General features: G+C 44.4%; 11 protein-coding genes and 3 long non-coding RNA genes across 27 annotated transcripts; 6 read left to right on the plus strand and 8 right to left on the minus strand.

Moving 5' to 3' along the window:
• Nucleotides 1–1754: 1754 nt before the first annotated feature.
• Nucleotides 1755–9614, minus strand: LOC121569417 (ras-related protein Rab-3D-like). Its single transcript, XM_041880351.1, has 5 exons — nucleotides 9271–9614; nucleotides 6239–6478; nucleotides 3018–3136; nucleotides 2801–2925; nucleotides 1755–2588 (listed from the first exon to the last, which is right to left on the minus strand). Exons 2-5 carry the CDS (start codon nucleotides 6476–6478, stop codon nucleotides 2401–2403), a joined length of 672 nt encoding a protein of 223 aa, XP_041736285.1. The 5' UTR covers nucleotides 9271–9614; the 3' UTR covers nucleotides 1755–2400.
• A 197-nt stretch (nucleotides 9615–9811) lies between these two features.
• LOC121560090 lies at nucleotides 9812–11877 on the plus strand. Its single transcript, XR_005998881.2, has 2 exons — nucleotides 9812–10959; nucleotides 11038–11877. It is a non-coding gene; the product is annotated as an uncharacterized LOC121560090 (long non-coding RNA).
• On the minus strand, nucleotides 11418–12346 carry LOC123491208. The gene is made up of 2 exons (XR_006661177.1): nucleotides 11874–12346; nucleotides 11418–11681 (listed from the first exon to the last, which is right to left on the minus strand). It is a non-coding gene; the product is annotated as an uncharacterized LOC123491208 (long non-coding RNA).
• Nucleotides 12347–21316: 8970 nt separating this feature from the next.
• Nucleotides 21317–22937, minus strand: LOC121569420 (transmembrane protein 205-like). 3 transcript variants are annotated; one of them, XM_041880363.2, is made up of 4 exons: nucleotides 22850–22937; nucleotides 22241–22349; nucleotides 21912–22075; nucleotides 21317–21735 (listed from the first exon to the last, which is right to left on the minus strand). In XM_041880363.2, the coding sequence occupies exons 2-4, from the start codon at nucleotides 22338–22340 to the stop codon at nucleotides 21433–21435; spliced, it is 567 nt and encodes a 188-aa protein (XP_041736297.1). In that variant the 5' UTR covers nucleotides 22341–22349; nucleotides 22850–22937; the 3' UTR covers nucleotides 21317–21432. The 3 variants fall into 3 exon arrangements, with proteins under 3 accessions (XP_041736297.1, XP_041736296.1, XP_041736295.1); XM_041880362.2 differs by having other exon boundaries at nucleotides 22241–22366; nucleotides 22850–22935; XM_041880361.2 differs by lacking the exon at nucleotides 22850–22937 and having other exon boundaries at nucleotides 22241–22773.
• A 160-nt stretch (nucleotides 22938–23097) lies between these two features.
• LOC121569419 (transcription elongation factor 1 homolog) lies at nucleotides 23098–30898 on the plus strand. Of its 6 annotated transcripts, none has more exons than XM_041880353.2 (12): nucleotides 23098–23189; nucleotides 23282–23309; nucleotides 23421–23497; nucleotides 23671–23718; nucleotides 23895–24117; nucleotides 25877–25944; nucleotides 26046–26101; nucleotides 26296–26384; nucleotides 26497–26582; nucleotides 29861–29990; nucleotides 30106–30176; nucleotides 30333–30898. In XM_041880353.2, the coding sequence occupies exons 4-12, from the start codon at nucleotides 23703–23705 to the stop codon at nucleotides 30395–30397; spliced, it is 804 nt and encodes a 267-aa protein (XP_041736287.2). In that variant the 5' UTR covers nucleotides 23098–23189; nucleotides 23282–23309; nucleotides 23421–23497; nucleotides 23671–23702; the 3' UTR covers nucleotides 30398–30898. The 6 variants fall into 6 exon arrangements, with proteins under 6 accessions (XP_041736287.2, XP_041736288.2, XP_041736289.2 ...); XM_041880354.2 differs by having other exon boundaries at nucleotides 23681–23718; XM_041880355.2 differs by lacking the exons at nucleotides 29861–29990; nucleotides 30106–30176; nucleotides 30333–30898 and adding exons at nucleotides 26723–26828; nucleotides 26991–27398.
• Nucleotides 30899–31014: 116 nt separating this feature from the next.
• LOC121569418 (calponin-1-like) lies at nucleotides 31015–42371 on the minus strand. The gene is made up of 8 exons (XM_041880352.1): nucleotides 42135–42371; nucleotides 35176–35297; nucleotides 34896–34962; nucleotides 34117–34254; nucleotides 33858–33974; nucleotides 33525–33671; nucleotides 33147–33366; nucleotides 31015–32729 (listed from the first exon to the last, which is right to left on the minus strand). The coding sequence occupies exons 1-8, from the start codon at nucleotides 42192–42194 to the stop codon at nucleotides 32665–32667; spliced, it is 936 nt and encodes a 311-aa protein (XP_041736286.1). The 5' UTR covers nucleotides 42195–42371; the 3' UTR covers nucleotides 31015–32664.
• A 9272-nt stretch (nucleotides 42372–51643) lies between these two features.
• On the minus strand, nucleotides 51644–65332 carry LOC121569421 (TLC domain-containing protein 4-B-like). Of its 2 annotated transcripts, none has more exons than XM_041880364.2 (7): nucleotides 64874–65332; nucleotides 62151–62303; nucleotides 59122–59211; nucleotides 55855–55913; nucleotides 55638–55732; nucleotides 55385–55458; nucleotides 51644–55277 (listed from the first exon to the last, which is right to left on the minus strand). In XM_041880364.2, the coding sequence occupies exons 2-7, from the start codon at nucleotides 62294–62296 to the stop codon at nucleotides 54941–54943; spliced, it is 801 nt and encodes a 266-aa protein (XP_041736298.2). In that variant the 5' UTR covers nucleotides 62297–62303; nucleotides 64874–65332; the 3' UTR covers nucleotides 51644–54940. The 2 variants fall into 2 exon arrangements, with proteins under 2 accessions (XP_041736298.2, XP_041736299.2); XM_041880365.2 differs by having other exon boundaries at nucleotides 65249–65326.
• A 4524-nt stretch (nucleotides 65333–69856) lies between these two features.
• Nucleotides 69857–88055, minus strand: LOC121569422. Its single transcript, XR_006001356.2, has 3 exons — nucleotides 87817–88055; nucleotides 80455–80923; nucleotides 69857–71265 (listed from the first exon to the last, which is right to left on the minus strand). It is a non-coding gene; the product is annotated as an uncharacterized LOC121569422 (long non-coding RNA).
• A 15270-nt stretch (nucleotides 88056–103325) lies between these two features.
• Nucleotides 103326–167588, minus strand: LOC121569423 (phospholipid phosphatase-related protein type 5-like). 4 transcript variants are annotated; one of them, XM_045221254.1, is made up of 8 exons: nucleotides 167045–167588; nucleotides 156927–157052; nucleotides 134018–134206; nucleotides 111966–112086; nucleotides 108341–108591; nucleotides 108013–108189; nucleotides 106843–106970; nucleotides 103326–106041 (listed from the first exon to the last, which is right to left on the minus strand). In XM_045221254.1, the coding sequence occupies exons 2-8, from the start codon at nucleotides 156999–157001 to the stop codon at nucleotides 105933–105935; spliced, it is 1050 nt and encodes a 349-aa protein (XP_045077189.1). In that variant the 5' UTR covers nucleotides 157002–157052; nucleotides 167045–167588; the 3' UTR covers nucleotides 103326–105932. The 4 variants fall into 4 exon arrangements, with proteins under 4 accessions (XP_045077189.1, XP_045077191.1, XP_041736301.2 ...); XM_041880367.2 differs by having other exon boundaries at nucleotides 105922–106041; nucleotides 106827–106970; XM_045221255.1 differs by having other exon boundaries at nucleotides 105949–106270; nucleotides 106827–106970.
• Nucleotides 167589–175606: 8018 nt separating this feature from the next.
• Nucleotides 175607–225099, plus strand: LOC121569424 (paralemmin-2). Of its 3 annotated transcripts, none has more exons than XM_041880368.2 (8): nucleotides 175607–175796; nucleotides 209682–209733; nucleotides 210754–210834; nucleotides 212926–213005; nucleotides 213306–213384; nucleotides 223010–223037; nucleotides 223312–223395; nucleotides 224058–225099. In XM_041880368.2, exons 2-8 carry the CDS (start codon nucleotides 209689–209691, stop codon nucleotides 224897–224899), a joined length of 1239 nt encoding a protein of 412 aa, XP_041736302.2. In that variant the 5' UTR covers nucleotides 175607–175796; nucleotides 209682–209688; the 3' UTR covers nucleotides 224900–225099. The 3 variants fall into 3 exon arrangements, with proteins under 3 accessions (XP_041736302.2, XP_041736304.2, XP_041736303.2); XM_041880369.2 differs by lacking the exon at nucleotides 175607–175796 and adding an exon at nucleotides 208630–208663; XM_041880370.2 differs by lacking the exon at nucleotides 209682–209733.
• A 2870-nt stretch (nucleotides 225100–227969) lies between these two features.
• LOC121570505 lies at nucleotides 227970–233757 on the plus strand. Its single transcript, XM_041881966.1, has 4 exons — nucleotides 227970–228027; nucleotides 229394–231930; nucleotides 232770–232858; nucleotides 233219–233757. The coding sequence occupies exons 2-4, from the start codon at nucleotides 229482–229484 to the stop codon at nucleotides 233309–233311; spliced, it is 2631 nt and encodes an 876-aa protein (XP_041737900.1). The 5' UTR covers nucleotides 227970–228027; nucleotides 229394–229481; the 3' UTR covers nucleotides 233312–233757.
• A 1827-nt stretch (nucleotides 233758–235584) lies between these two features.
• Nucleotides 235585–237621, minus strand: LOC121570199 (anoctamin-10). The gene has a single exon (XM_041881689.1). The coding sequence runs from the start codon at nucleotides 237619–237621 to the stop codon at nucleotides 235585–235587; it is 2037 nt and encodes a 678-aa protein (XP_041737623.1).
• Nucleotides 237622–253995: 16374 nt separating this feature from the next.
• Nucleotides 253996–258058, plus strand: LOC121569425. Its single transcript, XM_041880371.2, has 2 exons — nucleotides 253996–254338; nucleotides 255617–258058. Exon 2 carries the CDS (start codon nucleotides 255712–255714, stop codon nucleotides 256876–256878), a length of 1167 nt encoding a protein of 388 aa, XP_041736305.1. The 5' UTR covers nucleotides 253996–254338; nucleotides 255617–255711; the 3' UTR covers nucleotides 256879–258058.
• Nucleotides 258059–263724: 5666 nt separating this feature from the next.
• LOC121569426 (suppressor protein SRP40-like) lies at nucleotides 263725–275131 on the plus strand. Its single transcript, XM_041880372.2, has 2 exons — nucleotides 263725–264030; nucleotides 271728–275131. Exon 2 carries the CDS (start codon nucleotides 272236–272238, stop codon nucleotides 273988–273990), a length of 1755 nt encoding a protein of 584 aa, XP_041736306.1. The 5' UTR covers nucleotides 263725–264030; nucleotides 271728–272235; the 3' UTR covers nucleotides 273991–275131.
• Nucleotides 275132–288358: the final 13227 nt, after the last annotated feature.

Genomic DNA, 288358 nt, shown 5'->3' on the forward strand with positions numbered 1-288358 from the left:
ATGTGGGTCTAGTGTTTTTACACAGCTATAAAGGTTAAGTTATAAGTCTACAGTACAATGTTTCACACCACAACGAGACCACTTGCTCGTGGTAGGAGATGAAAAGGGGAGATAACTTGATAAAATCAGCCAGCTAATATCAAACAGCGAGTCAGCATCAGCAGTGCACCCAGATGGATAAGTCTGTCTTTGTGATAAGCAATGGGAGAGAGTAAGCGCTCATGAATACTTTTGGCGGGCTTTGACCCAACCCCTCAGCTTTAGCGGTGCTTTGGCATGAAAACATAAGGCTGCTATCATGCAGAGACAGTGCCTGACCCTAACGGATGGCCAGTGATCAGTGTGGGGCTAGTGATAGGGAAATGGCAGTGTCTGTTAGTAACAGAGGGCCAGAGAAGAGACATGGGGGAGATGCATGTCTCTAGTCCAGTTGGGCCTTGTATCCCACAAGTTCTTTTTTCTTCTGAAGCGCTGGGGCACTGGAGCCATCCAAGCAGTACAATGGAATGTACTGTACATTCTTTGGGTGCACCATTGGTCTTTCAGTTTGAGCATATAATTTAGAAAATGAATTAGCATGTGTGTCATGCTTGGCCAATCACCACACTTTAATTAGGCTACTTCATAGACAGTAACTTAGATGTAAGAACAGTACAGTAACATCATGCAAGTTATACTAACAGACACTGCCATTTCCCTATCACTAACTCCTGAGTGGCGCAGTGGTCTAAGGTACTGCATCGCAGTGCTAACTGTGCCACTAGAGATCCTGGTTCGAATCCAGGCTCTGTCGCAGCCGGCCGCGACCGGGAGATTCATGGGCGGCGCACAATTGGCCCAGCGTCGTCCAGGGTAGGGGAGGGAATGGCCGGCAGGGATGTAGCTCAGTTGATAGAGCATGGCGTTTGCAACGCCAGGGTTGTGGGTTTGATTCCCACGGGGGGCCAGTATAAAAAAAAATATGTATTCACTAACTGTAAGTCGCTCTGGATAAGAGCGTCTGCTAAATGACTTAAATGTAATGTAAATGTAAATGCAAGTAATGCTGGCAGTTTACACTGGCACATCCAGATTACGGGACAGGACACACTGTTGAGAAGCCTTGTGCAATCGGGTTGGATAGTGTAAGAACAGTGAGTAGGAAGGGTGGCACAGAGGGGTGAGCGAGGACATGCCAGAGCAGGTCACGTGACTCGCGTCAGTGTCACTAGTGTTATACGACTTCCTCCCAGACAAATGTCCTGGAGCACAACTCAAGGCCAATATTGCTCTAACATTGTTTGGAACAGAATCTCATACTTTGACCGATTCACCGTCTCTTTCCCGTAAGCAGTAGTGGTTAAGAAAGTTTCGAGTAGTAGCGCACAATTATTCTGAGGACATGGCAAAATGGCATCTTCAGTGTCACAGAGTAAAGCATGGAGGTCAGGTAAATAAGGAAGCAAAAGGCCAAAGCAGCAGAATAACTCCGTTTTGTGATTGTCTGGATGATGTTATCTGATTCATTAATAACAGTTCCATCTAGATTTTGAGCAAGGATACGCTGGAATTAATTAGTCAAGACCAGACCGTTGGACAGTAAGAAAAAGGCAGCACTCCAAAGGGTACAACAATGACAACCCCACACTTCATTTTAACCATTTAGTTTTCCTTAGCCATTTTGTGCTGACATATTTGCGCTGTTCAAGACTTAATTCGGTCATACAACAGCCGAAATATGACAGCAAAACGTGGATTTTCGTTGGATTGTTAACAGGTTTTGGGGTGCTGTCTTCTTTCTATCTGGTTTTGGATTCTGAGAAGTTTAGTCCAATGAATACATTCAAAGCAGAGCACCTAGCCAAGGGGCATCCAAGACAAAAGCACCTTCTGCTCTATTTGAGTCTTAAACTATTATTTTCATTCATTAAACTCTGAACACAACAATTACCTAAAATAATGACTGGAAACGATTTAATTATAACAAATATTCTTCACATTGGCATTTCTTTAAGCTGATTGAACTAGCTTTGCTTTAAAAGTAAAGCCATTAAATAATGGTTTCTCACAATAAATACTTAAAAAATGTTTGCCAGAAGAGCAGAGGGGAGGCCATGTGGTAGAGGCAGTTGGGGGAGGGGGGGACTCGGATGAATACCAGCCCACCACAGAACTACTGTGTGAAGGCCACAGTACACAAGAGAGAAGGGGCCTTTTCAGCGGGGACAGGAAGTAGAGCAGGGGATAGCGCTGGATTGACCGAGGGGAGGGGAGGGGACCGATGGTTATTTCAGCTAGCTGCTTTATGGTTTTCACTGTAGTGGCTGTGTTAGGGGGTGTGAGGTTGGGGTGTAGTTTGAGAGGTGTACTCTCTATACTTTAGGCACAGTGACGGGGCTGTGAGGAGGAGTGAGGCGGTATTTAGCAGCCACAGCCCCCATGGTTCTCTGGGGGCGAGTCCTGTAGACTGGTGCCCCTGTGGATGGACATCAGGTTGGCATCTCCGTCCATGCTCTCGTTCATCTTCTCACAGATGACGTCTACCAGCCGCTCAAACACCTGCTTCACGTTGATGTTGTCCTTGGCGCTGGCCTCGAAGAACTGGAACCCTGTCAGACAGAGACAGGGAAATAGAGTAGAGCAATTACTTATTGTGGAGAGATTTCAAGAAAAGCAGATGAGATATTTAGGCTTAAGTGTTCTGTGTCCTCTGCTATATCTGTGTGTAAGTGTGTTCTCATGAGGTCAGTATGCTGTGGTTGTATGACCTCTTGGTGTATAGTCTTTGCGAAGACAGCATGCTGTCGTGGACAGTACTCACCAAGCTCTTCGGCCAGTCTCTGGCTATCCTCTGTGGGGACTAGCCTGTCATCCTCCAGTTCACACTTGTTTCCCACCAGGATCACCTGTGCATTGTCCCAAGAGTATGTCTTAATCTGACTTGCCCTGTATGACAGAGGTGAGAGTAGACAAATGCACAGTCTGAGAAGGCAGCAGGGTCAATATTGAAATGATGGAACCTTACACCTTTCACTCACCAGTCCTGAACTGCGTTGAAGGAGTCCTGGTTGGTGATGTCATACATGAGCAGGAAGCCCATGGCTCCTCTGTAGTAGGCTGTGGTGATGGTACGGTAGCGCTCCTGCCCCGCTGTGTCCTGTGGGGTACATGATGGATGGTCATTCTTTACTGTGTTTACAGCAAACAGGTCAGGTTTGGGAACATGTTAAATTGTGTGGTATTTTGTGAGACCAGAAGGGGGCAATATTGACTAAGGCCTACAGAATTGAGATGCTAGAGGTGACTGTGTGTGTGTGTGTGTATGTATACGCTTGTAAATATTCAGCAAGTCTAGAAAAGACTACAATGATTAATTTAAAAAAAACATACAAAATGGATATTTGACATAAACAAACATACTTCTGTGATACAGTGCCTTGTCCTTTAAATTGTCCTATCAGCCTAAACCTTCCCACCCAAAGCCACTGTGAACTTCAGACTATTAGAAATTAAATTGTCAGATACATGATTAAACAGAGTAACATCTACATATGCCATGTCCATCAACATAACTTCTTGTCAAACACCAAACCCTGGCCCACTAACAAAAACCCAGTGAGAATAAAAAGAACACAGAGAGCGTCAGATGTCTAACAGCTCTCTGGTGCCGCAGAGCTGTAGACACCTGTTTATTGGAAACATCTTTCAATTAAGTAGAGGTTGAGTGTGATGTCAGAGTTGCTTCCCTGGAAAAGGTTAACATGAAACAAATTGTCAAACAGGTGAGGGGATTAAGTTGGCATGGCAACTATCCTTGGCCGTCGCTTGGTAACCTGGCCTGGGTCCCTCATTTGCATCAGAGGACTTTACATCACTGAATCATGAGTGAGGGGGATGGATGGGGGGAGGTTGCCCAGGTAACAGTAGGGTCACTGAGGTTTATGAATGTTTTATTAGGACTAATAGTGTGCAGGGTAGTCAGCCCAAACGAACTGCCACCGATTTAGAGATTGCAAGAAATAGAGCTGTTCTTAACATAAAGCAGGTGCCGGGCTAGAGAGACAAGTGCTCTGTAAGTGTGTGAGTCAGAGTATCCGCAGCGGGGTACTTCTGTTAAATGACCTTACCCAGAAGGAGAGTCTGCGTCATTTATGTATGAAAGATACCAGATGCATATCTTCTTATCTGATATGTGCAGACATTATGAAATATTTGGCAGGGTAATGGAACTTACGGTAGCACTAACCAAATACACTGTCCCCATGGCTCACACTGTCTCCATAACTATCTATACACAAAGTAAACAAAAGACGGTCCGCCGGTCCAAAAGCATATGCATGATGACAGTGAGTGTAAAATGGTTGGGGGTCGGAGCCATTGATGTCACTAGGACCCTTCTCAGCATGCGTCACCTGGTCCTGCCGCCCACACAAAGCAGGGACACACTCTAAGCCCTGTGCTTTGTGGTTCCGACACCAGGTGTGTGTGCCATTGTGCAGTTGACATATTGCCATGTGGTGTATCCTCCTAGAATAAACAGTATGGTCCAGGTTGAGAAAGTTTTTAAAACCATGATAAAGATAATTTAAAGCCTTTCTCATGCTACACAAAAGGAGGAAAGCTTGCAGCAATGTGGACAGGGCACCACCTGTTCACTCTTCATAGAGAGGTGAGGCTCAGAGGGTTTGAGTGAAAACAGGACGCTGTGGATTAAACACCCCCTGGCCATTCCGGATAGGGTTGAGCATTAACTGTACACTTGCTCTCGAAGCCAGGGCTCATTTAATGGACACTTCCACACCTTCAAAGTACACTGAAGTAAACTGAGGAGGGTTTTATTCTTCTCTGATTTGAAACTCACTGGATGTTCATCAGATGGCATTCAGTGCTACCGGCCACCGCTGACAACATTAAGCCAAATCATGTGTCAGAGGTGGAAACCGGGTCAGTGCGTCAGTCAGCTTGGTTTGTGTGTACATTGGTGTGGACACGTTTGCTGCTGATTCATCTTGATCATTGAATACAATACAATACCACATAGGATGTTTGTCTTGTTTAATCATATGTTTAAACAGCCTTCACTGTACGTGGAACTAGTTTGCATTGAAACACTTTCAGACGTCAGGGGACTAGGCTCCATAGAAAGAAATGTATGGACAAATCTGGTAGCCCTGTTATTCAAGTATTTCCACAGAATCTGATATTTTTTCCACTAATTGGTCTTTTGACCAATCAGGTCAGCTCTGAAAAAGATCTATGAAAAGATCTGATGTGGTTGGTCAAAAGACCAATTAGTGGAAAAAAGATCAGAATTGGTCTGCCTGTCCAAACACAGCCTTAAAGTGTCTAGAACATGTGGTACCAGCAGCAGCAACACATTGCAGTAGTTTGAGATGAGAAACTGAAAGCAAGTTTTCAGCAAAACATACAAGAGAGATGGAGAGAAAAATCATTGGTGGAAAAAGTACTCAATTGTCATACTTGAATAAAAGTAAAGATACCTTAATAGAAAATGACTCAAGTGAAAGTCACCCAGTAAAATACTACTTAAGTAAAAGTCTTAAAATATCTGGTTTTAAATGTACTTAAATACAGTGGTGGAAAAAGTACTCAATTGTCATACTTGTGTCAAAGTAAAAATGACACGCTATAAATCTAATTCCTTATATTAAGCAAACCTGATGGCATGATTTACATAGAGCCTGGGGTACACTCCACCACTCAGACATCTTTTGAAAACGCAGTTTTTGTGTTTAGTGAGTCTGCCAGAGGCGTTATATTGTTGGTGTGTGAATTAGACCATATTGCTGTCCTGCCTGAGCATTCTAAATGTAATGTGTACTTTTGGGTGTCAGGGGAAATGTATGGGAGTAAAAAGTACATATTTTCTTTAGGAATTAAGTGGAGTAAAATTTGTCAAATATAAATAGTAAAGTACAGATGCCCCCCAAAAACGACTTAAGTAGTACTTCAAAGTATTTTTACTTAGTTACTTTACACCACTGGGTAAAATGCAAAGGCCTTGCAGATTAAAGTTGGTGATTGACCCACTATAGAATTATCAGCCATCTCAGTCAGAAAAACTCTATTCAATAGCAAAGGATTTGGCCTATGGATTTATATTCCGGTTTAATATAGAATACAACTTTCCTCTTTTGATGGGATGTGTATGAGAGTCCACTATGATGGCAAAAATGTGGCAATCATGTTGTAGAGACCATAGCTGGCATGTAGGACAAAATGCATAAGGCTAACTCACCCATATCTGTAGCTTTATCCTCTTGTCATTGCGGAAGACGGTCTTGACCTTGAAGTCTATGCCCACGGTGGACACGAAGGCTGAGGTGAAGGAGTCATCAGCATAGCGGAACAGGAAGCTGGTCTTCCCCACACTGCTGTTGCCAATGATCAGCAGCTTGAACATGTAGTCAAAGTTCTGGTCAGCCGCATCCTTCTGAGCAGGCTGCTGCTGAAGGCGAGAGTCATTCACTGACGCCATCTAGAGGGGAAGGCAGAGGTGTGAGAGGTGATACTACAGCTCAGGGTGAATTAATAATAATAATAATAATATGCCATTTAGCAGACACTTTTATCCAAAGCGACTTACAGTCATGTGTGCATACATTTTTACGTATGGGTGGTCCCGGGGATCGAACCCACTACCCTGGCGTTACAAGCGCCATGCTCTACCAATTGAGCTACAGAGGACCAAATCATCAGGATTATTTGAATTTCATACCAATACAACTCAACAGTTATGTAAAATCAACATAGGCTAGGCCCAGTCCCAGTCCCCTAAATTGTTATGAACCAGTAATGAAAGGGAGGTTGCGGGGAGTTTTCAAAACCTGCTCATGTCATAGCTATTATGACTCAGTCACTTGCAGGCTGCAGCATCTGCCACTGGGTATTAAGTTGCACACCATAAAGACCTTTTAGTGTCCGTCACTCATTCCTAAAAGTGGGAGGATGTAATGACTGCAAGGCATGGGCGTGAAAGGAGAGTCCATGCCTCCCCCTTGTCCTCAGCTGATCGATCAGGGCTGCACACCACAGCTTCCCTCTGATGAGGACTCCTCCTTGGAGACCGGTCCAGAACAAAGCCGCCAGGCCCATTAGTGGGCCAGGCCAGCTAGCTCAGCACGGCCATCTCAAAAAGTAGTGATATTTCACAACAAAGGGGAATGTAGAGGACGGTCCACAGACAGTATTGTGGGGCAAAGAAAAGCTCTTGTTGAAGCTGTATCTCTATGATTCCATGTTTGTGCCCACAGAGATTATAGGTGTGTGTGATAGTGAGTCACTGCCACTTACTTATAACATGGGGGATGAGCTGTGTGGTAAATGTGTTAAATAAGGCAACTGCATGATGTAATGGCCAAAATGATTTTGTAAAGATACTGTGCAAAAGGCAGGTCTGTACTATAATCCCCTATCACAAGGCACCAGTCAAACTTTCATCTGACCATAGCTTTGTGGGTCTAAAGTAATTGGATCATAAGTTCCACACTGTGTGTACAAAGAATATGCGGGAAACCCATTGGATCATATGTTGTTTTCCCCTCAGAACGTAAGCCTGCTAAATCCTGGTCACGTCATGCACATTTACACTGTTGCTCAAGAAATCTTAAGGCAAAATAATATTTTGGGAAACTATTTTTCTACCCTAAATCTGTGACAACTGTTGTACTACTGAGACAATGACTAGCCTACATTATCCAATAGCGCTCAATTCAATATCCAGTTGTACCATAATGATATTATATAATCCATCCCAATGTTGCAGTCATACTGTCCAAATTATTCTCCAAGATATTAGAGACCAAAGTTACTGAATGATGAAGTGTTGAGAAACACGTGGCCACAACTCTTTGTGGACAAGTAGCATTAGATGACTTTGAGTAGGGGGTGATGAATTTAATACTGGCATGCCACGCCATCTGCCACAATAATCGGGTACATCTCTGACGGGACAGATATCACTGTCATCACAGAACAGGCCTCCACTTAGTAGAGTTGAAATGGGAGTAATTGTTTATGCACTGGAGAAGCATTAGTTCTGTAAAACAAATAGAGGCCATTATGGTGAATAGGCCTAGCTGGTCTCAGCTGGCACTGTTTGCTGAGTAAGGTCCCTCGAGTTCACTGACTCCCTGGCTGTTGTAGGAAATTAACTCTTGACTGGTTGGCAGCTGTCTGTTCCCCACACCTGTCGCTATGGGCGGGCCATAGGGGGCCGGGCCCGCCCCCCAAAATGCTTGTGCCCCCCCCCCACTTGAGGGAATTTATTATTAAATATATGTACTGTAGGCTAATAATAATTGTGCCCTGCCCTCCCATGCATTTCATATGCCCCCCTTAAGACTGAGGTCTGGCGACGGGTCTGCTGTTCCCTATAAAAGAATGGTCGTAAACACAGGTGAGGGAAGTACATTGGTAAAATGTAATGGTTTCAATATACCTGGACAAGCTCAAATTAATAGCACAATAAGTAGGCCTTTACTTTTGGGTCAAACTCACCCACTCTACTGAAAGTTGTCAAGTGTCCATTCTCCATCTCTATAAGCCCTTGATAATGACTCTGTTTCATTACATTACACATAAAGTCATTGGACGAAGGCATCTTCTGTATGGGGGAGTTTTGTTTAAGGCCCCGACGCTCAATCTGAACAGTAACAAGCTTCACTTGCGGTACAGTTTTCGAAGCATAATTATCTTTCATATCAGTGAGAAATAATTTTCTAAAAACTAAAAGGTTAAATTGATACACACATTGATAGGGTTAGTGTTCCCACAAGGCCATATCACAGAGCTTGTTCACTGAAGACAAGAGGCGACCACCTGTGCTAATTAGCTATCGAGCGTTTAACGTTGAAACACAGCGTCGGGATTTTAGTTCACAAGAGTAGTCTGTGGGTGAAGCTAATGGCTGAAAACTGTAGGGAGAAGGGAACTGCCGCCTAGAGTTTGACAGCTATTTCTCTGTATGAAACAGAACTGCCAAAGTAGACCCTATGCAAAGAATGGGGGTGAAGAAAATCCATAGCTGACAATTTGTCGTTCGGTACTTCATATCGCACCAGGTGCTCGAGGATAATTGGCGGTGGCAACACTAGTAAGTGGCTCGAAAACCTGTTGTCACATTATAGAAACATGTAAAAATCCAATGGAGTTAAGTAAATGAGAAGAGTAAACGAGAATACAATGCCCAGCAAATCATTTTCATTTGGACATGAAGGAAGCTGGACAAAAACGCAGAAAATATTTAGCAAACTTTTTCCAACCACTTACCTAATCTTGGATACGGAATTTCTTTGCCTTTTCCTTTCAATGTTATTTCCTTTCAAGTGAAGAGTGAAAGTTCCCTAGGTTCTTAAACAAGCTGAATTTTATTTCTGCCCACCGCTTTCTGCCTCACCGTTTTCCTCTGAGCGTTTGCGGAATAGAACAGTCAGCTCCCGGATCTCGTTTGTGTACAGAGGAGCACCCTTCGAGAGCGCAGCAGTCAGTGTAGTGGCCACCTCACAGGACAGTATTCACACAGAGCTATAATCTCTCTCACACACACTTCCAGAGAGCAAATTTCCTGTACTTTATGATCCCTCACTCAACTCTAGCCTGTTTGGAAATAAGAGCTTTCACAAATCAAGGCAGCATGTACAGTTTGTTTGTGTTTGACTGATGTTAATGTGTATTAAATTGTTGAAGAAAATAGGGAATATTCTCAGCTGGGTCAGTCTTCTGATCTGAATTTCATAGATATGCTCTGCAGTCTGCCAACCTCATAATTTATTAAGTATAACTCAACATTATTGGGATCACTGCAAAAAAAGTTCATATTTTCGTGCCGATACTGTAGGCCAACTTTGGAAAAGCATCCACCAGTTAATAAATCAGAATTATTTCCATGAGTGAATAAGTGCACATCCTTGACACTTCCTGGGGCCTCATGTATCAATCTTGCGTACGCACGAAAACACGGCGTACGCCAGCTTTCACGTTCACGGTCAGATGTACTAACAGTAAAATTAACGTAAGAATGTGCGTTCTTCCACGTAAACTTCAGGCCTGGCGTACGTACATTTTTGTGATGTTTGTCCGTTGGCGACTCATAGAGGCAATAAAGTGAAGTGGCAAACATTACACTACGAACTGTTCTATCGCACCTGCCAGATATTGCTTATAATTTGTAATTGATAAATGATTTGCCATATTATTGTCACACGAGTCTTATTAGAATATTCTATGAATTATGCAATTAAGTAAGAACATATATAAAGGATGTGAAAATTGATACAACCCGTCTAGCAATGGCAGCTTTGGCTTTATTAGAAGACATTTTCAATGGACAAATCCGGAGAGAACGAGTTTTTAGGGACCACGGTGATTTTCTGGCCCACGACGATGACTGGCTCATCAGCCGTTTCAGATTTCCAAGGGCTATACTCTTGGAGCTCTGCGCTGAGTTGGGTCCGAATTTGGAAAGAGAGACAGTGAGGAGCCACGCATTACCCGTTCCTTTACAGGTGCTTACTACACTTGGTTTCCTAGCAACCGGTTCTTTCCAAAGAGAACTGGCAGACCGCTCAGGAATAAGCCAGTCGTGTTTGAGCCGTGCAATGCCACCTGTATGGGACGGCATCATCCGCTTGTCTACCAGGTATATAACGTTCCCATACGATGCAGGTGACCAGCCAAACATCAAAGCGCAATTTGCAGCGATAGCCGGTTTTCCTAATGTAATCGGAGCGATCGACTGCACACATATTGCTATAAAGGCGCCATCTGAAGACGAATTTGCATATGTGAATCGGAAACATTTCCATTCAATAAATGTGCAGATTATATGTGATGCACAAATGCGCCTAACAAATATTGTGGCAAGGTGGCCTGGGTCAACCCATGATTCATATATCCTTACAAACAGCATGGTTGGGATGAGACTCCAAGCTGGCAGGGTGCGCGATGGGTGGCTACTTGGTAAGTTATGCATTTAAATGTATGGCTCTATCTAAAAGTAAAATGTTTGTGTCTGTAATTATTATTACTGCCCATCAGGAGACAGTGGTTATCCACTAAAGACGTGGCTGTTAACCCCCTCACCAACCCACAAACTGACCGAGAGCGCAGATACAATGATGCCCATTCCCGCACTCGGTCAGTTGTGGAGCGGGCGATTGGGCAGCTGAAATGTCGGTGGCGCTGCCTTGACAGGACCGGGGGGATGCTGTTATACCGCCCTGACAAGGTTTGCCGCATCATACTGGCCTGTGGAGTGCTGCACAATGTCGCGCACAGGCATGGCATACCCCTTGGTGAGGTGGGGGCACCGCCAGATGACCCTGACCCAGGACCAGTATATGTGCAGCACAATCAACAAGCCATTCAGGCCCGTCAACGTGTAATTGCGACAATATAAATGGTACTCAGACACAAAGTTCATTTTTTGACCAATTCTTTTAATGAATGGCTTATTTCTGTGAGTGCGTCAGTGACATTTTTAAGGTGACTGTTCATTTCTTCAATGGCCCTAACAATTTGTTGTTGTGACTCCAGAACAGCATGCGTCAAGACACGGCCAGATGGACGGGCTTCAGCACTGGGGGGAACATTAGAGACACGGGAGACGCTGGACTGAATGGGCTCTGGCTGCTCAGGTGGTGCGGACTCTGAGTGCGTGCCAGTGGACGTTCCTGCGGTTCCTAAGTCCAATTAAACACAGGCACATCTTAACAGTAATTTGAGTCTGTTCCTTATTAATGGGTACACGCATTTGCAATAAAAGCAGTGGATACGTGAAATCTCTGGTGTACCTTTTGCTATATTGCATGCATTTTAAAATTAAACGGTGGCTGGCTATGTATATCAAAGTTAAGGAAATAAATCTGAGTCACCTTGCTGGCAGTCCTGTAGTATATCCGAGTCTCCTACATCAGCGGATATACGATTCCAGAGATTAACGTGTCTCCTACAATAGAGGCAACTCTCTGATCAAAGGGTGCAAGTTCATCGGTCCCTGTACCACCGCCTGTTCTGCCCACACTTTGTCGGTGCGCAGCAGTTCTCCGCTTAACTTCCACCTTTATGTCTGACCATTTCTTCTTCAGTTCATTTACGGTGCGACTCTCAGATCCCACCGCGTTGACGGCATCAGACAAACTCGCCCACTCTTTTTTCTTTCTTTTGTTATTAATTCCAGAGGACAGATTTCCAAATAAAATATTTTTTCTTGTTTCTACCTCTGATAGTAGCACCTCTAATTCGTTTTCAGTGAAATTTCGTTTCTTGCTTGCTTTAGCCATGTTCTTGCAGGTTTCTTTTGCCAAATTGGACTAATTACCATATTTAAATTGATTTAATTGAGGGAGGAGACAGTGTGTGGTGTGGTGCTCGTGCATGTGCGCTCAATTTCGCGTTGATTGGGATGTACAAAGAGAATGTATGTGGAATGCTGCGTAAGCAGAGATTCATACATCAGATTTTTTTGGTGCGTACGCACATTTATGGCTTTGTCCGTACGCAATGTTTTAGTATGAATTCAACGCAAGTCTTTGTACATGAGGCCCCTGGTGTTTTAGACCAGGGTTTCCCAAACTCAGTCCTGGGGCCCCCATTGGGTGCACCTTTAGTTTTTTTTCCCCTAGCACTACACAGCTAATTCAAATAATCAAAGTTTAGTGATTAGTTGGTTATTTATATCTATATAATGTTAGGGCAAAAACCAAAACCAGGAAGTGTCAAGGATATGCACTTATCCAGAACAGAGTTTGGGAAACCCTGTTTTAGACACTTACTCATAAAGTCACTACTTAGGAATTCCAGAAATCAGCAGTGTGTGAAATGTTTTTTCTACTACTGCACATGATGGGTACTTTCAGTTTCCAGTTCACAAAGCTTACTTCCAGCCTCACCATATCCACCATACCAACACCACCAGTCTGTGGCTCATTGACCTGCTGTGGTATTTGGGTAACATAACATGGGGAGTGAATGAGTTTGGTTGTGGTGTACCTGTATATCTATAGGTAATCTCTTTTCCTTTTTTTGAAAAGTAAACAGGAAGTGTTAGTTCACTCCAAGAGAAACTCCAGAATTGGTGGCCTGGTTTACCTCTAATTACATAGGGAGAGATTTCTCTTGAAATCTCACCTAACCAGAGAGTTGGTGAACCGCTGGAGTTCAAAGAATCCCATTTCCTGGTGCCATTTAAGCATGTCTGACAAGGCTCATCTCAAGAGGAAGTCTTTCCTTCTGATCCGAGAGGAGTGGCCCAGACTGCTGAATGAAATATATAGATTCCTTGATATACAGTATAGGCATGATAAGGAATCCAAACAAGATTTCCCATGACACTGTCACTCTCCCTGTACTTTCCAGACCAAACGGTTTCATCATGATGATCTACCACAGTAAACTAACTATTCTATGAGTCAAAATCTCAACATTGTAGTTTGACATTAACACTAATAGAGATACATACAGTGAGGGTAAAAAGTATTTGATCCCCTGCTGATTTTGTACGTTTGCCCACTGACAAAGAAATGATCAATCTATAATTTTAATGGTAGGTTTATTTGAACAGTGAGAGACAGAATAACAACAACAAAAATCTAGAAAAACGCATGTCAAAAATGTTATAAATTGATTTGCATTTTAATGAGGGAAATAAGTATTTGACCCCCTCTCAATCAGAAAGATTTCTGGCTCCCAGGTGTCTTTTTATACAGGTAATGAGCTGAGATTAGGAGCACACTCTTAAAGGGAGTGCTCCTAATCTCAGTTTGTTACCTGTATAAAAGACACCTGTCCACAGAAGCAATCAATCAATCAGATTCCAAACTCTCCACCATGGCCAAGACCAAAGAGCTCTCCAAGGATGTCAGGGACAAGATTGTAGACCTACACAAGGCTGGAATGGGCGACAAGACCATCGCCAAGCAGCTTGGTGAGAAGGTGACAACAGTTGTTGCGATTATTCGCAAATGGAAGAAACACAAAATAACTGTAAATCTCCCTCGGCCTGGGGCTCCATGCAAGATCTCACCTCGTGGAGTTGCAATGATCATGAGAACGGTGAAAAATCAGCCCAGAACTACACGGGAGGATCTTGTCAATGATCTCAAGGCAGCTGGGACCATAGTCACCAAGACAACAATTGGTAACACACTACACCGTGAAGGACTGAAATCCTGCAGCACCCGCAAGGTCCCCCTGCTCAAGAAAGCACATATACAGGGCCGTCTGAAGTTTGCCAATGAACATCTGAATGATTCAGAGGAGAACTGGGTGAAAGTGTTGTGGTCAGATGAGACCAAAATCGAGCTCTTAGGCATCAACTCAACTCGCCGTGTTTGGAGGAGGAGGAATGCTGCCTATGACCCCAAGAACACCATCCCCACCGTCAAACATGGAGGTGGAAACATTATGCTTTGGGGGTGTTTTTCTGCTAAGGGGACAGGACAACTTCACCGCATCAAAGGGACGATGGACGGGGCCATGTACCGTCAAATCTTGGGTGCGAACCTCCTTCCCTCAGCCAGTGCATTGAAAATGGGTCGTGAATGGGTATTCCAGCATGACAATGACCCAAAACACACGGCCAAGGCAACAAAGGAGTGGCTCAAGAAGAAGCACATTAAGGTCCTGGAGTGGCCTAGCCAGTCTCCAGACCTTAATCCCATAGAAAATCTGTGGAGGGAGCTAAAGGTTCGAGTTGCCAAACGTCAGCCTCGAAACCTTAATGACTTGGAGAAGATCTGCAAAGAGGAGTGGGACAAAATCCCTCCTGAGATGTGTGCAAACCTGGTGGCCAACTACAAGAAACGTCTGACCTCAGTGATAGCCAACAAGGGTTTTGCCACCAAGTACTAAGTCATGTTTTGCAGAGGGGTCAAATACTTATTTCCCTCATTAAAATGCAAATCAATTTATAACATTTTTGACATGCGTTTTTCTGGATTTTTTTGTTGTTATTCTGTCTCTCACTGTTAAAATAAACCTACCATTAAAATTATAGACTGATCATTTCTTTGTCAGTGGGCAAACGTACAAAATCAGCAGGGGATCAAATACTTTTTTCCCTCACTGTACATACAGCTAATACAGATAAAACAACCAACCAGACTAATACATCCCAATATGTAGGTTGTAGAAGCCTTTTCACTCACTCTGAAACACCATTACAGTTTTGGGTTCTGTCCAGTTATCCATTAGTGATATTTTAGCTTTATTAAGACATCCTCCCTCTCCTCCCAGGCTTGCCAGAAAAGCACTGGTCGGTCCATTTATTCAAAGCTGTTTTTTTTATTTTTATGTGATGTCCATCACAATAATGAAGTTAGAACCAGTCTGTTCAAGAGGCAGGCACCAACTGTTAGGTCTGGTCTCAATATGTTGCATGTTATTGACCCTGTATTGCACCTGATTTTCCAAAGAAAATGCTCCAACTGTAGGAGAGTACATTTCCTGATTCCATCAAGGGTAACAACTCTGAAACTGAACTTTTTTTTATTGTTTCAACATCAAAGATTACTATTAACAATATTATTGCTGCTATTGAATTCGTAGGAATTTCCATAATTGTAATTTATTCACAGTACATAATTCTGTGCAACAACCCTGAGCTAAATGTTATGATTATGATCATTGTTAAAAAATATCCAGTCATTTTCCTAATGATTGTAAAAAATATATATATATTTGCAGACATTAACCTCTAGTGGAAGTAACAAGCAATACAATGTCCCATCATTTCATAACACACTCCAGAATCTTGGCTCTTCTAAAAAACAAACAATGTATCTACAAGTTCTGTGTAAGTTTTAAACCTCAGTTTTAAAACATTATCAGGATCACTGCACATTCTACTTCCAGCTCTACCCTTCAAGTACATCAATGTAAAATGAACAATAACTGTAGGGAAATCAGAGGATCACTAATGTTAACATAAAAAAATATATACACTACTGGTCAAAAGTTTTAGAACACCTACTCATTCAAGGGTTTTTCTTTATTTTGACTATTTTCTACATTGTAGAATAATAGTGACGACATCAAAACTATGAAATAACACATATTGAATCATGTAGTAACCAAAAAAGTGTTAAACAAATTAAAATCTTTTATATTTGAGATTCTTCAAATAGCCACCCTTTGCCTTGATGACAGCTTTGCACACTCTTGGCATTCTCTCAACCAGCTTCACCTTGAATGCTTTTCCAACAGTCTTACCACATATGCTGGGCACTTGTTGGCTGCTTTTCCTTCACTCTGCGGTCCGACTCATCCCAAACCATCTCAATTAGGTTGAGGTCGGGGGATTGTGGAGGCCAGGTCATCTGATGCAGCACTCCATCACTCTCCTTCTTGGTAAAATAGCCCTTACACAGCCTGAAGGTGTGTTGGGTCATTGTCCTGTTGAAAAACAAATGATAGTCCCACTAAGCCCAAACCAGATGGGATGGCGTATCGCTGCAGAATGCTGTGGTAGCCATGCTGGTTAAGTGTGCCTTGAATTCTAAATAAATCACAGTGTCACCAGCAAAGCACCCCCACACCATATCACTACCTCCTCCATGCTTTACTGTGGGAAATACACATGCAGAGATCATCCGTTCACCTTCACCGGTCTAATGTCCATTGCTCGTGTTGCTTGGCCCAAGCAAGTCTCTTCTTCTTATCGGTGTCCTTTAGTAGTGGTTGCTTTGCAGAAATTCAACCATGAAGGCCTGATTCACAGTCTCCTCTGAACAGTTGATATTGAGATGTGTCTGTTACTTGACCTCTGTGAAGCATTTATTTGGGCTGCAATTTCTGAGGCTGGTAACTCTAATGAACTTATTCTCTGCAGCAGAGGTAACTCTGGGTCTTCCATTCCTGTGGCGGTCCTCGTGAGAGCCAGTTTCATCATAGCGCTGGATGGTTTTTGCGACTGCACTTAAAGAAACGTTCAAAGTTCTTGAAATGTTCCGTATTGACTGACCTTCATGTCTTAAAGTAATGATGGACTGTCATTTCGCTTTGCTTATTTGAGCTGTTCTTGCCATAATATGGACTTGGTCTTTTACCAAATAGGGCTATCTTCTGTATACCACCCATACCTTGTCACAACACAACTGATTGACTCAAACGCATTAAGAAGGAAATAAATTCCACAAATTAACTTTTAAGAAGGCACACCTGTTAATTGAAATGCATTCCAGGTGACTACCTCATGAAGCTGGTTGAGAGAATGCCAAGAGTGTGCAAAGCTGTCATCAAGGCAAAGGGTGGCCACCTCCCGAGTGGCGCAGTGGTCTAAGGCACTGCATCGCAGTGCTAGCTGTGCCACTAGAGATCCTGGTTCGAATCCAGGCTCTGTCGTAGCCGGCCGCGACCGGGAGACCCATGGGGCGGCGCACAATTGGCCCAGCGTCGTCCAGGGTAGGGGAGGGAATGGCCGGCAGGGATGTAGCTCAGTTGGTAGAGCATGGCGTTTGCAATGCCAGGGTTGTGGGTTTGATTCCCACGGGGGGCCAGTATGATTTTTTTTTAAATACTAAAATAAAAATACTAAAATATAAAAAATGATGTATGCACTCACTAACTGTAAGTCGCTCTGGATAAGAGTGTCTGCTAAATGACTAAAATGTAAAATGTAAATGTATTTGAAGAATCTCAAATATAAAATATATTTTGATTTGTTTAACACTTTTTTATGGTTACTACATGATTCCATGTGTTATTTCACAGTTTTGATGTCTTCACTACTATTCTACAATGTAGAAAATAGTACAAATAAAGAAAAACCCTTGAATGAGTAGGTGTTCTAAAACTTTTGACCGGTAGTGTATATCATTTACTTCTGAAAAATATATTTTCACATTCATCCTTTCCCAGTTTGACAAGGGAAAGACCAAGAATACTTTGACGTTGTGAGCTATGTTTTCTAATGACAGGTGAAACGATTAGATTAAAAAGGTACATTTCTAAACTATGGTGAAGTGTTATGTTCTGGAGCCGTATGCATCAAGCATCTCAGATTAGGAGTGCTGAACTAAGATCAGGCCCATATGTATATGTCTAAGGCTGTGTTTACACAGGCAGCCAATTCTGATATTCTTCCCACTAATTGGACTTTTGACCAATCACAAATCCTACATCAGCACTCCAACCCTGAAACACTTGATACATACAGTGGCTTGCGAAAGTATTCACCCCCCTTGGCATTTTTCCTATTTTGTTGCCTTACAACCTGGAATTAAAATGGATTTTTTGGGGGGTTTGTATCATTTGATTTACACAACATGCCTACCACTTTGAAGATGGAAAATATTTTTGGGTGTGAAACAAACAAGAAATAAGACAAAAAAACAGAGAACTTGAGCGTGCATAACTATTCCCCCCCCAAAGTTAATACTTTGTAGAGCCACCTTTTGCAGCAATTCCAGCTGCAAGTCTCTTGGGGTATGTCTCTATAAGCTTGGCACATCTAGCCACTGGGATTTTTGCCCATTCTTCAAGGCAAAACTGCTCCAGCTCCTTCATGTTGGATGGGTTCTGCTGGTGTACAGCAATCTTTAAGTCATACTACAGATTCTCAATTGGCTTGAGGTCTGGGCTTTGACTAGGCCATTCCAAGACATTTAAATGTTTCCCCTTAAACCACTTGAGTGTTGCTTTAGCAGTATGCTTAGGGTCATTGTCCTGCTGGAAGGTGAACCTCCGTCCCAGTCTCAAATCTCTGGAAGACTGAAACATGTTTCCCTCAAGAATTTCCCTGTATTTAGCGCCATCCATCATTCCTTCAATTCTGACCAGTTTCCCAGTCCCTGCTGATGAAAAACATTCCCACAGCATGATGCTGCCACCACCATGCTTCACTGTGGGGATGGTGTTCTCGGGGTGATGAGAGGTGTTGGGTTTGCGCCAGACATTTTCCTTGATGGTCAAAAAGCTCAATTTTAGTCTCATCTGACCAGAGTACCTTCTTCCATATTTCTGGCCACTCTTCCGTAAAGCCCAGCTCTGTGGAGTGTACGGCTTAAAGTGGTCCTATGGACAGATACTCCAATCTCCGCTGTGGAGCTTTGCAGCTTCTTCAGGGTTATCTTTGGTCTCTTTGTTGCCTCTCTGATTAATGCCCTCCTTGCCTGGTCTGTGAGTTTTGGTGGGCGGCCCTCTCTTGGCAGGTTTGTTGTGGTGCCATATTCTTTCAATTTTTTAGTAATGGATTTAAATGGTGCTCCGTGGGATGTTCAAAGTTTCTGATAGTTTTTTATAACCCAACCCTGATCTGTACTTATAACCCAACCCTGATCTGTACAAATTTGTCCCTGACCTGTTTGGAGAGCTCCTTGGTCTTCATGGTGCCGCTTGCTTGGTGGTGCCCCTTGCTTAGTGGTGTTGCAGACTCTGGGGCCTTTCAGAACAGGTGTATATATACAGTGGGGAGAACAAGTATTTGATACACTGCCGATTTTGCAGGTTTTCCTACTTACAAAGCATGTAGAGGTCTGTAATTTTTATCATAGGTACACTTCAACTGTGAGAGACGGAATCTAAAACAAAAATCCAGAAAATCACATTGTATGATTTTTAAGTAATTAATTTGCATTTTGTTGCATGACATAAGTATTTGATACATCAGAAAAGCAGAACTTAATATTTGGTACAGAAACCTTTGTTTGCAATTACAGAGATCATACGTTTCCTGTAGGTCTTCACCAGGTGTGCACACACTGCAGCAGGGATTTTGGCCCACTCCTCCATACAGACCTTCTCCAGATCCTTCAGGTTTCGGGGCTGTCGCTGGGCAATACGGACTTTCAGCTCCCTCCAAAGATTTTCTATTGGGTTCAGGTCTGGAGACTGGCTAGGCCACTCCAGGACCTTGAGATGCTTCTTACGGAGCCACTCCTTAGTTGCCCTGGCTGTGTGTTTCGGGTCGTTGTCATGCTGGAAGACCCAGCCACGACCCATCTTCAATGCTCTTACTGAGGGAAGGAGGTTGTTGGCCAAGATCTCGCGATACATGGCCCCATCCATCCTCCCCTCAATACGGTGCAGTCGTCCTGTCCCCTTTGCAGAAAAGCATCCCCAAAGAATTATTATTTTCACCTCCATGCTTCACGGTTGGGATGGTGTTCTTGGGGTTGTACTCATCCTTCTTCTTCCTCCAAACACGGCGAGTGGAGTTTAGACCAAAAAGCTCTATTTTTGTCTCATCAGACCACATGACCTTCTCCCATTCCTCCTCTGGATCATCCAGATGGTCATTGGCAAACTTCAGACGGGCCTGGACATGCGCTGGCTTGAGCAGGGGGACCTTGCGTGCGCTGCAGGATTTTAATCCATGATGGTGTAGTGTGTTACTAATGTTTTTCTTTGAGACTGTGGTCCCAGCTCTCTTCAGGTCATTGACCAGGTCCTGCCGTGTAGTTCTGGGCTGATCCCTCACCTTCCTCATGATCATTGATGCCCCACGAGGTGAGATCTTGCATGGAGCCCCAGACCAAGGGTGATTAACCGTCATCTTGAACTTCTTCCATTTTCTAATAATTGCGCCAACAGTTGTTGCCTTCTCACCAAGCTGCTTGCCTATTGTCCTGTATCCCATCCCAGCCTTGTGCAGGTCTACAATTTTATCCCTGATGTCCTTACACAGCTCTCTGGTCTTGGCCATTGTGGAGAGGTTGGAGTCTGTTTGATTGAGTGTGTGGACAGGTGTCTTTTATACAGGTAACGAGTTCAAACAGGTGGTTAATACAGGTAATGAGTGGAGAACAGGAGGGCTTCTTAAAGAAAAACTAACAGGTCTGTGAGAGCCGGAATTCTTACTGGTTGGTAGGTGATCAAATACTTATGTCATGCAATAAAATGCAAATTAATTACTTAAAAATCATACAATGTGATTTTCTGGATTTTTTGTTTTAGATTCCGTCTCTCACAGTTGAAGTGTACCTATGATAAAAATTACAGACCTCTACATGCTTTGTAAGTAGGAAAACCTGCAAAATCGGCAGTGTATCAAATACTTGTTCTCCCCACTGTATATATATATATATATATATATATATATACACATACACTGAGATCCTGTGACACTTAAATAAAGTCCACCTGTGTGCGCAATCTAACTAATTATGTTACTTCTGAAGGTAATTGGTTGTACCAGATCTTATTTAGGGGCTTCATAGCAAAGGGGGTGAATACATATGCACGCACAACTTTTCCGTTATTTATTTGTTCGATTTTTTTTTAAAGGTAATTATTTTCATTTCACTTCACCAATTTGGACTATTTTGTGTATGTCCATTACATGAAATCCAAATAAAAATCGATTTAAATTACAGGTTGGAATGCAACAAAATAGGAAAAACGCCAAGGAGGATGAATACTTTTGCAAGGCACTGTTGACAGACAATTTGGAAACCTGTCACCAAGTACAACACCACATATATATACAAATAATCTCTAAATGGAGTGTAAATTGAGAGCTGTGTACACTATGTTGGTGGTTGTGCAGATAAACCCAATCAGGTTGCATAGGTTGGACAGGCCATGATAGCGGCCAAAGGTGCTCTTGTATGCCTTGTACTTGGAGTCCTGCTCCCGGAGTTTGGCGTAGGCTTCCTTCTGGCTCCCTCTCCCTATCTGGTTCCCCAGGCCATGCTCCTGCTCCACCTCCCGCAGCTTGAACATGACCTCTGTGGCTGACGGGCCGAACCACTGTGCGTTTAGACCTGCCATGATGACTGCCACAAAGTACAGGGCCATCTATAGGGGAAGAACAATTTTAATACAGAATTGTCAATGACATAGATGACGTCTATAATGTAGATACAATCATTATCTAAATCTGAAATAATTATTACATTTTGATCGCGCAATCTAACGCTTCAGCGTTACAGATTGAATCCAGCCCTAAATTACAATATATAATGTGATATGACCTGCAGGCTTTCGTGCCAATCCAGCAGCTCTCTGGGGTGGTAGACTGCATACACGGCAAGGCTGACAGAGTTGCTGCCCAGTAGGCAATAGAAATAGACAGGGAACAGCTTGCTTTGCACCAGCCCAAAGGTGTGCAGTGTTACCTGCTTCACCAGTGCAAAACCTGTGGGTGGGAAAAGGGATAATGTAAGTGAAAGAAATGGGGAGACATACTGTGCCTCAAGTTCTTAATCTTGGCTTTTTTTTATATGCCACTTAGATTGTAGGGTTTTGCTAACACTCAAACTGATTTCCTCTGCTCATCCCCTATCGATCCCAGTGTCATCACCTGCTATAAAGGAGACCCACAACTGCATTCCCCATGCGAAGGACAGCACCAGCAGGTGCAGCACTTTAACCAAGTCTGTGGGCTCCCCTTCTGTGACCATGGTACTGATCTGGGGGACAAAAAACCCTAGATAGATGTTAGCAAGCAAACCAGATGACTGATTAAGTTTCATTACAGCATTGGGAACACAAAACAAAAACACTTAATCCCCACTCAAAAGCCCTCTAATTCAACAGAAACCTTTGAAGCCCCTTGAAACAGCATCATTTGAGGACTGGAAAGCTTGATTAGCATGCAAGTGATAGTGGCTTCGAGAGATAAGAGTTCTGACCTGTTTTCTAAGACTAATACTTCAAAGTTGGATAGCTAGCTAACTAAAATTCTAAAAATTATACACTGTTAATTGAGGATTACATACTTAATTCAATGCAATATCACATTTTGGGAATTGGAAACCATGACAGTGGAATGGCATTTGTCAGATAAACTACATATTTTGCTAGCACAACTGACGTTAGCTAGCTAGGTGAGTTACACAAGTTTGCTTCTAAATGCGCGCATGCATGTAATGTTGCAGTGCATTCCAAAGAGAGGAAAAAGGCTTCTTACCTGTTTTCCTTCTTTTTCTCAACAGAAAAATAACTATCTGGATGTGTTATGTTGACTGAAGGGAAACACTATTTTCTCAACTCCCGTTGATTGAACACTAGAACAACACTTCCTATGTCAAACGCCAATTTATGTTAACCACGCCCCCTAAGCAATATCTACAAATCACATTATTACAGAATGAATATTACGTGAAAGTTATAACCCACAAACCAATCATCACTGATATAGGCCATATCGATTTTTACGGCCCTGCCTTGTCATTGTGACACCCTTTTTATCCACCCACTTACAATTTACTTGGCTCAGGTCAGTTGACATGGACGACCAGAGTGCCTTGGTGAGTTGAAAAATTTGGCACTCAATGTCATACAGTAGTACCAAAATAGTTTGTTAGAATGATTTTTAATACAATGTCGATTGTTGTTTCAGTTTGAACCACCACCCCCTCCTGATGAAGGTGTGTACGTGTTATTGTGTCAATGTGATTATCAGAAACAACATAACTTGAGAATGCCTGGTGTAATACTGTATGGTCATTGTTTACTGACTTTCTTGTGTTGTCTTCTAGTAGCAGTAGGTGAATCTCAGGAGTCTCTCCGAGATGTTGTGGAAAGAATGAGGTCAGAGGTTGAAACACAAGCCAAGGTGACTGACTGCTTCCTTCTGTAGAATGTAGTATGCATTTTTGCCATATTCACGATTGTCTACTGTTTTCTTTGATGGCTTGTATTGGTTACTGTTTTATTCAGGAGATATTGTTTCAATAAATATTTCCAGTTTTGTAGACTATTGATTCCCTGTGCAAAACTCTGTTCAAGCACGAGGCAGAGAGGACCCAGATCTCAATACCATGGCAGTCCTTCAATGTAAGGGAGGGCACAACACAATCATGCCTGAACCACACCTGACTCTTGGTTCCCTGATTATTAAATTTTTTTGACTGCATGGGTTACTCTTTATTGAGTTGAACCCTCTGTAATAAGGGCTAAATAGCACTGTCATAACGATGACATAAACTGTACTCCTGTCCTTGTTCCTCCAGCCGAGGTGCACCATTTGGCTGCGTATGTAGCCGCCCAGCACCTTGAGGAGCGTTTTGAGGGCCTGCGCTATGAGGTCTCCACTGAGCTCCACTACCTGCGCAGTCTCCTGTCCCACTCTCCCTGCTCCTCTCCCACTCTCCAAGCCTCCTGCTCCAGCACTCACCCCTCAGACATCCAGAGGCAGGCTGCCATCAACCACATCTCTCAGGAACTCTACCACAGGTAGATCTGGATAAGGCAGTCTGAAATTGTGACAGGTGTAGTGGGGATAGTTTGGTGAACTACACTTACAGTGGGGGAAAAAAGTATTTAGTCAGCCACCAATTGTGCAAGTTCTCCCACTTAAAAAGATGAGAGAGGCCTGTAATTTTCATCATAGGTACACGTCAACTATGACAGACAAAATGAGATTTTTTTTCTCCAGAAAATCACATTGTAGGATTTTTAATGAATTTATTTGCAAATTATGGTGGAAAATAAGTATTTGGTCAATAACAAAAGTTTCTCAATACTTTGTTATATACCCTTTGTTGGCAATGACACAGGTCAAACGTTTTCTGTAAGTCTTCACAAGGTTTTCACACACTGTTGCTGGTATTTTGGCCCATTCCTCCATGCAGATCTCCTCTAGAGCAGTGATGTTTTGGGGCTGTTGCTGGGCAACACGGACTTTCAACTCCCTCCAAAGATTTTCTATGGGGTTGAGATCTGGAGACTGGCTAGGCCACTCCAGGACCTTGAAATGCTTCTTACGAAGCCACTCCTTCGTTGCCTGGGCGGTGTGTTTGGGATCATTGTCATGCTGAAAGACCCAGCCACGTTTCATCTTCAATGCCCTTGCTGATGGAAGGAGGTTTTCACTCAAAATCTCACGATACATGGCCCCATTCATTCTTTCCTTTACACGGATCAGTCGTCCTGGTCCCTTTGCAGAAAAACAGCCCCAAAGCATGATGTTTCCACCACCATGCTTCACAGTAGGTATGGTGTTCTTTGGATGCAACTCAGCATTCTTTGTCCTCCAAACACGACGAGTTGAGTTAACAAAAAGTTATATTTTGGTTTCATCTGACCATATGACATTCTCCCAATCCTCTTCTGGATCATCCAAATGCACTCTAGCAAACTTCAGATGGGCCTGGACATGTACTGGCTTAAGCAGGGGGACACGTCTCGCACTGCAGGATTTGAGTCCCTGGCGGCGTAGTGTGTTACTGATGGTAGGCTTTGTTGCTTTGGTCCCAGCTCTCTGCAGGTCATTCACTAGGTCCCCCCGTGTGGTTCTGGGATTTTTGCTCACCGTTCTTGTGATCATTTTGACCCCACGGGGTGAGATCTTGCCCCAGATCGAGGGAGATTATCAGTGGTCTTGTATGTCTTCCATTTCCTAATAATTGCTCCCACAGTTGATTTCTTCAAATCAAGCTGCTTACCTATTGCAGATTCAGTCTTCCCAGCCTGGTGCAGGTCTACAATTTTATTTCTGGTGTCCTTTGACAGCTCTTTGGTCTTGGCCATAGTGGAGTTTGGAGTGTGACTGTTTGAGGTTGTGGACAGGTGTCTTTTATACTGATAACAAGTTCAAACAGGTGCCATTAATACAGGTAACGAGTGGAGGACAGAGGAGCCTCTTAAAGAAGAAGTTACAGGTCTGTGAGAGCCAGAAATCTTGCTTGTTTGGAGGTGACCAAATACTTATTTTCCACCATAATTTGCAAATAAATTCATTAAAAATCCTACAATGTGATTTTCTGGAAAAAAAAATCTCAATTTGTCTGTCATAGTTGACGTGTACCTATGATGAAAATTACAGGCCTCTCTCATCTTTTTAAGTGGGAGAACTTGCACAATTGGTGGCTGACTAAATACTTTTTTTCCCCACTGTACATGATGATAAGTAGACTTTAGCTCAGTGGGATAATGCAGTAATAACAAGTAATTCCCTCTCCATTTTGTCTGTGTATGTTGTCTGTTTCTTCAGTCGAAGAGTCCTGTGGGAGCAGATTGCTGAGCTAAGGGAGGAAGTCCACAACATTCAGGGCCTGCTTAGCAAGTTTGATATTATGTTTTTCAGAACAAGACCCTCTTCCATGATGTTGTTCTAATGGAGCCTTTTTTAAAACCTTACTCAGTTTTCCTTTTCTTTTTAGAAAAACAAAGAGATGAAACTATGCGCAGATTGACAGAAAAATACTGCAAAGATATGGTATTTCAGAGCTCATTTTTCTCCCCCAAATCACTTTGACCTGAATGATTTCACTCATCAAACAAATGATACAAACTTGAAACTTGAAACAATCTTCTGAACTGTACTTGGGCTATAATGATGTGGACTGCTGAAGCTTATCTAATGTTATGTGACATGTTCTGGAATATGGGTCTATCTGTCTCCATTTTCAGTGCTTGGAGAGGATGATTGACAGCTGTCAGATGAAGGACGACACTCTCAGACTGCAGAGGCCTCAGGACATGCTCAGGTCAAATGCAAGGTGAAAGCTCTGGGGTGAGGTTAGACTAGACGAGCATGGCAAGCAATCTGACAGACTGCTATTACTAAAGGAATTATGATGATGCATCCCTATAACAAGTGTTCTCTCCTAGGTCCGATGTTTCTGAGTTACAGAATAAGCTTCAGACTATAACAATATCGAAAGGCAAGGCTCCCAAGAAAATGGGTATGATATCTGGTAATTGACTTTCCGTTGATCTACAAAATATGCAGCATTTGCATTGAAATACAAAGTGTATTTTTATGTTTGTTGAGATCAGTTTTTATTGCTGTGTGCATGGTCTCTTGCATTGCATATTGGCCGAACTGTGAGAATAGGACAGAGGGTTATGCCAGCCAATTCAGATTCAGATGAAGGGAAAAGTGGAACATGTGCCAAAGGAATGACACCAAAGATAAAAGCGGAAATCAATGTGTCTGCCAGGTAAATCAAAGCACACTAATAACATGCTTTGCTGTTTTTCATCTATTACTGACAACAGTAATTCATGTTATATCATCTAATTAATAAGCACACTTAATGGTATGTGTATGTTAGAAGGGTAACCAAATTAGAAGTGAATTCTTAATTTTGTCTCCGTTGCAGAAGGAAATAAAATTCATCGCTGGAATCCTCTATCTACCCTTTGCCCTACCTTGTCTCACACTGTCTTCTTTATGACAGCCAAATAAAATAAAATTAGGCCTACACGGACAATTATGTTTGAGCTTTTTGTCAATAATTATGTATTGTAGACTAAGACAGGAGGTTGGTTGCACCTTCATTGGGAAAGATGGGCTCATAGTAATGGCTGGAACAGAATAAATGGAATGGTAATCAAACACATTATTTCCATTTGTTTGATACCATATCGTTCACGCCATTCCAGCCATTATTATGAGCGGTCCTCCCCTCAGCAGCCTCGGGTGGTAGACTACATAATCAATGTATGTACACTACCAGTCAAAGGTTTGGACACACCTACTCATTCTTTATTTTTTACTAGTTTTTACATTGTAGAATAATAGTGAAGACATCAACTATGAAATAACACATATGGAATCATATAGTAACCAATAAAGTGTTAAACAAATCCAAATAGATTTTATATTTGAGATTCTTCAAATAGCCACCCTTTGCCTTGATGACAGCTTTGCACACTCTTGGCATTCTCTCAACCAGCTTCATGAGGTAGTCACCTGGAATGCATTTCAATTAACAGGTGTGCCTTCTTAAAAGTTAATTTGTGGAATTTCATTCCTTCAAGTGCAGTCGCAAAAACCATCAAGCGCTATGATGAAACTGGCTCTCATGAGGACCGCCACAGGAATGGAAGACCCAGAGTTACCTCTGCTGCAGACGATAAGTTCGTTAGAGTTACCAGCCTCAGAAATTGCAGCCCAAATAAATGCTTCACAGAGTTGAAGGAACATACACATCTCAACATCAACTGTTCAGAGGAGACTGTGTGAATCAGGCATTGATGGTCGAATTGCTGCAAAGCAACCACTACTAAAGGACACCAATAAAAATAAGAGACTTGCTTGGGCCAAGAAACACGAGCAATGGACATTAGACCGGTGGAAATGTGTCCTTTGGTCTTGAGTCCAAATTTGAGATTTTTGGTTCCAACTGCCGTGTCTTTGTGAGAAGCGGTGTGGGTGAACGGATGATCTCCGCATGTGTATTTCCCACCGTAAAGCATGGAGGAGGAGGTGTTATGGTGTAGGGGTGCTTTGCTGGTGACACTGTCTGTGAATTATTTAGAATTCAAGGCATACTTAACCAGCATGGCTACCACAGCATTCTGCAGCAATACACCATCCCATCTGGTTTGGGCTTAGTGGGACTATCATTTGTTTTCATGGTTACTACATGATTCCATATGTGTTATTTCATAGTTTTGATATCTTCACTATACAATGTAGAAAATATTCAAAATAAAGAAAAACCCTTGAATGAGTAGCTGTGTCCAAACGTTTGACTGGTATGGGCCCCGTGTAGCTCAGTTGGTAGAGCATGGCGCTTGCAACGCCAGGGTCATGGGTTCGATTCCCACGGGGGGTCAGTATGGGGAGAAAAAAAAACTGGATAAGAGCGTCGACTAAAATGTAAATGGTACTGTATATGTAATTATTTTGGGATTGTATCAGCGGTTTATAAATTCTGAGAGGCGGGTTGACATATTTGACCAATGACAACCCTAAAAAACTCCTTACTCTTCCAATCAGATGAAAGAACTCAGAATAATTTCCGGATACAACTTCACATTGTTAGCGTCATTACTTGGGTCACTTATCTGGTAAGAAAATGCTTAATCCAGCGTGCTTTATTATATGGCTAACATGCAAACAACCAAATTATACATACAGCACGATTTTAAATTGTGTGTGATTCTCCTATTTTTTGATTGTGCATAGCTAGCATATTACAAAGCCAGCGTTAGGTAGCTAGCTAACACAAGCTAACTTTGATTTCCTCGCGCTCTACTAGCTAATACTATCTAACGTTAGCTGCCTCTTCAGAAATCATCCCAAAATAAACGGTTCATGCAATTAACAATATTGTTGGAAATGGACTTGTAGAATTTGCAGGACGTTTTGATAAAATTTAGTATTGTTGAGCTCATATATTATAACTGCAAGCTAAAAAAAAGTCCATGCGATGGGGGGGAACTAGCTACTACATACTTGTGCAGTGTGAACATGGCTCCAACAAGAGAAGAGTAACGTTAATCATCGTCGACATCTGACTTTTTTTAATTATCGAAAATAAATTATAATTTGCATTTGTGGAAAATACGGTCCAAAAACGTGTTTGTTTACACAAGCGTCATGTATTAGTTCGCACATGCGTACTAGCAGATTGTCTATAGCGGCAGAATATTGCTGTGTTTATAACATCTGGTAAATTGGCAAATACTAGCATACACTGGGAAAAATAAATTTAAACGCACCCCCAACTCGTAATTACTAATGGGAAACTTGTCTATCATCCCTGTGCTCCAATTTGCTGGACTGCCCATATGATGAACTCTGTCTCTGACATCACCTACTAAGAAAAATACCTCGATAACAGCAATTTCAGCAATTAAATTCAAAAACAAAACATGATTTATACAAGTTTTTTTTAACACTAATATGTCTATGAGATTGAAAGCTGTACTTTTTCGTTTATGGTTGACGCAGCTTGTTTGCCATTAACCAGCAATCGGCATTCTCAACGAGTTCAAAGCACATGAACGCACACATCTCGTTGTTCCCAGTTTACAAGTAGCATTTTCCGAGTTTACGAGATGTTAAAAACGCAGCATATGACTCTTTGCCCAAACTAATTTGATTATCAGCACCATACACTAGATATAATAATGTATGCTAGCTAACATGATTAACCTAATTATTTTGTATATAACATTTGACCGTCAACGGAGAACTTGTATTGTAAACTCAGAAAAATGTAGCTATTGTATTTTACAGATTATACATCAAGAATGGGACGCCGAAAATCAAAGAGGAAGCCACCTCCCAAAAAGAAACTGACGGGTAACTTGGACACCCAATTTACCTGTCCCTTTTGTAACCACGAGAAGTCCTGTGACGTCAAAATGTAAGATAACTTGGTTGTGTTGAACAGTATATTGTCTGGCTGTAAGATGTGATCACTGATTACATGTTGATACATATCACCCTATCCAAATGCACATTTTCTTTTATCTTTTCAGGGAACGCACTCGAAACACAGGAATAATATCATGCACCGTCTGCTTGGAAGAATTCCAGACTCCCATTACTTGTATCTTTTTGATTATTTGATCAGATCACTATATTCACTTATCTACACACCACATAGCTCACATAATGGGTTGTGCATTTGTTTTAAACATTTTCAAATGCTATCTCTTTACAACTCTCCCTCCCAAATGAACTTTTCCTTGACATTTGTCTCCAGATCTTTCAGAACCAGTGGATGTTTACAGTGATTGGATAGATGCCTGTGAAGCAGCCAATCAGTAGCAGTGGTCCCCATGACTCTAATCCCTGTCTGACCTCACCCCTCATTCCCTATGATGGGTCACATATCTCTGGCTGGGCCAGGGCTTTGTCAAGTAGTGAATGTGGAGAACAAAAGATCACGGATAACACATCTGTGAAATCTTCAGTGTCTACACACTAACGGATTTGATATGAAGAAAGATACACTCCCTGTCCTCCCTTTCTGTGACAGGGTGGGATGGGGGTAGGGCAATGAAATGTCCCAATGGTCCTGATCTTTGAGAATTCCACTAAGTTTCAACCCACCTCATCATTTGTTATGTTTTACAGGCAAGCCTGTTGGTAGATATCTTTAGACTTTCCCAAGCTGCCATGTCCCCCTTTAGTGGAGAAAGTAGATTTCATTTATAAAAATTAAAAAAAGGTGTGATCCTGTAGTTTTTTGTTTGTTTATGTCATGATTTTTATTTCATTTTTTTTGTACGGGAATTACTTGATCAATAAACACAACAATGTAATTCACACCTAACTGCGTCTGTCAAATACAGCTGAAATTGTTAAAATATCTAGAACAAATATTAATGAAAAATAATCTATGGCCTGGTGGCAACAGTTTTTCACTCACAACCCAAATGAAATAATTGTAATTTTGATGTGTTTTATTGTATTGCAGCTAATTTCATTTTAAGTGAAAGCCAAATAAATACAAGATTTTCAGAAGACTGAACAATTGATAGTCTGAACAACATTGACACACATTTTAGACCTGAGGGTAATATTGCCAATTATATTTTGGCTAGGCACTGTTGGCTCTCATTCTAAACTAAAAATATTTTCTTCATGCACAATTGACTTTGTATATAGCTATAGGACATGTGACTATACAGAATAAGTTAGGTATTTTAATAAAAGACGCCTCTTGTGGTACATAAGACTTTTACCTTAAGTCTGTGGAATGTAGTCTTTCTGTTTTTTTCCAAATGTTAAAGGGATTTCAAAACACTAGATTCCCTCAGGAGGGACTCAATATTTTATGTAGCTTTATATCCAATACCTCCTATTTAAAAACATATCACAATACTGCCCAGTAACAGATATCAGGACCTATCATATTTAACTTAAAGGGATAGTTCACCCAAACTAAAAAATAACATTGGTGTCCTTCCTGTAAGCAGTCTATAGAGAAGGTATAACAGCAATCCATGCTTTGGACATGAGCATGCAAGGCAAAGAGATGGGAGTTCTGTGGCATGTTCCAGGTGCAACACAGGAAGTGTCTGATCTTGAACAAGCCCCTTTTAGCAAGCAAACAAGCCTGCTTTTACATTTACATTTACGTCATTTAGCAGACGCTCTTATCCAGAGCGACTTACAAGGGTTTTTCAAGTTTGCACAGTTTGTTTAAACCATTAGCGGCTGTGTTAGGCTACATTATCCCGAGCATAAATATGTTGCTGACTTATGTTATTAATTTGCGACTGCTGGTACAAGGTGATTACTTAATGAATCCACAGAATGACTGTCACATCTTGCAGTGCTCAAAATCACATTACATTCAAGATCTGCGGTGGGTACACCATATCATGTAGTAGTTAATGATACAGGGTCTGCTGTATTGTGCTTTGACTAAGTGGACGTTAATTAGACCGTTATCTTGTGTATAACAGCGTGCAGATGTTATGGCTCTCGATGACCTGGCTTGTCTACCTTTCTTCTAGTCATTAGCAATTCTATCCATGTGCATATTCTAGCAAGGTGATGCAAACAGCGCAACAATATATTAAAGCTGTGTGCCGTGGAGACTTTTATAGGGGGATTATAATTTGTCTCATGCAAACTGGCCTACATGACATCTACATTTACATAGCTAGCACAATGGTTAAAATTGAATCTGCACTGTCTACCACTAATGAAGTATGTGAGACGGGTTGAATACTGCTGATAATACTATAAATATTCTAATCTATTGGCTTTTCAAGATGCCTTTGGGGGCTCACATTAATTAAAGTATCAGGTTTGCGAACCCTACTGATCTTCCAATGATTTAAAGAATACTAGAAAAAATGGCTGGTTGGCAGGCCTGTGAGCTAGAGCAGGGATGTCAGAGCAGCGCAGAGGTGCAAACACAGGCAAAGTCATAAGGAATAAATCTGCTCAAAGCTACTAATCCATGTCCCTGTGTCCTGGAAGACTCAGTCTGATTCTGTGGGCCTGTGTCATCCAGAGGGATTGAATCCCAGAGCGGTCTCTGGTTCCTCAGGGGTTAGAGGTTAACAGCAACACGTCGGTCATTTCTTCTTTCCATTCAAGGAACTTTTTCCTGTATTCTCAATGTTTAAGCTGGATGGGGGATCTACAACAGAAAATCTCAAATTTAATAAACTATAAAAGATCTATAAATAAAAAATGACAACCTTAAGATTGATTAAGGAAAAAGTTTCTTGATATTATTAGTATTTCATAGTACTTATTTTCACCATATTTGAATAGAAAAATCTCCATTGCAAAGTTGGATACTGCTCAAGGGGGAGAGGGGTGTGGCCCACTACATTAAAGTGATTTAAAATAACAAGGTCAAAGCCATTGAACCAGGCATGAATCCCCTCAAAGGATAAAAATGATTTCAATGGTTGATCACAAAAAAAAACAGCGAGGGATGAGGATAATGAAAACAGTAAATAACAGTTTGGGTGGTCTTGCTGGTGGAGAGGGGTTCTTGAGAGGAGGGGACTGGGGTTATCCTGTTCTATTTAGTCGTAGTACATAGTACCGTCAAACTCAGCCCTCTCCCCGTTGTTGACGAATTCATCGGGGTTGGAGCAGTACTTGTTGTCGTAGACCTGCCGAGGGAGGCCGTATGTGGTCATGCCCTGTTGGGACGCCATCTTGTTGGTGCCCATCTGCAGTGAAACAGTGGAGGTGTCGCAGTCCTCCAAGCCCAGACTCTTGTCATAGATGTGTCTCCTGGTGCCAGGGGCCGTCATGCCAGACTGAGAGAGGAAGAAAAGCAGGGAGGATTAGATATAGGCTACAAAGTGTAATATTTTATATAATATTAATTTCTTTCATGATAGGCAGAGAGAGGGAAAACTCCCAAGATGTGCAGGATGTTAGTCCATTCTATTTGTGAAATCAAATGGCGCCCCACCTGATTGGCACCCTTATTGGTGCCCATCTGGAGGCTGATGGTAGACTGGTCCAGAGGGTTCTCCATTCCCCCCCTTGGGTCGTACAGGTGACGCCGCGTGCCATAAGATGTCATGCCCTTCTGGCTAGCAAGTTTGTTGGTACCCATCTGGACAGACAGCCAAAGGTAGTGCATTGGTTATGCCTGAACTATAATACCATTAAATCAATCCTATCGGCCAAACTCAAAACAAATGAATGTATGTTTTAACATGCTACTACTACATATATTACACCTGTAATAACAGTGATATCTTAGTGTATAAGGTGTATATGTTACAAAGACTGCTCTGACCTGCAGGCCGATGACATTGCGCCCTTCCTTCAGCATGTCTGGGGCGAAACGGCGCTGGTGTGCTGTTGCATACTTCACTCCCATATCATACTTGGAGTGGAAACCTTTGGACTGGGCCTGGGGAAAGAGGGGAAGGTTAGAAAAACGGATTATGGATCCTCACGTGAAGTAGAAGTAAGTTTCTTACAAGCCACTGACAATACTTTCTGAATACAGTACTGTACAATGTACTGAGATTACTCTATGGGTTTCCACTCACAATTCCAGCCAGGGTGATGAGCGTGCTCTGGACCTGGGTGTAGTTGGTATTCTCAAACAGGTCGTTGGCCTCAAACAGATCGTATGGCTTCATCCCATAATCTGTGATGGCTCGGACAAAATTGCCAATGTTTTCCAGCTGGGCAATGAAAATGAAGAAAATAGAATTAGCCATGAGCAAATGATCCACTGAGGTAAAAGCAAGAGTACACACAAAGAGGACACCAGTTACTGTGTTATTTGGATATTGTCATGTTTCTTTAAACAGTCATTGTATTTGAGACTCAGGACTTCAGAATTATCAGCTGTCTGGGGTTTTCTTCAAAGCATTACCAACTCACCAGTTGGATAATCTTTTTCTCTTTTATTCCTGACAAAGGGACCACAACATGTGAGAGCATTTATTCTTAGTAACATTGTATGTCATGGATGATTCTTTGGAAGTGCCTCAACAAACCCTTAAAAGTGCTGTTTTCTTTTTGAGTGTCATACAAAGAGAGTTGAAGACGCACGCTGAGATGAGCCTCATTTAACAATGCAGCTGCAGCTTGGAATGTAAATAAATAAACACTACGCCAAGCAAAAGACTACCGATCTGGCTATATATTTTAGCGAGATCAGTGGCTGAAAGGTATGGAGTGGAAAAATCTACGGACTCTTGGCATGCTTATGCTGCTCAATACCTAGTATCTATGATAACTATAGCCTACTGCACATCATGATGGGCATGATGTTATATAATAATACAAAAAACATTCCTCTGTCTCAGAACAAGCTTACCTGATGCCAGTTTTGAGGGGAAGTGTTAATCTTTCTTACAGATCCTGGCTGAAGTGTGTTGATAAGACTACACACAAGGAAAGAGAAAGCACAGAACAACAGTCAAAATACTGTTCTAACTTTGAGTGGCCCAGTAATCATTAACAGTGGGGAAATGAATGAGGCTGAATGATATTGGAAGCCAATGAAAATAATATGGTCATATGACACACAATATGCTCTGCCATTCTGCATGACATTCTGTACGGCCACAGTACTGAGGAGAGTATCGCTCACTCACTCGCACAAGATGACCCCATCCTTCAGGTTCTCCATGAAAGGATCAGCGATCTTCTTGCCTGTTACGTCCTGGATCCACAGCCTCAGCTCCTCCTCCTTCTGGGGGTCATACTTCTGGGCCAACTGAGGAGGCAGAGGTCAAAGGTTATACAGTGCATTCGGAAAGTATTCGGACCCCTCACTTTTTCCACATTTTGTTACGTTTCAGCCTTATTCTAAAATTGATTAAATAATTTTTTCCCCTCATTAATCTACACACAATAACCCATAATGACAAAGCGAAAACAACGCAGTGAAGGGGTCTGAATACTTTCCGAATGCTCTGTAAATGTGTTGGATTTGACTGCATCCTAACATCTGCAGACACTCTGGTTACTGTCTTGTAACTGTCAGTTCTGCGTGATGAATGATCTTGTGACGTGCTCAGCTACCTGAAAAATACTAATTATCTTACAACAAACTGTAACTGTAGTAAAAGAGTCACAGAACTATGATAATCATTAGAGCTGTTATCCCTCCTTCTCCCGTTTCTTTTCTCATCTTGTAACAGAGGGATGACATTCTACCTGTTGTAATAAAACCTAACGATGAAGAGTAGAGTAAAAAAACAACAGGAAGAAACTGAAAAATGGCCATGGGACATTCCTTTTTCCTGCATGGAGAAACACTGATTCTCCACTTCCTTGTATTTCCTTTTTGGCACAAACGCATCCCCCTAATACCAGAGATTCTATGGTGGGTCTGTAGCCCCCCTCTCGCTCTGCACTCTCTTCTTTTCAGAATGTTCTACTCACTCACAGTCTGGGAGAGTGCTTGTGAGACCAGGAGCCAACACAATCAGGTATTTCAAAGCAGCAGTCCCATCACACCAAACTTGGGAGAAACAGCTCTCCCTATTACCCCTCTCTGTGCTCCCTCTCTCACCTCTGGGTTTACAGTGAGGCGATCTACTCAGGCAAACCACATCTGATAATGAGATGCCAAGGCCTGCAGACAGCCAAGGTATTTTGGTCGGAGTTTGATTTAACTTTTGTTATTTTTCATTGTGGAGGTCAGGAATGTAATCAGAACTGGTTCCTTTATTTTAAAACGTATAAGTCTTTGATGCCAAAATTGGCACCAATCCATTGATTCTATCATTATGTTTCATGTATGAACTCAGTGGAGAGAATATACATTAAATCAGTGTAGGCCATGGCATAAGGAATAAAATGGTGTAAGTTGATCGTAAATAAAATATGAATAAGTGTATGGTAGATACAAATGGGTGAAAGTAAGCCGGAACGGTCCGGTATGGAGTACCTGCAAAATAATTAGTGGGTGTACGCCATACCGGTAAAACATGAGCCTATCACAATAATTAAAACATAGATTTCAAGAAAACTGTAGGCTATCACACTATTTATCATACCGCATGTCATTCGCATGAAAAAATGAGCGAATAGACTTGAAAACTTGTGTACTACGCTCCAAAATGCAGTGTGGTTCAACAATAACACAGACATTTTGTCAAGGCAGATATAAGTGGGCAAGACACGCGCGGAGAGCAGTGTACGCATCAATTCAGGTTCCAAGACCTGTGTAGGCCTAATGAATGATGATCACCAAATGTCATTCATAACACTTTTTGGTGTTTTGTAAGTGATGCCTCTTTGCATTTATCAAAAGGCACTGCTGTATGGATGCCGTAATTATTTTAGAGTGGAGTAGCCTAATAGTTGGAATAGTACCTGAAGTCTGGACACTGACTGTAGGTCTCACATATACAGTAGCCTATTATAATATTAACTCCTGCAGAATTGTGTTCCTCGCAGTAAAATTATAGACCAAATGTTAATTTAGTCTCGGGAACAGGAGTGGAGAAATATGATTTATTTATTTCAGCATCTTGATAGAATGCGATTGAGCGCTTTTAGGGACCTGTTGTGTAGCCTTAACGTGCAATTTCTTTCAGCTACATAAAAGCTGACAGTATTTAATTTTCAACCACATAAAATATGCATCCAAGACTAACTGAAATACTATCAGAAACATGTTGGATCGTTTTCACAGCTTTTCATTTCCTTTAAACCGGTCAAACTGATGTCATTTGGAAACCTTCCTGGTCCCTAAATGTGCTCGCTCCGTGAGAGAAGCAGAAATGAAAGAGAAACTTTACCTATGTCAACTATACTGAACAAAAATATAAACGCAACATGCAACAATTTCAATGATTTTACTGAGTTACAGTTTATAGAAGGAAATCAGTCAATTGAAATAAATTAATTACGCCTAGATAGTTTGTGTGTATGTATTGATATGTGTGCCTTTACATTGTTTTAATGTAGTTCTGTCCTTGAGCTGTTCTTGTCTATTAATGTTCTGTATTATGTAATGTTTCATGTTTTGTGTGGACCCCAGGAAGAGTAGCTGCTGCTTTTGCAATAGCTAACGGGATCCTAATAAAATACCAAAATACCCTAATCTATGGATTTCACATTACTAGGCAGGGACGCAACCATGGGTGGGCCTGGGAGGGCATAGGCCCACTGGGGAGCCAGGCCCAGCCAGTCAGAATGAGTTTTTCCACACAAAAGGGCTTTATTACAGACAGAAATTCTCCTCAGTATCCCCCTCCCTCCCTCCAAGCCGGATGTGGAGGTCTTGGGCTGGCGTGGTTACACGTGGTCTGCGGTTGTGAGGCCAGTTGGACGTACTGCCAAATTCTCTAAAATGACGTTGTAGGCGGCTTATGGTCGAGAAATTAACATTCAATTATCTGGCAACAGCTCTGTTGGCCATTCCTGCAGTCAGCATGCCAATTGCACGCTCCCTCAAAACTAGAGACATCTGTGACATTGTGTTGTGTGACACAACTGCACATTTTAGAGTGCCCTTTTATTGTCCCCAGCACAAGGTGCACCTGTGTAATGATCATGCTGTTTAATCAGCTTCTTGATATGCCACACCTGTCATGTGGATGGATTATCTTGGCAAAGGAGAAATGCTCACTAACAGGGATGATATATGCTTTTTGTGCGTATGGAAAATTTCTGGGATCTTTTATTTCAGCTCATGGAAAATGGGACCAACACTTTACATGTTGCGTTTATATTTTTGTTCAGTATAGATTGTTGATGATGCATTGATCATTCTATTGATTTATGACATTATTAGCAAGGCTTTATTTAGTATTCTAGATGAGCATCAAGTAATGACAGAAGAGAAGCTGCAAGGATCTAATTATGGACAAGTTGACTAACAAATGTTGGAAATTATAAGCAGAAAAATATCTAAATGAGGCTTTAAAACTATTCCCACCCCCTGTTGTTCAGACGTCCCTGAGTAACTTGCGCAGGTAGTCTACATTAGCCTTTTGAAGTAATTGATTGACAATCAGATGAAAACACGACAGGTCGTGTGTATGCCACATTAAAAGGTAGAAGGAAAAATACATTAAAAAAGTTAAAGGACAAATCTTTACTATTAGGCCGTAGAGATCCTATTAAATTAATAGGAATTCTATATGTAATTCTATAATTAGACCCATATAGAGGTCCCTGTACCGGGAATAAATTAAATATACTTTCACCCCTGGATAAAAACAATCATGTGGAAGGTTGACATTCCAGTGAATCCACAAGGCCTTGTTCTGTCTGCCTCAACAGTGTTTTGTCATTCCCCACTGGAGTGTAAATTGTTTACAGAGAGACACTTGCTCAGGTTGTAAGACAGAGCTCAGGGACACCTTAAAAGGAGGTTTAGGTTGCTGACGTACGTGTCTGTCAGTCTCTGGAGCATATCCACTGTCATCTGATGTCATGCCACTGGCACTTACCATCCACAATCTGGCATCAGCATTATGACCTTCCATGGCCTCACAACCACCATATATATATATACAGTGGGGAAAAAATGTATTTAGTCAGCCACCAATTGTGCAAGTTCTCCCACTTAAAAAGATGAGAGAGGCCTGTAATTTTCATCATAGGTACACGTCAACTATGACAGACAAATTGAGACATTTTTTTCCAGAAAATCACATTGTAGGATTTTTAATGAATTTATTTGCAAATTATGGTGGAAAATAAGTATTTGGTCACCAACAAACAAGCAAGATTTCTGGCTCTCACAGACCTGTAACTTCTTCTTTAAGAGGCTCCTCTTTCCTCCACTCGTTACCTGTATTAATGGCACCTGTTTGAACTTGTTATCAGTATAAAAGACACCTGTCCACAACCTCAAACAGTCACACTCCAAACTCCACTATGGCCAAGACCAAAGAGCTGTCAAAGGACACCAGAAACAAAATTGTAGACCTGCACCAGGCTGGGAAGACTGAATCTGCAATAGGTAAGCAGCTTGATTTGAAGAAATCAACTGTGGGAGCAATTATTAGGAAATGGAAGACATACAAGACCACTGATAATCTCCCTCGATCTGGGGCTCCACGCAAGATCTCACCCCCGTGGGGTCAAAATGATCACAAGAACGGTGAGCAAAATCCCAGAACCACACGGGGGGACCTAGTGAATGACCTGCAGATAGCTGGGACCAAAGTAACAAAGCCTACCATCAGTAACACACTACGCCGCCAGGGACTCAAATCCTGCAGTGCCAGACGTGTCCCCCTGTTTAAGCCAGTACATGTCCAGGCCCGTCTGAAGTTTGCTAGAGTGCATTTGGATGATCCAGAAGAGGATTGGGAGAATGTCATATGGTCAGATGAAACCAAAATAGAACTTTTTGGTCAAAACTCAACTTGTCGTGTTTGGAGGACAAAGAATGCTGAGTTGCATCCAAAGAACACCATACCTACTGTGAAGCATGGGGGTGGAAACATCATGCTTTGGGGCTGTTTTTCTGCAAAGGGACCAGGACGACTGATCCGTGTAAAGGAAAGAATGAATGGGGCCATGTATTGTGAGATTTTGAGTGAAAACCTCCTTCCATCAGCAAGGGCATTGAAGATGAAACGTGGCTGGGTCTTTCAGCATGACAATGATCCCAAACACACCGCCCGGGCAACGAAGGAGTGGCTTCGTAAGAAGCATTTCAAGGTCCTGGAGTGGCCTAGCCAGTCTCCAGATCTCAACCCCATAGAAAATCTTTGGAGGGAGTTGAAAGTCCGTGTTGCCCAGCGACAGCCCCAAAACATCACTGCTCTAGAGGAGATCTGCATGGAGGAATGGGCCAAAATACCAGCAACAGTGTGTGAAAACCTTGTGAAGACTTACAGAAAACGTTTGACCTGTGTCATTGCCAACAAAGGGTATATAACAAAGTATTGAGAAACTTTTGTTATTGACCAAATACTTATTTTCCACCATAATTTGCAAATAAATTCATTAAAAATCCTACAATGTGATTTTCTGGAATTTTTTTTCTCATTTTGTCTGTCATAGTTGACGTGTACCTATGATGAAAATTACAGGCCTCTCTCATCTTTTTAAGTGGGAGAACTTGCACAATTGGTGGCTGACTAAATACTTTTTCCCCCCACTGTATAACAAAGTATTGAGAAACTTTTGTTATTGACCAAATACTTATTTTCCACCATAATTTGCAAATAAATTCATTAAAAATCCTACAATGTGATTTTCTGGAAAAAAAATCTAATTTTGTCTGTTATAGTTGACGTGTACCTATGATGAAAATTACAGGCCTCTCTCATCTTTTTAAGTGGGAGAACTTGCACAATTGGTGGCTGACTAAATACTTTTTTCCCCCACTGTGTGTATATATATATATATATATATATATATATATATATATATATATATATACACACACACACACTGACTGATACTCTATTGAATATGACCTATTCTTATACTACAGCACTAATGACCATGATGGCCAAGTATAAGGAAATGTTCGTGTGGACAGGAAAGCACTTTGTATGCAGGAACCAGGGCTCTTCCAACACAATAAGGTTGATGGCACATTCAGTTGTCATTGACAGACATGGAGTTTAGAGTTCTGGAATATCCTGTGATAGTTCTTTGATCCCATTGGCAGAGTCATGCTGTGTCCAAGCTGAACATGGGTTGTCAGCAGTTATGACACATGCACACATATTGTGCATCGCTGTCATCGCACTGTCACTGGAAATACAATCTCTCCCAAACATCAGTGGGTGTTGACAGCACAGTCGCCCACATGGTAGTCCATAGACTACCATGGTTGGTGTTGATGACTAATTTAGTCCTCGCCTAGACTTTAAAGGGGAAATCTGCGGTTCAAACAATAACAAAGTGGTCCAACCCGCCACTGATTTGGTAAATATCTTAGGGATGGGTCTGTAGAAATGTAACCACTGACGGGCTCTGATGATGGGGTAAGAAAATTGAAAGCTCATGAAGGATTTATAAGTCATATTCTTCAAGAATCAATGGGTATCATGAATTTAAAAGTCAAAAAATGAATGTAGTGATCATACACTGCCCCTTTAAAAAATATATACATACTGGTAGCCTTCTAGAGACACCTTGAAACCAGGCCTTGTGGGCTCATCTGGGAGTAATTATGTAATTGTGCTCTGTGACAGACAGGTGAGGTGATCTCACCTGTAATCTAAACGACCCAGTTCAAAGTTATCAATCAGAGAAAAAACATATTAAACGATGAAGTAAACTGTCAGAATGGTAGGCAACCATTTATCAGTATAGGCCTAGGCTATCCATGATCACCTTTGACAGTCCAATTAGACAGTCCAAAAAGCCTACTCGACAAAATCTCCTAAAAGAAAGCCAAAATATAACATTGGCCCTCGATATTGGTTCCCCTACAACTAATAAAGCAGAGAGGATGCACGTGCTGACAACAAGATATGCGAGCGTGAAGTGCGCATCTTCCTGAACGCGAGTATTCTCTTGGCCCACTGATGTCAATGACGTAAAGACCCCATTATTTTAATTTCAATTAAAAGGAAAGCATTTAAAAGAAAAGCTAAGGCTACATGACATGCGAGATACATACCTTACTTTTGACCTCGGCAGAAAGTCCGAAGGATGGTCCACTTTTGAAATTCTTTGACATAGTTATCTTTGATTATTCACAGAGGAGATTTTAAAATAGTGAAATACACCCCTCTATCCTGGCACGAGAAAACTCACAGCAAAGTCCTCTTTCTCCCTGGACACTGACAGACCCGCGGATGTTGCAGGAGTATTCAGATTCTGTACCGTTCTGCTCGATCTGGTGAGGCTGTGGACCACTTTACAACACTTTTCTCAATCTTTTTTAAACTCTTCCCATCTGTGGATTTCTGGAGTGCGGCGCGATTGGCTAGGGCCACCATCCAATCCCGACGTTGCCTCTTCCTCTGGGTGATGTCACCAGAATGGCATTAGACTCGCTCAGTGTCACTTTTTCCACCTTAAGGGGAATTGGATGGAGGATCCTTTTCAATTTCCTAATTTTATTGCATCCAATTTCACTTTCATTACTAAATGAAATAAATATCAAGCACATCACAAATTCATAGACCTATAGCTATTTTTAAATCGTTGAGGGTATACATCACAACCCCAGGCCAAGGCAGACCTTTAGAGAGGTTTGAATTACACATTTAACTTTATATTTATACAAAGTATTATAAAGTAATATTTATACATGCTGCAAGGTGTTTCATTACTGTAGATGTATAGGTCCCTTTTTATATCCTGTATGACATAATTATTTGTCAGGCCTGAAAGTATTGACCCATCCATCATAAACCTGAAGAACCTTGGTTTATATTGTTGGGCAAAGAGGTTCAAGACCAGTGTAACCCTAATTATGGTCGTGGTCAAGGATGGTTAAGAAAGCAGATATTAAAAAGGTAGGCTAAATGGATACTTTCTCACTTGAGCATCTTTGATTGATCACTTCCTTATGTAAAATGTCAGTATGAATAGCAATATGATTAATCCTGATAATAATACATTAAATGTATTCCAAATGTATTTACGTAGTGATTCACATTTGATATGTATTCTTCCTTTACTATTTTCAACCCTGATGCTCTACAATTCCTGTCTTTTTCCATATCAAACTTGGAACTAAATACTACAATCTACTTTTTTTTAACGTTGATATCTCTTTGAAAAGAAGCCAAGAAAAATTTATAAATAAACACCCTTGTTGGCAAGTGTTTTTCTGCCATCTTGTCAATACACATACAACACCCCCATACACCGCCCTCTACCCACACATATAGTATAGTGTGTTCCATAGAGTTTGATTTGAGGTCGTTGGTGTAACCTATATGGCTTGGGGGCCTGACGTCACTTGGAACAATGAGCTGGTTTTCCTCTTATACCCCAGTGTTTCACTCCACTGCTCTGCTCGTCCACAGGCAGATGACAAGGGAATGGAATGCAAAGCCAGCGGGCTGTGGAGCGTCAAAGGGGACCAGGCAGCACTGCTCCCCATAGAGTAGTATGATGATTCACCCTACTGCCGTCTGTCCTGTCCCACATTCACTCTCACACACATATGTTGGCAATGCGTTAACAGACAGGGCATGAGGGGAAGGTTCTGGAAAAAGCACTATGAGGGGAATGGAGGATGGGGAAAGGGGTTATGGTGGTGCTGTGGGAGTGCTGGTATAGTGGAGTTCAAAGCTCACAATTATGATTACACTTAGTTTTTAATATAGGTGTTCGTAGACAATGATGGACAATTAATGACATATTCCAGTTACAGTGTAATTACACGTTGGAGCATATCGTTGGGACACCAATGTGTTTTTTTGCAGGGCTTCTCCAATGAAGAAGAGAGGAAGTCAGGTGGACCTTCTCTTCCTGCGACCAAAACAAATGAACTTTGTCCACCAGTACACCAGTACACCAGTGGAGAACAACCTGTTTTATAATGGTTTCTAGATCACAGACCTGCCAACATTATGAAAGTAAATGATTTGGGTAGACAAGAGTAATATCAATGCCTCAGGTCAGACATTTGTAATTGCACTGCATTGTTGCGTAAAATATGTCAAGAATGTTTAGACGACAGATGAGTTTCAGCCTGATAGGCTAGCTGTAGTGGTAGTAGAAGTTTGAGTTTGGCAGACATCTCTACACACAGTAGCCTATAGTGTATAAACCAAGAGTTTACCAAGCATAGACTCTTACTGAGCTACTGATCTAACTATTGAGCACCATTAACAATGTTAACAACTATGTTATAACCAAATAGTTTACATTTAATAACAGGACATAGTCATGAAAAGAGTTTGAGGAACACTGTGAATCTGAGTGTGCACACTTTAACAAACAATGACCAGAAAAAGACGCACAAATCAAAGCTTAGATAGAGATTGTTTGTGAAGATAGGACTCATAAACCATAAAGGGCCAATCAGCAGTTGAAACAATACCACTGTTTTGGTAAAAATCTGAGGGATGGAGCTGGAGAAATGTAATCACTCAAATTCATAGACAGAGCTATGGATGCAAGGAATGACCATCCATGATATAAACATTATAGTTTGAACTATGTTTTGAGGCTATAAAGTGTTTGTTTACAAACATTGGAGTAAAACAGACTTATATTTTGGGTTCTGATGGGGTACGACAGTAAAACTAAGCTCATGAGGCATTTATAAGTTAAATTCTTAAAGAATCAATGGATACATATAATTAATTTATGTCTAGAAATGGATATAGCAGCTGTTGATTGCCCCTTTAAAGCTCACCTTAAAGTCTTGCTTTAGGTATGAGGCTGCGACTGTGATGACAAACTAAAATTACAGTGGAGCCTTATGTAATGTGGCCATAAACAGATTGTCAGTGAAATACAGAAGCGCACAAGCACAGAGAGAGAGAATAGCTGAGTGCGGGACCAAGCAAGGGTCTTATAAACATCTCAAGGAGAGAAGAGGCACACAGGAGGAATTTGGACACTTTATTTGGGCATGATGGGAGAAGGAAGGGCCATAACTGGCTGGAGTAGCAGCCCAGTTGTAATGTAATGTGAAAGTGGAATCCCTCAAACTGATTATACACTACTGTTACTTATTTGCTGTGCTGTGTTTTTTGGGGGGTCATTTACAACAGAACCTATGAGGTGAGGTAGAGGTATCATCCAGTGAGAGGAAGCATAGGGAACATACCACACCTCCAGATTGGAAACCTCTGTTACGATTGTCTGTTTATTTGAACGCTAACATACTGGAAATACAGTCTTGCATAAAGTCTTGGAAGAGATGACAAGGTTCGGATAACATTACAACTTAAACTCAAACTGAATTAGAAACACAATAGTAATTAAAGAGCCATTAGAGAGGGTATACCTTGGTAGGAAAGACAGCTAGGCTAAAAATAGAGCTCAGGCAAAGGGAGCTGAGAAGAGAAGACAGGCTTTGGGAGAGCTACGAGATCCAAGAGAGGCAGACAAATTGTGCAAGTCATAATATTTGACAAAGCAAAGAAATAACGTGCACGTGTGTAGCTACAACTGTTGAGAGACAGAACTGCTGTTCTGGATCGTAGAGGGGCATTTCCAAAGTTCCAGCTCCCCCTTCTCCACACCCTCATCCAGTCTGCCTGGCTATTTATGGTAGAAGGCCTCCTCAACCTAGGCTGAGAAGAATTCAGAAGGCTGGGTTCTTAGACAGCCCAAATTATGATGCTATGTACAGTAGGACTGAACGTTTAAACAACTTCTGGGCTTGACTAATACATTTCTTGGTTAATTAATACCCAAGTGTCTGGGTGCGTTTATAAAGTGTTTGTGTATAATAGCTGATCGCAAAGTGCTATTTGATAAACTGGTTAAAAGTCATGTTAAATCCCCACTGAATTGTCAAGGGTTTTAAGTACCTTGTAAAACAAATCTGTTCTTTTTATAGCCTCTCAGAAGTCTGGAATGTTGATTTCAGAGTTGTTGTTTTTTAGTCTGGGAAAGCTTTCTGCATAAATACCTCCTCAAACATCCCAATAATGCATGTATTACTTGAATGTAACAATATGTTGCTCAATAGGGCTGGCTAAAGACATGGGGAGCATGAATGCTGAATGGAACTGCTGAAAGCTGGAAAGATGCTATGTAAAAATGGAAAAGGAGATTTCACAAATATTTATAGACCTAAATTAACGAATCCATGTCTTCAAATACACTACCTACATACGATGTGACACAAGGAGCACCAACTGATTTGCAGATTGTCAGACTACAAAAACATTACAAGCACTGACGTCTGTGTATTTATGTTGTGTACAAGTGTAGGTGAATTGGTGTGTGTTTTATGAGTGTGTAGCAGAAAATATTTTCATTGAGTCTCATGTGACCATGTTTGGTAAAGCTCTCCAGGCACAGTCTGTGACCCAGCCCCTTGACCGGCACACACTGTAGAGCTGGATTCAATCAGAGCCCAACAGTGGCTCAGCTGCTTCTTTCTCCACCTCTCTCTAACTACTGTAGAATGGGCAGAGGAGGGGTAGCTGGCACCCTCTCACACAGGTAACTTATCTATCCTGTTGCCTAGTCACTTTATCCCTACCTATATGTACATATCTACTAACATTTCCTCATACCCTGCACATCGACTCTGTAATGGTACCCCGTGTATACAGCCAAGCTATCATTGTGTATTTATTTCTCGTCTTACTTTTTTTAATGTATTCTGCATTGTTGGGAAGGGGCTGTAAGTAAGCATTTCACTGTCAGTCTACACCTGTTGTTTATGAAGCATGTGACAATTCAAATTTGATAGACTATGTCACGGTTTCGGCCGAGGCTGCTCCTCTTCCTTGTTCGGGCGGACTTCGGCGGTCGTCGTCTCCGGAGTACTAGCTGCCACCGTTCTATGTTTCTTGTTCATTTGGTTTTGTCTGTTCATAACACCTGTCCCTTATTTGTGTCTTGATTGTTCCCCTTATTTAGTTTGTTTGGTTGGGTCAGGTGTTATGCGTGATTGTTGATTGTCAGCCTACCTCTGTATAGTGTAGTGTATTTCTCTCGTTGTGTTTTACCGAGAGCTCGCACTGTGTGCGCTTTTCTTGTTTTTGACGCACTGTGTTTTGTGCGTAATTGTTTGCGCCACCCGGTTGGGTTGGCGACTCGTTTGTTCTCGTGTTTGGTGAACATTACTAAACGGTTGAAGTCATCCTGGTGCCTGCGCTTGATTCCTTCCACTCACCTACATACACCACTCTGACAGAATCACGCATCATAATATGGAATCAGCAGGAGCGACCGCGCCACCAGCTGATATGGCTGAACGTCTTCAAGGTCAGGAGGACCGCATGAACCAGGTCTGTCACGCTCTGGATAGGGTGATGACCACGCTGCACCGATGGGAGACCAGCGGGGCTCCCACACCTCCACACACCGACCCAGCTCCAGCGGTCAGCCCTCCAGTGTCATCTCCGAACCCAGTGGGATTCGCTCTCGCTCCCGAGGGCGTACGACGGCTCCACCGCCGGGTGTCAAGGGTTCCTGCTGCAGGTGGAGCTCTACCTCGCCACCGTCCACCCGGCGCCCTCGGGACACGAGAGCGTCTCAGCCCTCATCTCCTGTCTCACCGGCAAGGCGTTGGAGTGGGCCAACGCCGAGTGGAGGAGAATGGACGCCGCAACTACGAACTATGCGGAGTTCTCCCTCCGCTTCCGTGCTGTATTCGACCATCCACAGAAGGGAAGGCGGCGGGGAACGTCTGTTCTACCTCCGACAGGGGATGAGGAGCGCCCGGGACTTTGCCTTAGAGTTCGGACCCTAGCGGCTGATGCAGGGTGGAATGAGCGGGCCCTTATTGACCATTTCCGCTGCAGCCTCCGAGAGGACGTCCAGCGAGAGTTGGCGTGCAGGGACACGTCGTTGACTTTCGACCAACTGGTCGACATGGCCATCCGGCTGGATACCCTGCTCGCCACCCGTGGGCGTCCCGGAGGGGGGGGTTCGCCCATTCCACTCTCCGGCGCCTCCGAGCCGAGTCCTATGGAGCTCGGGGGTGCTGGCGCTAGGGACCGGAGGAGGAGGAGCCCACGGGGACCCGGCCCTTGCACCAACTGTGGTCGTGGAGGGCACACTGCGGCTAGGTGCTGGGGCGGGTCCTCCAGGGGAGGAGATGGCAGGTCAGGCATTGGGGGTCCCCCAGGTGAGTAGGCGCCCTGCTTACCCAGAGCTTTCTGTCGTGCACCTAACCTTGCCTGTTTGTTTCCCACAGGTTGCACCTCGTTCCCAGCATAAGGCGCTGGTAGATTCAGGCGCAGCTGGGAATTTTATAGATCGCCAGTTCTGTTTAGAGTTAGGGATTCCCCTCCTTCCAGTGGATAAGCCTTTCCCCGTCCATGCCCTAGATAGCCGTCCGTTAGGGTCTGGTTTGATTAGGGGAAGTCACAGCACCACTTCAGATGATGGCGCGGGAGGGTCATGAGGAGAGAATTCAGCTTTATTTGATTGACTCTCCTGCGTATCCGGTGGTGTTGGGTCTTCCCTGGTTGATGACTCATGACCCTATTATTGGGTGGCGAGAGAGCTCTTAAAGGGTGGTCTGCTCAATGAGGGCGGTGTCTGGGTGTTTCCATAGGGGCGACCTCGGTGGAGAGTCCGAATCTAATGCCAGCACTGCAGATTCCCCGAGTATGAGGATTTGGCACTGGCGTTCAGTAAGACTAGGGCTGCTCAGCTGCCGCCTCATAGACGGGGGATTGTGCGATAGATCTCCAGTCAGGCGCAGCCTCCATCGAGCCATGTGTATCCCTTGTCTCAAGAGGAGAAAAGATCTATGGAGACATACATCTCTGAGTCTCTTAGACAGGGATACATACGGCCCTCCGTTTCACCCGTTTCCTCAAGTTTCTTTTTGTGAAGAAGAAGGATGGAGGTCTGCGGCCGTGCATTGATTACCGCGGTCTCAATCAGATCACAGTGAAGTACAGCTATCCACTTCCTCTGATTGCGACTATGACGGAGTCACTGCACGGTGCGCAGTTCTTTACAAAATTGGATCTTAGGAGCGCATATAACTTGGTGCGCATTCGTAAGGGCGATGAATGGAAGACAGCGTTTAGCACGACTTCCGGGCACTACGAGTATCTAGTCATGCCATATGGGTTGATGAATGCTCCCTCAGTCTTCCAATCCTTCGTTGATGAGATTTTCCGGGACATGCAGGGACAGGGAGTGGTTGTGTACATCGATGACATTCTGGTGTATAGTCCTACCCGTGCTGAGCATGTAGCCCTGGTGCGCCGAGTATTGCGGAGGCTGTTGGAGCATGACCTATATGTCAAGGCAGAGAAATGTCTGTTTTTCCAGAAGTCGGTCTCCTTTCTGGGTTACCAGTTATCTGCGTCAGGGGTGAAGATGGAGGTAGACCGGGTGTCAGCTGTGCGTAATTGGCAGACCCCAACCACTGTGAAGGAGGTGCAACGGTTCTTGGGTTTTGCGAATTACTACCGGAGGTTTATCCGGGGTTTTGGACAGGTGGCAGCTCCCATCACGTCTCTGTTAAAGGGGGGTCGGTGCGCTTGCGGTGGTCAGCTGAGGCGGACAGGGCATTTGGGAGACTGAAGGACCTGTTTACCTCGGCGCCGGTGTTGGCGCATCCGGATCCCTCCTTACCGTTCCAAGTAGAGGTGGACGCGTCAGAGGCCGGGATAGGGGCCGTTCTTTCCCAGCGTTCTGGCACTCCACCTAAACTCCGTCCCTGTGCGTTCTACTCAAAGAAGCTCAGTCCGGCGGAGCGGAATTATGACGTAGGAGACAGGGAGCTGTTAGCCGTAGTACAGGCCCTAAAGGTGTGGCGGCATTGGCTCGAGGGGGCTCAACACCCTTTCCTCATTCAAACTGACCATCGTAACCTGGAGTACATCCGGGCAGCTAGGAGACTGAATCCTCGCCAGGCTCGTTGGACTATGTTCCTGGCCCGGTTTGTGTTTAAGATCACATACATCCCTGGGTCCCAGAACGGGAAGGCAGATGCTCTGTCCCGTCGGTATGACGCGGAGGAGAGGTCAGTTGAGTCCACGCCCATACTACCGGAGTCTTGTCTGGTTGCTCCGGTGGTGTGGGAGGTTGATGGTGAGATCGAGCGGGCGTTACGCACCGACCCGAGTCCTCCTCAGTGTCCTGTGGGTCGGACGTACGTTCCGCTCGAGATACGCGATCGCCTCATTTGTTGGGCTCATACGTCCCCCTCCTCTGGCCATCCGGGTATCGGCCGGACAGTGCACTGCCTTAGCACGAAGTACTGGTGGCCAACGTTAGCTAGGGATGTGAGGATTTATGTCTCCTCCTGTTCGGTGTGTGCCCAGTGTAAGGCGCCCAGACATTTGCCCAGGGGTAAGTTACAACCCCTGCCTATTCCACAACGACCCTGGTCCCACCTCTCGGTGGATTTTGTTACCGACCTTCCCCCCTCACAGGGAAATACTACCATCCTGGTCGTTGTGGATCGGTTCTCGAAGGCCTGTCGTCTCCTTCCCATGCCGGGTCTACCCACGGCCCTACAGACCGCAGAGGCTCTGTTCACTCATGTCTTCCGGCATTACGGGGTACCCGAGGATATAGTGTCTGACCGAGGCCCCCAGTTCACCTCTAGAGTGTGGAGGGCATTTATGGAACGGTTGGGGGTGTCGGTAAGCCTTACCTCGGGTTACCACCCGGAGAGTAATGGGCAGGTTGAACGTGTCAACCAGGATGTGGGTAGGTTTCTGAGGTCATACTGTCAGGACCGGCCGGAGGAGTGGTGCTGGGTGCCAAGGAGGGACGTGTTAGACCAGTCCCTACTGACCGATTTCCATCGGGGTCATCCTGCGCGCCCTGCTCCGCGTCGTCCGGTCGTCCCTCGAGCTCCGGGTCGGCGCACGGCTGGAGCCGCGCGTCAAGGGGGTACTGTCACGGTTTCGGCCGAGGCTGCTCCTCTTCCTTGTTCGGGCGGACTTCGGCGGTCGTCGTCTCCGGAGTACTAGCTGCCACCGTTCTATGTTTCTTGTTCATTTGGTTTTGTCTGTTCATAACACCTGTCCCTTATTTGTGTCTTGATTGTTCCCCTTATTTAGTTTGTTTGGTTGGGTCAGGTGTTATGCGTGATTGTTGATTGTCAGCCTACCTCTGTATAGTGTAGTGTATTTCTCTCGTTGTGTTTTACCGAGAGCTCGCACTGTGTGCGCTTTTTCTTATTTTTGACGCACTGTGTTTTGTGCGTAATTGTTTGCGCCACCCGGTTGGGTTGGCGACTCGTTTGTTCTCGTGTTTGGTGAACATTACTAACGGTTGAAGTCATCCTGGTGCCTGCGCTTGATTCCTTCCACTCACCTACATACACCACTCTGACAGACTAGCTGGACTGAGCCAGACATCCCTTAGAAGGCTTAGAACCACCCAACCTCAGAACACTGCTGTACGCATTCTGACTACTATACTATGATGCATCCAACATGCAGTATTTTCATAAAATAGTCTCAGTTTGTGTACACCAGTGTAAACAAAATACGTGAAAGTCAATGGTGTTTGAATTCTTACTCTGAAGCCAAAAAGCAATGACTGAGACAAAATAAATAATCTGTCTTCAAATTTATTGAAGAGCAAAACTTTCAAGTAAGTCTCAACTTTCAGTGCTACAATGACATCATTAGTAGTGGTCATTGTAGACAATCTAAGTCACATGGTGTTGAGACAGGGGCCCTAAGGCCTGTGTATTGTTCTTTTCACATTAAAATATTCAGAAAATAATAATGTAACAAATTGCATTGCATTAAAATAAGAAATTAAAACAAAAAACAAAACAAAAACACTGGCAACATTTGATCTATGATTTTTTTCCTCATTAGTTTGTGTTCACTCGTTTCATTACTATCATCATCACTATCATCATCACTTTATATTAATTATTTTCTTGACTTAATTTGTTCCATCTCTGCACCTCCTTGTGACATAAATGATGCGACTGCTGCGGTCTACAAATATGCTCCACAGGTGAAGCAAGACTATACGAGAGAGTCCACAAAGAGCTGGGGCAAGATTTTCTGGCCAATCCATGGCATTTAGTACCAAATGGCTAAAAGTATTGTGATGCTGCTATGTTCAACCTTACAAAGAGATGAAAATACCTGCAATGCAGCTGAAATAAATGCAACGGTCCTACCAGTTCTTCCAGGAGCTACAATATGTCCTAATTTTTCACCAGGGCCTGAGACCATTTGTACCTTCTCTAAATACACAATGTTAGCCTTTCAAAGAGATAAAAGGCCACATGGTTATTTCTTGCTGATTCAAGTGCACTCGGGCTTGATGTTACTGAAACCGCCATGTCACTTCCTCATTTCCAAAAACCAAAACTTTGACGATTTTAAATCACTCAGAGGTCTACATTGCAATTCAACACACCACAGACGCACTGCAGTCAGTGACAAACACTACACATCCAACTCATAGTTTGTGCTAACATTGGACATAAGTACAACCTCTTTCACAGGCATCCGAAGCTGACTTAAATGCACACCACAGCCTACTGGAGTACCAGAAATCTCATTATCAGGTTACACATGTACTTGACTAATGAATGATACAAACATGTTGCACTATTCACAGCTTGAATTATTGGAGGACTGGGTAAGAAGAGTGAGCCAAATCCCACTAGCTTCTCAACCGAGCTGAAGTAGCTAAATAACTACATGTCAAGAATTACATTTCCAATCTCATCTTCATCCTGGTCATATCCAGCAGCGTGCCTCTTTAAGCCACTTCCCACTCCTCCTAATACCACTAGAACCACCACAACATTCATATCGAGGCCTGCTCCCGTATTCAGAAGAAACACAAGCAGGCCCTACAGAGGGGTCAACTTTGGATAATACTTGTCTGGATTCATTATTGTGCAGGGTACAAAAATATATACATAACAGTATCCATAGAGAGAAGAGATTTCAATAGCAAGAAAAAAAGGAAAACAAACACTAGTTTTACATTAAAATGTCATGTTAATCTCTACCTGACTGCATTAGATTTCCTGTTTGCGTAAAGGCACAACAATACAACCCTCCTCGGTGGTACATGGAGGGGGCTCAAAAAGTTATTGCTCCATCATGGGGAGTGTGCTTTAATTCCACAGTGAAAAGTCGAACATTTCAGACCCCCGTCCCAAACGATCTCAACGCTTTATGGACAGGAGGGGGACAGAAAACAAAACACTTAACATGCACTCAATACAGTTGGGTGAAAAACATAAAATGCACTGATTAAAATGAATTGCAGAGGAACCCATAGATTAATGCAATTCTTATTTATCCTGTTTAGTGATCCAAACTAGTGATGGGAGACTATAAGGTCATCATAATCCAACGTTTTCTTAACATGCTCTCAGTGATTTGAATAAATCAAATCAACTTGATTTGAAAGGAAGATTTCCAACTGAGTTATACAGTATGAGAGCACATAGCTACAACTACAGTATAACATTGCCAGTTTATGGCTGTTGTCAGATTGGTAATTCATAATTGATCATACATGAATATCTATATAAACTATTTTGAACAGCATATGTCTAGCATTCCTATGGCTGACATTCTGTAGGCGGAAAAGCACCTAAGCCAGGAGAATGCTTCCCCCCAAAAGGGACCCGCTCTTGTTCCAAATTCAGTTCTCACAAAAACACAGAAAATAGAAGAGAGAAATGGAAGTTAAAAGCCCCAGCGGTGCCTCAGATAGACACACTAGAACAAGTGTGGTGTTTAACAGTAGTGTTACACTGCAGTGGCTGGGAAAATCTCCAGAGAGAGAGAGAAAACATCCTTTCCAGTCCACTGAACTAGAGATAATGGATGAGATCTTTTCAAAGGCTAAAACATCTTTACAGAAGGAGAAAAAAACTCATTGTGATTATTTTCATATGGAGGGACTGACAAGTCATTATAAGGCAGGGGAGAGGTAGAACAGAAGCATCAAACTGGATGGATTTAACCGCTCCGCTGTGACAGAGGGTTATGATAGTGTAGTGAAGTTAAGACGCGTTGATGTCAATTCCTGGTTTTGAGGTTGAGTAACAGGAGGAACAAATGGGATAACTGAGACCCCAGAGTCCCAAACAGAGCAGAGCCAGACCCTGGATGAGATGAGGCAAAAGCATCCAATGAAAAACAATGATTCTGGAGAGTTAGCGGCAGCGGTAGGATCCAATCCCCACATCCCTGTCTCCATTTCCCCTGGATGTGCATCCAGAATGTCGATGGGAAATCCAGTGGTGATTCAATCTGAACTGTTGCTGTGAGTGGGGGACCAGTCTGGTGGCGATGTAGGTGGTGTTCATAAAAAGGAGGCCACATCAAATGCAGTAAGAGGCATTGTGGTGCCTCTGTCTGTCAAACTAGCATAAACTGGCACACTAAGAGGTCCTTATTCTGTGGGCCAAGCAGGAGGCTCTCCTCTGGGTGGACGGGTCATGGAACTGAAAAGGGTAAAGGATGGTGGCCGGAGGAGAGGGTGAGTTTCTGACAGAGCCAGGGTACGTTTTCTTCTTTTATTGCTTTCTACCTGTCCATCACAGGCACTTCAGATGACTGGGCTTAGGTTGAAGTTGAACAAGAATGAGTGTACTTAACAGCTACTCTGCCATCTCCAACCAAACCCAGCCAGGGTACCACCACACCATCGATGAAACACTGAGGTACAGAAGCTAGTGTGGAACCAGTCTCATTCTGTGAGGCTGAATCTGATCAGGACCTGACCCCATTCTGCTACGTGATTTCAGGGGATGGAGAGAATAGCAAGGCTGGGGCTAGTAGGGGATATAAGAGCCCTTGAAGTCCTGTCTCGCTTTCACAGAGTCTCTGTCTATGTCCCCCCTCCTGCCAGTATCTCTTAGTCTGTGTGGGTATTCACATGGTTCTGCTTGAGCGGGGAGACCTCTTTGGCCTTCCTGCCGCTTGCGCCCATCATAACCTTGTAGCAGCCGCGGGCGATCTTGTACATCCAGATGGTGTTGAGGATGTCTAGGGCGATGCAGGATGTGATCCAGGCCACCTGAGCACCGATGCCCAGGCGCTCAAAGGCCTCCGTGCCGAAGGTGGCAAACACCCGGGCCCAGTAGGGCGGCATGACGAAGATGCGCACCATGAAGAAGACCACTGCCATGGCCATGCCGTTGGCCACCACCAAGCGGTCCGAGCGAGGGTACTTCAGCACCTCGTAGAACCACCTATACATGGAGGAGAACAGGAATAATGTCAACACTGACAGAGATAGGGGCTGATAAACAGGAGAAGGAGTATTCATAAAAATGTAGTAAAAGTGGAGCTAGCTTACCTTTGGTTCACAAAAGGTGTGGATAACTCTGAAATGAGACGGAAGTTGGCGAAATAGGGAAGCACGCCACGAGACTGCAGAGCATAAAGATGTATTACCACAAATAGACATGGGCAGAAATAAACTAAAACAAACTAAAACGTGCAACACCTTTAGAAAGAACACTGAGTATTTGAATAACAAAACCCAAAGGAACCAAATAACCATCTAATAATAGCCATTGTGCTCATGGTATTTATTCCACCAGACTCACCAAGACATAACCATATGCATAGAGCGCCGCCAAGTGGTGACAGACAAAAAAGCTGTCCCCCATTGTGCTCCAGTTGGTGGCCAGAAGCACAAGGTCTACACAGAACAACAAGTGGGTGGTTAGCACACAGCTTATTATTTCCATCTACTGTCCACAGAGAAATGTGTATGGCTTATTATTATTATACAAGAGGATAAACATGAGGAGAGAGACTCACCATAGAGCAAATAACCACATGTTATGGCCACATTAAGTTTCACTAGTCCAGGCTCCCCCCTGTACAGCAAAAACAAAACAAAGTGTTCTTTCAGAATAACAGTTGCCACATTACAGATTAATGCTAAAACTAAAACAGAAACAAAAGCTACTTACAATTTCACAGAAATGTACTGAAGTCTACAAAACATTCTACATACAAAACATTCTACATAATGTATTATTGCAAAGTCTACTGCAGGGGTCTCCAACCTTTACTAGCATGAGAGCTACTTTTTTTTAAATGAAACGTCACAAGCTACAATTTATTTTCTAGCTTTCAAATAGGCACATTCTTCTCTTCTCGGGTCCTTACTGCACAAGAGAAAGTAATGCATTATGTTTACTGTCAATATACCTGGTAAAATGCTTTTTTTGTGAAATTCCCCTTTAATTGCGCATCTGGTCATTTAACATTTAATTGAAAAGGTTGAGGAAAGTATTTCTGTCAACCCACAAGACGGTTATCACATCTACTGGCTACACACGGAGTGATAGACAAACGCGCTTACCACACACAGACACGGGCAATATTGCTGGAAATTGATTGGCAGATATTGTGCTAGGCTTGGCTTTTTAAGCCAATAGTGGCTAACCAGGGGTGGGATAATGTCAACGTTGCGTTGATTAGATAGTAGCTGGGTGTCTAATACTTGTGAGGTTTGTTTATGACAGTTTGCGGTGGAACACGTGAAAATTGCATGTACCTTCAGAATTTTTTGACAAGCTACTCATAGGTGGGCTGCGAGCTACTGGCAGCTTGCGATCGACTTGTTGGACTGGTCTACTGAGTAATGGCCATGTCATGAGTCATAGTCTTGCTACTACTAAAGATAACTGTGTCCAGGGAAGGTCCAGTTTAAACAGCACTGTGTTGACAAATGCGTTGTGCTCACATAGAGGGTGTGTTTCTGTTTGCCTGCCTTATCCTTGTGTGCTCTTGGACAAATACGTGTCAGGATGTGTGTACATGTGTGAGTAGTAGCCTGCATATAGTACATACTGTAAGAATGAGTACCACTGTTCTCTTGACTGTAGGAGTGGACTGCATGGCTCAGTTGCTTGGACAAGGTTTTGGCAATGCCATGGTTATAGGTTCATTGTATCACATGGGCCACATTTACTGCCTAGGCCTGTGTGTTGACTGTACTGCAAGTGGCTCTTGACAAGAGCATCTGCTAAGTGACTGTGTTCATAATGTGTGTCTGCCTCAGTAAAGTGACACTTTTAACTGATATTGGCCTCTCTCCATCACAGGGATCCTGTTGCTGCGGGCTGGGTCATGGCTCCTCTGTAACAGCACACCACGACGTGCCCTCTGGATTACACAGGAGAGGAGGGCTCCACATGACACCACCCTCCCTCACCTCTCCCAACCTTCACCCCAATGTACCAGGCTTGCACCCAGTCTGTGTATGTCTGAGTGCAACATCCTCTCTGACCCCCACTTCTAGACTCATGTAACCACGATCAATGTCATGTGCAGCCAATCGTTTCTCCACTTTATCATGTCTACTGTACATCCAGGAGCCCACCATCAGCCTAATCTATTCACCCTTGTCCATATAGAGAATCAAAGCCATTCGTAGATAAACTTGTGAATCAGTTAAAACTAAGAGATAAACTTCAGGTCAGGATGAGATGGGTCCAAAGGTTATCCGATTACATCACTGATCCAGGTACGGCAGGGTGGCAGGTAGCCTAGCGGTTAGAGGCGAGCCAGCAACCGGAAGGTTGCCAGTTTGAATCCCGGGTCCGACGGGAAAAATCTGTCGGGAAGTGTGCTGGCAACCGGAGGGTTGCTGGCATCAAATCCTAGATTTCATTGCCTGCCGTTGTGTCCTTGAGCAAGGCACTTAACCACCTACAACAACAGTGTGGTATCTCTCCAAAACCTGTATATTTATGTGTATGTATGGGTCTTTCAGAGAGATTGGGTTAAAAAGCGGAAGTCAAATTTCAGTTGGACCTTGTGTGCATTTGACCAATAAAGTGATCTTAATCTTACAGTAAGCCACACCTGGGGTTACATCAGTGAACTCTGATCAACCAACTGAGCACCATTGTTTAAAACCAATTGAGTCTTATTCTGCTCCCACTGGTTACATCGCACTTTTCAAACTCAGATAAACGCTTCAGATTGATTGGATTACGATGACAAAACCAAGGCAGAACCACCAGAGTGATGTTGCGAGAAGCTGAATCTGTCACAATGCAGGTTTTAGGGCGGTTAATTCTGTGAAGCCCAGCACAATGCCAGTCTGTGGCATGTCTAAATGACGCTGTAATGCAATCAGATTGTCTGAAGATTTAATGCTTACGCCATTCAGTGTTGCAATAAGAGGAACTAGCTACAGCGCTAGCAAAATAACATGGCTACCAGTCTAAATAGAGGAAAAGTAAGAAACTAAAAGAGATTGGCAGGAAAGCAAATACGTAAATGACACAAAAGGATAGTACCAATACTACACAGACAATCACACCCCTATGAAACAAACCCTACGAAAGTAAAGGAACAACAAAGAACAGAGAAGGAAAAAGAGAGTAGTCTAAATGTGAGACATTAGGACAGAGCAGATGAAGGGTGGTGGCAGGGCTCCTCCCCATTGGCCCTTTGCTTTCCCTTTTCTCCGCTCCATCAGCGACAGACAGACAATGAGAGCGAGGGAAGTGCTGTATTGATCATGCAGCCAGAGATGTGGGGTGCTGCTGGGGTGGGGGGGTCAGGGGGACTCAGGGTAGGGGGGACACCAGAAGGAAGAGGGGGGCTGTAGACTGGGCTGCTGTTGTTTGCTATGAAAAGGAGCCTTGTTGGCAGGACTCTGGCCTGTCTGATCAGAGCAAGAGAGGAAGAGAAACAGAAGGAGAGAGAAGAGAGAGTAGAAGACAGAGAAAGAGAAGCAATAGGGAGGGAGTGAGTGAGGGATAGGGGTAAATTACCATTCCTCTCTTTCAGGATTCAATGATGTAAATCACACAGTCAGCAGTAGGAGAGAAAACATAGAAAAGACAATGAAAGGACAAATCCACTGAATATACACCTCTCTGTAGACTCCACTGAGATTTCTCCTCTACTTCTCTCTGACAGTGGGGAATGGCAGCGCCATCATTCCCCTAATGTATAGATCGTCCCTCCCTCCCTTCTGATTCCTTCCCTCCCTCTTGGGGTAGGCTAGTAGCCATGGCTGATGGAATGACAGACAGCAGATAGTATTTCAGTTCATCTTACCAGACAGGGTCTGCGTTGACAGCATCATCAAACCACAGGATGTAGAGACAGAAGAGGCCCACGATCAGAGCATGGACAGTGGACACCAATCTGGGCAAGCACACAGAAACAGGGACAGTTAGTGCATTGGCAGAGAATGATGCAAGAATGACGCAAGACTACCACCACGGCAGCAGTAATACTAATAAGCAGTTCAAGTAACATAACAATAACATCCTTTATAGCACTGAGAACACAATGAAGAAACCTAAGCTCATTTAGGCCGTGTAGAACCTTGGCAATGGAACTAATATGAAGGAGAATCGTGTGTGTTTGTGTGTGTGTGTAACCATTATCAGGTCTCGTTGACCTCCGGGAATCTTTATCTGGGCTAGTGAAGAGAACTCCAGTGCTCCCACGGCTCTTATCTCCCCTCACACACAGTCCCCTCACCGTCACCAGACCCTGGGCACACCAGCTGTCCCACAGGCCTGGCAACACTGGCTCCACAGACCAGCCACTGTACGAGTACCATTATTTTATTTTAGTGTCACCGTTATAAAGTGACTGTGACAGCGTATTACAGCCTTGACCAAGAAGGAGTGGAATTTTTTGGGGGTCAACGACAGTCGCTTATGAAACAGAAGGGGCAAGTGCATTTACGCTCCCTCTCGCCCACTTGAATTGAACATCTAGCTAGTGACGTTGTGTTCCTTAGTCTATGCCTCAGGCCTCAGGCTTACATCCCTGCTGTGCAGCTTTCTGTAAATATTATCTGTGCCCCTTTACAACTAAGGCGTAAATAAATAACACACTGACACACTCGGAGCCGTTATGCAATCAAGGTTAACTTTGAATCCAACTGCAGCCACTATCAGTGCTTGACCTTTGGCTTGTTATGCCATGGTACACACATCCTGTAGCAGTGTTCAGTGTGCATGACCCCCTGTATGAACTGAGGCTCAGGGGGGTAAAGGGCAATGTTCCCTCTTAGCTGCGCGCGGGCACACAGTAGCCCTGGGACTGCTGTGCTGCTCCCCAGGACTGCCACTCAGAAGAAATATCAGCCCACAGAGAGAAGCAAAGATTGAACTTCACTCAACTTTCTAGCAGTGGTCACCAAAAGGTAGATTGCGATCGACTGGTAGATCTCCAAGGCATTCCTAGTCGATCGCCAAACATTTCTGTAAAAAACCCAATGATAAAGCGTTGTGTTCCTATTTTTCTTTTTTATTTGTCTCGGGCTGTTGGCAGTAGGTGCACCTGATTCAGCTGCCCTGTGCGCCGGGTAGGCGAACTGTTGCCATTTTGAACCATTTTATATGTCTGAGGTCACAAACTCTGCCTTCCCGGCGGGCCCGGAGCAAATCAAGCGCACTATAGGTCTACCACTGGCCAATCGGATGGCTCAAATTACCGTGACGGCAGTAACGTAGCAGGCATAAAAGAAAGCTACAGCAAAGTTGATACTGTGAGATTTCAAAACCATGACTAGAGAGACTGTCAACGAATACAGCAAAGAGATGCTGTTTTTATGAGTGAGTTCATGTTGAAGTTCTTACTCAGCACTGTCAACACTTTGTATTCAACACTTATAAGCCATAAAATGTGTGTTCTTCCTATTTCCACTCAGCGCTACAACAAGCACTGCAGCAGTAATGAATGGGTAGGAAAGTGTATCTATAGGCTTGCGTTGTTGTTATTAGCAGCTTGGGTCTTTTTAATATCGAATAATATTTCACTTTCTCTGTTCATAAGAGTAACAACATGAATTTATGCATGACACAGAAATAATGCGGTGCGACTATAACAATGCAGCCATCAGCTGGAAGACGGTGTCCCTTTTTGGTCAGTGTCAGTGGAGGAAAGGGAGAGCGGAGGGATGTTGAGAGGCGGACCCTCTGTATGCTGCTCTCTCCCTCCGCTGAGACTGACCATCAGATGCAGGCACCATCAGCCCAGTAAAATAGAAAGCTAATTATTTAAATGTATGCTTACTCAGCTGTGCCTCACAATTAATACAACAACGGATCTATTACCAATGTGATCATATAGCCTACCTTGAATTTTGAAATATAAAATGTTAAAAAAATGTCCCGAACAACAATGCATTGGCAGGGCAATTCAAGCAAAGCCAATATGTGCCGATAATGTATTGGGCCTATAGCTTACCGCACAAACCTCATTGCTACAGTACTGTTTTTAATTGGTTAATGTTGCATAGGCTTACATTTTTTAAGTCATGTTTAAAAATAATCTGAGCACTAGATCTCGGCTTGTATTTTGACTCAGAAAGTGATCTTGACTCAGAAAAGGTTGGTGACCACTGTTCTATAGTTTTCCCTGTAAACAATATCAACGTTTCCCTTTACTGTGGCAATTGTGTTCGAATCAACGCAATATTAGCCACTTTCAATGCAACATACCGAAACAAAACGAACTATGCAACATATTTTGTTGTAGGCAGAACGTCTAGTGTTGTATTTTGAGACAGGCTTGTATAAGCTAAGTAGCCATAAGGCAGAGGGTAGCATAATTTGTCTGATTCTCTGTAATAATGGTATGGAAACAATAATGCATTTTATTTTGTAAAGTGGTTTCTTGCATCAAACACCACAATATTTTCAGTCATCTCCTGAACTTAACTTTTGAACTTAACCCCAAACTAATTACACGTTTCTGGTCTTTGAATTCAAAGCCCAGCCCCTGACGTGTACTATGGAATGTTGATAAGATGACCCATGACAACCTAAATGACGATACTGTAGATAGATAATTAAGACCCGTCTGATTAGAGCTGCAGTATCAGCACAATAAAACAATTTGAACGCAAAACCAGTCCACTAGCAATGTAGAGAATAAATATCTACACAATCATTAAATTGTTAGCCTACATTTTGACTGATTTTGATCATTTCAGACCTCAGATTTCACATGAATATCAGTGTGCCTGGGTTAATGTCTGATAGAGGTGGGTTACAGCAGAGTGGGTACAGTACTAGTCTATAATGTGAAACCTGCTAGAGAGGCCTGTTGGAAGGGTATTGTACCTGGAGTTCCACTCAGTGAGCTTGGTGGGGGGCAGGCGGCTGTAGCCAGGGGTGAAGGTTGAGGAGAACAGTGGGCTGGCCACGGAGAAGAGCAACTGAAACCCCACGAAGCTGCCAGCCACCACGGTCAACTCTCTCGTCTCCATCACTCACCTACAGTATACCACACCAGGAGAGAGACAGGGAGAGAGAGGGTGAGAGGCATGTACTGTTACTGTACAGAACACACAATACCCCTAGACTGGCAGGGGGGAATGTAGAGGGGGGCCGGAAGGACGGAGGGAATAGGAGAAGAAGTGGAGGATGGAAGGGATGCAAGAAAAACAGGGTGGCAGAGGAGGGACAGGAGGGCAAGGGAGAGAGCAATTGAAAAGGAGATGGTGGTAAAAGAGCAGAAACTAGAAATTTTACAAGGGGATTAAATGTGCAATTGTGGGTAAGAATTGAAAGAAAATAGGATTGTAAAGATGGAGCTAGAGGTTCCTGTGGGTGAGGGAGACCTGTGGGTGAATGCACGCTATCGAGAGGAGGAGGAAGAACATTTGTGATGAGCGATGCAAAAACACAAATAGAAAGACTGACAAAGTCTAGAAACTAGCAGCGTATGTGTGTAGGGGTCATTGCCCTGCAGTGTCCAGTGGTGGAGAGTATAGTTGAGTAGCCTGAGGACAGGCATGGATCAACTGCAGCACTATTACATAGTATCAACTGAGAGCTTGGGGTCCATGCTCCCTGTTTACACTGTACTAAGAAACAGCCACCCACTCCCTTGACCTCCTTTTCCCAGAAGAGGGATTATGATTCATGAAGAATTTGATTTTCAGTAAACTCAAAAAGGTCCTCAGAGCTACTGGCTCTTTGACTGAGGTCCATGACTGGTCATGTGTCCTCACCTCGACCCTCAAGAGTCCAAGGAACTACAATACCAACATTGCAAAACCTGCATCTGCGACCATTAAATCCACAAGAATCTGAAATCCAGAGAAAATGGCTACTTGGATGAAGCAACAACAATATTCTCTAAGGTTCTAATCGCTTATCCAAATACAAACAATGTGATGCCGATTACAATTGGGTAAGGCAACTGATTAGATGACTGGTCACCAACAGGGAGATTCTAGTGATTTGGAGAAAGTCTATTGTTTCTCTAATATCCCTAGACCTAAGCCCAATATATTTTAACCTATGCCATAACTGGCACTTTAAACTTGTACAGTATGTTCTAATACTCAAAAAAGACCATGTTATGATACCATGTCATAACTACATACTGTTCTCTACCCCTATAGGCCTACATGAACAAAAAATAGGACAGGACCCACAGAGCGACAGCCGGACAATAGGGAACACCCCATGTTCACTCAGGGTCTACAGTGTCAACATCAACACATGTTTACAGTACAAAGGAGCATTGGTACAGTACAGCCTAATGCAGCTTCAGTCTGATACAAACCAATTTACTGTTTAACATAGGCTACTACGTTCCACAGTTCCATGTGCTTTGAGCAAAATCATTTTTCAATCTCCAGATCTATGGATGTGAGGACAGGCCATTGTGTCAAGCTGATCAACACTATCACAGGAGACCGTAGCCTAGCTACTGCAGTGGCCCATACAATAACCCCAGCTCTCACTGGAATGGCCTAACTCTATAAGCAATCAGGAATTTGTAGTATTATCCAGATAGCGTTTGGACCAATAAAATAGCAGTGTTTGAGAGAAGCCTCATTGTTCCAGAACACATTCCTGGAGCATGCCGATCATACGCTGCATGTGCTTCAATTATTCATTAGCATTCTTCACCTGGCAAGCTGGTTCTGACTGCCTAGGAGGGTTGAGGCGCGCATACCAGAAAACCACCATCCACTTTTGATCTTGTTCTCCTGCACTATATGCTGCTGTCAGCAAACTATGACCCTTTCGTATATATCGACCAACATAAATTGTGGTTCAATTTCCCCTATTCCAGTGGAAATATAAAACGTCCCCTCTCTCCTGCAATATATGCCATTGAGGTGACCGTTTTTAGAAGACATAATGTGCAAAAAATAAAATGAATTGAATATTTTTAGTCTAAACGTAGCTCATATGACATTAAAATTACGACTGGCATTCTAGGCCAGCTGACAAGTGTGAGATTTCCTTTCACTCCAATAACGCAAATCTTGGGATGCAGACAAAAATCGGACTCTTCCTCGCCATTCATCGGTACGAACGCGTGTGCTAATGAGTACAATTACTTGCCCTGGCCTAGAGTTCAAAATAATGAGGATATTAAACATAACTGGTAAATGGACAGCTTCTCCCCTGTCTGGTGTAGTGCCCTTTCTTGCGGAGGCAGATAGCTACATAATCATGCATAACTTGTCAGCACAGTCCCTAGTTCTCTGCAACGCATGACACAGCAAACGTGTGCTCGACAATAAACGTGTAAAATGCTTCGAATTTCGGCAACATTGTCGCCAGTAGCACACTTTCCAGTTTAGCCACAAGCACAAGTAACGTTAGCCTAACCAAGCTAGCTACACGAATTTTGAGAGCAAAGTCATTGCCTAGAAAACAGTGCTACTGTATACAGCCACAACCAGGGTCGTATTCATTGGTCCGTATTGCGGTCACTAGATGTTTAATTCATGCAAATTGCAGTGCATTAGCTCAATGTATCGCTGTGTTGTGAGGTGAACAAAATAAGTGAAAGGCTAGCTAGATAAATAAATAACTACCTGATATTAGTCGCATAGGTCTGAGTAAGTTGGTCAAGCTTCTGTTCAGCTGCCGTCTTCTTTCACTTTCTTAGCTAGCTAACTTAGCAAGTCAGCTAGCTAGCGGTAGCCCACTAGCTAGCTCTCTCCTAAATCAGCTAGCTCTCTCCTAAATCAGCTAGCTAGCGGTAGCCCACTAGCTAGCTCTCCTCTCTCCTAGTGTACGTCCTCGTGAAAAAGGCTCTACGACGAAAGCGGCACCATTCATGCATAACCATTACAGTCGCTAGAGAATTGCGGATTCCAGGCTAATTTCCCTGTCAACATGCCTTCCAAGTTCTGCCTAAAATATAAAGTTGTAGACGTTTTATTTTGTAATTGACAGCTAGGACTAACCTGTGACGCGAACACCCAGATACCACCCATCCTCTAGCCCACACCCACAATGAACAAAGGCCACATTCATTACAGCGTTATATTCCTCAGTGAGTACAGCTGATACCATTACCAAAAACATGCTAAGGCTTAGTTAGCATTGTTGCTATGATGAACCCTGCATTTGTATCATGTGCACAACTAAAACACGAAGAACTGCAGGCATCTTGACAAGCTATTGAATAACACACCACGGCACTAATAGTTAGGTCATATTTTTACACTTGCCATATTATTATTTTTTATTTTATTTTTTATTTTACATTTATTTAACCAGGTAAGCCAGTTGAGAACAAGTTCTCATTTACAACTGCGACCTGGCCAAGATAAAGCAAAGCAGTGCGATAAAAACAACAACAACACAGAGTTACATATGGAATAAACAAAAACAAAACGTACAGTCAATAACACAATAGAAAATCTATATACAGTGTGTGCAAATGTAGTAAGTTATGGAGGTAAGGCAATAAATAGGCCATAGTGCAAAATAATTACAATTTAGTATTAACACTGGAGAAGATGATGTGCAAATAGAGATACTGGGGTGCAAATGAACAAAATAAATAACAATGTAAATAACAATATGGGGGTGGGTAGTTGGGTGGGCTAATTACAGATGGGCTGTGTACAGGTGCAGTGATCGGTAAGCTGCTCTGACAACTGATGCTTAAAGTTAGTGAGGGCGATAAGTGTCTCCAGCTTCAGAGATTTTTGCAGTTTGTTCCAGTCATTTGCAGCAGAGAACTGGAAGGAATGGCAACCAAAGGAGGTGTTGGCTTTGGGGATGACCAGTGAGATATACCTGCTGGAACGCATACTACGGGTGGGTGTTGCTATGGTGACCAATTATCTAAGATAAGGCGGGGATTTGCCTAGAAGTGATTTATAGATGACCTGGAGCCAGTGGGTTTGGCGACTAATATGTAGTGAGGGCCAGCCAACGAGAGCTTACAGGTCACAATGGTGGGTAGTATATGGGGCTTTGGTGACAAAACGGGTGGCACTGTGATAGACTACATCCAATTTGCTGAGTAGAGTGTTGGAAGCTATTTTGTAAATGACATCGCCGAAGTCAAGGATCGGTAGGGTAGTCAGTTTTACGAGGGCATGTTTAGCAGCATGAGTGAAGGAGGCTTTGTTGCAAAATAGGAAGCCGATTCTAGATTTAACTTTGGATTGGAGATGCTTAATGTGAGTCTGGAAGGAGAGTTTACGGTCTAAAATAGTGCAAAATAGTTACAATTTCGTAATAACACTGGAATGATAGATGTGCAAAAGATGATGTGCAAATAGAGATACTGGGGTGCAAATTAGCAAAATAAATAACAATATGGGGATGAGGTAGTTGGGTGGGCTAATTTCAGAATGGCTGTGTACAGGTGCAGTGATCGGTAAACTGCTCTGACAACTGATGCTTAAAGTTAGTGAGGGAGATAAGAGTCTCCAGCTTCAGAGATTTTTGCAGTTCGTTAAGGCCAGTTAAAGCTAGGCATTTTTTATATGAGCACTTTCTATATGTGTATTTCATTTATTATAATTGGAAACTGAAAGGCTTTTACAGACAGAGACATTATCAATCCTATCAATCTTTAAAAGTAATTTCCTCTCAATCTTAAATAAACATGCCCGTTCAAAAAATACAGAACTAAGAACAGATATAGCCCCTGGTTCTCCTCAGACTTGACTGCCCTTGACCAGCACAAAAACATCCTGTGGCGTACTGCATTAGCATCAAATAGCCCCCGCGATATGCAACTTTTCAGGGAAGTTAGGAACCAATATACACAAGCAGTCAGGAAAGCAAAGGCTAACTTTTTCAAACAGAAATTTGCATCCTGTAGCACTAACTCCAAAAAGTTTTGGGACACTGTAAAGTCCATGGAGAATAAGAGCACTTCCTCCCAGCTGCCCACTGCACTGAGACTAGGAAACACTATCACCACCGATAAATCTACAATAATTGAGAATTTCAACAAGCATTTTGCTACGGCTGGCCATGCTTTCCACCTGGCTACCACTACCCCGGCCACCAACTCTGCACCCTCCGCTGCAACTTGCCCATGCCCCCCCGCTTCTCCTTCACACAAATTCAGACAGCTGATGTTCTGAAAGAGCTGCAAAATCTGGACCCCTACAAATCAGCTGGGCTAGACAATCTGGACCCTTTCTTTCTAAAACTAGCCGCCGAAATTGTCGCAACCCCTATTACTAGCCTGTTCAACCTCTCTTTCGTAACGTCTGAGATCCCCAGAGATTGGAAAGCTGCCGCGGTCATCCCCCTCTTCAAAGGGGGTGACACTCTAGATCCAAACTGTTACAGACCTATATCCATCCTGCCCTGCCTTTCGAAAGTATTTGAAAGCCAAGTTAACAAACAGATCACTGACCATTTCGAATCCCACCGTACCTTCTCCGCTATGCAATCCGGTTTCCGAGCTGGTCATGGGTGCACTTCAGCCACGCTCAAGGTCCTAAACGATATTATAACCGCAATCGATAATAGACAGTACTGTGCAGCCGTCTTCATCGACCTGGCCAAGGCTTTCAACTCTGTCAACCACCGCATTCTTATTGGCAGACTAAATAGCCTTGGTTTCTCAAATGACTGCCTCGCCTGGTTCACCAACTACTTCTCAGATAGAGTTCAATGTGTCAAATCGGAGGGCCTGTTGTCTGGACCTATGTCAGTCTCTATGGGGGTGCCACAGGGTTCAATTCTTGGGCCGACTCTTTTCTCCGTGTATATCAATGATGTCGCTCTTGCTGCTGGTGACTCTCAGATCCACCTCTACGCAGACGACACCATTTTGTATACATCTGGCCCTTCATTGGACACTGTGTTAACAAACCTCCAAACGAGCTTCAATGCCATACAACTCTCCTTCAGTAGCCTCCAACTGCTCTTAAACACTAGTAAAACTAAATGCATGCTCTTCAATCGAACGCTGCTGGCACCCGCCCACCCGACTAGAATCACTACTCTCGACGGGTCTGACCTAGAGTATGTGGACAACTACAAATACCTAGGTGTCTGGTTAGACTGTAAACTCTCCTTCCAGACTCACATTAAGAATCTTCAATCCAAAGTTAAATCTAGAATCGGCTTCCTATTTCGCAACAAAGCCTCCTTCACTCATGCTGCCAAACATGCCCTCGTAAAACTGACTATCCTACCGATCCTTGACTTCGGCGATGTCATTTACAAAATAGCCTCCAACACTCTACTCAGCAAATTGGATGTAGTCTTTCACAGTGCCATCCGTTTTGTCTCCAAAGCCCCATACACTACCCACCACTGTGACCTGTACGCTCTTGTTGGCTGGTCCTCACTACATGTTCGTCGTCAAACCCACTGGCTCCAGGCCATCTATAAATCACTGCTAGGCAAATCCCCGCCTTATCTTAGCTCATTGGTCACCACAGCAGCACCCACCCGTAGTCTGCGCTCCAGCAGGTATATCTCACTGGTCATCCCCAAAGCCAACACCTCCTTTGGCCGCCATTCCTTCCAGTTCTCTGCTGCCAATGACTGGAACGAATTGCAAAAATCTCTGAAGCTGGAGACTCTTATCTCCCTCACTAACTTTAAGCATCAGTTGTCAGAGCACCTTACCGATCACTGCACCTGTACACAGCCCATCTGAAATTAGCCCACCCATCTACCTCATCCCTATATTGTTATTTATTTTGCTCTTTTGCACCCCAGTATCTCTATTTGCACATAATCTCTTGCACATCTAGCATTCCAGTGTTAATACTAATTGTAATTATTTTGCACTATAGCCTATTTATTGCCTTACCTCCATAACCTGCTACATTTGCACACACTGTATATATATTTTCTGTTGTATTTTTTGACTTTATGTTTTTTTACCCCATATGAAACTCTGTGTTGTTGTTTTTATCGCACTGCTTTGCTTTATCTTGGCCAGGTCGCAGTTGTAAATGAGAACTTGTTCTCAACTGGCTTACCTGGTTAAATAAAGGTGAAATAAAAATAAAATAAATAAAAAATCCAATGTCTTTTGAAAGGAGTGGTTATTTCTGTCATTGTATGGCTCTGTGCTGTTACCTACTGAGTCATCTTCCTGAGTCAAGGTTGTCTGTCTGGTTTCCCCACCACAGGAGGCTGCTGAGGGGAGGACGGCTCATAATAATGGCCAGGAACGGAGCAAATGGAATTGCATCAAACACCTGGAAACCATGTATTTGATACCATTCCACCTATTCTGCTCCAGCCATTACCACAAGCCCGTCCTCCCCAATTAAGGTGCCACCAACCTCCTGTGTTCCCCACACACTTCCCATGTTGACACTTAGGTATTTGGCATTGATTATAGGCTATATCCTTCTTGTAAATAGAAGGCCCTGGTCTAGAGATCCAGTGACAGAGAGAGTGGAGTGCTGAAAGAGTGAAGGGAGACAAATGACACCGGTGAAAGTAATCCTATCGCTAACAATCAAGGGCTTCAAAGATTAACCAAACATGAACTGCTAATCAGAGCAGATTAAACACCACTCAGTCGTGCAAACAATCACGTCCTTGGGAGACATAATGCAATCACATGCAACGGAAATATAAAATGTAAACTACTTCAGGATTGTAAAAACAATTATAGGATTTTTACAAATGCTATTTTTGTTATCTAACACTTTATTGATCGTGAAATATTGCACACAGTAGCATGTGTTTTATTGACATTCAGTTTAAAATGTAAAGGAAATACTGGTTCCCTTCCTGAGGTTTCATGGTCATGAGTGCAGCCAACATTCAAAACTCACCCTACAAAAACTATGTGTGAGGGCAGTGTTTTGCCATGCCCACTGTTATCGGTATGCCTAGAGAAAGATAAATGAAATCCTTATGGCAATCCTCCAACATGTAGCCACTTATTCCGTAAAGGCTGCATTTAGCTAAATTAGGAAAACAGTATGTTATACAGTCCATTATGGTACAGTACAGTGGTAAAGTACACTGCTTATTCCATAACATCTGCTTTCTGCAAACTATTTGAATTCCTCAGATTGCCACATTGACCTTTGGTCATACCACAGATGTCTCCACTGGGCATGTGTTTTTATAATTACATTTAAAATGCCGAATGCCTGCTCTATGCACACAGCCCTGTAGAATAACTGGCATATAATTGACACCAAAGTGCTGCCTGGTTGTCTTACCATGTTTCTATTAGCACTAAGCAGTGGTATTAACAGGTCGATTCTTATCGGTTGTGACTAGATAGGCTACAGGTATGGACGGAAGTGACTTTTCATAGCAGGTTAGGAGAGCCTTTTAGCTAACCCTAACCCTTTTCACAACCTTAATCTAATTACCCTAACCTGCTAAGTTAATTTTCTTAACCTTCAGCATAAATTCTACTAACCTGCTACGAAAAAGTAACTTTCGTCCGTAGCTGTATACCATCTAGTCAAAACCATTCTTATCCTTTTCTCCTGGTGCATGATGGGAGGCTGCTGTGTCTACCACAGTCAAGGCTGTCAAACAGATTACATTTCAGACAAAATCACACTCAAATTGCCGGTAACACATCCTTTACACACATTGTCACTCCTATTTTTGCAACACACATTTCTTTAGCGTAATTAAATCCATTAGATCATGATAATAATAAGTGTGAGAGTAGCTATTTTAAGGAAGCTATTCTAGCCTCATGCTACCAAATGTATCGAGTGAATGTGTTACCTTACTGCTGTGCCAATTGTGGGTGTCCATCTCAGTAATGTTAAACAATGAATCTAAAGCACTACTAGCTGGAGGGCAGAGTAGATTTCTAGACACTATCTGAATCTTTGGGTGTGTGCCAACAGGAACAGTGAACAACTGTCAAGTTCAGGGGAAGAATAGGGAATAGAGAGTGGATTGTGTGATGTCACTGGCAAAGAGGATGGAGGTCCTGGATAGTTGTCATCCGGCCCAGGAGAAGGTTGTGGATCGGCAGGCTGAGGAGAACGTGTTTCTGAGGAAAAATAAGAAAGAAGATGAGAGTCAAAACTATGACGGAAACACAGACATCAATTGCCTTGGCAGTGGCCTGAGGAAACAGGTGTTTGGGACTTGATTGGATTTCAGGAAGATCATCTAGAGGAAGTGGTCAGCAACTGAGAAAGAAAAGGCCCCTCCCAGCTAAAGTACTGTATATCATTAAATTATAGTGTAACGAGCATTACATGTACTGTAGACACTAAGGGAAATTGTTATTTTGCCCAGTAGGGCCAGAATTTATGATCCATGAGATCCCTCTGCAATAGACACAATCTTGAGAGAAGACGGTACTCAATTGTGTCAGAGAAAGATAGAGAAAGATAAGTGGGTATTCACTGTGGCTGAATGAAAGGAGATGGGATGAAAGGAGTAAAATAAGTCAGTCTAGTGGCTGATGGAAAATAACCACATAACGTCAGGGGTCACTGAATGGGCATAATTAGGTAACATGAGGGAACAGGTTTGTTAGTGCATAATGATGGGTGGTAAGGCAACTGTGTCAATTATGTCTGGATGTGTGACAAGAAATGCAGGTTATGCAGGTGTGAAGGGAGCGGGAGAGTTCAAACACACACGCATGCACACATTATTACATGCCCATTGCCATCAAACTCAGATAACAATACATGTCAATAATAACAGCTCTGAAATAACTGTCTCACTATATCACGAGCGGGAAAAAACGTACTTACACAACAGCCGAGCCAAAATAAGAGAATGATGGGTAAACACCGCTTTCTCTTATGGTCATTTGTTAAGAAACTGATTTGTGTTAGTTCAGAAAATAAAATGGAAGGGTCACTTGTGAGCAATGCAACACCAAACTCCATGTTCAATTGTGTTAGCCCACTATCTGAATATAAAAGGTTCTGTTAGTAGCCTATGTATGTTTCATTAGCTCAACGGGGTACTAATCAGTAGCCTTAGTTTATTGCAAGTACCAATTAACTTGTAAAATAAAAATTGAAACAATTATAGAATTGTAATGAGGACAAATTAACCTGGAACATGCTGACTTCATCCATAATGAAATTAGATTAGCAGTTTTAGCAAAGTGGCCCAGTTGTTTGGACCTGGGGCTTGGTGCTGACAACTCCAAGGTTGTGAGTAAAATGTCCACAAAACCTGTATATAAGGAACATGTATGTTAATTGTATGCTAAATTACCATATTATTATTGTAAAAAGAAAGGCCAAAGGCCAGAACGAGACAAAGCTATCAAAAGATGTGAAGGCCTTGTTGTACCGGTGAGGAACACAAGATGGCATCATTGTTATTTTATAGTAACAGGCAGCAGCTCTGAAGGGAGTGGAGGCGTTTATTGTCGTCAATGACTCCTGTGGTTGTGAAATTCGGCAAACGATGTAAGAAGTGAATATAGCAAAGAAACAAATTATATACCAAACTCTTTTGCTCTTTTTACCCTCATCCCAAAGGAATACATTATGTGTGTATATTCAGTTTATGCAACATTATGTAATATTCTGTTATTAATGTAAAACAATTGGAATGAGATGTGTAGCAGTACAGATTTTGTCAGGTCTCTGTGTGTGGGGGCGTGTGTGGAGGCATCTGAAAGGGAGGGCGGTAGAAGGTGCCATAAATTGTACTGTGCCATGCACAATCTATTCCATGCAACACCTACACACACAGCTAACTAACAGAAACATGCACACACACACAACCAAGCAGAGCACACATTCATATAAAGCATAAAGCACAAATATTGCACACAGGCCACATAGACACAGACACACACACACACACACACACACACACACACACACACACACACACACACACACACACACACACACACACACACACACAATGGCTACAAACAACATCTCAGTCCATACATTTGCCCTGACGAATGTCAAGCAGAACTTAACCCTGTTAATCGCCTGTCACAAGGCCTGCCATACCCAGTTTAAGGGCAGCCATCAGACGAGGCGTGATGTGTTCTCTAAGCAGCTGGGCTCTGGTCTGTTATGACTCTCACTGCCACATCTGTGGAGCAGCACATCTGGTCTGAGATGACTGCTCTCCATCCTGAAGAGACCCACCCACCGGTCTTATATAATAATTTGTTAATGATTAAAGTATTACACCCCTAAACTGTGTGAAATGTGTTAGAATCATAACACTATAATCTGATAATGTGTGTAGCTCAGTTAGAAGTACAATGAGGCAGTTGTCTTATTTTTGTATCTATGTAAGCAGAGTGCAGTTGTGAAACCAGTAAAGGAAGTCTGTGTATGTATGACCTGATAATCAAGAAAACAGAAGATAACCACATGAGCTAAACCCAGGTGTGAGCTTACAAGATGTGTACAGTGGAAAAATACAGCCCGCCCAAAGCGGGGTGGGATTTTTCCTCTGACGTGTGAGTATAAAAGGACTGTGCACCCATTTTGGGGGAGAGCTCTCATGAATAAAAACGGATCATTGTATGTTGGGACTCTGTCTGATTCATTGAACTGGAGCTTTACAACCTTCAGGACTATTACAGAGATATAAAATAGTTCAGTTTGAACATTGAGATAGAAATTGTCGTGACACTGTCAACCTGGCTTACCCAACTCCCCGGGGTGAGGCTGAGCAAAGGCTACTTTACGTCCCAGGGGCTCTAGCTACATCTACATCTCAACACTGGTGCAAAACACCTGCACATACTCCAGTCCAGACACTGTGGTGAATGTGGGTCAAGTATAGAGTTCAAAAGCACTGCCAGTGTTTGGTTTACATTCTAAATGTGAACCGTGAACAGACATTGTGTACTGTTTATGCACTTTAGTTAGTTTTATCTGTATCTGGTGAATCTGCAGGTTTGACTTGGCTGACACACTGCTGTGCTATAATCTGCCCATCTTGGTTGAATAACCAGTGACCAAAGAGGAAACTCTATCCAGGAATAAAGAACATATTCATGAGGGTTCCTGACCAACAAGCGAATACTTTATACATGTATAGTAATGTTCACTTCTTTATCAAATTACTCACCCATCTGTCCCATGGTCTCTCGATCTTTCTCTCTCCCTGCTCTCTCTCTCTCTCTCCCTGCTCTCTCTCTCTCTCTCGCTCTCTCTCTCTCTCTCTCTCTCTCTCTCTCTCTCCCCTGCTCTCTCTCTCTCGCTCTCTCTCTCTCTCCCTGCTCTCTCTCTCTCTCTCTCTCTCTCTCTTTTTCCCTGCTCTCTCTCTCTCTCCCCTGCTCTCTCTCTCTCTCTCCCCCTGCTCTCTCTCTCTCCCTGCTCTCTCTCTCTCTCTCTCTCTCGTCTCTCGCTCTCTCTCTCTCTCTCCCCCTGCTCTCTCTCTCTCTCCCTGCTCTCTCTCTCTCTCTCTCTCTCTCTCCCCTGCGCTCTCTCTCCCCTGCGTCTCTCTCTCTCTCTCTCTCTCTCTCTCTCTCTCTCTCTCTCTCTCTCTCTCTCTCTCTCTCAGTTCAATTCAATTCAATTCAAGGGGCTTTATTGGCATGGGAAACATATGTTTACATTGCCAAAGCAAGTGAAATAGATAATAAACAAAAGTGAAATAAACAATAACAAAATGAACAGTAAACATTACACTCACAAAAGTTCCAAAATAATAAAGACATTTCAAATGTCATATTATGTCTATATACAGTGTTGTAACAATGTGCAAATAGTTAAAGTAAAAAATGGAAAATAAATAAACATACATTTGGGTTGTATTTACAATGGTGTTTGTTCTTCACTTTCCTTGTGGCAACAGGTCACAAATCTTGCTGCTGTGATTGCACACTGTGGTATTTCACCCAATAGATATGGGAGTTTATCAAAATTGGATTTGTTTTCGAATTCATTGTGGGTCTGTGTAATCTGAGGGAAATATGTGTCTCTAATATGGTCATACATTTGGCAGGAGGTTAGGAAGTGCAGCTCAGTTTCCACCTCATTTTGTGGGCAGTGTGCACATAGCCTGTCTTCTCTTGAGAGCCAGGTCTGCCTACGGCAGCCTTTCTCAATAGCAAGGCTATGCTCACTGAGTCTGTACATAGTCAAAGCTTTCCTTAATTGTGGGTCAGTCATAGTTTTCAGGTATTCTGCCACTGGGTCTAATTATGTTGCTGTCCTGGGGCTCTGTGGGGTCTGTTTGTGTTTGTGAACAGAGCCCCAGGACCAGCTTGCTTAGGGGACTCTTCTCCAGGTTCATCTCTCTGTAGGTGATGGCTTTGTTATGGAAGGTTTGGGAATCACTTCCTTTTAGGTGGTTGTAGAATTTAACAGCTCTTTTCTGGATTTAGATAATTAGCGGGTATCGGCCAAATTCTGCTCTGCAGGCATTATTTGGTGTTTTACGTTGTACACAGAGGATATTTTTGCAGAATTCTGCATGCAGTCTCAATTTGGTGTTTGTCCCATTTTGTGAATTCTTGGTTGGTGAGCGGACCCCAGACCTCACAACCATAAAGGGCAATGGGTTCTATAACTGATTCAATATCTTTTTGCCAGATTCTAATTGGTATGTTGAATTTTATGTTCCTTTTGATGGCATTGAAGGCTCTTCTCTCTCTCTCTCTCTCTCTCTCTCTCTCTCTCTCTCTCTCTCTCTCTCTCTCTCTCTCTCTCTCTCTCTCTCTCTCTCTCTCTCTCTCTCTCTCTCTCTCTCTCTCTCTCTCTCTCTCTCTCTCTCTCTCTCTCTCTCTCTCTCTCTGTATTTCTGTGTGTCTGTCTGTGGGTCCAACTGTCAGTAACTCCAGATCTGTCTCTCTCTCACTGCACTCAGCCACTAAAAATTCTCGACGCTAATTAACGGAGATTACACAGCAATTAGCAGACCATTAATCATTCACTTATTAGTTTAGCCATGCAGACAGAGGAAAGAGGGGAAAGATAAAGAGGAAGCGGGATATAGAGTGGAGAACAAGGAGAGACGTAGAGAGATGGAGAGGGAAGAGAGAGGCCCTCCTCTTGGCAGAGCAGCTCACATAATGATTTCACACTGCCTTCTGTTTCACATAACTTCAGGAGCAAAACAATGCCTTGCTGATGAATACAGGTCTGCTGAGTATGCGTGTGTGTGTTTTTTGCATGTGTGAGAGATTGTGTTGAATAGATACTGTACGTGTTTGTGTGTCTGTAGGTGGGGGTGTGATAGAGTGACTCTGAGTGAGAGAGTGTGAGTTTGGGCTTGTGTGAGTGTGTGTGTGTGTGCAGGCGAGCAGCAGGAGTGTGTGTGTTAGTATCTGTGGTAGTGTAGTGTGTTGGTGCCAGAGGGGAGAGGTTGAGAAGGAGGAATGTGAAAGAAGAGGTTGAATATCTAAATTATTATTTGGCCTACTCTTTTCCATCCTCTCTCTCTCTCTCTCAGCTCCCCTCTGCCCCCCACCTCTCCTCGTCAGCAGGAGGGGTCAAATGTTATTCCCGCCACGTTGGCATGGTTGCCAATCACCTCACATTCGGTAGCAACCGTTGCCACGGCAACCCAGAGATCCGGTTGCCAGGCACCGAGAGCAATGCATGTGATTGTAACTTATTTATTTAATTCTATCTTTATCTATTTGTTCATTCTAAATGCATCCAATCACTCTCACACACATGCATGAACATGCACACACATACATAAAAGGATGCAAACTATTTTCTCTCTTCCACTCTCTTTCTGTCATACACACACTCACAGCCCACACACATACACACACACACACATGCACACTCACATACGCACACATACACACTCACATACACACACATACACACTCACATACACACACATGCACAACCACAGCCCACACACACACAGTTAGTTTACATTTACATTTACCACAGGTGCAAACGTGCAAGTCGTCGGAAGACAAATAGTGATTATCATTGCAATAACGGTCATAATCTCCATGGCTCTCTCCTGGCCTTCTGTTCCCCTCCTCTAATCTACCACATCTCATAACAGCTCCTCCATGATAAAGACAGGGTCCTAATGAGAGGGCTCTTATTGCACAGTGATGTCCTCCCTGCCGCCGGCTGCTCCCGCACACAGCCCTTTGTTTGTCTAGATAAATATTACAGGATAATTGTAATGGAGTGACCCATCCAGGGCAAATTACCGCTATCACCACCCAGCAAATCCAAGACACACTTATTTATTCCCAGTCTTTTGTCTCTGATCTGTTTGCTCACTGGGATGGTTATTAGGAGAAGTGTACAGAGAGACAGGCTGCAGTGAGACTTGTCCTGTGTTGTCGCTGAATGTGAAGGATATACAGTAGCATACCGGCTTCATCACAGATGTAGACACGGTAGGTTTCATTTGTGATGTGCCAGTGTCAAGAGCATGCAAGATGCACAGGCAATAAACGTGATCAGTTGATATAGCCAAAATAGAAAAATAGTAAATATGACATTACTGTAACATTGTTGAGTGCAAGACCATGGGAGTGGAGGGAATAACAGTGTGTGCAATCTCTTTAGCTTTTCTTGATAACCTGAATACCTACTGTATGTAACTAAGTAAACAAACCCAAATCTTGGGCCTCTTACCCGCCAGGTCCATAGTCTACTTTCCATTACATGGGGTCAATTTGGAATTTGGTTTATTAGGGACAAATTAAGTTATTAAAATGGTTAATCAGGGGGGCTTAGAGATCAAGTTCTATCATTAATTAAAGCATAGAGGAAGAGACTGAAATAAAGTCTGGAGGCTTGTGCTAACCTTAGGCCAGCTGTCTATCACACACACACGCACGCACGCACGCACGCACGCACGCACGCACGCACGCACGCACACACACACACACACACACACACACACACACACACACACACACACACACACACACACACACACACACACACACACTACCCTGAGAGAGAGGAGCTCATGTCAGTGCTGTCTCTAGGGGCTCCTGTGGAGAATCCTCTTGGCTGAGTGTTTCCAGTGTTTAGTACAGATTCAGTGACTCTGTCAAAGACCCTTTACATGGATGAGACTCAGCATTCTCCCACTGTGAAATTGAGGGATTTACATAATCTTATTACACCCGATTAAAAAAACACTAAAATGAAAACCACCATGGTGGGAAGTTATTAATTTGACCACCCTACACAACCCTACTAGTTCTCTTCTGCTTGTCCATGTACAGGTGCAGTTAAAACAAGTGGAGGTACTGTATAAAAAAAAAAATGGTACAGAAAATGAATGTACATGTACAGTGCCTTGCAAAAGTATTCAGACCCCTTCTATTTCTTCGCATTTCATTGTGTTACAAAGTGGGATTAAAATTGTCATTTTTTGTCAACAATCTACACAAAACACTCTGTAATGTCAAAGTGGAAGATTTTGGATTTTTGTTTTATGAATACAAATTCTATAAATAAAATATAGTTGTTGCATAAGTATTCAGCTCCCTGAGTCTATACATGTTAGAAACACCTTTGGCAACAACAGCTGTGAGTCTTCTTGGGTAGGTCTCTAAGAGCTTGGTACACCTGGATTGTGCAATATTTGCTTATTATTCTATTTAAAATTCTTCAAGCTCTGTCGAGATGTTGGGGATCATGGCTTGACAGCAATTTTCAAGTCTTGCCATAGTATTTCAAGCAGATTTAAGTCAAAACTGTAACTTGGCCATTCAGGAACATTCACTGTCTTCTTGGTAAGCAACTGTAGTGTAGATTTGGCTTTGTGTTGTAGGTTATTGCTCTGCTGAAAGGTGAATTCCTCTTCCAGTGTCTGGTGTAAAGCAGACTGAAGCAGGTGTTGCTCTAGGATCTTGCCTGTGCTTAGCCCTATCCCATTTATTTTTATCCTGAAAAACTCCCCAGTACCATGCTTGAAAATAAGGAGGCAGTTACTTAGTGATGTGTTGTGTTGGATTTGCCCCAAACATAGGGCTTTGCATGAAGGGCAAAACGTGTATTTCTTCTTCTTTTTTTACAGTATTACTTTTGTGCCTTGTTTCATACAAGATGCATGTTTTGGAATATTTGGTATATTTGTATTATTCTTTTCAATCTGTAATTTAGGTCATTATTGTGGAATCACTATAATGTTGTTGATCCATCCTCAGTTCTCTCCCATTACAGCCATTGAACTTTGTAGCTATTTTAAAATCACCAATGGCCTCATGGTAACATCCCTGAGCAACATCCTGCAGCTCAGTTCAGAAGGACAACTGTATCTTTGAGGTGTCTGGGTGGTTTAATAAATAATGCACAGCATAATTATGAACTAGACCATGCTTTAAGAGATATTCAATGTCTAATTTGTTTTTTATAAAAATGTGAAAATCTCCCTGGTCTTTGTAGTTGAATATGTGCTTGAAATTCAATACTTGACTGAGTGACCTTACAGATGTTGTATGTATGGGGGACAGGGGAAAGGTTAGTCATTTAAAAATCATGTCAACCTCTATTATTTCACACAGAGTGAGTCCATTTAACTTTTTATGTGATTTGTTAGGCCACATTTTACTCCTGAACTAATTTAGGCTTGTCTAAACAAAGGGGCTGAAAACCTATGCAACTACTATACTTAAGTTATAATTTTTTGTCTAAAAAAAGAAATGTCCTTCCACTTTGACATTACAAAATATTTTGTGTATATTGTTGACAAAAAATGATAATTAAATCAATTTTAATTCCACTTTGTAACACAATAAAATGTGAAAAAATCTAAGAGGTCTGAATACTTTTGCAAGGCAATGATACTGTTTTGTCAAACGTCTACGTTTGGATGTGCGTTACGAAAAGGTAGTTTAACCAAGATCACTGTATCAGAAATACACCAGTTCACACACACAACTTTGGTTGGAATGCTTGTTAAGTCTCCCACACCATTCAGCCTAGACTGTCCCTGTTGCCCTGCCTCAACCTGCCCGTCTGACTGTCCCTGTACCTCCTCCAGCCAGCCTGGCAAACAGCGTCCAGGCTGAGATTTATCTTTGTGCTCTAATGCATTCAGTCCATGCTCCTACATGCCCGTCTGGATATTGGATTTGCTCTTTGGCTGTGACCTTATTCGCCACGAGCCACAGGAGCTGCTGCTGGACCTCTGTTGTGTGGTGTGGTGTCGCCCAGGCCCACTTCCTCACAGACTCTTATTGGATTCCCCATTCACCACGCACTGCCTCTGATAAGGGCAACTGTCAAGCGGAGGAATAATCAGAACAAAAAAGGGATGTGATGTATGGCTGGGAGGCGCTTACCTTCTGAAGAGGACGTCTGGTTGGCGCCCAAGGTACCGGTCACAACACATCTCGGAGAGAGAGTGTTGGGCAGCGTTGAGGCACACCCCTTCTTCTTCTAGCCTGCTTGGATCAACACTGAGGGTCCATATAATGTAGAACATTTAAAACAAATGATAGTACAAAAATGAAGATTGATCTTTGGTGGAGGGTGTCGCTACTGTATGTCTATATGACCCCAGAAGGAAAGGTTGGTTGAGGAAAATGGCTTCCACTCAGCTACGCGTATTCTCAAGCAATAACATCGACATCTGTATTATCAACCCAAGAATACCCGTGGTCGAGACAGGAGCAAACGTTCCGTCCACTTCCTCCCCTCCATCTTCTCTCCTCTCTTTCCTCTCCCCATCCCCCTATCCATGCTTCATTACAGTGGAAGAGAGGTGGAGGGGTGGGCGAGGCTTCATTTACCACTGAAATATTCCAGGTCCTAGAGAGAAAAAGGAAAATTAGACAATTTGCAAAGGAAGAATCTTTTTGCAGTTTGTAGTAGTAATATGGAATTAACAATCAATTAATGAATAAGTCTCCTGTATCTATGTCTTCTATATGTCTATATCTCCTGTATCTTTGTCTTCTATATGTCTATATCTCCTGTATCTTTGTCTTCTATATGTCTATATCTCCTGTATCTTTGTCTTCTATATGTCTATATCTCCTGTATCTTTGTCTTCTATATGTCTATATCTCCTGTATCTTTGTCTTCTATATGTCTATATCTCCTGTATCTTTGTCTTCTATATGTCTATATATCCTGTATCTTTGTCTTCTATATGTCTATATCTCCTGTATCTTTGTCTTCTATATGTCTATATCTACTGTATCTTTGTCTTCTATATGTCTATATCTCCTGTATCTTTGTCTTCTATATGTCTATATCTCCTGTATCTTTGTCTTCTATATGTCTATATATCCTGTATCTTTGTCTTCTATATGTCTATATCTCCTGTATCTTTGTCTTCTATATGTCTATATCTCCTGTATCTTTGTCTTCTATATGTCTATATATCCTGTATCTTTGTCTTCTATATGTCTATATCTCCTGTATCTATGCCTGTAATAGTATTAAAATACAGTAAGTCTCCCATATCTAGTCCATATCTGATATCTAGTCCATATCCCACACAAGTACCAGACAGAGTGTGGGGTGAGTGAAAGGCCAGCTGAACGTGATGTAACTGCAAGCTCACGTGTGCTGTCACACCACACCAGTGCACAATAAAGTTGGCAGTTTTTGAATTCCCGGCCCCTGACTGAGAGTAAGCTGTGAGGCTTGTCATCCCTGTCCCTGCCTTTATCAGTGAGAGCCACAGTCACACACACATCTGAAGGAGTGTGCTGCCCCCGCAGCGCCGGGAGCACAGGCCCCCACGCTGAACACATGAGAGAAACGGAGAGAGATCGCACGCGAGAGCAAGAGAGAGAGAGAGAGAGAGAGAGAGAGAGAGAGAGAGAGAGAGAGAGAGAGAGAGAGAGAGAGAGAGAGAGAGAGAGAGAGAGAGAGAGAGAGAGAGGGAGAGAGAGAGAGAGAGCGTAAAGGAGGGAGCAGGGAGTGAGTGAGATATATGTTTATTGGGACAGGCAGACTGTAAACTTAAAGGGCATGCTATCGCCTGGCTTTGGACTGGCGTTCTGAGCTGTGATTGGCTGTCGGTGGAGATAAGGAGACTTCACATCTTCCTGCCCTTGCTTCCTCAAGGGGTTGGAATCAAACCCAGAAAACACTGCTCTGCACGTCTCTGCTAAAAGGCGAGCACATGAAAGGAATGATTCCAGCTCTATTATTCTAAACACCTCTGCATGTGACATACCACACGTTTGGAGGAGGAGTGAAAAAAGGAAGACAGAAAGCCCTGAAAGGGTTTAAATGGGAAGATGTTGGTAGGAGTCTGATAGCGTCCTTGTGGTTCCAAGGCCTAAAATCCAAAGCTTTCTTTTTAGCTCCGCTCCCTCTTTAAAACTGCCTTAGGCTCTCACACAGGAGAGTGAATTAAAGGGAAGGATGGAGAGGGGCATTCTCCCATATCCCAAACCCCAATGGGATGTAGCTAGTACTGTAGCCCTGAACCAAAGATGTCATCTATCAATGTACATGTTGATGTGTACATCATGGAACATACTGTATGAGGTATACATACGGGCCTTTACGACATATACTGTGGCCTACTGTTTATATGATTTCTATTTATGCCTATATGTCTATACTGTATAGAGGTATATACAATATAGAGTCTATGCTGTGAACAGGACAGGGCTGTCTAGCTGGTCAGAGCTGTCTAACAGGACTACATCCTGGGTATTGACACCTAAAGTAGATGAGGAGAAACAGACCTACAGCTATACGCCTATCTACCACTGACAGTCTGTGGGATTCCAGGAGAATCAGTGCCACTCCAAATCAGCTCCCCACTACGCATCACATCAATTATTCACCATATTTATCCATGCAATTTGACGTCCGCTCCCCTCTAAAGCTCCTAACAAATTGCGGAACCTGCTAATATGGCTTCTGGGTCTCTGTCTCAAATCACCACACAACATATAGTATGCTCAGCGGCTATGGGGGAAAGGCTGTAACAAGCTAGCTTGGCAGTATGATAGTATTCAATACCCACTGGGCACAGACGTCAATTCAACATCTATTCCACGTTGGTTCAACATAATTTCATTAAAATGAGGTGAAAACAACGTTGATTCAACCAGTGTGTGCCCAATGGGTAGACTCTTATATGACTACCAAAAGTGATTTTTCTTTGTAAAGAAGTAGAATAACTGTTGACCAACGTGACTAATGAATAGTATACTGCTGTATGTATGCAAATATGAAACCTATGGAGCCTTTACCAACACAAACATTTTTGACAACCTAGTGGCCCTTCCCCCATCAGTTTAAACGCACAATAACACACCTTCGTTTTCCTCTCCACCAAACCGGCATTTAGCATGACCCAAGCCGAGGAGCCAGGGAAGTCAATTATCAAACAGATGTCAATGTATGTTTTACAATACTAAGGGGAGCCCAATTACCACACAGATGTTTTGTTTTCACATGACAAGATGGTGCCGACAGATACGGTCGCCCTGTTTCTAGCTCCTAGCCAACTTTGCAGTATTTGTTTTATTTTTTGTGTTATTTCTTACATTATTTGCTCAGAAAGTTTCTTATATTATTACTTACAGCCGGAAATAACTTTTGGATATTCGATCGGTGGTCACTCACCAGAAATTCAAGCAAAATTCAGCTTCCCTCACCTGGATCCTTTGTTTGAACTTCCCGAGGCAGCTCTATTCATCTCCCTGTGCAACTGGGTCCTGGACTTCCTGACGGGCCTACCCTAAGTGATGAAGGTAGGCAACAACACCTCCACCACGCTGATCCTCAACACGGGGGCTCCACAGGGTTGCGTGCTCAGCCCCCTCCTGTACTCCCTGTTCACCCATGACTGCATGGCCAACAACGATGAGACAACTTACATGGAGGAGGTGAGAGCCCTGGCGGAGTGGTGCCAGGAAAATAAACTCTCCCTCAACTTCAACAAAACGAAGGAGCTGATCATGGACTACAAGAGACAGCACAGAGAGCACGCCCCCATCCACATTGAAGGGGCCGCAGTGGAGAGGGTCAAAAGCTTCAAGTTCATCGGCGTGCACATCACTGACAACCTAAAATGGTCCCTACACACAGACAGCGTGGTGAAGAAGGCACAACAGCGCCTCTTCAACCTCAGGAGGCTGAAGAAATTCGGCCCCTAAGACCCTCACAAACTTCTACAGATGCACCATTGAGAGCATCCTGTCGGGCAATTGCACCGTCCATAACCACAGGGCTCTCCAGAGGGTGGTGCGGTCAGCCCAACGCATCACCAGGGGCACACTGCCTGCCCTCCAGGACATCTACAGCATCCGGTGTCACAGGAAGGCTAAGAAGATCATCAAGGACCTCAGCCACCCGAGCCCCGGCCTGTTTACCCCGCTACTATCTAGAAGGCTGAGACAGTACAGGTGCATCAAAGCTGGGACTGAGAGACAGAAAAACAGCTTCTATCTCCAGGCCATCAGACTGTTAAATAGTCACCACTAGCCTTAGTCCCTGTTCTAGAGTCTGCTGCCTTATGTACATAGTCATTGAACACTGGTCACTTTAATAATGTTTACATACTATTTTACCCAATTTATATGTATATACTGTATTCTAGTCACTGTATTCTATGCCCTCCCAGGCCCACCCATGGCTGCACCCCTGCCCAGTCATGTGAAATCCATAGAGGGCCTAATGAATTTATTTCAATTGACTGATTTCTTTATATGAACTGTAACTCAGTAAAATCTTTGAAATATATTTTTGTTCAGTATATATATTTATATTCCTGTCTCTGACATTGCTTGTTCTGATATTTCTTAATTATTTTTGTTTTTATTTATTTATTGCTAGGTATTACTGCACTGTTAGAGCTAGAAACACAAGCATTTCGCTGCACCTGCAATAACATCTGCAAATCTGTGTACGCAACCAATAAGATTTTATTTTATTTTAATTTGATCCTCCCCTCTCTCTCGCCTTTTCCCTGTTCAGGGCCCTCTGAGGATATCCCCCCCCCCCCCCACACGGCTTGCCAAATGGAGAGGCTGAGGTTGTCAATTAGCATGGTGGGAGAGGGGGAGGGGGAATGGGAGATGATGGGGGAGGTTTGGGAAGGTGGAAGGGATGGAGGAGGGTTGGAGCACAGATCAGAACCAAGGACAGCTCCCAGTGGAGAGATCTGTGCTGGTGTGCTGGTTTACTAAATGGATGTCCCGCTTGTTTGGCTTTTAGAGAAACACACACACACACACAATTTCCCTCTCCTTTTCTATTTTCCCTTGGTTTCTTTTATTCCTCTCTGTTCTCGTCTCCTTCCTTAGAGGAGGTACACTCCCAGACACAGCTTCATGCCCAGTCCAAAAACAGATGAGCTGGAACTCTATGTCTCTCTCTGCTCCTTGATCAATATTAATTTAATGGACAAGGTTTGAGTTCAGGGAGTTCATGCTGGCCAGTGTGCCTATGGGCAAACCGACTGCACACTGAGACTGACACACATGCTCACGCTCACACACACTCCACACGCAAATACATACACACACATGCGCAAACACACACACTTGCACTCTCACACGCTCACACGCTCACACGCACACACACACACACACACACACACACACACACACACACACACACACACACACACACACACACACACACACACACACACACACACACACACACACAATGTTCCCTGGAAATGCTACTAATTCAATCCAATTCACTCTATAGGCAGTATGTGTCCCAAGCTCATATGACTGACATTTGAGTAATAATTCACACATTATTGAATTATGTATCTCACTAGCGGGTAAACCTATAGGATAAACCTTTGATGTTTTATTGATGGGCTAAAATTGATCGATTGACTGAAACAAAATACCTTGCCTGCCTCAAAGAAGTTAATTTAAATATACAACATAAAGACTGAAATGCAAGATATTTACAAATAGTGATCAAGTGATATAGACAATTAAAAACCTGAAAATGTATGCAGGACAAATGCAAATAGTTACCGTGTTTATAAACACTTGCCTGCCTCAAATAAATTAATTTAAATATACAACATAAAGACTGAAATGCAAGATATTTACAAATAGTGATCACGAGATATAGACAATTCGCAACCCAACAATGTATGCAGGACAAATGCAAATAGTTACAGTGTTTATAAACAACTCTAAAAAAGATTGTGGAAGAATACGAGTGACACATTAATCCCTTTCTTTTTAAAGAAATTATGTTAACCATGTAGCGACCAAATTCCATTTCATAAGACACTTCTTTGTTTAAAAGCTTGAATCCTTAATTGAAACCATAGCACAGGGACACCCCGCCTCAGTTTTGGTAAAAAGTTGAGGGATGGGCCTGGGGTAATGTTACCACTCTCAAATTCATAGTCAGAGCTATGGATGCAAGGGCTGACCATCCATGATATCAAAACGATAGTTTTAACCATGTTTTGTGTTTTTGTTGCTATACAGTGTTTGTTTGCATTCACTTTCCAAACATTGGAGTAAAACAAGCTTATATTTTGATTTCTGATGGGGTAGGCCCTACGACAGTTGAAGCTCATGAGGCATTTATGAGTTACATTCTTCAAGAATCAATGGGTCACAGGAGGTTGGTGGCACCTTAATTGGGGAGGATGTACTTGTGGTAATGGCAGGAGCAGAATGAGTGGTTTCCATGTGTCTGATGCCATTCCATTCGCTCCGTTCCGGCCATTATTACGAGCCATCCTCCCCTCAGCAGCCTCCTGTGCAATGGGTATATATCATTAATTTAAAAGTAAAACAATTGATGTTGCAACTAAGGATTCTAGCTTTAAGACTCAATATACTGTTAAGTTTTATGTGAATGAATATCATTCAACTGCGTGTTGCATTATGCATTGGGTTGCCACCTGCTACACTTATTCAATATGGATAGTCCTGTTTCATTTAGGGAATTATTTTAAACCAAACGACAAACCTTTAAAAAACAAAGGGGCCCAATAGAGAAAAATCACAAACAAGCAACACTTTAAACTGTAGGCCTATTGATCAAAATAGTTTAATTTCTCATTATAGTTGACTACCTTTTCCAAAGGTTTAGGTTATTGAGTGTTTTAACTATATCAACTTCTATTTACAAACAATAACTTTAGGCTACTGTAAAAACAAACAGACATGGTAAAAGTAAATAATTGGCAATACAGTAGGCCTCTCACTCTCAACATGCATTCATTGTAGTCAATCGTGACAGCTCGAGCTGTCCATTGAGGAATACGAATAAGGAACAAGGCAGTCTACCAAGTCACGTAGGTCTATCTCTGACTGCATAGACTAGCCTTTACAAAAAAAGTCGGTTCTGTTATAATGACATTTGAGATCAAACAGTTACATTTCAGATAAGTAAAAAGGAATAGCATAGCTTGAGAAGTCACAGTACGGTTGGCTTTGTGATGCGCTTCAAACACTGAGCGCTTTTTCCACTTGATGATGGAGGGCTATCCTTTACCATGGCCCAACAAGTATTTACCATCACGTGTAGTCTACATATCAACCAGCGAAGAGTTATGTTCCTTACTGTTTTAATGAAGTTCAATTAATCCCGAATGTTTGGTTAAAATATGATAATTTCAACCAATTTATGCATCCTCATGGGTTTCGTAAATGTAAGCCACTGGGCTATTTTGTCGGCAAGAGGAGAAAATATAAAGCATTACCAAATATTACATTCAGATGTCATATACTCACCCATTGTTTTTAGTCCTGCCAGTTTCCCCTACTCAAGTAGACGACACAATGTTGACAATGTATTGGAAATATCTGATAATCATACCCGGGAGAAACGCCCCCTCCAACTCTCTCTCTCCCGCTCTCTTGATCTTACTCCATCCCAATGCCTCTCCCTTTTAGAAAAAATAGGAGAAGAAGAAAGATCGGAGAGGCAGAAGCCACACGCTTACACCCTTTTCCCTTCGTTATCTCTTGCATTTTCTCTCTCTCTCTCTCTCTCTCTCTCTCTCTCTCTCTCTCTCTCTCTCTCTCTCTCTGCCTCTCTCTCTCTCTCTCTCTCTCTCTCTCTGATTCTATCTCGCTTCTACCCTCCCATTGTTGAGATTCAAACGTGGTCAAAGGGGCGCGGCGGGGCGACTCAAGATTGGGAGAGAAATAAATTCACGCTCACACGCTCTGATGGTGATGCATAGCCTACCGATCAAGATAATGAGAGTTATAAGTGCCAAAAAGAGCTGGTGATGACTTCTGTGACTGTGTCATAATAGCCTAATAATAATAACAATAATCCAGTGAAGTCTAATGCCTACCATTTCATTGTAATCAATCAACTGCCTTCATTGTATTAAACAATGGTGCTAAAAATGCAGGACAATTATTCAAACGTAACCTTCAGAAAAGTGGTCGAATTATAAAACTGCACACCAGGGACACTAATTACACCAGTGCCAGGTTGCTAAGAGACCTCCCTCTTTGAGCCGTTTGCCCTAAACATGACCGTGGTGTGCTTTAATTAACTTTAAAAAATTACAGATGGTCCTGAATTTAGATTCAGGGCAGACTGATCGACATTTATGTTATAAATGAATGGCCCACCTCGCCTTTGCACTACAACATGGTTATAAAACAGGGATCCCCAATTTTCCCCCAATTTTTCCTTGAGCGGATGATTGGGGTGCCTGAACAAAGTTGTAAATCATTTATACACTGGAAATTGACCGCAAGAATCCAAAACAGATATAGTATTTGACAAAAAAATAATAATTTCAAAACTTGATTACCTTGGGTGGGATAAGATCACAAACGCCTCTCTATTTATGTGTGGAAATACTTGGGAACAGACTTTCTAAATTAAAATCACTTTGAGCTGATGTCCTGGTGATTTTACAGTCTTTTATGTAAAAAATTAATAACAATACAAAATGCTTTATTTTCTTGTCTTTTTGGTCAGAAAACTTGGGGGCCAAATAAAATGCAGACTGCCAGAACATTGTACCAAGATGCTGGGTAGGCTATACTTTAAAACATATACATCAAATTATAGGACTAATAAAGAATAACTAAATATATCTTAATAAAGACCTAATAAAGGATAACATACAGAACATACGAGGCTATGATTGGTCTATTCTTGCAATAATGCATATGTCTTGCTAGTGCACACAGAGGCATTGGGGCCTGAGGAACACAGTAGGCTATGTGGTGAGTGACAGTGACATCTGAGAGCTGGGTTGTATCCTAATCTCATGGAATTTCCAGGCGTGGCATTTATACACAGACAGCTTCAATAATAGGATCTCTGCTTACCAAATCTTACCAAATCTTCCCAAACCATCCTCATCCTCTGGGGGATAACACAGGCCTGCACCCTAGATAGCCTGCTCTCTAAGCATCTGGCTATTTCACAGCTCCCCATTGGCCTGTAGATCTGCCATTAAAAAATATAGCAATGGATTTTGTCTGTCAATATATTGTTATTGTGTATTTTGTCACAAATTATTAGAGATACAAATCAACACTTCTTTAAAAGTTTTGCTATAAAGTATTTCTGAAGTGAAACTGTCAGAGGCTCCAACAAAACTGCCTATACAATGGAAGAAGGCAAAAAGTAAAGGTTTGATTACAAATGTAGTACTAAAAAACAATTTCCACTTTTCTTATCTGCTACCCAATAGACTAAATATGCATAGGCAATGGCATTGTGGTGTGTGCAGTTCCAAACGGCCGGGCGAGGACAGCTGAGTACTGAACAGGAGTCCTGTATGCCTTTAACCGCCCATCCTGTTCTGTTCTGTTCTGTCTCTCCCCCTCTCCCCCTCTCTTTCCTCTTTTGCAGTCTCCTCAGATCCCTGTTGGAATGAGCACATTTCTCATTCCTTCTTTCCTTCTCTCCCGCTCCCTCGCTCCCTCCAGATTGCTGCTTTATTAAACAGACTCTCCCTATCTTTCATTTGTCAATCTGCTTTCCATTCCCTCCTCTCTCTCTCCTTCACTCTATTTTTCTCTTTACTCACGTCCATGCACACACACAGGGCTGGATACATCAGTACAACACATCAGTCATTGCTCCATGTAGTATCTGCTCTCTCTTTCCTCCATATTCTAGTTCAGAGGGAGAAGAGAGAGAAAGAGAGATAGAGACAAAGAGAGAAAGAGAAAGAGAAAGAGAAAGAGAAAGAGAAAGAGAAAGAGAAAGAGAAAGAGAAAGAGAAAGGAAAAGAGAAAGCAACGAGCAGCAGCCCCACAGAGAGCTCTCTGTCTCTTCCTCTCCACTCCTCTCCTCCTCTCTTCCCTGTGCTCCATCTCTCCCAGAACCGGCCAGGGCAGCTATATTTAGAGCCAGGTTAACTGCTCCTGTCAAAGGTCTGATTTGTATTCCTTGCATGTCTGTCTGACTCGGGGCTGGGAGCAACACAAACAAAAGGGCTAGTTTGAATATGCACTGAGCCACTGGCTTAGAAATCAAAGCCCCTTTTGCCTCATTGCCAGTGGCGCCACCTGCTCTGGGGGGAACTCAAAGTCAAGCCCATTCACTCTGAACACAATAGGCAGAGAGGATTGTACTCAAATCAACACTTCAGTTTGCTCTATCACATAGTCAAATGTAGGATGGTTAGATTGAAGAGGGACAAGGCAGCCTATTGGCGCTCTACCATTCCCCTGAAATGTCTTCAGAGAACCCCTACAGGAACATCTTACTTGGAGCATTTTTGACATTCACCCCCAGCTGAAATGACAGAGGAAATCGAATTGAAAGACATACACACACACAGGGGCAAAGACTTGTACTGTTCAGTTGAGAAGGAGGTGTGATGCTCGCTGCTGCTCTCCTCCTCCTCTCTTCCTCTCATTGGCTCTGACTACAACTGTTGAGCAGGCTTCCCACAGGAGCCTCCTCACTACTCCCAGCCAGACTTGAGCTCCAGCCCCTGGGGAGATAGACCCACTCTGCGCCCACTGCAGGCCAGGCTTCCAGCACCACTACTTGGTTCCAGGTGCCCAGAGACTCAAATGGGAGTGGATCCCGTAGAGACCCTGACAGTCTGTCTGGTCCGTGATCGGCTGGAGGTACTGCATGAGGTTTGCACTCTCTTGACATGAAAATATCAACCAATCCATGTTTATACCCATCCAACTGTATTGGATCAGTGATGACTTCAAGGAAGAGATAAAGGGAGGGAAGGAACTCAGGCCTCTGTCCTGAGTTCACTTCCTGACTGGCTGGTAGCCTGACAAGGGACGTTCCTATGCAGAGCCCCAGCTGGGTCTGTGGTTGGTTGGTTGACGCTTCCTCCTGCATTCAGAGTTCAGACAACAGACAGTGTTTTGTGGCAGTCACAAGAGCACCTTTGTTCCCACCTGTCATCCCCTCAAACACTTTTCCTTTTCACCAAATACATGAGATTAAGGCAGTACCCTGTACTCTTTTCTCTTTTCTGTTCTGTAACAGCATTGCATTGATAGTACCAATGTGGTGGGCTTTCACTTTAACAAACTCTAGTCCTTAGTGGATGCATGTGCAGTTTTAGGACATAACTACTCACAACCAGAAGATTCCTCTGACAGCATGTGCTCATGGGCCATTACCTTACTGTGCTCTCTCTCTCTCCCTCTGGCTCGTTGTGTGTGTGTGTGTGTGTGTGTGTGTGTGTGTGTTAAGTGGTGAGGTCCTGATCCTGCCATCAGTCAGATTAACAGCAGGCAGAGAGAGGCATCTCATTCCCTCAGGTCACTCTCTCCCACAGGCTCTGATGGTGGCTCACGCTGATGATGTCATGGTATAGATCAGCAGGGCGTCTGTTGTGGGGTTGGGTGTCAGCGCTGGCTGGAAGAGAGGAGGGAGGGAGAGATGGAGGAGTGGGGGTAGGGACAGCACAGTGCCTCACTGGCTAAGAGGGACTCAAGCCTTTTAGCCAACTTCCAGGGACACTGGGGAAATGTGAGGAGGATGAATCCACACATTACTTCCAGCTACTGCTCATTCTCATCATGTGTGGGTCAATATGTTTTCAATTATGTTAAAGGTATTCATATTGCCATCTAAAGTGAATGCTCACTGTCGCTGAAGATTTCATTGAGAAACTTAGATTTTCTCCTGACTTCTCAGTGCTGTGTTGTGTTTCCATCATATAGACAGTGAGTGGGTTGAAGTGAGTGCAGTATCATGCCCTCCAGGGTGGTGTGGGACACCACAGTGACACTGTCTCTAAGGGCTGCTGGGCTCTTGAATGTAGCTCTGCCTGCTACACAAAACTATTCTTCCCTCCTCCTCCTCCTCCTCCTCCTCCTCTTCCTCTTCGCAGTTTCAACTCCACTCTCTGTACCCACTTCCTGGAACCAGCCCATGCAATTGGATTTGGTCTCTGTCCGTCGGTGCGTCTGGCTTGTCTCAACATCCTCTTCACTCTCTATGGCTCTCCATTCCCCCTGCCCTGCCTTTTATCTCTCTTGTAATTGGCCAGTGGTCCATTGCGGTCTGTTACAACAACAGCAGAGATCCGTATGTACTTGTGCTGATGCTGTGTATGGAGCCGCAGCATGAGTGCTGCTGCCTCTAAGTTTGATGCATGCTCTGGTGTTACACTGGCTGTTTGTGTTTAGATAGCTAGGAAAGGGTTTGGGGGATGGAGAGATAGACAGTTCATTGTTTACATTTATCGATCGCCAGGGAGCCTCTCTCTCTCTCTCTCGCTCTCTCTCTCTCTCTCCACACCTCTTTTCCACCAAAACCTCTTTATCAGTACACCCATTACCCTCAGCTTCTGCTCCCCATGCAGCTGCAGGCCAGGGGTTTGGTTAGATCAGGGTAATGGGTGTAGAAACAGGCTAATAACATTACTGACACTGTAAGGAAGGGAGGTGTGTGTGTGTGCGTGTGTGTGTGGGTCAGAGTGGGCTGATGGGAGGAAGTGGTAGGGAGGGGTGCTGGGAAGGGGGAGGGGAAGGTGCATCACTAATGGCTTTTTAAAAAGGTTACAGCATGTCGCTCCCTCTTTATAATGGGCCCTGGCTGTGCTGGAAATGCAATTTCCGGGAAAGATAATGCTCTAGTGAGAGGGGGGAAGTGTGTACCTTGTGCTTGTGCTTGTGCTTGAGAAGGGGAGGGTGAGAGAGGGGAGGGTGAGAGAGAAGGGAGGGGAGGGTGAGAGAGAAAGACATATAGAAAACAATAGAGGGAGAGAGAGCGCGTGAGAGCGAGAGAGAACACGCGCGCGGGAGAGAAAGGCGGACGGTGAGTAGAGGTGTAGGGAGTGTATTCTATGTGTGCAGAAGGATCACTGCAGTGTAAAGGGTGGTGGTGTAAATGTAGAAATACTTAATGTGAGCATTATCTGTGGACACTACACCGTCATGTACCTAAACAAACATGATTCCTGAGCTTCCTGCATGGCTGATTCAGCCAAGTACACCAATTAACCTCGCGCCTCCACTGGATAGGAGTTTAAACATAGCCTGATTAAGTGTGCATGCTTTTCCAAGGGTAAATGTAATTGCTAGTCATGTTCTGGAGACAACTTCATTGCACACTGCCTATAATGTTCCTCTTCCAATTTCCTTCTCACTCTCTGCATTTTACATGTAGGTACAGAAATGATGAAGGTTATAATTTCTATTTCATTTACATTTGAGTCATTTAGCAGACGCTCTTATCCAGAGCGACTTACAGAAGCAATTAGGGTTAAGTGCCTTGCTCAAGGGCACATCGACAGATTTTTCACCTAGTCGGCTCGGGGATTAGAACCAGCAACCTTTCGGTTACTGACACAACGCTCTTAACCACTAAGCCACCTGCCGCCCATCAAGAATGGAGAGTGTATCAAGAATGGAGAGTGTAAGGCTGTCGTTATGCCAAACTGAACAATTATAATCAATATTGACCTTCAGTTGGTGCGTGTATGTGTGTGTGTGTAGAGAGAGAGAGAGAGAGCACTGAAGAACAAGTCACAGAACATTGCCTGGGTTTCTCTCATCAATCAGCTTCCCTCCATCTCTTTCTATACCTCTATCACCTAATCTATCAACCACGGAACATCCGGGACTGTCTGTCTCCCCCTTCCTCTCTGTAGAGTGTCATACACCATCTCTCTCTCTCTCTCTCTCTCTCTCTCTCTCTCTCTCTCTCTCTCTCTCTCTCTCTCTCTCTCTCTCTCTCTCTCTCTCTCTCTCTCTCTCTCTCTCTCTCTCTCTCTCTCTCTCTCTCTCTCTCTCTCTCTCTCTCTCGACTCATCCTGCCTGCCTCGTCTCCTTCAGTTAATGATGATGACACACATGACATCCTCAATGGAGCGACTCAGCTGATTGCACATAACTTCCTCTTTGACAAGGGAATCTGCTGCTGCCTCAAGTCACTGCACCTGGAGAGACTTTATGGTTGAGCAGTATGGGTCTGGGGTTGTATTCTGAATGTGTAACATTATGAAACGTAATACATAATTATCTGACCTGTAAAACAGGTTTTACAACTTCTATGTATGTCAAGGGACACAAATTTAGCACTGTTTAGAAATAAGATATATCAATAACAGAATATACACATAGAATTACACTCTCAACTGATATTCAGAACATCCTTTACACTTTAGAGCACTCAGTTCAGGTTTAAATCATTCCAGAGGAAGTGCAGATGGAGTCAGGCTGTGAGGGGAACATTGCTCCTCATAGGGTCTTTCAACCTCTCTGCATGGAGTCTTTGGTTCTTCCTATTAATTTACACAGGTTCAGAAATTGCAGATGCAATTCTCAAAGGTCTTGAAGCTTCTGCAATCAGTGTGAGTCAAAGGTTTCTTTGCTAAGATTTCAATAAAAATCTCAATTTGTAGTAAATGAGGTGAGCCTTAGAGAGCCAATGGTAGTGTCATTGGAATACCTTAAAATGTTCACAGCTGTGATATTGGAATGTCACCTAGAAGAAACAGGAATGACAACCTCGCAATCAGTGATGCACTCACTGAGAAGTGCTTACCTTGCATTAACACAGGTACTTTGCCTCGCTGAATGAGACAGTGATAGCGCCGGTGGAAATATTTGTTATAGGTCGCCATCTTGTGGCCTTCTACTGTCACTGCAGAGAGTCAATGGACGTAATCAATAAGGCCTGGCTTTACAATCTGTAGGGTCTTTGCTATTACAGTCACATGCTAGCTAGCACATATTACATATATTCTACATTTTCTCCCAACATTTTTATGAACAACATTGTACTGAGGTTATTATTTTTTATTTTTTATTTCACCTTTATTTAACCAGGTAAGCCAGTTGAGAACAAGTTCTCATTTACAACTGCGACCTGGCCAAGATAAAGCAAAGCAGTGCGATAAAAACAACAACAACACAGAGTTACATATGGAATAAACAAAAACAAAACGTACAGTCAATAACACAATAGAAAATCTATATACAGTGTGTGCAAATGTAGTAAGTTATGGAGGTAAGGCAATAATAGGCCATAGTGCAAAATAATTACAATTTAGTATTAACACTGGAGTGATAGATGTGCAGAAGATGATGTGCAAATAGAGATACTGGGGTGCAAATGAGCAAAATAAATAACAATGTAAATAACAATATGGGGATGAGGTAGTTGGGTGGGCTAATTACAGATGGGCTGTGTACAGGTGCAGTGATCGGTAAGCTGATGCTTAAAGTTAGTGAGGGAGATAAGTGTCTCCAGCTTCAGAGATTTTTGCAGTTCGTTCCAGTCATTTGCAGCAGAGAAATTGAAGGAATGGCGGCCAAAGGTGGTGTTGGCTTTGGGGATGACCAGTGAGATATACCTGCTGGAACGCATACTACGGGTGGGTGTTGCTATGGTGACCAATTATCTAAGATAAGGCAGGGATTTGCCTAGAAGTGATTTATAGATGACCTGGAGCCAGTGGGTTTGGCAACGAATATGTAGTGAGGGCCAGCCAACGAGAGCGTACAGGTCACAATGGTGGGTAGTATATGGGGCTTTGGTGACAAAACGGATGGCACTGTGATAGACTACATCCAATTTGCTGAGTAGAGTGTTGGAAGCTATTTTGTAAATGACATCGCCGAAGTCAAGGATCGGTAGGATAGTCAGTTTTACGAGGGCATGTTTAGCAGCATGAGTGAAGGAGGCTTTGTTGCGAAATAGGAAGCCGATTCTAGATTTAACTTTGGATTGGAGATTCTTAATGTGAGTCTGGAAGGAGAGTTTACGGTCTAACCAGACACCTAGGTATTTGTAGTTGTCCACATATTCTAAGTCAGACCTGCCGAGAGTAGTGATTCTAGTCGGGCGGGCGGGTGCAAGCAGCGTTCGATTGAAGAGCATGCATTTAGTTTTACTAGCGTTTAAGAGCAGTTGGAGGCCACGGAAGGAGTGTTGTATGGCATTGAAGCTCGTTTGGAGGTTTGTTAACACAGTGTCCAATGAAGGGCCAGATGTATACAAAATGGTGTCGTCTGCGTAGAGGTGGATCTGAGAGTCACTAGCAGCACGAGCGACATCATTGATATACACAGAGAATAGAGTCGGCCCGAGAATTGAACCCTGTGGCACCCCCATAGAGACTGCAAGAGGTCCAGACAACAGGCCCGCCGATTTGACACGTTGAACTCTATCTGAGAAGTAGTTGGTGAACCAGGCGAGGTAGTCATTTGAGAAACCAAGGCAATTTAGTCTGCCAATAAGAATGTGGTGATTGACAGAGTCGAAAGCCTTGGCTAGGTCGATGAAGACGGCTGCACAGTACTGTCTTTTATCGATCGCGGTTATTATATCGTTTAGGACCTTGAGCGTGGCTGAGGTGCACCCATGACCAGCTCGGAAACCAGATTACATAGCGGAGAAGGTACGGTGGGATTCGATATGGTCGGTGATCTGTTTGTTAACTTTGCTTTCAAATACTTTTGAAAGGCAGGGCAGGATGGACATAGGTCTATAACAGTTTGGATTTAGAATGTCACCTCCTTTGAAGAGGGGGATGACCGCGGCAGCGTTCCAATCTCTGGGGATCTCAGACGATACGAAAGAGAGGTTGAACAGGCTAGTAATAGGGGTTGCGACAATTTCGGTGGCTAATTTTAGAAAGAAAGGGTCCAGATTGTCTAGCCCAGCTGATTTGTAGGGGTCCAGATTTAGCAGCTCTTTCAGGACATCAGCTATCTGAATTTGGGTGAAGGAGAAGCAGGGGGGGCATGGGCAAGTTGCAGCGGAGGGTGCAGAGCTGGTGGCCGGGGTAGGGGTAGCCAGGTGGAAAGCATGACCAGCCGTAGCAAAATGCTTATTGAAATTCTCGATTATCGTAGATTTATCGGTGGTGACAGTGTTTCCTAACCTCAGTGCAGTGGGTAGCTGGGAGGAGGTGCTCTTATTCTCCATGGACTTTAGTGTCACAATACTTTTTGGAGTTAGTGCGACAGGATGCACATTTCTGTTTGAAAAAGCTAGCCTTTGCTTTCCTAACTGATTATGTAGATTGGTTCCTGACTTCCCTGAAAAGTTGCATATCGCGGGGGCTGTTTGATGCTAATGCAGTACGCCACAGGATGTTTTTGTGCTGGTCAAGGGCAGTCAAGTCTGGGGTGAACCAGGGGCTACAGTGGGGAGAACAAGTATTTGATACAGTGCCGATTTTGCAGGTTTTCCTACTTACAAAGCATGTAGAGGTCTGTAATTTTTATCATAGGTACACTTCAACTGTGAGAGACGGAATCTAAAACAAAAATCCAGAAAATCACATTGTATGATTTTTAAGTAATTGATTAGCATTTTATTGCATGTCATAAATATTTGATCACCTACCAACCAGTAAGAATTCCGGCTCTCACAGACCTGTTAGTTTTTCTTTAAGAAGCCCTCCTGTTCTCCACTCATTACCTGTATTAACTGCACCTGTTTGAACTCGTTACCTGTATAAAAGACACCTGTGCACACACTCAATCAAACAGACTCCAACCTCTCCACAATGGCCAAGACCAGAGAGCTGCGTAAGGACATCAGGGATAAAATTGTAGACCTGCACAAGGCTGGGATGGGCTACAGGACAATAGGCAAGCAGCTTGGTGAGAAGGCAACAACTGTTGGCGCAATTATTAGAAAATTGAAGAAGTTCAAGATGACGGTCAATCACCCTCGGTCTGGGGCTCCATGCAAGATCTCACCTCGTGGGGCATCAATGATCATGAGGAAGGTGAGGGATCAGCCCAGAACTACACTGCAGGACCTGGTCAATGACCTGAAGAGAGCTGGGACCACAGTCTCAAAGAAAACCATTAGTAACACACTACGCCGTCATGGATTAAAATCCTGCAGCGCACGCAAGGACCCCTGCTCAAGCCAACGCATGTCCAGGCCCGTCTGAAGTTTGCCAATGACCATCTGGATGATCCAGAGGAGGAATGGGAGAAGATCATGTGGTCTGATGAGACAAAAATAGAGCTTTTTGGTCTAAACTCCATTTGCCATGTTTGGAGGAAGAAGAAGGATGAGTACAACCCCAAGAACACCATCCCAACCGTGAAGCATGGAGGTGGAAACATCATTCTTTGGGGATGCTTTTCTGCAAAGGGGACAGGACAACTGCACCATATTGAGGGGAGGATGGATGGGGCCATGTATCGCGAGATCTTGGCCAACAACCTCCTTCCCTCAGTAAGAGCATTGAAGATGGGTCGTGGCTGGGTCTTCCAGCATGACAACGACCCGAAACACACAGCCAGGGCAACTAAGGAGTGGCTCCGTAAGAAGCATCTCAAGGTCCTGGAGTGGCCTAGCCAGTCTCCAGACCTGAACCCAATAGAAAATCTTTGGAGGGAGCTGAAAGTCCGTATTTTCCAGCAACAGCCCCAAAACCTGAAGGATCTGGAGAAGGTCTGTATGGAGGAGTGGGCCAAAATCCCTGCTGCAGTGTGTGCAAACCTGGTCAAGACCTACAGGAAACGTATGATCTCTGTAATTGCAAACAAAGGTTTCTGTACCAAATATTAAGTTCTGCTTTTCTGATGTATCAAATACTTATGTCATGCAATAAAATGCAAATTAATTACTTAAAAATCATACAATGTGATTTTCTGGATTTTTGTTTTAGATTCTGTCTCTCACAGTTGAAGTGTACCTATGATAAAAATTACAGACCTCTACATGCTTTGTAAGTAGGAAAACCTGCAAAATCGGCAGTGTATCAAATACTTGTTCTCCCCACTGTATATCTGTTCTTAGTTCTGAATTTCTTGAATGGGGCATGCTTATTTAAGATGGAGAGGAAAGCACTTTTGAAGAACATCCAGGCATCCTCTACTGACGGGATGAGGTCAATATCCATCCAGGATACCTGGGCCAGGTCAATTAGAAAGGCCTGCTCGCTGAAGTGTTTTAGGGAGCGTTTGACAGTGATGAGGGGTGGTCGTTTGACCGCGGACCCATTACGGAGGCAGGCAATGAGGCAGTGATCGCTGAGATCCTGGTTAGACAGCGGAGGTGTATTTAGAGGGTAAATTAGTCAGGATGATATCTATGAGGGTGCCCATGTTTACGGATTCAGGGTTGTACCTGGTAGGTTCCTTGATCATTTGTGGGAGATTGAGGGCATCTAGTTTAGATTGTAGGACGGCCGGGGTGTTAAGCATATCCCAGTTTAGGTCTCCAAGCAGTCCGAACTCTGAGGATAGATGGGGGGCAAGCAATTCACATATGGTGTCCAGGGCACAACTGGGGGCTGAGGGGGGTCTGTAGCAAGCGGCAACAGTGAGAGACTTATTTCTGGAAAGGTGGATTTTTAGAAGTAGAAGCTCAAACTGTTTGGGCACAGACCTGGATAGTATGATAGAGCTCTGCAGGCTATCTCTACAGTAGATTGCAACTCCGCCCCTTTTGGCAGTTCTATCTAGACGGAAAATGTCGTTCGGAATGGACATTTCTGAATTTTTGGTGGCCTTCCTAAACCAAGATTCAGACACTGCTAGAACATCAGGGTTGGCAGAGTGTGCTAACACAGTGAATAACTCAAACTTGGGGAGGAAACTTCTGATGTTAACATGCAAGAAACCAAGGCTTTACGGTTACAGAAGTCAACAAATGATAGCGCCTGGGGGGTAGGAGTGATACTGGGGGCTACAAGGCCTGGGTTATCCTTTACATCACCAGAGGAACAGAGGAGGAGTAGAATAAGGATACGGCTAAAGGCTTTAAGAACTGGTCTTCTAGTGTGTTGGGTACAGAGAAAGGGGGAAGATTTACGGGCGTTGTAGAATAGATTCAGGGCATTATGTACAGACAAGGATATGGAAGGATATGAGTACAGTGGAGGTAACCTAAGCATTGGGTAACTATGAAAGAGATAGCATCACTGGAGGTACCGATTGAGCTGGTCTCCGCGTGTATGGGGGGTGGGACAAAGGAGCTCTCTGAGGCTTGTTGAGCTGAACTACAGTGAAATTGTATAATAAGAACTAACCCAAACAGCAATAGCCTAGGAGAGAGGCATAACGCAATCACAGGTGTTATTCGAGAGGGCTAAGACAACAACTGGTAATGGCGACGAAAGTTTGGGCTGAGGCTAAACAGATAAACAGGATGGGGTAAACGTGTAAAGGAACAGTCCAGCAGGCATTAGCTGTGTAGCTGAGTGATCATAAGGTCCAGTGAACAGCACTAAGTAAGTCCGGGAGCAGATCGTAGGCTGCTAAAGCACAGGCGAGCAGGAGGCACGGCTGTTGATTGCGTGTGCTAGCGGGCCGGGGCTAGCAGATGGATCTTCATGGTCGTCGCAACGGGAAGCCTGTTGAAACCACATCAGATGACTACGTCGGCAGACCAGACGTGATGGATCGGCGGGGCTCCGTGTCGACACTAGGAGGTCCCGTCCGGTTGACAGAGAGGTACAGTGGGGAAAAAAAGTATTTAGTCAGCCACCAATTGTGCAAGTTCTCCCACTTAAAAAGATGAGAGAGGCCTGTAATTTTCATCATAGGTACACGTCAACTATGACAGACAAATAGAGAAAAAATATATAGAAAATCACATTGTAGGATTTTTAATGAATTTATTTGCAAATTATGGTGGAAAATAAGTATTTGGTCACCTACAAACAAGCAAGATTTCTGGCTCTCACAGACCTGTAACTTCTTCTTTAAGAGGCTCCTCTGTCCTCCACTCGTTACCTGTATTAATGGCACCTGTTTGAACTTGTTATCAGTATAAAAGACACCTGTCCACAACCTCAAACAGTCACACTCCAAACTCCACTATGGCCAAGACCAAAGAGCTGTCAAAGGACACCAGAAACAAAATTGTAGACCTGCACCAGGCTGGGAAGACTGAATCTGCAATAGGTAAGCAGCTTGGTTTGAAGAAATCAACTGTGGGAGCAATTATTAGGAAATGGAAGACATACAAGACCACTGATAATCTCCCTCGATCTGGGGCTCCACGCAAGATCTCACCCCGTGGGGTCAAAATGATCACAAGAACGGTGAGCAAAAATCCCAGAACCACACGGGGGGACCTAGTGAATGACCTGCAGAGAGCTGGGACCAAAGTAACAAAGCCTACCATCAGTAACACACTACGCCGCCAGGGACTCAAATCCTGCAGTGCAAGACGTGTCCCCCTGCTTAAGCCAGTACATGTCCAGGCCCGTCTGAAGTTTGCTAGAGTGCATTTGGATGATCCAGAAGAGGATTGGGAGAATGTCATATGGTCAGATGAAACCAAAATAGAACTTCTTGGTAAAACTCAACTCGTCGTGTTTGGAGGACAAAGAATGCTGAGTTGCATCCAATGAACACCATACCTACTGTGAAGCATGGGGGTGGAAACATCATGCTTTGGGGCTGTTTTTCTGCAAAGGGACCAGGACGACTGATCCGTGTAAAGGAAAGAATGAATGGGGCCATGTATCGTGAGATTTTGAGTGAAAACCTTCTTCCATCAGCAAGGGCATTGAAGATGAAACGTGGCTGGGTCTTTCAGCATGACAATGATCCCAAACACACCGCCCGGGCAACGAAGGAGTGGCTTCGTAAGAAGCATTTCAAGGTCCTGGAGGTCCTCCAGATCTCAACCCCATAGAAAATCTTTGGAGGGAGTTGAATGTCCGTGTTGCCCAGTGACAGCCCCAAAACATCACTGCTCTAGAGGAGATCTGCATGTAGGAATGGGCCAAAATACCAGCAACAGTGTGTGAAAACCTTGTGAAGACTTACAGAAAACGTTTGACCTGTGTCATTGCCAACAAAGGGTATATAACAAAGTATTGAGAAACTTTTGTTATTGACTAAATACTTATTTTCCACCATAATTTGCAAATAAATTCATTAAAAATCCTACAATGTGATTTTCTGGATTTTTTTCTCTCATTTTGTCTGTCATAGTTGACGTGTACCTATGATGAAAATTACAGGCCTCTCTCATCTTTTTAAGTGGGAGAACTTGCACAATTGCTGGCTGACTAAATACTTTTTTTCCCCACTGTAGATAGCCGGGAGATGGGCCTGGCTCGATGCTAGCTCAAGGCTAACTGGTACGTCGGGAAGTGGATATTAGCCAACAACAGCCATTCGGTTGCAGCTAGCTAGTTGCGATGGTCCGGTGTTAAGGTCCAGTGATTCAGTGATTTCGGCAGAAAATCCGATATGCTCTGGGTCGATAGCACGCTGTGCAGACTGGCCGATAATTGCCCAGGCTAGAGCTGGCTGGTAGGTAGTGCAGGCCACAGACAGTAGTCCCCTGTAGCTCAGTTGGTAGAGCATGGCGCTTGCAACGCCAGGGTTGTGGGTTTGTTTCCCACGGGGGGCCAGTATGAAAATGTATGCACTCACTAACTGTAAGTCGCTCTGGATAAGAGCGTCTGCTAAATGACTAAAATGTAAAATGTAAGACCGCTAACGGTGGCTAATAGATAATAGTAATAAGGACATTTTAAACAACTTTTAAATTTACAGAGGTTAGAGAGTTATCAGCTCAGATGTTGCAGCTCTGCATTGACTAATGAAATATATAATTTACATGTAATGCGTATCCCTCACCAGCAGGAAGCAGTAACCCTCATATTATGTTCTTCTCATGCCTTTAGAGGTTGTTGCTAAGGCAGAAGTGCATCATCTGTCCAATAGAGAAAAAATATATATGACATTGATTAAAAAGTATAAGAAATTCCTATTGGCTATGATCCACACCCTGGGCCATTTTTTAGCAACAATCAGCATTGTGATTGGTCAAAGGATGAAATCAATGACAGTAAAACAGAATGTGTCCTGCCCCCATAAAAGGCAAGAGCTAACACTCAGCATCCTTTTTATTGCAATATCCATTTATTGTTCTCATCAGACAAATCTTTACAAAACAGAGGGTACGTTGTAACAAGATGAAATGAAGTGTTAAAACTCAGATCACCTCCAAAGAACAAATTTTTGTACATGTTACTGCATTGTTCATCGTCTTATTAAAAAAAATCTTTTAGCCAATAAAATATAACTAAATTAAACTACAGATGTATTGTCTGTGCTCCAAGGAACACACATTCGGACCCAAACCTAATCAAGCCATCTGTGTAGTTTTTTGTAGCTCCCGTTAGTTTTGGCCTAGCATTTAAGAGCGTTGGGCCAGTAGCCGAAAGGTCACTGTTTTGAATCCCCGAGACGACGAGGTGAAAAATCTGTCGATGTGCCCTAGAGCAAGACACTTAACCTTAATTGCTCCTGTAAGTCGCTCTGGATAAGAGCATCTGCTAAATGACTTAAATGTAAAAGCAACAGACCCCCTCAATACTGTGACAGACCCCCTCAATACTGTGATAGTATACAGTGCACTTCCTCCTAGTTTACTGACTGTGGTGTATACAGTATGGGCTGGCAGGTGAACTATTACAAGAGAAACTAAACCATGGGGGGTTTCTAATGTTAGCATAACACCACGGGCCATCTTCTGTTGACTCCAACCTTGGTCCGGGAGGGCAGCTGGTTTGATGCAGAATGGCTGCCAGTTTGGGATGAGGACAGGTCTGATCCAGGCCTGATTTAGAGTGGACAAGGACCTTTACATACACTTTTGTCTTTAGTAATACAGTTGATACGACAAATGTTCCCGTTTCTCTATAACAACTTAATGTAAGGAGTGCAGTGGGGTGTCTGTAAAAATCACGTTCTCATTACAAAAAATAACTATTTACAAAACCATACAAACAGGTTTAAGTGTAAGAAAGTGGAAAAGATGGGAGGTATAGGCTAGAGATTAGGAGAGGTAAGTGAGTGTGTATGTGTGTGTTTGTTTGGTAGGGTGAGTATGTGTATGTTGTATGCACGTCCAAAAGTGTGTGTATTTTGGTCAGTTTGTCAGTATTAAATGTGTGTTTTCGTATGAGCGTTTTCATGTGTGAGTATGTGTGTTGTCCAACAGAGGGAAACATTACACAGCCCAGTGACGGTATAGTCAGGATACAACACAAAGAAGACAACCAAACAGCAGTAGAAAAATATATGCCAGTGGGAGAGAGTGGAGAGTGGAGGGTGAGATATGAGTGAGGGCTGTGCAAATCAAAATCAGCAAAACTGTTTTCTGTGGCAACCACACCATATATACACATATCAAATAAATACATCTATGAATAATCTCATCATAAATAAATCACATAATCACATGAATAGGCAAAGTCCATTGTAAATAATATCTCTCTACAGCACAGAGACAGGGAATCTTGGTTTTCCAGTGTGGTGTTCCGTTCCATGCCGATGTGATCCGTTCCATTCCAGACAAAAGTGATGTGTGAGTAAACAAATCTTTTGGTGACATCACAATGACAAAGCTTTGGTAACCAAGGTTCCCTGTCCAGATACATTGAGTGCAAAATAAAAATGTTGTACTGTACAAAGCTCATGTCCTGTCACTTGTGATGTATTTCAAAATGCGTCTCATCCGGTCTTACCAAATCTGTATCTATTTCATGTTGACTTGCTGCAGCTGCAACCAGTCGAAAGCTGAGAAAAATAAACTGTGTCTGCACTTTCATCCTGTTTGTTGTTGTCTTGTCTTCTTCTCAGCGATATGAACAGAATCTGATCTGGGTAATGTCATGCAGAGCTGGAGAGAGGTCTGCCAGAGAGCTAATGCTGTGTATGTAGACCGACCAGGATCCTGATCTGTGTGTGTTGTCTCTATGCTGTATTTTGAAGGTACAGTAATTAAGTACTAAAGTTGCTACAGAAAGTGATAGGTCCATAAACATTTGTTCACTTGAGTTTGTTGACTGGTGCAGTTATTTGATGATTGGCTCATTCTAGGATACTGAAAATGAGCCCTACATCCAACCGAGAGTGTTCATTGAGCGGTTGTTTAGATTCATCTTAAAAGTGCACAGAGACACAAATAACTGAAGTGTTTCAGGATGACTGGCTGCATTGCCTGGGTGGACATCTTCAACAGACAGTTGAAAACACAAAAGAACACAGTTCTCAAATGAATACAGCTTGATGAATTCTGACAGTTTCACCTTACAAGCACGTAGAAGATGAAACATCACCTTGTGATATCAGTGAAATGTGTACTTCACACAATGAAGCACATTAAAAAAAGAAGCCTCTGGAAACAACAAAATGAAAGAGGCATTCCTGTACCTGACACTGTACTGAATGTTCAGCTGGATAGCTGTTAAGTCTTTGTGAGTCTCACTTTGAGAGCTCACCTCTCGGTTCCCCAGGGGTTTGGGCTTGGACAAGGTTAGGGGGAGGTTTGTAGAGGTCTGAGTATGCTACGTGTGCTGTGTTTGTGTGCGTGTGTGTTTTGAAAGTCTAGACCTGCGTGGAGTAGGATCTGTAGAGGGTGGAGTAGCGACCTGCCGGGTGGGCGGCGCAGTGGTGTTCGTGTGAGTGTTCATGTTCGTGTGGCTGGTCTAGACTTCGCTGGAAATGGAGCGAGACGGAATGAGGACATCTGGGGTGGCGGGGAACCGATACGGCTGATGGTCATGTGATCTCTGTGAAAGGAGATCCCCTCGGAGTCTGCAGGCGAGAGAGAGGAGTGAAAAAGAGAGAGGGAGGGACAGAAGATAAGAGAGGGAGGAATAAGGAGAGAGAGAGGGAATGAAAGAGACAGAGAGAGAAAGATGGGGTGGAATGAGAGATGAAAAAAAGAAAAACGAGTGAGGAGCGAGAGAAAACGATCAAAAGTTGGTCAGAATGGGTGGTGAACGTAGGGATTGTAGGGAGGGCAGGAGGAGAGTGCAGGATGCTGGTGACACAGATAGAAGGATAGAGATCAAGTGAGGGATAAGGGAAAAGAGCGAGGTGGGAGACAGGGGAGGGAGAAGGTCAGGTGAGGGTTAGTGTAGGTGACAGACAAGAGGAGACACAAGACATCTCAAAGCTGCTCCCTTGAATCACACTTTCAACAGGTTGTCCTTCCCTAGTGCCCTCTGCTCTCCCTTATCTAAAGAGCTCACAGTGCATTTCTCATTCACTTCAAAGAGCTAAGAGGCCTTCAAAGCTTAAACCACTGAGGGATGGTGAATGAATACTGAGGAAGAGACTACTGCAAACGGCTCTCTCTAAACTCTAAGAAGTCCACACATTTTCTAAGTAAAGGGTTACTGGCTCAAAGACAAGGTTTGGGTATACTTGTGCTTTGGTCAGGGTTGAGGGTTAGGGGTGGTGCTGGGGCTGGGGCATGCGCTGTGAGGGGACATCTACTTTTGGGATCGGGGGGACGACAGAAGGGGGAAAGAAGGGGTGCATGTCTGCCCCCCCTGTGTGTGCAGCCATGCCGCTCACTCACCCCCACCCCTTACCTGAGTTCCACTTAACTTTTCGAGTGGACTCTCCACACAGGGCAGAGCCACCATGGGCATGCCAAGCACTGACTCAGGGCGCTGGGGCCGCGGGGGAGGGGGAGGGGGCCTCGTCTGCTGGAAGTTGTTGATCACACACGTCACCTGGGGAGAGAGAAGTGAGAGTGAGAAAGAGAGAGAAAGGGAAAGAGACGGGGAAGAACTGGGTGAATAAGAAAATAAAAAGCAATGACAGTACAGACACTACTAGTTGTTTTGGCTCTGTACTCCAGAACTTTGGATTTGAAATGATACAATGACTATGAGGTGCAGACCGTCAGCTTTAATTTGAGGGTATTGTCATCCATATCGGCTGAACCATTTAGAAATTACAGCACTTTTTGTATATAGTCCCCCCATTTCAGGGGACCAAAAGTATTGGGACAAATTCATTTATCAAATCAAATCAAATTGTATTGGTCACATGTGCCGAATACAACAGGTGTAGACTTTACAGTGAAATGTTTACTTACGAGCCCATTCCGAATAGTGCAGAGTTAAAAAGTAAGACAAATATTTGCTAAAAAATAGAAAGACAAAAATAATAACGAGGCTTTATACAAGGAGTACCAGTACTGAGTCAATGTGCAGGGTACCAGGTAGTTGAGGTAATTTATGTAATACAGTATGTACATGTAGGTAGGAGTAAAAGTGACTAGGCAATCAGGATATATAATAAACAGAGTAGCAGCAGCGTATGTAAAGTGTGTCTATGTGTGAGTGTGTGGCGTCAATATGCATGTGTGTGTGTGTGAGCGTATGCAGTGTGTGTGTGTGCTGGAGTGTCAGTGTAGTATGTGTGAGTGTGTGGGTAGAGTCCAGTGAGTAGTATTTTTTTTGGGGGGGGCTGAAATGTATGCTTCTAAATTTCGCACTCTTCATTATTCACGATTCATTCAGGATTATACTTTCGGAGCTCACTGTAAGTGAAATGAGAGTGACATTTCTCATCCCATGGTGAGAAGTACCAGGATTAACAGCCCCTGTGCTTATGAACTTAAATATCAATGTAAACTGTCATCAATATACATCACTGTTACATTCTCTCACCCTCATCTCCCAGAATAATGACTTCCCTAACCACCCTCCTCTCCCTCACCATTCCCTCAGCAGCTCCCTCCCCTCCCCTCCCCTCCCTCCCTCTCACTAGAAACACAGCGATGGCTCCTCCAGTGAAGAAGCCGGCCAGGACATCGGCCCAGTGGTTGCGGTACTCTGCCACCTTGACCACTCCCACCAGCATGGCCAGGCATAGCAGGGTCAGGCTGACCGTAGGCTTGGTCAGCCGAGTGCCTTTGGTCCGGAACACTAGCGTCACATACATCTGGGACAGACAGAGATAGAGGAGGAGACCAGGAGGACTGTCAGGCATTGTAATACTATAGGCTGGGTATCAACTCTATATACTATAGGGTGGTATACCATAACATGTGTATCAAACTGTCCAAACTCCTACTCCCCAAACCAGAACCTACCACAGTGTAGACTGCAGAGTAGACACTGAGGGCTGCGTCCTTGGAGGGGAAGGATTTGCGTGCGGAAGCCACTACCAGGGGGTTCCCAGTGCAGGCGCGGGGCTGGGTGATGTACTGCATGTTGGATGTGCACCCCAGGGCCGTGTAGTTAGGCCGGCAGGCAGACAGGAAGTGAGGCGTCTGGTTTCCTGTCACCACCTGACCGGCATTGGCAAAGATGGTGGTGGTGAACAGGCCGAAGGAGAACACTCCTGAGGGAGAGAGAGAAAGAGAGAAAGAGCGAGAGAGAGAAATGACAGCCAATTAAAAGAGGTGTTTAGTTATCCCCAGCCTACCTGGGAGCCGCTGTTTATCGAGAATTTCAATAAGCATTTTGCTACGGCTGGTCCTGAAAGAGCTGCTAAATCTGGACCCCTACAAATCAGCTGGGCTAGACAATCTGGACCCTTTCTTTCTAAAATTTGCCGCAGAAATTGTCGCAACCCCTATTACTAGCCTGTTCAACCTCTCTTTTGTATCATCTGAGATCCCCAGAGATTGGAAAGCTGCCGCGGTCATCCCCCTCTTCAAAGGGGGTGACACTCTAGATCCAAACTGTTACAGACCTATATCCATCCTACCCTGCCATTCGAAAGTATTTGAAGGCCAAGTTAACAAACAGATCACCGACCATTTCGAATCCCACCGTACCTTCTCCGCTATGCAATCTGGTTTCCGAGCTGGTCATGGGTGCACCTCAGCCACGCTCAAGGTCCTAAACGATATAATAACCGCGATCGATAAAAGACAGTACTGTGCAGCCGTCTTCATCGACCTGGCCAAGGCTTTTGACTCAATCAATTACTGCATTCTTATTGGCAGACTAAATAGCGTTGGTTTCTCAAATGACTTCCTCGCCTGGTTCACCAACTACTTCTCAGATAGAGTTCAATGTGTCAAATCGGAGGGCCTGTTGTCTGGGGGTGCCACAGGGTTAAATTCTCGGGCCGACTCTATTCTCTGTGTATATCAATGATGTCGCTCTTGCTGCTGGTGACTCTCAGATCCACCTCTACGCAGACGACACCATTTTGTATACATCTGGCCCTTCATTGGACACTGTGTTAACAAACCTCCAAACGAGCTTCAATGCCATACAACACTCCTTCCGTGGCCTCCAACTGCTCTTAAACGCTAGTAAAACTAAATGCATGCTCTTCAATCGAACGCTGCTTGCACCCGCCCGCCCGACTAGAATCACTACTCTCGGCGGGTCTGACTTAGAATATGTGAACAACTACAAATACCTAGGTGTCTGGTTAGACCGTAAACTCTCCTTCCAGACTCACATTAAGCATCTCCAATCCAAAGTTAAATCTAGAATCTGCTTCCTATTTTGCAACAAAGCCTCCTTCACTCATGCTGCTAAACATGCCCTCGTAAAACTGACTACCCTACCGATACTTGCCTTCGGCGATGTCATTTACAAAATAGCTTCCAACACTCTACTCAGCAAATTGGATGTAGTCTATCACAGTGCCATCCGTTTTGTCACCAAAGCCCCATATACTACCCACCATTGTGACCTGTACGCTCTCGTTGGCTGGCCCTCACTACATATTAGTCGCCAAACCCACTGGCTCCAGGTCATCTATAAATCACTTCTAGGCAAATCCCCGCCTTATCTTAGATAATTGGTCACCATAGCAACACCCACCCGTAGTATGCGTTCCAGCAGGTATATCTCACTGGTCATCCCCAAAGCCAACACCTCCTTTGGTTGCCATTCCTTCCAGTTCTCTGCTGCAAATGACTGGAACGAACTACAAAAATCTCTGAAGCTGGATACACTTATCTCCCTCACTATCTTTAAGCATCAGTTGTTAGAGCAGCTTACTGATCACTGCACCTGTACACAGCCCATCTGTAATTAGCCCACCCAACTACCTCACCCCCATATTGTTATTTACATTGTTATTTATTTTGTTCATTTGCACCCCAGTATCTCTATTTGCACATCATCTTCTCCAGTGTTAATACTAAATTGTAATTATTTTGCACTATGGCCTATTTATTGCCTTACCTCCATAACTTACTACATTTGCACACACTGTATATAGATTTTCTATTGTGTTATTGACTGTACGTTTTGTTTTTGTTTATTCCATATGTAACTCTGTGTTGTTGTTGTTTTTATCGCACTGCTTTGCTTTATCTTGGCCAGGTCGCAGTTGTAAATGAGAACTTGTTCTCAACTGGCTTACCTGGTTAAATAAAGGTGAAATAAAAAATAAAAAATAATAACCTCAGTACAATGTTGTTCATAAAAATGTTGGGAGAAAATGTAGAATATATGTAATATGTGCTAGCTAGCATGTGACTGTAATAGCAAAGACCCTACAGATTGTAAAGCCAGGCCTTATTGATTACGTCCATTGACTCTGCAGTGACAGTAGAAGGCCACAAGATGGTGACCTATAACAAATAAACTTGTTCTCAACTGGCTTACCTGGTTAAATAAAGGTGAAATAAAAAATAAAAAATAAATTATCAGCTGAGGTGTGAAATTGCAAAAGCCTTCATGATCACTTGAAGCGATGAACATGCTAATCGATCTGAAATTCTTCACACCAGTTTTAGCCTTCATCATCACAAACCGCTGAGGCATGCGTTCTTGTGTTTCTTCAAATGTAGTTTACGAAAGTTCAATCAGGAAGGCTGGTCTGAATGCTCGTTTAACTTCATCAAGCCGCGTAAGACAATTCACTCTGTTTCCTATTATAGATGCCAGCTGCCCAGCAAAGGGCTACCTGTCATCAGCATCTGGCTCCGAGGAGCATTCCTCGGCCATATCCCAAATTATTTAATAAAATTCCATATTGCATTCTGTCTCTGTTGTTCATTCAGTTACGCCTATACTCAAACTTATATCGTACTTCTTGTGTTTCTTTTCCTCAATTTTCTATTATTATCTATATTATTATTATTGTCACTGCATTGTTGGGAAAGAGCTCTCACTGTACTGTTTTATACCGGTTATATCCTGTGCACAGTAGCAAATCCAATCAACATTGTCACGACTTCCTCCGAAGCTGCCTCCTCTCCTGGTTCGGGCAGGCTTTGGCATTCGTCGTCACTGGCCTTCTATCCACTGCCGCTCCTCATCTCATAATTCCATTTGATTTGTCTTGTTTTTATACACACCTGGTTCATATCCCCTCATCAGTACCTGTATAAGTGTTCCCTCAGCCCCCTTGTCTTTGTGTGTGATTGTTTATTGTGGAGAGTAGTGAAGCTCGGTGGAGCTCCTTGTATTTTGTATGGCGGGATATTTTCCCGTGTGCCTTGTATTTTCGAGTGCGCCTGTTTTGCGCACTGGAGTGTTTTGACACGTTCCTTCATAACTCTGTGGGTGCGGAATAAAGCCTGTTAGTTTGTGATTTATCGTCCTGAGCCTGACTCCAACATCACCTCATCACCAACATCGACATTTTCCTTTAAAATACATCAAATTCAGGTACCCTTTTGTAGATATTTTCAATTCCAGGTGTGTTTTAATCATATTGTTAGACACACTAATCATTCAAGACTAGTTCAGGCAGGGCTGTGTGGTGTTGGTCTAGACTCTAGAGGCTGTAGTGGTTACCTAGGAAGCGGACGATGCGTCGCAGCAGGGGGTTGAAGTAGCAGCAGTCTGCTGTCACTATGGTCTTCTCTTGCGTCCCCTCAGCCTTCAGAAAGAATGCCACCAGTTCCCCTACCAGGATCTGTAGAGAGAGAGACATACAGAGAGAGACACAGAGAGAGACAGAGAGACAGAGAGCGAGAGTGAGAGAGAGAGACAGAGAGAGAGAGACAGAGACAGAGAGAGAGAGAGATGGAGAGAGAGAGAGAGGGAGGCAGAGATATCCAGTTAGCTTTATTGAGGGCCACAAACTAATCGAGAGAGCGCATGTCTTGAAAACGACAAGCTATTTTATTTCATTTAGGCTATGCACAAGTTCTCGGAAAACCACTTGCCCACACAGACCTCAACTCTCTCACACAACACGCAGCCTAATGTTAGCGTGTGGCTAGAGATCCCCATGTTCACACCCACACAGTTTAATTTGAAACCCTCATCATCTACTTGTCAACATCACATTCGCAGGTGTCCAGCCATTCATTTGTGTTACAAAAAATACCCACCATTGGAGCGAGGAACGTGCCAGGCTCGTGACAGACGCAGAAACCAGATAACTGTAACTACATTTCACACCCACTGAGTGCATGTGCTGTCATGATTGCTTTATTGAGGGCCCTGAACTGTGAAACTCATCACTCTTTTTTCATGTTGCTCAGACAACATAAACTATTTCCTATTTCCCAAACACTTGCCTCAAAACATTTGCTTGTCCTTCTGTATTAGAAAACCATGTGTTTATTATTCCAACAGTAAGGACTTAAGCTAATAGCCACCCAAACACTAAAGCATAATAATCCAACTTATGTTCTCATGAAATATAAATGTAAAATGCACTGGGGATCCATCCAAATAGTGCAAAGGACACAATACAGAGGAATAGCAGGGAATAACATATTACCTTCCCTTATTTATAGAAATGAGAGAGAAAGAAAAGTCTCAGGTCTAAGAAGAATTAAGACTGGACAGTTTGAATGAGTTAACAGCCTCTGGAGCAGATACTCTGTGTTCGTATGTGCGTGCCCAATAGCACTCCCCCTCCATTAGGGAAACATACGTCATAGGGACTAATGGTTCCATAGCAACACTAAACTAATTCTAATATGAACCATGACATCAAATTGTAAGGAGATGATCAACATAAACTAGAGGTTGCCAAGGGCACCGTCATACTAGAGGCTGACTGACAAACATATGTCCACACAGTAAATCTGTTAGCATGTGTTGGGGAAGTGAGGTATTGGGCTTCATCCCATCCCACTCCTGCATGGATCAGTACTCTGAAACACTGAGTCTCAGCCTGCTAAAAACTGTTCAGTAGTGGGTGGTGATCCTGTTCAGAAGCATATCACATAGTCAATACTGTACAACCATCCCTCTTCATGCAATTCACCACTGTTAATAGCTACTTGCCTCCAGAATTGGAGCGTATGAATACACTTTGGAGATACAATCAGAACAGAGAGGGAGATAGAAGCGCGTGTTGAGATGGAGTGGGAGATAGTGAAGGGAGAGGGATACAGAAATAGAGGGAAGAGGGAAAGAGAGAGAGCAAACTGTAACAATGAATTATTCACAGATGCGCCTGGACCCTGTCTGCATGGTGAATCATGTTGCACATTATTTCAACCGACGTCTTTTAAATTATACCCCTCCATCACGCTAGAGCTTGCTCTGCTGCGTGGCTCTAGTCTTACTGCTCTCTTAAGTAGTCAAGGTAACATGGCTGCAGTTTTTGTGTTGTAGATAGGAAATTGGCTGTTGTACCTAACTTCCTTGACATTAAACACAATCATGTAACATTTCTGGTTCTATACAGCACAAGTTGACTGATATGAAGCAGAAGGGTACTCTACAGTAAGTGTCCTGTTCCCAGTGCTATTAGACCCACACCACCACACCTCTGGGGAGGAAAGGAGAGAGAGAGTGGAAAACACAGAGGGGGGGTTGGGTCAATTCCATTTAAATTCAGGAAACTTTCCCTAATTGAAAAGGGAATTGGAATAAGAATTTCAGTATACTTCCTGAATTGACTGGAATAAAAAAATGTTTTACCCCAACCCTGGCAGACAGGCAGTAGCCCCTCAACAGACTAAGAATAGTATCTGACCAATCACGTGCCTGGGCCGTGACATCAGTCCAATATGCGTTGCATGGAGACAGAGAGCAGAAAGGAGAAGAGAAAAGAAAATGTCCTGCACTTCACCCTCGTCTGCCGCTGAATCAGAGAGCGGCTCTGACAACTGGGAACAACTGGACCCTGACCCTGTTGGGGTGTGTGTTGTGTGTGTGTGTGTGTGTGTGTGTGTGTGTGTGTGTGTGTGTATATGTGTCTGTGTGTGCAAACATTCCTGCCAGAGTGAGAGCAAGTTGGAGGAGTCAGTTTGTGATCGTGTGTAAGCAACCGGGTAAATATCTTTACAGTGCATATCAAAATATGTCTTCTCCAAAGCAAGTTGGGAATCAGTTCTAATCACGTGGGAAAGAGGGGGAAGGAGATAGGAAGACAGGGAGAAGAGGCAGAAACAAGATAAGGAGGAGAAAAGGCAGGGAGATAACAGCCCTAGCTAATCATCTGAGGCTAATTCCAAGAGGCCTGTTAGAATCCCAGATAGACACAGACAATAAAACTGAGTGACACTAGAACAGCAGCAGCCTCCCGATAACAACACAGCACTGGAGCAGGATCATGGCTCCTCAGATAGTGCTTATTAACACACACTTGTAAAAACACACACACACACACACACTGGGCTACGGATGCTCAGCGAACCGACACACACCGCTCTGGTCCAACAGCTGACTCTGTTAAGATGAATGTGTGGGGAAATGGAAGGCTGACGATTCCAATCCCATAGACAGATGCATTATGGTCCATGGTATACCACCTCTACTGCTATTGTGTTTGTTTTGCTCCCATCCCTTACTGTTGTATAGATAATGATGAAACATCATCATCATTATCCAAAACATCCCATCTTATTAGTCCCAGTGATGTCCATAGGACATGATGGGATAATATAGCCATGTGTAAAGTCATGGAAGCTGGACCTGTCACCAGCATCCCATTATCTGTCATCACCTACAGTGGAATCTGACCTGAATCACTTCAACGTACTCTAAGCTAATGGATCTAGATAGGTCTACCATGTAGGGTAAACGTCACAGTGGATTGAGTTTATTATCCTCTGGTGGTGAGAGAATAAGCTACAGCCTACAACACTATGAATGGCACATAAAGGACGTCTTAAGGGCCTTGGCGACTTGGAGTTAGTGCCCATTTAGTACATACAGTATTGGCTGGGATTGTATAGTGTAGTATTTATGTTGCTCTCATCCAGTATCATGTTAATATGAAGAGGATCAATGTATATACCACATCTCCACAGAGGGTTTGAACAGCTGGCCAGGCTGGGGTTTGTTAAAACCATTTGTTCAACATGAACCGTTACAAGAGAGAACAAGCACTATCGCGGTTGAATCAAATCTGTAAACGCGCGCACGCACACACACACGCTAATTAACTAATGTGTGAATGCACTTCATGGACATTGATAGCTCTCTGATTTGAAGAGAAAATAACTGTTTAGAATGCACTTATTTCGTTGTAAACAACTGAACATTTGCTGCTTCTATGGTTAACATGTATGGTGTATCATTCTGGTTGTTTTCGGTTTGCTATGCTTAATCTTGTGTTATATCACTCCTGTATTACCCTTTCCTTCCTCCCTCATGTATTTTCTATGTCAATCACCCTTTGTAGATTTTTCTCCCAGACCCCAACAGGGAAAGTAGGTTAGGATCTCTCTCTTTGTCCTCCCCCTCCATTCTTGTCCTCTTTCATTTCATGCTCTCTTTTCCCAAAATATAATTCTGTTAAATCCATCTAAATTCCCTGTCGCCAGCCAAACAGCTAAGCCACAGCTGCAGGTGAGGAACAGAGCCTGTCTTTAGTGTGAAAAGCACAGAGAGGCAGGAAGAGAGAAATGAAGAGGGAGGAACCGAGAGAGAAGGAGAGCAGAAGCTGAATAACTGAGATCAAGAGTGAGTAAAATAACAGAATTGGATGATGCTGGTCACTGGTCTCTGGGGTGTTGAGTGAAGCATGTCCCTCTGCCAGGACCACTGAGGTGTCTCTGCTTTCTGCCTGAGCGTAAAGGGATCAGTCATCCGTGCTGTTGAGCTGTGACTGACGAGTTCACACTAATCACATTACACAAGCGGGTGTATGTCTTCAGCTATCACATACAGTACAACTAGATACTGGAACATAATCTAAATATATTATACGCATATGTACATTATACACACATACAGTATTACTTTACATGCAGGTCTATGTAGGCTCCATGACCAATCAAGTCGGTAAAGAAACAGCCTCAGGCGAACCAGGCTAATGCTACATGGAGCTGATAGAGGCACAGCTCAGCCATAAACTACACCATAAACTATACCATAAACTATACTACAAACTATAATTTTAAACTATACCCACTCTCAGAGAGAAAGTAACATAAATAAAGAGAGCAACAGAGCAAGAGAGAGAGAGAGATACAGTAGAGATATGAGAAAGCAAGAGAACCAGATCAGAATAGAGATAGAAAGAAGTGATAAAGGGATGGAGTGAATCGTTTGATGGTGGGATCAGTGTATCAGCTCTGATCGAGCTCAGTAAAGTGATTATCATTGTGGTCAGTCAGATAATCATTGTGATTGTGTTGAAGCTGAGCGGGAATGTGAAGCTGCCTGTAAATTGGTCTGCTTAAGGATACCAAACAGATATAGCACCACTCTGAAAGCTGGGTATTACCATGGTAACCACTTCACAGTGGTTAAACTAGACACAGTCATTCTCCTTACAATAATAGGTGACAACTGCTCTTTTCTTAATGTTGTGTACTATGTACCTTCACAGTTACTTCAACCCCTCTCTACTAGAGCTATTTTATTTTTCTCTTAGGGAGGTAAAGGAAACTCCTACTCTCCCACCATCTCTTTCTGTGCCTCCAACTCAATCTTTCTCTATCCACTCCCTGTATTTCATAATCTGGTACTCTTCTCACCTTTCTCAATTTATAATTTAACCCTCGTCACTCCTCCCTTACCCCCTCCACCTCCCCCTCGTCACTCCTCCCTTACCCCCTCCACCTCCCCCTCGTCACTCCTCCCTTACCCACTCCACCTCCCCCTCGGCACCCCTCCCTTACCCCCTCCACCTCCTCCTCTGCACCCCTCCCTTACCCCCTCCTCCTCCACTGCACCCATCCCTTACCCCCTCCTCCTCTTACTCTGCACCCCTCCCTTACCCCCTCCTTCTTTTCCTCTGCACCCCTCTCTTACCCCCTCCTCTGCACCCTCCTCACCGTCGGCACCCCTCCTTCACCCCGTCCTTCCCTGAAGCAGTCCACAGCGGCCCAGCAACAACAGTGACTCTTTCTAGACACATATGGTCTCATGGCAGAGAAGAGACACAGCCAACACGTCCCCCTGGAGCCCACCCTGCCATCTGCATCTGTGTGTGTGTGTGTGTGTGTGCTCATTTTCACTCCTGCTGTCCTTCATTATATCCTTCCTTCCATCTTACTTCTGGACCCAAAATTCAAATTTCAGTATGTATCACTATGATTAAAAGATAGTCATACAGACCATCAAATAATTGGCATATACATTACAGAATTTCCACGTGGGCGAGGATATTGGAAATGTAATCAACGCCTATTGGATGACACCTTGTTTTTAACCAGGACAGAATCATTTCTAACTGACTTTTTCCTACATAATATAGGTACAGCAGATCCCCTTATTGTATGGGACACTTTTAAATGTGCATTTAGAAGCCATGCAATTCAATACTCATCTTTAAAACAAAAGCGATTTAGGTCAAAATAACTCATATTAACAAAGGAAATAGAGGGACTAACAGTACAGATATATAGCAATAAAACTGAACCATAGAGGCACAGAATACGTTAGAGTAAAAACAAAAAGAAATGGAGGAACTTATTCAAGAAAGAACACTGTACTACAGTGAGGGGAAAAAGTATTTGATCCCCTGCTGATTTTGTACGTTTGCCCACTGACAAAGAAATGATCAGTCTATAATTTTAATGGTAGGTTTATTTGAACAGTGTGAGACAGAATAACAACAAAAAAATCCAGAAAAACGCATGTCAAAAATGTTATAAATTGATTTGCATTTTAATTAGGGAAATAAGTATTTGACCCCCTCTCAATGAGAAAGATTTCTGGCTCCCAGGTGTCTTTTATACAGGTAACGAGCTGAGATTAGGAGCACACTCTTAAAGGGAGTGCTCCTAATCTCAGCTTGTTACCTGTATAAAAGACACCTGTCCACAGCAGCAATCAATCAATCAGATTCCAAACTCTCCACCATGGCCAAGACCAAAGAGCTCTCCAAGGATGCCAGGGACAAGATTGTAGACCTACACAAGGCTGGAATGGGCTACAAGACTATCGCCAAGCAGCTTGTTGAGAAGGTGACAACAGTTGGTGCGATTATTCGCAAATGGAAGAAACACAAAATAACTGTCAATCTCCCTCGACCTGGGGCTCCATGCAAGATCTCACCTCGTGGAGTTGCAATGATCATGAGAATGGTGAGGAATCAGCCCAGAACTACACGGGAGGATCTTGTCAATGATCTCAAGGCAGCTGGAACCATAGTCACCAAGAAAACAATTGGTAACACACTACGCCGTGAAGGACTGAAATCCTGCAGCACCCGCAAGGTCCCCGTGCTCTGAAGTTTGCCAATGAACATCTGAATGATTCAGAGCAGAACTGGGTGAAAGTGTTGTGGTCAGATGAGACCAAAATCAAGCTCTTTGGCATCAACTCAACTCGCCGTGTTTGGAGGAGGAGGAATGCTGCCTATGACCCCAAGAACACCATCCCCACCGTCAAACATGGAGGTGGAAACATTATGCTTTGGGGGTGTTTTTCTGCTAAGGGGACAGGACAACTTCACCGCATCAAAGGGACGATGGACGGGGCCATGTACCGTCAAATCTTGGGTGAGAACCTCCTTCCCTCAGCCAGGGCATTGAAAATGGGTCGTGGATGGGTATTCCAGCATGACAATGACCCAAAACACACGGCCAAGGCAACAAAGGAGTGGCTGAAGATTAAGCACATTCAGGTCCTGGAGTGGCCTAGCCAGTCTCCAGACCTTAATCCCATAGAAAATCTGTGGAGGGAGCTGAAGGTTCGAGTTGCCAAACGTCAGCCTCGAAACCTTAATGACTTGGAGAAGATCTGCAAAGAGGAGTGGAACAAAATCCCTCCTGAGATGTGTGCAAACCTGGTGGCCAACTACAAGAAACATCTGACCTCTGTGATTGCCAACAAGGGTTTTGCCACGAAGTACTAAGTCATGTTTCGCAGAGGGGTCAAATACTTATTTCCCTCATTAAAATGCAAATCTATTTATAACATTTTTGACATGCGTTTTTCTGGATTTTTTTGTTGTTATTCTGTCTCTCACTATTCAAATAAACCTACCACCTTTGTCAGTGGGCAAACGTACAAAATCAGCAGGGGATCAAATACTTTTTCCCTCACTGTATATTATACAAATAAAGCGATCTGGATGGAATATGGTGAAAAATGCACCACATTCTTTTTTAATCTTCAACACAGAAAAGCTACCAAAAATAATTTACTGAAACTTGTTACAAATGATGGAGTCACCCATGATTCACCAAATATTATTTTGAAAGAGGGAGCAAAGTACTAGTTTCAGTCTCCTCCATCTCCACTAACTGAAGTTAATTGTAAGGATTTGTATTCCTATTAATAATATAAAATTAACAGCCGTACAGAAAGACTCATGTGAAGGCCAAATTACAGAGGATGAACTTCCTGATGCAATTAAAGCCTTCAAAAATCCAGGGCTGGATGGTATACCAGTTGAGCTATACCTCATCCTAATCAGACAGGTTATTTTTTTACATGGATGACACATTGGAGATAATATAAGACAAGTACTGGAAACAATAGAACACTACGAAAAATTTGGCAAACCAGGCCTGGTATTCATAGCTGATTTTGATAAGGCTTTTGATAAAGTACGACTGGAATTTATATATAAATGCCTGGAATATTTACATTTTGGAGAATCTCTTATACAATGGGTTAAAGTTATGTATAGTAACCCTAGCTGTAAAATAGTAAATAATGGCTACTTTTCAGAAAGTATTAAACTGTCAATATGAGTAAAAAAAGGTTGTATGCTTCTGGCATATATATTTATTATGGCCATCGAAATGTTATCTGTTAAAATCAGATCCAACAATAATTTCAAGGGCCTAGAAAATCCTGGGCTTAAAAACAAAGGTGTCATTGTATGCTGATGATTCATGTTTTCTTTCAAATCCACAATTTGGATACCTCCACAGCTTCATAGAGGATCTAGATAATGTTTCTAACCTCTCTGGATTACAACCAAATGTACCATATTATGTATTGGATCACTAAACAAATGCAACTTTTACATTACCGTGTAGTTTACCAATAAAATGGTCTGACAGGGAAGTTGACATACTCGGTATTCATATCCCGACAAAAATAAATGATCTCACTACAATACATTTTAATAGAGAGTTAGCAAAAATAGATAAGATCTTGCTACCATGGAAAGGAAAATACCTGTCTATTTGTGGAAATATCACCCTGATCAACTCTTTAGTCATATCCCAGTTTACCTATTTGCTTATTGCCTTGCGTACACCTAGCCACTTGTTTTTCAATTATATGAGCAAAAAAGATTCCATTTTATTTGGAAGGGCAAGACAGACAAAATTAAACAGGCCTATTTATATAATGAATGTGAATTCGGCGGGCAGAAATGATTAAATATTAAAGCATTAGACCTCTCACTAAAGGCTTCAGTCATACAAAATATATACTTAAATCTGAACTGGTTCTCTAGCAGATTAGTAAGAACGTCTCACCCCATGTTCAAGAATGGCCCTTTTCCCTTTATTCAGATTACAACCTCTCACTTTCAGTTATTTGAAAATGAAATAATCTCCAAAATATCGCTATTTTTAAAACAAGCCATAGAAAGTTGGTTGCATTTTGAGTTTAATCCACCAGAACAGACAGAACAAATATTACAACAAATATTATTGTTAAACTCAAATATACTAATTGATTAAAAATATATATATATATTGGGTAAAAAAATAAAAATAATTGTACATTATATCATAAATAGGACTGGTGGAGTTATGTCACACTTGTAGCTAACAAACATATATGGAAATGTCTGCTCTACTCAAAATTACAACTAACTAATTGCAGCATTACAGCAAAAATGGAAGAGGCAAGTGGAAGGAGAAAGTAAGGAACTTGTCTGTCGGCCCTGCATTAAAGACCAAAATTGGTTAAAGAAAATTGTGATAAATAAAAAAGTTTTATTTAAGGACCAACATTTTTACAGCTGTGCCATATAGATTGCAAAATATTTGGGAAAATATTTTTTATGTACCGATTCCATGGCACATGGTTTATGAACTGAGACACAAAACAACACTGGATTCTAAACTTAGATTTTTTCCATTTAAATTATTATACAAAATTCTTGCAACCAATAGAATGTTATATATATGGGGGATACAACCATTCCAGCTCTGTAGATTTTGCTGCAAAGAGACAGAATCATTAGATAATTTGTTTTGGTACTGTCCATATGTAGCTTGTTTTTGGTCGCAGTTTCAGGAATGGCTGATGAATTGCAGCATTTACCTGGAGCCAACTCTGCAAGTCATAGTCAATCGATCAATAATATAATAATACTCTTAGCAAAAATGTTTGTCTTTAACTCCCAATCTGTAGAAACTATGAGAATGGAAAGGTTCAGAACTTTTGTGAAACATCACAGCACATTTATATATATTTTATATAATAATAATAATAATAATAATAATAATAATATGCCATTTAGCAGACGCTTTTATCCAAAGCGACTTACAGTCATGCGTGCATAATTTTTTTTGTGTATGGGTGGTCCCGGGGATCGAACCCACTACCTTGGCGTTACAAGCGCCGTGCTCTACCAGCTGAGCTACAGAGGACCACTCAATATGTACAGTACTAGTCAAAAGTTTGGACACACCTACTCATTCAACGGTTTTTCTTTATTTGTACTATTTTCTACATTGTAGAATAATAGTGAAGCCATCAAAACTATGAAATAACACATATGGAATCATGTAGTAACCAAAAAAGTGTTAAACAAATCAAAATATATTTTATATTTGAGATTCTTCAAAGTAGCCACCCTTTGCCTTGATGACAGCTTTGCACACTCTTGGCACTCTCAACCAGCTTCACCTGGAATGCTTTTCCAACAGTCTTGAAGGAGTTCCCACATATGCTGAGCACTTGTTGGCTGCTTTTCCTTCACTCTGTGGTCCAACCCATCCCAAACATCTCAATTGGGTTGAGGTCGGGCGATTGTGGAGGCCAGGTCATCTGATGCAGCACTCCATCACTCTCCTTCTTGGTCAAATAGCCCTTACACAGCCTGGAGGTGTGTTGGGTCATTGTCCTGTTGAAAAACAAATGATAGCACCACTAAGTGCAAACCAGATGGGATGGCACATCGCTGCAGAATGCTGTGGTAGCCATGCTGGTAAAGTGTGCCTTGAATTCTAAATACATCACCGACAGTGTCACCAGAAAAGCACCCCCACACCATCACACCTCCTCCTCCATGCTTCCCGGTGGGAACCACACATGCAGAGATCATCCGTTCACCTACTCTGCGTCTCACAAAGACACGGTGATTGGAACCAAAAATCTCACATTTGGACTCATCAGACCAAAGTACAGATTTCCACCGGTCTAATGTCCATTGCTCGTGTTTCTTGGCCCAAGCAAGTCTCTTCTTCTTATTGGTGTCCTTTAGTAGTGGTTTCTTTGCAGCAATTTGACCATGAAGGCCTGATTCACGCAGTCTCCTCTGAACAGTTGATGTTGAGATGTGTCTGTGACTTGAACTCTGTGAAGCATTTATTTGGGCTGCAATCAGAGGTCCAGTTAACTCGAATGAACTTATCCTCTGCAGCAGAGGTAACTCTGGGTCTTCCTTTCCTGTGGCAGTCCTCATGAGAGCCAGTTTCATCATAGCGCTTGATGGTTTTTGCGACTGCACTTGAAGAAACTTTCAAAGTTCTTGAAATGTTCTGTATTAACTGACCTTCATGTCTTAAAGTAATGATGGACTGTCGTTTCTCTTTGCTTATTTGAGCTGTTCTTGACATAATATGGACTTGGTCTTTTACCAAATAGGGCTATCTTCTGTATACCACCCCTACCTTGTCACAACACAACTGATTGGCTCAAACAAATTAACTTTTAACAAGGCACACCTGTTAACTGAAATGCATTCCAGGTGACTACCTCGTGAAGCTGGTTGAGAGTGCCAAGAGTGTGCAAAGCTGTCATCAAGGCAAAGGGTGGCTACTTTGAAGAATCTCAAATATAACATATATTTTGATTTGTTAAACACTTTTTTGGTTACTACGTGATTCCATGTGTTATTTCACAGTTTTGATGTCTTCACTATTATTCTACAATGTAGAAAATAGTAAAAAAATTAAGAAAAACCCTGGAATGAGTAGGTGTGTCCAAACTTTTGACTAGTACTGTATATTTACAAAAAAATATATATGGGGGATTGGAAATGATGCAGACAAATACACTGATGGAAGCCACAATCTATATGTGATATTAAAGCTGATCTACCTCCTATAAAACAAAAAACAGTTGTCATATGAGTCTAAAGGACTAAAAACTATTTTGGGTTGAACTAGACTTCCTCTGGCCACTTGTGGGTAGGACACTCGAGTGTTTCCATGTCAACAAGCTGATCATGACGCTCACTGGATCTCTGTATAGATGTAATGTGTGTACATATGAGAGGTTGCCACGTTGGCCATATTCAAACTCCATTGAGATACTTCGTGGTCCTCAGTGAGCAGAAATGAACACATCTGGTCTGGATCAACTTTGACTGGGCTACATCTGGCACATCACCTTACATCTCATTAGATATCCGCTTGTTTCTCGACATACAGTATGCAACCATATCACGCCATGTGAACCAAGCCATGATGGAAAGGTTAATTATGACTAATACGTAAAAATCTGAAAGATAGTAAACAGTCTAACCTTTAGTTAGTTTCATACACCGTAGAGAGTTCAGACGACCCTTCCCTCAGATTCAGCACAGCCTTTAAGCAGCAGGGAGATTCAGGAGAGAAAAAACCTTGTCTGGGTTTAATTGCCATCATCTGTGTGGTAATTAGAACACTAGCTAACGAGCAAAGACTCTCCGTCAGCTCTGAGACGAGAGGTGTTAATTGGTAGGTGAGACATGGAGGGTGAGGAGGGGTGAGGAAGGGTGAGGAGAGCAAAGTCATCTGACAGGGTATGGGACACCTCCTAAAAATTTGGATCATGTGCATGAGATCTCACTTCGGCTTGGCCTGATGGAACTGTACTGAACAAGCAGTTCTAGAGCTCACCCATAGAGCTAGCATCCATCCCCATTTCTACAGGCTTATTGTTTAGAGACATTAATCTTAGATGACATCTTACTTACTTAAGTAAGATCACTTATTACTTTGATGTCACTAAAGTAATGGAATAGATATGAAATTACATGGTAATGGTAACAGGTAACTCTAGTCCAGGGTTCCCCAATTGGCGGCCCATAGGTTGAATTTGGCCCGCGGACGATTTTATTTGGCCCCCCAAGTTTTCTGAGAAAGAAAAATATTTGTTATTTTAGTTATTTTTTAAATAATTTCTGTTGGACATAAAAGACTGTACAAACACCAGGAAATCAGCTCCAAGTGATTTTAATTTTGGAAATCTGTTCCAAGTATTCCCACTCATAATAGAGAGGCATGTGATCATATACAAATGTAAGCAAGGTTTGAAATTATTATGTTTTAGTCAAATATTACATCTGTTTGGGCTTCATGCAGTCAATTTGCAGTCTACAAATTATTTGTAATTATGTTCCGGCCCCCCGACCATCCACTCAAGAAAAAGAAGCGGGCCGCGGCTGAATCTAGTTGACGATCCCTGCTTTAGTCTATTTTAAACACAGACGGAGGAGTCCCAAAACTCTTGTGTTTCTCTTCCATTAGGGCTACCTGTCATCCCATTTCCCTTTCCTGATATGAACAGACTGGACGGGCAGGCGTGCTATGGTATGAGCCTATTTGCTAGTAAAACAAAGGACTGTTAGTGTGAATTCCTCAGGTTCCTGTTAGATTCAGCCTCTCCACAATGAGACACACAAATGGGCACTAACCAGACTGTTTCCATCTGTCCTGTCCTCTCAGATCACTGAGGATGGAGGAGAGGTGGATGATTTGCCACAGTAGAGTATTGTGATTCACCCCTGCTGCAGTATTTCTCTCATAGGCCTACAATAAAGTATATGCCAGAAAAGTATTCTCTGGTGAGCAGGTTTGGTAGGGTACTGTCCATTAAGAATGAAGAGAGAGCACAGGTTAAGCAGAGGATCCATCTCTTTATCCAGGCAGAGATTTTAATGGGGGGAATTAATAAAGGACTCTTGGGGATGATGCATCAGATCTCACTATATCTCTGCATGACAATGTAGTCACACACACACACATCCCAATAATGGCGCCGGAGGGGATGGCTGCCGTTTTACGGGCTCCTAACCAACTGTGCTATATTGTTAGTTTTTTCTCATTGTTTGTAACTTATTTTGTACATAATGTTGATGCTACCATCTCTTATGACCGAAAAGAGCTTCTGGACATCAGAACAGCGATTACTCACCTCAAACTGTACGAAGATGTTTTCTTTAATGAGTCCGACACGAAGGATATACTGCTTTCCTGAGACCAGGTCCTAATCCCCGTAATTCGCGTGAAGAAAATACAGAAATACAGGGGGCGGAGGTCGGAGTGCCTTGTGAGAATTCGTCGGCGAGTGGGTAAACTGTCACTACCATCCGTCCTATTGGCCAACGTACAATCATTGGAAAATAAACAGGATGATCTACGATCAAGACTATCCTTCCAACGGGACATTAAAAACTGTAATATCTTATGTTTCACCGAGTCGTGGCTTAAACGACGACACGGATAATATAGAGCTGGCTGGGTTTTCCGTGTATCGGCAGGAGAGAGAAGCTACGTCTGGGGGTGTGTGTCTATTTGTCAATAACAGCTGGTGCGCCAGGTCTAATATTAAAGAAGTGTAGAGGAATTGCTCGCCTGAGGTAGAGTACCTCACCTGATAAGCTGTAGACCACACTATCTACCAAGAGAGTTCTCATCTATATTATTCGTAGAAGTCTATTTACCACCACAAACCGATGCTGGCATTAAGACCGCACTCAACGAGCTGTATAAGGCCATACGCAAACAAGAAAATACTCATCCAGAAGCGGCGCTCCTAGTGGCCGGGGAATCCTAGTAGCAGGCAAACTAAAATCTGTTTTACCTAATTTCTACCAGCATGTCACATGTGCAACCAAAGGAAAAAAAAACTCTAGACCACCTTTACACCACACACAGAGACACATACAAAGCTCTCCCTCGCCCTCCATTTGGTAAATCTGACCATAATTCTATCCTCCTGATTCCTGCTTACAAGCAAAAACTAAAGAAGGGGGTACCAGTGACTCGCTCAATATGGAAGTGGTCAGATGACGCGGATGCTACGCTACAGGACTGTTTTGCTAGCACAGACTGGAATGTGTTCCGGGATTCATCCAATGGCATTGAGGAGTATACCACCTCAGTCACCGGCTTCATCAATAAGTGCATCGACGACGTCGTCCCCACAGTGACCGTACGTATTTATCCCAACCAGAAGCCATGGATTACAGGCAACATCCATACAGAGCTAAAGGCTAGAGCTGCCGCTTTCAAGGAGCTGGACACTAATTCGGACGCTTATAAGAAATCCCGCTATGCCCTCAGACAAACCATCAAAGAGGCAAAGCGTCAATACAGGACTAAGATTGAATCCTACTACACTGGCTCTGACACTCGTCGGATGTGCCAGGGCTTGTAAACTATTACAGACTACAAAGGGAAACCCAGCCACGAGCTGCCCAGTGACGCGAGCCTACCAGATGAGCTAAATTCCTTTTATGCACGCTTCGAGGCAAGCAACAGTGAAGCATGCAATAGAGAACCAGCTGTTCCGGACGACTGTGTGATCACGCTCTCCGTAGCCGATGTGAGCAAGACCTTTAAACAGGTCAACATTCACAAGGCTGCGGGCCAGATGGATTACCAGGACGTGTACTCAGAGCATGCACAGACCAACTGGCAAGTGTCTACACTGACATTTTCAACCTCTCCCTGACCGAGTCTGTAATACCTACATGTTTCAAGCAGACCACCACAGTCCCTGTGCCCAAGAAAGCGAAGGTAACCTGCCTAAATGACTACCGCCCGTAGCACTCACATTGGTAGCCAAGAAGTGCTTTGAAAGGCTGGTCATGGCTCACATCAACACCATCATCCCGGAAACCCTAAACCCACTCCAATTTGCATACCACCCCAACAGATCCACAGATGATGCAATCTCTATTGCACTCCACACTGCCCTTTCCCACCTGGACAAAAGGAACACCTATGTGAGAATGCTGTTCATTGACTACAGCTCAGCGTTCAACACCATAGTGCTCACAAAGCTCATCCCTAAGCTAAGGACCCTGGGACTAAACACCTCCGTCTGCAACTGGATCCTGGACTTCCTGACGGGCCACCCCCAGGTGGTAAGGGTAGGCAACAACACATCTGCCACGCTGATCCTCAACACTGGGGCCCCTCAGGGGTGCGTGCTTAGTCCCCTCCTGTACTCCCTGTTCACCCATGACTGCGTGGCCAAGCACGGCTCCAACACCATCATTAAGTTTGCTGACAACACAACAGTCGTGGGCCTGATCACCGACAACGATGAGACAGCCAATAGGGAGGAGGTCAGAGATCTGGCAGTGTGGTGCCAGGACAACAACCTCTCCCTCAATGTAAGCAAGACAAAGGAGCTGATCGTGGACTACAGGAAAAGGAGGGCCGAACAGGCCCCCATTAACATCGACGGGGCTGTAGTGGAGCGGGTCGAGAGTTTCAAGTTCCTTGGTGTCCACATCACAAACAAACTATCATGGTCCAAACACACCAAGACAGTCGTGAAGAGGGCATGACAACACCTTTCCCCCTCAGGAGAAAAGATTTGACATAGGTTTGACATGGGTCCCCAGATCCTCAAAAGTTTCTACAGCTGCACCATCGAGAGCATCCTGACCGGTTGCATCACCGTCTGGTATGGCAACTGCTCGCCATCCGACCGTAAGGTGCTACAGAGGGTAGTGCATATGGCCCAGTACATCACTGGGGCAAAGCTTCCTGCCATCCAGGACCTATATACTAGGCGGTGTCAGAAGAAGGCCCAAAAAATTGTCAAAGACTCCAGTCACCCTAGTCATAGACTGTTCTCTCTGCTACCGCACAGCAAGCGGTACCAGAGCGCCAAGTCTAGGTCCAAATGGCTCCTTAACAGCTTCTACCCCCAAGCCATAAGACAGCTGAACAATTAATCAAATGGCCACCTGAACTATTTACATTGCCCCCCCCCCCCTTGTTATTTTATTGTGTTACTTTTTATTTTATTCTTTACTTTAGTTTATTTAGTAAATATTTTCTTAACTCTTTCTTGAACTGCATTGTTGGTTAAGGGTTTGTGCAGTGAGTGAAAAAAGTATTTGATCCCCTGCTGATTTTGTACGTTTGCCCACTGACAAAGAAATGATCAGTCTATAATTTTAATGGTAGTTTTATTTGAACAGTGAGAGACAGAATAACAACAACATAATAAAAAAAACGCATGTAAAAAATGTTATAAATTGATTTGCATTTTAATGAGGGAAATAAGTATTTGACCCCTCTGCAAAACATGACTTAGTACTTGGTGACAAAACCCTTGTTGGCAATCACAGAGGTCAGACGTTTCTTGTAGTTGGCCACCAGGTTTGCACACATCTCAGGAGGGATTTTGTCCCACTCCTCTTTGCAGATCTTCTCCAAGTTATTAAGGTTTCGAGGCTGACGTTTGGCAACTCAAACCTTCAGCTCCCTCCACAGATTTTCTATGGGATTAAGGTCTGGAGACTGGCTAGGCCACTCCAGGACCTGAATATGCTTCTTATTGAGCCACTCCTTTGTTGCCTTGGCCGTGTGTTTTGGGTCACTGTCATGCTGGAATACCCATCCACGACCCATTTTCAATGCCCTGGCTGAGGGAAGGAGGTTCTCACCCAAGATTTGACGGTACATGGCCCCTTCCATCGTCCCTTTGATGCGGTGAAGTTGTCCTGTCCCCTTAGCAGAAAAACACCCCCAAAGCATAATGTTTCCACCTCCATGTTTGACGGTGGGGATGGTGTTCTTGGGGTCATAGGCAGCATTCCACTTCCTCCAAACACGGCGAGTTGAGTTGATGCCAAAGAGCTCCATTTTGGTCTCATCTGACCACAACACTTTCACCCAGTTCTCCTCTGATCGAGCATGTATATGTGCTTTCTTGAGCAGGGGGACCTTGCAGGCGCTGCAGGATTTCAGTCCTTCACAGCGTAGTGTGTTACCAATTGTTTTCTTGGTGACTATGGTCCCAGCTGCCTTGAGATCATTGACAAGATCCTCCCGTGTAGTTCTGGGCTGATTCCTCACCGTTCTCATGATCATTGCAACTCCACGAGGTGAGATCTTGCATGGATCCCCAGGCCGAGGGAGATTGACAGGTCTTTTGTGTTTCTTCCATTTGGGAATAATCGCACCAACTGTTGTCACCTTCTCACCAAGCTGCTTGGCGATGGTCTTGTAGCCCATTCCAGCCTTGTGTAGGTCTACAATCTTGTCCCTGATATCCTTGGAGAGCTCTTTGGTCTTGGCCATGGTGGAGAGTTTGGAATCTGATTGATTGATTGCTTCTGTGGACAGGTGTCTTTTATACAGGTAACAAGCTGAGATTAGGAGCACTCCCTTTAAGAGTGTGCTCCTAATCTCAGCTCGTTACCTGTATAAAAGACACCTGGGAGCCAGAAATCTTTCTGATTGAGGGAGGGTCAAATACTTATTTCCCTCATTAAAATGCAAATCAATTTATAACATTTTTGATATGCGTTTTTCAGGATTTTTTTGTTGTTATTCTGTCTCTCACTGTTCAAATAAACCTACCATTAAAATTATAGACTGATCATGTCTTTGTCAGTGGGCAAACGTACAACATCAGCAGGGGATCAAATACTTTTTTCCCTCACAGTAAGTAAGCATTTCACGGTAAGGTCTACACCTGTTGTATTCGGCACATGTGACAAATACAATTGTATTTGATTTGATTTACTCATCAACTGTCAGATAGAATCTACTATAAGACAAGTTCTCTCAGGTCACCCCGCTCCTCCGCACACTCCACTGGCTTCCAGTCGAAGCTCGCATCCACTACATGACCATGGTGCTTACCTACGGAACAGCAAGAGGAACTGCCCCCCCTCCCTACCTTCAGGTTATGCTCAAACCCTACACCCCAACCCGAGCACTCCGTTCTGCCACCTCAGGTCTCTTGGCCTTCCCACCCTTATGGGAGGGCAGCTCCTGCTCAGCCCAGTTCAATCTCTTCTCTGTCCTGGCACATCAGAGTCCCTGCCCATCTTCTGAACACATCGGAAACCCTACCTCTTCAAAAAGTATCTTAAATAATCCTCCTCCTCACCTCGACCCCGCCCCCCAAAAATGTTTTAATAAATTAATACAAAACTTAACCAGCACTTGCACTTGACCCTGCCTTCTAGCTCTGACTCTACTGATAGCTACATTATTGAGGAAAAATGTACCTTCTATGCCTGTGATGTGGTTGTCCCACCTAGCTATCTTAAGATGAATGCACTAACTGTATAAGAGCGTCTGCTTAATGACTAAAATGTAAAATGGAATTAACCATCAGACCTACTTCTAAGATGCCCTACAAATGAACCAAACTCAAGTGTGTGCACATGCTTGCTTGCATGTGTGTGACAATGTGTGTTTGGAGCGGGGGCCACAGTAACTGCAAATGCAGCAATAGCCTTGGGGTAAAAGCCCACAGTATCCTACTGGATGGAATGCATTAATATATAAATAAATGCAGCTGGCTTTTTAAAGTTAACTTATTTTTCTGGAAGAATTCAGTTGACACACACACACACACACACACAACAAAAGCAGTGTTTTTGAGATAACATTGAATCAAAAGCCAGCGTCAGAATGACGTCACTCCAGCTGAATGTAAACTCCATGGGGTCTGGCTCCCTGCAGGGATTCAGCTCTGCTTCCGTGTAAAGCAGAGTTTCCCACCCCTGCTCCTCCAGCACCCACATTTTATTGCAACCCTGGACAAGCACACCTGATTCAACTTGTCAACTAATCATCAAGCCCTCAATGAGTTAAATGAGGTGTGTTTTTACAGGACTACGGCAAAAATGTGTGCTGTTGGAGTGGGGAAACCCTGGTGTAGAGGATCCTGTCATTATCTCATCATGACAACAACTACAGCCCATTCATCATCCACCCTCACACTTCTTTTTCACACTTTTCCCTAGATCACTCACAACACCTTTCCAGTGGAGCCCACTGGATGCTGACACTACATCTTCACAATGTGTCCTTTTTGTATTAATTTTGTAGCAAAAAATATTTTACCCCCCTTTTCGATCTTGTCTCATCGCTGCAACATGACCTGCCTTAACCCAGCCACACCAATGTGTCAGAGGCCAGCCTGCAGGCGCCCGGCCTGCCACAAGAGCGCAAGTCTCCCGAGTGGCGCAGTGGTCTAAGGCACTGCATCGCAGTGCTAGCTGTGCCACTAGAGATCCTGGTTCGAATCCAGGCTCTGTCGTAGCCGGCCGCGACCGGGAGACCCATGGGGCGGCGCGCAATTGGCCCAGCGTCGTCCAGGGTAGGGGAGGGAATGGCCGGCAGGGATGTAGCTCAGTAGATAGAGCATGGTGTTTGCAACGCCTGGGTTGTGGGTTCGTTTCCCACAGGGGGTATGAAAAAATAAAAATAAAAAAATAAAAATGTATGCACTAACTGTAAGTCGCTCTGGATAAGAGCGTCTGCTAAATGACTAAAATGTAAATGTAAGTAAAGCCCCGCCGGCACTGGGCCAATTGCACGCCGCCCTATGGGACTCCAGATCACAGCCGGTTGTGATACAGTCTGGGATCGAACCCGGGTCTTTAGTGACGCCTCAAGCGCTGTGATATAGTGCCTTAGACCACTGCGCCACTCGGGAGGCCCTACAATGTGTCATTTCTACACATACTAGGTCTAACCACTGGACTGGTGACCAACACTTGACCTCAAAGCGTTGTACATAAAACAGCCATGAGATCTGTAACCTTATCACTGTACTGTCCCTAAATGCTGCTGCCACAGGACTATCATACATAATGCAGAATTCTGGGAAAAGGGGTAAATTATCAACAAGCACCAACTGAAAGTCACGAGCCGTGAAAGTGGCCAAACAAAGTTCCCTATTTGGTCTGTGTTGATACTGTTGGCCTCTAAGCGGGGGATCGGTAGCTAATGCAGAGCTGAGACTTCAAGGGATGACTGACTACTTTAATTAGGAAAGAGGGGACCCCTGGGGGGACAAGTGAGGAGGATAGTGCCACTGGCCCTGGAGGACTGGCACTTACCCAAATACACTGGCCAACAAGCAAAGGTAAAGGACTGACTGGTGCACTAGCTGTTTGGAAAAGGGATCAAATGCCTCTAGACTAGAGTCAACAACAAAATCACAGAGGTACTATAGGTGGGAGGTGTCATGAATATGCTTGCCCACTGGTTAAGTGTTTGGCCCCTGTCAGTTAAGGTTAGGTCAGGTTTTGGCTCTGATGCAGTGTAATGAGGCTTGACCCAGGTCAAATCTTGATTAAAGTACATTACAGCTGTTTTATTGTGTAGACTGAGATGGTTTTCAGCTACGTCCGGTATTATCTGTTGTCTGAAACAAGGAAGCAGGTTTGGCCTGTGTTGTTCAGTGCCAGGTGCTCCATGTTTTACGCCCACTGAATCTCTCACACTGACAGCTCCACAACATTGCTATCCTTCCATCCACATTGCCATCTCTTTTTCATCTACCATCTCTGTGGTTCTTTGTCTCTCTTTATTGTCTCTCATCTTCCCCCATCTCCATTCAATGGACCTTCTGTCTATTTCTCTGTCTCTTTCAAATAAAACCCACTGACCTTATCACCCTCACAGCCTCTAAAACTTTTCTGTTTCCATGTTCTGCTTTCTCACTCTCTCACAGTCGTTCCCCCGACTCTGTCTGTTTCCATTACATCTTTACGTGGTGTGACTATCTTCACTCAATCTCTATTTATGTCTGTCCATACACAGCTCTCTCCACAGGCCTGAGCTCTTCTCCCTGGCTTACCACACACACACACACACACACACACACACACACACACACACACACACACACAGAGACACACACACAGAGACACACACACACACACACACACACACAAATTTTTCTGGGAAAGGCTCTGAAATGGAGGGAGGGGGCTCCACGCGGCTCACCAATCTGTTCACCCTGTCTGTCATAAAGCAGAGACACACTGGAGATGCTTTGACTCACCAAATGACAGACAGGATCCAACATTCAGACAAATGACAAATGGTAATATACAGAACCATAGCCCCTCCCCTCTGAGACACAAACAAATAAATAGGATCGGGTAAACATACAAACACATCCAGCTACTCAAACGCACCCCCTTGGAATGCCACACATACAAAACACATCCAGCTACTCAAACGCACCCCCTTGGAATACCACCCATGCATTAACCCATGCTCTCACGCCCACACTGACAAGTTGTCTTCATCGCCAAAGCCCCCCCCCCCCCACACACAGGATTAACCACATGGTCTTACCGTGAAGCAGGGGATGCCTGTAACCAGGGAGTAGACCAGCAGTGGTGGTATCTTGCTGGTTTCATCCGGGCCGGGGTAGGGCTTGGAGAACGTCTTGTCGTAGCAGAAGAAACCCTGGATGTGAACGGGGAACGTGTCTGTGTACTCAAAGTAGTACGCCAGGAGAACCGTCCCTGCCATGATCACCAGCTGGAAATAGAACATGATCCCCACGTTAGGCAATAAGAGGAGGAGGAGGTGGAGGAGGAGAGGAAGGAGGGAGAGTCAAGTCCCGGTTCCCCTCATCCACGGAGAGAGGCATAGGAGTGATGGGAGGGAGAGAGAGGTCCGGTGAAGAGATCAATAGAGGGAGAGAGCACCTACTGTAAGCCTGACCAGTGCAGCATGAGACAGAGAGAGAGAGAGAGCGAGAGAGAGAGAGAGAGAGAAAGCTGGAGGAAGAGAGCGAGAGAAGGGAGCATCTACAGGAGAGAGGAGAAAGATGGAATAAAGACAGAAAAAAATAGATTTCTACTGCAACATGAAGAAAGAAAACAAAGAATGTCAGAGAGCGAAAGAGAGACTGGGAGTGAGGAGGGTGAAAAGAGTGTGAGATAGAGGGAGAGGGAGAGGGGGAACTGCTTGCATTGGTATCGGTGCCGGCGCGCCTGAGTCTACTACGGAGGAGCAGTGGGTGTATTTTTGGATGCTGTGTGTGAAAAGTAGTGTGAATGTGATCGTAAGCATCATCCAAACCAGTTATATGAGCTGACATCCCCTGTGACATGTTCAAAGTCTGAATCCAGGGTTTTACTTATCTAGGCAGATCCATGGATCAGAGATAATAATACACTACTGAGATATCAACTCAGTTGCGAATCGTCCTACAGTAAAAATAAATTACGAAAATGGTGTCTACATGTAATATTTCCCCCCATCTTGAATAGACCAAAATATAATTTTCCATGACTTTTTGTATCACATGGAATATACATTGTACAGTAGTATGGTGGAATGGAGCTGCATCTGACTTTATAACTCAAATCCACACAACACATCCTAGCTGTATCACCTTAGCCCCTTCCCTTCCACATCCCCTGAGAGGGAGACTTAGCTAGGGACATGGTGCTGGGCTAGGGGACATGTTTCAGCTTCACTCTCCCTTAGGATGTTATCTGTGCTACAACTCCCTCTGACCATAGACACTGCAGACATCTGCGATACACACACACACACACACACACACACACACACACATACACACACACATACAGTCTTGTACAGCTAACCTTGTGGGGACACACAATTCAGTCCCATTCAAAATCCTATTTTCCCTAACCCTAACCCGTACTCTTACCCTTACCCTAACCTTAACCCCAACCCAAAAACCTAACCTTAACCCTAACCCTAAACCTAGCCCTAGCTCCTAACCCTAAAACTATCCCTAGCTCCTAACCCTTAACGTAATTCTAACCCTAACACTAATTCTAACCTTAACCCTAAACCCCCTAGAAATAGCATTTGACCTCGTGGGGACTAACAAAATGTCCCCAGTTGGTCAAATTTTTGTTTGTTAAACACGTCCACACACACACACACACACACACACACACACACCAGGGTACTCAGATATTTATAAACAAAATGCCAGTTTTTTCTTTGTTCAGAATCGTCTTCACTCTCTCTACCCTCCCTTGAGAGAGAGACATGTTATGCCATGTGCGGTTGTCATGGTGAAGAATATAACGGTAGAGATGAGTTCACAATATTGTGCAATTTCATTTCCTCTCAGCAGGATTTATGATTGCATAAAGTATGGAGGTATAGTATATTTAGGTTAGCGTGACCTTGTCCTCATTCAGAATGATTAAAGGGAGACCATTGTAAGAGTAATGAAGAACTAATGATGACCAGCAGCAACACTGAAAGATACATAATAGATAAACATAACCTCATATACTTTATAATTGGCGTTATATTAACTTATACTGTTAATTAACTGTATTTTATATCCTGACAATGAGTATGCAGAGTAGGCTTATGTTTAAGTAACACATCTGCAATAATGAAGGCTATTCCAGATACATCATTATCTTATCAACAATGATTCCAAAGCCCCCGACTTATCACAATCCCAAGCCAATGTTATTCCCTCACTGTGTATCTTTATCCCCAACAGCCTGGAGAGAAACAGAGATATTTTGAAGTAGGAGTGAGTCATCTCATTTTCCTGTACCATTATTTTACATATGATCTGGGAGGGATCTGGGTTGGATTTGAATCATTACATTCTGAGAACCGTCCGTCTCACAGTAATACATTTTAAAGGCATATGAGAAAATATATGGCATTGTGTCATTAGCAGTACACAGCTCAATAAGACACAGTACAGTACAGTGCAGTAGTGAGGACATTTTGCCCATTCAGGTGCCCTCTTGTCCAAATCCAGTTGTGGGTTTGTTGTTTTTTGTGGCAGTCTCACTTTCATCTGACTCGTTGGACCGGTGATGTTCAGACATATTATTTACACCCTGAGACCTCCTCAACCTCTCTCTGTCTCTCTCTACCTCCCTCTCTCACACTCAATTACTGTCTACAGTATCTCGCTCTCTCACACACACCAATGTGCTTGTATCTGACTGGTGCAGCTGTGCTGCTGTCAGAACTCCTGTTAACCAATCCCTGGTCAGTCATAATTCCTCACCTGTGATTTGATGGTCACAATGTGAAACATGGCAGTACTGTTTACAATGTGGACAGGTCCCTTTTACTATCAGCCAGTATGAAGATAATCCATTAAAAGGGCAATACAGTTAAACAACTAAATTTTCCAGTTTTTTAATTGATATTTCCACACTATGAGGTTGAAATAACAATCTGAAATTGTGAAAATGATGATAATGCACTTATTGTGTAAGAGCTGTTTGAAAACAAAAAATGCTTGGAATTTCAGCCTGTTCAGGTGGGATGGAGTTTTTTTAGAAGAAGAACTTGCCCACTGCAGAGTGACAGGCGCCTCTTCTCCTCTATTCTAAGCTCATTAAGTGTTAATTGACGTGGAGCTAGCTGAGGACCACCCACAGAGCGCAGCGCCCAACACCTACCCAACAAGAAAGCTCTTCCTCTATTCATAGTCACACACTTCTGGGTCGTGGCCAGGGACAATCTAATGTGATGAATGTTAAAATGGTGTCCTCTTCATTTCCCTCAAGGTAATTGAAGTTATTAAGCATGTTTCATAAGGCTGAATAGTTTAAAAGCTCTACATTTGAAACTATTTTGTTTCCTGTGTCTGAGCAAGTGGACATTCGCTCAGGTATCTTGACTGTGGTTATCCAGTTATAGAACTATGTTTTCCTGATCAGGTGATTTTCAGGGAGCTATTGTGCTAGCTAGTCCCACTTTGGTGTTGTTCTAGCGCTGTTATGTGTTATTTGTGGTGGAATCGTTTCAAAATTACCTGCATCCCTCACAGAGGGATACTTTTCTTGCTTGGGATCTTGCTTTGTTAGGACTCAAACACAGGGGGACATGATTCCCATTACCTTCAATGACCACAGTTTGAGTAGCAGTTACCCTGCCGTTCACCTTTGCAACAAAGGCTGGCATGTCATACACATCCTCACAGCACCAGTATTCAAGATGACACAGACAGGAAGCAATTCTGCCCTTTTCTGAAATTACTGTTCCACCTCCTTGCTTATGTATGAAGTTAGGAATTTCACATTGTGTGTATATATTTTCCTTTCAACATGTCCCTTTTTATGTCCCGTCTTTCTTCATCATCCTCAAATCTTAACCTTTACTTTCCCCTCAGTCTCCCCTCAGGGTTTATTGTTCTCCATCTCTCATCCACTCGTATTTTCCCTGCTGTTCTCTAACATAGAATGTTTTAACTCTGGTGAATATTTAATAGCAGTACATCTGTGTTTACAAGTTCAGGACAGACCAGAAAGACATAAAGTACTTGAAGAAACCATTTAGACCACGCCACTAAACTCAGGGAATACTCCATCAGTCTCACACTAAGCTTCCAGATAAAACATTGATCATAATCCTAACTCCACAATCCTAATCCTTGGATGTAATCCTAAATCTGTTCTTTTTATTTAATTTCTTTCCTTTCCTTAAATTTTTTTAATCCATGTTCCCTATAACAATGATACAATAACTCTGAGATCTCAGATCAAGACGTTTAATGGGTTGGTAAGGGTGCACTGTTGACACTGAGTGTACAAACATCAGGAACACCTTCCTAATACTGAGTTGCACCTCCTTTTGCCCTCAGAACAGCCTTGATTCGTCGGGGCATGGACTCTACAAGGTTGTGGACCATTCTTGATACACACGGGAAACTGTTGAGCATGAAAAACCCAGCAGCGTTGCAGTTCTTGACACACTCAAACGGGTGCGACTCCGGGTGCAACTCCGTTCAAAGGCCCTTAAATATTTTATTTTGCCCCTTCAACGTCTGAATGGAACACATACACAATCCATGTCTCAACTGTCTCAAGGCTTAAAAAAAGCATGATTTAACCTGTCTCCTCCCCTTCATCTACACTGATTGAATATAAGGGATCATAGCTTTCACCTGGATTCACCTGGTCAGTCTATGTCATGGAAAAAGCAGGTGTTCCTAAGGTTTTGTACACTCAGTGTATCTCCCTAAAGAGTACATAATATACTATTCCTTACGTGTGTGTGTGCCATTCATGTGTAAGCAGGCCTGTAAACAACCTGTGTTATATCAAGTTTTTTTGAATGTTACGGGGGATTAAAAACCAACCCTCTGTTGCTGGCTACAGATGTAGGATCTTGATTTGAGGCAGTTTCCACAGCAGGAAAATAATCCTGCAGCAACATTATTTAATTAATGGACATTTTTGTAGGGGTTGATACACTTTTCTTTAGGGCAAATCAAGGCTAACATTTCTAAGTGGAAATGACAAACTTTAGAAGCCTTTTTAAAACTCAAATACACTACAAGTTTGCATAAGACTCCTGAACATCTAATCAAATGGCTACCCATACTCTTTTACGATGCTGCTACTCTCTGTTTATTATTATTATCTATGCATAATCACTTTAATAACTTTACCTACATGTACATATTACCTCAATTACCTTGACTAACCGGTGCCCCCGCACATTGACTCTGTATCGGTACCCCCTGTATATAGCCTCGCTATTGTTATTTTTACTGCTGCTCTTTAATTATTTGTTACTTTTATTTCGTATGATTTTATATTGTATTTTTTTGTGATTTTTGGGGGTATTGTTTCTTAAAACTGCATTGTTGGTTAATGGCTTGTAAGTAAGCATTTCACTGTAAGGTCTACACCTGTTGTATTCGGCGCATGTGACAAACACCATTTTATTTTATTTGATTTCCTGCTGTGCAGGAAAATTCTCAGCAACAAAATAGTGATGAAATTAAGATCCTACATCTGTAGAGATTCAGGTTGCTTTTCAGAGTGCTTTTCTCTGCCTCCATGTATCATGCATTCTCTCCCTCCATCTTACAGTACATGGTCTAACCTTGCTCCATCACTCCAAGCTCTGCTGACAGACCTCACCCCCCACTGAGAGGACAACTTTGCAGATGGACTCCCATGCTGAGTGGACGATGGCAGGGGAAATCCTCATACTGTGTAGTGTGATGCTCTACCACTGACCACCACACTCTAACACAGGGTCCTCCTCACTCCAATAGACAAGGCAGGCGACTGAAAGTCAGCTGAAATATTTGTACATAGTTTTGTCTCAACGTACAGTATGTTATTCTCAGGAGGAACAGCCATGTCCCTTAATAATAATAATATGCCATTTAGCAGACGCTTTTATCAAAAGCGACTTACAGTCATGTGTGCATACATTTTTACGTATGGGTGGTCCCGGGGATCGAACCCACTACCCTGGCGTTACAAGCGCCATGCTCTACCAATTGAGCTACAGAGGATCCCTTGGTGCTGTCAAAGCAGTGTACTCTGAAAGAGCAGTTTTGTGTTTTGCTGGGAGGGGTGGGTGGGTTCAGATGGAGAGCTGGGCACAGGGGCCCACGTCAAACACATGCTGTCCATTAGGAGCCCCCAACAGCCTTCCACTCTACTGCCATCACACACGCTACGTTGAACCGCCCAGACATGACAGGAGACCTGGGGAGAGAGTAGGGGGAATGCAGGGAACAGGTGCAGGGCTGGGGGTGGTGGTGGTAGCAGCAGAAGCCCCCTCTCTCCCCCTCTCCACCCTCCACAGTCACAAAAATAACATTCACTGAGACCAGCTCTTACGGTGCGGGTACAGGGCACAATAACAGATGAGGGCACAATAACACATTATTTTCTGATTCACTTAGAAAATTCACTTCAACTTGCTTACCTTTTAATTTTTTTTATTTTACCTTTATTTAACTAGGCAAGTCATTTAAGAACAAATTATTATTTACAATGACGGCCTACACCGGCCAAACCCGGACGACGCTGTGCCAATTGTGTGCCGTCCATTGGGACTCCCAATCACGGCCGGTTGTGATACAGCCTGGAATCTAACCAGGGGGTCTGTAGTGACGCCTCAAGCACTGAGATGCAGTGCCTTAGACCGCTGTGCCACTCGGATACAAGTGTGTGTTGTGTGTGTGTTTGTGTATGTGGTGTGTTTGGTGTGTGTGTGTGTTTGTGTGTGTGCTGAATCGCATGCTGGGCTGGGAGGCTCCTCTGTAACTGACTGTAAAGTGGGCTGGGAGGGGGGGCTCAAATGGATGTTGTGTAACCTTTAAAAACACACACCCCTCTCCAGGGTACTGACCAATGCATGTGGAGAAGAGAGATCACTCCTGCCCTCCACACTATAAGACATGATGCAACAACACACAGACTGTTGTCTCTGGCATCCTCAGGTCTAAGGAGTTGGTGTTGCCCTCATCATGTACAACTTGCTATACTCTTATTGTGTGTCAACAACCGAATCTCTCCTAGGTAGATGTTGCCATCCATGTAGCTGACAGCAGGTCAGTGTTAATTATAGCTCAGTCTACAGACTACAGTTGGAGTTGGCAGGGATGTGGTCTAATCCTGATCTCAGGCCTGTGCCAGTCAAACATGTGAGCTGAATGGGAGTTTAGTGTGGCTGGAAATATGGAGATAGATTGATTAGAGAAAATTCTACTCTTAATTTTTTTCCACCCTTCTCTCTCTTTGTCTTCATTTCTTTCACAAGATCCATCTCAACATCTATCAGACTCACATGATGAATAGCTAGCTACATTAGAGATAATATTTTTTGTTCATTCTGTCAGCCAGAAGCTGATCATGTGAGTATTTGACAGAGCAGAAAATAGTCAATAGAAACGTGTGTGTGTGTTTGTGAGTGAGAGAGAGAGAGACAGCGAGAGAGAGACAGCGAGAGAGAGACAGAGAGACAGCGAGAGAGAGACAGAGAGAGAGAGACAGCGAGACAGAGAGAGAACGAGAGCGAGAGAGCGAGAGAGCATGAAAGCATGAGAGAGTAAAATAACGGAGATGGAGGAAGAAAAATAAATGGATGAGGAGAGATGGGAGAGTAAATGAACAAGAAGTATGTCTCACTGTGCATTGTTGGGGCTGTACAGATCCCAGTGGTGGGAGGAAGAAAGGAAAGCAGAGGAAGAGGAGGTGTACAAGGATGGAGGGAGGAAAGAGGACGGGATGGCGGGGGAGTGGAGGGGACAGGAAAAGAGAAAGGTTGAGAGGAGGTGAGGGAAGAGAGATGGAGGAGAGTGAAACTGGCATACGAGAGGTACTGTAGCATGGAGAGGATGGTAGTTTGGCATGCTTTCAGGGCTGTGTGTGTGAGAAAAAGAGAGAGGGAGAGAGAGTAAGAGCGAGAGAGAGGAAGAGAGAGAAAGAGGAAGAGAGCGAAAGAGAGAGATGACCGATCTGTGTGAGAGAGTTGAGGAGGGGGAGAGTAGAATGGGTACAAGAGCGAGAGATGTGAGCTGAGCTTTGATCGTCCTCCAGAAAACATCTCTCGGGCTCCTTCTTTAAATATCTCTTTCTCTCTGTTTCTGCTTTTCAAATCTTCACTCGCTCTCCCAACCACTCTTTCTTTTCCATGTAACTCTTATCTTAGCCTCTGATTTCCCCCTCTCGCCCTATTTTCAGTATAGTTCCTCTATTGTCCCAGTGATGTCTCTGTCTTACACTAAGTGAGGATGGGTGGGGCTGTAAACTGGGTTATAATGGCTGGTAAACAGACCCACAGACCAACACACAGGGGGGTCTGGATCACTGGGTGTAAATGTGCAGTCAGATCCACACCCCTGCAGAGCGCGGGACCAGGGAGGAGACCCTGTACCCACATTACACAGATTACACTGTAAAAACATATACACTATCAGTCAAAAGTTTAGACACACCTACTCATTCAAGGGTTTTTCTTTATTTGTACTATTTTTTACATTGTAGAATGTTAGTGAAGACATCAAAAGTGAAGACATCAGTGAAGACATCAAAACTATGAAATAACACAAACGGAATCATAACCAGTAACCAGAAAAGTGTAAAACAAATCAAAATATATTTGATATTCTACAAATAGCCACCCTTTGCCTTGATGACAGCTTTGCACACTCTTGGCATTCTCTCAACCAGCTTCATGAGGTAGTCACCTGGAATGCATTTAAATTAACAGGTGTGATTTCTTAAAAGTTAATTTGTGGAATTTATTTCCTTCTTAATGCGTTTGAGACGATTAATGTGTTTGGGCCCCGTGTAGCTCAGTTGGTAGAGCATGGCACTTGCAATGCCAGGGTTGTGGGTTCGATTCCCACAGGGGGGCCAGTATGATAAAAAATACAAAAAATGTATGCACTAGCTGTAAGTCGCTCTGGATAAGAGCATCTGCTAAATGACTAAAATGTAAAATCAGTAGTGCTGTGACAAGGTAGGGGGGGTATACCGAAGATAGCCCTATTTGGTAAAAGATCAAGTCCATATTATGGCAAGAAAAGCTGAAATAAGCAAAGAGAAACGACAGTCTATAATTACTTTAAGACATGAAGGTCAGTCAACCCGGAAAATTTCAAGAACGTTGAAAGTTTCTTCAAGTGCAGTCGCAAAAAACATCAAGTGCTATGATGAAACTGGCTCTCATGTGGACCGCCACAAGAATGTGAGACCCAGAGTTACCTCTGCTGCAGAGGATCAGTTCATTAGAGTTACCAGCCTCAGAAATTGCAGCCCAAATAAATGCTTCACAGAGTTCAAGTCATAGACACACCTCAACATCAACTGTTCAGAGGGGACTGTGTGAATCAGGCCTTCATGGTCGAATTGCTGCAAAGAAACCACTACTAAAGGACACCAATAAGAAGAAGAGACCTGCTTGGGCCAAGAAACACGAGCAATGGACATTAGACTGGTGGAAATGTGTCCTTTGGTCTGGAGTCCAAATTTGAGATTTTTGGTTCCAACCGCCGTGGCTTCGTGACACGCGGTGTGGGTGAACGGATGATCTCCGCATGTGTAGTTCCCACCATAAAGCATGGAGGAGGAGGTGTTATTGTGTGGAGGTGCTTTGCTGGTGACACTGTCTGTGATTTATTTAGAATTCAAGGCACACTTAACCAGCATGGCTACCACAGCATTCTACAGCGATATGCCATCCCATCTGGTTTGGGCTTAGTGAGACTATCATTTGTTTTTCAACAGGACAATGACCCAACACACCTCCAGGCTGTGTAAGGGCTATTTTACCAAGAAGTAGAGTGATGGAGTGCTGCATCAGATGACCTGGCCTTCACAATCCCCCGACATCAACCCAATTGAGATGGTTTGGGATGAGTCAGACCGCAGAGTGAAGGAAAAGCAGCCAACAAGTGCTCAGCATATGTGGGAACTCCTACAAGACTTGTTGGAAAAGCATTCCAGGTGAAGCTGGTTGAGAGAATGCCAAGAGTGTGTAAAGCTGTCATCAAGGCAAAGGGTGGCTATTTGAAGAATCTCAAATATTAAATATATTTTGATTTGTTTAACACTTTTTTGGTTACTACATGATTCCATATGTGGTATTTCTTAGTTTTGATGTCTTCACTACTATTCTACAATGTAGAAAATAGTAAAAAAATAAAGAAAATCACTTGAATGAGTAGGCGTCCAAACTTTTGACTGGTACTGTACATTACTGCTATAGCACATATCACAGTACCTGCTTCTTATGAGTGTAGACACACTCACCTGCAAATGACGTGACTAAAGGTTTATACAATCTTTACATTGCAGGTCCTTTATAAATATGTAATTACAGGAATAGCATAAAAAGCTGCATGTAACGAGTGTCAGTGTAATGCGGTGGATCGAAGTCAGGCGCAGGACACAGAACTCGAGGAAACGTACTTTACTGAACTTGAGTAACGAAAACAACACAGCAATACCTTCACGCAGGAAGGAACTAACCCGCTCACCAAACGACACACGAAACGAAAAACAACCACGCACAAGACACATTGGGAGCACCTGGGTTAAATAGGGTAGGCGTGATTACACAAATGGGAAACAGGTGTGTGACATAGACAACAGGTGCAACATAGACACGTATAACATAGATCGGCAGCAGCTAGTATTCCAGTGACGACGAACGCCGAGCAAGGAGGAGGAGCAGCCTCGGCAGAATCCGTGACAGTACACCCCCCACCCTCTACCCCGACGCGCGGCTCCAGACTTAGCGTCGACACAGGCCTCCCACCCGACGCCTCGAATCTAAGATGGAACGGACCGAGTGCGCCGGTGCCCCCTCAATGTCCAGTGGGGCCGGAGGGACCTCCCGTATCTCAGACTCCTGGAGTGGACCAGCTACCACCGGCCTGAGGAGAGACACATGGAACGAGGGGTTAATACAATACTCAGGAGGAAGCTGTAACCTATAACATACCTCGTTCAATCTCCTCAATACTTTGAAAGGCCCCACAAACCGCCGACCCAGCTTCCGGCAGGGCAGGCGAAGGGGCAGGTTTCAGGTCGAGAGCCAGACCCGGTCCCCCGGTGCATACACATGGGCAGCGTTCCAGGTCTCCTGCGAGCGCCAAAACCATTCATCCACTGCAGGTGCCTCGATCTGGCTCTGATACCAAGGTGCCAGAACCGGCTGATAACCTAATAAATACTGGAAAGAAGTAAGGTCCTGACAATACGACCTCAGAAACCTACCCACCTCCTGGTTGACTCTCTCCACCTGCCCGTTACTGTTGGGGTGAAACCCTTAGGTAAGGCTGACCGAGACTCCCAGACGTTCCATGAACGCCCTCCAAACCCTCGAGGTGAACTGGGAACCCCGATCAGACACTATCCTCAGGTATCCCATAGTGCCGGAAGACGTGTGTAAACAGGGCCTCAGCAGTCTGTAGGGCCGTAGGGAGACCGGGCAGAGGAATGAGGCAGCAGGACTTAGAAAACCGATGCACAATGACCAGGATCGTGGTATTCCCTTGTGAGGGAGGAAGATCCGTCACGAAATCCACCGATAGGTGGGACCACGGTCATTGTGGAACGGGTAGGGGTTGCAATTTCCCTCTGGGCAGGTGTCTAGGAGCCTTACACTGGGCGCACACCGAGCAGGAAGAAACATAAACCCTCACGTCCTTAGCTAAGGTGGGCCACCAGTACTTCCCACTAAGACAATGCACTGTCCGACCGATACCAGGATGACCAGCGGAGGGTGACGTGTGAGCCCAATAGATCAACCAATCGCGGACCTCCAGCGGAACGTACACACGACCCTCTGGACACTGGGGAGGAGTGGGTTCGTTACGCAACGCCCGCTCGATGTCCGTGTCCACCTCCCACACCACCGGTGCCACCAGACACGACGCCGGAAGTATGGGAGTGGGCTCCACGGAACACTCCTCCGTGTCATACAGTCGGGACAGAGCATCTGCCTTAGCATTCTGGGAGCCTGGCCTGTACGAAAGGGTGAAACAAAAATGGGTGAGAAACATTGACCACCTTCCTTGCCTGGCGAGGGTGTCTCTTCGCCGCCCGGATGTACTCCAGATTGCGGTGGTCAGTCAAAATGAGAAAAGGGTGGTTAGCCCCCTCAAGCCAATGTCTCCACGTTTTCAGGGCTTGGACCACGGCCAACAGCTCTCGGTCCCCCACATCATAGTTGCGCTCCGCCGGACTGAGCTTCTTAGAAAAGAACGCACAGGGGCGGAGCTTGGGTGGTGTGCCCGAGCGCTGGGAAAATACAGCACCTATCCCAGCCTCCGACGCGTCCACCTCAACCGTGAAGGCCAAGGAGGGATCCGGATGAGCCAGCACTGGAGCCGAGGTAAACAGGCTCTTCAGACGATTGAAAGCCCTGTCCGCCACAGCTGACCACCGCAAACGCACCGGTCCCCCCTTCAGCAAGGAGGTAATGGGAGCCGCTACCTGACCAAAGCCCCGGATAAAACTCCGGTAGTAATTGGCAAATCCCAAAAATTGCTGCACCTCCTTCACCGTGGCTGGAGTCGGCCAATTACGCACGGCCGAAATGCGGTCACTCTCCATTTTCATCCCAGACACGGACATGTGGTACCCTAGGAAGGAGATGGACTCCAGAAAGAACAAGCATTTCTCCGCCTTGGCGTACAGGTCATGCTTCAACAGTCGTCCAAGTACCTTACGCATCAGGGACACATGCTCGGCCCGTGTAGCGGAGTATATGAGGATGTCATCAATATACACCACTACACCCTGTCCGTGCAGATCCCTGAAAATCTCATTGACGAAGGCTTGGAAGACTGATGGAGCATTCATCAACCTTTATGGCATGACGAGGTACTCATAGTGTCCTGAGGTAGTGCTGAAAGCCGTCTTCCACTCATCTCCCTCCCGAATACGCACCAGATTGTACGCGCTCCTGAGATCCAATTTCGTGAAGAAGCACGCTCCGTGCAGTGATTCCGTCATACATGCTATCAGAGGTAAGGGATAGCTGTACTTGACAGTGATCTGATTAAGCCCATGGTAATCAATGCACGGGCATAACCCACCATCCTCCTTCTTCACGAAAAAGAAACTTGAGGAAACAGGTGAAGTGGAAGGCCGAATGTATCCCTGTCTCAGCGATTCGGAGACATATGTTTCCATTGCCGCCTTCTCCGCCTGTGACAGAGGATACACATGACTCCGGGGAAGTGCAGCGCCTACCTGGAGATTTATCGCACAATCCCCTGGACGATGGGGTGGTAATTTAGTCGCCCTCTTCTTACTGAAGGTGAGAGCCAAATCCTCATACTCAGAAGGAATGTGCACTGTGGAGACCTGGTTTGGACTCTCCACCATAGTAGCCCCCAAGGAAACCCCTACACACCTCCCCGAGCACTGACTGGACCATCCCTTGAGAGCCCTCTGTTGCCAGGAAATAGTGGGATCATGAGTGGTTAACCAGGGAAGTACCAACACAACAGGATACGCAGGAGAATCAATCAGATAGAGACTAATCCTCTCCTCATGACCCCCCTGTGTCCTCATAGAGAGTGGTGCAGTAACCTCCCGGATTAGACCTGACCCTAGCAGGTGACTATCTAATGCGTGGACAGGAAAAGGCACATCAACACGAACAGTAGGAATCCCTAACCTAAGAGAATATTGACGATCAATACAATTCCCAGCTGCGCCTGAATCTACTAGCGCCTTATGCTGGGAATGAGGAGAAAACTCCGGAAACACAACCTCTATAAACAACTGACCAACAGGGAGCTCTGGGTGAGTCGGGTGCCTACTCACCTGAGATGGTCGACCAGTGCTCTGCTTACTGCCTCGACTCCCTGGGGACCCTCCCCAGCACCGAACCGCAGTGTGTCCTCTGCGGCCCCTCTGCTGGTCTCCCTAAGTGCAGCACCTCTACTCTGGGGGTAGAGTCGGAGGTGCTGGGGGATGGAATGAATGAGCCCTGATCAGAACGTCCGCGGGTCTCCAACAGGTTATCCAGCCTGATGGACATCTCCACCAGTTGGTCCAGATTGAGACTGGTATCCCTGTAGGCCAGTTCCCGCCGAACGTCCTCCCTTAGGCTGCACCGATAGTGGTCGATCAGGGCCCTCTCATTCCATCCGGCGCTGGCTGCCAATGTCCTGAACTCCAGCGCAAAATCCTGGGCGCTCCTCCTCTCCTGTCTTAGGTGGAACAGACGCTCGCCCGCCGCTCTCCCCTCTGGTGGATGATCGAATACCGCCCGGAAGCGGCGGGTGAACTCCTCGTAGCGGACCGATGCAGCGTCAATTCCTCCCCACTCTGCGTTGGCCCACTCGAGCGCCTTCCCCAGCAGACAGGAGATGAGGGCGGACACGCTCTCGTATCCTGAGGGCGCCGGGTGGATGGTTGCCAGGTAGAGCTCTACCTGGAGCAGGAAACCCTGACACCCGGCTGGTGTACCGTCATATTCCCTCGGGAACGAGAGCCGAATCCCACTGGGCCCAGGTGGAGAAGAGGTGGACTGTGGTATGGGTGGTAGAGTGGTTGGAGGAGGTGTGGGAAGGCCACCTCTCTCCCAACGGTCCATTGTGTTCATCACCCTCTCCATGGCAGTGCCGAGCGCCTGGATGACACTCTCCTGTCGCTGAAAACGTTCCTCCATAGATTCGGACTGACGAGCTGTACCTGCTGACTCCATAGATGTTGCGTGGTTCTGTAACGAGTGTCAGTGTAATGCGGTTGATCGAAGTCAGGTGCAGGACACAGAACTCGAGGAAACGTACTTTACTGAACTTGAGTAACAAAAACAACACAGCAATACCTTCACGCAGGAAGGAACTAACCCGCTCACCAAACGACACACGAAACGAAAAACAACCACGCACAAGACACATTGGGAGCACCTGGGTTAAATAGGGTAGGCGTGATTACACAAATGGGAAACAGGTGTGTGACATAGACAACAGGTGCAACATAGACACATATAACATAGATAGGCAGCAGCTAGTATTCCGGTGACGACGAACGCCGCAGGCTGCCCGAGCAAGGAGGAGGGGCAGCCTCGGCAGAATCCGTGACACTGCAGTCTACAGTGTTGGGTTCTAACTTGAAATATTGACACATCCTTAGACATGTTACCATTTTAGAACTGGGTGTATGGAAATCTACTGAGTGAGAAAGTGGAGTGCAGAAAGTTGACATGCTATGTTATTGTCAAATCTCATGTATCCTATGGAGAGAGGCAAAGAGCTATTACTGAAGGACGACACTTACAGTGGGGAAAAAAAGTATTTAGTCAGCCACCAATTGTGCAAGTTCTCCCACTTAAAAAGATGAGAGGCCTGTAATTTTCATCATAGGTACACGTCAACTATGACAGACAAAATGAGAATTTTTTTTCCAGAAAATCACATTGTAGGATTTTTAATGAATTTATTTGCAAATTATGGTGGAAAATAAGTATTTGGTCAAAAACAAAAGTTTCTCAATACTTTGTTATATACCCGTTGTTGGCAATGACACAGGTCAAACGTTTTCTGTAAGTCTTCACAAGGTTTTCACACACTGTTGCTGGTATTTTGGCCCATTCCTCCATGCAGATCTCCTCTAGAGCAGTGATGTTTTGGGGCTGTCGCTGGGCAACACAGACTTTCAACTCCCTCCAAAGATTTTCTATGGGGTTGAGATCTGGAGACTGGCTAGGCCACTCCAGGACCTTGAAATGCTTCTTACGAAGCCACTCCTTCGTTGCCCGGGCGGTGTGTTTGGGATCATTGTCATGCTGAAAGACCCAGCCACGTTTCATCTTCAATGCCCTTGCTGATGGAAGGAGGTTTTCACTCAAAATCTCACGATACATGGCCCCATTCATTCTTTCCTTTACACGGATCAGTCGTCCTGGTCCCTTTGCAGAAAAACAGACCCAAAGCATGATGTTTCCACCCCCATGCTTCACATTAGGTATGGTGTTCATTGGATGCAACTCAGCATTCTTTGTCCTCCAAACACGACGAGTTGAGTTTTTACCAAGAAGTTCTATTTTGGTTTCATCTGACCATATGACATTCTCCCAATCCTCTTCTGGATCATCCAAATGCACTCTAGCAAACTTCAGACGGGCCTGGACATGTACTGGCTTAAGCAGGGGGACACGTCTGGCACTGCAGGATTTGAGTCCCTGGCGGCGTAGTGTGTTACTGATGGTAGGCTTTGTTACTTTGGTCCCAGCTCTCTGCAGGTCATTCACTAGGTCCCCCCGTGTGGTTCTGGGATTTTTGCTCACCGTTCTTGTGATCATTTTGACCCCACGGGGTGAGATCTTGCGTGGAGCCCCAGATCGAGGGAGATTATCAGTGGTCTTGTATGTCTTCTATTTCCTAATAATTGCTCCCACAGTTGATTTCTTCAAACCAAGCTGCTTACCTATTGCAGATTCAGTCTTCCCAGCCTGGTGCAGGTCTACAATTTTGTTTCTGGTGTCCTTTGACAGCTCTTTGGTCTTGGCCATAGTGGAGTTTGGAGTGTGACTGTTTGAGGTTGTGGACAGGTGTCTTTTATACTGATAACAAGTTCAAACAGGTGCCATTAATACAGGTAACGAGTGGAGGACAGAGGAGCCTCTTAAAGAAGAAGTTACAGGTCTGTGAGAGCCAGAAATCGTGCTTGTTTGTAGGTGACAAAATACTTATTTTCCACCATAATTTGCAAATAAATTCATAAAAAATCCTACAATGTGATTTTCTGGATATTTTTCTCAATTTGTCTGTCATAGTTGACGCGTACCTATGATGAAAATTACAGGCCTCTCTCATCTTTTTAAGTGGGAGAACTTGCACAATTGGTGGCTGACTAAATACTTTTTTTTCCCTACTGTATGCATTCAACTGCTTAAGGTGTTTCCATATATTCTATGTTTTGAAACACATTTAATCACAAATGAGGTATTATAAATGAAAGCCTAAAAGGATGGGGAACTTTGACGAAGTGATACTAAGTGACCACATTCACAGAAGATTGATTGACAGCTGGCTACAGAGACAGCAATCACCCACTTCCTGAATGCAACATGGTAGAATGCTCCAATCAGGAATGCCTTAGAGCCTCTTTGATGACACAAACTAGGTCCAGGAGAGATACTTTTGTAGGGTAAAGAGACAGATCTAGATTCTAAACAAATACAATTTTATTCATCGCATACTTCGTAAACAACAGGTGCAGACTAACAGTGAAATGCTTACTTACAGGCCCTTCCCAACAATGCAGAGTTAAAGAAAATAGAGAAATAATAGAAAAGTAAAAATCGTAATAATAAAAGTAATAATAAATACACAATGAGTAACAATAACTTGGCTATATACAGTTGAAGTCGGAAGTTTACATACACCTTAGCCAAATACATTTAAACTCAGTTTTTCACAATTCCTGTCTTAGGTCAGTGAGGATCACCACTTCTTTTTAAGAATGTGAAATGTCAGAATAACAGTAGAGGTTTTTTTTCTTTCATCACATTCCCAGTGGGTCAGAAGTTTACATACACTAAATTAGTATTTGGTAGCATTGCCTTTAAATTGTTTAACTTGGGTCAAACATTTCATGTAGCCTTCCACAAGCTTCCCACAATAAACTGGGTGAATTTTGGCCCATTCCTCCTGACAGAGCTGGTGTAACTGAGTCAGGTTTGTAGGCCGCCTTGCTCACACACGCTTTTTCAGTACTGCCCACAAATTTTCTATAGGTTTAAGGTCAGGGCTTTGTGATGGCCACTCCAATACCTTGACTTTGTTGTCCTTAAGCCATTTTGCCACAACTTTGGAAGTATGCTTGGGGTCATTGTCCATTTGGAAGACCCATTTGCGACCAAGCTTTAACTTCCTGACTGATGTCTTGAGATGTTGTTTCAATATATCCACATAATTTTCCTTCCTCATGATGCCATCTATTTTGTGAAGTGCACCAGTCCCTCCTGCAGCAAAGCACCCCCACAGCATGATGCTGCCACCCCGTGCTTCACGGTTGGGATGGTGTTCTTCGGCTTGCAAGTCAATCCCCTTTTTCCTCCAAACATAACGATGGTCATTATGGCCAAACAGTTCTATTTTTGTTTAATCAGACCAGAGGACATTTCTCCAAAAAGTACGATCTTTGTCCCCATGTGCATTTGCAAACCGTAGTCTGGCTTTTTTATGGTGGTTTTGGAGCAGTGGCTTCTTCCTTGCTGAGCGGCCTTTCAGGTTATGTCGATATAGGACACGTTTTACTGTGGATATATATAATTTTGTACCTGTTTTATCCAGCATCTTCACAAGGTCCTTTGCTGTTGTTCTGGGATTGATTTGCACTTTTCACACCAAAGTACGTTCATCTCTAGGAGACAGAACGCGTCTCCTTCCTTAGCGGTATGATGGCTGCGTGGTCCCATGGTGTTTATACTTGCGTACTATTGTTTGCACAGATGAATGTGGTACCTTCAGGCGTTTGGAAATTGCTCCCAAGGATGAACCAGACTTGTGGAGGTCTACAATGATTTTTCTGAGGTCTTGGCTGATTTCTTTTGATTTTCCCATGATGTCAAGAAAAGAGGCACTGAGTTTGAAGGTAGGCCTTGAAATACATCCACAGGTACACCTCCAATTGACTCAAGTGATGTCAATTAGCCTTTCAGAAGCTTCTAAAGCTATGACATCATTTTCTGGAATTTTCCAAGCTGTTTAAAGGCACAGTCAACTTAGTGTATGTAAACTTCTGACCCACTGGAATTGTGATACAGTGAATTATAAGTGAAATAATCTGTCAGTAAACAATTGTTGGAATAATTACTTGTGTCATGCACAAAGTAGATGTTCTAACCGACTTGCCAAAACTATAGTTTGATAACAAGAAATTTGTGGAGTGGTTGAAAAACAAGTTTTAATGACTCCAACCTAAGTGTATGTAAACTTCCGACTTCAACTGTATACGGGGTACCAATACCGAGTCGATGTGCATGGGTACGAGGTAATTGATGTAGATATGTACATATAACTAGGATTAAAGTGATATGATGATAGATAATAAATAGTAGCAGCAGTGTATGAGATGAGTCAAAAAAGTTATGGCAAAAAGGGTCGATGCAGATAGTTAAATAGTTAACCAAATAGCTACCCAGACTAACTAGTTAGCAGTCATATGGATTCAGGGTCTTTTGGTTCCAGACTTGGTGCATCGCTACTGCTTGCCGTGCGATAGCTTCCTGAATGCAAAATGGTAGAATGTTCCAATCAGGAATGCCTTAGAGCCTCTTTGATGACACAAACTAGGTCCAGGAGAGAGACTTGTGTAGTGTAAAGAGACGGATCTAGATTTTAGTCAAATACAGTTTTACTTCGTAAACAACAGGTGCAGACTAAAAGTGAAATGCTTACTCCTCTACGTATTTATTAATACTTATTTGGACAGTGAAGCTAGAACGTTTAATTTGGCTCTATACTCCAGCATTTTGGATTTTAAATAAAATGTTTAATACGAGGCGACAGTACAGAATGTAACTTTTTTTTTAGGGTATTTCCATACATATATGTTTTACCGTTTAGAAATAAAAGCACTTATGTATCTAGTCCCCCCATTTGAAGGTGTCATAAGTATCTGGACAATTTCCCTTATTTGAATTTTTTTGTCATTTAACAGACGCTCTTATCCAGAGCGACTTCTTACAGGAGCAATTAGGGTTAAGTGCCTTGCTCAAGGGCACAGACAGATTTTTTACCTAGTCGGCTCAGGGATTAGAACCAGCAACCTTTCAGTTACTGGCACAACACTCTTAACCACTAAGCTACCTGCCGCCTTATAGTGTATTAAAGTAGTCAAAAGTTGAATGTTTGGTCCCATATTCCTAGCAAGCAATGATTACAACAAGCTTGTGACTACACATTTGTTGGATGCATTTGCTGTTCGTTTTGGTTGTGTTTCAAATTATTTTGTGCACAATAGATATTAATGGTAAATAATTTATTGAGTCATTTTGGAATCACTTATTGTAAATAAGAATATAATATGTTTCTAAACACTTCTATATTAATGTGGATGCTACCATGATTACGGATAATCATAAATGAATCGTGAATAATGATAAGCGATAAAGTTACAGAGGCACAAAGATCACACCCCCAAGACATACTTTTTGGAGGGTATGATATTTATGCCTCTGTACCTTTCTCACTCATCATTATTCACAATTAATTCCATGAACCATTCATTTCTATTGGGCACAACATAATCTGAAACAAAAGCAAAACAAACAATTCACCAGTCACCAGTCATTCATGCTTCTCTCATTATTTTACTTGAACAACTACTTTCCCTTCCACAGTGCAGAGCTGCTGAAAACACTGTGCTGTAGCTACCTCAAGCTGGGCAGGCTGGCTGGCTGGCGGAGTGCTGAGTGCATTTTCCCTGCTTTGTTTCAGAGGCCAAAACATAAAGCAGGAGCAGCTCTTTAATGGACGTTTACCAGATGGCAACCAAAGGAAAAGTCAGTTTTTCTTTGTGTCTTAGCGCTCCAGCTGATCACAGCACTCTCAAGAAATGTGTGTGTTTGTGTGTTTGTGTGCTCTTAGTGCACTTCACTTGAAAGACTCTCTCCGACAGGTGTGATCACACAAGTGTTACCCACCATCACACACTGGGGTTATTTTTAGAGACGGAGGAAGCAAAAGAAAAGGAAAGGTGTTCTTTCTCCTATTTCAAGTGTTAATGAGGCTGTGTGTGTGTGTGTGTGTGTGTGTGTGTGCGCGTTCTTCTGAACATGAATTTAAATTATATGAAAATCAAGGCAACTCCTTTTCAAATTGACAGATGTGAAATGTTCATTACAGTAAATTGTCATCATTACCATTCCTTCTCCTTACTGTGAATAAACCAACACAACAAAACTGAGCTTCATTGGTTAAATACAACATTAGCAGAATATAAAGACAAATGGACTCTGGTCAGACACCCAAAACCACGGCAAACAGTGTAACTGAGCTTCCAAAAGCAGCTCTGAAAGCCTTAACAGTACATCAACAGTGCCCTCTGGTGGGTATAGAGTCCTTGCATGGAACGCCGAGGGGAATGATCCATCACACCACATGTGGTGAGAGATAGATGATGCCCACACACTAACACAAGTATGAGTACTGCTCATGCCAAAGACATAAACACCTCTGCAGTCACGGAAATCTCCAACGTCACAATGATTCTGACTCATAACCATTCAGTCCATAACTGTGGCTGTGAAAAGTGGGACATTATCGATAAGAGGGGAAAGCACATAATGTATAACAGAATGGGTCATTTTCACATGTCCGAATAAAACATTTGAAACATTGAGATTAAATCAGTTATCGTTGCTTTTAGATGTTAAAATAGAGTGTGTGTAGAGCACATTATTTGACAATTTTTTTATGGTTAAAGTTTTTGTTCATTGAAGGTGATGTTTTCAACTGTTAGGCTAGGTTATTCCCGCTTCCATATTACAGCTGCAGCCATTACACAAAACACAATCCCACACTTCATAAATTGAATCTGTAACAACCCATACATTAACAACCACCTATGGTCCTGTATCTACTAGACACATCAATATTAGGTCACATGACGCACCACACGCCCCAATCACATGACACCGGCTCTCCAATAGCAGCACATCCAAAGCTATCAGAGGGGCATGGAGGGGGACTTTGTATTTCCTCCTCCATTGGTCTGTATAACTGTTTATGTTAATCAGTGGCCTTTACAACCCCAAAGCTGTGTTCTCTGCTACACCTGAGTACTGAGACACACAGTGCATTATTATCCTAAAAGCTTGTCTGTGGTCTGACAATGGCACTTCCATGCATCTTTTGTATCAACCCAGTGCTGAGCGAAACTGAGCTGTATAAGCGCTATTGATGTTGAAATTCACATTCAGATAGAAGAGATGGAAGGAGAAGCAAATATCTATGACTTTCAGGAAGAGAGAGAGAGGGGGGGGAATGTGAAAAATAGAGAATGTGAAAGAGAGAGGCTGTAGCCTGCATAAGAGGATGAAAGGAGGCAGAAGAGAGAGAGACAGAGTTAAAATGAATCCAGCTAATTGGTTACCATGGGAATGGGCTGATGAGGTGTGAGTCTAAATAAAAGAGCAGGTGTAAATCACTGTCTGTGACACACCGCTGGGGAGGGGTACGGGGAGGGGGACAGGGGAGCTAAAATGGTTGGGTCTCAGTCAGACCACACTGTCACATCTTCTGCACTCACTCACTGCTACCTCACATATTGCACATTATGATTCCACAATTGTGCACCATAATCTAGCAGCATCATAGAGACCTTCAATACCCTCTGAGTCATGTAGCTCCCACAGCAATACGGGACACGCCTACGTGAGGGACCCTGTCGTGTGTGTGTGTGTGTGTGTGTGTGGGTGTGTGTGTGTCTGTAGTCTGTATGTGAGTCTGTGTGTGCAGAGCATACAGTACCTATTCAAAACACAGTTAGCTGTGATATCACCAAATACATCAATGGATCAGATGTTATGTGCAAGACCGTCATATAAACAGGAAGCAGAGATCACATACTACAGCAGTGTGAAAGACAGGAATCTCCATCTGAACAACTATTTTATACCCACTTTATCCACTATATCCATGTTACTCAGTCTCAGCCATGGCAGAGAGACAGAGGTACAGAGATACAGTGGTAGTGTGGTGGATGTGTGTTGAGCTGTGCTGACAGGAGGTGTGAAATATGTACCACATTTACCACTGAAGCTCAAGATGAGGAGGTGTTCCCTGGCTGCTGGACAGCAGACAACAGTCAATTGAGGTCAAGTAGTAGAATGAATGTAGCTCATTGAGCTCTGAGAGGAGTGGAGGGGGGTGAGAAACTGAATACGGGGAAGTCTAAGGGACACGGACATTCCCCATAAAGAGATCTCATCAGCTCCTCCCACTAGTGTCATTTTAGTCAATCAGAAAAGGAAGACATGAGACAAGGCAACTCACCTCAACAAACAAGAAGCAGGGAACGATGGAGCTGCTGCTCTTCAAACCTGGCTTCTCCTCCTCTGCCGCCATCATTCTCTCGTTCTCTCTCTCCTGCCCTCTCTCCAGCTCTATCTCTCCTCACACCTGCGAAGGAAAGAGAATCCCAGGTCAGTAAGAATTGTCTTGATCTAAAGGCAGATTGAGGCCAAGTTCAAAGTATAAGATTAAGTTTCATCCTATGACAAGAAAGTAGCGTTGGATGGAACAATGGGTCTTGATGTTCTTATACAGAATAACAATGTTGTTTACAGGTTACCTCTGTGGCCATGAGACAAAGTGCAAAGACCCCCCCCCCTCAGTAGTAATGCAGTAATGACCCTCTCCCTCAGTCCTGATGCGTCAGTGCTGAAATGAAAATACAGATTGCGACTTTAACACTGAATACGACTATACTGAATGGAACCTTTATCAGCTGGAATAAACATAAATCCAGCCAATATACAACACAACATGGAAGTAACATATCTTAATGATGCATGCTACAAAGTAGTCTTAGATTAGAAATATGCTCTTGACATTTGCATAATCACATTTATGTTGGCATCTATACTGTATTAGATTATATTCCAACCAAGGCACAACTCTCTGTCTGCATGTCTTATTCAATGTCATGTCTACACGTTTTACACTGTATCCCCAGCAGAATTAGCTTGAGGTGAAGAATACAACACTCTAGCCTTATCGCTTCAAGGCAAGGCTAAGGGACAGACAGGAACAATGCAAACTGGACATGGTGCCCAGTCTCAGCTAGTGAGAAGTCTCCTGAGCTGGAACCTGAGGTTTTCCTACAGAAAAAACTCCAGGCCCTAGTCATAGGCTATTGCTAGTCAGGTAAAACTCAGGGCCCTTCTTACGGCCAGGTATCCATCCAACCTCTGAAGCGGAACAGAACTCATCCTGAAGAGATCATATAACTTGGATCTTATCTGTGAGAGTTCCCATTCCCTCCGCGTTGTCAGATTGACCTCCATTCTGGGGAAATTAGTGTTGTGTGCTGGAAAGCTTTCCCATTTCCCCCCACACTGACAGTCAGTCAGGCAGGACGTCAGAGAACAGGCTGTGAGGATGAATAAGGCATGAGACTGGGCTCATGAGACTTAGCAGCAGAGAGAACAACGCAAAGCGGGGCTGCTTTTAGAATGTGCTCTCTCTCTCTCTCTGAGTGGCCGGCCAGGAAACATCTTGTAGCTGTCACTGTGAACAAGCTGAGGCCCCAGGTAAGGGAAAATCACCCAGGGTATTTTGGTGATCCTGCTCTACTGATCCCAGCAGCAGATGGGCAGTGTAATGCAGCCTGAGTGGACGACCGGGTATCTAACATCCCTAGGATAGTGGGTTGTGGAACAAGATCCCACAACCCACTAGTGCCAACAGGCTACCTAAGTATGGTCCCCAATCAGAGACAACGAGCTACAGCTGCCTCTGATTGGGAACCACCCTGGCCAACATAGATCTCAACGATCTAGAAACTAAACATAGAATACATAACATAGAAACTACACACCCTGGCTCAACATTTAAGAGTCCCCAGAGCCAGGGCGTGACAGTACCCCCCCCCAAAGGTGCGGACTCCGACCGCGCAACCTAAACATAACAGGGTAGGGGCCGGGTGGGCATTCCACCTCGGAGGCGGATCCGGCTCCGGGCGTGACCACCACCTATTATCCGCCTCCCTGTTGCGCCCCTGGTCTGGTCTGGACCTCGGCGCACTGCTTCCCCTCTCCTTCCTCCCACGAAGTCCTGTCTGGACCCTGGTGTGGGAGACCCCGAACCTAGAGAGGGGCTGACGTCTGGGTCTGGACTGGAACCGGAGACTGGAGTTGGACCCGACGACGGTGGAGCGAACTGCTCTGACTCCGGCGTGGAGCCGCTGACCGGAGCTGGATCAGGCACCGGTGGAGCGGACTGCTCTGACTCCGGCGTGGAGCCGCTGACCGGTGCCGGACCAGGCACCAGTGGAACAGGCACGGGCCGTGCCGGACTAGAAACACGCACCACTGGCTTGATGCGAGGAGCAGGAACAGGCCGGACCAGGCTGGCGACGCGCACCACTGGCTTGGTGCGAGGGACAGGAACAGGCCGGACCGGGCTGGCGACGCGCACCACTGGCTTGGTGCGAGGGACAGGAACAGGCCGGACCGGGCTGGAGACGTGCACCCCTGGCTTGGTGCGGGGAGCAGGAACGGGCCGGGCCGGACTGGGAACACGCACCACTGACTTGGTGCGGGGAGCAGGAACGGGCCGGGCCAGACTGGGAACACGCACCACTGGCTTGGTGCGGGGAGCAGGAACGGGCCGTACCGGACTGTGGAGGCGGACTGGAGGTCTGGAGCGGAGAGCTGACACAACCCGTCCTGGCTGGATGCCTACTTCCACACAATATGTGTGAAGCATTAGCACAGGACGTACGGGGCTGTGCACGCGTACTGGCGATACAGTACGTAGCACCGGCGCAGGATATACGGGACCGAGGAGGCGTACTGGAGACCACGAGCGTTGAGCCGGCACACCCCGTCCTGGCTGAATGCCCATCTTCGCACGACACGTGCGTGGTGCTAGCACAGGACGTACAGGACTGTGCCGGAACACTCGCGGCACAGTACGTAGCTCCGCATAACACGGAGCCTGCCCAGTCACACGCTTCCTTGCATGAGTACGGGGAGTTGGCTCTGCTCTAACACTAGGCTCTGCCAACCACCCTTTTAGCCCCCCAAAACATTTTTATTGGGGCTGTCTCTCGGGCTTCCTCCTCGGCCGGCACCTTCTGCATTGCCGCTGCTCCTCTCTATAGCGCGCCTCCACTGTCTCCTCCCAAGTACGCCGATCCATTCCGGCCTGAATCTCCTCCCAGGTCCAGGCTATCTGCTCCTGGACACGCTGCTTGGTTCTTAGTTGTTGGGATCTTCTGTCACGATCGTTTACGGACGAGACGGACCAAGGCGCAGCGTGATAAGCATACATGTTTATTACACGAATAAACACACGACAAAAACAACAAACAAACGATACGTGAAGTCTTAAGGTACACACAACAAACCTATACGGAACAAGATCCCACAACCCACTAGTGCCAACAGGCTACCTAAGTATGGTCCCCAATCAGAGACAATGAGCTACAGCTGCCTCTGATTGGGAACCAACCTGGCCAACATAGATCTCAACGATCTACAAACTAAACATAGAATACATAACATAGAAACTACACACCCTGGCTCAACATTTAAGAGTCCCCAGAGCCAGGGCGTGACAGGTGTTGCTGTTTGAGATGGGACAGTGTCTGTCAAAGAGAAAGCCTTTGTGGTCATATGTGCTACATACCAAATAGACAAGATGTAGTATTTTGTAGAAACCTTATGGGTGGGCAGGGAGAGGGAGGAGAGGGATATTTGTTGAGGAAGCTAAAAGTAAGACACCAGGGGCAATTTTACCCAGAGATAGGAGAGAGTGTTGTTTGTTAGCATATGCCTGCCTGCGCATGCGTGTGTGTGTGTGTGTGGGAGTGTGTGTGAGTATGTGTGTGTGTTTGCATGTGCTGTGTGTGTGTCCAGCTGGATTTGATCTGATTAGGGAGGCAGGAGTCCTGATCTTATGGCTTGCCATCCATCAGAGAGCCCAGCCAGCCTGTCATCACTGAGACACTGCAGCCCACAGACACACACACAACAGAGAGAGAAATTGATGGAAGAGAGGGAGGAGGCAAAACTATTGTTGGAAAACAGTGGAATGAACCCAAGAAACAGAATGAGAGATGGGGGTTAGGAAGAAAAGACATGTGAATTGAATGAAAGAGGATGAGGTTGGCAATATGAATAGACGAGTGACTTGGGCAGCAGAGGATAAAGTTAGCTGACACAGAGGAGGAGGAGGAGGAGGATAACTATACAATCTCCTGCTGCTCTGAATCCACAGTCATAGGAGAGGAGCCCAGGAAACCATATGTCCACTCTCCTCCCTCAGATACACACATGAACAGGCACATGTACAGACACATACACCGCCCGGGGACACAAAGGCTAATTGGACACAACAATCTGGATCACAGCTGCCTTCACGTCCAGCTATTTCTACCACATACTGAGACATACTACAACTGCACAGAGATATATTTAATCTACACAGATGTGTATTGTAATATTCTATATGAACATAAAAGAGCAAAGTTCAATATACAGTGCCTTCAGAAAGTATTCATACCCCTTGACTTATTTCACATTTTGTTGTATTACAGCCTGAATTTAAAGTGGATTGTTTATTTATTTTTCTTATCCATCTACACACAATACCCCATAATGACAAAGTGAAAACATTTTAGCAAATGTATTGAAAATAAAATACAGAAATATCTCATTTACATAAGTATTCACACCCCTGAGTCAATACATGTTAGAATCGCCTTTGGCAGTGATTATTGCTGTGAGGCTTTCTGGGTAAGTCTAAGAGCTTTGCACACCTGGATTGCACAATATTTTCACACTATTCTTTTTTAAATTCTTCAAGTTCTGTCAAGTTGGTTGTTGATCATTGCTAGACAGCCATTTTCAAGTCTTGCCATAGACTTTCAAGCCAATTTAAGTCAAAACTGTAACCAGGCCACTCAGGTACATTCAATGTCGTCTTGGTAAGCAACTCCAGTATATATTTGGCCTTGTGTTTTATGTTATTGTCCAGCTGAAAGGTGAATTTGTCTCTAGGATCTATTCCATTACTTGTCATCCTAAAAAAACTCTAGTCCTTGCCAGTGACAAGCATACCCATAACATGATGCAGCCACCACCATGCTTGAAAATATGAAGAGTGGTACTCAGTGATCTTTTGTGTTGGATTTGCGTAACGCTTTGTATTCTCAACATAATGTTTGTTTGTTTTTTTTACATAATTTTTGCAGTTTTACTTTAGTGCCTTATTACAAACATGATGCATGTTTTGGAATATTTTTATTCTGTACAGGCTTACTTCTTTTAACTCTGTCATTTAGGTTAGTATTGTGGAGTAGCTACAATCTTGATGATCCATCCTCAGTTTACTCCTATCACAGCCTTTAAACTCTGTAACTGTTTTAAAGTCACCATTGGCCTCATGGTGAAATCCCTGAGTGGTTTCCCTCCACTCCAGCAACTGAGTTAGGAAGGACGCCTGTATCTTTGTAGTGACTGGGTGTATTGATACACCATCCAAAGTGTAACTAATAATTTCACAGTGCTCAAAGGGATATTAAATGTGTGCTTTTGTTTTGTTTTTCTAATCTACCAATAGGTTCCCTTCTTTGTGAGGCATTAGAAAACCTCCCTGGTCTTTGTGGTTGAATCTGTGTTTTAAATTCACTGCTCGACTGAGGGACCTTACAGATACAGTGGGGATAAAAAGTATTTAGTCAGCCACCAATTGTGCAAGTTCTCCCACTTAAAAAGATGAGAGAGGCCTGTAATTTTCATCATAGGTACACGTCAACTATGACAGACAAAATTAGGAACAAAATCCAGAAAATCACATTGTAGGATTTTTAATGAATTTATTTGCAAATTATGGTGGAAAATAAGTATTTGGTCAATAACAAAAGTTTCTCAATACTTTGTTATATACCCTTTGTTGGCAATGACACAGGTCAAACGTTTTCTGTAAGTCTTCACAAGGTTTTCACACACTGTTGCTAGTATTTTGGCCCATTCCTCCATGCAGATCTCCTCTAGAGCAGTGATGTTTTGGGGCTGTCGCTGGGCAACACGGACATTCAACTCCCTCCAAAGATTTTCTATGGGGTTGAGATCTGGAGACTGGCTAGGCCACTCCAGGACCTTGAAATGCTTCTTACGAAGCCACTCCTTCGTTGCCGGGCGGTGTGTTTGGGATCATTGTCATGCTGAAAGACCCAGCCACGTTTCATCTTCAATGCCCTTGCTGATGGAAGGAGGTTTTCACTCAAAATCTCACGATACATGGCCCCATTCATTCTTTCCTTTACACGGATCAGTCGTCCTGGTCCCTTTGCAGAAAAACAGCCCCAAAGCATGATGTTTCCACCTCCATGCTTCACAGTAGGTATGGTGTTCTTTGGATGCAACTCAGCATTCTTTGTCCTCCAAACATGACGAGTTGAGTTTTTACCAAAAAGTTATATTTTGGTTTCATCTGACCATATGACATTCTCCCAATCCTCTTCTGGATCATCCAAATGCACTCTAGCAAACTTCAGACGGGCCTGGACATGTACTGGCTTAGTCTCCTGAGTGGCGCAGTCGTCTAAGGCACTGCATCGCAGTGCTAGCTGTGCCACTAGAGATCCTGGTTCGAATCCAGGCTCTGTCGCAGCCGGCCGCGACCGGGAGACTCATGGGCAGCGCACAATTGGCCTAGCGTTGTCCAGGGTAGGGGAGGGAATGGCCGGCAGGGATGTAGCTCAGTTGATAGAGCATGGCATTTGCAACGCCAGGGTTGTGGGTTCAATTCCCATGGGGGACCAGTTTGAAAAAAAAAAAAATATATATATATATATATATATGTATTCACTAACTGTAAGTCGCTCTGGATAAGAGCGTCTGCTAAATGACTAAAATGTAAATGTTAAGCAGGGGGACACGTCTTGTACTGCAGGATTTGAGTCCCTGGCGGCGTAGTGTGTTACTGATGGTAGGCTTTGTTACTTTGGTCCCAGCTCTCTGCAGGTCATTCACTAGGTCCCCCGTGTGGTTCTGGGATTTTTGCTCACCGTTCTTGTGATCATTTTGACCCCACGGGGTGAGATCTTGCGTGGAGCCCCAGATCGAGGAGATTATCAGTGGTCTTGTATGTCTTCTATTTCCTAGTAATTGCTCCCACAGTTGATTTCTTCAAACCAAGCTGCTTACCTATTGCAGATTCAGTCTTCCCAGCCTGGTGCAGGTCTACAATTTTGTTTCTGGTGTCCTTTGACAGCTCTTTGGTCTTGGCCATAGTGGAGTTTGGAGTGTGACTGTTTGAGGTTGTGGACAGGTGTCTTTTATACTGATAACAAGTTCAAACAGGTGCCATTAATACAGGTAACGAGTGGAGGACAGAGGAGCCTCTTAAAGAAGAAGTTACAGGTCTGTGAGAGCCAGAAATCGTGCTTGTTTGTAGGTGACAAAATACTTATTTTCCACCATAATTTGCAAATAAATTCATTAAAAATCCTACAATGTGATTTTCTGGAGAAAAAAATTCTCAATTTGTCTGTCATAGTTGACGTGTACCTATGATGACAATTACAGGCTTCTCTCATCTTTTTAAGTGGGAGAACTTGCACAATTGGTGGCTGACTAAATACTTTTTTCCCCCACTGTACTTGTATACAGTGTGGGAAAAAAGTATTTAGTCAGCCACCAATTGTGCAAGTTCTCCCACTTAAAAAGATGAGAGGCCTGTCATTTTCATCATAGGTACACGTCAACTATGACAGACAAATTGAGAAAAAAAATCCAGAAAATCACATTGTAGGATTTTTAATGAATTTATTTGCAAATTATGGTGGAAAATAAGTATTTTGACACCTACAAACAAGCACGATTTCTGGCTCTCACAGACCTGTAACTTCTTCTTTAAGAGGCTCCTCTGTCCTCCACTCGTTACCTGTATTAATGGCACCTGTTTGAACTTGTTATCAGTATAAAAGACACCTGTCCACAACCTCAAACAGTCACACTCCAAACTCCACTATGGTCAAGACCAAAGAGCTGTCAAAGGACACCAGAAAAATAAATTGTAGACCTGCACCAGGCTGGGAAGACTGAATCTGCAATAGGTAAGCAGCTTGGTTTGAAGAAATCAACTGTGGGAGCAATTATTAGGAAATGGAAGACATACAAGACCACTGATAATCTCCCTCGATCTGGGGCTCCACGCAAGATCTCACCCCGTGGGGTCAAAATGATCACAAGAACGGTGAGCAAAAATCCCAGAACCACACGGGGGGACCTAGTGAATGACCTGCAGAGAGCTGGGACCAAAGTAACAAAGCCTACCATCAGTAACACACTACGCCGCCAGGGACTCAAATCCTGCAGTGCCAGACGTGTCCCCCTGCTTAAGCCAGTACATGTCCAGGCCCGTCTGAAGTTTGCTAGAGTGCATTTGGATGATCCAGAAGAGGATTGGGAGAATGTCATATGGTCAGATGAAACCAAAATAGAACTTTTTGGTAAAAACTCAACTCATCGTGTTTGGAGGACAAAGAATGCTGAGTTGCATCCAAAGAACACCATACCTACTGTGAAGCATGGGGGTGGAAACTTCATGCTTTGGGGCTGTTTTTCTGCAAAGGGACCAGGACGACTGGTCCGTGTAAAGGAAAGAATGAATGGGGCCATGTATCGTGAGATTTTGAGTGAAAACCTCCTTCCATCAGCAAGGGCATTGAAGATGAAACGTGGCTGGGTCTTTCAGCATGACAATGATCCCAAACACACTGCCCGGGCAACGAAGGAGTGGCTTCGTAAGAAGCATTTCAAGGTCCTGGAGTGGCCTAGCCAGTCTCAGATCTCAACCCCATAGAAAATCTTTGGAGGGGAGTTGAAAGTCCGTGTTGCCCAGCGACAGCCCCAAAACATCACTGCTCTAGAGGAGATCTGCATGGAGGAATGGGCCAAAATACCAGCAACAGTGTGTAAAAACCTTGTGAAGACTTACAGAAAACGTTTGACCTGTGTCATTGCCAACAAAGGGTATACAACAAAGTATTGAGAAACTTTTGTTATTGACCAAATACTTATTTTCCACCATAATTTGCAAATAAATTCATAAAAAATCCTACAATGTGATTTTCTGGAGAAAAAAAATCTCATTTTGTCTGTCATAGTTGACATGTACCTATGATGAAAATTACAGGCCTCTCTCATCTTTTTAAGTGGGAGAACTTGCACAATTGGTGGCTGACTAAATACTTTTTTCCCCCACTGTATGTGGGGTACAGAGATGAGGTAGTCATGATTAACACTATTATTGCACACAGAGTAAGTCCAAGCGACGTATTATGTGACTTCTTAAGCAAATGTATACTCCTGAACTTATTTAGGCTTGCCATAACAAAGGGGTTGAATACTTATTGACTCAAGACATTTCAGCTTTTCATTTGTAATTAATTTGTAAACATTTCTAAAAACATATTTCCACTTCGACATTATGGGGTATTGTGTGTAGGCCAGTGACCCCAAAAATCTAAATTTTATCCATTTTAAATTCAGGCTGTAACACAACAAAATGTGGAAAAAATCAAGGGGTGTGAATACTTTCTGAAGGCACTGTATATGGCAGTCTGGTTGACCCTTTCATCCTTGAATGTAGCCATCCCCCTGACACAGTACTATTCAGAGAGTTACTAGGTAGTATATTCAATGTGTTTGTACCAGAGCATTGCAGCATTTACATGGCACTGTTTGCTTCTTTCTTTCACCCTGTGTGTGGCTATCCTGTGCTGCTGAATACTTTCCTATAACCAATCACGTTCAAAGAGATCAGTCCAAGTCCCTCTAATCACTGTACTGTTGTCTTGGTGCATTTCCAAGCTGTGTGTAGTAAGCATGTAGGATGGTAGTATGTTGAGTGTGTGTGCCTTGCTCTTGACAGACATGTTTCACTCAAACCAGACCACATGCTGAATCAAGGCTGCAGACATCAGTGTGCAGAATGCATAAACACACACACACACACACACACACAAACACATATTTACACCCCAGGCACACACACTTCTTCACTCACATGCGGTAATAAAAATACACCCCACCCTCGTGCCAGAGAGACAATCCCACTTCACGCTATTAATAGGGCGGTGAAGGGGTGTAGGTAGGGAGGGGGAAAACCCTAATAGGATTTCAGAACGCTAGGTTATTAGAGCTTCCCTTTGGGGAATACCACGGTGAAACACTCTCCTCACCTCCACATAAACACCAAATACACTCTCACTGCCTCTCTGCATCAGACCACAATCTGAACCACAGACATACAAAGCAATGCTAACATGCTAATGCTCCTCATACTGCAACCCATGCAGACGGAGGAGAGGAAAACAGACAGAGGAGAGGAAAACAGACGGAGGAGAGGAAAACCCATCACCCCCTCCCTCTTACCTTAGACACCTCGTTGCTGCTTAGCTCCTCTGTTGCCGTGGCACCAGATTCCTATGCGGAGGCCATGTCAGATGAGGGAAAGTGCTGTGAAAATCTCCCCACCCAGCTGCCTCTTTATCTCTTCTCTTCTTCTCTCCTCCGTCCTTACTCACTCTGTCCTCTCGTCCTCCTGCTCCAGAGTGAAGCGTGGTACCGGAGCTCCTCAGACAGACACTCACACACACGGAGATAAAGCACGCCAGCGACTCCCCAGCCCTCCTCACACACTTGACACACTCCCTCTCTAATTAGCCACTTCAAATAAGCAGCCTGGGCTAATCAATTAAGTGGCGGGAATTACCGCATGTGCTGCGCTGTCTTCCAATACAGATCATGAGGGAGTGTGTATGGAAGATTGTGTATCCGTGTGTGAGTAAGAGAGAGAGAGGGATGTGTGGTATCTGTGCCACTAGAGAGAAGCTAATTTGTATTCAAAGCTTGTTTCCTTCCCTCCCTCTCTCTCTCTGTCCTCCCTCTCTCTCTCTGTCCTCCCTCTCTCTCTCTGTCCTCCCTCTCTCTCGCAGTGAATGAGGGAAGGAGGGGATGTAAAACCCAAACAGAGTGGTGTGTGTGAGCGAGAGAGAGAGAGAGGGAGGGATGGAGGGAAGGAGGGAGCTCAGGTGTGCCTCTGTGCATCGGGCTGCAGCCTGCCTGCCTCAGGGCACACAATCCAATGAATACATGGCTATTGATCTAGTGCTGGTGCAGGTTTAATACTGCAGGTCAGGACTGATAAGAGATAGGGGCTGGCTTCCTGACACTGTTAAACAGGACAGGGTCAACAGCCAGAGAGGGACTGTTATAGTGGAAGGGAGAGTCAGAGTGTGTGTGTCAGAGAGTGTGTGTGTGTGTGTGTGTGTGTCTGTGTGTGTTTGTGTGTGTGTGAGAGAGAGAGAGAGAGAGAGAGAGAGAGAGAGAGAGAGAGAGAGAGAGAGAGAGAGAGAGAGAGAGACGGGGGGGAGTCGACATACATGTGCTTGCCAAGGCTTATCACATTAACAATATCAATGACACGCTCTGATATTCTTGATGGGGGCAGTCTGCCCTATTATTAATGTGTGTGTGTGTGTAACATTCCAGGGGAAGGGACTGTGGACTCAGGCTATTGAATAAAGCACTTGTCAAACTTTGCTATGTGATCATACTGCAAAGATCTGGGGCTCACAGTTTCACTGCATGAAAAATGTCCTCATTCAGTAGCAAGGGGGGCTTTAATGCAGCCGCAGTCAGCTCACATCTGAATCATAGCACACACGCCTTCAAAATAGACCCCACTATACCAAGGTAGCTATGCCCACCCAGTTATATCTAGTCTCAAAACCCCAGCTTCTCGCTCTGTCTTCTCACACATGCTCAGTAGCGCTTTGATACACATTTTAAATAACATTTCACACTGCATATTTAAACATCTTTGATCGGCCGGTGGTGAGGAGCATTGAATGCCTTGTGGCCAGAAAAGCTCATGAGTTTTAGTTCAAATCAAATCAAATCAAATGTTATTTGTCACATAAACGTGTTTAGCAGATGTTATTGCGGGTGTAGCGAAATGCTTGTACATCTAGCTCCGACAGTGCAGTAAAATCTAACAAGTAATATACAACAATTTCACAACATATACCCAATACACACAAATCTAAGTAAGGAATGGAATTTAAGAATACATGGACAAGCAATGACAGAGCGGCATGGACTAAGATACAGTAGAATATTATAGAATACAGTATACACAGTTGAAGTCGGAAGTTTACATACACTTAGGTTGGAGTCATTAAAACTCGTTTTTCAACCATTCCACAAATTTCTTGTTAACAAACTATAGTTTTGGCAAGTCGGATAGGACATCTACTTTGTGCATGATACAAGTAATTTTTCCAACAATTGTTTACAGACAGATTATTTCACTTATAATTCACTGTATCACAATTCCAGTGGGTCAGACGTTTACATACACTAAGTTGACTGTGCCTTTAAACAGCTTGGAAAATTCCAGAAAATTATGTCATAGCTTTAGATGCTTCTGATATGCTAATTCACATCATTTGAGTCAATTGGAGGTGTACCTGTGGATGTATTTCAAGACCTACCCTCAAACTCAGTGCCTCTTTGCTTGACATCATGGGAAATTAAAATAAATCAGCCAAGACCTCAGGAAAAAAATGGTAGACCTCCACAAGTCTGGTTCATCCTTCGGAGCAATTTCCAAACGCCTGAAGGTACCACGTTCATCTGTACAAACAATAGTATGCAAGTATAAACACCATGGGACCACGCAGCCGTCATACCGCTCAGGAAGGAGACGTGTTCTGTCTCCTAGAGATGAACATACTTTGGTGCGAAAAGTGCAAATCAATCCCAAAACAACAGCAAAGGACCTTGTGAAGATGCTGGAGGAAATAGGTACAAAAGTATCTATATCCACAGTCAAACAAGTCCTATATCGACATAACCTGAAAGGCCGCTCAGCAAAGAAGAAGCCACTGCTCCAAAACCGCCATAAAAAAGCCAGACTACTGTATGCAACTGCACATGGGGACAAAGATCGTACTTTTTGGAGAAATGTCCTCTGGTCTGATGAAACAAAAATAGAACTGTTTGGCCATAATGACCATCGTTATGTTTGGAGGAAAAAAGGGATGACTTGCAAGCTGAAGAACATCATCCCAACCGTGAAGCACGGGGGTGGCAGCATCATGCTGTGGGGGTGCTTTGCTGCAGGAGAGACTGGTGCACTTCACAAAATAGATGGCATCATGAGGAAGGAATATTATGTGGAAATATTGAAGCAACATCTCAAGACATCAGTCAGGAAGTTAAAGCTTGGTCGCAAATGGGTCTTCCAAATGGACAATGACCCCAAGCATACTTCCAAAGTTGTGGCAAAATGGCTTAAGGACAACAAAGTCAAGGTATTGGAGTGGGAATCACAAAGCCCTGACCTCAATCCTATAGAAAATGTGTAGGCAGAACTGAAAAAGCGTGTGCGAGCAAGGAGGCCTACAAACCTGACTCAGTTACACCAGCTCTGTCAGCAGGAATGGGCCAAAATTCACCCAACTTATTGTGGGAAGCTTGTGGAAGGCTACCTGAAATGTTTGACCCATGTTAAACAATTTAAAGGCAATGCTACCAAATACTAATTGAGTGTATGTAAACTTCTGACCCACTGGGAATGTGATGAAAGAAAGAAAAGCTGAAATAAATCATGGTCCTTTGTAGCTCAGCTGGTAGAGCACGGCGCTTGTAACGCCAAGGTAGTGGGTTCGATCCCCGGGACCACCCATACACAAAAAAAATAAAAAATACAAATAAAAAATGTATGCACGCATGACTGTAAGTCGCTTTGGATAAAAGCGTCTGCTAAATGGCTTATTATTATTATTCTGACATTTCACATTCTTAAAAAAAAGTGGTGATCCTCACTGACCTAAGACAGGAATTGTGTACATATGAGATGAGTAGTGCAAGATATGTAAAAAAAAAATTAAGTGACTGGTGTTCCATTTCTTAAAGTGGCCAGTGATTTCAATAGGCAGCAGCAGCCTCTAATGTGCTAGTGATGGCTATTTAACAGTCTGATGGCCTTGAGATAGAAGCTGTTTTTCATTATCTCGGTCCCAGCTCTGATGCACCTGTACTGACCTCGCTTTCTGGATGATAACGGGGTGAACAGGATGACATTATATTTTTGACCTTCCTGTGACATCGGGCGCTGTAGGTGTCCTGGAGGGCGGGTAGTTTGCCCCCCGGTAATGCGTTCGGCAGACCACACCACCCTCTGGAGAGCCCTGCAGTTGCGGGCGGTGCAGTTGCCGTACCAGGCGGAGATACAGCCCGACAGGATGCTCTCAATTGTGCATCTGTAAAAGTTTGTGAGGGTTTTAGGTGCCAAGCCAAATTTCTTCAGCCTCCTGAGGTTGAAGAGGCTCTGTTGCACCTTCTTCACCACACTGTCTGCGTGGGTGGACCATTTCAGTTTGACAGTGATGTGTACACCAAGGGACTTGAAGCTTTCCAACTTCTCCACTGCGGTCCCGTCGATGTGGATAGGGGGGTGCACCCTCTGCTGTTTCCTGAAGTCCACAATCATCTCCTTTGTTTTGTTGACATTGAGTGAGAGGTTATTTTCCTGGCACCACACTCCCAGAGCCCTCACCTCCTCTTCTCGTCATTGTTGTTAATCAAGCCTACTACTGTTGTGTTGTCTGCAAACTTGATGATTGAGTTGGATGCGTGCTTGGCCACGCAGTCATGGGTGAACAGGGAGTACAGGAGGGGGCTGAGCATGCACCCTTGTGGGGCTGTTGTTTCCTACCTTCACCACCTGGGGGTGGCCCGTCAAGAAGTCCAGGATCGAGTTGCACAGGGCTGGGTTCAGAGCCAGGGCCTCGAGCTTAATGATGAGCTTGGAGGGTACTATGGTGTTGAATGCTCAGCTATAGTCAATTAACAGCATTCTTACATAGGTATTCCTCTTGTCCAGATGGGATAGGGCAGTGTGCAGTGTGATGGCAATTGCATCGTCTGTGGATCTATTGGGGCGATAAGCAAATTGAAGTGGGTCTAGGGTGACAGGTAAGGTAGAGGTGATATGATCCTTGACTAGTCTCTCAAAGCACTTCATGATGACAGAGGTGAGTGCTACGGGGCGATAGTCATTTAGTTCAGTTACCTTTGCTTTCTTGGGTACAGGAACAATGATGGCCATCTTGAAGCATGTGGGGACAGCAGACTGGGAAAGGGAGAGTATGTTCGAATATGTCCGTAAACACACCAGCCAGCTGGTCTGCGCATGCTCTGAGGACGCGGCTAGGGATGCCGTCTGGGCCGGCAGCCCTGCGGTGGTTAACATGCTTAAATGTCTTACTCATGTCAGCCACGGAGAAGGAGAGGCCACAGTCCTTGGTAGTGGGCCGCATCAGTGGCACTGTGTTATCCTTAAAGAGGGCGAATAAGGTGTTTAGCTTGTCTGGAAGCGAGACGTCCGTGTCGGCGACGTGGCTGGTTTTCCTTTTGTAGTCCGTGATCGTCTGTAGACCCTGCCACATACGTCTCGTGTCTGAACCGTTTAACTGCGACTCCACTTTGTCTCTATACTGATGTTTTGCCAGTTTAGTTGCCTTGCGGAGTGAGTAGCTACACTGTTTGTATTCTGCCATATTTTCAGTCACCTTGCCATGGTTAAATGCGGTGGTTTGCGCTTTCAGTTTTGCGTGAATGCTGCCATCTATCCACGGTTTCTGGTTAGGGTAGGTTTTAGTGGGAGTGTTTATATGAGCAGAGGACCTCTAAGTGCTCCCCAGTCTACCCTGAGGTGAATCAGCAGGTCAACCACGGGTAACTCCACAATGACTCACTCACCTTCATTAATATAGCATTACCACTGGGAGGCTGATAGGCATTAGCCACATTAGCTAACACACAGTGCTCTCTGTATAGTATCTGACCCTACAGCATAAAGCAACACTGCCACTGGGGGTAACCCCTCTAGGCAAGCATAAAGCAATGCAAGACTGTTTTTACTTGTATTTATAGTTGTGCATGGCCTGTATACAAACAATTATCATAAATGTGTTACAATTTTTTCTTTTTATTATTGTTTTTAAACTCTGCATCGTGAGGAAGGGCTTGTAAGCATGTGACAAATAACATTTTATTTGATTTAATCATAGCCATTGTAGTCAATGGTAAAATATAAAAGGGGACTATTTTGTGGAGGCTAGGGCTGTACTAATGGTAGTTGCCCAGCTCTATAGCTCCAGCCCCAGCCCCCTGCTCCCCCCTCACTACCCCTCCTCCAGTGCATTGCTGTTCTGGCTCGGTGGGGTTGTCAGAGTGGGGATGAGATATGGCTACGGCATTGTGGAAATGAGGAATCTGGCCATTATTAGGCCGTTATGGTTTACAGCACATTGGATGTCTGTCCCATGGGTCTCCTCTCCTCCCCTCCCCTCCCCTGCCCTGTGAGAACATAGCCGAGCTGCCTTACTGACTGATCAATACAGACAGAGGAGGAAGGGGGAGGAGAGGAGGGAGGGAGGGATAGAGGGGGGTAAGGAGAGAGAGAGGTGGAGGGGTCCGGGTATTCTCACTGTGGGAGATGTGGGATGTGGATGTGTGGTTACTATGGTAACCCTGCCTCAACGCTGCACACCGAGACACAAAAAGACAGACACAACATGGGTGGACTTTATGGGGTGTACACATACATTTACACATGCATGCACTTTGCACAAACATACACTGAATTAATAGAATATTCATATATGCTGTACATGTATGTGAATACATAAGCACCTCCGGTACCTCTGGTTTTACTGCCTATAACACCTGCATACTGACCAGTTTTAATAATTTAGGTGATTGATTTTGTGAGAGTCTTACATTTGATGGGCATCCATGCAATATAAATAATGTGATGATCCTGCAGTATTGGGCAGTCAGTCTGAGGGGCAGTCAGTGAACTGAACTAGCAGTACAAATCCAGTGGTTTTGATTTAATTGCATATTTCCTTTAACAATGTAATGGCATAATACATTTCCTACGTGGACAACCTCCACTCAGCAGATCAGTCTGCAGAAAGATGGGAAAACATGCTTAAGCATACACACATATGTGCACACATACATTGCCAAGCCAAGGCTCCAGCTGTGGTCCATAGGGGCAACTCATTAATCAGACACACAACAATAGGCTACAGGTGTAGGATCTTAATTTGATCACTCTTTTGTTGCTGAGAATCTTCCTGCACCGCAGGAAATGCAGATGAGATTTGTGATTTACATACATTCACTGAAAACCCACACTAACACATAGTTACATTAACAGTATTGCACTTTTCATGTAGCCTACTTTTGGCCAGCTAATAGCCTAACCACCGATCAAGCAACATTATGGACTAATCATTCAAATCCTGTTGCTGAAGGATTACTTTGCTATGACAATATACATGTAGGTCAAATTAAAATCCTACATCTGTACATTCCTGTGCTTGGTCTGCTGTCTAAACAGCCTCACACTGTTGGCCTTGGTCTGCTGTCTAAGTAGCCTCATACTGTTGGCCTTGGTCTGCTCTCTAGACAGCCTCATACAAGGCCAACAGTATGAGGCTGTTTAGACAGCAGACCAAGGCCTTGGTCTGCTCTGCTCGGCTCACTGAGAAACAAAACAATGAGCACTTAGGTAACACCGATGTGAGAGGAGAGCGTGCTCAGGGGAGAGCGTGCTCAGGGCGACACAAGGTGCGATACAATGTTCAGTCAGCCGGGCAAATGCCTGACTGACCTATCTTAACCTTATGCAAATGTCTGCTAGAGTGGCCTCCATTCTTGCGCTCCTGGAATGCTGTAGCTGTACTGTAGTCTATGCTCTGTGTTGGGCTGCTTCAGGTTTGTGTCATAAATATGGACGGAATGGATACAGTGAGTGGGCTGGCAATGCAAATGACAGGGACTAGGTGAGATGATTTGATGCCGATTAGAAACTAAAATCTTGTGATTTGTTTTACGCGCTTCAGTTATTTTTACAGGATCTGATGAAGCCTCTTGTTCATGTGAGAGAGACTGCAGAAAAGCCTTCAGGCATGGGGGAAATTATGCATGTTATTGTGAACACACCAGATGGGGTCCAGAGGCAGAGTACACTGAGGTATAGGGTGTTAATGAGATGTAAATGTAGGTAGTGCAGGCCTCATTTTAATGGATGACACTGCAAGGTTACGCAGGTTGGAGCAGGCTGGCATCCCAAATGACAGGTAGAAAACCTGCATGCCAAAAAATTCCCATTTGTCAAATTTGGCTGGGGACAAAACCTCATTATAATGACAAGAAGTGCACCTCCTACAGAGCTGATTATTAATCACTGTCTCATGTGTACACTATCAAAGGAGCACACCCATAATGACTCCATTCTGCCTCAGGTGATAGTGTCTGTTTGGCTGACTGCATGGTCTATTAGTGAGATGGAATTGATCTTGATTTTAAATGACTTTTTAAACTTGTTAATCTTGATGACTGCATGGTTTCCCTCTCCTGAATTATCAAGTAATAATCAATGGGTTTTCAATGGTGTAAATATTTAAATTCGTATAGGTATGCTTATACATGTGACAATGACGTTTACAATAGAGTACATACCATGGAAGTGTCCCTAACATGTCTACTGTGTGGTATCTGGCCCATACTTTATCTTGTATCTGGCCATAGGCTGCACCTTGTTATCTTAACTTAACCGACCCCCATGGAAACTGATGAGATAACCAAGAACAGTCGCCCTCAAGTTAACGTTCCACTTTTTTAAGGAAACACTACCTATCCTGGCAGCAAGACATATTCTAAAACTGTTTTTAGAAAATAAAACGCTAAGACTATTGCGGTAGTTAACGGGCTCGAGCATTCTTCTGGAGCATGCTATTCTTCTTCCCTGGACCTTCACTGGAACGAGAGGCGCGCTGAAGTGTTCATTATGAAGTGGGCTACTCTAGCCTCCTATTACGTCTCACTGAACTTTGTGGTCACTCCCACAAACGAATTCGTGTTTTCCTACTAACTTCCCAGCAGTTTTCATACCAAACGTCACACATCGTAGAAGTGGAAAATACAGTCAAATCAGAATGAAGAGTTGATAACTGTTTCAATCTGAGTCCTTGAACCATATATTTCTGTGCGCTTGTTCTACATTCCAACTGCGAGTGAAAGTTACATCATATTACGCAAGGTAAGGCTATTTACCTATTTGTTCAAATGCTTTACAAGTCATTTCAATTGTATGGAAATTATTGTAGTTCATCTCTTTTAAAAGTCCATTCTGCGGGTCAACTTCTAATTATCATATCCCATGAAGTTGTACCATGTGGATCCCATTTTGCATTATTATTCAACATTGAGGTTGTGCCACAGATCTTTAAAAAAAAAGTGTTTTGTTTTGCAACATTGCTTATTACAATGTTGTAACTGGGCTGCTTCAATATAATTACAACTTTTTATGAATATCATGTGAAATTAATCTGTTCAACTTTCATTGTAGTCCTGTTCAAAGTGTAAAAACCAAGTACCTGGCACCATTTCACAATAGACTGCCTGTTGTTAAATAATAAATTGTCCTCTTTAGGCATTCCTGAACTGAATAACTTTGTCAGGAGTTTTCTATGTCTGAGCCACTTAGCTTTGTATGAAAAAACTCCCTCGCTCTATTGGCAAAGCTTAAGACACAAATCCCTGCTTTTGGTATAGGAGAGATGAATGTGCCTTGATGCACATTAATATAATGTGTGCATTTAAAATAGCTGCTTTTGTGGCCCACTCAATACTGATAAACAACCTCTCAGTCATAGACAACTGACACATCTCTAACAGTGAGCGCTTCATTAACTATTTTATTTTATTTATTTCACCTTTATTTAACCAGGTAAGCCAGTTGAGAACAGGTTCTCATTTACAACTGCGACCTGGCCAAGACAAAGCAAAGTAGTGCAACAAAAACAACACAGAGTTACATATGGGGTAAAAAAAAAAACATAAAGTCAGAAATACAACAGAAAATATATATACAGTGTGTGCAAATGTAGCAAGTTATGGAGGTAAGGCAATAAATAGGCTATAGTGCAGAATAATTACAATAGTATTAACACTATTAACACTAACTAACCTACTCCATGGCAACAAAGATCCCCTAAAATGGCTTAAATGCTTAAGGAGACATTGCTTAGGGATAGGGATTTTTTATTTTTTTATTTTTTATTTCACCTTTATTTAACCAGGTAAGCCAGTTGAGAACAGGTTCTCATTTACAACTGCGACCTGGCCAAGACAAAGCAAAGTAGTGCAACAAAAACAACACAGAGTTACATATGGGGTAAAAAAAACATAAAGTCAGAGATACAACAGAAAATATATATACAGTGTGTGCAAATGTAGCAAGTTATGGAGGTAAGGCAATAAATAGGCTATAGTGCAGAATAATTACAATAGTATTAACACTGGAATGCTAGATGTGCAAGAGATTATGTGCAAATAGAGATACTGGACTGCAAAAGAGCAAATTAAATAACAATATAGGGATGAGGTAGTTGGGTGGGCTAATTTCAGATGGGCTGTGTACAGGTGCAGTGATCGGTAAGGTGCTCTGACAACTGATGCTTAAAGTTATTGAGGGAGATAAGAGTCTCCAGCTTCAGAGATTTTTGCAATTCGTTCCAGTCATTGGCAGCAGAGAACTGGAAGGAATGGCGGCCAAAGGAGGTGTTGGCTTTGGGAATGACCAGTGAGATATACCTGCTGGAGCGCAGACTACGGGTGGGTGCTGCTATGGTGACCAATGAGCTAAGATAAGGCGGGGATTTGCCTAGCAGTGATTTATAGATGGCCTGGAGCCAGTGGGTTTGACGACGAACATGTAGTGAGGACCAGCCAACAAGAGCGTACAGGTCACAGTGGTGGGTAGTGTATGGGGCTTTGGAGACAAAACGGATGGCACTGTGATAGACTACATCCAATTTGCTGAGTAGAGTGTTGGAGGCTATTTTATAAATGACATCGCCGAAGTCAAGGATCGGTAGGATAGTCAGTTTTACGAGGGCATGTTTGGCAGCATGAGTGAAGGGAGGCTTTGTTGCGAAATAGGAAGCCGATTCTAGATTTAACTTTGGATTGGAGATTCTTTATGTGAGTCTGGAAGTTGAGTTTACAGTCTAACCAGACACCTAGATATTTGTAGTTGTCCACATACTCTAGGTCAGACCCGTCGAGAGTGGTGATTCTAGTCGGGTGGGCGGGTGCTAGCAGCGTTCGATTGAAAAGCATGCATTTAGTTTTACTAGTGTTTAAGAGCAGTTGAAGGCTACTGAAGGATTGTTGTATGGCATTGAAGCTCGTTTGGAGGTTTGTTAACACAGTGTCCAATGAAGGGCCAGATGTATACAAAATGGTGTCGTCTGCGTAGAGGTGGATCTGAGAGTCACCAGCAGCAAGAGCGACATCATTGATATACACGGAGAAAAGTGTCGGCCCAAGAATTGAACCCTGTGGCACCCCCATAGAGACTGCCATAGGTCCAGACAACAGGCCCTCCGATTTGACACACTGAACTCTATCTGAGAAGTAGTTGGTGAACCAGGCGAGGCAGTCATTTGAGAAACCAAGGCTATTTAGTCTGCCAATAAGAATGCGGTGGTTGACAGAGTCGAAAGCCTTGGCCAGGTCGATGAAGACGGCTGCACAGTACTGTCTATTATCAATCGCGGTTATAATATCGTTTAGGACCTTGAGCGTGGCTGAAGTGCACCCGTGACCAGCTCGGAAACCAGATTGCATAGCGGAGAAGGTACGGTGGTATTCGAAATGGTCGATGATCTGTTTATTAACTTGGCTTTCGAATACTTTCGAAAGGCAGGGCAGGATGGATATAGGTCTGTAGCAGTTTGGATCTAGAGTGTCACCCCCTTTGAAGAGGGGGGATGACCGCGGCAGCTTTCCAATCTCTGGGGATCTCAGACGTTATGAAAGAGAGGTTGAACAGACTAGTAATAGGGGTTGCGACAATTTCGGCGGCTAGTTTTAGGAAGAAAGGGTCCAGATTGTCTAGCCCAGCTGATTTGTAGGGGTCCAGATTTTGCAGCGCTTTCAAAACATCAGCTGTCTGAATTTGTGTGAAGGAGAAGCGGGGGGGCATGGGCAAGTTGCAGCAGAGGGTGCAGAGTTGGTGGCCGGGTTAGTGGTAGCCAGATGGAAAGCATGGCCAGCTGTAGCAAAATGCTTGTTGAAATTCTCGATTATTGTAGATTTATCGGTGGTGATAGTGTTTCCTAGCCTCAGTGCAGTGGGCAGCTGGGAGGAAGTGCTCTTATTCTCCATGGACTTTACAGTGTCCCAAAACTTTTTGGAGTTAGTGCTACAGGATGCAAATTTCTGTTTGAAAAAGTTAGCCTTTGCTTTCCTGACTGCTTGTGTATATTGGTTCCTAACTTCCCTGAAAAGTTGCATATCGCGGGGGCTATTTGATGCTAATGCTGTACGCCACAGGATGTTTTTGTGCTGGTCAAGGGCAGTCAAGTCTGAGGAGAACCAGGGGCTATATCGGTTCTTAGTTCTGTATTTTTTGAATGGGGCATGTTTATTTAAGATTGAGAGGAAATTACTTTTAAGGAACAACCAGGCATCCTCTACTGACGGAATGAGATCTATATCCATCCAGGATACCTGGGCCAGGTCAATTAGGGAAGGCCTCCTCGCTAAAGTGTTTTAGGGAGCGTTTGACAGTGATGAGGGGTGGTTGTTTGACCGCGGACCCGTTACGGACGCAGGCAATAAGGCAGTGATCGCTGAGATCCTGGTTGAAGACAGCTGAGGTGTATTTAGAGGGTATGTTAGTCAGGATGATATCTATGAGGGTACCTATGTTTAAGGATTTAGGGTTGTACCTGGTAGGTTCGTTGATAATTTGCGTGAGGTTGAGGGCATCTAGCTTGGATTGTAGGATGGCTGGGGTATTAAGCATATCCCAATTTAGGTCACCAAGCAGTACAAACTCAGAGGATAAATGGGGGGCAATCAATTCACATATGGTGTCCAGGGCACAGCTGGGGGCTGAGGGGGGTCTGTAGCAAGCGGCAACAGTGAGAGACTTATTTCTGGAAAGGTGGATTTTTAGAAGTAGAAGCTCAAACTGTTTGGGCACAGACCTGGATAGACCTGGATTCTCAGCCAGGGCACAATAATCAAATGTAGTCTCATTGGAATTAAGTGCTACTACATTCCAGCCACACCGCACCATCCCAACACCACCACTCCAGGTCTTGGCTTCTATGCTGCAGTACAGAGACAGTCCCTCATTACTCTGTGACGTCTTCTGAAACAGAGCTGAAACACATATCAGCATCAGGCTGAGGAGCTTCATAGGAGATGACTAGTCTAGAATTGACACAGGCTCCACCTACCAAATATAGAGCTTGTTGTCAGGCAAAACATCACTCATTACCATAATGATAGTCATGTGAATAATGATATTCATGTGAATATGAATATCAAAGCAATGTCTTTTAATTAATGAGTAAATGGGTAATGATCAGAACAACATTAGCAGTGATTAGGGCACTACTGCTCATATTGATTTCACATCAACAGAGTGGTAGTGTTTGTGCTAGGGTGGACGGCGTTTGAAGCCACCACTCTGCTCTCTGTAAGAGAGGGAAATATGCAGCGAGTAGAGTGTCTGCCAGTGTTATGAGCATCCAGATTGGGCCTGAGGCGGGTGAGACTCACTTAAAGACACCCACATGCTCCAGCAAAGTGCTTCATTAGGTAGAACATGGAGGGAGGAACACCGGGGGAGGGGGAGGAGGGAGATGAAGGGATGGTTCTCGTGGCTCCATCTGGTCAGAATCTTGAACTACATTACGCTCCTGTGGTGTCAGGCCTTTACAGCCGGTTCAAAGCCTGACTTCTTGTCAATGTGTAAAATCTCAACCGGTAAGGTCAAACCAGCCACTAAAATTCCTGTTTTAAGCCTGCGAGAAACAATATGAAACAATTATTTACCAACAGTTTGTGCCCCCTTTAAACATTCAGAGTATTGGTTGTTTGGTTGGATCTCTCATGGACAGACTACATAAACATAACCAAATTATGTGAGATTTTAGTTTTGGGTTAACCGAGATTAGGTTGTAAATAGGGCTTTGCACCTGTCCAGAGCCACCAATTTTCAGTGTTGAAGTGTTGCGCTTGTAAATGCAGGTGAATTTTGCTCTCTTTAATATTTAATGTTTCACATCACGTCAGGTAAGAGACTTACTTCAGAAGCTCTTGGTACATGGCTAACTTATTGTCAGTCATCTCAAAGAGAAGCAGCGCTGTTTTCTGAAAACATGGCTGAGTGGTTCATGTTCTTCTGAGCCATTACAGTTAAATGTCAGAGCTTCAGTCACGGGAGGGAAAATGGATTTCAGAGAGAGGAACATTAACCATGCAGTTTGATACTGAATATCTACTGTTCCATAACCTTAGGCAGTTCTGGTCTTGAACAGATGTTCTGCGATATGGAGGAATTAGCTTACTGTGCAAAATACTTTTGAACTGTAGTTTTTATGATTGTTACTATAGATTGAATGGATGTGGAAATGTACAGTACTGTTCCTTAGATGAGGCAAAACCAAAATCCTGCCCATGGATTTGGAAATCGAGCTTCAACTCAATTAACACCTCTGAGCGCTGCTCTCCGTGATATCTCCTTGGTGATATCAGCAGCACAGTCTCTCACACAATTAGATTGATGGAGAGCTTTGTGCTGTTTGATTTCAGCCATGCCCACTCTTCTTCTCCCCACAAAATCTCCATCCAGTCATCAGCTTAATGTAGCCCATGGATACACAAGCTGACAGCTTGAGAAAACCCTGAGGATTCTGGGGTCCGGGAGGAGACAATGGGCTGTCACTCCAGAGTCGTGAATCAGCCTTACGCCTTGATGGAAAGACACCATTAGACACAAAACCTCGACGGATTTGTCTGACGAAGCTGGGCCTGTAAATGTGATTACAGACAAAGGAATATGGCCGCTGCGGCTAACACCGCCTTGCTTTCCCTTCTCTATTATTTATGGGGTTGCTCTGTCCCACAGCCCCCATTACCTTCACATAAGGTGACCCACTTTTGAGGGGATGGATGCCACTGCCAGGGAAATGGCTGGTAGGGAACCATAAATCAACATTTATTGGACCATTTACCATCCCAACTCTGACATGACATGTGCCGTCCTATGTTGGGTGGTGTTCTTTTGAAAGGAACCTCCGCCTAAATGACACAGCTGAGCGTTATGGATTGGACAAAGTGTTGTTACAATGACAATGTAACATCTAAGGACCTCGACTGCCACAAAATTCAAGAACCAATACTTCAGATTTTGAATACGTATTTATACTGTACACAAATTCATTCAAAGTACTCATAAGAGATATGAGGTCTGATGTGTAGGATTTGGATTGACATTTGGAGGCTCTGGAGGCTCATCAGACAATGACTGTTTATTCTGCCTCAATCTAACCTATTTTTAGTTTTTATTTAACCTTTATTTAACTAGGCAAGTCAAATAAGAACAAATTGTTATTTACAATGGCAGCCTAACAAGAGGCAAAAGGCCTCCTGTGGGGACGGGGGCTGAAAAAAAGAAGACAAAAAAGTAGGACAACACACACATCATGACAAGAGACACCACAACACTACATAAAGAGAGACCTAAGACAACAACACAACATGACAACACAGCATGGTAGCAACACAACATGACAACAACAAGGTAGCAACACAACATGGCAGCAGCACAACATGGTAGCAGCACAAACATGGTACAAACATTGTTAGTCACAGACAACAGCACAAAGGGCAAAAAGGTAATGACAACAATACATCACGCGAAGCAGCCACAAGTGTCAGTAACAGTGTCCATGATTGAGTCTTTAAATGTAGAGATGGAGATAACATGGATCTAATTACCCTTCAATAAGACTATAGTTGGTCCCCTTTCCCTCCTCTAGTGCCGCCTCATAAATCATGAAGTCAACTCAAATGTGATGTCACATGCATAAACAACAGGTGTAGATTAACAGTGAAATGCTTACTTCCAGGTCCGTTTCCAACAACGCAGTGCAAAAAATATACGCCTGGCAAGTGAGACTAAGTGCTTGATGAATGCTCGTTCCCATTATGGAGTCATGTGGTCCTCTGTAGCTCAATTGGTAGAGCATGGCGCTTGTAACGCCAGGGTAGTGGGTTCGATCCCCGGGACCACCCATACGTAAAAATGTGTGCGCACATGACTGTAAGTCGCTTTGGATAAAGCTTCTGCTAAATGGCATATTATTATTAACTCATTAGACTTGCGCTGTACATTGACAAGGCCAAAAAAAAAATTTAAGTGCTTAAATTGTAACCTCTAGCAAGAGACATTGAGCTATTTCAGGAAGCTGCATTAGAATGTGCTGGAAACATCTCCTTTCCTAAAAATGATTTGAAATGCCTTTGCTCCATTGCCGTTTTTATGCTGAATTTGAATCAGTGAAAGTACTTGTCAAGTGAGGTGTAGAAGAAAAATACATGAATTGTGCATTGAATACCCCTTTCCAAAGAGTAAATTGAGTGTAAAGTACCTGTGACAGGCTGAACGCACTATTTTCCATAACGTTTACACATTTGAATGGACAACCTGTTTTTCATAATCCAAGCTGCGTCAAGGAACCGGGGTTGACATCCTCACATGACAAAGCCATGCATACCTTAACGCTGAGGTTAACAACATGACCTCATCTCTGATCTGACTTGAAAAGACATCATATCCGCCCAAATTATGTAATCGTCCCTCCCTAACGATGTAATGGTGTTAAGGCAGAGGAGGGAGAGGCTGCAGTGTCGATGGCTAAAAACAACGTAGCTAGGGAACAACAACAGCTTATGTCTTCTGTTTGTTTCTCCAACTGGAGCAGGTTGCTGTGGAGGAACACACGGTGTGATGAACTGGACACTACATGATTTATCAGATATGCGTGAGCCTTAGCCAGAATAAACAAGGATTAAGTGGAATATGATGTGCATAGATAGAATGAGATACGATTTACAGACTTTTGGGGAGGACAGAATGAGGACATACTAGTGTTGCATAATGTATTTGTATACAGTGGGGAGAACAAGTATTTGATACACTGCCGATTTTGCAGGTTTTCCTACTTACAAAGCATGTAGAGGTCTGTCATTTTTATCATAGGTACACTTCAACTGTGAGAGACGGAATCTAAAACAAAAATCCAGAAAATCACATTGTATGATTTTTATGTAATTAATTTGCATTTTATTGCATGACATAAGTATTTGATCACCTACCAACCAGTAAGAATTCCGTCTCTCACAGACCTGTTAGTTTTTCTTTAAGAAGCCCTCCTGTTCTCCACTCATTACCTGTATTAACTGCACCTGTTTGAACTCATTTACATTTACATTTACATTTTTTACATTTACATTTTAACTCGTTACCTGTATAAAAGACACCTGTCCACACACTCAATCAAACAGACTCCAACCTCTCCACAATGGCCAAGACCTGCACAAGGCTGGGATGGGCTACAGGACAATAGGCAAGCAGCTTGGTGAGAAGGCAACAACTGTTGGCGCAATTATTAGAAAATGGAAGAAGTTCAAGATGACGGTCAATCACCCTCGGTCTGGGGCTCCATGCAAGATCTCACCTCGTGGGGCATCAATGATCATGAGAAAGGTGAGGGATCAGCCCAGAACTACACGGCAGGACCTGGTCAATGACCTGAAGAGAGCTGGGACCACAGTCTCAAAGAAAACCATTAGTAACACACTACGCCGTCATGGATTAAAATCCTGCAGCGCACGCAAGGTCCCCCTGCTCAAGCCAGCGCATGTCCAGGCCCGTCTGAAGTTTTCCAATGACCATCTGGATGATCCAGAGGAGGAATGGGAGAAGGTCATGTGGTCTGATGAGACAAAAATAGAGCTTTTTGGTCTAAACTCCACTCGCCGTGTTTGGAGGAAGAAGAAGGATGAGTACAACCCCAAGAACACCATCCCAACCGTGAAGCATGGAGGTGAAAACATCATTCTTTGGGGATGCTTTTCTGCAAAGGGGACAGGACGACTGCACCGTGTTGAGGGGAGGATGGATGGGGCCATGTATCGCGAGATCTTGGCCAACAACCTCCTTCCCTCAGTAAGAGCATTGAAGATGGGTCGTGGCTGGGTCTTCCAGCATGACAACGATCCGAAACACACAGCCAGGGCAACTAAGGAGTGTCTCCGTAAGAAGCATCTCAAGGTCCTGGAGTGGCCTAGCCAGTCTCCAGACCTGAACCCAATAGAACATCTTTGGAGGGAGCTGAAACTCTGTATTGCCCAGCGACAGCCCCGAAACCTGAAGGATCTGGAGAAGGTCTGTATGGAGGAGTGGGCCAAAATCCCTGCTGCAGTGTGTGCAAACCTGGTCAAGACCTGCAGGAAACGTATGATCTCTGTAATTGCAAACAAAGGTTTATGTACCAAATATTAAGTTCTGCTTTTCTGATGTATCAAATACTTATGTCATGCAATAAAATGCAAATTAATTACTTAAAAATCATACAATGTGATTTTCTGGATTTTTGTTTTAGATTCCGTCTCTCACAGTTGAAGTGTACCTATGAAAAAAATTACAGACCTCTACATGCTTTGTAAGTAGGAAAACCTGCAAAGTCGGCAGTGTATCAAATACTTGTTCTCCCCACTGTATGTGGTCCTTATATGTGTATAGCTCTGCATTTAAGTTCTAAACTATGTGCATGGTTGAGCGCATTTGTGCTATCATGTACAGTATGTCTGCGTTCGGGTTCAGGTTCACGTGTAAATGATTGCATGCATTTGTTTACATGTAGTGTGTAGGATGGTCTATGTTCAGTTCATACACTATATATACACAAAAGTATGTGGACACCCCTTCAAATTTGTGCATTTGGCTATTTCAGCCACACCCGTTGCTGACAGATGTATAAAATCAAGCACATAGCCATGCAATATCCATAGACAAACATTGGCAGTAGAATGGCCTTACTGAACAGCTCAGTGACTTTCAACGTGGCACCGTCATAGGATGCCACCTTTCCAATAAGTCAGTTTGTCAAATTTCTGCCCTGCTACATTTTACATTTCAGTCATTTAGCAGACTCTCTTATCCAGAGCGACTTACAGTTAGTGAGTGCATACATTTTCATACTGGCCCCCCGTGGGAAACAAACCCACAACCCTGGCGTTGCAAGCGCCATGCTCTACCAACTGAGCCACAGGGGACTTAGCTGCCACGGTCAACTGTAAGAGCTGTTTTTGTGAAGTGGAAATGTCTAGGAGCAACAACGGCTCAGCCGTGAAGTGGTAGGCCACACAAGCTCACAGAACGGGACCACAGAGTGCTGAAGTGCGTAGCGCAAATGCATAGTGCCAACTGTAATGTTTGGTGGAGGATAAATAATGATCTGGGGCTGTTTTTCATGGTCCGGGCTAGGCCCCTTAGTTCCAGTGAAGGGAAATCTTAACGCTACAGCATACTATGACATTCTAGACGATTCTGTGCTTCCATCTTTAATTTAAAGACCCTTGCTCCCTTCGGTCTCAATGTAGACTTTGATTTGAAGCCATTCTTGTGATTTTTGTGATTTTGCTATTCATTGTAAATGTTTGTGGGCCTATGTAGCCAAGTTTTATCTATGATCGTATGTTATCTATTCATGTTTTTTATAGGTTCTGTTTATCTGTGAATTAACCAATGATATCAGGCAACACCCGGCCATGATTACAGACACCTGTGTGTGTCCTTTGACACTATTTCAACTAGTGACCCGCAGTGTTTGTCATTATACCCTGATGAAGACAGCTTGTCTGTCGAAACGTTGGTTATTAGGTTATTAAATTATTGCATCTGAGCTCCTGTGTGCGACTCTCCTTTTCTTTTTCATGGCCTGCACAGAGCCCTGACCTCAACCCCATCGAACACCTTTGAGATTAATTGGAACACAGACTGCGAGCTAGGCCTAATCGCCCAACATCAGTGCCCGACCTCACTAATGCTCTTGTGGCTGAATGGAAGCAAGTCCCCGCAGCAATGTTCCAACATCTAGTGGAAAGCCTTCCCAGATGAGTGGAGGCTGTTATAGCAGCAAAGGGGGGGGACCAACTCCATATTAATGCCCATGATTTTGGAATGAGATGTTCGACGAGCAGGTGTCCACATACTTCTGGTCATGTAGTGTATGCTGAGCCTGTTTCTATGCAGAAGGTGGAAATCCTACAGAGGGAATGACAGCAAGACATCATGTGACTTTACTAGATTAGGAGATTACATTGTGTACACTCTGCTCTCCACAGCCTTCTTACTGTCTCTATGTGTACAGTAAATGTGATCTCACTGCCTGGAATGTGTGAAGATGAAAAGTGAGCAGGCTTTTAAATGAACTTTGTAGTGATAGGGTCAGAGTTCAGTGCTGCTGTCAACTGAACGAAACATAACCAGTCATAGCACTCAGTGAACTATTAACTAATGTTCGAGTACATAGGCGATCTGAGTGTCTATGGGACTGAATATCTGCTTGTCTGCAAAGGCTCATACTTAGGAGTGTGTGTATCTGTGTGACATTCATACAATGTTTATGTTAGGTTGCACAGGACATTCCCTTAATGTTGTAAGAATAAATAAGTCTGTTTCTTACTGGTACCCCGTGGGAATCGAACCCACAACCCTGGCATTGCAAGTGCCATACTCTACCACAAGAGCCACACGGGACCCCTGCCTTAGCTCAAAAGTGTGACAAAGCTGTCATTTCAGTGTGACCTAGCTGTCATTTCAAGCAGCAGTAAATTAAAGGTCTAGTGATATTGCTCATTACTTATATTGCTAGAGATCCTTTCAAATTTGATGTTGCCGGCCAGACAGTAATTGCTGGAATGCCATAATGTTGATTGGTCATTGTGGATAGTTTCATTCTGATCATGGACCAGAACGGCTGAATCACGGAAAGTAAGGTAAGGTTCACCAGCTTTAACTGATTGTGCTATGGCTTTTCTCTCTATAGTGATGACAACTCTGCTGTTAATGGAACTGTATAACGTGATGATAATGGTCATCAATGTAAAGGATGAGGTGTTGTGTGTGATGGGTAGAGGTAAAGAGAAGTCTATGTGAGCAGAGCAGGTTCAGCGTCTCGCAAAGTTAACCAGGCATGCTTATAGGCCACATTCTCCAGGCCAGAGCCATAGTTATTAAGTGCTAGGCAGCCCAGAAAAGCACGTTTCCACCTCCCTGAATGCATATTTTTTACACTGCCGAAATTGCAGGGCACAGGTTCACCAATTCTTTTAAAAGCCCAGCTTTTTAACTATTTATGAGATGAGAACTTTTCCTGGGTCAACACTGTGTTATCTCGGCCCTCATTGTGCAGAATATTCCAGTCACACAATGTGCTGCTGCAGACAGTAACACTTCATGCAACCTAGAGCACATTGTTTCCGCCTGCAGCCAAGTGTGCATGTGTCCATGTGTATCCATGTGTATGGACAGTATATGAGTGGAGGATGGGGGTGAGGTGCAAGTGTTGGCTGCATCTGATCATTTTGTACCCTGACAGAATCTCTAGAATAGATGATAATTGGTGTGTTCCCATTAACTATAGCTACCCTCAGTCACCTCCTCATGGTCGGAATAATGGCACCGGAGGGAATGGCTGCCGATTTACGGGCTCCTAACCAACTGTGCTATTTAGTTTTTTTGCATTGTTTTAACTCATTTTGTATATAATGTTGCTGCTACCGTCTCTTATGACCGAAAAGAGCTTCTGGACATCAGAACAGCGATTACTCACCTCGAACTGAAAGAAGATTCTTTCTTTAATGAGTCCAACGCAAAGACAAGGCCAAAATCCCTGTCATCAGCGTGACGAAAAGACGGAGGAAAAGGGGGAGGAGGCCTTGTAAGAATTTGCAGACGAGTAGGTAAACTACCACTACCCTCCGTATTATTGGCCAACGTGCAATCATTGGAAAACAAACTGGACGATCTATGATTAAGACTATCCTACCAACGTGTCAACGTCTGGGTGAAGTGGTGAAATGGAATCAAGCGCAGGACACAGAACTGAGAAATGAATGGATTTACTAAAACAAAAGTAAACCATACAAACCCTCCACGCAGGGAAGAGCAGAACAACAGCTCACCAGACAACGTAAAACAACGGACAATCACGCACAGACCCAGGAGAGAAAACAAAGATAATTATAGGGAAACAAATAAGCATAATGGGTAACAGGTGTGAATAATAAAGACTAGTGTAACACAGAAACATCGATCGGTGGCAGCTAGTACTCCGGTGACGACGAACGCCGAAGCCTGCCCGAGCAAGGAGGAGGGGCAGCCTCGGCTGTATTAGTGACAGTACCCCCCCCATCCCCCGACGCGCGGCTCCAGCCGTGCGTCGACACCGGCTTCGGGGACCGCCAGGAGGACGCGGAGCAGGGAGAGTCGGATGACGACGATGGAAATCCCTTAACAAGGAGGGGTCGAGGATGTCCCTCCTGGGAACCCAGCTCCGTTCCTCCGGACCGTACCCCTCGCACTCCACGAGATACTGCAGGCCTCCCACCCGACGCCTCAAATCCAGAATGGAACGGACCGAGTACGCCGGTGCCCCCTCGATGTCCAATGGGGGCAGAGGAACCTCCCGCACCTCAGACTCCTGGAGCGGACCAGCTACCACCGGCCTGAGGAGAGACACATGGAACGAGGGGTTAATACGATAATCAGGGGGGAGTTGTAACCTATAACAAACCTTGTTCAACCTCCTCAGGACTTTAAAGGGCCCCACAAACCGCCGACCCAGCTTCCGGCAGGGCAGGCGAAGGGGCAGGTTTCGGGTCAAGAGCCAGACCCGGTCCACCGGTGCATACACCGGAGCCTCACTGCGGTGGCGGTCGGCACTCGCCTTCTGTCTCCTGATAGCCCTTTGCAGGCGTACATGGGCAGCGTTCCATGTCTCCTCCGAGCGCCGAAACCATTCATCCACCGCAGGTGCCTCGATCTGGTTCTGATGCCATGGTGCCAGGACCGGCTGGTAACCTAGTACACACTGAAAGGGAGACAGGTCAGTGGAGGAGTGGCGGAGGGAATTTTATGCCATCTCTGCCCAGGGGATGTAAACTGACCAATCCCCCTGGCGCTCCTGGCAATATGACCTCAGAAATCTACCCACATCCTGGTTTACTCTCTCCACCTGCCCATTACTCTCGGGGTGAAAACCTGACGTCAGGCTGACCGAGACCCCCAGATGGTCCATGAACGCTTTCCAGACCCTTGATGTAAACTGGGGACCCCGATCAGACACTATCTTCAGGTACCCTGTAGTGCCGGAAGATGTGTGTAAACAGGGCCTCCGCGGTCTGTAGGGCAGTAGGGAGACCGGGAAAGGAATGAGACGACAGGACTTAAAAAACGGAGGAAGATCCGTAACAAAGTCCACCGATAGGGCAGGTGTCTAGGTGACTTGCACTGGGCGCACACCGAACAGGAAGAAACATAAACCCTCACGTCCTGAGCTAAGGTAGGCCACCAGTCCTTCCCACTAAGACAGCGCACTGTCCGACCGATGTCAGGATAGCCAGAAGAGGGTGACGTGTGAGCCCAATAGATCAAAAGACAGAGTGTATGCCTTAGCATTCTGGGAACCTGGTCTGTACAATAGACACGTGAACACAAAACACGTGAAAAACATGGCCCACCTTGCCTGATGAGGGTTCAGTCTCCTCGCTGCCCGTATGTACTCCAGATTGCGGTGGTCAGTCAAAATGAGAAAAGGGTGTTTTGCCCCCTCAAGCTAATGTCTCCACACCTTAAGATCTTTCACTACAGCTAACAGCTCCCGGTCCCCCACATCATAGTTTTGCTCCGCCGGGCTGAGCTTCTTCGAAAATAAAGCACAGGGGCGGAGTTTGGGAGGCGTACCCAAGCGCTGAGACAGTACAGCTCCTATCACAGCCTCGGACGTGTCCACCTCGACCGTGAATTGCAAGGAAGGATCCGGATGAGCCAGCATGGGAGCCGAGGTGAACAGCGCCTTCAACTGACCAAAAGCCCTGTCCGCCTCAGCTGACCACTGCAGGCGCACCGGTCTGCCCTTCAGCAAAGAGGTTATGGGAGCTGCTACCTGGCCAAAGCCCCGGATAAATCTCCGGTAGTAGTTGGAAAACCCCAAAAATCGCTGCACCTCCTTTACCGTGGTAGGAGTCGGCCAATTACACACGGCTGAAATGTGGTCAGACTCCATCTCGACCCCTGACTCTGACAGGCGGTATCCTAAGAAAGAAACGGTCTGTTTGAAGAACAGACATTTCTCAGCCTTAACGTACAGGTCATGCTCCAACAGTCTACCAAGCACCTTGCGCACCAGGGACACATGTTCATTGCGTGTAGCGGAGTAGATGAGAATATAATCTATATACACCACTACACCCTGTCCGTGTAGATCCCTGAAAATCTCATCGACAAAGGATTGAAAGACTGAGGGAGCATTCATCAACCCGTACGGCATGACGAGGTACTCATAGTGACCAGAGGTGGTACTAAATGCCGTCTTCCACTCGTCCCCTTCCCGGATACGGACCAGATTGTACGCGCTCCTGAGGTCCAATTTTGTGAAGAAGCACGCCCCGTGCAATGACTCCGTCATACTAGCTATGAGAGGTAGAGGATAGCTGTATTTTACGGTTATCTGATTTAGACCTTGATAGTCAATGCACGGGTGTAAACCTCCATCCTTCTTCTTCACAAAAAAGAAACTTGAGGAGGCAGGGGAAGTGGAGGGCCGAATGTATCCCTGTCCCAGAGATTCGGTGACATATGTCTCCATAGCCACCGTCTCCTCCTGTGACAGAGGATACACGTGACTCCTGGGAAGTGCAGCGCCCTCCCGGAGATCTATCGCACAATCCCCTCGTCGATTCCAAATCGGCATATTCTGAGGGAATGTGCATTGTGGAGACATGGTTTGGACTCTCCACCGTAGTTGCCCCTACGGAAACACCTACACACTTTCCCGAGCACTGAGGTGACCATCCCTTAAGAGCCCTCTGTTGCCACAAAATCCTGGGGTCATGGGTGGCTAGCCAGGGAAGCCCCAGCACCACGGGAAATGCAGGAGAATCGATAAGGAAGAGACTAATTCTCTCCTCATGACCCCCCTGCGTCTCCATCCGGAGTGGAACTGTGACCTCCCTAACCATACCTGACCCTAAAGGGTGACTATCTAGGGCACGTATGGGGAAGGGCACATCTACAGGCAATATAGGAATCCCTAATTTATGCGCAACCAGCCTATCCATAAAATTCCCAGCTGCGCCGGAATCTACGAGCACCTTATGCTGGGAATGTGGGGAAAACCCAGGGAAATGTACATTGACCATCATTTAGAGCGTCTGCTAAATGACTAAAATGTAAATGTAAATGTAAATGTGAGCAACAGGGAGCTCTGGGTGAGTTGGGTGCATACTCACCTGGGATGGTCCACCAGGGCCCTGCCTGCTGCCTCGATTCCATCAGGGTCCTCTCCTGCACCGGCCCGCAGTGTGTCCTCTGCGGCCACAGTTGGTGCAGGAGACCACCCCCTTGCCGGGTCTCTCCACATCAGCACCTCCAAGCTCCATAGGAGTGGAGTCGGAAGTGCTGGGGGATGGACTGGACGGACCCTGATCTGGACGTCCGCGGGTGGCCAACAGGTTATCCAGCCGGATCGATAAATCTACCAGCTGGTCCAGGTTTCGTGTCCCTGCAGGCCAGCTCCCTACGAACGTCCTCCCGTAGACTGCATCGGTAGTGGTCAATCAGGGCTCTCTCTTTCCATCCCGCGCTGGCTGCCAGTGTCCTGAAATCCAGGGCGAAGTCCTGTGCGCTCCTCCTTCCCTGTCTGAGGTGAAACAGACGCTCCCCCGCCGCTCTCCCCTCCGGCGGATGTTCAAATACTGCCTGGAAATGGCGGGTAAAATCCAGTGTAACGTACGGATTCAGCGTCTATTCCACCCCACTCCGCGTTGGCCCATTCCAGCGCTCTGCCCGACAGACAGGAGATGAGGGCGGACAAGCTCTCGTATCCCGAGGGAGCCGGGTGGATGGTTGCCAGGTAGAGCTCCACCTGGAGCAGGAAACCCTTACACCCGGCAGCTGTCCCATCATATTCCCTCGGGAGCGAGAGCCGAATTCCACTGGATCCAGGATTTGATGGTCTTGATGGGGGAGAAATCGGAGGAGGAGGAAGTGTAGGAAACCCACCTCTCTCCCATCGATCCATGGTGTTCACCACTCGATCCATAGCCGAACATAGAGTCTACAGCATGGTTGAGTGCTGCTGGATGCGTTCCTCTACCGAGGCGCTGGGATCGAACGTGCCTGCTGACTCCATAGATGGTGCGTGATTCTGTCAACGTCTGGGTGAAGTGGTGAAACGGAAACAGGCACAGGACACAGAACTGAGAAATGAATGGATTTACTAAAACAAAAGTAAACCATAACAAACTGTCACGATCGTTTATGGAAGATACGGACCAAGGCGCAGCGTGATAAGCGTACATTTTATTACGTACTTAACACGACACAAAACAACAAACAAACGATACGTGAAGTCCTAGGTTACACAAAACAAACCTTAACGGAACAAGATCCCACACCGACTAGTGCCAAACAGGCTGCCTAAGTATGGTCCCCAATCAGAGACAACGAGATACAGCTGCCTCTGATTGGGAACCACCCTGGCCAACATAGATCTACATGATCTAGAAAACACAACATAGAAAATATGATCTAGAAACTCCACACCCTGGCTCAACATTTAAGAGTCCCCAGAGCCAGGGCGTGACACAAACCCTCCACGCAGGGAAGAGCAGAACAACAGCTCACCAAACTATGTAAAACAACGGACAATCACGCACAGACCCAGGAGGGAAAACAGAGGTAATTATAGGGAAACAAATAAACATAATGGATAACAGGTGTGAATAATAAAGACAAGACTAGTGTAACACAGAAACATCGATCGGTGGCAGCTAGTACTCCGGTGACGACGAACGCCGAAGCCTGCCCGAGCAAGGAGGAGGGGCAGCCTCGGCTGTATTCGTGACACAACAGGACATTAAAAACGGTAATATCTTATGTTTCACGTGGCTGAACGACGACACATGATAATATAGAGCTGGCTGGCTTCTCCGTGCATCGGCAGGACAGAGCAGCTACATCTGGTAAGACGAGGGGCGGGGGTGTGTGTCTATTTGTCAATAACTGCTGGTGCGCAATGTCTAATATTAAAGAAGTCTCGAGGTATTGCTCGCCTGATGTAGAATATCTCATGATAAGCTGTAGACCACACTATCTACCAAGAGAGTTCTCATCTATATTATTCGTAGCCGTCTATTTACCACCTCAAACCGATGTTGGCACCAAGACCGCACTCAACGAGCTGTATAAGGTCATAAGCAAACAAGAAAATGCTCATCCAGAAGCGGCGTCCTAGTGGCCGGGAACTTTAATGCAGGTAAACTAAAATCAGTTTTTTCCTCATTTCTACCAGCATGTCACATGTGCAACCAGAGGGGAAAAAACTCTAGAACACCTTTACTCCACACACAGAGACGCATACATAGCTCTCCCTCGCCATCCATTTGGCAATCTGACCATAATTCTATCCTCCTGATTCCTGCTTACAAGCAAAAACTAAAGCAGGAAGTACCAGTGACTCGCTCAATACGGAAGTGGTTAGATGACGCGGATGCTACGCTACAGGACTGTTTTGCTAGAACAGACTGGAATATGTTCCGGGATTCATCCAATGGCATTGAGGAGTATACCACCTCAGTCACCGGCTTCATCAATAAGTGCATTGACAACGTCGTCCCCACAGTGACCGTACGTACATTTCCCAACCAGAAGCCATGGATTACAGACAACATCCGCACCGAGCTAAAGGCTAGAGCTGCCGCTTTCAAGGAGCGGGACACTAATCCAGACGCTTATAAGAAATCCCGCTATGCCCTCAGACGAACCATTAAACAGGCAAAGCATCAATACAGGACTAAGATTGAATCCTACTACACCGACTCTGACGCTCGTCGGATGTGGCAGGGCTTGAAAACTATTACTGACTACAAAGGGAAAACCAGTCGCAAGCTGTCCAGTGACGCGAGCCTACCAGACGAGCTAAATGCCTTTTATGCTTGCGTCGAGGCAAGCAACACTGAAGCATGCAGGAGCGCACCAGCTGTTCCAGACAACTGTGTGATCACGCTCTCTGTAGCCGATGTGAGCAAGACCTTTAAACAGGTCAGCATTCACAAAGCCGTGGGGCCAGACGGATTACCAGGACGTGTACTCAAAGCATGTGCGGACCAACTGGCAAGTGTCTTCACTGACATTTCAACTTCTCCCTGACCGAGTCTGTAATACCTACATGTTTCAACCAGACCACCATAGTCCCTGTGCCCAAGAAATCGAAGGTAACCTGCCAAATAACTACCGTCCCGTATTACTCACATCGGTAGCCATGAAGTGCTTTGAAAGGCTGTCCTTGGCTCACATCAACACCATCATGCCGGAAACCCTAGACCCACTCCAATTCGCATACCACTCCAACAGATCCACAGATGATGCAATCTCAATCGCACTCCACACTGCCCTTTCCCACCTGGACAAAAGGAATACCTATGTGAGAACGTTCAACACCATAGTTCCCACAAAGCTCATCACTAACTAAGGACCTTGGGACTAAACACCTCCCTCTGCAACTGGATCCCGGACTTCCTGACGGGCCGCCCCCCAGGTGGTAAGGGTAGGCAACAACACATCTGGCACACTGATCCTCAACACTGGGGCCCCTCAGGTGTGGGTGCTTAGTCCCCTCCTGTACTCCCTGTTCACCCATGACTGCGTGGCCAAGCACGACTCCAACACCATCATTACGTTTGCTGATGACACAACAGTGGTAGGCCTGATCACCGACAACGATGAGACAGCCTATAGGGAGGAGGTCAGAGATCTGGCAGTGTGGTGCCAGGACAACAACCTCTCCCTCAATGTGCGCAAGACAAAGGAGCTGATCGTGGACTATAGGAAAAGGAGGGCTGAACAGGCCCCCATTAACATTGACGGGACTGAAGTGGAGCTGGTTGAGAGTTTCAAGTTCCTTGGTTTCCACCAACGATCTGTCATGGTCCAAACACACCAAGACAACACCTTTTCCCCCACAGGAGACTGAAATGATTTGGCATGGGTCCCCAGATCCTCAAAAGTTCTACAGCTGCACCATCGAGAGCATCCTGACTGGTTGCATCACCGCCTTGTATGGCAACTGCTCGGCATCTGACGTAACGCGCTACAGAGGGTAGTGCGTATGGCCCAGTACATCACTGGTGCCAAGCTTCTTGACATCCAGGATCTATATACTAGGCAGAGGAAGGGCCATAAAATTGTAAAAGACTCCAGTCACCCAAGTCATAGACTGTTCTCTCTGTTACCGCATCACAAGCGGTACCGGAGCGCCAAGTCTAGGACCAAAAGGCTACTTAACAGCTTCTACCCCCAAGCCATAAGAATGCTGAACAATTAATCAAATGGCCACCCGGACTATTTACATAAAAGACACCTGTCCACAGAAGCAATCAATCAATCAGATTCCAAACTCTCCACCATGGCCAAGACCAAAGAGCTCTCCAAGGATGTCAGGGACAAGATTGTAGACCTACACAAGGCTGGAATGGGCTACAAGACCATCGCTAAGCAGCTTGGTGAGAAGGTGACAACAGTTGGTGCGATTATTCGCAAATGGAAGAAACACAAAATAACTGTCAATCTCCCTCGGCCTGGGGCTCCATGCAAGATCTCACCTCGTGGAGTTGCAATGATCATGAGAACGGTGAGGAATCAGCCCAGAACTACACGGGAGGATCTTGTTAATGATCTCAAGGCAGCTGGGACCATAGTCACCAAGAAACAATTGGTAACACACTACGCCGTGAAGGACTGAACTCCTGCAGCGCCCGCAAGGTCCCCCTGCTCAAGAAGGCACATATACAGGCCTGTCTGAAGTTTGCCAATGAACATCTGAATGATTCAGAGGAGAACTGGGCGAAAGTGTTGTGGTCAGATGAGACCAAAATCGAGCTCTTTGGCATCAACTCAACTCGCTGTGTTTGGAGAAGGAGGAATGCTGCCTATGACCCCAAGAACCCCATCCCCACTGTCAAACATGGAGGTGTAAACATTATGCTTTGGGGGTGTTTTTCTGCTAAGGGGACAGGACAACTTCACCGCATCAAAAGGACGATGGATGGGGCCATGTACCGTCAAATTTTGGGTGAGAACCTAGGTATTCCAGCATGACAATGACCCAAAACACACGGCCAAGGCAACAAAGGAGTGGCTCAAGAAGAGCACATTAAGGTCCTGGAGTGGCCTAGCCTTAATCCCATAGAAAATCTGTGGAGGGAGCTGAAGGTTTGAGTTGCCAAACGTCAGGCTCGAAACCTTAATGACTTGGAGAAGATCTGCAAAGAGGAGTGGGACAAAATCCCTCCTGAGATGTGTGCAAACCTTGTGGCCAACTACAAGAAATGTCTGACCTCTGTGATTGCCAACAAGGGTTTTGCCACCAAGTACTAAGTCATGTTTTGCAGAGGGGTCAAATACTTATTTCCCTCATTAAAATGCAAATCAATTTATAACATTTTTGACATGCGTTTTTCTGGATTTGTTTGTTGTTCTTCTGTCTCTCACTGTTCAGATAAACCTACCATTAAAATTATAGACTGATCATAATAATAATAATGATATGCCATTTAGCAGACGCTTTTATCCAAAGCGACTTACAGTCATGCGTGCATACATTTTTCATGTCTTTGTCAGTGGGCAAACGTACAAAATCAGCAGGGGATCAAATACTTTTTTCCCTCACTGTACATACTGTGATGTCACGAGAGGCTGTGTCCTGGAGGGACATTACATCCCCCTGAGGTGGCTGCAAACCCAGACAGCTATGGCTCCATCTGCTGGTATGGTCGGGAACTCCACCCCTCTATGGCCAATCTTCCCACGCAGCTGGAACAAATGAGGAGCTGATGAGCTGAAGGTTTGGGAAGGGAAGAGACACAGTCTCCAACCTGGGCTCTCTGGAGGGCAAGAGTGCTGCACGTCCACTTCCATGAGGAATATAAGGATTTGGAGATACTTACCTTTGGGAAATACTCACCTTTGGATATATGCACCTGTGGAAATACGTGTGGGGATTTTGGAAGGACGTTTTGCTGGGTTGGCCACTAGCTGCAACGGGGAATACAGTAAGACTGGGGAAAAGTTATTTGAGCGAGGGAGAGTTATGATTTTGGATGTGGAAGAGACATCCCTGAACTGTTAACCCTTAAAGAGCCACCAGAGAACAGAGTTGTGTTATACTTTCGTTAGTTTCCCAAGACCTTTAATAAAATCCTTCTTTTGGTTGAACCTGGTCTCCTTGCACTACTTGAGCAATCCCGCTGAAAGCTGTGTAGCCTCTCGTGACATCACAGATGGTGGAGAATACAGGCACGCTCAAGCGTTAATAGTGCATGTCAGAGGAGGATACCGAAGGTTTGATCACCCAGTTTTCCAAGTTGGCCGTAGGCTCCCCGCCGACTGAAATGGAGGACATATTGAAAGCCCTTGTTGCTGGCCAGCAAGCCCAGATGCAAGCAAACGTGGCTCTCTTGGAGGAGCAAAAGAAAGCCAACCTTCTGAAGGCAGAGGAATTGCAGTTGCAGAGACAGAGGGTGGTCCAAAATACCCGCCCAATAAAGGCAAGTGACTTTATATCTAAGATGGGAGCTACCGATGACATTGAGGCATACCTGCATGCATTTGAGGCCACGGCCACTAGGGAAGCCTGGCCCAAGCAACAGTGGGTTGGTCTGTTAGCCCCCTTTCTAACCGGGGAATCGCTGAATGCTGTCCGGGACCTGGGCCCTGACCAGGTTACTGACTATGATGCCCTGAAGTCTGAGATCCTCAGCAGAGATGGACTCACAAAGTTTGGTATGGCCCAGCGCTTTCACAGCTGGACCTTCCAACCAGACCAACCTCCTCGGGCGCAGATGCATGAACTTGTCCGAATCGCAAGGAAATGGCTGGATCCGCAGAGGAATACAGCAGCGGCGGTGGTGGAGGCCGTTGTGGTGGATCGTTACCTACGCGCCCTGCCTTATGAGGCAAAACGGTTCATCAGTCAACAGGCCTTGACCACGGCTGATCTGACCGTGGAAGCTGTGGAAAAGTACCAGGCCACAGCGGAGATGCTGAATGCTTCCCGAAAAGACCCCAGGAGGGCGGCCCCACCACAAATGGGAAGAACCCGTCCAAAGGACCCCAAGGTCTCGAACCCAGCCACGTCAGGACTTATCCCGGCTCCAGGGGGAGCCAGAAACCAGGCGGGTCCAAGAAGAGTACACCAGGAGGGGGAAACTCGACAGTGTTACCGGTGTGGGGGAGATGGGACATATCTCCTGGCAGTGTGGGAAACCAGCCGATGAACCTATGCCCACTGCGGAGTCCTCCAGCTCAGCACCCACACACCGTTTTGCCTCGCTCTTGGGAGTCGTAGATGGCGGCCCAGATCGACCCCCCACCTGCCCGGTAACTGTGAATCACCATGATGTGGAGGCCTTACTGGATTCTGGTAGCCGGGCCACCCTGGTGCGTAAGGATTTGGTGGGCCCAACGTGTCTGACCCCCGGGGAAAGTCCTCCCAGTTTCCTGTGTCCATGGGGACACCAGAGAATACCCCATTACTGAACTTACAATGACCAGCACACGGGGAACCATACACACGACGGCGGGGTGGTTGATTCCCTCCCCGTCCCTGTCCTAATTGGACGAGACTGCCCAGCCTTTTACCCACTCTGGAGAGAGTCTCAGGAGAGGATAACCCGAGTACCTCGGAAACGGAGAGGCAAGACTCATCCTGGGAAGGCTCCGGTGCAATCCTCCGAGTTACTCACTCCCGCCCGGGCTCTGATAGGGATGGCAGGTGCCCAGACCGACACAGAGACGGAGCTACAGAATCTGGACAAAGAACTGTCTGGTCTGAAGGGGACCGCTGAGAGGTATCATTTGTTAAAGCAACAGTTAGACATGAAGACAGAAGAGTTAGATATCCTCCAGGCTAAACTCCAACAGAGCTCCTTCACTAAGCAACAGGAGGAGCTGGAGAGGCTGCGCAGGACCATCGAGGAGTGTGAGGAGACCCTGCGCAGTAGTAAGGAGGTCCAGAAGAAGGCAGAGGAGAAGTACAAGGTGTTGGAGAACAAGATGAAGAATGCGGAGGCAGAGAGAGAGAAGGAACTGAAAGCTGCTCAACAGAAGCTAAACTCTGCTAAAACCAAGGCTGATGCGTTCAGTAAGAAACTCAAGGAGAGACAACAGGAGGCGGAGTCCCTGGTCCTAGAGTTGGAGGAGTTGAAGAGAGAGCAGTCTGGCAAGCACCACGGCAATGCGGACGCCCTCTTCCGGCGTGATGCCTTCTTCGCTGCCTTTACCCCCGACGAGGACGTCGGTCCCGAGGAGGGGGATGTGTGATGTCACGAGAGGCTGTGTCCTGGAGGGACGTTACATCCCCCTGAGGTGGCTGCAAACCCAGACAGCTATGGCTCCATCTGCTGGTATGGTCGGGAACTCCACCCCTCTATGGCCAATCTTCCCACGCAGCTGGAACAAATGAGGAGCTGATGAGCTGAAGGTTTGGGAAGGGAAGAGACACAGTCTCCAACCTGGGCTCTCTGGAGGGCAAGAGTGCTGCACGTCCACTTCCATGAGGAATATAAGGATTTGGAGATACTTACCTTTGGGAAATACTCACCTTTGGATATACAGTGGGGAAAAAAGTATTTAGTCAGCCACCAATTGTGCAAGTTCTCCCACTTAAAAAGATGAGAGAGGCCTGTAATTTTTATCATAGGTACACGTCAACTATGACAGACAAAATGAGAAAAAGAAATCCAGAAAATCACATTGTAGGATTTTTAATGAATTTATTTGCAAATTATGGTGGAAAATAAGTATTTGGTCAATAACAAAAGTTTCTCAATACTTTGTTATATACCCTTTGTTGGCAATGACACAGGTCAAACGTTTTCTGTAAGTCTTCACAAGGTTTTCACACACTGTTGCTGGTATTTTGGCCCATTCCTCCATGCAGATCTCCTCTAGAGCAGTGATGTTTTGGGGCTGTCGCTGGGCAACACGGACTTTCAACTCCCTCCAAAGATTTTCTATGGGGTTGAGATCTGGAGACTGGCTAGGCCACTCCAGGACCTTGAAATGCTTCTTACGAAGCCACTCCTTCGTTGCCCGGGCGGTGTGTTTGGGATCATTGTCATGCTGAAAGACCCAGCCACGTTTCATCTTCAATGCCCTTGCTGACGGAAGGAGGTTTTCACTCAAAATCTCACGATACATTGCCCCATTCATTCTTTCCTTTACACGGATCAGTCGTCCTGGTCCCTTTGCAGAAAAAACAGCCCCAAAGCATGATGTTTCCACCCCCATGCTTCACAGTAGGTATGGTGTTCTTTGGATGCAACTCAGCATTCTTTGTCCTCCAAACACGACGAGTTGAGTTTTTACCAAAATGTTCTATTTTGGTTTCATCTGACCATATGACATTCTCCCAATCCTCTTCTGGATCATCCAAATGCACTCTAGCAAACTTCAGACGGGCCTGGACATGTACTGGCTTAAGCAGGGGGACACGTCTGTCACTGCAGGATTTGAGTCCCTGGCGGCGTAGTGTGTTACTGATGGTAGGCTTTGTTACTTTGGTCCCAGCTCTCTGCAGGTCATTCACTAGGTCCCCCCGTGTGGTTCTGGGATTTTTGCTCACCGTTCTTGTGATCATTTTGACCCCACGGGGTGAGATCTTGCGTGGAGCCCCAGATCGAGGGAGATTATCAGTGGTCTTGTATGTCTTCCATTTCCTAATAATTGCTCCCACAGTTGATTTCTTCAAACCAAGCTACTTACCTATTGCAGATTCAGTCTTCTCAGCCTGGTGCAGGTCTACAATTTTGTTTCTGGTGTCCTTTGACAGCTCTTTGGTCTTGGCCATAGTGGAGTTTGGAGTGTGACTGTTTGAGGTTGTGGACAGGTGTCTTTTATACTGATAACAAGTTCAAACAGGTGCCATTAATACAGGTAACGAGTGGAGGACAGAGGAGCCTCTTAAAGAAGTTGCTACAGGTCTGTGAGAGCCAGAAATCTTGCTTGTTTTTAGGTGACCAAATACTTATTTTCCACCATGATTTGCAAATAAATTCATTAAAAATCCTACAATGTGATTTTCTGGATTGTTTTTCCTCAATTTGTCTGTCATAGTTGACGTGTACCTATGATAAAAATTACAGGCCTCTCTCATCTTTTTAAGTGGGAGAACTTGCACAATTGGTGGCTGACTAAATACTTTTTTTCCCCACTGTATGCACCTGTGGAAATACGTGTGGGGATTTTGGAAGGACGTTTTGCTGGGTTGGCCACTAGCTGCAACGGGGAATACAGTAAGACTGGGGAAAAGTTATTTGAGCGAGGGAGAGTTATGATTTTGGATGTGGAAGAGACATCCCTGAACTGTTAACCCTTAAAGAGCCACCAGAGAACAGAGTTGTGTTATACTTTCGTTAGTTTCCCAAGACCTTTAATAAAATCCTTCTTTTGGTTGAACCTGGTCTCCTTGCACTACTTGAGCAATCCCGCTGAAAGCTGTGTAGCCTCTCGTGACATCACAATACACAGCAGTTAGGACAGCTTTTCCCAAACTAGGGTCGCGAGAGAAACTCTGAAATAAACATTACAAATTGTGCTTGGTTCATAGATCTGGGTTTACATCAGTAGCCTCCAGTAGCCACTAAATACGGTTGTAATTAACAGAGTGGTTTCAGTTTTCTTCCTACAAATGTGGCTCTATCTTTTGAATGGTTTAAGCTACAAAATATTATGACATCACTGAAAGACTGAAAGCTGTTTCCCTCTACCTGCCCACAAGCTGCACATGACTCATTAGAACAGAGTAGACAAGACCAGGCCCTGATCTTCTGAACTTCCCAATACCTTTCTGATGCATTTCATTTACTTCAAGCCATAATTCCTTCAGATTTAAATACTGTCAAAAGTACCGGCAGACTGATTTGTAATAGACTGTCATAGCCCCAAAATAATAAAAAAGTATACATTGGCTGTTGATTACATCACTTTTTTTACATGGTGTGGTCACAAAACATTTTTGATATCAAAATGGGTCGCGGGCCAAAAAGGTTTGGGAATACCTGAGTTTGGATCACATAGTAACTGAATACTTTAACAGTTTATGCTCAACACTTAACAACACTGTGTTGAGCATAAACTGTTAAAGTCCTCTGTAGCTCAGCTGGTAGAGCACGGTGCTTCTAACGCCAAGGTAGTGGGTTCGATCCCCGGGACCACCCATACACAAAAAAATTAAATAAAATGTATGCACGCATGACTGTAAGTCGCTTTGGATAAAAGTGTCTGCTAAATGGTATATTATTATTTTATCCAATGACAATAGGACAGGCATTTATACTGAACAAAAATATAAACACAACATGCAACAATTTCAAAGATTTTATTGAATTACAGTTCATATAAGAAAATAAGTCAATTGAAATAAATAAATTAGGCCCTAATCTATGGATTTCACATGACTGGGAATACAGATATGCATCTGTTGGTCACAAATACCTTTAAAAAAAAGTTGGGGCGGGGATCAGAAAACTAGTCAGTATCGGGTGTGACCACCATTTGCAGGGCAACACATCTCCTTTGCATAGAGTTGATCAGGCTGTTGATTGTGGCCTGTGGAATATTGTCCCACAACTCTTAAATGGCTTTGTGAAGTTGCTGGATATTGATGGGGACTGGAACACGCTGTCGTACACGTCGATCCAGAGCATCCCAAACATGCTCAATGGGTGACATGTCTGGTATGCAGGCCATGAAAGAACTGGGAAATGTTCAGCTTCCAGGAATTGTGTACAGATCCTTGCAACATGGGGCCCACCGCCACAATGGGGCAGTCTGTTCGCCCACACGACGCCATACAAGTGGTCTGCGGTTGTGAGGCCGGTTGGACGTACTGCCAAATTCTCTGAAATGACTTTGGAGGTGGCTTATGGTAGAGAAATTAACATTCAATTCTCTGGCAACAGCTCTGGTGGACATTTCTGCAGTCAGCATGCCAATTGCACGCTCCCTCAAACTTGAGACATCTGTGGCATTGTGTTGTGTGACAAAACTGCACATTTTAGAGTGGCATTTTATTGTCCCCAGCACAAGGTTCACCTGTGTAATGATCATGCTGTTTAATCAGCTTCTTGATATGCCACACCTGTCAGGTGGATGGATTCTTTTGCGAAAGGAGAAATGCTCAATAACAGGGATGTGAACAAATTTGTGCACAAAATTTGAGATAAATAAGCTTTTTCTGCATATGGAAAATATTTTATTTCGGCGCATGAAACATGGGACCAACACTTTACATGTTGCGTTTATATTTTTGTTCAGTATAAACGGCACACATTTAAACGGCACACAGGCATTTAAACGGCACACAGTGCAGTACTCTTTCTAGGAAAACTGTTAAGGGCCTGTATGAAAAATGTATACACTCACTAACTGTAAGTCGCTCTGGATAAAATGTAAAAATGTAAAGAAGTGAGAGAGCATTTCCATCCAAGCATGTGTGCCAGGGAAAGTTGGTGAAGTGTGTGTGTTAGTGAGTGTCTGTTAGTGTGTGTGTGTGTGTGCGTGTGCATGTGCGTTTGTACGTGTGTGTGTGTGCGCACGTGCATGTGCACGTGATAGGCGGAGCTCCTGTGTGAGCTCTTGTGAAGTGAAAGGTTAAATGGAGTGTATTGCTGCATCTTACTCCCTGTTGGGAAGCAGCATACTGTATGTCCTTATTCTAATTAGAGACGTTGACAGAGAGGCTCAGACAAACAAACATAGCCCACAGGAACCATCTGTGCCCGCAAGCACAGCTCTGATGGTGATTGAACCCAATGATGAAGTAACCCATAATGACAACGCAAACACTTGGTAGGCAACAGACACGTCCTGCAATCTGGCCTCAACATGGCAGGAGCTTCATTGTGGTGTGTGTGTATGTGTGTGTGTGTGTGCATGCATGTGTCCCAGGTGGAAGTTCCTGACAGAGAGACCATTAATGTGAGTCAGTCTCCCCTGCTAAGCTGTGTGCTATCAGCTGAGTAAAGCCTACCAGTCCTGTAAGTCCTGGCTCCAAGCAGCCCATCCTGTGCCAGGCTGAGGAGGGTTGGGGCTCTCCTGTCCTGACTCAGCCTAGTACAGTAACACAGTCTACAGTATGTCTGGACAACAGTGATTCCAATGGAACTTACTGTATTCTCTAGCTGACTTCATTGTACTTGAATGTTAGCTGCACCTCTGTTCCTGAAAATGGTGGCGTTGTTTACAGAGTTCAGGAAATCCCATATTTACTGGTGTATGAATATTGTTACTTCGTTAACACCTCTGCCAAGGCCAATTATCTCCCTGATCCCTGCCTTACATTCCATTTAGAGATGTTTTGGATGTGAATGAAAATTTTAGCTAGTAATATAACTACAACTGTGACTTTGCAGGAGAGATGTGTGGCTTCATGATAACCTCCAGAATCTCACTGGGAGTTTATACTGTTCTCACATCTCCAGTGTTCCCACCGTCACATCAGTCACAGGGCTGTGAGCTTCCTCCTCCAGACCTGCTTTTGCTTTTGGGGGAGAATGTTCTGTGAGTTATACTTCTGTGGCTTTCAAATCAAATACTTCTGATTCCACTCATATTCTGTCACTTTTACGGCTCCTTATCCTTTCAGCACTCAATCTACCAAACACACACACGTACACAGATACACACAAACAAACAAATGCATGCAGACATGCACACCCACAACGACTTAAAGCACTTGCAATTGATTGAAAACCAAAAGTATAAACAATTGAATCCATGCTTTCAGCAACGGGAAGTAGAGGAGGACTTGGAAAACAACGCAGAAAGTAACTTTAAAAACCTTGTCGATTCCGGAGGACAGAGAGAATGCCTTCCTAGTGCTGAATTATACATTAGGGAGTGGAGCAGCCTATCTTTTGTACATGACTGGTTTCTGGGAAAGATAATCGCTTTCTCACTGGACTGTGGCTGACTCTCTCCCCCATGTAGAATATGGCTAAGTGGCAGGGTCTGAGTTTGTCTCACTCTGTGGACTGGATGTGCCATGAAGACCACAGTGGCCAGACCAGATTGGCCATTTCTTGTTTTTACACTAACAATTGTATTACAATGCATTTAGGGCCAGGAGTTTTTCCAGATCATGGGACCTGGCCAGAACAAATCTGGGCCCTAGTTATAATCACAACTAAGGCCTAGTCTTTCCTGGTCAGATCACACAGTCAGGAAAAACTTAATGTATACCAGAAATCGTGGAGAACATATGACCTCCATCACTGGGCTGGTCTGGTCTCTCCAACAGTGAGTCCATGGGGAGCTCCAGGGAGAGATCCATTACAGCCTCGTCCACATAGTTAGGATTCCAGGGTGAGGTTATCCTGAGAAACTGGGTTCCCTATGGAGGAGCAACATCTGCATGTTGCCTTTTCCCCTACATTTCCACCCACCATTCCAAACATATGGGCAGTGCTCCTCTTGAGTATTGTTCATACAGCATAGTGATTACAGTAATACTGAATGTGTAAAGCCTTTCCTTCTTGTACACAACTATTTCTGAATGTATCAGTAATGCATACTGTACTGTATGGTGTCAGGCAACAGTATGTGCCTCCTGCTGTGCTACTGGTGTAAATATCTCCCAGTGTTCCTCCCCCCTCCACGCTCACGGAGTCTCACAGTCACATTCAGTGAGCCGTGCCTTAAGCGGAAAAGACAGAGGAGACATGTCATTTCCAACCCCCTTGCAGAAGATAAGGCACTGACTGTCATACGTCTTGCAGTTGATTGGGGTTGAGAAACCCAGGTCAGATCTATCTCTCTCCCACACACACATCACCCACCTATTTACACCCCCCCACCTTTCTGCACATACTATCTGTGTCCCCCTGAGAGACACTCAATGTGACACACACACACACAACACACACACACAACACACTCACTCCGTCCTTGGATCTCACCCACAGCTGGAGAGAAATCAGATCAGCATGAGTGGGCACTCCATGTTCCGTGAGAGCACTCCTCTCTCTGCTGACGGATGGATGAGAGAGAAAGAGAGAGAGAGAGAGAGAGAGAGAGAGAGAGAGAGAGAGAGAGAGAGAGAGAGAATGATGGCTCAGTGACAGAGTGGGTACAGGTGAGGGACATCCACACGCCAGCCTCAGTATCTGTGCTTACATTCCATTTTGGTCCCGCTCCAAGACTCCACTCAGAGGAAAAGGGTTGCAGGGACTCTGGCTTAAGTGCTCGATTTGTAGCTGTCGGAAGTACATTGTGTTTTCCCCTCAGTCCAGAGAAGATCACAGAGGACCCAGGTGTTTCTCTTTCCTCTAGCTCTCTCTTTCAGGACAGGTCTCTCAAAGGGCTGAGTTACAGTACAGTGTACAGGGACATTTGATGCATGGAGAGTTTCTGTCCCTTTGGCCCTAGTCATTTCTCCTCTAAGTTAAGCAGAAACCCTGGGAAGCTCACTGGAAGGTCCGGTCCCCTGACGTCTTCCCAGGAAATATCTTTCTCTCGCTCTCTCTCTCTCGCTCTCTCTGCTAAGGTTTGTGGGCTCATATGATAAGCAGCACACATCACATTTGCCGATTCCCACGAGAATACCATGTGACAAATGGTGTCTAGGAACAGCAGCTCGACTGCCAAAGCAACAACACACCCCCTCCCAAACCATAGCTCATCTCATTCACCTCCAGACTGTACACACAAAGTGGTATCCTCTCTCCAGGGTAGCAGCAGCAGCCAGTCGGACCCAGACAGACACAGAAAGGCTGGGGAGTCCTGGGGGGGCTCTGGGCTGGCTGGCGGTTGGCAGTGTGTGAGGTGTCCATCATCTGGACAAGGAGAGTCCCCCAGGTTGGCAGCGCCCTTGTGCTTCTTCTAATGAACCTCTGCCTGTGGCACTCCATCACCGTGACAATGCCCACTAATGACCCCGTGTTGGGTGTGAGATGTCACAGCCCCCTCCGTCTCCATCACAGCCCTGCCGTCAACACAAACCTCTACCAACACTCCCTCTAGAGCCGTCCGTCACCCTCACTACAACGCCCACCTGGGACTAACAATAGCCCTGTGTGGCTGACTATGGCTATATCACACTGTAGCTGTGCAGCCCTCAGACACCATACAACCATCCTCAATCCTGTTCTCCTGAGTGGCGCAGTGGTCTAAGGCACTGCATCGCAGTGCTAACTGTGCCACTAGAGATCCTGGTTCGAATCCAGGCTCTGTTGCAGCCGGCTGCGACCGGGAGACTCATGGACGGCGCACAATTGGTCTAGGGTAGGGGAGGGAATGGCCGGCAGGGATGTAGCTCAGTTGATAGAGCATGGTGTTTGCAACGCCAGGGTTGTGGGTTTGATTCCCACGGCGGTCAGTATAAAAAAAAAAATGTATTCACTAACTGTAAGTCGCTCTGGATAAGAGTGTCTGCTAAAATGTAAATGTTAACCACTTATGCTATATAGTATCAATCTGAGTTGGACAGAACTGTACTTAAAATATAGTCACCCGTGCCTCTTGAATACCATTCTCCATAGTAGGCTATTTATACCAATCATGTGTATAGAATATCTGTTCATTGACAGATATAAGGTCAATATCTGAGGTTGAATTATAACCATTATAATACTGTATAATCTCTTCTTCTCCCATGAAATGGCTGTCATTGGCTGTAAATCATTATAGATCTCTAATTGCTTATCACATCTGCAACTTCAAACAAGCAGCCATCTCCCAGAGTGAGCTTTGATGTGAGTAGTGTGTGTGTGCGTATGCAGCCGTTCTGAAGGTTGTTGGAGTTTAACTCAAAGGGCATCTTCCAGCTCTTTTTATGTCAACACTTTAAGTGTGTTTAAAGAGATGACAGGATGAGATACTGTAGTACACTCTATAATACACTCTGTAGTACACTCTGTAGTAATACTCTGTAGTGTAGTACACTCTGTACTGTTGTACACTCTGTTGTACACTCTGTAATACACTCTGGACCAGTGTCATGTCAGTGATCAAAGCTGTGACAGGTTGGTTTACAGCGTTGTATTTACAGTTGATGATGATAACATAGGACTGGAGTAAAAACAGATGGGGAAAGGCAAAGTGTGAAGCTAATACATCTTCTGAGACCAGCTCTGCCCTCCCACTCTTACTGATCCATAGTCCTATCCACAGCCTCTGTGTTACTCCCTCTCCTCCTACACCTTATCCCTGTGTGTGAGGTTGCTGCTCCAGGAATCAATCATTCCTTTAATTTCAGTCAGCCTTATTACTGTTGGGAGCTCAGCAACTCAGCATCAAAGGCTGTTATGTGCTCTCCCATCTCCCAGTTCCTCTCTGCTCTCTTACTTAGGGTTTTAGAAAATAATTAAATAAGAATTATGTAGTATTATGTAGTAATCATCTCTAGTGCAGATATTGCAAACAGGCAGTTTTCCGGTCACCTCTGTGGAAGGTGTATAATAATATGACAGGACAACACCCAAAGGACTCAGTACATGGCAGAATACAGTAGTGTAGCAGTCTCTCCATGATAAGCCTCTGCACTGCTTTGATATATGACTGATCTAGGAGCTGGCATCACATCACACTCTCTCATCCACTGTCGCACAGCTAGGGAAATTGCAAATCAGTTCTGCGGTTTCGCCAAATATGTGTGGAATAACTTTTAATAATTGAGTTTAATTTATATGATTTGCTCAGATGAGCAGTTTTCTGGACTGCTACAGTAGGAGTAAAGTAACTATAACTCTCCTCTGTGTTCTTGTGTTGTAGACCCAACATGGACGAGGCAGAGAAGTACCAGCAGAGAGTGCAGGCTATAGCGGTGAGTCTCAGGGCTTTAGTTCCACCTTATGAATTTATTTGAACTTAAATAAAGACGCACAACAATGGTCAGAGCAGTGAGACATTTACTCTGCATCAAGTCAGTGATCTGTAAATAGTTACCCTTTTTTAACCTCACATTCTGCAGAAGTCAACACAATTAAAGGCATTCTAACATTAGGCATACAACACACACACAGAGCACATTGACATTTACTATACATTATGCTTATATGATGGATATTTGCCCCAGCCCTGTACATCCACACATATACATACACGTCACATGCCTGCTCTCCCCCAGGTCTGTCCATGTGTTTGAATAATTCAGTTGGGTTGTGCTGCATGGCGTTTGCTTCAGGGCCACTATTGACCTCATCAGCAGGGTTAAACACTACAGGGACCTTGAGCATTAGGAGACAGTAGAAATACACACACACACACACACACACACACACACACACACACACACACACACACACACACATACACACACACCATGCCTTCTCTCCATGCTTTATCCTGTCTTTCTTTGATGCAGTGGGGTCTAGCCAACTCCCACATGTTATGCCCCAACACAGTTCTTACTGAATTAGGTTAGACCAAAATCGTTTAAATTCTGATCTAAATTAGCCCTTCTGTTTAGCATAATCTAATTGCAGTTGCTGTTGAAAGGAGGGATGTCGGGGAAACTATTTGACAATTCCAAAGGGATAGTAGTGGTGGTTTCCGGTCTCATGCCTGGATTGGTGCTAATGTATGGGAGTGAGCCGCTCCTCCTTACGAAGCATGAATGTGCAGGATGTGTGATATGTGTGTTACTGTCAGACTAGCTCATGAAGATGGAGTGCTGGCATGCCCACGTGCTCCTAGCCTTGCCCCTTCATCTCCGTTTCTCTGCACTTTGACCTTAAAGAACCAGCTGTTCCACAGGTCAACAGCAGATATGACTAAGGGGCTTGTCACTGTAATCTACTGTCACAGCTTTGTCACTCTCTTTCTCTTCTTCTCCCTTCACCAGGACAAGCGACGTAAGCAGCAGGAGGACGAGAAAGCAAGGAGAGAGATGGAGGAGGAGTGGCTGATGCAGGCCCAGCGCAAGGTCTGTCTGGATCTGTCTGTCTGTGCTTCCCTGTTGTCCTGTTGCCAGGGAGCCACATGGCTGGCAGCTGGTTCACATGCCCAGGGTGGAGCCCTCCTGTGTGATGATCAACACAATTAGCTCCATAACACCACCAGACAACATCCCCAACACCATGAGGCGTCCTGAGGCATACTGTTGAGCTCCACTCTATTCCTCTAAAACAGTATTTTCTTCCTTCTTCCTGTTCACCTCTCTTCTGCTCATAATCTTACCATGACCTCTGTAACTGAGAGAAATCACATGAAAAGAGAGAAACTGAAATGATGAGGTGGTTGTAGAGAAAGAGGAAGGGAGTGAGAGAGAGAGAACTGTGCATTGTGTTGATCTTTGTCAGTAACTCTCTCCTCCACTGGGACCACCAGCACTGATCCCATTAACTTCTTCACGTCTGATCAGTGGTGGAGTGGCTAGAACCGCTCCATCAACACATAACACTCAGGCAGCCGCCCACACAAACAGTCTACTCTACATTACTGGGTTTGCCTGAGGATGTGTGCTGTGCTGGTGGCACCAGACATACACATGGCAGAGGAATGAGAGTTGTCTGAAGCCACGGGGCTTCCTTCTTCCTCCTCAGTGTGAAGTGTGAGAACAGTCTCTTGTTCCCACTTGCCCAGCAGTTATGGCATTTACATTTTAAATTTTTTTGTCATTTAGCAGACGCTCTTATCCAGAGCGACTTACAGTTAGTGAATGCATACATGTTTTTTTTGTTGTTGTTTTTTATACTGGCCCCCCCGTGGGAAACGAACCCACATCCCTGCCGGCCAAACCCTCCCCTACCTTGGACGATGCTGGACCAATTGTGCACCGCCCATGGGTCTCCCGGTCGCGGCCGGCTGCGACAGAGCCTGGACTCGAACCAGGATCTTTAGTGGCACAGCTAGCACTGCGATGCAGTGCCTTAGACCACTGCGCCACTCGGTATTCACAGCTCACTTCCCCTCCTGTCTTACATTATTAGCTGACCCTGAGCACAGTAAGAGACTAGCCCGCATGGAGCGGTCACATAAGTTCCATCCAAAAGGTTTTTGTCCTGGCAAATAGTTGTGAACAAGGCCCACTTAGTGTCACCACCACTCCAATATACTGTTGTGTCATTGTCACCACTGTCTGTCTGTTGTTGTGGCACTGCTTCCTCTCACACTTCCCACGTCGTTGTATGGCTAATTGATGAGGCTTGGAGCCAGGTAGGACTATGTTCACCCCTCGGCTTGGTGTTGTCATACCCGAGTTGGAATGACAGGAGGACCCCTCCTTAAAGTCACTCCTTTACTGTACCTCTGGGCTCTGGAAGGTTTCTACTTCAAAGGTTGAAAGGGAACTCACTGAGTCGCAGCCAATGCAGGTTGGTCCATTTACAAACACTCTCAAAATGTACATGGTCAGGTTGATTATTGTCAGTCTCAATCAGACCCCTTGTGATCAAGCCTTCACCCAGGATCGAGGATGTGTGGCTCTCTGAGCCCTCCCTGTGAGGGAGCCGGAGTTGGGGGCAATTTCTCCCTCTCAGACAGACAACACCAGGCTCTTGGCCTCACTCATCTTGCTGGTGATCCAAAATGGCAGCCAGAGCTCTGTACCTAGCGGCTGTTTGTTTTGGTTACTGCATACTGGATGACCGTTTCAGTATTCATAGAGACAGAAGGCTTTTGTTGTTTTTTGCTTTTTCTGCTATGGGGAATTTGGGAGAATAGGCTTGTTTTGAAAGGATGAGCTGGCAGGTGGGGGAGCTGCATGCTGCGAGATATGGCTCAGAGCGTAGGCCGTTCCATGCATATGCTAACGGCACAGGACACAGCAGACCCTAGTCATAGTCACCAACCCTCTCTCTCTCTCCATCCCTCTCTCTCTCTCCATCCCTCTCACTCTCTCTCCATCCCTCTCGCTCACCCTCTCTCTCTCATCCCTCTCTCTCCCTCTCTCCATCCCTCTCCCTCTCTCCATCCGTCTCTCTCGCTCTCTCTCTCTCCATCCCTCTCTCTCTCTCTCCATCCCTCTCACTCACTCTCTCTCCATCCCTCTCTCTCTCCATATCTCTCCTCACAGCGGAAGTCCTTGAGAGACCAGTGGCTGAGTGAGAACCCTCAGCCTGCCCCTGAACGCAGTGCTGAGGACTACACAGAGGAGTGAGACACCCACGGCACACCCACACCCACACCCACACACACACACACACACACACACACACACACACACACACACACACACACAAGCTATCACTACCCATGCCTGTTGGCTGAGGGAGTTAATATGCTCAGATGTTTATATATCTCTTACATAAAGCATTTGATACGTACCCTCCCCTGAACTGTAGTCATGTCTCTGCATGTATGAATTGTATGTGTGAATGAGTTTGTATGTTAATGTGTTGGTTTCATGTGTCATGGGGTGTTAAGGTCATCATTGTGTGTATGTATGTGTATTAGGTTGCCAACTGAAGAGGATATAGTGGAGGTCATTGAATCCACAAGCTACACAGTCACCAATGCCCAGAACCACAGCCAGGCAAGTGGAGAAAGCAGAGAAATTCTGAGAACCTGAAGTTCAATATGATTTCTAATATACTCAAATCAACTAAAATAACTCTGTTCCATATTAAATAGCTTATCAGATTTTCCCCAATATATACTGAACAAAAATGTAAACGCAACATAGAAAGTGAGCATTTCTCACAGGTGCACCTTGTGCTGGGGACAAGAAAAGGCCACTCTAAAATGTGCAGTTTTGTCACACAACACAATGCCACAGATGCCTCAAGTTTTGAGGGAGCATACAATTGGTATGCTGACTGCAAGAATGTCCACCAGAGCTGTTGCCGGATAATTGAATGTTCATTTCATCATAAGCCGCCTCCATCATCGTTTTAGAGAATTTGGTAGTACATTCAACCGGCCTCACAACCGCAGACCACGCGTAACCACGCCAGTCCAGGACCTCCACATCCGACTCGTCACCTGCAGGATCGTCTGAGGAGTATTTGAGGAGTATTTATGTCTGTAATAAAGCCCTTTTGTGAGGAAAAACTCATTCTGATTGGCTGGGCCTGGCTCCCCAGTGGGTGGACCTGGCTCCGAAGTGGGTGGGCCCCATTTGGGAAATCCATAGATTAGGGCCTAATTACTTTATTTCAATTGACGGATTTCCTTCTATGAACTGTAACTCAGTAAAATCTTTTGAAATTATTGCATGTTGTGTTTATATTTTTGTTCAGTATCCTTTTTTTTACCCCAATGGTCTGTTTAACTCAATAGTCTCAATGTTTTAACATCAATAACAGTTAATTCCGTTTGAAACTGTGTAATATAAATAACATCTACAGCAGTTCAACAGAGAATTAATATTCAGCAGACACCACTCTTCTCTATAGTAAAGTATCCACTTGGTCATACAGTTATGACCTTTTCAACAGATTTGTTTTTGCCTCCCTTTGGAAATCAAACCACATTAAGTTGCAAGTGCCAATCCCCTGTTAGTTGGAGTGTATGTAGTACGCTACCCTATGGAAAACTCTTAACTCTTTGACATTTAGTGACATTATAGCCCTACACATTAGGGGAGCCCTAAAGGGTGTCTATCTATTGACTGACAGGACATTGACCCCGTACCAACTGTGAACTCTACAGGAGAACATACACTGAGTGTACAAAACATTAGGAACATCAGAACATCCTCAATTCGTCGGGCATAGACTAAAAGGGGTCAAAAGCATTCCACCAGTAGCGGTGCGTGGGTAAAATCCCTGGGGAAGCCAAGCCAGAAAAATGTCATATTAAAACGTATGTGTTGTGATAATTGCGTTGTTTGCTCTATAAGCTGTTAGTTCATATGCCTTGCTTCCGTGATATATATGTCACAATAGCTGATGTGGATGCGGTGTAGGAGTCAGGCGCAGGACACAGAGGCTCAGTCAAAACGACTTTACTCAGACTGAATAGAGAATAAAATCAAACGGCCTTGAAAACACAGGAGGCAAAACGATTACGCAACACAGTGCGTAAAATACTCGTTCCACAATAAGAACGTACAGGGACACCAACGGACAGGCGGACAATCACACACAACTGCAAACAAAACTAAAGGAAACTTATAGGTGACATAATCAATACATAAGACGAAACAGGTGCACCAACAAGACAAAACCAAACAAACATAGAGAACATCAAGCGGTAGCAGCTAGTACTCCGGGGATGACGAACGCCGAAGCCTGCCCGAACAAGGAGGAGGAGCAGTCTTGGCGGAATTCGTGACAGTACCCCCCCTTTGACGCGCGGCTCCAGCCGTGCGCTGACCCCGGCCTCGGGGACGGCCAGGAGGACGTGGAGCAGGGCGCGTAGGATGACTACGGTGGAACTCAGTCAGGAGGGATGGATCTAAAACGTCCCTCCTAGGCACCCAGCACCGTTCCTCCGGACCGTACCCCTCCCACTCCACGAGATATTGTAGACCCCCCATCCGACGTCTCGAATCCACGATGGACCGGACTGAGTACGCCGGAGCCCCCTCGATGTCCAGTGGGGGCGGGGGAGTCTCTCTTATCTCACTGTCCTGGAGTGGACCAGCTACCACCGGCCTGAGGAGAGACACATGGAACGAGGGGTTAATGTGATAATCATTAGGCAGTTGTAACTTGTAGCATACCTCGTTCAGTCTCCTCGGGACTTTAAATGGCCTCACAAACCGCCGACCCAGCTTCCGGCAGGGCAGGCGAAGGGGCAGGTTTCGAGTCGAGAGCCAGACTCGATCTCCAGGTGCGTATACTGGACCCTCACTGCGGTGGAGATCGGCGCTCGCCTTCTGCCGACGGATGGCCCGCTGCAGATGGACGTGTGCAGCGTTCCACGTCTCCTCCGAGCGCCGAAACCACTCATCCACCGCAGGAGCCTCGATCTGGCTCTGATGCCATGGTGCCAGAACCGGCTGATACCCTAACACACACTGGAAAGGGGTCAGGTTAGTAGAGGAGTGGCGAAGAGAGTTCTGAGCCATCTCTGCCCAGGGGATATACCCCGACCACTCCTCCTGCCGGCCCTGGCAATATGATCTCAGAAACCTACCCACATCCTGGTTCACTCTCTCCACCTGCCCATTACTCTAATAATAATAATAATAATTCTCAGGGTGGAACCCCGAGGTAAGGCAAACCGAGACCCCCAAACGTTCCATGAACGCCCTCCAGACTCTAGAGGTGAATTGGGGACCCCGATCAGACACTATATCCTCGGGAACCCCGTAGTGCCGGAAGACGTGGGTAAACAAAGCCTCAGCAGTCTGTAGGGCAGTAGGGAGACCCGGCATTGGGATGAGACGACAGGCCTTAGAGAACCGATCCACAACGACCAGAATAGTGGTATTCCCCTGAGAGGGGGGAAGGTCCGTTACAAAGTCCACCGAGAGGTGAGACCACGGCCGTTGTGGAACGGGCAGGGGTTGTAACTTCCCCCTGGGCAGGTGTCTAGGCGCCTTACACTGTGCGCACACCGAGCAGGAGGAGACATAAACCCTCACGTCCCTAGCCAATGTTGGCCACCAGTACTTAACACTAAGGCAGTGCACTGTCCGGCCAATACCCGGATGTCCAGAGGAGGGTGACGTATGAGCCCAATAAATTAGACGATCGTGGACCTCGAGCGGCACGTACGTCCGACCCACTGGACACTCTGGGGGAGTAGGGTCGGTGCGTAACGCCCGCTCAATTTCCGCATCGACCTCCCATACCACCGGTGTCACCAGACAAGACTCCGGCAGTATGGGAGTGGGCTCAATGGACCTCTCCTCTGTGTCATACCGCCTGGACAGGGCGTCTGCCTTACCGTTCTGGGACCCTGGGATGTAGGTTATCTTAAACACGAACCGGGTCAGAAACATGTTCCACCTAGCCTGACGAGGGTTCAATCTCCTAGCTGCCCGGATGTACTCCAGGTTACGGTGATCAGTCAGAATGAGAAAAGGGTGTTGAGCCCCCTCAAGCCAATGCCTCCACACCTTTAGAGCTTGAACCACGGCTAACAGCTCCCTGTCCCCCTACGTCATAATTCCGTTCCGCCGGGCTGAGCTTCTTAGAATAAAAAGCGCAGGGACGGAGCTTAGGAGGCGTGCCTGAGCGTTGCGACAGCACTGCCCCAATACCGGCCTCTGACGCGTCCACCTCTACCTGGAACGGTAAGCGGGGTCCGGATGCGCCAGCACCGGAGCCAAGTGAACAGGTCCTTCAGTTTACCAAACGCCCTGTCCGCTTCAGCCGACCACTGCAAACGCACCGGGCCCCCCTTCAACAGGGAAGTGATGGGAGCTGCTACCTGTCCAAAACCCCGGATAAACCTCCGGTAGTAATTAGCAAAACCCCAAAACCGCTGCACCTCTTTAACGGTGGTTGGAGTCTGCCAATTATGCACGGCTGACACACGGTCAACCTCCATCTTCACCCCTGATGCGGACAACCGATGACCCAAGAAGGAGATGGACTCCTGGAAAAACAGAAATTTCTCTGCCTTGACGTACAAGTCATGCTCCAACAGCCTACCCAACACTCGGCGCACCAGGGCTACATGCTCGGCTCGTGTAGAAGAGTACACTAAGATGTCGTCAATGTACACTACCACACCCTGCCCATGCAGGTCCTGGAAGATCTCGTCCACAAAGGATTGGAAGACCGAAGGAGCATTCATTAACCCGTATGGCATGACGAGATACTCATAATGACCCGAGGTGGTACTAAATGCTGTCTTCCATTCATCTCCCTCCCTAATGCGCACCAAGTTGTAGGCGCTCCTGAGGTCCAGTTTTGTGAAGAAACGCGCTCCGCGTAATGATTCAGTCATAGTCGCAATCAGAGGAAGAGGGTAACTGTATTTAACAGTGATCTGATTGAGACTACGGTAATCAATACACGGGCGCAACCCTCCATCCTTCTTCTTCACAAAACAGAAACTCGAGGACGCAGGGGAAGTGGAGGACCGTATGTATCCTTGTCTCAGGGACTCAGCTATGTATGTCTCCATAGCCGCCGTCTCCTCTTGAGACAGAGGATACACATGGCTCCGCGGGAGTGCCGCACCTGTCTGGAGATTTATCGCACAATCTCCCCGTCTATGATGTGGCAATCGCGTCGCCCTCGTCTTGCTGAACACGAGTGCCAAATCCTCATACTCAGGGGGAATGTGCATTGCGGGCACTTGGTTCGGACTCTCCACCGTGGTCGCCCCAACGGAAACACCTAAACATCGCCCAACACACTGGTCAGACCACTCCTTGAGAGCCCTCTGTTGCCACGAAATGGTGGGGTCATGGGTGATTAACCAAGGAAGCCCCAGCACCACGGGATACGCAGGAGAGTCGATCAGGTACAACTGAATGATCTCCTCATGACCCCCCTGCGTCTTCATCTTTAGTGGCGCTGTGACCTCCCTAATCAACCCAGATCCCAACGGGCGGCTATCTAGGGCATGGACAGGGAAGGGTGCATCAACGGGCAGGAGGGGAATCCCTAACTTAATACAACATTTCCGATCAATAAAGTTCCCAGCTGCGCCTGAATCGACTAGCGCCTTATGCTGGGAATGAGATGCAACCTGAGGAAATACCACAGGTATACACAAGTGAACAACAGAGAGCTCTGGGTGAGTGGGCGCCTAATCACCTGGAATGACTCTCCAGTGCGTGACCTGTTGCCCCGACCCCCTGGAGACCCTCCCCAGCACCTAGCCGCAGTGTGTCCTCCACGGCCACAGTTGGTGCAGGGACGGCCCCCCCTCGGGCTCTCTCTCCTCCTCTCTCTAGCGCCAGCACCCCGAGCTCCATAGGGCTAGGCTCGGAGATGCTGGGGGATGGAATGGGCGGCCCCAACTCGGGACGTCCCGCGGGTGGCCAGCAGGGTATCCAGACGGATGGACATGTCCACCAGCTGGTCGAAGGATAGAGTGGTGTCCCTGCAGGCCAGCTCTCGTCGAACGTCCTCACGTAGGCTACACCGATAGTGGTCGATGAGGGCCCTCTCATTCCACCCCGCATCCGCCGCTAGAGTCCGGAAATCCAGGGCGAACTCCTGTGCGCTCCTCTTCCCCTGTCGGAGGTGGAACAGACGCTCCCCCGCCGCTTTACCCTCAGGAGGGTGATCGAACACAGCCCTGAAGCGGCGGGAGAACTCTGCGTAGCTGATGGTGGCGGCGTCTATTCCCCTCCATTCGGCGTTTGCCCACTCCAACGCCTTGCCGGAGAGACAGGAGATGAGGGCGGAAACGCTCTCGTATCCCGAGGGCGCCGGGTGTATGGTGGCCAGGTAGAGTTCCACCTGAAGGAGGAACCCCTGACACCCGGCTGCGGTGCTATCATACGCCCTCGGGAGCGAGAGCCGAATCCCACTGGACTCCGTAGCTGGTCTGGTGGGGCTGGCCGATGGTGGTGGTAAGGTATGAGGAGGTGTGGGCACGCCTCCTCTTTCCCATCGGCGCAGGGTGTTCATCACCTCTTGCATGGCGGAGCCGAGTTGCTGGATCCTGGCCTCCTGGCAGCTGACCCGATCCTCCAGCGACTCGGTCGCCGCCGCTGCTCCTGCTGACTCCATGGTATTGGTGTGTGATTCTGTCACAATAGCTGATGTGGATGTGGTGTAGGAGTCAGGCGCAGGACACAGAGGCTCAGTCAAAACGACTTTCCCTCGGGTCTCCCAGCGTTGAAGTGTGTTAATAACATCCTGCAGGGCGGTCCCGATCCGAAGGATCTGGTCATTCTGCTCCCGGACCCGATCCTCCAAAGTCTCCTGTGCTGCTGCGGCTCCTGCTGATTCCATTCTGAATGGTGTGTGATTCTGTCAGTGGGTGCTGTAGGTGGGTGTGGTGTGGGAATCAGGCGCAGGACGCAGAAGATAAGTCCAAAATACTTTAGTAATGCACACTCAAAACACGATCCAACAGCCCGGAGGCGAGAAAATGCGCACACAGGCGTAAACAAAAGGGCGCACTAAACATGTGCGAAAAATACTCTCCTACACAAAGGAGGCAAGCTACAATAGCGCACTGTAAATAGTAGCGCACCAACACGACAGCGAAAACAATCACACACAACACCTGACAAACACAACGAGAACTTATAGGACACTAATGACGCTAAACGACAACAGGTGTACATAATCCAGACAAAACCAAACGAACATAGAAACATACAACGGTGGCAGCTAGTATTCCGGAGACGATGAACGCCGAAGCCTGCCCGAGCAAGGAAGAGAGGCAGCCTCGGCCGAAACCGTGACAGCAACACAGTGCGTAAAATACTCGTTCCACAATAAGAACGTACAGGGACACCAACGGACAGGCGGACAATCACACACAACTGCAAACAAAACTAAAGGAAACTTATAGGTGACATAATCAATACATAAGACGAAACAGGTGCACCAACAAGACAAAACCAAACAAACATAGAGAACATCAAGCGGTAGCAGCTAGTACTCCGGGGACGACGAACGCCGAAGCCTGCCCGAACAAGGAGGAGGAGCAGTCTCGGCGGAATTCGTGACAATATATGCCTAAGGCCGAGACAATAAGAAGACACAGTGGCAGAATAAATTCAATCACACCTTTGTTTCATCACAAAACCGGAGAGCAACATCTGTCCGGTGGAGTCCACAAAGCATATTGCATGTAACAAACAGTTACATGACTTACAGCATGGTCAAGCAAGTTAATGTTTCCGACATTTTCGGACTACTAAACAACTGTTGATTTAGAACACCGGAGTGTTACTGCAAGTCGCAAATAAAACAGGAGCTGCCTCCACTATTCCAGTACCATTTCAACTTCAACATTTCAACATCAAATCACCTATGCTTAGTCTAATACAGTAACAACTAAAAGATACCAAAAACTATTTAGTTCAATCAATGTACGCTAAACATGATGTGGCTGCCCATGGTACTGATGTGTGTGTGTGTGTGTGTGCATAAGTGGAAAAAAAACATGTTGACTCGCCCTACTTGTAGAGAAACGCAATTCTCCTCTCTTTCATGTTGCAGAAACAGTCTACGACTTGTCATACAGTACACACTTTTAGTTTTTGTTGTCCTAGGCTACCTGGCTAAAATGTTTGCTCGCTAGCCAACTTCCTTTCATAGGCAATGATGTGCCAGCTAGTTAACGTTAGTCTACTACAGTGCCTTGCAAAAGTATTCATCCCCCTTGGCGTTTTTGCTATTATGTTGCATTACAACCTGTAATTTAAATTGATTTTTATTTGGATTTCATGTAATGGACATACACAAAATAGTCAAAATGTGTAGGGTGAAATGAAAAAAATAACTTGTTTCAAAAAAGTCTAAAACATTAATAACGGAAAAGTGCAACCTATTACCTTTAGAAGTCACATAATTAGTTAAATAAAGTCCACCTGTGTGCAATCTAAGTGTCACATGATCTCAGTATATATACACCTGTTCTGAAAAGCCCCAGAGTCTGCAACACCACTAAGCAAGGGGCACCACCAAGCAAGCGGCACCATGAAGACCAAGGAGCTCTCCAAACAGGTCAGGGACAAAGTTGTGGAGAAGGACAGATCAGTGTTGGGTTATAAAAAAATATCCGGAACTTTGAACATCCCACGGAGCACCATTAAATCCATTATAAAAAAATGGAAAGAATATGGCATCACAACAAACCTGCCAAGAGAGGGCCGCCCACCAAAACTCATGGACCAGGCAAGGAGGGCATTAATCAGAGAGGCAACAAAGAGACCAAAGATAACCCTGAAGGAGCTGCAAAGCTCCACAGCGGAGATTGGAGTATCTGTCCATAGGACCACTTTAAGCCGTATACTCCACAGACCTGGGCTTTACGGAAGAGTGGTCAGAAAAAAGCCATTGCTTAAAGAAAAAAATAAGCAAACAAGGCATGTGGTAGACTCCCCAAACATATGGAAGAAGGTACTCTGGTCAGATGAGACTAAAATTGGTGGTGGCAGCATCATGCTGTGGGGATGTTTTTCATCGGCAGGGACTGGAAAACTGGTCGGAATTGAAGGAATGATGGATGGCGCTAAATACAGGGAAATTCTTGAGGGAAACCTATTTCAGTCTTCCAGAGATTTAAGACTGGGACAGAGGTTCACCTTCCAGCAGGACAATGACCCTAAGCATACTGCTAAAGCAACACTTGAGTGGTTTAAGGGGAAACATTTAAATGTCTTGGAATGGCCTAGCCCAGACTACAATCCAATTGAGAATCTGTGGTATGATTTAAAGATTGCTGTACACCAGCGGAACCCATCCAACTTGAAGGAGTTGGAGCAGTTTTGCCTTGAAGAATGGGCAAAAATCCCAGTGGCTAGATGTGCCAAGCTTATAGAGACATACCCCAATAGACTTGCAGCTGTAATTGCTGCAAAAGGTGGCTCTACAGTGTATTGACTTGGGGGGGGGTGAATAGTTATGCACGCTCAAGTTTTCTGTTTTTTTGTCTTATTTCTTGTTTGTTTCACAATAAAAAAATATTTTGCATCTTCAAAGTGGTAGGCATGTTGTGTAAATCAAATGATACAAACCCCAAAAAAATCAATTTAAATTCCAGGTTGTAAGGCAACAAAATAGGAAAAATGCCAAGGGGGGTGAATACTTTCCCAAGCCGCTGTACATCTAGCTACATATTGAACTTCCATCCTTTCAGGCCAGAGGCACAATGTATGAATTTATGGTTGGATCAAAATTGCCGTTATAATCATTGTCCAGTATGGAGAATTAAGTAAAACCACATGTCCAAATCCCTATCTCCATTCATGGCTTATTTAGAAAAGGTGACATCAATAAGGGATCATAGCTTTCACCTGGATTCACCTAGTCAGTCTGTCATGGAAAAAGCAGGTGTTCCTAATGTTTTGTACACTTAGTGTATATAATATATTGGTCCATTACGTGAACTTTTACATTCAGGTTCATGTATGGTCCATATTTAGCTCACACTTGGTAAGGACAGTCAGTGTGGTATTCATCTCTAACGCTTCTCTAATGATTACTGTGACATATTTATGGCAGTGCGCCGGGCCTGGGAGAGATCAGGGATGAAGAGTAAAGTGTTTGGGGGAGACAGTGACTGTAGGACCGATTGGACCTGGGGTTCCACTTAAAATGGTCTCCTCTGTTTCCCCATAGGCTGACATTGAAGAGGGTGGGATACAAGGTAAGCTTCACCTACATGGTCCTTTATCCCTAGGCCTGGATATCTCTTTCATTCTCACTTTCTCTTAGATCATCCTGCATGTGACTGTTCTTTCATCTCTTTCTGACTGACACTAATGTAATCAGTGTGACAGAATGAAGCCACAGCTGTGATTGTTTTATCATTTGTATGATATAACTCAAACGCATGATTGTCGCACAGCATATTAGCCTTTGTATATGGAAAGATGCAGTACAATGGTTTTGTATTAGCTCACTGTATCTTTATCCTTTAGACATCATCAAAGCTGCTGGGAGTCAGATCCCTGGGCCAATAATGGAGAGGGTTCTCCGTGAGAATGGACTGGAACGTCGATCAGGTACTGTACGGGGAGGATTCCACCACAGAAATGTGATAGTGCTCATCATCATCATCCACACCATTGATTTGGGACAGGCCCAGTCATAGTGAAAATCTATACATACCTTCGCTATGAGGGAAACCATATTTCTCTCCATATTTTTCTCAATATGTGTGTATTTACTGAGTGGAGGGACCTTGACTTCCTGTTCCTGTGGCTGGGTTTTGCCTCCAGGGTAAGGCTTAATGATGTGGCTGGCTGGGGTGAAGGGCTGGAGCAGAATGCAGGCGATAGTTATATTTAGCCCACTTTGTTTCTTTTGGTACATTTCTGATGCATGCTGGGGGCTATGGAGAGTGGAAAGTGTACTGGGTTGTACACTGTGAGGCTGCACATTGACCCTGTGTTGTTTACTCATGTTGTGCAGGCTGACATTAGCAAAGAGGGCTCTGACATATGCCACAAAAATGTGCCTCCTCGCCCTTCACCTTCTGGTAATGTAGGCCTTGCTTTAGGGGAAAGGCTATATTGATAGTATTTGAGTAGTGGTATGGGGAGAATATAACATTAATATTTTATGTTTATGTAGCCCAGGTAATCCATGCTCTGACCATGATTCCAAATATAGTGACTTGACTGTTATATTGCCCTGGATAATTTCTCCCTCCTCTGTGTTGCAGTGCTGGGGATGGTTGCGGTGCAGGTGGAGAGGGATTCAAAGACAGGGGTCACCAAGGTCAGGTCTGTGGTGCCCATGTCTGGAGCACCCGGGGCCTTGGGGGAGACAGTGTTCAATGACAGCAGGAAGAGCGTCCACCACGTCGGCGGGGAAGAGGGGCAGCCTTCTGTTGAGGAGCTGGGACAGATCCTCAGTGTCATCAACGATGTTGGGATGCAAGTTCTGCTGGATGAGGTCCCAGTTGTACCACAACAGAAGGCAGAGGAGGAGATAAAGGTTGGTGGTGGGATGGAAGAGGAAGTGGACAATGTGGAGGACCCTGCCACACCAACAACCCTGGGCTACAAAGAGGAAGAGGATGAGGTTGTGGGGCATGGGGATGATGAGATGGATGAGGAGATAGGAGTAGGTCAGATAGACCTTGTCGAGGACGCTGTCACACTGACCTTCCTGGGCTACACTGAGGTAAAGGCAGAGAGCGAGGGTCTGGGCCATGAGGATGATCGAGAGTTGGTGAAGGTGGAGCGGGTGATCATTTCTGACGCGGGTGAGGAGGAGATTGTTCTTCAGTCTCCGGTTCTTGGGTCTGAGACTGAACCCTTCCTGGGCTACACTGAGCAAGAGGTTGAGGCTGTGGGGCATGAGGATGATGAGGGGGACATGAGTGGATTGGTGGACTTTGTGGAAGGCTCTGTCCCACCTGCCATCCTGGGCTACACTCAGGAAGAGGTTGAGGATCTGGGACATGAGGATGATCCCCTCAGACCAACCCCACGCTACAGAGCAGAGGAAACAGGAAAGAGGGCATTCAAACACAAGACCAAGTGCTGCTCTATCATGTGATGCTGCACACACTGGCGAAAAAATTACACAGTCTCTCTCTCTCTCTCTCTCTCTCTCTCTCGTCCCCCCCTCTATTTCTCTAACCTATGCCACTCATGATGAATGGTCATCAGTAAAGCTGGTCCGGTGGTAAAAATTACACAGTATCTCTCTCTCTCTCTCTCTCTCTCTCTCTCTCTCTCTCTCTCTCTCTCTCTCTCTCTCTCTCTCTCTCTCTCTCTCTCTCTCTCTCTCTCTCTCTCTCTCTCTCTCTCTCTCTCTCTCTCTCTCTCTCTCTCTCTCTCTCTCTCCCTCTCTCTCTCTCTCTCTCGCTCTCTCTCTCTCTCTCGCTCTCTCTCTCGTCCCCCCCTCTATTTCTCTAACCTATGCCACTCATGATGAATGGTCATCAGTAAAGCTGGTCCGGTGGTAACAGACAACAGTAACTTCCTTCTGGACTGGAAGTTTGAACACACTCACAACTGGAAGGAGGTTAATACAGCTATAAAGATGATACCAGGTGTGGTAGAGACAGGTCTGTTTGTGGGGATGACAGAGCGGGTGTACTTTGGGATGGAGGATGGTAGTGTTCGTATCAGAGACCCCCCAGTCAACTGACCAGAGCCCTGCTCCAGCACTACCTGGAACCAACCACCATCAACCATCTCATCTCAACCACAAGTGCCCTAATATTCTATCTCTGCCTGATCTGACGGACTCCGACTGTGATTGGTGTAAAAATAGTCACCTGTAGTTTTGCCTCACACAGACACAACGTCACCTCAACATCTGTCTCTCATCATGGCATGTACAGACTCTAAGTCCCAAATGGCACTCCCTTTGTCCAAGGCAGATAGACCCATGGGGCTCTGGTCAAAGGGAGTGTAGTATGTAGGGATTAGGGTGCCATTTGGGACTGTCTTAAAGAATGTCACTGTCATAAACATCCAACCTGCATTGACTCACTGTGGCCGTAGCTGCTAAACCTGCATTGACTCACTGTGGCTGTAGCTAAAACTGCATTGACTCACTGTGGCTGTAGCTAAAACTGCATTGACTCACTGTGGCCGTAGTAGCTAACAGGGTGTAGTAACATCAGTCAGTGGTGTGTTTTCTGTTTTCTGTTCTCTTTAGATAAACAGAGAGCTCTGGTGGAGTTGAACAAACCAGTCTGGCAGCAGCGGTACAGTCCAAAGACTAAACCTCCTGAATGGTACCCTATCCCCTTTATAGCGCAATAGTTTTGACCCTATGGGGCACACTGACACCAATGGGCCCTTGTCAAACGTAGTGCACTAGAATAGGGATTATGGTGCCATTTTGACCACTAGCCTGAACATCTGCTCTGTTTCTACTGAGAACTGTCTTAACTGGTGTTGTCTGTGTCCCAGATCTCTCTCTAGTAGCCTGGTCCCAGATCTGTCTCTAGTTGCCTGGTCCCAGATCTGTCTGGATGGCCCAAACAGACTTTCTCTCAGGCTGTGTCTCTGTTTGTCTAGTTGTTGCACATCGTTTCCGTTCATTGCTCAAGCCAGCCTTGTGGCATTCTCTTACCTAATACCAAAGTTGCAGGGTCTGGATTCACAAAACATTTCTTAAGGTTTTCAAAATCCAGACTCAATGCATGGCTCACCTAGTCTCAACCTGCTTCCAAACAGCAGTACAGGGGAAGGGGGGGGGATAATGCACCAAATGTAACTATTGAACGGCCATGCATGTCCCCATCTGTAGCCTATTGGCTGTCTTGACTGAGTCTGCTTCTGGCACCAATAACATCCCTTCTCCTTCTATAGCAGCTCCATTATTGGTCACTTAGCAGAATGTTACAGTTTAGCACCAGCTCTATGTCTAACTATCTATACCTTTCAGTGCCAATACGACTGTGATGACAATTTGTAAGTCGCTCTGGATAAGAGCGTCTGCTAAATGACGAAAATGTAAATGTAAAAATGTCTGTATGCTTGGCCTAAATCTACAACATTGTCTAAAATGCACAGGGTGTGCTCCAGAGAACCGTGCCTTTGCTCCTCATCTAAAATGTCACTGGTATCCTCTGAGACTACAGTACCACATGGGTTGTGTCATGGAGTGTTTACTGTAATCCTCCGCTCTTCAAACAGCTCTGTGAACAGACTCCAGTGTGACTGTTACTAAGCCCTTCTGCCTTCTGCTGGACACAGTTAAGTAATGCAACTAGGTTTTACTGCCAGAATCCCAGCAGCACTCATCTCACACTCCTCCTCTGCCTTTGGGATTTGTTGTATCAGCCAGAAAAAAGTACTCAGCATTATGTCCTCTAGGAATGCACCAAAGATGAAGAATGAAACAACCACTGATCTGTTTCTTTTTGGAAATAGATTTTTAAATATTAATCTCAGAAGTTCCTGATGTGCCTATTTCAATTTCAATTGCAACTAACCCTTTTGTTCTCTACTTTTAGAGTGTCCTCTACTTTTAGTGTCCTCATCAGTAATCAAATTGGTTATGAATATGATACTGTATTCCATCAGTGACCAAAACAATCTGTTAAAGAAGGGTTGGTTGCCATTACATCTATTCAGTGCGATTTGTATGTGTAAGTGTTTGATAGTTGAATTTCGATTTAGCCATGTCTGTTAAAAAAACTGGAATTTGTTTGTGATTTTCAAAACAAAATATATTTAACATTCTTATCATTTATGTTTGACTCTTTCTTTCCTTTTGATGAACAGTACCAACATTCCTGTCAGGACTTTCATGTATAGGACTCTGTATTGCAAATTAGCTAAGGTTACATACCATTAAAGACATGCACCGGAACTTTGGCGACTACAAAGTATTTTTTTTAACCTCCCGCTTTGGGCTGGATGTGTCAATGTGTAGTTCATACATACTTAATATATGAGCAGAATTACTGTCTTACCTCAATTAGCCATGAAATCCCTAGTTTAAAAGAGAGACCATTTGGAAGCTGTGCTGCGCCACTTTCCCTCAAATTTTCCCCACGTGGGCCAGCCCTGTAGCAATTCGAGTTGTAGCCAATGAGCTTAAGCCCCTTTGCCGTTTGAGTGACAGTTTGAGTGACAGGCAGTCTCACCTCTCACGGGTCTCAGCAGCCTAGCAGCATCATTCAGACAGAAGCCTGGACACAGCCACAACACTGCAAACAGGTGGGTCTCTTTCTTATTATTCATTTTACAGTACCTTGCCGTATTCTGATATTATACTGTTAGTTACCAATGTTTTGTCATTAATAGCACTCACAGATGCATATGATTAATTTACATTTAATTTCCATAACCCATTCAGTTTTCATAAACTAATAATAATGGTTTTGATCAGTATGGCTGTAATTATTGATCACAAAGTAACAACTCATACTCTTTGAAACAAGCATCTAGCTTTGCTTTAATATAGATTTATACAGCCTACAGTTTATTCCCACAAAAATGCTTTAAATATTTGAGATTTAAGGATATTTGATATTTCAGAAGGTAATATGTATAATTAGTTGTGGTTTTCAAGGACGAGCTTGTATTTGTATCACTGAGAAATGTTTGGCTGACTTCCCCTTTATGGAGGAGATGGAAACTAAGCTATAAGCTCATTAAATATCATTAATATGTTGTGTTGCTATGCTATCACTTCATACATAGCGTGGCTGGCGTGTTGATAATCCAGGGCTGGAGTATGGCTATAAGCCTGAGGGTAAATATAGACATTTAAATCTCACCTGCACCTGAGGTGACTATAGATGTAGGAATTTAATTTCATCACTCTTGTTGCTGAGAATTTTCCTGCTCGGCAGGAAATGCAAACTTTGTATTAAAGTTTTTAAAAGGCTTCTAAAGTTGGTCATTTCCACTTTTAAATTTCAGACTTGATTTGCCCTAACAAAACATTTATCAACCTCTACAAAAATGACCATTAATTATAATCAACACAATAATTCACATTTCCTGTTGCTGCAGGATTATATTTCTGTTGTAGGAAACTGTTTTAAAATAAAGATCCTACATCTGTAGATTACATGGGAGTATTTGTAATTAGACACGCTGACAGACAGAACTGCACAACCTCAATGACAAGGCATGAGTTCTGATCAGTTTCCCATTATGCATAGTAAAACATCTGGAGTCATTTTAACAGGTATGGTGTCTGGAGACATTCATGCAAATGACATACAGTAAACATGAATTTTCATAAAGTGGTTCACTGGTTCTCACAGATAGAGATTTCAAAATTGGCAGGAGTTTAAATGAGTATGTTGTCAAGACTGAAAGTGAAGTCAAAGGCTGAAAGTGATATGGCTCTGAAGGAGAAGGCTGTGAAGGATGGGGTCCCTTAGCAGATACATAGTGGATGTGCCAGACAGTGAAAAGCTGATTACTCTTCCCCCTGGTAAGCAGAACTCTCCTCAGGTCAACTGCATCACCATTGTAGTGTCAGCTAGTAAATATGTCAGGTGAGAGAGAACAGAATGCACTACTACTTTCAGATAATATGCTTAATTTTAGAGCTTAACATATTTTTCAGATTGTGAGACTGAAACCAGACAGTGAAAGGAGAAAAATTTAATATTAAAAGGTGTGAAGTTCAAGTTACGGAATTATACCCCATCACTATGGAAACAGAGCCCATGGTCAGCCCCCGATCTCCTAAGAGTCCAGTCTCCCAGGAGGATTGCGGTCTCTGGATGGAGGTTGGCTGTAAACCGGCAGAGGACACAGATATGGCCAAAGACAACTCCTCCCTGACTTCTGGTGAAAAGCCCTGTGAGGCCTGGCAGGCTGTCATACCTCCTCCTCCCCCTTTGGTCACCGCAGGCCACCCCAATGGGATGGAGGAGGATGACGATGTCTTCATCCTTCCCCCACCATGCACAGACCCCTCTTGTCCAGAAGAGGGCAGCACTATTGAGCCCAATATAAAAGTCTCAGGTGGGGCCATAAGCGTCACAGAGGCTAAAGAAAATCCCAGGAGCTTAGATGGAGTCCATGCTGAGCAGCCTAGCAGCACTCCAATCGTGGACAAGGCTACAGTAAGAGTGGAAGAGGAGCAGCTGACTGAACTGAAGAAGGGAGGATCTGTGGATATCACAGTGCTGACTGAAGGAACTGGCTCTGCCGCGCCACCACCAACAGACGGAAATAAAGCAGTGGGTGCCAGTAGCCCAGAGCAGCCACATCCGAACATGGAAGTCAGCATTCTGAAAGAGACAGATCCTGTCCCGTCATCACAGACATGGGTGTCTGAGCCAGAGCACTGCCTTGACAACAATAGTCATCCAACCTATGAAGGAACCATCATGGAGCCGGAACATACAGACGAGAGTAACAGTGATGTTGAGGACATGGTCGATGGTAGATCACTAGACTACGACATGACCAAAGACAAGTGGGTCAGGAGAGACAGTGCTAGCAGTGACATCCAGTGCCCCCAGCCTCACCTTTCTATTTCAAGAGGCTTATCCAGAGAACAGGTATCAGTGCCCTCGCCTCAGTCACCTGCCTCTGAGCAGCAGGAGCAGCAGGAGGCTGGCAGCCTGACAGTAGCTAAAGACATCCAGCAGGGGGAGCAGCTGCTGCATCGCCTGCACCTGGTGCAACAGAGACAGGATGGACAACAGGTGCCACAGGAGCCGCCTTCACACCAGGTAGCCATGAAGACAGCCAATCAGGATACAGGCTACCAGGAGGTAGAGAGAATCGAGTGTAGGAGGGAGGAGGAAGAAGAAGAAGAGGAAGGAGGGAATGAGGGAACCGGTGAAGAGAGAGAGCAGGGAGAGAGAGTACAGCTTCACACTATCGAGGTGGAAGAGAAGGCAGCGTTAAGTGAGGAGGACACAGAGATTCCAGAGAAAGAAGATATTCAAACAGTGAGAGGAGAGAAAGCGGAGGAGGTCCAGTCTAGTCCTCCTGCCCAGCTCAGTGTCCAGCCTATGGTCAGGATGGAGACGGAATGCAGTGACGATGACCAGAGTGACAGTGGGGTGTCCACTGACTTCTCCCCTGTCGGCACACACGAGATCCAGATGACCACAGCCCCCACCATTGACAACAAGGCTCCCCCACCCCAGAATGAGACTCCCATCGAGAGGGAGATCCGGCGAACTGCTGAGAGGGAGCAGAGCCTGCGGCGGTCCAGGTGCATGTCAAACACCCAGGAAGGTCAGGAGGTGGTGGACATCCCACTGATGAAGACTCCCCTGCTGGCTAAGACACTGTCCTCTAAGGTGGGGCCGGGGCAGGGCGCCGACTGGCAGTTCTCAGAGAAGAAGATGCAGAAGGAGATCAGCCAGGAGATCCAGAGGGAGCTGGTCCTGGTGAACATGGGGAAGATCCCTGGAGTCTACAGCAAGGGAACAGTACGCCAGATGAGGGAGAGGAAGCTGCTGTTTGAAGCCTTCCAACAAGGCAATGTAGAAGGACCCACCAGGCACAGGAGACCCCCCACCACAGCAAGCCTGGGGATGAGAGGTCATGTCTACCCCTCTGTGCTGGAGAGGACGCGTAGCATGGAGCTTGTCTCTCTCAAAGGCTGCCCTCTCTCAAGAGCCCACTCCCACCAGATGTTTGACTTAAAGAGCCAAAAGGAGGCTAGCTCAGGCCAAAACCCAAGTGCAGAGGGCCAACCGGCGGATAAAGGAGCAAAGCGGAAGGTGATTATTCTGGAAAGTGACGACACAATCATAGCCCACTATCCGAACCAAGACAGAGGAGCCCAGCGCCTCTGCAGAAGCCTAGACTGCCTAATTATAGGGGGCACTGTCTTTACTGAGGAGGAGGCCACGGATGAGGTGAGGAGAGAACAGCCAGGGGATGAGGACGAGGGCTCCGACATCCTCAGGGAGAACCCCTTCTTTAAGCTGCGTCCCTCACTGGCCATGAAGCCGGAGGTGGAGAAGGACATCCGGGAAGCCAGGGAGAGGGAGGAGGAGCTGCGCAGGCAGAGGTGCCGTCTGTACGGAGAGACAGGAGTCAGTGGGGGCAGGCCAGACAGCACAGAGGACCCCGGCCCAGACTCACCTACCACACTCACTCCCTTATCCACCTCCTCTTTCAAAGCATCAGGTCAGTGGATATGTCCTGTTTACACTTAAAATTCCTTTCTGTTTGAATTGGGGCAAAGTGAGGGAGAGAGTCATACAGTATGTTCGAATTTTAGCAGAAAGTATTTGTTTGTACCATCATCATATGGTGTTGCGTCAACGTTTGATAAACACACCTAGCTGAGGGCATGTGGATAAGCCAGTTATAGCCTCATTCATTCCACAGCACACATTCATCCCAAGCCAAGCACTTTAATGTCTGCCTATTTGCATTAGCATCAGATAATGTTATTATGGGCACAGTATTGTCGTCAACTTAGTGTCATCCCTGTCACCAGCGGTTAGAGCAAGATCACTCTGGCTGAACACTTATCTGAATCAGCAGCACATGCCACAGGGTGACTTTGTAGGATGATGTAACCAAAGTTACCACACTAGTACTCCACTGGCCAGGAAGTTCAGCTCAAGGGTGTTCTGGGCATCTGCATGTTTGAGATAGCAGATATGTCTTGGGGGCAGCAGGGGGTTAGGGTTCTGTGAGGACAGTGCAGTCACAACTTATTCCTGTCATGTAATGTAGAATCATATGAGTGTGTATATTCTAGATTGATAAATGACTTGTGGGCATGGGGATGATTATCTATATGGCTGTAACCTGTGACCATTGATATTAGAGGTCTGGGGGGGACAGACAGAAAAATATTATTTCCTTGACTTCTAGCATGATTCAAATAAAATGAACTAGTTCCAAAGAATAGCCATCGGAGGAATTACAGTAGGAGTTATAGTACTGCAATGGATATCAGTCTGTAAATCATTTCCTTATCCCATTTCCTTATTCCTTATCCTGCCTCTCTGCAGTTGATGGCCGACAATCCAAGGGGAAGTTGGATCGGACCTGGCCTCCTCCCAATCCTAAGAGTGCTAGGGAGAACCCTGGACTAACACAGGTACAGCTCTGCCTTCCTAAAAGTTTCCTCCCTGTGACAGGAACACAACATGTCGTTCACTCACAAACTTTTACTGGATGTATCATCAAAAGGATTGCAATTTATAATGTATGTCTGTCTCTGCTAGCAATGTAACAGTAAGGGTTCTGTTTAGAAGCGGTGTATTTACACTGGCAAAACTGACCTCAACATTTATTTTCATAAATGACTGCACTATAATGTTTGACATCTGACAAGGGATGTAGTTATATTCAAGTACTGTGTGTGACTAAATGGAGATTCAGACTGAAATCTAAGCAAACCTAACCTGCTAATCAGACTAGCTAAATCCATTTCCTGTGTCCTGCATTATCTTTCCAGGAGCCCAAGGTTTACAAGGCAGGCGGCCAGAAAACTCCTCTGTGGCAGCGTTGGGAGGCAGGTATGGTGAACGGGCCACTGCCACGGGAATAGGACTGATACTGGAGGTCACTAATACCAGTCCCTCTATAACATTAACATTCCAAATGTATCACTAAGGAACTAGGATGATAGAACTGCATCATTCAAATTGTGGCAATGACTTGAATTAGTTTTAGCTTGAACATTCTATGCTTTGTAAGACTGAAATCTGTGTTGTATATAACATTACAATTTCATTGCAAATATTTACAATGTACAATGTACAAAAGACGTCCTCTCTCATTTAATTGCTCTGCTTGTAAAGGTATAACTACTCTTCAGTGTTCGATCAAAATGACACGTCATCCACAATTCAGATAAATGTCATTGTCAAGGATTGCATAAATGTGAAGGTAATCAAAACTACTATCAATGTTTCAATAAACTTACATTTACATTTTACATTTTAGTCATTTAGCAGACGCTCTTATCCAGAGCGACTTACAGGAGCAATTAGGGTTAAGTGCCTTGCTCAAGGGCACATCGACAGATTTTTCACCTAGTCGGCTCGGGGATTAGAACCAGCGACCTTTCGCCGTAATCATATCTCAGTCCGTACATAGCTCAGTTTTGTCCCATCAGGCTCTGCTTATCAGTATTGTACAGTTTGTTAATAAAATCCAGTGAGGGGAAATTAAGTGCATACATTAAATATCCTTTTCAAATCAACTCTGTCTAATTTATCTTGCTACATGAAAGTTTCTGTCCTTCATGTTATAGTCATGTGTGACAGTGAACTACCAAGGACCTACTGTAATTGGCATTTTAAAATGTTTTTGTTATATGCTTGGACCCAGACGCATTTTGAAAGCCAGATGACTATTATCCTGGGTGCAACCATGTTTGACTCAGCAAGCAGAGTTAGCTGACCATAACCCATCCAGTCTACTTCAACATGAGCTGATGCCTCTGTGGCCAAAGCTAAGGTGTCACTGGGGGTCTCTCTCTATCTGCCATAAGTTAGAGGTGAGACAGACAGCTTTCTGGACTCTCAATGTGTGGCTGGGATCCCCCTTCCCATCTCAGGTACTGTACCACTGGCAACTCATTATAAACATTATTGTCCTGAATGACATGGAGTAACCAAAACAGTCCATCTACATATAAAACAATGTAATGATATGATTCAGATGAATAGTGGAAACAGGGTTCTGTTTTAACACCAGAAATCTGTTTTTCTGAGTCAAGGGTTCAGTCCTTTCCTGTTGGCAGGTAACATAGAATGACAACAGGTAAGATGGAATGACAAAACAGAACCTTCTATATTGTCCAATATATATAGGCACCATATATATATTGGCTCTCCTGTAGCTCAGTTGGTAGAGCATGGCACTTGCAACGCAAGGGTTGTGGGTTCGTTACCCACGGGGGGCCAGTATGAAAATGTATGCACTCGCTAATTGTAAGTCGCTCTGGATAAGAGCGTCTGCTATATGACAAAAAAGAAATGTTTTACTAAGAGTCTTATTATCAGCAGATGGAAGTTCATTTAGGCCAAATTTTAGAACTACAATAACGTTCACATTATATTCATTTTAAGTTAGAATATATCTTAAAATGTAGAAGAAAGAACCCAGGGGACTACCTGCTATTTCTGTGTTGCAATTTAGAAAGATACAGCAATGTTTGAAGGACCCAAGGCAAGCAGCACCCTCTTGTGGCACTGGAAGGCAACAGTAAAAATCCATAAACACTGTAAAATGCCACTGTAATCAAGTAATGTGCAGGATCTTTATTAATGCAGATACACATTTGATACATACTGTAGCTAGGTCATGTGTTTACCAAACATATATCAGTCTCAAAAAGCTGATAATTAAACACTTTCTCCTACTAGTACTTTATCCTGTCTGTGATCAGACTCAGTGGAGAGTGTCTAATCTGTGAGGTCACAGATATGACCACTAAGTTTAGCCTCTCTTAGCACCATCTGTCAGTCCCACTGCCAGGGAGGAAGGACTCCAGTCCCAGTGTTAATTGGTTGACTGTTATCACCATGCAATGGGCATAGCCTACAGTAGATGGGACAATGGTTAAAAATTGCCCTCTAAAGATCCCGGATATAGATGTGTGAGTTTGATTTGTTTGAGAAAGCTTTCTGTATGCTAATGCCCAAGTTGATAGACTCTGTCAAATAAAAATGACACCCTTACACACACACACACACACACACACACACACACACACACACACACAGCACACCTGTGTCAATCCTCACTCCTCACTTTATTTGCAAGATACAATGATCCTCCCACAAAGCCTGAAGCTGATTGGCTGCTGCATCTCTACAGTATGTGAGAGTGCTGCTGCTGTTGGTGGTGGCGATGGAGCCTATGGAGGCGGGGTTGGCGAATCTCAGGCCGCTCTGCCTTTCTGCCAACAGCCCAGGCCAGGTGGAGGAGTAGGAAGGTGACCGCCCACCTCAGGCTCAGCAGCAACAGCTGCAGCAGGAGGAAGGCCCTGAGCATCTCCCACCCAGTGTAGCTCAGGAAGAGAAGCCTGAACTCCAGAGAGGACCACAGCAGGAGGGAGTTGAGCAGGACAGCCAGGGCCTCAAAGCCCCCGAAGACCCGCTGCCACAAAACGTTAACCCCGGGGGATGTTCTGGGGAAGGGGCGGCGCGCTCCTGAACACAGGTGCCACAAGTCCATGCAGGATGTAGCTATGATGGTCAACAGGCACCAGAGGGCACACTGGGGGTAGATGCCTGAGAAGAACATGACGTGGCAGTAGGAGATGAGGAGCTCCAGGTAGCTCCAGGTCTGGGTGTCACACGGTGGTCTGTTGCTCTGTTCTGTGATTTGTCTAAGGATGGGAGACTGATGTTCCTGGTGGGCGCGGGCAGGGGGCGTCCTCATCCTCCTCAGGCGGGGCAACAGCGTGGCGGAGAGCAGCTTGAGGCCCAGGTGGGTAGCCAGCTGCACAGACAGGTGGAAGCGCACCATGGAGAGGTCATTCAGGACCAGAGCCCTGTAGAAGTGGACGGAAAAGTGGTTGAAGAGGCAGGAGAGGATAACCTCAGGGATCAGGGGCTGTTGCCATGGTGACTGTTGCCCTGGCGGCTCGGGATCAGGGCTGAGGCCTTGGGACAGTTGGAATGCAACACAGTCCATCCCTGCCATGGCAACCGTGAGGGCGATTTCAGGGAGGTAGACAAGGATGTGGTGAAAGATGAAACTGAGCTCTTCTCTCAGGAGGATGTCCCCCACTAGTCCATCTAGGTGTAAATACATCAGGATCAGGATGGAGGAGAGGCAGAGGGTGCAGGTTAGGAAGGTAAAGGAGTGTTGCAGTCTCCTCCAACTCATCTTTCCAAAAGGGTGGGCATCGATCTGGGGCTGTGGTGGTGCTGTGCCCTGTGGCACCCTGGGCACCGCTGCTGCTGTTGATGAGTGACTGTGTGACTGATGAGTGACCACAGTCCCCCAGTCCCTCTCCAGGGCTTTGCTCCTCTTCCCCCAGCCCTGCAGGAACAGCTCTGACCACACCACACTGGAGAGGGTGAAAAAGACCAGGTTGTTCCCCAGCCTGAGGGGGTAGAAATAGAGAAACATGGACATGGTGGATTTCAGGAGGAGAGCACTGACCATCGAACTCTCAAACCCAAAGTAGAGGGCCACCGCCTCCCCGAAATAAGCCCTGATATCCTCCAGTAGCTGCCGATGCTCTCTCTGGCTGAAGGGTTTGAGACCACACCAGCCAACCCTCCACCTCCCCTGGAGGCTCTGAAGCAGTGGGGCTTCATGTAGGGGGTAGGTGTTAGTTAGGACTCCGAAGCGGGACATACTGGCCATCACTGGTTCTCCTGGGAGGAGGGGAATCCTCTGGAACACCTGGATTTCCTCCCACTCCCCCACTCTCAGCCTGGCCAGGATCCTCTGCACCAGGGTCACACACTCAGCCGATGACAGCATCCCATAGACCCCCTCCGTGGGGCGTGTCCCCCCCAGGTCCCCCACCTCCCGCGCCTGACCTCCTATAGGGCAGCAGGGCTTGTGTCTGAACAGAAGGTCCTCGTCAGCCTCCAGGAGCAGACGCTCTGGGGTGGCCCCAACCACCATGATGGCACCCCCAGCCCTGGTCCGGCTGATCACTCTGGCCAGCAGGTCTAGTCCCCCCAGGGGCTCGGGTGTAAGGATCTTCCCCAGGAGCCAGTCCACAGTGTCAGCCTCCACCTCAGGGTGGAACTCCAGCAGAACCAGAGGGGTGATCTCATTGAGGCGCTGCACGGGAAGCATGAAGGCTGCCATGGTGACGTTGGTGTGTTCTTTCCTCCATGTGTTCCCTCCTCCTAAAAACATGCCGTCCCGGAGGGCGTTCATGGCTCCTTCTTCCTGGTGTTGACAGGGGGTTCTGCGTAGTGTTCGCCAGCCCCCTGCTTCCCCTCTTCTCTTCACAAGGTACAGGGACAGGGCTTTGATGGAAAATATTGTCTCAGCACACAGTGCCACAGGGATGTATGATGAGACTAGCTGTAGCTGTGAGAATGTCTGACAGTGGGGAAGCACAGTGCGGTTGCATTGTGACATCAGCATAATGTCATAGAAGAATGGTTGTCACTAGTAAGCACAGCCACACAGTCAGAATTGGCTATATGATACAAATTCATGAAAACAAAAACTTGCTTTTTGGTCTTAATTTAAGGTTAGGGTTAGGCATAAGGTTAGCAGTGTGGTTATGGTTAAGGTTAGGTTTAAAAACTGATTTTAAGAAGATAAATTGTAGAAGTAGGTGGGGTTTAGTCATAACCATGACTTTGAGGCTGTGGTAACTAGTGACAACCTAGAAGAATGTTTTCTCATACACTGAGCTAGAATGAAATTATCATTCATCTAATTTTGGGCACTGAGGTGATGGCTTTGAGACTGCTGGAAAATATTTTGCATAGCTTTTTATGAAACATAGGATTTGTAAAAGTATTTTTACAAGTCTACACCCTCCTTGGATTTCTTCCAATTTGATTGTGTTACAAAGTGGGATTAAAATGGATTTGAATTGTAATTTTTTTGTCAACAATCTACACAAAATACTCTGTTATGTCAAAGTGGAAGAAAACTATGTTTTATTGACCCTCTGAGTCAATACATGTTAGAAACACATTTGGCAGTGATTACTTGGGTAAGTCTCATAAGACCTTTGCACACCTGTATTGTGCAATATTGGCCCATTTTTCTTTTCAAAATTCTTCAAGCTCTGTCAAGGTGTAGGGGATCATGGCTAGACAGCAATTTAAGTCTCGTCTTAGATTTTCAAGCAGATTTAAGTCAAAATTGTAACTTGGCCGCTCAGGAACATTGACTGTCTTCTTAGTAAGCAACTCCAGTGTAGATTTGGCTTTGTGTTGTAGGTTATTGTCCTGCTGAAAGGTGAATTGCTGTCCCAGTGTCTGGTGTAAAGCAGACTGAAGCAGGTTTTCCTCTAGGATTTTGGCTGTGATTAGCTTCATCCCGTTTCTTTTCATCCTGAAAAACACCCCAGTTTTTGCCAATGTCAAGCATACCCATACCATGATGCAGCCACCAGTGATGTGTTGTGTTGGATTTGCCCCAAACATAAGGCTTTGCAGTTAGGCCAAAAAGTGTATTCCTTTGCCATGTATTTTCTTTTCAGTATTACTTTAGTGCCTTGTTGCACTAAAAAAAGTTGTATTTGTATTCTTATCACTCTGTCATGTATGTCATTATTGTGGAGTCACTACAATGTTGCTGAACCATCCTCAGTTTTCTCGCATCACAGCCAATGAACTGTGTAGCCCAATGGCCTCATGGTGACATCCCTAAGCAGTTTCCTTCCTGTCCTGCAGCTCAGTTCAGTTCAGAAGGACGACTGCATCTTTGATGTGTCTGGGTGGTTTAATACATCATCCACAGCATCATTATTAACTTGACCATGCTTAAAGATATATGCTATGTCTGATGTGTTATTGTTTCCCATCTACCAATCACTGCCCTTCTTTAAGAGGCTTTCGAAAAGCTCCTTGGTCTTTGTAGTTGAATCTGTGCTTGAAATTCAATACTTGCCTGAGGGACCTTACAGATGTTAAATGTATGGGGGACAGAGAAAGGGGTAGTCATTCAAAAATCATGTCAACCCCTATTATTTCACACAGTGAGTCCATATAACTTATGTGATTTGTTAAGCAACATTTTTACTTCTGAACTAATTTTGGCTTGCCTAAACAAAGGGGGTGAATACTTATGCAACGACTATATTTTAGTTACACAATTTTTATTACATTGTAAAAATTTGTAGAATTTTCTTTTCACTTTGACACTATGGAGTATTTTGTGTCGATCAATGACAAAAAAGTACATTTAAATCTGTTTCAATCACACTTTGTAACACAACAAAATGTGAAAAAGGTTCAAGGGGGATTAGACTTTCTATAGGCACTGTAGCTTTCATACTCTCATGATCAAAGCATACAAAATCATTAATTTACTTACATGAAAATGAGTGTTCAATTCCTCTTTAGAAATCAAAAATAGTTTATCCAATTAACTGTAATAAGTAGGCCTAATGAATAGGACAGCAATGAGGCTCTGTGGGTGGATTCAGACATGTGATACCATCTTTTACCAGAAGATGGTAATATCACCCTTACAAATAGGGGAAAGCATTTCCTATACTGTACAGTAGTTCCACAAAGTCACTACAAGGGTAATATGAGGTACTTAGAGGTAGAACACTGCTACTTGTGATGTGCACCAGTTAACACCAAGTAAAACGATTATGAACAGCTCAACAACACCACCTGCTAAACTGATTAGTTTTTCTATTTCTGAAATACCATTGAAATATGAGTCCCTCTCTGACTCATAGGCTTGTATACAAAGCCTGCAGTGTAGTGTTTATTATGCAATTGATACAGTTTAGACTAACAAAAGCTATTGGAGGGAAGCCAAGCCTCTCAGTGTTCCAGCATTTCTTGGAAACCCATCGGCTGACTTTCGTAATTTCTTCTGGGAATATGAATATTCATGCCTCCAGCCAGAAAACAGCAGAGAAAACAGGGAGTGGGGAAGGAAGAGGGTGAGAGAGAGGAGGGTAAGATGCAGAAGTGAAAGAGAGAGACAGTACAGTCTCATTCTCCCAGTGTTCGTCAATAAGAGGAGCAGTCTGTGTGGGCTCAGGCAGAGTATAGCTGTGACAGCTCTGAAATCACCACTCCTTCAAATGCCATGAGATGAGATGGGGCCCAACAAACTGCCAGCAGAGACAAGCCCAGAGGATGACTCACCCACCTCACCCTCCCATCATCATCCATCAGGAAGCTCTCAGGTGGCTCTGCCCATCTGCCAGATAGATGTGTATAAGTTTTCTTCCACAGGACAGATATGCATCGATGAATACTTCATGACCACTAAAAGCCTGTTTTCTTCCTTCAATCTAATGTAACTGACATCTATGAGGTCCTTTGAGGTGGATGAAAAGAAGAATGGGTGAGGAGGGAATAAATAACTTTTAACAAAGATAATGAATGAGTCCAAGGTTTATGATTGGGAAACATTTTTTGTGCATTTGCCATCTCAAAGAAGAAAATATTCTGTAAAACCTGAAATGTAAATTCATGGAAGCACAAATATTTGTCCCCAATGGTGATTTTCAATCACCTTACTTCCATGAGTGCAGACCATTTTGGTTCTAGACACCACTATAAGTTATATTTCACCTCTGTGGACAGGAGATTCTGACTTGCCTGTACTGCCATCTGAATAAATGAATTGAAATGAATAAACCAACATTGGAAGAGGGTCCATGGTGTAATAACAACCAACAGTCCTCAAATGGCCCAACTATGGTATGCCATTGTGCTCACTATACCCTGCCCTCTCCCTTTCTCCTTCTGTCCTCCCCAGTTCCAAAACAAAAACACAGTTGTCTAATTCAATAAGACAACATTACAAGGGCCAACAACAAAGACAAGGTTGTCACAATTAGATGATGAATAGTTGGCCTCCAGCCTCGCGAGCCACCTGATCCCACAAGCTTGCATGAGGGTCGTTCCACCTCAAAAAGCTGAAGAAAGATGATTTCCACACCCACCATCTCAGATTGTTCTGAAATCGGTTGTTTTTAGAAACAGATAAGATTAGCATTCCTGCAAAAATTATTTTGTTGAAATATAATTTAATCTCTGAAACATTAACCTCATTGATTGCACCCAAATTTGCCATTTTCATTTATAGGATTCATATAATGTTGAATAAATATAGTACCTAACATCCGATTTGTACCAAACTGTTTTCTAACAATGAGTTAGACATTTGGAATCAAAGAAATTGTCAAAAGCCACCCACGGACCCCCCACATCCCACGCCAATCCCACACCAACAATGAGTATAAATATATAAACTTAACATGGAACAATTTCAAAGATTTTACTGAGTTACAGTTCATATAAGGAAATCATTCAGTTGAAATAAATTCATTAGGCCCTAATCTATGGATTTCACATGACTGGGAATACAGATATGCATCTGTTGGTCACAGATGCCTTTAAAAAAAAAGTAGGGGAGTGGATCAGAAAACCAGTCAGTATCTGGTGTTTGACCACCATTTACCTCACGCAGCGCGACACATCTCCTTCGCATACAGTTGATCAGGCTGTTGATTGTGGCCTGTGGAATGTTGTCCCACTCCTATTCAATGTCTGTGCGAAGTTTATGGATATTGGTAGGAACTGAAACACGCTGTCGAAAACGTCGATCCAGATCATCCCAAACATGCTCAATGGGTGACATGTCTGGGAAGTATGCAGGCCATGGAAGAACTGGGACATTTTCAGCTTCCAGGAATTGTGTACAGATCCTTGCGACAAAGGGCCGTACGCTATCATGCTGAAACATGAGGTGATGGCACGACATGTGCATTCAAATTGCCATCAATAAAATGAAATTGTGTTCCTTGTCCGTAGCTTATGCCTGCCCATACCATAACCCCACTGCCACCATGGGGCACTGTTCACAATGTTGACATCAGCAAACCACTCGCCCACACGACGCCATACACGTGGTCTGCAGTTGTGATGCAGGTTGGATGTACTGCCAAATTCTCTAAAACGACGTTGGAAGTGTCTTATTCAATTCTCTAGCAACAGCTCTGGTGGACATTCCTGCAGTCAGCATGCTAATTGCACGCTCCCTCAAAACTTGAGACATCTGTGGCATTGTGTTGTGTGACAAAACTGCACATTTTAGAGTGGTATTTTATTGCCCCCAGCACAAGGTGCACCTGTGTAATGATCATGCTGTTTAATCAGCTTCTTGATATGCCACACCTGTCAAGTGGATGGATTATCTTGGCAAAGGAGAAATGCTCACTAACAGGGATGTAACCAAATATGTGCACATCATTTGAGAGAAATAAGCTTTTTGTGCGTATTGAACATTTCTGGGATCTTTTATTTCAGCTCATGAAACATGGGACCAACACTGTATGTTGCGTTTCAAATGTTTTTCAGTGTAGTATGTTCAGAGAAATGAGTCATTGAAGTTGTTAGGTTTATGTCCCATCCTATATCCTGATCTTACCAGGTTCTGACCACTAGATGGTGCTGTTCCTGCTATTAGGTTATTCTTTTTTACAGTGGTAAACAAGTCTGGTATATACACCAGGCTAGCTAGAATCTTTTCTCTGTGGTGATTCAACACCAGTATGCAATATTGTACACTTCCACAATAAATCCTTTATCAATTGTCAAAGTAGCAGCATGGAGCAATGGTAAAACCCCAGGGTTTCTCAATCCAGGAAAATAATGATCGCAAGTGAGGACCAGCTCAACCTATTGTCCCCATGTCACAATTATAGAGCCTATATCTGATAACAGTAGATGACAGGTCCCATTACTGACCAATCAGAATGGGTTTTTAGCCTTGGCCACTAGCTCTGGCATAGGGTTGGTTCAGAGGATCAGGGGCTGAAGTCACTTTGGGTTAAGCTCTTACAGCCAACTGTTCAAAGCCTTTTTTCACTGTTTTCCTCTGTACTGCCATTACTCTATTTAGGGAGTTAGTGGAAAGACCGTATGTGCAGTACTTTGGATCTTTCTCTGGAACACCAATGGACATTACATAAACCTCAACATCACATCATGGGCAAAACATTAGTCCAACAAGGAGTTTCCATCACCGAAGCTGTGAATACTCTGTTTAGTTTTCAGGGGGAAAGATATGCTTGATATACAAACGCTTGTATTGGCAGCATATATTTTTATTTATTTATTTTTATTTCACCTTTATTTAACCAGGTAAGCCAGTTGAGAATATCTCTCTAGATATACAGACCAAAGCATGCAGTGGTCACAGCTTACATACTGTAGTTTCAGCATGAAAGTCACTGTGAGTTTTATGTTACAGCTACAACATGGATATGAACTGAAGTCAAGACTGGTACACAAGGATGAATCTCGAAAGGGTTTGTCTGAAAACGCAGGCTAAAGTGAAGCCCTATAAAAAATGATGGAGCAAAGTTTCAGATGAGTTTCCTTGTCTCTGTTTTTCATTTTCATTTTTAAAAATTAGTATTTTCTAATGTATTTTCCTTCTACCTTATCTAAATGCATATCACATGCTTTCATATCTCACTCTCTTTTCTTCATTACATTAGCTTGATAATCTGCCCAGCAGCAGAGTAAGGAACAGGGAAACTACAGCCGTGGTCCAAAGTTTTGAGAATGACACAAATCTTAATTTTCACAAAGTCTGCTGCCTCAGTTTTTATGATGGCAATTTGCATATACTCCAGAATGTTATAAAGAGTGATCAGATGAATTGCAATTAATTGCAAAGTCCCTCTTTGCCATGAAAATGAACTTAATCCCCAAAAAACATGTCCACTGCATTTCAGCCCTGCCACAAAAGGACCAGCTGACATCATGTCAGTGATTCTCTCATTAACACATGTGAGAGTGTTGACGAGAACAAGGTTGGAGTTCACTCTGTCATGCTGATTGAGTTAGAATAACAGACTGGAAGCTTTAAAAGGAGGGTGGTGCTTGAAATCATTGTTCTTCCTCTGTTAACCATGGTTACCTGCAAGGAAACATGTGCCGTCATCATTGCTTTGCACAAAAAGGGCTTCACAGGCAAGGATATTGCTGCTAGTAAGATTGCACCTAAATCAACCATTTATCGGATCATCAAGAACTTCAAGGAGAGAGGTTCAATTGTTGTGAAGAAGGCTTCAGGGCGCCCAAGAAAGTCCAGCAAGCGCCAGGACCGTCTCCTAAAGTTGATTCAGCTGCGGGATCGGGGCACCACCAGTGCAGAGCTTGCTTAGGAATGGCAGCAGGCAGGTGTAAGTGCATTTGCACGCACAGCGAGGCGAAGACTTTTGGAGGATGGCCTGGTGTCAAGAAGGGCAGCGAGGAAGCTACTTCTCTCCAGGAAAAACATCAGGGACAGACTGATATTCTGCAAAAGGTACAGGGACTGGACTGCTGAGGACTGGGGTAAAGTCATTTTCTCTGATGAATCCCATTTCCGATTGTTTGGGGCATCCGGAAAAAAGCTTGTCCGGATAAGACAAGGTGAGCGCTACCATCAGTCCTGTGTCATACCAACAGTAAAGCATCCTGAGACCATTCATGTGTGGGGTCACTCACAATTTTGTCTAAGAACACAGCCATGAATAAAGAATGGTACCAACACCTCCTCCGAGAGCAACTTCTCCCAACCATCCAAGAACAGTTTGGTGACGAACAATGCCTTTTCCAGCATGATGGAGCACCTTGCCATAAGGCAAAAGTGATAACTAAGTGGCTCGGGGAACAAAACATCGACATTTTGGGTCCATGGCCAGGAAACTCCCCAGACCTTAATCCCATTGAGAACTTGTGGTCAATTCTCAAGAGGCAGGTGGACAAACAAAAACCCACAAATTCTGACAAACTCCAAGTATTGATTATGCAAGAATGGGCTGCCATCAGTCAGGATGTGGCCCAGAGTTAATTGACAGCATGCCAGGGCGGATTGCAGAGGTCTTGAAAAAGAAGGGTCAACACTGCAAATATTGACTCTTTGCATAAACAATGTAATTGTCAATAAAAGCCTTTGACACTTATGAAATGCTTGTAATTATACTTCAGTATACCATAGTAACATCTGACAAAAATATCTAAAAACACTGAAGTAGCAAACTTTGTGAAGACCAATACTTGTGTCATTCTCAAAACTTTTGACCACGACAGTCTATTGAATAGGCTGTAACAAAGTGCTTCTCTACATACCTCTATAAGTGCCCTCTGGGATTTGTACATTCCTTCTACTCTAATTTTAAACCCCCCCCCCCCAAACTGAGGAGAATAAGACCATGTGAGTCTGTCTAATGGGTTCACTCCCAGTCATGCAACTGACCAATAATCACAAATCAGTCAATTCTGCTAAGTAACTCTGAAAATGAATTGATGTAATTACCCTGATGGAAAGACCCCTGTCTATCTGAGTGTCTGCCTGACGCTGTTGATCCAAACATGTTACATCAGAGGGTGTTACGAAGTGTACTTAGTTGTCTCTGTCAACGGAATAAGTTGGTATGATGGGGGAAGTCCTCTCTGATAACAGCTGTAACCTAGTTCCTTTATTTGAGTGTATTCACTCTGACACTACAGCACTAATGTGGATAGTACAAAATGTTTCAACTTTAAATTAATGAGAAAAGGTGGTTACCTGAGGATGATGCAACAACTATTTCAAACAAAGGCCAACTGGTGTTGATTGACAGGTAATTTAACTGTTTCATAATTCACATAGAGTTACACTGAGCCAGGCTGTGCGGATATGGTCATGTTAGCATTGAAGAACAGGGAGTTTTGTTTTAGCTTTTGTAGTAGAAATAGTGTGGTGGAATTAGTATTGGAACTGGTCATAAGCTCAGCGATGTTGGTGAAAGAGCAGAGGTGACATGAGTAGAGGAATGTTCTAAAATGTCTTGAGCATGGCATGCTGAAGGGAAAACAAGTAGGGATTAAATACCGAAAGAGTCTGGAGCTGTGAAAGTATAAATAGAGTAATGACAGGGTGGCTCTCGCATGCATACTTAGAAATGAATCTGTTTGACATGGCTTAGGGCCTTGCAGTGTGTTATGTGTCATGTCGTGTCTAAATGTTGTCAACTACAGGAGGGATTAGCAAACAAACAAAATGTCTCACAACAAAAACTCTGTGGCCATATTTGTCTCAACATTTATACGGCAAATGCATGTTTTGTCTTCTTTAGACACATCACTGTGTCTGACATAAAAAAAATCTGGAAAACTATACATATGCTGTACAATCCCAAGCCTTTTCCCTCTGCAGCCTGCAGTGAAATGAGTGTTCAGGACACTGTGACACTGGTATGCTGGCAGGCACAAGGTGGAAACTAGGCCATCTATATCTGTCCTGGAGACTGATTATGAATGTATTACGTAAGTACACAGCATGGGTTACATAACTCTAGTCATGCACTCACTCTACCCCCACCCCTCTGTGCTATAGATTGTTCAACACCAACCCCCCAGTCAGAATAGCACAACTAAGAACCCCCTCCCACACACACACAACTCCCTCCGTCATAAGCTTTGAGGATTTATCTCTTATTTCATGATAACTTAACACTACATTTGATTTCATGAATGATTCATGGTTTCGAGAGATGTCATAGTAGAGTAGTTGCACAACAAATATAAATACATTCAGCTCCTTGTTCATTTCTACTTCAGTAGAGTGGAAGAAGGCAATAACATCTTGTATAATAGGCTATATTCCATATGCTTTTATGCTCTTTGAAACCAATACAAAAAAAATTGTTTATCAGAGCCTATGTTCAAAGAAAAAAGAACTGCTTTCAATGAGCATTGTATAACAAAGTGCCTGTCTAGTGTGCCTCGCACAGAATCGCACACTAGACAGCTGTCACATCCGCTCTGCAATAAGCCAGGATTGTAGGTCAAAGTGTGCCCATTGAACAACAACATGGATTGGTGACACATTGAGTCACATAATGGCATTAGGTGACAAGGTCATTACCTCCCAGTTACAGGAGATAATGCAGATTGGGATCCTTCCTGTCTGCATCTGCATCATTAACATTTGTGCTTTTCAACATAGTGTGAAGAAAACAACTTTAGGCTGAAAGTATTTTTCTGATTGATTGATCTGGATTTGAAAACATGATTTTCCATTTTTTACCTGCCCATTTTATGATTATTTCATAACAGCTCCTCCTCTCTGCAACCAGCAGTGGTTGCTGTGGCAACTGTGTGACGTATTTTGGAATCCAGGAATAGAAGCATGCGGAAGGAAGTGGTCTGAGGTCTTGTGTTCCTCATCACAATGCTCTGTTTTTCCCATGTTTTTCTGATGTGTGTGTCAGAGGTTAATACTGAAACATATGCGGTTTTGCCTCAAGGCAAAATGTTAACACAGAGTAAGTTGTGTGTGTTCATTGAGTGTTCATTGTGAGTTTGTGCATGCATGTTCTTTGAATTTAGTAGATGGGGAGTGATCGACACACAGTATAGTGTTAAAGGGGCAATCTGCAGTTCAAACTATAACAACACTGCTGCTGTTCTGATAAACCGCTGAGGGATGGGGCTGGAGAAATGTAACTCACTCTCAAATCCATAGACAGAGCTAAGGATGCAAGGACTGACCATCCAAGATATCAAAATTATAGTTTTAACCATGTTTTGACGCTATAAAGTGTTAGTTTACAATTGCATTGTTTACAAACAATGGAGTAAAATAAGCTTATACTTTGGGTTCCGATGGGGTATGGCAGTTAAAATAATCTCATAAGGCATTTATGTTATATTCTTCAAGAATCAATGGGTATATATCATTAATTTGTCAAAAAATGGATGTAGCAATCACAGATTGCCCCTTTAAGGAGGAGGAGGGGGGGCTAAGTCCCCCTGTTATGAAACAGACCCCCAAGTTACACAAAATGAGTTGTGTTCTATTTTTAGGACCCGCAATACATCTCATATGCTTATGATTATGAAGCAGTGGATGTGGCTATGTGTATATATGATTCCATGTGAGTTACCTTAATGTTTTTCTGTGTGGAACTCTCAAAGGAGCAGTGATTCACAGCTTGAAGTTAATTCTCAATTCAGGAAAACTAAATGTGGCAAGATTGTCGAATAATTCTACATATAATTAAAATAGCATTTTACAGCACAGTGCACTCTGTATGGAGGGGGTAGTGGAGGCATAAGTGTAGGGATAGATGGTGCTGGGCCTATAAAGGAGGATCAAATGGGGACATGACAGTTTTATTTCAGGTTGGGGTGTCTTCAACGGCAATAACTGATATGCTGTAGTTTTAGTAGAAACTACAGCATGGTGTTGAACATTCCTAACTGCATCGTGTCAATGAGTGCAGGACAGATAAGTGGTGCAATGTGTCAATGTGTTACAGCCCATTATCTAAACTGAGACGCAATAACCTCAGCTTCTGGAATGAGGCTGTGATATGATCCGGGGGGGGCACAACGAAAGAAAGACACAAAGAAAGAAAGAGAGAAGGAAAAAAGAGAGAAAGAAACTTTGACAAGGTGTGGTCCAGGTGAGCAGGAAGTGTTGTCAAATATTTTCCTGCAGTAATCCAGCCTGGTCTCATAGACTAGACGTAGCATAGTAAATGTACATCTGGGACACAAATTAGTATGATATGTTACATTTGGTATGGTTACATAAGACAGACTAAGGTGGTTGGTTGTGGTGGATGGGTGCGCGTACAACGCGAACATCTAGCAACCCAAAGGTTTCGAGTTTGAATCTCATCCCTGACAACTTTAACATTTTAGCAAATTAGCAACTTTCCAACTACTTACTACATTTTAGATACTTTGCAACTACTTAACATGTTAGCTAACCCTACCCTTAACCTTAACCCTTTTAGCAAACCCTTCCCCTAACCCTAACCTTAACCCTTTAACCTAACTCCTAAAATGAACCCTAACCTTAACCCTAACCCCTAACCCTAACCCCTAGCCTAGGTAACATTAGCCAGCTAGCTAATGTTAGCCACCTAGCTAGAATTCGTAACATATCATACGTTTTGCAAATGTTTAACATATTGTACTTTTTGTAAATTTGTAACATATAATACGAATTGTAATTCGTAACATTCATACGAAATGGATGATGGACATCCACAAATTAATAAATACGGATTTACATACATACATCCCACGGGGGGCCGGTATGAAAATGTATGCACTCACTAACTGTAAGTCGCTCTGGATAAGAGCGTCTGCTAAATGACTAAAACATTTTTTTTTTTATAATAATAATAATATGACATGCTCTGAGACCAGGTTGCAGCAATCAGTCAAACAAAATACACAGTACAGTATAGAGATCATGGCCTTTGCCCTCATCATTGGACTCCTTGGTATTTTAGGCACGATCCCAGTGTGTCCCAGGGAACGTTACATAACATCCCTGTACCACCATCTTTCACTAAAACCTCCCTGTCCTCTCCCAGTGGTCAATTCTGTCATTCAGTTTTGCTGGGATAAACAGCCTAACTGTGAGTCCCTCTGTGCCACTGTGTACCACCCACTTGGCAGGCAGGACCAGGCAGGACAGAGATATTTATATCCCTGCTGCCTACTGGGATACTGGAAATGAAGTGAGTGTGTAATGCCCCGAGTGAATGTGTATTTCAGGCAAAAAAGGCAAAAAAGCAGGCTGTGTTACAGTGTAGTTACAGTTACATCAAAGTGTTCCTTTAACTCAATTGAAGATACTGATAATGAGTATCATTAAATTAATTGGAGTATGACCTGTTCAATTACGTCTGTGAATACATGCATCCCAGCTATCTCCCACCTACCCCACCCCAGCTTGCAGTGAGATACATAGAGGGCTCCCGAGTGGCGCAGTGGTCTAAGACACTGCATCGCTGTGCCTCCTGGCTCTGTCGTAGCCGGCCGCGACTGGGAGACCCATGGGGCGGCACACAATTGGCCCAGTGTCGTCCAGGGTAGGGGAGGGAATGGCTGACAGGGATGTAGCTCAGTTGGTAGAGCATGGTGTTTGCAACGCCAGGGTTGTGGGTTTGATTCCCACAGGGGGCCAGTATGAAAGATAATGTATGCACTCACTAAATGTAAGTTGCTCTGGATAAGAGTGTCTGCTAAATGACTAAAATGTAAATAGATAGATGCCCCTGGCCCCATGATGTTTGATCTCCTTTGGCCTGTGATAGCCATGGCAAACACAGTGAGGAGGACAGTGACCTCACCATGTACATTGAGATCTGTACAGAAGAACTCTGGAGAAAATGGGTTATCCAACTAATCCCTGCCCCCATAGAATTAGAACCTTCACAGTACAGTTTAAGGGAGCAAAATCCTGATGTGAAAGTTGATGAGAGAGCTGCATTTTGTAACTATTACAACGTAATACAAAATATCTTGACTAATTTGTACTGCATCCCAAACAGAGGCTACTGCATGTACACCAGTAGTGGTGCTGGTTGTGCTCTCCCTGCAAAAACAGGACTCTGTCCATTTTTGTCATTTGCTGGACCAGATGGGCTGGAATTCATCTGACCCAGAACAACCTCCTCACTAGCTACTAATGACACACTGGCGGCTTAGTAAAGTCAGAGGAGAGGGCCTCAGACTACTGCCACTAATAGAAGGGTTCAGGTGATCTTTTGTTTGTTTATATCTTTGCTTTGCATCAGACCCACGCAAACAGCAAGCATTCACGCAGGCTTTGTTGAAGGGATTGTTGAAGGGGAGAGGACCAAGGCAGGCACTGTGCCAGCTGTGGTGGGTGCGTAGTGGTTGAGTAGTTAGTGGAGAGGGCCAAAGGAACGCCTGTGGTCATACCAAATGGACAGAGAGGGTGATAATTGGGAAATGGCATCACTTGCGCCTTGCAGCCCCTGGCTATTGTAGGCCGAGTGCTCAATGGGAATCACACAGTATAAACATACAAACATAAAAGTACATAATGAGTCACTATTCATTTAATCACTGTAATTCATTTCATCTTGTTTTGACTAAGAACTGATTTGATATGTTATGAAGTCAGCAACCAGTTCATTGAGCATTATATAGTACCGGTCAAAAGCTTTAGAACACCTACTCATTCAAGGGTTTTTCTTTATTTTTCCTATTTCTACATTGTAGAATAATAGGGAAGACATCAAAACTATGAAATGACACATATGGAATCATGTAGTAACCAAAAAAGTGTTAAACAAATGAAAATATATTTTAAATGTGAGATCTTCAAATAGCCACCCTTTGCCTTGATGACAGCTTTGCACATTCTTGGCATTCTCTCAACCAGCTTCACCTGGAATGCTTTTCCAACAGTCTTGAAGGAGTTCCCACATATGCTGAGCACTTGTTGGCTGCTTTTCCTTCAATCTGCCATCATCCCAAACCATCTCAATTTTGTTGAGGTCGGGGGATTGTGGAGGCCAGGTCATCTGATGCAGCACACCATCACTCTCCTTCTTGGTAAAATAGCCCTTAAACAGCCTGGAGGTGTGTTGGGTCATTGTCCTGTTGAAAAACAAATGATAGTCCCACTAAGCCCAAACCAAGTGGGATGGTGTATCGCTGCAGAATGCTGTGGTAGCCATGCTGTTTAAGTGTGCCTTGAATTCTAAATAAATTACAGACAGTGTCACCAGCAAAGCACCCCACACCATAACACCTCCTCCTCCATGCTTTACGGTGGGAATACACATGCGGAGATCATCCGTTCACCCACACCGTGTCTCACAAAGACACGGCGGTTGGAACCAAAAATCTCAAATTTGGATTCCAGACCAAAGGACACATTTCCACCGGTCTAATGTCCATTGCTCGTGTTTCTTGGCCCAAGCAAGTCTCTTCTTCTTATTGGTGTGCTTTAGTAGTGGTTTCTTTGCAGCAATTCGACCATGAAGTCCTGATTCACATAGTCTCCTCTGAACAGTTGATGTTGAGATGTCTGGTACTTGAACTCTGTGAAGCATTTATTTGGGCTACAATTTCTGAGGCTGGTAACTCTAATGAACTCATCCTCTGCAACAGAGGTGACTCTGGGTCTTCCATTCCTGTGGCGGTCCTCATGAGAGCCAGTTTCATCATAGCGCTTGATGGTTTTTACGACTGCACTTGAAGAAACTTTCAAAGTTCTTGAAATCTTCCAGATTGACTGACCTTCATGTCTTAAAGTAATGATGGACTGTCGTTTCTCTTTGCTTATTTGAGCTGTTCTTGCCATAATATGGACTTGGTCTTTTACCAAATAGGGCTATCTTCTGTATACCCCCCCTACCTTGTCACAACACAACTAATTGGCTCAAACGCAATAAGAAGGAAAGAAATTCCACAAATTAATTTTTAAGAAGGCTCACCTGTTAATTGAAATGCATTCCAGGTGACTACCTCATGAAGCTGGTTGAGAGAATGTCAAGAGTGTGCAAAGCTGTCATCAAGGCAAAGGGTGGCTATTTGAAGAATCTCAAATATAAAATATGTTTTGATTTTGGTAACACTTTTTTGGTTACTACATAATTCCATATGTGGTATTTCATAGTTTTGATGTCTTCACTATTATTCTATAATGTAGAAAATAGTAGAAATAAAGAAAAATCCTTGAATGAGTAGGTCTTCTAAAACTTTTGACCGGTAGTGTACACTGAGTATTCAAACATTAAGAACACCTGCTCTTTCCATGACATAGACTGGCCAGGTGAATTCAGGTGAAAGATATGATCCCTTATTGATGTCACTTGTTAAATCTACTTCAAATCAGTGTAGATGAAGGGGAAGAGACAGGTTAAAGAATGATTTTTACGTCTTGAGACAATTGAGACATTTATTGTGTATGTGTGCCACTCAGAGGGTGAATGGGCAAGACAAAAGGGAGTATTTCATAATGTCTCATGCGGCTAGCTGTTGCCTATAGTCTGGATTTGAAACTAACTCAAGAGAGACTTTTTGAAACCCCGGATTTATTTTCATAAGATGATTGGTGGTCATTAGACTGATGCATACAGTATGTTCCACTCTAAAAGCTCATGTGACTGCTGAACCCCTGAAGAACACATTAAACCACCTACGGTTGCTACCTGGTCTCAGAGCATTTCGGATTATTCTGTACGTAAATCCGAGACACTCCATTTAGTATGATAAGTAGTAGGCCTACACTGTGTTTTTCTGAGATTCTGAGAATATTTCGCAAGGCTGGGTCAAGCTCTTGGCTTATGTTATGGAGTTCATTGACACTGTGAAAGATGGATCATTGCAAAAGAAGCAATATGGAAAACAGAGAGTATTTCCCTGAACTATATCCATCGAGACACATACAGCTCAATACATTTTTTAGGAATGTCTCCTTTTATAATGGAAAATAGATTCAGTGGAGATCACCATATGCTGAAAAACTGTGATGTGCTTGCATAATGACTGCTGGCGTTTTCTTTCTAAATTCTATTCCAACAACTCTGATCTGTCACTCACTTTGACCTGATACCAAGCATGCCATCCATAAAGCTGATATTGGGTTGAAGAGCATAGGTCTATTGGAAATCTGCAGGGAGAGTCAGAGGGAGCCAGAGCTGGCAATACTACTTAATTGTTATGAAAGGATGGGCGAGCGAGTTCAGTTGATGATGCATGAGCAGGATAACGTTATGTGAGCTTTCCCTTGCGGGGTGGGTCTTGGCATGGATAGAGGCGGTCTCAGTGAGCGCACCACACATACGCGGCCAATTGGTTCAAGTGAGGATAGGGAACGTCCTCGGCTGAACTTCACCGGGAAAGAAACAAATAGGAGCAGTAGCATTCCAAGTGGAGCAGAAACGCGAGAAGCAAGGTGTAAGAACGACTAGTAGCCTAATATTGAGTAGGCCCACAGTATCCTACTCCGTGCAGGCAACAAAGTATCCTATGTATTCGATGACCCAGTGCTGAATCGAAGCTGCTGAATTATTACGATCGCTCTGTTGGCTTTACATTGTGACACGGCTTTACATTGTGAGACGAAATTGAAAGGTCGGTGCTTTTCTGAAACAACGAGAATCCAACTCAAGGTAATTTTACAATTTTCACTCATGCCGTATATTTCAACAGTGCATTCATTAGTGCAAGCATAATGAGCAGAAATGTGACATTGTTGCCTATAACAGAAGTCTATCAATTATGTAGGCTACCATGATGAGGTTAAATCAAATCAAATATTTACCAAGTAAAGAAAACTATAGCCTACTTTCGATTCAGCTTTAGATGTTTACAAAAATTATATATATATATATATATATATATATATATATATATATATATATATATATATATATATATATATATATATATTGTTTGAGTATTCTAAATGAATGTAGCCAACACAACAACTACTCAACAAATGTCATTATTAGGCCTATTCAGTAGACAAACATTCTTTTAAAGTCAAAGAATTATGATGAATTATGATGATCTGAATAGACTTGGTGGAACAAGTATGCAATTATGCTTAACAGGACCTCCATTGCAATAGTCTGTTGAAACTTTTAATTGCGGTTTCAGTAAGTTATTTCGTTTCTTTTGTATATCTGACTGGAATTAAGAATGACATCCACTAAAAGGTTTAGAGAAGAACCAGTTCAGTCTTCGCTTAGGGATGTAGGTTAACAGTTCGATCCATACAGCGAACCAATTTTAAAAGAACGGAGGGTATAGCAGTGAGGCGCAGAGTATTCTCAACTCGCTAACTAGGCTATTGCTCTTATCAATGTCCTTGATGCAATTCGATTCCTGAAAGATATAACGTCTGGTCATGAACTCAAAATGTTAAGTCATTTTGTTTTAGTGAAATTTAAAATAGACAAGGCAATCAATGCAGGTCATTGCGCGGATTTTTCTAGAGGTTGATACGGTTTGTTAGATAACACTAAGTTAGCCTACATGTAGGTCAACACTGAATAAGTCTGATGAAGCAACCTCAGTTCCAGTCATTGGGTCAGGACAGGGATAATAAAGGCTTTCTTTAGAATTGGGAGGAAAAAACAATAACATTTTAGCCTTACATTTATTAAAGAAATCTGAATATAGATCTTATAATTAACCATTTAACCTTTAGACTGCTGACAGGTGCCCACTTTGATTATTATATTGTAAACATTTTCAAAAGAGATTGAAATGTCTGTCTAGCACTTAGTACATAATGTTTCTTATTCAAGAGTAATGTGGGGTTGTTGTGCAAGTAGCTCCAGTTTAACTGGGAAGATGTAATGGGGTTACATAACATTGTGTTGTAACCGATCTTGCATAACTAAATCCCCCTCTCCATTTCTTCTTCCTCTTTTGAACGCTAGGTGGGGCTATTGCAACAATTTACCGCCATACCATTCCATAACACTGGATTTGGAGACACTTTCTGAAGAACAGAACATCTCAACACAGCAAAACCATGAGTGTGACCAGTGAGATGTTTGAAGAAGATTCTCAAGACATGAGGGAGCAGAGTGGTGGGGAGTCCAGTGCTGCACTTGGTGGGCCCCTGTCCTTCACAGACGAGGCCGTGTCCATCCTGACCTCCAGCAGCCTGCTGGCCCGCTCTCTGCTCGGACGCACCTCTGCTCTGAAGCGCACCAATGACCCACCCGCCTCTGGGAATGCCCTCAGGCGGAAGCGTGAGTTCATCCCCAGCGAGAAGAAGGATGACGGCTATTGGGACAAGCGCAAGAAGAACAACGAGGCGGCCAAGCGCTCCAGGGAGAAGCGCCGCGTCAACGACATGGTGGTGGAGAATCGCGTGCTGGCGCTGCTGGAAGAGAACGCACGTCTCAGGGCCGAGATGCTGGCTCTCAAGTTCCGCTTCGGCCTGGTCAAAGATCCCACCAACACACCCTTCCTGCCCCTCACCGCAGCCCCCTGTGCTCCACAGACCTTGGCTCCACACTACTATCTGCCCAGTGGACCAGGGAGCCACCCTGCTGCCCACGGGGGCCAGTTCAGCGTGCGAGGCTCCAGGGACGCTGGCAGCATGTCAGAGGACTCTGGGTTCTCCACCCCTGGCAGCTCCAGTGTAGGGAGCCCCCTCTCCTTTGAGGACCGGCTTAGTGATCATGGCAAACTGTCCCCACACAGAGCAGAGGAGCTGGGCTACGAGCTCCACCACTCCCCTGCAGAGGTACAGGTGCACCACAGTGGACACTTCCCTGGGGAGCTATCCAGAGTGATGATGGGGAAAGTGGAGTCTGGGGAGGGCATAAAGAACTTTCCTCACAAAATGCGCTTCAAGATCCCCAGCAGTGGGGAGGACAACAGGCACAGCCCCATACAGTCAATGGGAGCAAGAGACGGTCCCCGGGAAGCAGCGAGCGGACACATCATGTTGGGTGGAGCTGAGGGGGCAGGAGTCTGGCCACAGCAGCAGGAGGGAGAGGAGACCAGGAGGGGGCAACAACGGCAAGAGTCCCTTCAGTATGGCCATCCTACACCCCCACAGGGCCAGCCAGAGTCCCATTACCATACAGAGAACAATGTCCTCAAGTCCCACCTTAGCTCCCTCAGTGAAGAGGTGGCCCAGCTCAAGAAGCTGTTCTCAGAGCAGCTGCTGGCTAAAGTGAACTGAGCCCAGGACTGAGTCAGTGGATGCTCGCTGAACTGTCCCATCCCAGAAGATGAAGCTCAATCTGAGCTAGCATACTAACATAAGCACACACACATGGTGAAAATGAGATAATGAGGGAAACAGAGACTCTAAACACCACAGTACCTTCGCTGCTATGGTGACAAACCAATGCCCTAGGCCAACTGGACTATGATCCACCAACTCCTCAATTCCAACTGTTTACCTTGATGTTTTTGTAGTGTGTGTATTTTTACCCTCTAATTTTGAGTTGTCATGATTTTCTACTCCTAAATGCTAAATCCTAAACTCCTAAATGCTTATCCACGGCTCAATTGAGAACTGTTTCTGTAACAGGGACAAAATCCCATCATCACCTTATGAAAGCACAAAGCTATATGTGTTGGTTCCCTTATGGCCCTCTGCCTCATACACTGTGAGACCCTCAAAAACACTGGCACAAGAGGACACTGCCTCATCTCTCCAGAGGATACTGTATTATTTACTGTCATTTCCACTCTGCATGTACAACAATGCTGCTTCTCAAGGTCTCACAACCACAGACAAAGCAATGTCAGTGGTTGAGACATTGAGGTGAACTGGGGCTGAACTAATGTACACTGTAATTCAACTGGAACTTCAACAAACTCATTATTAGTGCTGTGGCATTGGCACTCATTGGGATTGAATAGGCATGAGGAAAGAACACCACACTCTTTTAAACTGTAAACACAACCATAGAAAGGAGAGAAGAGACAGTATGAGGACAGATAACCTGAAAGGTGACGGTCTCCAGTCCCTGAATGGGGACTTTGAACTATTGTCATCTCTTTAATGTATTGTAACACAATGGACTTTGGATGATGACAATTGGAAATCAACTAATACTGTATCATTCCATTGCACAGTCAACAGCATAGCTGTGAGGACACACACACACCATGTCAATCAATGAAATGTGGTATGCTTCATGTAGGACAACACACTGTGTCTGGCAACTAGTGAAAGTGTTTTCATGTCTCAGTTAAATACTTTTTGTTAGCCTTGTCCAAAGAATACATGGTATGTGTAATTACTAGACATGCACTGTAAACTGTATCTAGGTGATGAAAATATTTGTTGTTATGTGAATATCTGTATGAATATCAATTTTTGTACTTGTGAATAAATCTTTAAAATGAAATATTTTTGTCTCGTTTTGATTATACACTTTCTAATAATCTAAAAGTCAAGCAGCCACTTGATCATAGATGGGCAACATACAGTATAAGGGGTGGGCAACGGCCTGTGAGCCCATTCAATCTGGCCCGCGGGAGGTTTGAGTAAAAAGAAAATGTGTGCGGCCCTCACAATGTGGCCCTCGAGCCCAAATTATTGCCCACCCCTGCACTTGATCCTCTCACTGTTAGGATACCATTATATCCACCAAAGCATGCATTATCATAGATTTCCTCCATGTATTAAGTAAATGAGAAAACAACATGTTGCAGTCAAAATACCTCCACTTACACTGTGGAAATATGTATCCAGTCTCTTGCTTTGTCTCACAATATCTAACAGATGGAGTAATTGTTCTACATTGACTCAAAGATTTCTTCAGTGATTAAGTAGCAGCCTTTTGAGAACATATTTCATCAGTAAGCACAAAAGTAAACCTGTCTTTACATTTTAGCAGACACTCTTATCCAGAGCAACTTACAGGAGCAATGAGGGTTAAGTGCCTTGCTCAAGGGCACATCAACAGATTTTTCACCTAGTTGGCTCAGGGATTAGAACCAGCGACCTTTTGGTTACTGGCACAACACTCTTAACCACTAAGCTACCTGCCACAACCCTACTAGCTTGATAAATGAATCTCCTCTGTCACATTTTTCTCCTGTCTGAGACCTAAGTTCCTTATTAAGCCTTACACATAGTTAAGTATGTAGGAAGAGCAGCAGTGCCAGAGGTGCTGACAGATGTGGACAGGGTAGACTATAGAGCTGTGTCTATCCAGACAGGAGCAAACGAGCCCTGAGGGGTGGTGTCTACATGCCAGTCAGCAGCTAGTGTTTAGTAGAGGCCACAGCTACAGAGGAACTGGAATTATAATCATTACAGGGGATTTCAGGGGATGTGGGTGGTATGAGAGACTGGGCCTGAAGACACATTCACATCAACGATTGCCGAAATAAGATTTAATCATAACAAAAATGAATTACAATCCCTGCACGGCACACATAGGTTCACTCATCATGCAGATGCTTTACTAAGAGCTTTACGTACTTAGTCTCAGATCTGTCATACCAATGACCTTTAAAACCTATAATTTGTCGGAACAATATTAATTTCCCATATGAAACCCCTTAACACACCAAAGCAGATCAGAGCGCAGTTAGAAATATAACAGCATAATAACTACTTTAGAAACCACTAGGTGGCAGCAAAGACTACCATTTGTTGAGAAGGCTAGCTGATGGAGCTATTGTTGTCATTCAGAGCATGCACTATAGATCGCGACATAGTAGCCTATGTGTTTATTTCAGTGTCACATATTTTATTTGGTGCAGGTGTAGTGGCAAAATTACACCAAGGTTGGATTGCTATGTCACTCAATAACAACACTCAACCCATCAAGTCATTTAATCATTATTTGCCTCCAGTAACCAAGCCCTACATTGAATGAGATAGGCCTATCTAAACCAGCATGTGTCAATGTGAACAAGTAAAATCAATCAAGATGAAGAGGAAACAAGCCGACAGTAGACCTCTGTAGAGGCTCCATGTACTCAATGTATCCACCAGTGCAGAATATCTTCCATTCACTGAGCCCTGTGCTGTTCCAATCTCATTACAAAGGAGAGGCTCTCCTCAACCTGCAGCTGGATTCACAGGTTCCTCAGTAAATTGGGGATTCCTGTAGTGAGAGTGGGAGGAAGAGGAAGGGTGGGGGTGGAAGAGAGGAGAGGAGTGAGGCTAGTTAATGAAGCTACTACTGCAGCAGCTCACTACTACACCACCACACCCAACAACACACCCCTTAAACCGCAACCCCCCTGCTACTCCCCTCTCCATTCTGTCCCCCCTGTTTTTCAGCTGGAGATAAAGCCGGTTGCTAGGCAGGAAGTGCAGCAGTTTCCATGGGAACCTGTGCATATGTAGCTAGGAGGGGGAGTGGTTGGGTAGGGTGGGGTACAGAGGGAGTGGGGGGGTGCGTCAAGTTCACAGCCAATGTTTCAGCTCTGAACAAAGAGGAATGGGAGAGAGAGGGGTAAAATGGAAACGTGGCAGTGCTTGGTCCATGTTTGGGGTTCTCTCCAGATGATGAGATGGACATAGAGTAGGCAATGAGTGGCATCTTCAGGTAAACAGCAATTACTAGACATAGAAAAATGAGGACCAATCCTCTAAGCCTACATATGACCCATTTTAATGAAACATTTATATGCATTTGCTCTCAAGGTTGTTTCTATCATTGACATGTATGAGGAAGGTATTGCTGCATGCTCACTTCCTCCTTTCATTATCCACAACACAAAGAAAACCTATCACAAATGGTGAGTCAACCTGCTCATGTGAACACAAATTAGGCATATGGAGCTGCACTTGTGTCTGTGACTCTGTGTTCAATAACACAATGATAAACAAGAAAAGGCATGGCATTGCAGGCAGAGCCACAGAAAGTGCATTTGAAAGCTCAAGTGGGTCGGTTGAAAAGAGAGAGAGAGAGAGAGAGAGAGAGAGAGAGAGAGAGAGAGAGAGAGAGAGAGAGAGAGAGAGAGAGAGAGAGAGAGAGAGAGAGAGAGAGAGAGAGAGAGAGAGAGAGAGAGAGAGAGAGAGAGAGAGAGAGAGAGAGAGAGAGAGAGAGAGAGAGAGAGAGAGAGAGAGAGAGAGAGAGAGAGAGAGAGAGAGAGAGAGAGAGAGAGAGAGAGAGAGAGAGAGAGAGAGAGAGAGAGAGAGAGAGAGAGAGAGAGAGAGAGAGAGAGAGAGAGAGAGAGAGAGAGAGAGAGAGAGAGAGAGAGAGAGAGAGAGAGAGAGAGAGAGAGAGAAGAGAGAGAGAGAGAGAGAGAGAGAGAGAGAGAGAGAGAGAGAGAGAGAGAGAGAGAGAGAGAGAGAGAGAGAGAGAGAGAGAGAGAGCGAGAGAGAGAGAGAGAGAGAGAGAGAGAGAGAGAGAGAGAGAGGGAGAGGGAGAGGGAGAGGGAGAGGGAGAGGGAGAGGGAGAGGGAGAGAGAGAGAGAGAGAGAGAGAGAAAGAGAGAGAGAGAGAGAGAGATTATGTTGAACAAAGACTGAGCCTGAAGTCAGACTTCATCCATGCCCTGCTGCTCTCTCCGGCCACATGAGAAGAAACCAGGGCCTTGAAGATAATGAGCGAGATCAAATAAAAACATCCGCAATTGGAAGCAGCCCTTTAGGCATCCAGCCAGTCCTTTTGTTTCAATCAAAACTGCAGTGGACACCACAAAATGCATTAAATACCGTTATCGCTACAGTTGTTTCCATGGCTCGCCGTGACGCAAGAGAGAACAGGCACGTGTGCAGCTTGTAAGGTCAGATAGCGGAGGGCAGATGGACTGGGTAGAGGAAGAGGATGTAATCATCACAAAGCACAGGAGGTCACATAGTCTATCTCCTAACCATGAGCCTGTCCCACCAGGAACTCATGTACCAGAAAACAAGCAGAATGAGAGTGAGAATGAGCTGTCAACCTTCCCCTTGCTGTAACTACATGGCATCTTCATATCCAGCTAGGACATAGGCCTAGGCCTAACCTATATTGCTCATTCCAAATCAAGATATGCATGACATGAGCAAATGGATATGGATATTTCAGACAAATAATTATTGTCAGGGTGCACAGATTACATTCCACTAGTCTACACTCCATTTCAATCATTTCACCCTGTTATTACTGTATTGGGTAACACATTTCTGAACTGGCAATAACAGCAATAAACACAGAATGTCAACCAATGTGTTACAACTGTGTATTTAAAACTATGTAAAGTGTTACCCTGTATATGGTATAAGATGACAGGGGGCTTTGGTGATCAATTAAGAATGTACACTTCCTTTCCATCACTGAATGCTGTGCATTGTATATTTCATGCAAAACATGATAAAGTAGCCTACTGTATAAAGAGGTTTCAATAATAATAATAATAATATGCCATTTAGCAGACGCTTTTATCCAAAGCGACTTACAGTCGTGCGTGCATACATTTTTTGTGTATGGGTGGTCCCGGGGATCGAACCCACTACCTTGGCGTTACAAGCGCCGTGCTCTACCAGCTGAGCTACAGAGGACCAGATCAGAATCAGATGAGAATGAGGTACTGAGCTCTTGTGATTTAAGCTGTTATGCAAAAACTGTAATCAGATGCATCCAACCACAAGGCCACAGCTGCTTGAAATGAGAGCCAATGTCACAACAAAATCAGACAACTTACTGCAATGTGTCCACAAATTACAAAAACTCATTTTCATCCTGGTCTTGCTTGGCATGAGTGATCAGTCTGGTCTCATAGACTAGACATAGCATAGTAAACAAAAATCTTGGACACTCAAATTAGTATGATTTGTTACGTTTGGTATGGTTGCATAAGACAGAAAGCTACTTAAGGAAAAAACGAAAGTAGGGTGGATAGGTGGGCGTATAACGCGAACATCTAGCAATCCAAAGGTTGTGTGTTCAAATCTCATCACGGACATCTTTAGCATTTTAGCTAATTATAAACTTCGCAACTATTTACTACTTTTTAGCTACTTCCTTCCCCTAACCCTAACCTTAACCCTAACCTTAACCCCACGGCTCATAATAATGTCTGGAATGGCATCAATGGAATGGTATCAAACACATGGAAACCATGTGTTTGATGAGTTCTATACCATTCAATTTACTTTGTTCCAGACATTGCTATGAGCCCATCCTCCCCAATTAAGGTGCCACCAACCTCCTGTGCTTAACCCTAACCCCTAACCCTAACCCCTAGCCTAGCTGACGTTAGCCACCTAGCTAATGTTAGCATTAGCCACCTAGCTAACATTAGCCTAAACAACTTGGAATTCGTAACATATCATACGTATCACAAATTTGTAACATATCGTACGAATTGGAATTCGTAACATATCATACGAATTGGAATTCGTAACATATCATATGAAATAGAGGATGTACATCCACAAATTAATACATACCATACCAAATGTAAGATATTGTACTAATTTGAGGGTTCTGGATTTTCGTTTACTATATTATGTCTACCCCTGAATCCAGGTTGCAGCGATGTGCATGTCACAATTGTATGTGGCCATGTCGCAATTGTAACTGACCATTGTAGTTCCTGATAAATGTGTCCGACATGTCACCTGCTCCACGTTAAGCTAAAGCCTAGGCCATGTAGGCTATGCCTTCAATCTTCTGAATATGGAGAAAAAATTACTCGTGCTAGTGAGGGACAATGTGAATAGATTTTGGTTTGCGGATTAGAATAAAACTGAAAATTAAGGCTATATTTAAAGGGAAAAACTGAGCCCATCTGGAGTAATTAGGCGTATCCATTCAATAAAGGGGCATACATTTCCACCCAAACAATAGCTGTTGGATAAAATGTTATTTTTATATATCCTGCTCCTGCTTGTTTCTAAAAATGTCTCCCCACCATTCTATTTTTCAAAGTCTCTCTCTCTGTGTCTGTCTCTCTCTCTATTAACCTTATTAGGCGTATCTTCACCCTTCATCCAGCCCAGCATCTCAGCAAGTCTGGCTTTGTGCGCTAGTCCCTCCCCTCTCTCCTCTTCCCCGTCTCTCTGCAATAGGATTCGAAGGAGAAGGAAAGGGAGGGGTCAGATACGGAGCGCGCGAGCGAGAAACAAAACGTGACTAGGCACCCAAAGAGTCCTGTTATGCAACTACTGACCTACTAACATACAATTGGAGACATTGAGAGAGTGAGGAGGAAATTGTAGCAAGTCCCCAACGTAACACGAGAAGCAGATTCAAAATAAGCGACACAGAATTCATGCTCAGATACAAGCACTAATCACAGAGCTCGCACTCTACGTGAAGCACGATCGTACATTTGAATTCGACAGACGTCGGAAATAGGAATTGTTGAACAGTAACGTGGCTGCTATATTAGGCTTCGCACTGTGGGCTTTTATTTACACATACAAGGTAAGCATTTCTTTTATATGGATTGCCTTTAAATGTCCCGTTGATTAATGTGTATAATGTTAAAGATTTATTATTAGTGAAAACAATTCAATCCAATAGTCTAATAATACCAATTTCAATGTTACTTAGTGGCACTTCGATTAGACTTTTCATCATTTTTGTTTTGCATGACTTTCAAGTACACTGACACATTGTTGCAACAGTTTTGGCACAACGGGAAGTGTTTATAACGTTGGAGACGGACGTTGAACCATATGCATTTTCTGTCATGACATTCTTCCACCTTTAGTGGCAGAATGTATAGGTGGATGATAACGAGAAGGTTAGAAGTGGGAGCATGGAATTCCTTCAGAACAAGGAACGTTGGGTGTCAGGGGCCACAGAAAACACACATATTTGGAGTAGCTTCCCTAATTTTGTTTCCCCCCATCATTGTAGAGTTTTGAAAAGATTGAAAGATACAATAACTTGAAATAAGGTTCAATTATTATTCTTTGGATTAATTCCGCTATTTTTAGTAACAAAATTAAGGACATTTATTTCAGCGACATAAATTAATAGAGATAACCTATTGTAAATATATTATATAAAGACAATTCAGTATATATATAATATTATGAAAATGTTACTTTAAATGCTTGTGAGTTAAAAGGACACAGTTATGACACGAAACGTGGCCCTTTGGGTTAGGCTATGAGTCCATGCGAGGCAACTGAAGAAAAAAAACCTGTCGGTCTACACCTGGACTCATGAGTAGACGTAACATAGTAAATGTGAATCCGGGACACTTCAATTACTATGTAATGTTTCGTATGGTATGTATTCATTTGTGGATGGCCATCATCCATTTCGTATGATATGTTACAAATTCCAATTCATATGATATGTTACGAATTCCAATTTGTTGTGGCTAAAGTTAGCTAGGTGCCTAATGCTAACATTAGCTAAGTGGCTAACGTCAGCTAGCTAGGGGTTAGGGTTAAGGTTGGGTACAAGGTTAACATTAGGTTAAAGGGTTAAGGTTAGGGGAAGGGTAACTAACATGCTAAGTAGTTGAAAAGTATTGAAAGTAGTAAGTAGTTGCAAAGTTGCTAATTGCTCAAATGCTAAAGTTGTCCATGATGAGATTCAAACATGCAACCTTTGGGTTGCTAGATGTTCGCATTATACGCCCACCCATCCATACTACTTTTGTTTTTGCCTTAAGTAACCTTCGGTCTTTGTAACAATACCAAACGCAACATGTACTTATTTGATTGTCCCGGATTTACGTTTACTATGTTACTTCTAGTCTTATCAGACCAGGCTGGTCTGAGGCAATGACTGTCTGAGGACACACTTGTAGTAAGTAGTTATTTGTGAAAGGTTATCACGGGTGTTAGCCAACCCGTTAACCCTTCCCCTGCTTAGTGGGGCAAACTGAATCTAGAGCAAAGGCTACTGGAATATTGTGCTGTCCTACATCTCTGAAAACATTGTTTTGGATATGAATGATGAAATCTAAAGTATTGGCTGTTTCTGTAAGGTGAGCTGGATGGATATACTGGGTATGATTATGTATGTCCTTATTTAGGCTACTGGGTCAAATGTGAGCCTATCTCAAAGTCGTGACAAGTTGTTGAAGTAGCCTATGGGTGGCGAATGCAATTGGGCAACAAGCTATGAGCAGGAAACTTGCATTTGCCTTGAATGACTTCCCCGGGGATCTGATTAAATATGAAAAAGGTACATTTATCAGAGACACAACAAAGAGTAGTGGTATGTTGAAGAGGGCAGAAAACTTGTGTTGTGACGTGGATATGTGCCTGCCCTGTAGCATATTAGTTATATTGGGAAACAATTTTAGACAATGTAACCCTCTACAGCAACTATGTAACATGTGCATTATAGTCTACATTTCCGTATCAGCAACACTTGCATGTCCATCTCAATTTATAGCCTATGCAGTTATTAGGCTACATGCATATAATAATTAATACTGCACACACTTGTTGTAACTTGTCTTATAAAAGACCATCCTGCTCAATCTGAATGTTGAAAGTACCCCCTCACTGCACGTGGGAATGATTGTGGAATGAGTGCCGCCGCCCGGTGCCCGCAGCTCATGCATTTGTTGTTTAGTGATGGCATGCGCACTTGTGTCTAGCCTACTGTTAGCTATAGCTGCTATAGGATTACTTTTGGTGCCGCGGTAAGGGTGTAGGCTATTGACGCTGTTAATGTTTTTATGAAAAGTCATACGGGAATTATGTCTCACGAAAAGTTAATCAATACCATGTAGGTTAGAATATAGCCTATGGTATAGGTGTTCTATGTACAATGGGAAATTACGCAAAGCATTTGGTTATGCGTTCAATTTTTGTACCACGTTGCACTTTTAGATTCAGCTAAAGGCTCTAGAAGTTGTGCGGGTTGCATAATAAATAATTTAAGAAATTATAACATATTAGGCAGGGGAGATGATGCAATCAGCGGAAACCCATAGCCTCTATTGTGCTTTGCTGAGGAGGGCTAATTGTTTGGCGCATACGGTGGACCGCTATGCCAGCTCCAAATGTAGGTCACATTAGTCATTACATTTTACATTTTAGTCATTTAGCAGACGCTCTTATCCAAAGCGACTTACAGTTAGTGCATACATTAGTCATTACAGGGAGGGGGGATGTGCTGCAGAGCCACTATAATACCAGAATAAAAACCTACCTAAATAAATCCTAGCTGGTTTAACAAAGACACCAACCCATTCATGCAGAACAGAAACACTGATGGGCAGCAGATAAACGCGCCTAATAAACAGTTCGGGTTTCCTTCATATCATAGTGATACACAATTAGAAACATATTAGTTTAGCCTTTTTTCAATTAACTTCAATCCTCACCTTTCTGTGCCACACCCCTTTTCTGTAGGATTCATGAACCTTTCCATACATTGCTTGTAATTGCAATGCAATGATCAGCTGTTATATTCCTTATTGGATTAGTAGGCTATTGCCAAAAACATGGTAATAACATGGCTATAATTATCATGAGGATGAGATGACCTTTGTTTCACTAGAGCAGCTTATTGCTGTTTCACTCCTATTGTAGTTGATGGTAAACAATTTGGAGTGGGGTTTATCCTGACCCTCCTGACATTCTCAGGGTTTCCTGGCACAATGAAAGATAATAGAAGATATAGTAGGTGCTTTGTTATTGTGCTGCTGTGGCTGGGAGGGAGAGGCAGAGAAGTAGGCCAAGGGAGCACATGTGACTGAGGAAACACATGGTCTGCACTAGGCCTATCTTTTTTTCCTTTGTAAGAGAGGCTGATATGGCTGTGTTTATGGAACAAGGAGTTGGCTTGGAACTCCGCCTGCCTGTCCGAGAATTTTTACTTTTTCTTGGAAAGATAAACCCATTCTTGGAATTAGGGTTGGACGATATTTGGGGAGACCTCTTCTACGATGTGCTACTCCAAATATCGCGATATCCAATATAATCGTTTTTCACCGTTAATGACTAAATAGTTCTAGACTGTGCAATTTTTGTACTTATTTACAATGTTATAGTCGCATTCTCGTTAAATAATCTTAGTGTGCCGGAAAAAAATAAGGCTTAGTTAATTCATTTAGACTTCATTTTCAACATATAGATACAGCCTAATGGATAAAACGTTCAGTTCAAATAGAGTATAGTCTTGCACATCATGATATATCCTCAATGTCAAATGTCACGATATTCTATTTAATCATATATCGTCCCAAACCTACTTGGAATTTGGGAAAAGGCCAGCCCTCCACGTCCCAACCATTTGCATTCTTCCCCCCTGGGGACAGTTCAGTTCCTCAGTCTCAGTGAAATATTGCACCCCGGTCTGGCCGCCTCCCCCTTATTTTACACATGCTCCCATTACTTTTAAGAGCTCAACAAAAACACGCTTTTGAACTCAAGCCCCACCAAATTTAGCTTTGTGTGGTTGTTTGGGCCCAATAATTGTAAATGGCAACTTTTAGATTCTCTTTGATCACTTCACAAATGTAACCAAGCCCTAGACAGTGTCCTGTGGTAGAATTACTTTATATTTGTTAAATATAAAAAGGACGTGTGCTGATGTTAAACAGTGATATCACTAATGGATTCATACTCTGATGAGATGCAGCTTTTTGTTCACCTTTTATCATGAAATTGGACATAGAATTAATTATGATCTACCACAAGAGTAGGAGTGTTCCATTGAAATACAGAGCCTCGTAAGCATATTGGATGGGTGAAAAGGGCAGCAGTAGAAATTCTTACTAATTGACATTTGTTCTGGCAGGTCACACTACATTTTCCATAAAAACACATGAAGCTTGCATTGGCAATCACGACCTCAGTACCCTGCGGTTAGTTATTTGATACACTATAATGAAGTGGATGGGTTTGAGGCTTAGTTAGATGTTTTGATGAACAGGGAAGGGTGGCACGCTGTGCTTGGGTGGGATTCACACTTATTATGATGGTCTATTCCTGTAGCTGTAGTGTGAGACTAAGAGCTTGTGATGCATTAATCAGCAAACACTCCAGCTCCATTCATGTCTCCAGCTAATTCCAAGTCAATCCGTTTGCGCAGAGGGAGTGTGTTGTTCGATGAGGAGGGATTGATGTTGACATGATTAGTTGCCCCCTTTTTTTATTTTGTTGCCATGGGTGATATGTTGTTAACGCTGGTAGAGTACCAAGTTTCTTTACATCCTGCGAGGTGCTATCATCTGAGCTAATTTTTCCCTTTCTTTTGTCTATCTTCCCTCAATCTCTTTGTCCCTCTCTCTGTGCATCTTTCACCTCTATAAATAGAGTACTCTCTAATTCTCTGTCTCTCTCTCCCTGCCTCACCCGTGGTTCCACTGACCTATATTCCAGCGTGCCGTGTAGGCACTAGTCAGAGCCAGTGTTTACTGAGTGGTCCCTGGTTTCTGTGGTCTTTCCACTCTTTCCCTCCTGCCACACATCCACAAGCAAATGGCTCATGGGAATGATGACCTTAAAGTACTGCATTTAGCAGTGCATGAACCCTGGCCCTGTCTCAACCGTTTTTCCAGGCATAATCGTAGCCTATATCCCTATTTAGTCTCTACTGCATCATGGGACCCAAATTACCCATACCTAGAAGGCTTGTCATCATTTTGTGGGAAGCAAAACATTTTGAATGTAAGAACTATGAGTATAATATCCCATCTAGATTTGCGCTCGTTTTGTTGCTGAATTGTGCATGGAAAGAAATTTTGGTGTTGAACCCACATTTTAAAAAGTGTAGAGCAGTTGGTAGTTACGTAATATTGCCCCAGACTCCTGGGAGATTATAAACTGGGTTGTTCGAGCCCTGAATGCTGATTGGCTGACAGGCATGGTATATCAGACCATATACCACGGGTATGACAAAACATGTAATTTTACTGCTCTAATTATGTTGGTAACCAGTTTATAATCGCAATAAGGCACCTCAGGGGTTTGTGGGATATGGCCAATATACACTAAGGGCTGTATCCAGGCACTCCGTGTTGCGTCATGCATAAGAACAGCCCTTAGCCGTGGTATATTGGCCATATACCACACCCCCTCAGACCTTATTGCTTAAATATAACCCATGGGGGAAAAACAGATTATGAGATTACGGAGGCAGAGAGAATCAGTGTGTCTCAACTCATGTTGTTCAGTAAGAAAATGAGAATAAATGAGGCAGGGAAGCAGGGATGAAACAACTCCTGTTGGCCAGTAACCAATTTGATTTAAGTCATTTGATTTGAAAGCATACAAGACCAGTTTAATGGAATCATGGAACAAGGAAACATAGTCTGAATGAGTTACCTCAGAAATGTTCTAGGAAGAATCCATTCTCAGATGCCTGTTGAATTCCTTTGCTTGCCTCAAGTCTGCTAAATGACGTAAATGTAAATGTAAGTCACCAATATGGAATGTCATGTCTATTGAATCAGTTAGTCAGCAACACAGATAAAATAGGCTAACTGGTACACAACCAGCAGAGACAAATTGGAAAACATGAAAAGAGACACTGGAAAAGCCATTTGGCTTATTAATGAAAATCATACTTAAGAGATTTGGCTAGTGACACATCTGTCTCTGTTTAGCTCATTACCAGGAGGGTCCCTGCTGAGCAGGTTCCCAGACACTTGATAGTTATGAGGCTGACCACCCTGGTGTCATAATTCAAGAGAGCTTGGCACATTCTCCAGCCCCCTCCTTCCTGAGACTTGACCTATATTCATTAATTAACCCCCCACCTCCTCATCCGCCCTTACCTTAAAATCCTCTGCCCTCTCCACCTCTTTTCCTTGGCGGGGAAACTTTGTCTGTCTTCATTCACCGCCAGGAACTGGTTGTCCAAATAGAATGTGTTCTTTACGGTTATTACAATTATAGTAAATTCTCAAATTCATGATGATTTCTATGTAAACGTAGTGGGCTGTTTCTTAATCTGGTTGCTTTGGAATCTTTGTTCCTGACCTAGAATTCTAAAATGGAATGAGGGGAAGCCCACACCCACTGCACCTGGGCGATTCACTGTTCTGGCTCTTAAAATACATCTGCCTGAAATACTATTTAGAGCAGCCATGAAATAAGTCAATAATTGCTGTTTAAAGCCTACAAATTCAATGTCCAATCATTCCATGTGTTCGAATGATGTAATTTCGGGTAGTGTTACTGTTTCTGAATTTACATGGTAATCATTTGCTCTCGACTTGGTTGCCAGACATGCAGTTATGATTACAAAGGTGTAATGTCTTACTCAGAAAAAGATAGTAACTCAGAAACTACTATATTGGCATCATGTTTATTACACCATGCAAGTCAACATCAACATGCAGGGTTAAAGGCGTCCGCATGCTTCCCATCTTAAACAGTTCTGAAGAGTTTGTGCATACATTTTGTGTAAGGGTACAGGTTTTTTCTCATGGCAAGGCGAAGTCGGTAGCTGAAGTCTACGCCCCTCCATTGATCAACAGTAGGGATTCTTCAATAAAGTCTTTGTTGTCATTCAACAAGAGATTAATCGTTTTCATGCACATTTTCTCATTGAGAAATACTGCACCAAACATCTCAGTTAGATGTAAAATTGCGCGACTAAGATCTCTGCAAAAAAGTCACAATTAAATGACAGATTTCCTGATTAATTCGGACTATTTTGAGGAAGTGTATACTGCCAACGGCATCTCAAAATGGACAAACAGTACTATTGCTGCTTTTTTTCTAGTTTTCCAAGCGAAGGTATTTTAAGGGAGTATGCAAGCACACTCATTCGGTTCGCCTAGCCGAATTTGGCTAGGCACCAGCTGAACTGAAGCCTGCTGACGCCTTAAGGGTAAGGGGTCATGGACCACAGACAGAGAAGCTCAATAGAAGGGCCATGAGGTCAGACAGTGGTTACTAGGGTCTAGTGAATATTCACTGGTTGCCAGGGGTAACAATTCAGTCAAAGCCAGATGCAGAACATAGCAGGAGGATGTGAGAAGGAGGATGTGAAAGCAGGAGGATGTGAGAAGGAGCGTATTGTTAATTATCCCTCAAAATTATTTGATCACCAGGCATGCCAAAACCTAAATTGGACTTCATTAACAATGACATAAAGAAGATATTATTCCTTCAAAATCTGAATGCATAGCGGTCGACAGCAGTCCACGAGGATTAAGAATTTTGCCTTTTCTTTCTTTGTCTCTTCAGCCTTTCATCTTGCAACCTACTGGAGAAGGAGAGGCAGCGCCCTTCCCAAGAGACTGACAAGCCGAGATGGACTGAGTGACCTACATCCTGCAACACGCCTGGAGCAGTAGGGCACATCTCTGTCTGCTCAGCACAGCGCAATCGCAAAAAGATAGAAAAATAAAAAACAAAGAAAATAAGGTCAGAGAATCACTCAGCGAAGCTCGTCATTCTCCACTCCAGGAATTCATTTTTTTTCTCTCTCTACAAGGCAGCTTTGACCCACTTTTCTGTGAGAAAGCTGAAGAGACTTGCCTAGAGAAAGGCGGAACATACATTGGATAAATGAGGGGAATTAACGCAGAGTTCCACCTTTTCTTGATCTTCTTGGCCAACGTAGACACTTGAACTATAAGCTCATTCATTCAGTGACATATAGCTGAATCACTCCCGTTCTTATCACCCCATTCCTTGAGGTTCTTTTCCAGTGGTTGTAGCAATATTCCAAACTGGCCTCCACTGAGCAACAATGGAAAGCCTGAATTCACAACTCCAATCAGCAAGCTCAGAAAATAACCTGGACAACCTAGAGACATACTCTAACTACGAAGAGTCTCTCCCATCGCCCCAAGGAACCCCCTCTCGCCAGGGGCGTCTCATCAAGCCCAAGCCCAAGCCCAGCATGAGTTGCAGACGCAAGCGTGAGTTCATCTCTGATGAAAAGAAGGATGCCTCCTACTGGGAGAAGCGCCGTAAGAACAACGAGGCGGCCAAACGCTCCAGGGAGAAGCGCCGACTGAACGACATGGTGTTGGAGAACCGCGTCATGGTGCTGAACGATGAGAACTGCCACCTGAAGACGGAGCTGCTGCAGCTGAAGCTGCGCTTTGGCCTTATCAGCACTGCCTCCTACATGGAGAAGAGCCAGCAGCTCACTAGTGGAGTCAACAATGGAGGCAATGGGGGATCCTCCACATCCTCCTCCAACTACTACTCCAGCGGCTACTCCAGCAGCTCCCAGGTGATGATGAACTCTGACTCCTCTGAGACTGAGCAGTCAGGCAGCGGGGGGGGACATAGTCAACTGGTGACGTACTCCCCACATGGGTCCCTCTCAGACATGTCAGACAGGTCCTCCCGAGACAGCCCAGAGCCTACAGTCTACGAGATCAAGCAGGAGGAAAGCAGCCTGGAGATGGACATTGGAAGCAGCATGTTCAACGTCCACCATAGCCTGTCCTCCACACATCACCAGGAGGAGATGGCGTCAGTCTACAGCAGCCAACAGCACCAATCCCACTCCTACCACCACCAGGAGAGCATCACCAGCCAGACCAGTCAGGCCCCTCCACCCACCCAACAGAGGAGTGTCATCCTCTACCGCTCCAGTAGTGCCTCCTACCCTGTGGAGAGCCAAAGGCAGCAGGACATGGATCAACAGACAGCCCAACAGCAGAGTGCTCAGGCCAGCCGTCTGGCCCAGGCTCGAGAGGGCCACACGGAGAGCTCAGAGAGACTGGCAGAGGTGACCAAGCAGATGGAGAGGAAGACGTTAGACTCCCCTCCGTACCACTACTCAGACTGCCACAGCGAGGCAGGAGAGAGGCAGGTGTACAGAGCTCTGCAACAGGAGCAAAAGACCCAGAGGGGCCTCGCTCCAGACATCCTCCAAAAACAGGAGGCAGTCACGTCCCACCTGTACCACAACCAGGCTAGTCACTGCTACCTCAGCGCCCAGGACGAGGAGCCCCCCATACTGACCTATGAGGGCGGGGCCAGGAATGAGGGGTACTATCAGGAACACTCAACCTCAGGCAAAGACACCTCCTCTAGTGACAATGACCCCCGCAGCTCTGACAAGGAGGCCTCCACGGACGACGAGTCCCCATCCTCCTCCTTCTCTGACACCGGGAGCTACCTCCAGCACCTGTCTGTCTCACACCAGCCAGGGTCCCCTCTGCCCTCCCCTCAGGGCTCCTCCCAATGCCAAAACGGGGATGCCCAGGCAGAGGTTAAGGGCACTGCCCTGCCCCACAAACTGCGTCTCAAACACAAAGCCATGAGCTCCCAGCAGGACTCTCCACCCACCCCTCCTCCTTCCTCTATCCTACCCCTGCCCCAGCACCCTTACCTGGCCCTCACGCAGCAGCAGAGCGGCAAAGAGAGGGAGAGTGAGAGCCAGCCCCCCACAGGGTTCTGTAAGCAGCAGTCCTCAGCTGAGTCAAGGAAGGAAAGTGGGAAAAAGGAGGAGTCAAGCGGACGCCATAACAACAGACGAGACTAAGTGTCTCTAGAACACTTGAGGGCAACACAAATATGTTGAGGTTCCTTACATTGTGAGGTGTCTCTGATGCTGCCTTAGAACAAAATACGTTCTTTCCCTTTCCCGTCCTCAGTCTCAATCCACTATCATCCCTTTACCCCCATCTACACCCCCCTCACCTTCAAGCCCTGGGACTAAAAAGCTGTACTTGCTAACTAAAGCCCAAAACAGGGCTGGACATCTGGGTGAACTGTATTATATTTGTATATATTGTATAGATTTTTCAATTCTTGCATCTTCTCCATAATTACAGGACTTTTGTTTATAAATGAGAGGAGGGAAGAAACTCTTTCATATCATTTTTCAACAAGATTCATTTTAAATCGTCAAACCACAGTTGGTCATTTCAAATGAGAATATAAGTTGACCATTATTGGAACTATACCTGCACATCTGGCTTTAGACAAACATAGCAGCAACGTTCTGGGAACATTCCCTTGACCAAAGATGCAACACAACGAGAAGTTTCATCCCTCTTCCCTAACCCTACCTCTACCAATCCATATTTTCCCTTCCCATCTCCATGATCTCACACAGCCCATCCATTGTCTTTCAAGCACTTGGTTTGTATATTACTGTGATATATAAATATACCAATAATTTATACATATATTTTTTCAAACAAAACAAACAAAAATATGCGACAAACTGTTGAGGCAAGAAAGGATTTGGACGTTATCATCCTGTTTTTGTCAGAATTACTGTACAGTCACATTGTCTACTGTTGCAAACACCACTTAAATTAAAACGCCTTTAATGTAATCACTTGTTAACTCTGTTTACAGAAACATGGCCAATAGCTTTTAATGCAGCTTGCCTGTTGTTACGGTAGATCTTTAAGATCTTAGACAGCATTCAATCAAAGTCAATCTGAGACAGAACTAGGCTACTGGCCTAAAGTTTAGCAGTATCAACAGTCTAGACTTCCACTGTTCCCATCTCTTAGCCCAATGTACTGATTCATATGCCCACCACTGCAGAAAAGCCCATAGGAACATAGACTAAAATATGAATCTGTAGAAAGATATAAAAGCTCAAGTTACAGTGGGGAAAAAAAGTATTTAGTCAGCCACCAATTGTGCAAGTTCTCCCACTTAAAAAGATGAGAGAGGCCTGTATTTTTCATCATAGGTACACGTCAACTATGACAGACAAATTGAGAATTTTTTTCTCCAGAAAATCACATTGTAGGATTTTTAATGAATTTATTTGCAAAATATGGTGGAAAATAAGTATTTGGTCACCTACAAACAAGCAAGATTTCTGGCTCTCACAGACCTGTAACTTCTTCTTTAAGAGGCTCCTCTGTCCTCCACTCGTTACCTGTATTAATGGCACCTGTTTGAACTTGTTATCAGTATAAAAGACACCTGTCCACAATCTCAAACCGTCACACTCCAAACTCCACTATGGCCAAGACCAAAGAGCTGTCAAAGGACACCAGAAACAAAATTGTAGACCTGCACCAGGCTGGGAAGACTGAATCTGCAATAGGTAAGCAGCTTGGTTTGAAGAAATCAACTGTGGGAGCAATTATTAGGAAATGGAAGACATACAAGACCACTGATAATCTCCCTCGATCTGGGGCTCCACGCAAGATCTCACCCCGTGGGGTCAAAATGATCACAAGCAAAAATTCCAGAACCACATGGGGGGACCTAGTGAATGACCTGCAGAGAGCTGGGACCAAATTAACAAAGCCTACCATCAGTAACACACTACGCCGCCAGGGACTCAAATCCTGCTGTGCCAGACGTGTCCCCCTGCTTAAGCCAGTACATGTCCAGGCCCGTCTGAAGTTTGCTAGAGTGCATTTGGATGATCCAGAAGAGGATTGGGAGAATGTCATATGGTCAGATGAAACCAAAATATAACTTTTTGGTAAAAACTCAACTCGTCGTGTTTGTAGGACAAAGAATGCTGAGTTGCATCCAAAGAACACCATACCTACTGTGAAGCATGGGGGTGGAAACATCATGCTTTGGGGCTGTTTTTCTGCAAAGGGACCAGGACGACTGATCCGTGTAAAGGAAAGAATGAATGGGGCCATGTATTGTGAGATTTTGAGTGAAAACCTCCTTCCATCAGCAAGGGCATTGAAGATGAAACGTGGCTGGGTCTTCAGCATGACAATGATCCCAAACACACCGTCCGGGCAACGAAGGAGTGGCTTCGTAAGAAGCATTTCAAGGTCCTGGAGTGGCCTAGCCAGTCTCCAGATCTCAACCCCATAGAAAATCTTTGGAGGGAGTTGAAAGTCTGTGTTGCCCAGCGACAGCCCCAAAACATCACTGCTCTAGAGGAGATCTGCATGGAGGAATGGGCCAAAATACCAGCAACAGTGTGTGAAAACCTTGTGAAGACTTACAGAAAACGTTTGACCTGTGTCATTGCCAACAAAGGGTATATAACAAAGTATTGAGAAACTTTTGTTATTGACCAAATACTTATTTTCCACCATAATTTGCAAATAAATTCATAAAAAATCCTACAATGTGATTTTCTGGATTTCTTTTTCTCATTTTGTCTGTCATAGTTGACGTGTACCTATGATGAAAATTACAGGCCTCTCTCATCTTTTTAAGTGGGAGAACTTTCACAATTGGTGGCTGACTAAATACTTTTTTCCCCCACTGTATAACCATAAAGTGGAGACATATAGGGGTGGGAGTTCTTTTAAATATAGTAATATAATCTAAATTATATCTGTATGATATTTTAACCCTGAGTGAGGTCACCTAGTCTCCTCAGCAAATCAACACACTACACAATGCACTGAGCTCAGAACCTCAAGCTGAAGTCCTATTTGAAATGTTGTGGTTTGACCTGACTGCCCTAGAGACACAGAGTTAAACCCAGATAGTAGCTAATTGGATCTCTGAAACAGAGGCTAATTTACTATATTACACAAATAGCCCATGACTAAAGAAAAACCTGGTTTAGATTTAATCAGAGCTATTCCAAGTAAGTTTAGTAAAAACCAAGGACAATCTCTACTTTGTTAGTGAAATTGGGATTTCCCCTTTTTCCAATGTGCCTCTGTAGTGTAATACATGGGGCATCCACCCCCGGCCTTTGTTTTCCTCGTATTGGGTGACAATGAGAAGCCTGCACTGTACCACACAGTTTTATAAAGTATATGTTTAGCTTTTTTGGCACTTGTGTAGAAATGTAAAGCTTTCTCTCTCTCGGACAACACTGTAATGTTAATTTCATTGTTTTTTTATCTGACAAGTCTTGTTGTGTTATTATCTTATTGTGTCTTTCTCCTATTGACTGTGATGATGTATTTGCCCCGTACCCCCATCCTCCCTTTTTTCAATGTGTATTAATCAGTGATGCTTGTGTTTTTGCTGATGGTTTTATGTAAAATATACAAAAAAAGGACAAAAAAGATGCAGACGAGACTTGTGTGGTGTTTAGCAGTAGGTAGTGTCTAGGTCATCACCACCCCTTCTTTCTGCCATGGCTGTGTATGGAGACACTAATATTCATCATGGAAGATGGATGCATTTCAAGATTGAAAACAATAAAAAGGATGTTGAATCTCTCGACATATCGTTACAAATATCTGATCTTTCTCTTCTTTCTTTACTCTGACACTAGTAAAACTCTTGTCTATGGGGATTACACACAGTTCATGATGGATATGTTTGAAAATCAGCTGTGCATATGCCAGATGGATAACTACAGGGAAGTTTCAGTCACTTGATGCTGAATACACAGTGATTCATGGGTTAGTTATTACACCGCAAAGAATAATAATAACAACTATATGCGAGCTAACGTAATAAACAAACTATCATTTACACTAGAGCAGCTGCTGACAAACAACATTCTTCTATGGTCATTTGAATCACCGCCTACTAATTGAACACAGCCACAAAGCAGAGCCGCGAGGTAGTACCATGATTAGACAGACACAATTTAAATCAAGGCAACACACAACTGATTGTAACCACAGGCATGTTGAACAGAGACTCTGAGTCCTTCTCTCTTTTAGCTGGTGTGGGGACACCCTGTTTCCAGTCCTCACAAATAGCTTGGGTACAGTCACTCCCTAGGCTCCTTACTTTCCTGGCACACTGGATTCATTTGAAATGAGAGGAGCTTTGGAGTGACACACTGACACACATTTTCTAGACAGAACGCCTGTCTGACCTCCCTTATGTAACAGTGGCCTACTTCTTCCTTCTGCTAACTCTCTATAAGCCTGCGGACCGACACACGCAGGGCAGAGATGTACCCGCATGACCACACTAAACACACAAAAGCCCTCAGATATAAGCGCATGCACATACACCTACACCTACAGATTATTACCCCCCACCCCCCCACCCCACCCCCCTCACGGAACGGAAGACCTCTCTTATGGCCCAGTCCACTTTATAAACGCCTCATTCAACCTGACACAAACCACTTTACCCAGAGGGAAAACTGGACAAGCTTCCTCTCCTTCTCGAAGCCCAGTGCTAACATACCTCACGGCCTGTTCTCACAGGCTCTCACTCAGCAGGCATGTCCATGGCTCTTTGACCTACAAAGTAAGGGCAGAAACAGTCAGTCCCTGCTGCCAACTCTCCAGGCCCAAGTTCAGTGTCACAGCAGACCTGTCATGAGAAGAATATATGGGGCTGTAAATCAAGGCAGAGCCCAATGGGGCAGTGTCTGTTTATCATCCCATCTTCTCCCCCGCCCTCCCAAACACACAAAAATGGGGTTATGTTCATAACACAAGGAGTAACCTGGACTAAGCCTGCAAACAAAGCAGCTATTTGAGGGCTGACACCACAATGCCCTTCACAAACAAACGCACAGTACACAAATTATTTTTGCCTTGCGTTCAGCCCATGCTTGGTCTGGGTGGTGCGGCTGATGTCCCCCTGCAATAGTTGTCTTTGGACCCATGGGACAGGAGCAAGGTGACATTTCCTGACAACTGCAGCACTCGTCTACTGGATTCAGCTGTGTTTCCCCTTTTCCTGATTTGATTGGAGCACGTGGTAGCTTGCATGAACAGGTTAGGAGAAAAGTAGGTGAACGTGAGAGGGAGTGGAACGAAAGGTGGTGGAAGGCATGAGGAGAGGAAAGGAGGAGGGAGGGAGGAGAGAGGTGGGGGCTGGAGGAGACTGGATGTGCGTGTCACAAAACGGTTCCTGCAGAATAGACCTCCTGGCAAACAGCACAAACAAGGCTCTCAGGTTACCTGGCTGTCCCTCCCAGCCTGGGGAAGAAGGTCAGTGGAGCAGCTAGCGAGGGAGGGGGCCACAGGATTACACAGGCCTGGCTCATGTCCAGTGTGACACACTGCAACCTTTTCACAAATTTCTGGGGTAGCTTGCAGACACCTCAGGGTTTCACAGCAGGGGTAAGTCAAAGTCAGGTATTACTGTTATAGAGTGGAATTCCCCCAGCTTCTACAGCACGCAACACCTGAACCACACACTACGGTTGTGAAAGATTATGATACTTACAGTACATATGGACCTTCTCGTTTGATGAAAGACTGATGTATTCCATGGTTAATTAGGGTTTTTTCAGTGTGTTATCTGATAAAAAATATAAGGAAAATACAGGTAAGAGTCCAAACCACCACTTAACCCCTGCTCAGTTGTGGTAAACGATAACTACAACCCTGATTCAAAACCACCCACTGCCATCAGGTCCTACCATGCACACACACACACACACACACACACACACACACACACACACACACCTGTGCGCACACACACACACACAGTACAAAATGGCATGAATTGTCGCGCCTCGCCGCTGTTGACATGACCTACTTTTTCAAGAGGCATGACCCAAAAGGGGCGATTCCTTGTGGTTAATTATTTGCAAAAACTCTGGCATGGCTGTTATCATACACGGTTGACAGTGATGGAATAAACATCACTATTAAATAAACATACAATAATACAAATCTCTGTTTTGAAAACAGCACTCAAAAAGGTTACATGGCTCATGCTCTAATATCCTGGTATTGTTTGTATTTAGGCATCGAATCAAAAGAGTTGGAATTGAATGGAAAGATTCAAAACATTCCTTGTAATAGACATAAATCTAATTGTACAAAAAATGTGAGTAGGTGGGAGGCAGGGGGAGAGAGAGGAGGAGAGACGGGGGGGGGGGGGATGAGGGGCTGTGTGTGCCATTAAACTCTGTTACATAAACGCAACATAACAGCCCTCAAACTGGTCCAAAGAGGCTGAGTGAATAGACCTGGGGAGTGGCCCATCTCAAGGTCCACTTCTGCCCCCTCCATGCCTGCGTTCAGACCCACTCCTCTCTCCAGTCACAATCCAACCTCCAACCACAAGCGTCACTTACATAGGTGTGTCTACTGACGTGATATAAGGAGGAGTGTCGTAATGTAAATAAGATAAACGATATGGTTTATACACTGAGTATACAAAACATTAAGAACAGTTCTTTCCAAGACATAGACTGAATCCAGGTGAAAGCATTGGAGTCAACATGGGCCAGCATCACTGTGGAACGAATTGAGACTGTTCTGAGGGCAAAGTGGGGGGGGGGTTCCTAATGTTTTGTATACTCAGTGTATAAATCACCACTACTGAGTCTGCATTAAAAGTATTTCAGTTATGTCAATAACATGTTGGGGTGTTCATTTATTTAATTTGACTTAAGTCGACTGCCGGAGACCTGGAATTGAATGGTAGGCAGGTGAGGGCTGAAGATTTGACAAAGGAATAAAAGATCACACTTGCCTATAATTTCTCACTAAGGACCTACGGTCCATCAAATCTGTAGCCTCATGCACTGTGGTGCTGTGAGTCTACCAGTGCCAGCTCCTCCTCTGTGAGACAGAACACAGCAGAGCTGGGCTGAATCAGGGTATCAACTGCAGAGACAGTCTTGTTCTTATGTAACCAAATAATGTAGCTCTTATTAGAAAGTAGGTCAGAATATATAACAGAGAGAGGCCTACATGGGGAATCAGCGGAAAAGCGAGGGAGAGAAGAGATAGAAATGGTTTCAACAATTGATAGAGAGAGAGAGAGCGAGAGAGAGAGAGAGAGAGAGAGAGAGAGAGAGAGAGAGAGAGAGAGAGAGAGAGAGAGAGAGAGAGAGAGAGAGAGAGAGAGAGAGCAAATGGGGAAAGGAGGGGCAGCCATGGAGCAGAGCATAAGTCAGAGTAATAACAAAGAGCTGGCCGTGTTTCTTCCCCCTGAGTTTCCTTCCTGTTGGACCAGAGGAGTGCTTCATGAGCTCAGAGGCCATGTGTCACTTAACTGGTGGTGCTGCCCCATCCAAACAACCCTCCCTCTCAGCCAGGTGATCTCTGCTGTTTGGGTTACCTACAGAAGGGGACGATGGAGAGATTCTGGGCCTCATGACAGGGCTTCTCCCCTCCATGGCGTCATTTTATACTGGGAAGGAATTTGCCTATAGAGAAGATGTGCTTATCACTGCAATCAGACACTTTCAATGTGATGAAATAACTGATTAAAACGATAGCTAGCACTGTAACACCTGTAACACTTGGCTACATAACAAAAACAAAGCATAATTTATGCAAGGGATGCTGAAAACATTCAAACGTTATCTTGAAAAGCACTAAGAGATACTAGTAGTATATTAGTAGACATTTCTGAGACAACACTGTCACAGTCACATCCTAGTCTAAAGTGTGATCATTTGCAACTGACAAAAACTAAAACAGGCAGGCAGCACTATAAAAGTAATCAAAGTCATAAACAGGACTCTGATAATCTCATTCAAACATTGACTTTATGGTCATCATAATAGTTTATGATACACATTAAAATGTCAGGAATAACCGGGAATGTAGAATGGTTTATTATGAAACCACATACAACAACAACAGGCAATCAATCAGATATGACGTTTGTTATTGACATCAGGGCATACGCCAGGCCTAGTTTCAGTTGGGCCAAGGCAATCCTCAAAAAGTGTGTGCAAAATGCCTGTGAACAGGCAATTTATGAAGGGATTACTGAAGTGGTGTAGAAAACATTATGGAGTATTAAACAACCTGCTGCTGTGTGTTGAGTCACACACGGTTCTGTGTTTCAGTTTGAAGCGTTACATAGTGTTTGTTTTCCATTCAGATGGCTCAGTGAGGGAGCCCAGAGCATAGTTCCTCGGCCTGGTCATGGTTGTGTGCGTGTGCATGTGCATGTGTGCAGAGGTGTCATGCCCATAGGGGGCACAGGGGCACGTGCCCCCTCAGATTTGTCCGGTTTAAAACATTTGTTTTAAACAGGACCCATTTTTGTTTTTTCTCTGTAGTACTAGGCTACTAGCAACTTAGCAATATTAAGAAGTTGGCTTTAGCTAGCCCAGATAGCTTCCCAATTTCCCAACCTCATAACTAGCTACCAAAAAGCCATTTCAGGCTATCAATCAAGTTACAGCTTGTCTAACTATCTTAACTGGCATGCCTGCTGGCAAGGTTGGTAGACTTTAGAATATGGGAATTCAACCGGGGGTCCAGTTATATTAGGAACACCTTCTCAAAACAGCTTCAATTCGTCAGGGCATGGACTCTACAAGGTGTCGAAAGCGTTCCACAGGGATGCTGGACCATGTTGATTCCATTGCTTCCCACACTTCCCCAAGTTTGCTGGATGTCCTTTGGGTGGTGGACCATTCTTGATACACACGGGAAACTGTTGAGCGTGAAAAACCCAGCAGCGTTGCAGTTCTTGACACAAACCGGTACGCCTGGCACTTACTACCATACCCTGTTCAAAGGCATTTAAATATTTTGTCTTGCCCATTGACCCTCTGAATGGCACACATACACAATCCATGTCTCAATTGTCTCAAGGCTTAAAGATGATTCTTTAACCTGTCTCCTCCCCTTCATCTACACTGATTGAAGTGGATTTAACAGGTGACATCAATAAGGGATCATAGCTTTCACCTGGATTCACCTGGTCAGTCTAGGTCATGGAAAGAAAGTGTTTTGTTCACTCAGTATATATATAGATAAGGCAAATCCCGCCTTATCTTAGCTCATTGGTCACCATAGCAACACCCACCCGTAGTATGCGTTCCAGCAGGTATAGCTCACTGGTCATCCCCAAAGCCAACACCTCCTTTGGTCGCCATTCCTTCCAGTTCTCTGCTGCAAATGACTGGAACGAACTGCAAAAATCTCTGAAGCTGGAGACACTTATCTCCCTCACTAACTTTAAGCATCAGTTGTCAGAGCAGCTTACCGATCACTGCACCTGTACACAGCCCATCTGTAATTAGCCCACCCAACTACCTCATCCCCATATTGTTATTTACATTGTTATTTATTTTGCTCATTTGCACCCCAGTATCTCTATTTGCACATCATCTTCTGCACATCTATAATTGTAATTATTTTGCACTATGACCTATTTATTGCCTTACCTCCATAACTTACTACATTTGCACACACTGTATATAGATTTTATATTGTGTTATTGACTGTACGTTTTGTTTATTCCATATGTATCTCTGTGTTGTTGTTGTTTTTACCGCACTGCTTTGCTTTATCTTGGCCAGGTCGCAGTTGTAAATGAGAACTTGTTCTCAACTGGCTTACCTGGTTAAATAAAGGTGAAATAAAATAAATAAAATAATATATATATATATATCTACATACACTACCAGTCAAAAGTTTGGACACACCTACTCGTTCAAGGGTTTTTCTTAATTCTTTCAATTTTTTTACATTGTAGAATAATAGTGAAGACATCAAAACTATGAAATAACACATATGGAATCATGGAGTAGCCAGAAAAGTGTTAAACTAATCAAAATATATTTAATTTTTTAGATTTTTCAAAGTAGCCACCCTTTTCCTTGATGACAGCTTTGCACACTCTTGGCATTCTCTCAACCAGCTTCATGAGGTAGTCACCTGGAATGCGTTTCAATTAACAGGTGTGCCTTCTTAAAAGTTAATTTGTGGAATTTCTATCCTTCTTTATGCGTTTGAGACAATCAGTTGTGTTGTGACAAGGTAGGGGGGAATACAGAAGATAGCCCTATTTGGTAAAAGATAAAGTCCATATTATGGCATGAACAGCTCAAAGCAAAGAGAAACGACAGTCCATTATTACTTTAAAGACATGAAGGTCAGTCAATACGGAACATTTCAAGAACTTTGAAAGTTTCTTCAAGTGCAGTCGCAAAAACCATCAAGTGCAATGATGAAACTGGCTCTCATGAGGACCGCCACAGAAATAGAAGACCCAGAGTTACCTCTGCTGCAGAGGATAAGTTCATTAGAGTTACCAGCCTCAGAAATTTCAGCCCAAATAAATGCTTCACAGAGTTCAAGTAACAGACACATCTCAACATCAACTGTTCAGATGGGACTGTGTGAATCAGGCCTTCATGACTGAATTGCTGCAAAGAAACAACTACTAAAGTGGCGCAGTGGTCTAAGGCACTGCATCGCAGTGCTAGCTGTGCCACTAGAGATCCTGGTTCGAATCCAGGCTCTGCTGTAGCCGGCCGCAACCGGGAGACCAATGGGGCGCCGCACAATTGGCCCAGGGTAGGGGAGGGAATGGCCAGCAGGGAGGTAGCTCAGTTGGTAGAGCATGGCGTTTGCAACGCCAGGGTTGTGGGTTCGATTCCCACGGGGGGCCATTATGAAAATAAAAAAGAATAATGTATGCACTAACTGTAAGTCGCTCTGGATAAGAGCGTCTGCTAAATGACGTAAATGTAAAGGACACCAATAAGAAGAACAGACTGCCTTGGGCCAAGAAACATGAGCAATGGACATTAGACCGGTGGAAATGTGTCCTTTGGTCTGGAGTCCAAATTTGAGATTTTTGGTTCCAACCGCCTTGTCTTTGTGAGATGCTGTGTGGGTGAACAGATGATCTCCACAAGTGTAGTTCCCACCGTAAAGCATGGAGGAGGAGGTGTTATGGTGTGGGGGTGCTTTGCTGGTGACACTGTCTGTGATTTATTTAGAATTCAAGGCACACTTAACCAGCATGGCTACCACAGCATTCTGCAGCGATACGCCATCCCATCTGGTTTGGCCTTAGTGGGACTATCATTTGTTTTCCAAAAGGACAATGACCCAACACACCTCCAGGCTGTATAAGGGATATTTTACCAAGAAGCAGAGTGATGGAGTGCTACATCAGATGACCTGGCCTCCACAATCCCCCGACCTCAACCCAATTGAGATGGTTTGGGATGAGTCGGAGGGCAGAGTGAAGGAAAAGCTGCCAACAAGTGCTCAGCATATGTGGGAACTCCTTCAAGACTGTTGGAAAAGCATTCCAGGTGAAGCTGGTTTAGGGAATGCCAAGAGTGTGCAAAGCTGTCATCAAGGCAAAGGGTGTCTATTTGAAGAATCTCAAATATAAAATATATTTTGATTTGTTTAACACTTTTTTGGTTACTACATGATTCCATATGTGTTTTTTCATAGTTTTGATGTCTTCACTATTATTCTACAATGTAAAACATAGTAAAAATAAAGAATAAACCTTGAATGAGTAGGTGTGTCCAACCGTTTGACTGGTATTTAGTCATATTTGCCCATCCCTGGCTCTGAGAGTGTTGACCCACTGGGCACAGATGTCAAGTCAACATTTATTCCACGTTGGTTCAAACAACGTTGATTCAACCAGTGTGTGCCCAATGGTGACTTTGGAAACGGCCCAGCCATCTGCCCTTTCACTGTGGCAACAGGTGTTTTGGGTCCGCATGGAATATAGCCCGGATAAGCGTATTTAGTGGGTGGAACAGGGAGAGACAGTGAGTCTTGTGAGGGACACAGAGACAAGTTCAACAACTTAACAGTCAACACTGAAGAGGTTTTTAGCGTCCCTTGGGCCAGCTGTTATTTTAGAGGTTCAGCTCCCTAGAAGGCACCAGAGTGTGTGGAATGACTGGGTATGTGTGTGTGTTGGAGTCCCAGTGAGTCCTGGCTGCGCCTCAGTCTGAGAGACTTTCTGTTAAGGGGAGCCCTGCTCTCTCTGCGGTTTTCCTGAGGACCTGCTACAGTACAGTGCTGCTGCAGACCCAGGCAGAATGTAGGTCAGCCCCACCCTCCCTGTCCCAGGCCACACCTCTCATACCACCGCAAAACAAGTTTTCACCAGCAGAACCTTGAGTGAACCCACTCCCCATGGCAACGCAGCTGTAGCCTGTCTGGCTGGGGGTAAAATGAAGGGGGGGAAGTGAGTTCCAGGCTAAATAGGCCATGGCAGACACTACTTGGCCCTCCCACAATGCCTGCACCCCCTCAGATTTTCCTTCTTCACTTCTGAGGAACTGGTCTCTGGTCTCCCTTCTCCAGGAATCCTGACCATATACAGCCCCCGGATTACAGGCTTAACGATATGCATGTTCTGTTCTGTGAACTAGAAGAATGTGTTGTCGTGGCCTCTCTCAGGCAAGGCACCCATTATCTCTCAACAGTGTTTTATTTTTCCGTCGTGTTGATACTGTGCCATAACTGTTTGTCTTTTGGGGAAGGCGAAAGTGGTAAAACAAGGCAACCTTTTAAGGAGGCAAAAACAAAGGGGGTGTTTGAGTCTGGCTTATTGAAGGAGAGGGGTGAGTCGGTGAGGGAGGTTGATTTTCTCCTCTTCTCAGGGTGGAATGTGAGCAGGCCACTTTGGGGCTGCTGGCAGCTGACTATGTCAGGGTGTGGATGAGTGACTACAGCCTTCCACTATGAGGCCAGGTCAAACAGTTTCATATACAGATACAGACCATCATTGTCACTGGGAGAACAGACACACCATCATATAAATGGCAGGAAGCAAGAAACGCTGTATGACTATACGCTGGTCAACTGTTGTCTCCGTCTTACTGATAAAATATACAAACACACACATACACACACACAGGAAAGCAACATTGCTGACAGTATGCTTCTTCAGATATTGAAATATTTACAGTTGAGGAAGTGTGCAAAAGGACTTGCGCGTCACTAGTATATCAATTTCAATGAGGTGTGATTCTGAAATTCTAAATAATTCTTGCAGTTCAAGAATGACAAGGAAAAAGCAGAGGCAGAGGAGATCATTATTTTAACAAAAAAGGGTTCAACAAAAGCTAGATTTATGATTCAGTCACGTGTGGGTGATTTAGGACCTGTCTTTGTGAACCTGCAGTAGTTCCCACAGGCTCTTGTTGGGTAACAAGGCCAAGCTGGTACCTGAGCTCATAGAGGTACTGCTCCTACTGTTCATCAACACTCAAAACAAAGTGTCTAATGTCAGCCTGGAATTTGAGCCAAATGGCAATAAAAACAGGCATTAATCATATCGAAGTGATGACAGAAGTGCCATACAAAGCAGCAGACACCAGCACAACCAAGGTTTACAGATGGAATACGATACCCTTGGAGGAAGGAGGATCTCAAGATAGGCCTACCTCAATGGAGAGTATACCCGCACAGTGAGATACCAGTATGAAACTCAAGAGGCTTGACCGAAAGTCAATCTCATGTTACGTAATATTTTGTTGGAAAATATGTTTTGGGTGTGAAAAGAGGAAGCCTACACTGACTGATACACTACTCCAGCAGATGGTCAGTACAGTAGAGCTTGGTTCTGTATCACCACCAAAACAACCAGGCATTGTACATCTAGTTAGTGTGACCAGTCCACTACTGCTGGTGGTGGAGAGACCGGTTGTAACTACAACTTTTACCTCTGTAAATGAATAACAAAGTGTTCTCCGTAATGCCACTGTGCATGCACATTAGTACACGCCTGCAGATGAGTGAGACCTGAGAAAAAGTGGTGAAATTCCAGAGCACTCAACCTTGTGTTAGTCTGATTACAGGGGTCAGATGTCAGGATAAACCCACACAGACCTTTGCCATTTCCTCTAAAGGTTAGAGGTCACTGCAACTGCAAACATCTCTGTCCGGACCAGAGCAGCTACTCCACCGGACCACTGTCTATTAATCTCCCTAACAAGTCACACAACACTGACTAGAGTTTGCTTCCCTGTGCACGTACAATATTTGAAAAGTTATAGTTAGCCTGATTCACAGAGAGACCCTTTACTGTGCTGTATAGTGAAATATTAGTCCTTCTCAACAGATGACGGCCTAAACCACCTGTGAGTGCAGGTGCAAAGAACATCATGCTGATTGACATCTTGCAGGATATCTTATCCCATCCAGAGGCTGGCTCTCTGAACAACACAAAGGACCAGGCAGGGGGCCTGAATTCCAGGGGAGCCTCCATGTGGATCTGTGCTATTGTGCCACTGGCAGGCAGTCTCCGGGCCTCACACAAAGCTGTCTCTCAGCAGACAGTGTCCCTAGTCTCTCTCCTTCTCGCTCACCTACATTCCCTCTCAC

This window comes from Coregonus clupeaformis, chromosome 7 (assembly GCF_020615455.1).
Source record: "Coregonus clupeaformis isolate EN_2021a chromosome 7, ASM2061545v1, whole genome shotgun sequence".
NCBI lineage: Eukaryota > Metazoa > Chordata > Actinopteri > Salmoniformes > Salmonidae > Coregonus > Coregonus clupeaformis.

Excerpts from the sequence above, each read along its gene's own strand:
- LOC121569417 (XM_041880351.1), bottom strand. The coding sequence starts at position 6,478 with ATGGCGTCAGTGAATGACTCTCGCCTTCAGCAGCAGCCTGCTCAGAAG. Across the intron at positions 3,137-6,238 it reads GGATAAAGCTACAGATATGG|GACACAGCGGGGCAGGAGCG; the intron begins GTGAGTTAGCCT and ends TGTACCCCACAG. Across the intron at positions 2,589-2,800 it reads GAGACTGGCCGAAGAGCTTG|GGTTCCAGTTCTTCGAGGCC; the intron begins GTGAGTACTGTC and ends TCTGTCTGACAG.
- LOC121569420 (XM_041880361.2), bottom strand. The coding sequence starts at position 22,412 with ATGAAACTTAATCAGTCATCTGGTTTGCTTGCTAACATCTATCTAGGG. Across the intron at positions 22,076-22,240 it reads GTGGGTCTCCTTTATAGCAG|GTTTTGCACTGGTGAAGCAG; the intron begins GTGATGACACTG and ends TCCCACCCACAG. Across the intron at positions 21,736-21,911 it reads ATTGGCACGAAAGCCTGCAG|ATGGCCCTGTACTTTGTGGC; the intron begins GTCATATCACAT and ends CTTCCCCTATAG.
- LOC121569419 (XM_041880353.2), top strand. Across the intron at positions 26,385-26,496 it reads ATGCTCAGGTCAAATGCAAG|GTCCGATGTTTCTGAGTTAC; the intron begins GTGAAAGCTCTG and ends GTTCTCTCCTAG. Across the intron at positions 30,177-30,332 it reads ATTCCAGACTCCCATTACTT|ATCTTTCAGAACCAGTGGAT; the intron begins GTATCTTTTTGA and ends ATTTGTCTCCAG.
- LOC121569418 (XM_041880352.1), bottom strand. The coding sequence starts at position 42,194 with ATGTCAAAGAATTTCAAAAGTGGACCATCCTTCGGACTTTCTGCCGAG. Across the intron at positions 35,298-42,134 it reads CTGCCGAGGTCAAAAGTAAG|TTGGCCCAGAAGTATGACCC; the intron begins GTATGTATCTCG and ends CTGCCTCCTCAG. Across the intron at positions 33,975-34,116 it reads TCATCACCCTGGCTGGAATT|GCCCAGTCCAAAGGTTTCCA; the intron begins GTGAGTGGAAAC and ends CTCTTTCCCCAG.
- LOC121569421 (XM_041880364.2), bottom strand. The coding sequence starts at position 62,296 with ATGGAGACGAGAGAGTTGACCGTGGTGGCTGGCAGCTTCGTGGGGTTT. Across the intron at positions 55,459-55,637 it reads ATGCATATGGTTATGTCTTG|TCTCGTGGCGTGCTTCCCTA; the intron begins GTGAGTCTGGTG and ends TATGCTCTGCAG. Across the intron at positions 55,278-55,384 it reads ACACCTTTTGTGAACCAAAG|GTGGTTCTACGAGGTGCTGA; the intron begins GTAAGCTAGCTC and ends CTCCATGTATAG.
- LOC121569423 (XM_045221254.1), bottom strand. The coding sequence starts at position 157,001 with ATGATGGCGGCAGAGGAGGAGAAGCCAGGTTTGAAGAGCAGCAGCTCC. Across the intron at positions 134,207-156,926 it reads CCTGCTTCTTGTTTGTTGAG|CTGGTGATCATGGCAGGGAC; the intron begins GTGAGTTGCCTT and ends TTCTATTTCCAG. Across the intron at positions 106,042-106,842 it reads GTGGAGAGTCCACTCGAAAA|ACTCCGAGGGGATCTCCTTT; the intron begins GTTAAGTGGAAC and ends TCTCGCCTGCAG.
- LOC121569424 (XM_041880368.2), top strand. The coding sequence starts at position 209,689 with ATGGACGAGGCAGAGAAGTACCAGCAGAGAGTGCAGGCTATAGCG. Across the intron at positions 210,835-212,925 it reads TGATGCAGGCCCAGCGCAAG|CGGAAGTCCTTGAGAGACCA; the intron begins GTCTGTCTGGAT and ends CTCTCCTCACAG. Across the intron at positions 213,006-213,305 it reads GCTGAGGACTACACAGAGGA|GTTGCCAACTGAAGAGGATA; the intron begins GTGAGACACCCA and ends TATGTGTATTAG.
- LOC121570505 (XM_041881966.1), top strand. The coding sequence starts at position 229,482 with ATGGAAACAGAGCCCATGGTCAGCCCCCGATCTCCTAAGAGTCCAGTC. Across the intron at positions 231,931-232,769 it reads CTCCTCTTTCAAAGCATCAG|TTGATGGCCGACAATCCAAG; the intron begins GTCAGTGGATAT and ends GCCTCTCTGCAG. Across the intron at positions 232,859-233,218 it reads AGAACCCTGGACTAACACAG|GAGCCCAAGGTTTACAAGGC; the intron begins GTACAGCTCTGC and ends TTATCTTTCCAG.
- LOC121570199 (XM_041881689.1), bottom strand. The coding sequence starts at position 237,621 with ATGAACGCCCTCCGGGACGGCATGTTTTTAGGAGGAGGGAACACATGG.
- LOC121569425 (XM_041880371.2), top strand. The coding sequence starts at position 255,712 with ATGAGTGTGACCAGTGAGATGTTTGAAGAAGATTCTCAAGACATGAGG.
- LOC121569426 (XM_041880372.2), top strand. The coding sequence starts at position 272,236 with ATGGAAAGCCTGAATTCACAACTCCAATCAGCAAGCTCAGAAAATAAC.